The sequence below is a fragment of the Corvus hawaiiensis genome, chromosome 1 (assembly GCF_020740725.1).
Source record: "Corvus hawaiiensis isolate bCorHaw1 chromosome 1, bCorHaw1.pri.cur, whole genome shotgun sequence".
Taxonomy (NCBI): Eukaryota; Metazoa; Chordata; class Aves; order Passeriformes; family Corvidae; genus Corvus; species Corvus hawaiiensis.
The window spans coordinates 79,540,063-79,828,420 of NC_063213.1; the positions used below are offsets into that span (position 1 = coordinate 79,540,063).

Genomic DNA, 288,358 nt, shown 5'->3' on the forward strand with positions numbered 1-288,358 from the left:
GGTGAAGGCTTCCAAACAGATCAGCTCACACAGAGCTGCCTTAATTATCATTTTGTTCTTCATATTACTGTTGCCCACAAGTTTTGATGTATAGAAATATTTATCTTGAATCAGTATCTAAAGACTAATCCAGCATCTTTTAACATGGAAAAAAGCTTTAAAGTCCCTCCGTTTAACTTTCCTCACCTTCAACCCTTACCTTTGTAAGAACATGATTTATCATGTCTAATACATGTTTTTATTCCTACTCTCTTCCTGAGGTTTTTAAAAATAGTTTGGATTTTTCCATTCATGCTGTGATGAAGAAAAAATAATGTTAAAGCAATGCTGCAGTATCACGCTGGTTGTACAAACAGCAAAGCACCAAATTAGTTCACAGCATCTGTAATGTTTGATCACCCAAGGGGAGAGATACACAAAGAAAATCAGTACCATCTAAAAGCAATTTCTGAAGCAATTTCTTCTGCAGAGATTGTCATGTAAGAGACAATGAATTTGATAAACAGCAACACATTATCATCGGACCATTCAGGGTATGAGTATGAATAAAGTTTTATATTAGAGGAGGACCAGAAGAGAACACTAGAAATCTGTGGATAAAAAGAATATGAGAGATTTCTGGCATGGATCCTGGACAGGAACAAGTGTGCTATATACTGCAATGTCAGCTGTTTCTATGAAACTGTTGGTGAAAGACAAGGAAAAGTCCACCTCAAGAACACATTATGATAGTTTGGTCTTTCTAAGACAAAACTAATAGAGCAGCACTTTTCTTTTAGCATAAATTTTGTTTTCTAAACAGCAAAATCAATGCATTAAAATTTTTGAACTGTCAAAAGTATTATATTGTGTAAAACAACAAATGACATTATTAGTATTATATTCTGGTAATAAACAAATATATGCAAAGAATCTGGGCATTTGTATGGTGCATTCATTTGCTAAATGGATAAGTGAAGCACAATAAGTTAGGTTTTCAAAAGTAATAAAAAAAGGAATTCAGGGGCTAAGCTTGAATTTAGTTGATGATGATAGGACAAAGTTTCAACAGATATTAATAGGGAGTTTAGTCTAAAGTCTATAGGGAAAACAAACAAACAAGGAAACACAGAATCCCCTCTTGGAAACTTAGGTGCTTTAAAAACCATTGCTGTCTCTATTTGTGTCAATTATGTAAGCAAGTAAAGCTGCACTACTGGATATATTGAAGGCTTTTCTGAGCATATTAGGCATAAATAAAATCATTCAAAATGCACAAAGTAGGCTTCCACTTAGATAAGTCCCCCACAGGGCCCTATTTAGAAAATGTATTCAGAGCAAAATTAGTGTATAAAGACAACACAGATTGTGGTATCATGCATAAGAGCGGCCCCAGTCATTTCAAAGCACAGCAAAGGAAGAGAAGCAAACAACAGAGAACATGACTCTGTGGCCCACTGGTGACAGCATCTCTGCTTTAAATAGAAAAATTTGTTTGCTTCAGGGAGTGCTTATACATCTTGTACTTATTAGCCGTGGGGTAAAGTGCAATACATGTAAGCAAGCACTGGAACTGAACACTGTAATCTACGGCTTTTGCTGACTAAATGCTCTGAAGAAACATCACTAGATCACAAATTTTGTTTTGGGTCCATAAGTCTGATGTTCTTAATAGCACAGCTTCATCAACAAAATAAGCCCACTTTCACCAAAAATATAAGCCCACCTTTGCTTCAAGACTTGTTTTTATTTAGGCGATAGGTGCTATTGGAGAACAAGGCGGGGGTTTTCTATGGCGTGGAATGTTTGTTTTCTAATTGTCTGGGATAAATGTGATGACTGAATCGTTATATCATAAAGACAGTAGAAGACATAAGCGTCACAAAACCAATTTTACTTCTTCTTCAGTAAGCCCAAAACCTGATGATCTGAACAAACATCCTGCTTAAAGACATACATAAGGGCTAGTGTGCTAAACTATATGTCTAAACAGAGATTAGAAATACACTAAGAATTTGATTATTGCTTTTTAAAACAGAGATTAAAATCAAGTTTAGTCAGCAGACTAACAACTCAAGAAGCAAATCAGAATCCACATGGACCAAAATTCTGAGCTTAAATGGGAACAGTGCAATACTGACTCTTCTTCGCTGCCCATGTGAAAAGGGCAAAAATTTCTACTGTAGGCAGATCAAAGAGACTTCAATAATAAAGAAGAAACCTTAACTAATTATCCTATTTGAACTGAACAAATATAATAAACATAGAGAGAAGATCAGGGTATTAGAAAATAGCAGTAACTTTTTTAGGAAATATTTAGGTTAAAGAGGTCAAATGAAACCCTAGATTTAGGCATAAGATACATGTAACAAGTGGCTTGACATCTTTAAGAGGTGCTATGAAAATGGTCATAAAAGAAATAACATGACTTTCATAAAAGGAAGTCACCCTTACAGACCTACTAGAATTCTCTGAGGTGTCCAACAGCTGAAGGAACAAAGATCATTCATTTCACACAATCCAGCAGTTTTTTCTAAAATACCTTCACAACTTGCTCAGGAAAGGTTTTGAAAGGAACCAAACAGCCCTCTTATAAAAGGGATGTCACTGCACAGATAAATAATTGATTAGGAGGTAGGGAAGTAAAGGGCAGGAGTGGAGAAGGGCCACTGGGTAATTTTCACTTTGATTTGTTGTGCTTAACAATTGGAAATCAGGGTGAGGAACAGAGGGATGAGGTTTTCTACTGAAATTATTTTTTTCAGAACAGAATGGATAAGAACAAATGAGAACAACTAAAGGTGAGAGACTTAGGAAGTGAATGACTACACAATAAAACTTAAAGTCATCATATATGAAGAAATTCCATCTGGGAAAAAAAGAAGCATTTACTTCATGAAGAAAAAAGCAATTCTGAGACCACCTTGGAAATGTTATTATAAAATACAGATCTGTGAGAAATGCCAACTTACTGTTTAGCATCAATCAAAACACCTAAATCAAGTCCTATGAAGTATTTCAAAAGACAGAGGAAAAAACATAATGTAATTATGCTTTATATTAAATCCCTGGTTTACCTGCCTTCTGAATAATTTGTGTAGCTTGGTTCCATCTCAAGACTTGTGCAGAAGTTCAGAGAGGTAAGTTCAGGGCAAGAAGAATGATCAAGTTATGAAATATTTTCTCACTGGGAATGGCTAAGTGGACTGTACTTTTCCACCTGCAAAAGAGCTGAATCCTAAACAGACAAGAGATTGAAGAGAATTGGCTTTCTCTCTCTCTTCTAATAGTAGAATTTACTGTATTAAGATCCAAACTGAAGAGAAATAAAAGGAAATTACTCTGCTGGCAACATGCAGGTGAAACAGAATTTTTGAGTGTCAGCTGCTTATCTGGGTTTACAAACAATCAGGATCTGTTCCTGCATGCAGTGAGAGTTACTTTAAGAATACCTAACTCAGAAATGCAGATGTGGGTTTAACAACATGTGTGAGTGACTGTCTCAGGCATTTGCATGTATAGGACATATTTGTCAGGGAAAGGGCTGAGAGGAAGCAAGTGGAAGAGGGAAACCTAGATATATGTTTTGGAATGAGTTGTAGTTGCTTGCAAAAAGCACACATTCATAGAATCAACAACATGTCAATAGCTCCTAAAAGAATCTTCCTCATTCATCCCATGTTCATATCCCCTCAGGAAAGAATTTCCATTCTTCCTTTATCAATTTTGAAAGTTGCAAATTCACCAGATGAAACAAAAATCCAGTCAATGTCAGTGTCAGCCCACATACTATTCTAAATTTTGAACAAGCAGCAGAACTTTATATCTTGAAGTTCCACCTTCTTTAAAATTCTTGCTTTTCTCATATTCTCAAATCAGAAAAGGAATTAATTGCATTTCTGAGAAAGTCAGCTCGTTTTCTCCTCAAAGAAAAGAGGTTCGGCATAAGGGAACAGACAATATTGGTGAGAACGCTCAGACAACTCCACGAGCAAGGAAGTATCACGCAGATGTGAGTCAAACAGAGAGACTGTGAGTCATGCCTGATGTCCCTTGCTCACCCATGGAATTTGCAAACTTCAATTTCATGTCATGTTAAATGAGTGATCTGTTAGTTTCATAGAGCTCTTTTGGCAAAAGCGTGGTATCTATTTTGTTCAATAAAAGTGTGTCTGCAGAGGTGAAATTTCCACTCTTGGGGAATTTCACTATTGCCATTTGGTTCCTCGGCAGCTTCGAGAGGGAACAAAAGCAGAATTTGTGAATTGTAATATATAGGAAAGTCTTTTGCCAAGAAGTAGATCTCAAAAATGGAGCAAAATCAAATGTTTTATTGGAGCTTGTTAACTTTGTTTGCTTTTTGCAATGCAGATTTCCCTGTGGTACAACCAAAACCAAATGTTTGGGTCACTTTAGCCAAGGCAGTAGGTTCAGATACCATATGTCTGATATTGGTTCATTTGTGGAGATAGGGCTGGGCAAGGCATTCCATCACGCCTTGAAGGTGGTCCATGCAACACTGGACAACTTACTGTGCTAGCACCCAATGCTAAAACAGTCGTCAGGGAAAAACATAGAGGGAAAAGATCTGCTTATCCCTATGGTGAGAATTGTAACAGCGAGTTTAGACCCCGGAAAGAAACAGCAAGGGTTTCAGCAGGCTTGTTAGTACCCCCGCTTGCCTCAGCAATAGCACTGAAGCAATTGGATCGCGTAGGATGTTGGCTGAGTAAACAAACCAATGCCACATCCATTGCAATCAGCAATATGCTGGCTGACGTCAACAGTGTTAGGCATGCTCCCCTTCAAAATAGAGCAGTAATTGAATTCCTTTTACTGGCACATGAATATGGTTGCGAAGAATTTGAAGGATTGTGTTGTATGAATTTGTCTGACCACTCTGAATCCATGCACAAAAGTATACAAAAACTAAAAGACCTAACATCTCAAATTCAAAGAGACAGTGGATTGTGGCTAGACTGTTTGAGGGATGGAGCTTTGCACCTTGGCTGAAGGAGCTTTGCAAGGCAGGTTTATATGTGTTGATGATTGTAATGATGATACTGATAGTTAAGCATTGTATTCTTCAGTGCGTGTGACAAATGATAGACAAAACTGTTACAGAAGTTTTTGTTGTACAAGAAAATGATGTAGGAAAAGGGATCACAAGAAGTTCTCAGAATCTTTCACAGGCAATTACAGATGAAGGCTTTGAATTAAGGCCTTGGAACAGGCGAGACCTATTCGAACGATAAAAAAACTAATGCTGGATTTGACCTACGTTCCTGAAACAGACCCGACCTTTCACAGCATTAAAATTGCTATAGTGTAAAATAGCACTGCTTAGAGTAAGCAGAAGAAGTGCCTTTACGTAGAGGAGTTATGAAATACAAGGTAGTCAATAAGCGACAAAATCAAAAAGGTCTCTTTATAGTTGTACCAAGAGGGGGAATTGTGGGCAATCACAAAAGGTGAAAGGCTCTTAGGTGTGAGAAATAGAAACAGGCCTCAGGAAATAAAGCAAGGGATTTAGAATTCAGCTTTGCCTGGGAAAATTAGAAGAAGATACAGTTAAAGACAGCAAGGACACTAAAAGACAATGGTTAGAGTTTTTTAGGATTGGCCTAGATGGATATTGAAGTTGCAAAAAGTATGCTTAGCTAGATAGATAAGTTTAAGCTTAACAATGGGGTATTGTGTGTTATTATATAAGGCATAAAAAGTGACTGTGTACAATAGATGTATGTGCTTTATTAAGGATTGGTTAAGACAGGTGTCTGTAACTTTTAGAAGCACACTATTGGCCAAAAAGCTTTTAAGAATGCTTTGCAATCAGGAAATCTAGGGATGTCTCTGTGACAGGGTGAGCTCTGTACCAACTTTGTTTCAACTCTGCATGTGAGACTGATAAACTAATAAAAACTCCTGGAACGCTTGTTTGAGCCCCCCGTCCCGTTTGTCGGAGATCGCTGGCAAGTGGTGGGGTTGGCGGTTTATCTTCCTTGACTTCCTCTTACTCTACACTGATTGACTACTATTTTATATTGATCTCTGTATAAAATGTTTACTCAGAACCATTTCTACCAAATTTTCACAGAGGTGTTTCAGATATGACATAACTGCCAGCCTAAAATGTGCAGTTATTAACTGCATAGGCTTAGAATCATATTTAAGTACAATACAGCTAACCTTCTAAATTTCCATTTTCTTTTCTTTACCTTTGGATTTTTCAGCTGGGGAACTGATCACACAAGCACAAACACACGGGAGTTTTCTATTAAATGTTATTCATGTTTATATCCAGGAAATGCACCTATATTGCCTTCTGAAAGATCTGAAGAAACATTTTCATAAACACACAACCAATGTAAGATTTCATTTGTCTTTCAATTGCCTTTGAAAAACAATATTTAACATATCGTGCCCCTCTTCAAGGTATAGTTGAAGACAACCTCCAACAGCAAACACAGTTGTAATTCTTATTTTCAAATGTTTCCATAGTAGTTTTTTTCCTCCTTTATTTAAAATATTTAATTCCTTTCTGAAATTATTTCATTCTTCTATGACACAAAATATTTTAAACTTTTTGCCAGACAGTTATGGTGTTGCGATCCGGTTTAAATCTAGAAAAGCACAGAAAGCTAAGTCTCTGTGCATAAACTGGAAAGAACTTAGAAGGTTCAAAATATTCCCAGAAACAAGATTAAAACTAAATGAGATTAAATGCTGATGCCAAAATATTGATGTATTTTATTTAATAGTAGAGGCAAAGAGAAGGAAAGAGAAAAGAAAGAAAGAAAAAGAAGTATGTGTGGGGGTGGGGGAACAGGGAGAGGTGACAGGGGTTAAGTGGAAGCAGATCACCCATCCGAGGGTCCCAACGACGTCTCGTTGCTCCCCTCCATCCGGTCTGCTGGTGGTGAGGGTTCCCCGTCGCCGCTGTGGCCACGCCACTACATGCTGCCACACCACACGCCGCCACACGCCGAAGAGTGCAGACTTCCATGGATTAATAGACGCTTCGGGCCAGGTGGGAACGTCCACGTGCCTCTCTTGCAGGGGCTAGCTGGACACACTGTCCCTTGCAACACTGAGTGTGTGTTGCATCATCTCTGGTGCTCTGGTGCAGGGTCTGGGGACCCCTTGGCGGGGGGCGCCTGTGATGGGCCATGTCACCCCCTTCTGCTGTGGATAAGCTTCCTCCCCCCTGGTGAGGACCCCTCAGCTGGGCTCCTCTGCACGGTGGAGGATGGGCAGTCACGGCACCTCTGACCACAGGCTTTTCCCAGATACCCAGAGCCTCTCCTCCCTCCACGCCTTGGTGCGAGGGTCTGTGCGAGCCTGGCAGCTGATAGCCCTGGGGCTGTGGTCTCCACCTTAGAGGTGTGTAGTGGTTTGGTCTAAAATACTCATTACAGTTTATCTTCTGTGAGATAAGAATTAGGAGAAACACAAAGCAGGCACCAAACTTGAAAGAATATAAAGAAGTTTATTAACAGACCTAAAAGAAGGGAAAAAAAATTATACCACCTTCAGAACTCTCCTCCTCCCCCCACCTTCCTCCCTTCTCCCACTGACAATGTAAAAAGACAACCCTTAAGATGTTCAGTCTGTTTACCACTTCCATAATAACCTTGTTCAGTCCATTTAGAAAGAGAAGTCTCTTCTTGCTCGTGCTATGAAAACATTATCACAATGAGACAGCCGCCTACTTCCAAATATTGTTCAGTCCATTTAGGAAGAGGAGTCTCTCTGCCTGCATGTGAGTCCCTTCCCCCGACTTGCAGCTTTTCCCGCAACTGCTTTCAAGGGTCCACTCTTGAATTTTTTTGGGGTACAATTTTAAGGTTGAGCCGTTCAGAAACAAAAAACAGAGGCCCTTCTCCTTCCCTGGGAGCAAAGGGTCTTCCTCATCTTCATCGTTAGGACTATCTCTGGGAGCATCTCTAGGAACTGAGTTTTTCTCCTTTCCCATTTGGAGCAAAAGTCCTCATCTGGTCCATCTCTAGGAACTGAGGTTTTCTCCTTTCCCATTTGGAACAAAAGTCCATCTCTCCCTGTCCAAACTTCTCATGAAATTACAGCTGCGTCAGCATCTGCCTATCTCAGCGCAGGTGCTTTTGCTTACGAGTTGAACACTCCACCCCCCATATCTTCATGAAATTACAACAGGATACTCTGATATATCATAGCTTCACAACAGACTTTCAGCTTTAAGCATCTCCTCTCTCTCTTCCCTCAGGTTTTCAGCTCTTCACAGCAATAAAAGGGTTAATCTCACCTCTGCCTTGCAGCTTTGCAGCTGGAATGTTGAATTTTTCTTATTGCAGTGGAGAGGGGGGAGAGCCGAGCTGCTCCGGCTGCCCACGGCAAGGAAGTGGTGGGGGTGGGGTTCCATGACTGGAACAGGTCCATTGGCTCCAGGATGGCCGTGGCCCGATCCAGCCTGGCCCAAGCAGGGCCTGGCCGGGCCCGCTGGCCCCCGCACGGGGCCTGCAGCCACCTGTCCCAGCACCGGAAACAAGAGAGAGCTTGGGGGGGGAGTTTGTCTATTCTTAAATGTGGATCACAGAGGTGGTCACAACTTTAAGTGGCTTAAAGAATTGTCCATATTCAAACTGGCCAGCTGATAGGTTCTGTCAGTTCACAGAGGAAGCTGTAAGCACCCCTTTGCAAGGACATCACCTCCAGGACTATGCTTGCTAACCTATGACAAGGTGTTAAGCTTGTGCTTTTGTGAATGTCTCCAGCCCTGAGTTGTTACTTTATCTTATCTTCATCAGCGAGCAGTGTAAGGCCTCAGTCAGGGCCCCATTCAGGGTGTGGTAGTCTTCTCTGCAGCTTCTCTAATACAGTTTTAAAAGTCCATCAAGAAAATATTTAAGTCATAAACTATAATAGTTCAGTCTCTGACATATTGTACTTCTCAATGTTGTGAGTCTCAAACACATTTCATGTTGGGAAGTTAGAAAATTCCACTGCCATAATTGAAGGGAGGAACCTGTAATGAATCAATTATATTTCTCTGATCAATGTTTTCCTTATAAAACTACACGAAACTTTTCAGTCTTAACACAAAGATGACTTTTCCAGTTCTTAAAAAATGCCATATCTAGGAAAAAGTTGGTTACAATACTGAAAATACCCTATGTTGGGGTCCCTCCCCTGCCATGGAGCCCTGGGAGAGGGGCCCTGAGGGCACAGACACGGGGTTTCCCTGTCCCTGCTCAGCCTCGTTCCCACTGGTTGGTTTGTGTTCCCTGCGCGGGCAGAAGGACCCTTGGTCCCGTGACTGGAACAGTTCCTCGGCAGAGCTCCGGCCATGCGGCTGGAGAAATAAACGTCTCTGAAACATCTAGCAAGAATCTGTCTGTCCTATATATTTCCTTTCCACGGGACTCCTGGTGTGATATATGCATGTTGCAGGATCCCCACTGCAACATAATGGTGGGGAATTGTGAGCAGAACGATCCCCGATCCCTAAGCGACTGATTTGTGTGAGTAAACCCTGGAAACTTTGGATTCCTCTTCTTGGTTTTGCTTTGCTATTCCATATCTAAACTATGGAGGAACCGTGGGAAGACTCTTGGCTCTCAGAGCCGCATATGGACATTTATCTTAAACTTAAAATGATTCTTGAACAACGATTTGTAAATTTTAACTTGATTCAAGCTCAAAAAGAACTGAAACACTTCCTGGCATGGTTGTTTAAGAACTTTTTCTATGTTTCTTGGGATTTAATTCTTACGAAGGGCTTTTGGAAAACCGTTTGGACACAGTTAATACTGGAGTCAAAATATATGCTGATGGAAGAATATTTTCGTGAATATTATTTAATTACCGAGACTGTTGAGCAATGTCAGCTGTGTCTTGGCGAAGGGAAGCCTGGCGCAGGGACCGTGCGGCCCAGGCCACGTGCGCCGAGCGCTCTGCGAGCAGCAGCGAGGCAGTTCCCGCGTGCGGGCGGAGCCACGCGAGCCACAGTGTCGGTGGCGGAGCGAGGCGCAGCGGGAGCGGCGGGACCCGGCAGTTCTCCCCCGGCCGCGCGCAGCGCGTGGTGGAGCGAGCCCCGGGAACGCCTGACTGAGAGGGGCGGCGCGCGGGCGGCGGCTGGCGGCAGCGGCGGTGGAGCGGAGCCGCGCCCAGCCGAAACGTGCGCTGGAGCGGAGCCCGGGGGAGTCGTCGCTCGGGGGCCTGGCCGAGACGTGGGTGCAGCGCCTGGCAGCGGCAGCGAAGCTGCGACCAGAGGAGGCGACACACGGAGAACTGAGCAGCGCAGCCCGGCCCGGCCCGCACAGCCCCGAACGCGACCCCGGGAAGAGCGCGCAGGCACGAGAAGCCCCGACAATTCCAACACGGGAGCGACCGAAGGAGAGAGCAAAGACGCAGCGAGACAGAAAACAGCAGCCACTCGGAAAAAGGAAAAGATCATGGTAGCTAAGATCTTAGGGATAGTAAAATGGTATAATGTTAAGCAAAATTATGGTTTTATAACAAGGTGTGACAACCAGCAAGACATATTCGTGCATAGAACTGCTATTAAAAAGAATAACCCTGAAAAATGCATCCCAAGCTTGGGAGATGGAGAGGTAGTGGAATTCAGAATTATACTAGGGAGAAAAAGGTTACAAGCATCGTAGGTCACTGGGCCTGATGGTGTTCCTGTAAAAGGCAGTATATATGCAAAAAATCGTAGTCATGTTAGACAATATCTCCATTGTAAACCCCCCCTACAGTCTCCCTTTCCTAATCCCACCTTTCCCTTTTACCCTATGTCCTATTACCCCCAGTGTATTCCCAATCCGTTTTTTCATCCATGGTTTCCCTCACAAAACCATGCTTTTGCCAATTGTGTCCCCAAAAATCCCTTTCCAATGCCGAGTGGGGGATGAAAAGGGGGAGGGAAGAAGTTAAACCCTCTCCTGCCTCAGTTTCCCCACAAAGCATGCTCAGAGAGTTCTGTCTCCCTTCTGTCAGCCCTAAGATGTTCCAGAGAATCTGTTTGGACATTTAAAGACTCAGGAGGGTGGCTTGTTTTGTTTTGAAACTGTTCTTGTTATGTTTATCCAGTTGTTTTCATTCTCCTTTTATTAAAATAAAACGGGTGAGGTGTTGGGGTCCCTCCCCTGCCGTGTAGCCCTGGGAGAGGGGCCCTGAGGGCACAGATACGGGGTTTCCCTGCCCCTGCTCAGCCTCGTTCCCATTGGTTGGTTTGTGTTCCTTGCGCGGGCAGAAGGACCCTTGGTCCAGGGACTGGAACAGTTCCTCAGCAGAGCTCCGGCCATGCGGCTGGAGAAATAAACATCTCTGAAACATCTAGCAAGAATCTGTCTGTCCATATATATTTCCTTTCCACGGGACTCCTGGTTTGGTATATGCATGTTGCAGGATCCCCACTGCAACAACCCTAAAATCAAATACACAAAGCTCTACAAGAGCAAGCTGTGCCTTGCACTCCTACATCAGAATGTTCATGTTCGAAATAGAAGTGTGTATATGCATGCATGTGCTTGTGTGTTTTACTGATTAGCTACACACAACTTTTATCCTCCATTGAATCTAGCACAGGGAGAAGATACTAAAATAACATTTATTTTAAGCAAAGTCATCCAACAAGCCATTTTTGCACAATACATACTGGGCTACAATATTGTATGGCAAACATTTTTATAATTTAAGTGCTGCACAGCAATGTACAACCCACCAAATAGGAAAAATGTAGGTGGCCTACAATTTAGTACAATAAAGAGTTGAAAGGAATAGTGAAAAAGCCTGGAAGACAGCATTATTCAGAAATCGTTGTAGATTTTCCTTGTTAGTAATTACGAGGATCGTCTCTCAAGTTCTCATTTTATGATGGTCAATAGATCACAGAAATAATAGGTTCATGTTAATATGATATATTTACAAATAGCTGTATATACAATTATTAAGTTAACACTAGTACATTATAAATAACCATAAAAATAAGAAAAAGTATTCCAACTTGATGCTGTTGTAACTTTTTTTTTCCACAAAAACAAGTAATTATTTCTGTCTAGGGTTCCATTTTAATCAACAGTTTTCTAGATCTGCCATATTCCAGGGATCAAGAATTTCCACCTTGTGAAAGTTCCAAATAAAACTTAATGCCCTACAAGCTTATCAAGCACAGCTTCTATGCTAAGGTTCTTTCATTTGCCCAGTGACTTGTTTGTGGTGCTGCACAGTACACAGAACTCTCTAAATCCCTGTCCTTAAGGGCGAGTTAGGCAAATTCAAGAACAGCAGTTGTTTGCTTCTGTTCCACATTTAATCTCTTCTCAAGGTATGATGTTTCTATCTTGTAACTTCTGCTCACACTGAAATTTTGGTGTGCAGCAGATATGGAGTGTTAACCAACTCCATCCCAGATCACTTTGTGATGCAAAAGAAAAATGAAGTGGGTTTTCAAATACTGAGTTTCCATATTAACTGAAAACATATTGTTAATTTATTGCAGGTCCTGCCAGAGTACATGGAGGGATGGCAGAAAACAAAGGAATAGAAACAATTGAACTTAAAGTTTCACCTTTTAATAGAAAACTTATTTTTTTTTAGTCAGTTTTAAAGAACCCAGATTGGTCCTATTTTGCATCAGATTTCCATAATAATTAAACAAAAACATTACAGAAGAACAGCCTGATCACATTTCATTATAGAAAAGTCGAAGAGAGTTAAGTTAAAGTCAAAATTAGAACTGTTATAAAGACATGAAGGAAAATGTCCTTTGATCAATTTTTCCATTAGAGTTCTGGGTTATTTAAGTTGCATTATAAAGGCCAAATACCAAACCACCCCAATTAACATTGTAACATTTTTCTTAATTGCAATTTGGCATTCTATTTCTGAAATAGAAGGTGAGTTCTTCTTTCTTTTTTCCTTCTTCTCCCAGTATGGTCACTCTGAGTCTATGGCAGCAAATCTGTTATAAATTGTCTACAAGTAGCTGTGCTGTCCTGAACACAGCATAGGAGAAGAATTGTTTCTGAAAGTTCATTCTCTGATTTCCTTTTGCTCTGGGCAGGTAGTAAATTTTCTGCGACCTCTAGTGGCTCCAATTATGATGTTAGTTTAGCTATGCTTGTTTTGTGATTTTGGTCAGAGTGGCATTATGTCTCAACTCCATTTTCTCTGCCTCTCCTGTTGACCGCAGTGTGTGGATAGAAGCCACTCTTTTACACACCCTGTTCACAAGGTGTAAAGAATTCAGCCTCTTCATAGATGTCTTTAAGGGCATGTAAATTAAATGGCAGTGTAGCGGGTTTGGTTTGTAACCAGGCAGAAACACCAATTTAGTGTAGTGGTTTGGTCCAAAATAGTCATTACTGTTTACCTTCTGTGAGATAAGAATTAGGAGAAATGCAAAGCAGGCACCAAACTTGAAAGAATATAAAGAAGTTTATTAACAGACCTAAAAGAAGAGAAAAAAAAAATCATACCACACCTTCACAACACTTCTTCTCCCTCCGCCCCCTTCTCCCTTCTCCCACTGACAATGTAGAAAGACAACCCTTGAAATGTTCAGTCTTTTTACCACTTCCATAATAACCTTGTTCAGTCCATTTAGGAAGAGGAGTCTCTCTTGCCCATGCTATGAAAACATTACCACAACGAGACAGCTGCCCGGGTTGGTTCTCTGCTCGCATGTGAGTCCCTTCCCCCCCGACTTGCAGCTTTTCCCACAACTGCTTTAGAGAGTCCACTCTTGAATCACTGGGGTATAAATTTAAGGTTGAGCCTTTCAGAAATAAAAGTTCTCTTCACCTATCTCTGGGAGCATTTCATCTCTAAGAACAGAGGCCCTTCTCCTTCCCTGGGAGCAAAGGGTCCTCCTCATCTCTAGGACTATCTCTGGGAGCATCTCTAGGAACTGAGGTTTTCTCCTTTCCCATTTGGAGCAAAAGTCGTCATGGCTTCCATCTCTCCCTGTTCAAAATTCTCATGAAATTACAGCTGCGTCAGCATCTGCCTATCTCAGCGCAGGTGCTTTTGCTCACAAGTACAAGTTGAACGCTCCACCCCCCATATCTTCATGAAATTACAACGGGTACTCTGATACATCATAGCTTTACAACAGAATTTCAGCTTGAAGCATCTCCTCTTTCTCTTCCCTCAGGTTTTCAGCTCTTCACAACACTAAAAGGGTTAATCTCACCTCGGCCTTGCAACTGGAATTTTGCTTATCGCTGTTGGTCACATGATCTTTGCCGGACAGCATTGGACAGCTTCAGCTGAATCTTGGCCACACTGGAGAGGGGGAGCCGAGCCACTCCGGCTGCCCACAGCAGGGCTGTGGGGGTGGTTCCGCGGGTGGAACAGGGCCCATGAGCTCCAGGATGGCCGTGGCCAGGCCCAGCCTGGCCCGAGCAGGGCCTGCGCCGGGCCCGCTGGCCCCCGCACGGGGCTCGCAACCACCTGTCCCAGCACCGGAAACGAGACAGAGACTCTGCCTCAGGGTTTCCTATTCTTAAGTGTGGATCACAGAGGTGGTCACAACTCTAAGTGGCTTAAAGAATTGTCCATATTCAAACTGGACAGCTGGTAGGTTCTGTTAGGTCACAGAGGAAGCTGTAAGCACCCCTTTGCAAGGACATCCCTTCCAGGACTATGCTTGCTAACCCATGACAGGCAGTAGAAATGTTAAGAATTGTGTTGGAGCTAGTAGACAGTGTACATATTCACAGCACTGGCACACCAGTGTCTCTTTTTACTGTCACTGTCAAGCAATGCACTTTTCCATAGGGGTGAAGACAAAAAGTATAGCTACAATGAAGACATGAAAGCAATAAAAGTGCAGTAGGACTTTTCAGTATTGCCTGCAAGATTATAAAACATTACTTCTAGTACTAAGTCCAAATACATCATAACTCTGACAGGGTTACCCATAACAAGCAGTAGGAATATATGAGAAAAATTGGAACACTCCTTTCTGACATGTATAAAAAAGGATCCCTGCAGGAGTACTTTCAGATCCAGTAGTGCAATTCTTTACTAGTGGAAAATGTGCTTTTTTACCTTGAATTTGCAAGACATGAGCAAAATTTTAAGAGGGAATTCTGTGTTTTGAGGAAGGAAGCTTAAAAATATCAATTCACTGCAGGACTGAAGAATCAGGAGATACTGTTTAGTATTGACTGCTTGGTGGAGGAGGAATTGGTTGGATGGTCATATCCAGGGCATAGTGGTCAATGTTGCAATGTCCCAATGTACATCAGTGATATGTGGTATCTGTCAGGGGTCGGTACTGGGACCAGAACTGATGATGCCTTCATCAGTGGCATTAGAGCACAGCCTCAGCAAATTTGCAGATGACACCAAGCTGAGAGGTGCAGGTGACAAGCCTGAAGGATGGGATGCCATTCGGAGGGACCTGGACAAGCTTGAGAAGTGGGCACATGGGAATCTCTTGAGGTTTAGCAAGGTACTGCTCCTGGGTTGGGGTAACTCCTGGTATCAACAGGGGCTGGGAGATGAACAGATCAAGAGCGGCCCTGCTGAGAAGAACTTGGGGATGAAAGTGGAGGAGAGGCCGGTCATGACTTGGCAATATGCACTCACAGCCCAGAAAGCCCAGCGTCTCCTGGGCTGCATCCAAAGCAGAGTGACCTGAAGGGTGAGGGAAGGGATTCTGCCCCTCTGCTCTGCTCTGGTGAGACCCTACCTGCAGTGCTGCATCCAGCTCTGGGAGCCCCAGCGCAGGAAGGATGTGGATCTGAAAGAGAAAGTCCAGACGAGGGCTGCAAAGACAATTAGGAGTCTGGAGCACCTCTCCTACAAGGAAATGTTAAGAGAATTGGGATTGTTAAGCCTTGAGAAGGCCTCAGTGTGACCTAATTTCATCCTTTCAGTACTTAAAGGAGGCCTATAAGAAAGATGGGGACAAACATTTTAGCAGGGCCTGTTGTGACAGCACTAGAGGTAATGGTTTTAAACTAAAACATAGGTTAGATATAAGGAAGTTTTTTTACAGAGAGGGTGGTAAAACACTGAAACAGGTTGCCCGGACAAATGCCCTATCCCTGATCCCTGTGGATCAGTTTGGCTAGATGAGTTTTAAGGTTCCCTTCCTGTGCAAACTATTCTATGAATCTAAGATTTTTAGAACCATTAAAGAATATAACTCAGAATTTTAAAAGACCATTCAAATTTACTGATTTATGTTAGTGGCCTTTCCATTTTTTTCTTGCTGTGTCAAACACTTGGAGATGCCTGTGACTTCCATAATGCCACTGTTTAATTGCATTTTCACCATTTTTTTAACCAGAAGTTTCATGTTACTCAATTTTATGCACCTCACTGAACCATCCAGATATTGCAGGCTCCCCACACAGTCAGTAAAAAATGGTTAGTCTTATCTATAAAATTATATGGAGCAAAACCCTGGAACTGGTCTTCTTCTCTTAGCTGTCTGTTGTGATAAATATGTCAGATTGAGGATTCTCTATGTGTATTTATTCTTCCTGCAAGTATTTACAATCAAGCAGATTTTGTGGGACAAAATCCTTTGGTAACAATTTCTACGTTTTTTTCTAGGAGAAGGTCCCATTTCTATTTGCTTCAAAAGCAGCTCAATTTAATAAGGATTGACATCTTTTAAAGTCTCTTGTGATGCCATCATTCCAGGAGATTTTTTTTAAGTATTTAAGAAAGTTTTATCTGAGCCATTCTTCTGAAGAAATTTTTTCACATCCAGAAACAGAATTAATCCTACAAGAGACAAGGATTTTTACTCTGCCCAAGAAAATAAAAGATTGTATTTTTAAAAGATGTACAACTAAAATACTTGGATGAGTTTGTGTATTTTATTATGTATTTTATAGTATCAAGCAATAGATGGATCTTATACAAAACCACTATTGGTTACAGTTAGTTACACTACAAAAATTAATGAAACTAATGAACCCATTTCCACTGTTGAGAACTTAAGGAAATCTATGTATTCCAATAGAAATGCATATACAATTATCAAGAAACTGAATATCTTTGGATTTTTTGACTGTAAAAGTGGGTGCAATTATTAATCAGAGGTTCATCTGAATCAGATATTTGGTCCTGAGGCACAGATAGATTCTTTGAAAATGTCCTGTTCTGATACCTGCAATCTCTCTTCCAACAAATGGTTCCCTTTTTTTTCTTTTTTTTCTTTTTTTAATAAATGGTCACTGAATTTTGGAACAATCTTTGATTGGAAGAGCTCCCTGCAGCTGATGAACAAACCTCCCAAACAGCTGCCAGTGGTGTGGCAAGGCTGCCTCACTCGTTGTTCAGTGCCAGCCTGCAAGACCTCACCCTCACCCATTTCCTTCAGCACTTGCTTTCAGTGGCAGTGACAGATGCAGTGTTGCTTCTCACATGTTTAGTGGATCATCTGTATATTCTGTTAACACTTCATCTGGGTCACCAGAGGAGTGAGGATGCTAAGAGGAAGGTCCAGCAACATAACAAACACATTTTTCTTACTGTTATCTCATGTTGTAGCCTGTCAGTTGTAGAAATATTTGAACTTTTCCAGTACTCTGCTTTCTCATCAACTTCCTTTTAGCAACAATCAAAAACTGTTCAGATCTAGGCTGAACAGAAATGTCAACATCTTGCTGCAGTTTTTCCATCTCTATATGATTTTATAGGCTAATAATTGCTTTATTTCTCATGTTGTTTCCTTGAGTCTGATATAATCTGGGAGTAACTGAAAAACATACAGATTTCTTCCACTTTTATAGGTGTTGATAGCTCAATTTTATTACCTGCTGTCTGGTTCCCACATTACTGCCAACATATTTGGGGTTTTTTCTGTCTGTTTTCTTTATTCCAGACTTCATTCGTGGTGTAACAAAAAATTTCTCTCTTACTACAGAACACAGATAAAACAAGCATACATAGTTCCTAGCCTAAGAAAATCATAAGGAAGGAAACCTAAGGAATGTCGCTGTTATTCCCAGAGAGACAGCGAAAGACATAAATCCAAGTCAGATGATATGGCCGAAGCAGAGCTGAGCCACCTTTAATGCCAAAAACCCATCTTTTATAGCACGGATCGCAAAAGAGAAATTACATGATTGGCCCTTGGCTAGCCACCCACCACACTGAGTGGCTGATCGGTATAACCACCCATTTCAAAGTATTATCCTCACACGACTGAAAATAATTCCACTGTTCTCACAACAGCCTGCACATGCAGAAATGGTTTACATTCTCTCAAACTGTTGTCCATCCAGTTTGCATGAGAACGAAAGCTTTCACAGAGAAGCTGTGAGAAGCTGGATTTCTCTGTTTCTCAGCTAAAGCATGAGAAAGGAAAAACTTCACAAATGCTTCAGCAGCTAGAAAATTCCTCTGCTCCTGCCTTTTAGCATCCACAAAGGAAGAAAAAAACTTCTCTGACTTCACTGAGATTTGTAACAGCTGCCCATTGGCAAGATAGTTTGTGTTCTTACAGTCTGAAAATTCGTCCTCCATGATATGTTAGCCTTTGGGTAAGAAATCTAATGTTTTCTAGTCTATTAGAAAAAGTAGACAAATCATTTCAATAGACACAACTTTTAATGTCCATATTCATATCACCAGCTGAATTTTACTACTTGCTTGCACCTCCTTAAACTCTATGTTACTTTGGAACATATGTGAACATTTGAGCAACAAATTCGTTTGGAGGTTGCCCCTTGAGTGATTAATTGAGTATTACTGAATACTAGGGGAAAATTATGGAAAGGGAGCACAATGTATTAAAAGCATGACCCTCTTTAAACACCTGTAGAACCATTACTGAAATATTCCAAGTAATTCTAGACTTGGTAATTTAGTAAAACTCAGAAAAATCTTGTGACGTGATCAGAAGAGTTTACACTGAGCAGTGGAGATGCGGAGTAATTCATTCTACAAGGAAATTACTTACTGTCAAAAATTACCAACCTAAAACATTTCCATTGGTATTAGAAAAATATCTTCTAGACAAAAAAGAAATCAAGCTTTAATACATTGCAAATATAATCAGCACTTAATGTGCTGTAGCAATTCTTAGTCCTAGTGAAAATTGTTAAGTCTGAGAAGATGGTAGTTTGAAGTTATTCCCCAAAGCAGTTATAAAAAATTTGCCCAAACTATTCGCTCAGTACTTTTTTCCTCCATCTCGTCTATGTCATTGTTAAAAGGAAGGACAGAAAAGTTAGATTGCCATTGGAACATTGATCAATAGAGCCCATTGTGAAAAAAAACATAGATAACCAAAATTTCAGCTTTAAAAACTGTCAAATTCTTGTAAACTGGGGAAAATTATGGAGAAAGAAAACAAAACAAAAACTAAAAACTCCATAGTGTTGTTGCACTAACCTAAAGGAAATTTTTCAATTTTAACCAAAAAAAGTGTAATTCAAGGTGGCTGAGCTTTCCTGGCTTTCTCTTTTGGTCTTGGCTCTTTTAGACTGACTGTCTCACCACTTGATGCCTCTCTGGATCAGCAACAGAGTTGAGCTCTTTCTGTCTTTCCCTCATATTTTTTCCCCACCCCACCTGAAAATACTCACCTAATGAATTAGAAACTCCTTTAAGAATGAAATAGAAAGCACCAGGAAGGTAAAGAATGGAAGCAATAATTACAAGTTTATTTTATGTAAGCCAGGTACAGACACTGTAGTTTTAAAGTGCAGGTCTGGGTGCTGATAGTTACCACTGCAGGAAGAAAGTGCAGAACCTGAACCAAAGCTCTTAGAAGAGGAATTTTGTCTATAATTGTTCAATAGCTCAAGGAGGTGAGCCAACTTACCTTTTAGAATTAACTTTTAGGAGCTTACATCTACAGTAAATTAGCTGACAGCTGCCATTGGCAAACGGTTAGGAGGGAGAAATACTAAGTAGCTTACAGTGGCAAAATGCCAAGGAAAAATCATTATAGGCAATGCTGTGTAAGGGCTGCTAATGCACACAAGATTACTTTAAATAGACTGCAGTTTACAAGGGGTTTGATAATTTAAAACAAGTATACCTCTTTCATGCCAAAGCTGAGCAATTGCTTATGTTACAGTAGACTGCATGCAATGTTACCACTCTGTACTACAAATCAGAAGTTAGAGGCTTCCCATGAAAAATGGAAACATTTACTGTGCACACAGGGTTTCTCATTTATATGAAAAATAACTTATCTGTGTCAGCTTGCATGAATGGACTGCAAAAATAAAACTCAGCATTTCCTGAGTATTTAATCTAGATATCTTCAGCTGGGATTACACAGACAGCTATGTTCAATTTTTATTTTTTCAACAAGGAAAGAAATAAAAAGATAGTTTAAACAGGACAGGTTTTTTTCTTCCTTTCCCCTTAAGTTAAGTTGTATATTGGATTGGTAATTCTCATGATATTCACTAGTAAAAAACTACAGCCAAAAGAAGCACCAAAGTTGTTACCGCTCCCTGTGTGTCAAGAAGAAAAGCCAATACATTTTGTTTTCATACAATGCAGTCCCCATCACAATAGGTAAGAATAATGTTTAGTACTAAATGCCCAGGTTCAACATGACTGACTACATTATTTCTTGTCTAGTACATGAGCTTCCTCACAACTATTTTCCTCTTCAAAATATTCTGAAAGGTCTGTCACTTCAATTAAGATTCTAAAGCTACTAAGGTAAATACAAAGAAAGAAAGAAAGTGTGTCACATGTCCAAATACATTTATACATGCACTAGTAGGCATTTGTGAAAAAGAGATACTACAGATTCAACAGCAACAGAGAATACATGGATACAGCTAAGAACGAGGGCCTGATTTTTAACAAGGCTTTGCTGATACAAAAAAGTGTTATTTCCTCCTATTAGTATTTACACTTATGCTGTATTCTCTTAGGTTATTTTAATGGAAAGGCAAAAAACCCCAAAACCCTATAAAGAAACTTTCAGACTCCCTGTGCTTGAATTCTTTGCATAAGGTCCCAGTTCCCTGTACTTACTGTGAAGCCTTATGACTGCATATGGAGCAAACAATTGAGAATTGTCAGTTCCTGACTGCAGTGCAAGCAAAAATTAACAGAACAACTAAGTACAATAGTATTGCTTCACTACAACTTTTCCCTTGGGAAAACAGCTACCACAGAAGGGCAGTGGAGTCACAGACCCCACATCACCTTGTGTACACATTTTTTTTAAGCACTGCAAATACTGTGGATTCAGCTTGCTACTACCCCCTCACTAGTCTAAGCTTTACTTTTCATTTGTTAGATACTGAAGTGCCTAATTACAAAGGATACGGAATCCCTAAATCTCAGCAAAATAGGCACAGACCCATAAATCTATTCTCTTGATTCAAGGGTATGTTGCCACCTTTGTTTTTCAGGATTTGAATGTTTAACATTTTTTTTCCCCTCACCGCTATTTTCTGTTAAAGAAACCATATAATCAAAACTTTGAAATTTTGTTGGTAATTTATTCAGAATTGTGCCATGAATATTCAAATCTGGAGAAGAAAGCACTCCTAGGAGACATTTTGTTTCCCTCTAAAATTCATAAATGTTAATTTTCCTTGAAGTACTTATTTTAAGTCAAATTAAATTATTCTGAGAGTCAGGCACAACACAGAAAAAAAAAGTAGCCAAATCAGGCTTCTGTTACACAGTTACTTCTCTCTCAAAATACCTATTACATGTCTAAAGAGAAAATGCAAAAGCAATAAAAAGAAGGAAAACACTAATATGGAGAGAACAAAAGTGCGGAAATTAATAGAAAGCAGAGTTTAAAAACTTTTTTAGAGGAAAAAGATGACAGCTTTACAGAAAAAGGGGATTGCAGGCTACGATGATACACAATACACCTTGCATGTGAAACAAATACTATTTTTGTCACACATCACCTGGATCAAATTAAGATTAAGGATGACACATATGGTCATGCAATATTTCTTGTTTGGGGAAGACTGCCGGAATAAAACTCTGTGTTGTTAAGTAGATGATAAGGTTCATACCTGTTAACTCTAGTTCACATATTCTAATATTTTTATAGATACTCCAATTAACAAACCTAAGAGGCATATTCTTGTATGGAGTCTCAAGAGTACTTTGCTTTTTCAAACAATAAAATATATAAACATTATGGGAATTCTCAATATAGGTGTTATCTATGAGTTTCGAAAGCATGAACCATCATAGAAATGTATATCTAACCAATTTTTTTCAGAAAAAGGTAGAAGCAGGCAACATGAGTCTGACTGTCATTTCAGGGATTCATAATTTTCTTCCAAATTGCAAAGACATTAGGATTCCCTGGAGTTCTCTAAAGCCAAAAAAAATATGAAGAGTCATATCAGGCAGTAAAAGGTGTAAAGGCCACATGCAATAATGACTGAGTTATTAAGGCTGGAATAGTTAATAGGAGTGTGATACTGAGAGCCATTTCCGAGCAAAAATTTCTGGCTAGATGCAAAACCTTCCTTGAAGTCTTTAAGAAAGAGTAAGCTGCTCAACGTGCAATTTATTTCTATTACCTTTCCAATAGATTTGACTTTCTTTCTGGGTTTTCAGTCACTAAGTATAAAACATTTAGAGAACAAACACACACAAATAAACCAAACAACCGTGTGAGGCTTTCCCAAGACCCACTCAAAATGTAGTATTAATAAACTGTAAAGGATGACTGAAAGAGGATAAACCAAATACTAAACTGAGAGAAGATGGATTTAGGTTATATATAGAAATTCTTTACAGTGAGGGCTTTGAGGCATTGGAACAGGTTGCTCAAATGAGCTGTGGATGTCCCTGGAAGAGTTCAAAGTCAGGTTGGATGGGAGTTTGAGCAACTGTTTGGGAGGGTCTAGTGCCTTTCACGTGGAAGAAAATTTGGAACTAAATGGTCTTTGATGCCCCTTCCAACCCAAATCACTCTATGATTCTATGTTGCTCAAGACAAACAAAATAAAAAGAATGTGTCGGTCACAGTTTCCACTAAAAGACATTTCTTCAATATCCTTTTATGAACAGTTGTAATGTTTTTCTGTTCATTTTAATATTATATTTAAAGACATACAATACCTTTACAATTGTGTTTTGACTGCAGTGGAAAACAGTGACATTTTTTAAAATTATGAGTTTTCCACTGAGTTTCTGGTGGTTCAGAAAGACTGTTTGATGCTTGTAGCAAAAGTACAAAAACTATGCATGCATATTACAGGCATTTTCCTCAATATTGAGATAATTGTAATGAAATAAGAACACAACCCAGAGTGCAGAAAGAGGTGACACTAGTTTTGGACTGAAGTAAACAGCATGGTGCCATTTAGAGCAGCAATATTCCTGGGGACATGAGTCCTTTCCAGACCTAGACCTGCCACACCACTGTCAGCATTCAGCTGCAGCCACAGCAATGGCAGCTATAACAGTGTGAGGCTCAGGGAGTGAGAGGATGGGGTCTTGATCACCAGATGACACTTGGCCCTTGCTTTCTTCCCTTTAGTGAGGGCAGATCCATTGCCACCTCGATAACTTCTTTTAGTTTCTGCATCTTAATTTCCATATCACTCTTGCCCATCTGTTGTTATGATTTGCCTTGGAAACGTGTACGGTAGCACATGACTGTTTCTATAAATAGCAAGGGTAGTATACTGGGTCCCTATTTAAAACCAAGTCTTGCATGGCTACTAAACTTTCACCAATCCTATACTGATGCATGTAAATTCACACCAGGCTTCCAATATAATTGCAGATACATGCAAAGTTATTTGCAAAAATGTAATACATACCTAAACACACTGAGTCAGAAATCTACATTAAGAAACATGTTACTAACAATATCTGTTTCTTCTGTGCAAATGGAGCATTCTGAGGGTAATGGAATAAGTCTTGAATCATTTGTTGTCTGATACATCCAATATATTGAATAAATTTCAAACTGTGGTGATTTCTAAATCAGACAACAGTTGACAGATACAATTATTGTAAAAGAAAAAGACACCTATTAAAAATGATTCTGATTATTGTACTTTTTTAATTGCTATAAAAAGCACTGAAACTGTAGTATAAATGTAGTATAACAGGAATATAAATTTTTCAAAGATAAGAAATTAATATAGTACCCCTATGGACAGATTAAGAATAAAGTTTATAGCCAGTTAATTTCTTTACCTTACAGGCATTACCTTAAAAAGAAACTGCAAATAAATTCAACTGAGTGAGACTGAAAATGTTACTGAAATATACCTAAGTAATTTCATATAGAATTCCACAAGAGAAACTATTTTAAGGGGGGAAACCATTAGTTTTTGTAGTATTTAGGAAACAAAACCTAACAGATTTGGGCTTTGCACAGAGGTTTTTCCTCTACAGAAAATAAAATTTATAAACAGTCAGAAGTCAAATGAACCAAGCAAGTATAAGATTGTATCAAAGGTTCTAGTAATATATTTGTTAATGTCATTTTCATCAATAAACTGTATAAGAAAAAGAGAACCAAATATTTAAAGAAAATTCTTTGAAAACACAACACTTTTTCTTAATGCAACAATATATTTCTGAAAAACTCACATCCCTGATTTAAAAGAAATTATGTGAAACATTGCTAGTTGCTATATTTTACAGTACATTCTTTTGGATATTTATTCATTAAAACCAGAGAAAAAGCACTACAGACAGACTACTATAAGAAGCCTGTTTTTTTAATAAAAACAGTATTATACATATTTCAACAAAAATATGGTTATCTACTTGCCCAAGGATGTTTTCCTGACTTGACATCAATGGCATCAATTTATTCCACTATTATATTTCATCCAACAATACTAATTTTGATGGGTTTTTCTTCTTCATGATTTAAAATCTTGCCAAATACACCAAATGTTATCTTTATTCCCTGGGATCATACATAATGCAAGTATGTGCTATATGGATTTGTGTTTGAGAATAAAATATACCTGAAATTACATCTGGAGTAACAGTTAACAACAGTTAATAATTTTAGGGTACTCAGTGTCCTCTATTTGTTTCCTTTTAAAGATGGAGCTTGAAAGCCTGCTGTCTCAGTTTGAGATCTAGGTAGCATAGAATTTTGTATTCATTCAGAATATGTGAACTTTTTAAAAGATTAATATGCCCTTTTTACTTGTTCATGTCATAAAAAATGAACAATTAAGCATATGGCGCCTGTGATTCTAATCTTTGTTATATCATTTTGCATTTGCCATTTAGTAATAGCAGGAGAAAACAAATATGAGCAGTGAATTGTCAGGAGAGGCATGTGACAAATTTGTGCTGTTGCAATTAAAACTGATAGTTAACTCTATCCTGTCTCACTATTGAATAATATCCCACTGCAAAACCAGTGAAATGCACATGGGAGCACACTTGGAAAGAGAACGGCAGAAAGTGCATACTTTGGGATGAAAATAATCCAGACTGAACATGTCTCCCTCATTATTTAGGGCATTTCTGTGGTATTCCAGATAAGAATACATCTAAACAGAGAGATGGGGAGACAAAGCCATACTTTTCTGGGTTAGTCTTGTAGATAATTACAGACATAAAATTTTTGAAGTCTATACATTGTGATATTATCTTTAGAAGTAGACAACCCCTGCCTCTTCAACAATGGTAACTCCAATTCTGTTTCTTTAAAAGAAGAATAATAGATTATGATAACATATAATAGTTTTGATTACTATTCCATCTAGAATGCCTGTGGGAAAGAGACAATGAGTACACTGGGTGACAAGAAACAGTAGATAAAGCTAAGAATAAAACCAGCACAAATGGGGAAGGATAGCAATGTTATTAAAGTATACAATCAGTTGCAATGCCAGCTAAAGGACTGAATGATCAATCTTTAAAAATCAATTTGAAAAGGCATTTCTCCATACAATCCTTTAGAGTTCTAGGTAAAGGGAAACAAATCCCTCTTGGATTTTATCCTTAGTCTTTAGATTTTAACCGGCTACATTTCCATTTATTAAAGCTACCTCTTTTTTTAACATGTTTAGTTTTATCAAACCTTATTGCTCATCTCTGAAATCTGTGTATTTTCATAGAAGAATTGAAAAAACTCTTAGCCACGTGGAAAAACTTCAGTATATTTTAATTTTAATTAGTTCATACTCTTAAGTGTCAGTTTTAGAAGTGAACCACTTAGAGCTTCTTGGAATTTCAAGTAGAAACCACTTCAATGATGTTTTGAAAAATTCAGATAACATTCTGTCACTCTAATTTCTCTGTCTGCCAATGCTGATCATGAACAGTTTCCATCTGACAACCCAGTCTAAATTGTTTTTTCTTTTTTTCCTTTCCTTATGTGAATTTTCATCCAGATGATTGGACAGATCTGATGCATCTCTGAGCATATTTTGAAAAAGGCAAAAATGTTTTCTGCTTATCCAGAGCACTGTAACTCCTGACATTCCTTCCCATTACCCAATCTACTATATCTATCCATATGCCTTTCTGAAGAGTTTTAGGATAATCTAAAATGTAAGTCACCACCATATGCATATCAACAACACTGGATTCCAAAGGCTGAATCACCTAAAACATTCTCTCTACTGCTCACTCATTAAATAATAATTAGATACTAGAAACACAAGTGACACTGAGTCTTTAAAAATCCACAGCAAAATTCTGGCAGTGAGTAGCCCCATAGCAAGTTAAAAACAGAAAAGTAAGTTTCTGGCAAAATGTTTTACTAGAGAAGCAGCACTCCTGTTTTACAGAGGAGATGGAACCATGGAAGACAGCAAAAATTATCCAACACACATTTCTCTTTGGAGGAGTCAGACATTTCCAAAGGACTGCATTAGACTGGGAGAAATGCAAGCAGACTTTCAAAAAGTTAGCCTTATATAAAAAGATTATACTTTCCTGAGTGAAGAAAACTACACCAGTATTAAATCAGTCCAATGTTCTTTAAATCAAGATAATTATTTAATGTATACCACTGTAACTACTATAAAAGGTGCTTAATAGTGGTGTATTCATACTTAAGTTCTTCTCTAATCTATTTTAGATACTAACCAGAGATAGTGGTCAATGGGAGTAGGACAAGAGAAAAGGGGGAAAAAAAGGAGGAAACACAGCTACCATTATTACCAGCAGTAGCAGACTAACATCTGTAGATAAAACATTTCTTAAATATGAAATGTATATATCTTATTTATGTATATAGGATCTATTTGCAACTTTCTTCAAATGACACAGAAGACATTAAAATACAGGGTGGATACATAAATACAAGAGGAAATTGAGAAGAAAAAGCCTAGAAGTAGGTATGTACATGAAGGCAGAAAAATCTTTCTACTGAAATTATGTAGGAGGAATTCTTGTCCAGTTATTGGTTTCTAAATCTGTGGATGATTTTGAGCATATTCATTTCATTACAGAGTGAAAGCTTCCTCTGTTTCAACATTCAGAGTAGCTGTGACCTGGGAGGGATAGAGCAGGGTCGGCACAGCACACCGGGCACATCAGTAGTCCCTGGTTGTCCTTAGCACAGAGAATGAGCTCCAGGAGTTCCGTAATGCACGTGCAGAAAAATCAGGGTGTTGGTGCACCTGTAAAGCAGATGTCGATTAAGCGAGTTCATAGTAACAGGACCTGCGGTAGAGCTGCACGAGCAGCGTGCAGAAAAATGTGTATGCTGTAAAATGTGCAATTCAAGAACTAAAGAGTCAGAAGAAGCAACAAAGACATCCCCAACAAAACAAACCAAAATAAAAACAAACCAAAACCCCCACAAACACACAAACAAACAAAACCCCAAAAAACCCCAACACTGACTGAGGGGAGAAAATGAAGGAAAGTGATGTGCATTTTGTTTCCAGCTCTCAGGCCTGATGACCTCAACCTTCAAGGCTAAGACCAATGAGGACCAAAGACAACAGTCAACATTAAGGGCCAGCATCAGCCCTGGTGAGCTTTACTTAATACTGATCAAAACAAGATAGTTAAGGACAAATTCTTTGTGTGTCTAAAGATTGATAGTCATTAAAAAAAACCCCACTGCGTACCCTTAATGAACATCATGTGTACCGTTAATGAACATCAATCCAGTAAAGCACTGTTTTAACTTTTTTAACTGGTTTGATTTGTCAGTCTTCCAGGCACTCTGATCAAGGCAATCCCTAATTCCCTGATGTATATATATATATATAAAGTTTATATATATATATTTATATGTATATATATATATATAAAAATATATATATATATATATAAATACATACACATTCATGTATTCCGTTACAATGTACACCACATTTTGAAGTCCCGAAAGCTCTCCACACTTTTGTCACAGTCATGTTATTTGATCAAAAACTTTCCAAGGATACAGCTACATTCATGCTCATTTTGTGTCCTGCTGAGATGCTGGTTTATGATGTGCAGATGAATTTTTATTTAGAACGAGCTGAAATATGGATATATTCCAGTTGCCAGTTGCACAGTTGTTAAATATGGCTGGCCATGACTTGACATTTAAGAATTTTATATTGACATAAAATTTTAAATTAGATGAAATAGGTATATTGTAAGGTGTTACAGAAGATTTCAAGAGAATCTTAAAGAAAAACTTATGGACATATTAATTGTTTCTTTTTTCTCCTCCACTCATTTCTAAACAGTCAAGGGACAAGACATTTTACTCTGTCTTTGACCAGCCTTGTTTCTAAATAAACCTATTTAACATAGTCCAGTGACAATACACGAGTACTTTAATAGGATGTAGAATTGAGTTTTAAAATGTCATAGTTCAGAAATGTTAGGAAGAGACCACTGATGCTGGTTACTGAAGAATATTTGAATTAAAAATTAAGAAAACATTTATTAACAAAGTTTTCTATTTGTATCCTTTGCATAGAATATATGCTTCAGGAACAAATATTGTCAAAATAATCTGGAAAAAATACAACTTGTCACCAAGCGGTAACTGAATAAAAATTACGGGGAGTAGGGGAAAACTGAAGACATGAAATATTTTCAAACATATTTTGGAAAGAATAATGTGCAAATATGTAAAAAATAACATAACATTATAACATGCTAAACTAATCTGTTAGATCCCTTGAATGAAGTATTGCCTGAACAAAAAAAATCTTTGTTCAGTGAACCATGGTAGGTCTAGATAATAAAACTATCAGTGATCAAAGCTGCCCAGCAGCCTGAACTCAGAGAATAAACACTAGTTTCTGAAAATACATTTTTGTCGGTACCAGATAAACTTCTAGATTATTTACTCTTCTCCTATGTAAAGAAGGACTCAGAGTCCAGTCTTGAGCATTATTGGATCGTTTCATTCTACAAATATATCTGTATAGAGATGTGTGGTAATATAGGAGCATTTTCCAGTTTGTATGTCTTCCTCTCTAGTCAGATACAGTTATTTTGTTTCTTGGTCTATCACAGCAGCATTAAATGTAAAATTCCATGTTACTTCAATAGTAACAATTAAACATATTTAGACTTTATGCTATACATCCCTGTCTTTGCTTGGGTCTCTGCTGGGGAAAACACCAAGCTACGAAATTTCGTGTGTCTCCTTCTTTTGGGGACTGAAGTGAAAAAAAAAAAAAATACGACAATGAATTTACACTCACTTTTCTTGTTAATACAAAAGCCTTCAGTTATGAGCTCTAGAGTTAAAAATTACAGAAAAGTACTGAACATAGTACATGGCATAGGATAACTGTAAATTAGCATTCTGGTGCAGTTGCAAAGAAAACAAATAAAATCCCAATATCAGGATAATAATTTTCATCAGAGAGCAAGAAGCACTAACATAAGTGCAGGTGGTCTCAGAGAGTTTTATTTGGAATATCAGGTGCAACTGTAGGTATGCATGTTCATCAAAGACAAATATGGAGAATAGAAATCTTATCCTGTAAGTGATGACTAGAAGAATAAGACTGTTTTCACCTGGAGAAACAAGAGTGAAAGGAAAGAATTACTGCTTAGAAACATGGCAGAAATAGGTCTAAGCACAGAAGGAGTAAGTAACCTCTAACTTAGAAAGGCAGGGGTAAATGACATGCAGAAAGCTGAGTGCTCTTTGGAACTTGCTAAGTTTAAGAAGTGGGCTATATGACATGTTTCCAGAAAACTAGTATCTAAAGATCACTTCCACTTCATATACTCTAATAATCCCTATTCTGAACTGCCAGAGAGATAGAGTGGAATAACAATTTAAAAATAAGTAAAAATCATAAGTTGTCTTCTGTAGGCGGCGTACAAAGGTCTAGAAAGATTGATTAATCTAAGATTTTAGAGGAATTAAATCTATTTTGATCACAAAAGACCATATATTGAATATTTGTTTAATATTTAATGATTGAGAACCTCCCTGACCTTTACATCAAAATGTCTGCTAGGCAGTCCCAGTGGTAACTACAAAATACAGAATTCTGCAGAACAGCTTTTCAGCCACTCTTTGCAAGTCAGGGGTAAGAAAATTTGTTATATATTTTTCATTCAGTATAACAAGACCTATGTGCTGATTTCAGACATATATCCTTAAAAGAAAGAAAAAAAGAGAAATCAGGCTCTGAATAACCTCAAATATTTTTTCTCCTCTTTTTTTTTGGACATGCAGTGATGTCAAAGCACAATAAATTAACATTGATCTACAAGTGCTTTCATAAGACAAATCTAAAGAAGTGTAAAACATTCCAATTCTTTATAATTCTTCTAAATATTCTCTCTAATCTTCATCTGAATACATATTCTGAATTAATTATGCCTGGACCTCAGACCCCAAATTACTTATAAAATACATTTTTACAATAGCACCAAAGAATATAGTTTTTTCTCACCTGTTTCTGTGGTATTCTTCCTAATCCTGGATTAGATTTTCTGTACTAATTTCTTACAATTAAAATGCATATTCAACTACTTTTTTTCCTACTGTGCCCTCCTAACTAGTAAAGGTTTGAATACTTGCCATAAATGCTTTTCAGGATCTGAGTAGATTTATACCCTAAAAGCTTTATAATTTATCAGAAAAATGATACATCTTGCTTATGTGAACTTTAAGTTTTCTATTATTCATATCTAATAAATTAAAAGTGTGCTAAACCACTGTCATTCTTTAAAAATATGCAGTGTTTTTTCCTTCTAGTATTTCTGACAAATATGTATGCACTTCTCTGCTGATGTTGTATTTGATAGAATTAATTAAAGGCAAGTATGCTTACAATGTTTAGATACTCATTGCACTCTTCAGTAAAAACTTATGTCTAAAATCTACTGATTATACTTGAAACTAAAAATGTTTTCAAACAACATTGTGTGTAATTCTTTTTAATTCCATGTAAAAAAAACTGGACATAATTTGTTTGGTAGCATTTGTCTAGAAATTTTAATTAGTAAAGAGCAAATGATTCATTTGGTGTTCAAACCTGATTTCCAGCATTAATGGATAGATGAATAGCTATGCATGCATTATCAAAGAGTAAGAAAATTTTATATGGTATTAACTAAAAACAATGTGTCATTTTGATTATTTCTTTAGCGATTAGAGGTAGAAATCAAAAAGCCGACTTTTAATGGGAGGAGGTCAAATAAAAAAAGAAAAGGAAAACCAAAATCTGTTTTCCAAGAAAGAGCCAGTAAGGAGCTTGAGGAGCAAACTGAAGTGAAGGGAGAGACACATTTTCAACAGAGGGATCTACCAAATGAATCATGGGACACCAAAGGCAGATTTAAACTGTCATGTCAACCTCTTCTGATACAATCCTGAATTTGGCAGTGACTATTACAAATTTTCCTATTGCTGCAGACTTATGAAATATCTAGATATTTAAACTTTTCAAATATGCTCAACTTCAAATAGAAATTAGTATTTGATGTTTCTATATCATGCACCATATGGAAGGTAAAATCAGATCACTGATATTGTTCTTTCTGACTTCATAAATTCCAAATGCCTCGCTTGAGCAGAGAAAGCATCCTGGGCAAGAGTGTTCTCCCACCTCTCTAATTGATTCTTAACCCATGGCAGTTCTCCACTTGTATTTAAGGAACTTTCACTGTCAAGATTTTGATCTTTTGTTAATCACTCTTGTGATTAGGAGACCACAATTCAATACTATCAGCAAAGAGTATTTTCAGTATGGTTTTTGCCATTTTTTTCAGTTCTCTCCGTTGTACTCTTCATTAATCCAGACGAGCTGCATTGATCACACAGTAATGGCACTGCAGAGCCCACTTTTACCAGCAAGGGGGACTTTGCAGAACATTTTGCAAGACAGTTGTTTACAGAATAGCTCCAGCATTACACTTTGTCAGGACATTACATATCTTGGGGTGTACCATGACTAGAAATCCTGAGAAAAAATTTTGTTGCTGAGGATACCAACATGTACCAGGCAATATAGATTTCAAATGGCAGCTGACAAAGTCCATGTTTCCTTTCACTGCTTGAAGTCCAAGTTTTCCTCATGAAGTGTGGGTATTAGGCAACACAAAATATCTTTTGCATGGCTGCCTTCCATGCACACATTTGCTTACATAAAATCATTAGACTCTAACTAGCTGTGTGACTTATTAAAAGATTGCAGACAAATATACTTCATGGAATGTCTGCTTTGGGAAAATGTACGTATTAAATAATTTAAAAAACCGTTGCTATGTTATTAGCAACTCTTTGTGAGAGCATTCTTTGTACAACAGTCACAATCAATGTTCATAAGATCTTGATTCAGTTATAAAGTAAAATCCATGCTGAATGCTCATTAGTTTTAATAGATTTTGACTAAATTAGTAATTCGAAATAAAATCTTAACTTGAGAAATATTATCTTTGCAAGAAACCTAAGATCCCTCAGTGACTAATTTATTTTTGCTATGTTGCTGTAATTTTAATAAAATTATAAAAATTCTTCTGGAACAAATACCTGAAAAACATCTTTTTTTTTTCATTTTGAATGAATTTTCACAAACAAGTTTTTTTTAAAAAAAATACTGTTCCAGACTGTTATAAAAGTCTGACTGTTTTGGTATTTTTCTGAGCTCTGTCTGAATCATTTGTCTGCACCTTTTTAACTGTTTGAGAAGATTTGGATTGTTTCAAAACAAATTTCTACTTAAGGAATTGGGATCTGTTGCTGCTATACCAGACATAGTGCATCAATATTACAGTGCAACAGTCTCAATGCAGTATTTTCCTCCAACTCAGCTGTTATTCAAAAGGACATATAACTGACTAAATATGGTTCTATTCATTCCTCTCACCTTTAAATTTTTGTATTCTATGTTGATGTTAAATGTTAACTCACATTAGCTTTGTTACTGGCTCTTTTATGTTCTTTCCTGGTAGAATGAGGAGCTCTTAAATGATTTTTTTTTCCTACATGGAAGTGTTGACTAGCATCAAATCACCGTCTAATCTTCTTAGTAAACACCTTATCTTGATTTTTAAAGACTGAATTGCTAGACAAATTTTCTAAATCTTTAGCTGTTTTCATGAACTTTCCATAGAGAACTTATTTTTCAGTCATCCGTCGTAGATGGAAAAACTACATGAATCCCAAATGCAAAGAGTTGCTATTTCCTCTATTTCATGCATTGAATAATCTGGGATTGATTCTCCTGTAAAGGTACATAGTTTATGACTGATGACTTCTCCACCAAAAATGCTGCCCACATTCAATGACAGAATTCCTACTTTTCAGGAATGGAAAAGCAAATACCCACTTCATAGACCTACAAGAAGTATACAAAAATAAGCTTAAACAGTAATTTTCCCAGCAATAGCTCAAAAAAAACTTGAGTCTTGTTTTGGCTATTTAGTGTTTGGCCATAATTTGGTATTTGGTGGTTTTTATTTTTTTTGGTCTTGGGTTTTTTTTCCCATAAAATTTAATGTATGACACCCTGTTCCTCTGGGATTCCAGCCTCACTGAAGCCAGTGTAATATATTCTTGATGTATTTGTGTTAAGGGAAAACCACATCTCACAACGTTATGTAAGAGTGCCCTTTCTTCAGTACAGAAAATATCCTTCTTTCTTCCCAGGTGAGGGTTACCATTTAATCATTTCTCAAGCAGCTGCTTAATTCAAAAAAGCTCCATTAATTCATCACTAGTAATAATCATCCTGCAAGAGAGACAGTAAGACAACTGGTTCAATTGATATAATAAGCAAAAAAGTAAGTTATTTTTAATTTCTAACCAGTGCAATATAAAGCAGAAAAGCATTACAGAATGGGATATTGACACTGGGAGCAAGTCTCCTTGGAACAGAGTTGAATACAGCTGCTGCAGAAATGATCATCAAACACCCCAAGATGTTATTTTGACATTTAATTTCATGTTCCTTCTGTCCTGCATTTGACTTTACTATCCCTTCCTCAGAAGACCTGTATTTCTGAAGAAAGGTCTTTACTTGTACTTGACTTTACTGTTCCCTGAGTTTAGGTCAACAGAACTTTTGGCACATAGTTTCCAAGCAGACAGAAGTGTGTCATGAATATCACCCTATTTTCAGAATTGCCCCCACAGGACTGCCAACAGCAGTTTTAACAGCAGGCACGGTCCTCCCCAGTGGCCGCAGGGAAGCCCCTGTCCCGCCGGGGTGTCTCCCTGGCCCAGGGCCATCCCTGCCGGGTCTCTCCCGCCTCCGTCCCCGCTCCCGCTGTCCCCTCAGGCTCGCAGGGCTGTTTCCCGCACGGTTCCCCCGCTCAGCCCTGGCTGCCGGGCAGCGTTTTGCCCTCCCTTGGCCAGGCTTTTTCCGGGGCTCTCGCCCGCCCGCCCGTGGCTGAGGGGCTCAGCCGTGCCCTGCGCTGGGGCCGCTGCAGCCGCTGGCACCGCCTGGGCCCGGCCCGGGCAGCCCCGGCAGAACCTACCTGCTGACAAAACTTGCAGCTAATATACGGGAAAATGCCGATTTCCAAAGATTTTATGATCACCTAAGTACACTACTATTCTGCCTGCAACTAATAAGAAATATCAAAGTGCCTGTGATTTTGTTTGTGTTTGTTCTTTAGTTTTCCTTACTTCATCTCAAACAATTTTGACATGGTTATAAAGTGAAATTGTCAGAGCTTTTCCAAGACATGTTAAGGGCATCCAACTCAAGAATTAGGTAAAATTCAGCTTAGTATTGAGACTGTAAAGAAATAATAACAATCTATTTTGTATGTGACAATAAATATCTTCTAAGAGTTTGTCTTGGGGTGACTTTATGATGTGTATCCCATATCGCTGCCCTATGTCCAGGAATTAATTTTGTGCCTTTCTATGCCTTTAAACTGAGCCTGAGAGGGGGAAGGAAAACTTGAGCAAAACTTCTTCAAAGCAGTTTGCAGCTTGTTCAAGGTCACACAGAGATAGAGACCTTCTTTTTCAACTGTGGCAGGAGAACGAGGAAGCACCCAGCTTGCTGCTTCCCAGTCAGCTTTTGGCCAGTTGTTCAGCTTCTTTTTCTCTGGGGAGAGACTGAGAGTTGAACTTTTTTCCTTCGCTGGAATTTCAGATTTTCTCCCTTTTCTGCTGGACTGCTTCAACAGCAGAGCACATTGGGAGGACTTTCCACTGAGCGCAGAGGGCCTGGCCCTGGGCCAAGTCCCAGCTCCAAGGAGACCAAAGGGAGGACTCTAACACTCTCCAGGTTTTTTCTCCACAGTGAGAGATTTTATTATTTAGCATTATTATCCTTTTCCCGTGTGTTTGTTAAATAAATAGCTTTTATGTCTTTCACTTTCCTTCGAGGAAAATGTTTTTTTCCGGAACCTGGTGGGGGAGGGGTGGTTTGTAACCTGCCTTCTCTCAGAGGATGTATTTCTAAACTTGGCCAAACTGGCACAGATATTTTTAAAAACAAAGGTCTGTCAGTCCTGAACTAACAGCCAAGCAAACATCCTGTCCATCTTAATGTATTTACAGCCTGCCATAAAGGAGAGAAAATCACTTCTAGAATCACATCTAGATTTGTGGGTTTGTACGGTTTGTGCTTTCACCAAAATTTCTTGAAACAAGAGAGTTTGCTTCACCAACAGGATATTCAAAGGAAGTATTCAGGAAGTATACAGGAAGCATTCCCTTAGATACCAGCTGCACTCTCATCTGCTCCCTTGCCCAGGGCAAGGCTCACAGATGCATTGTCTCCTTTCATTTCACATCTTTTCTACTACCATGAAGCACACAAGAGTTTGTCCACAGGGGTCTGTCTGAGGACAGAAATGGCAAATGAAGAGAATGTTAGAACTTGACTTCAAACATTTTTGTTTAATACTTTCCTGGTTCTTATTTTTAAAACAAACCACAAGTATTCTCATGTTAAAACAGATGAGTTCTGATGTTAAATATGATGATAATACAGAAGAAAAAGATATTTTTCCACATCAGAGCATTTCAAACTTCATATTTTAATCTACTTCACTCCCACACACTAATTGTTATATATTTAATATACACTTAACACCTACCATTTTATCATTATAGACACCTACACAGCTTATCAGGGAGTTCAAAAAGTTCCCATTGCTTGCAGGAAAAAATACAGCATATCACCATTATCTAAAGAAAAACTATAGAATTAATCAAACATGCCCTGCTTGCTAAGGTAACAAATGAAACTCCATAATCTAATTGGAATTTAAAGTACTTAAGATTATAGTCCTTTCCTAATATTTATGGTCAAGTGGTTTAACATATAAATGACAAGAAGATTTCACTTTTTTTTCTTCTGATTTGAATTTTGAACATCTCTCATGAGAAGCTGTCATTATCACTGAAGAAAAAGTACCATGACTGAAAAAGAAACAAGCATTTCCTGTCATGCCATTAGAACTTGTCAGTATTCAAAGGTTTTAATGCAACTACGTCAGTTTGTGTAAATGGGCAGAGGGCACACAGAAAGCATAAATTGCATAGCAAAGTGCATTTCAGACACAGATTAGAAAAAAGAAAAAAGAGAAAAGAAAAAAAAGAGAAAAGAAAAAAAAAAAGAAAAAAGAAAAAATAAAGAAAAAAGAAAAAAGAAAAAAGAAAAAAGAAAAAAGAAAAAAAGAAAAAAAATCCAGCATCAGTTATGACCAAGGTTGGTAAAAAACATTGTCTACACACCTAAAAAATTAAAAATCTCAATTTTTCTACAGGTTTTATTTTGACTTTTATTTTATTTGAATTTCATGCTAGTCTCTTTGCCTTGTTTCTTTTACTTTCAAAAACAGCACAACATTAAGGACAATCTACCATTCATCATCACTAAGTCACTTGACCTTCATTCTTAGAGGCACCTTTCTCCCTTTCTCTTCTTAAAAAAACCCCACAAATCCAGGGTCGGTAAAAAGACAAGTTAAAGTACAAACTGTTTGTGGTGATTTGTTGAGGTGAAAAAAGAGAAGGGAGAAATAATTTTAAAGCCTCAGTTGATTAAATACATCTTAAATAAATATTCAAACCTTAACTTCAGGCTTCCCAAAGGCAAAAAATAACACTAGAATCTGCATTTCCATACCAAAATAAACTACCTGCATTAAAATGCTAGGTTGAAAGTTTTTGCCCCAAACTATAATATTGCTTAAAATATTTGAAATAAAATATCAAACATGAATCCTTCATGATATAGGTCAATATAGGTAAAAAAATATATATATATTTTATATTTCCAATTAAAATATAGGTTCAAAATTTGTTAATAATGCATTTTCTGGAAGCTCCCTCAGTTAGACTTCTCATTTTCAGAAAATATATTCTCCTGATAAGACATTTAATTGTACTTCCTCTTCTTAAATAATTCTGAAACTGAAGTCCCTATAACAGGAATTGGACAAGCAATACAATGTGCCTACTGCAGTAAGAAATATAATCTCACCTTCCGCTACAGAAACATAACATGGTTCAGTTTGGAAGGGACCTCTGGAGATCACTTAGTCCAATCCTGCTACTGAGAGCATGAACCTCTAGAGTAGGTTGACCAGCACCATGTTCACTCAGGCTGTGAATATCTCCAAGGATGGAGATTATTAATCTCCAAAATGGATGGAGATTCCAAAACCTTCCTGAACAAGCTGTGCCAGTACTTGACTAGGGTTGTTTGGCTTTTTTCTTCTTATGTTTAGATAGAATTTCCTGCAAGATGGCAATACTTCTGTTAGTCAAAGCTGTCACCTCTGTTAGTTTCTTGTTTTATTTTAACTTAAAATGTTTTTACCAAGAGTTCCTTATGCGGACATGTTCCAAGTCACACACACAAAGAATAATTTTTTCACATTGTTAAACACATACTTGATATTATCCAAAGGGCTTAAATAAAAAAAAAAAATTTACAACTCTTCTTTTGTAGCATTATATTATTATTATTGCTGCTGCTTTTGATATTTTTATTTTTAAACTCTTCTTACCTCAGCCTATGGGTTTTACCTTTTTCTGAGTCTCTTCCCCATCCCAACATGGTGAGGGTGGGGGAAGTGAGCAAGCAGCTGAGAGGTGCTTAGCTGCCAGCTAGAGTTCAACCACAACACTTGCAAAACAAATTTTTCAGACCTCTGTTTAGGATCTTATTTTTGTACTTAAATCAGTAATACTAAAGTAACTATGGAGAGTGGAGTGGTTAGAGTTATGTACTGGTCATGGTTCTTACACTTTCCCAGAATAAAATATCAGAGGCTGTTAAAAGTTTCTTTTATTTCTGGGCAAGTTCACACATTTTCTAGTTTCCAGGTGAGACAAAATATGTGTAATTACTAAGGAAACATGCCAAATAACCTGGAAGAGTAGTAAAAAACCCCAATAAAAAAGATGCTGTGTAAGAAGAAAATACGTACCAGAAAGGGACTTTTCGGTATTTGTTCTTGTTGAGCTTTTCCTTATGTGCAGAGCCAGAATAGAAGATGAAATGGTGGCAGGAGAGGTTGTGGAAGAAATTCAATAAAAAGGAAACAAACTGCCAAGGCCAGGTGGTAATCACCTAGTGATCTTAAAAATGAAATAGCTTAATGGCTAACCTCTTCCCTCTCAGAGCAGAGAACTGGAAAATAGCCAAAGAGACTCAACTCTAGGTTTCTAAGCCCGACATTCACAATGGGAAAACCACAGTAGAAGGCATAAATAAAGAGACCAGAAGTCTGGTCATCTGACTAAAACATTATATTACAGGGAAGGAACCACAAGGTTTTGTAAAAAAGGAAAATAATTTGTTACAGAATCACTGGATTCCTCTGCAAATTTCAGCAAGACTAGGAATAAGGAAGATCAAAATTAATAGAGGCAGTCTGAATTAATAAGAGACTTTAGTTGAAAGCTTTCATTGAGTATTCTTTAGGAAGTAAAGTGCCTATGGCCTGGGAAGAAAGGATCTTGCATGGATAAATAATTGGTGAAAAGACAGAAAGTGAGAGTAAACTGTGTGTTTTCACCTTGGAAGGGGTCACCAGTAGAGTTATGAATATATGTAGGATCAGCACTGTTGGATAGACTGTAAAGAACCTGAGAAAGAAGAAGAGTAAGATCATAACCGCTGATAAAGCAAAGTAGTTCAGAAGAAGGAAAATAAAAAGCATCTCTGAAGAACTGCAGATAACTTCTGCAGGATTCAGTAGAAGACTAAATGTGAAAGGAATGCTCACACCCCAAAAAAATAAGTCCTGTTACCCTGAAATAATATTACGTTCTCTGAGATAGCCCTTGATATTCATGGAAGGTATGATAAATAAAGAAATATAAATTCAGAATCCAGCAGTGGTCTAAGAAGCAAACAGGTTTTAGGGATAATTAGGAAGGTACTTTGTAAGAGGTAGAACATCATTACAGACTCTTAAGTTTCCAGTGGCTGCCACCTCTAAACTGTGAATATTCTCTTTCCAACCTTCAAAAGGATGTAGCAGAGTGGATAAAGCTTAGAGAAGAATGTAAAAGGTTAGCCAAAGGTGGAAGAGATTCTGTTGATACCTAAAGATTTCAGGTTTTATACATTTTTCATATATTTGTAGCTTTGTAGATTATTAATACAGGGTTATATAGCTCCCCATATTTTTCCTACTATTTCTCTTAGATTTTAGAGTAATAAGTTAACCTTTTAACACATTCCTGAAATATTGTTTAGTCTTATTTGCAAGAAGAGAACCTACAAGAACATTTTGTTTTCCAAACAGAATCTGAGAAGACACAAGAAATGGGGAAAAGAAGACCTGGACCAATTCCAGTGAGGCAGTACCCAGGGGAAAATTACATAAGCAAGTGCTCTTCTAATTCAACTATATTTGTCAAATATGCTAATTTAAACTTATAAAGACAGTAGAAATCCAATGTCATGTGTGCCCAAGCCCATAACTAGGGAGGCACCTGGGAGTTTCCAATAAAGAACTGCTTTTTTATCTTACCATTTAATACTGTTGCAAGAGTTTTTGTCTTTTGATATTAGGCAACACTGTACATCCAAAAATTAAATCACAAAAGCTTCTTCAGCCTAGAAAAAGACAGCTGACTGAGAGGAGATAGGACAGATATTCACATTCCAGCACCATATCTTAATTGCTTCACACATTGTTTACTCAACTGTATCCTAATGTGACAGTCAAACATTTAAATGCAACTCTTGCTAGAAGATGTGTGGATCCTTAAGAAGCACTTCCAAATAATATTTGTGGGGAAAAGCATTCTCTTGTTATCTGTGGTCACCACCAAGTATAAAATGTTAATTTTCGAACATGCAATTAGCAAACAGAGAAATGAACAGCTCAAAATAGACCTCTGCCTTAAAACAAGGTTGGTCGGCTGGTCAGTTACTAGTCTAAATTGTGTGTTACAGATGTCCAAACCCAATGACTGTCAGTTTATAAAATTAAAAAACAAAATTGAAAACCCCTAAAATTATGCGGAACCATTAAAAAAATCATGTTATATTCCATTCTATATAATAATAAAAAAATAAATAAATAATAAATGAATGAATAAATAAATAAATAAAAATAATTGAGCAGCAACGCTCATTCCAGTAATAACTATCACAAAATTCACTCTTTCCCTCAGTTCCCTCAGTTTACAAAACCTCCCTTAGAAGCAGATGTTTGCAGTTTAATAGAAAAACTAGAAACATAGGGAAAATAAAAGCTGTTTCTCACTTCATGTACACTAAACAGGAATCAATAGCAGAAGTGCAGCAATTGAAACTCTGGAAGAAAGCTATCTTAGATCTATCTAAAGAAGAAGTCCTTAATATTTCTAAGTACAACAGACAACAGCACAGCAAAAAACCAAATGGCCACTGTGGTTCTCACCAAAGGAATCAGCCTAGTAATTATACACATCAAGCAGACCAGCAGTTAATGAGATTTATAAACGTGGTATACTAAGTTGATTTCACACCCAGGTAATGGAAAACCATCTTCTAAATAAGCATAACAAAAAATAAGGAGACTTCTCTTGGAAATTTTTAAGTCCATTGGACTCAAATGAAATACAATAAAAAACCTCCCAAAATAAACATAAGGAAAACATTACTACCATCAGAGACATCACTTCCAATACTGAAAAGCAACATACAGCATCAGGGCTATAATGAGCAGAATTACCTCTGATCATTTCTAAAATTAGAGTCTCTAACTATCTTCAAGCTGCTTTATTTTTCTGAGACAAACATAATTTAAAAGCAGACAGTCAACTCTAGAAAATACGGTCAAGGAATTAAAAGACACGAGCAGAAAATAAACAAAGCGATGCAGTAAAAAAAACCCCATACGGTACAAAAAACCACTATACATTACACAGTTTATAAGGTCAGGGTCGTAAACAATATATCTCCATTTGTCTGCAACCTAACTTTAAAAAGCCAGCACCCATCCCATCTTTCTGAGCATCTACAAAGTAATCTTTACGCGTCTTGAAATAGAATCAATTTCCCACCAGTATGGCTATGGAATATTCAGAAAAAATATCTTCTACAGGAAAAGAGAAGCTGCCAAGTAGTGGAAATTGGAAATGACTTAATAAAATGCTACTGATTTATGTAATTAAATGTGAATGCATGTGGATGTAAGGCTTCTCAGAAGAACCACAAAAATTAGGATGATTAACAAATAGCATTTTATAGAGAGTTGAGTAAAACACAATATTGATTTTGGTTTTTTCCACTTTTTTCCTTAATTATTTCACATAGCCTGGGCTTTATTTTCAGTTGGTTCCAAGTAGTATTATGAAAAACGAAGGTCATGAAATTTCTTCAGTCTTTGATGCAAATTACTGCCTTAATGCTCAGCTTGTCATCTCTTAATGGCCTCACACAGTAATTTTAACTATAGCACAGAAATACCAGTGTTTGCTGTAAACCAGAGGGCTTGAAAGATAGAAGTCGTTTATTCATGGCTGTGTGAACATACATCCTGGGTAATTTAACCACAGATTTTCTGCACAAACTGAAGCTCCTCATTCTTGAGCTGGCTCCTTAGAAACTAGGGGAGGTACCTCAAGCACTGCACTGCCAGCAGTTGCATGGAGAATTTCATAATGACAGAAACGGCCTTGGCACACCCTGGCTCAGTGTAGGTTCAGATTGGCATAAATTATTTAACATTGGCATGTGCACTCCCAGAGTTCCCTGCAGTGTTCAGAGACCAAAACATGATGGCACCTTGCACTGGAAAATTTCATCTCCCTTTGGTTAGACTACACAAGTAATCTACAGTCTCAGTAACCTGGTCACTTAATATTAGTGTGTTGAAGGTCAATATTGACATAGTTTGATTAGAGTGGTGTTCTAGTTTTTATTTGTTCTGCGACCCAAAAATGTGACCTCTGTTGGGGCATTCAAAATGTGTACTGCCAAAAAATTCATTACTACAGACTATTTAGTATATCATGTCATTATACTAAAAACATAATTTTGTCATTTAGTAGTGTAGCTAACACATAGAATAAGATAAAAAATATGGGTTTATTTCCCAACAGATAGGTTTCCTATTGGCCAATAACAAATTGTATTCAGTTAGGGAACACAATAACAATTTTTTTCCTACATGGAACTCAAAACTTTTAGGTGGAAAAATAAATCATCAGTTATTAAGTGATTTTGTATCTCTTGCAGTGAAAAAAATTAACCTGCTGCTCTCCAGTTATACATCCTATCTTTTAATAACACTGCAAGTTGTGAGCACACCCTAAATAACACCAAGTGCATGAGTGGGTAGAGAAGACCATGGGAAGCAAAGGGAAATAATTAGCCAAAAAGACAATGCAAAAACATAGCAGAGATAGGAGTTAAAGGGACTTCACCATCCTTCTTACAAGTACTAGACTAGATACTTGCCTTATTTGTCCTAGCATGCCAAATAAACACTTTGGGACAGCTACCATGAAATGAAAACTCCATGCTGTAGAGTATCTAGTCCTCTCACTTCAACAACTTCAGAAAAAATACAATAATCTCCCACATGGCACTTTCTCCTTGAAAACTGACATAAATCAGAAACATCCTGAAAAATAATAAAACCGTTACTGGATTTGCAGCAAAGATGTGCATTTATTCACTTGTTAGAGTAATGTTAAGAAATTATAACTTGCATTTCTGATGGAACTTTTGTCTCTATTGTCCTCATTAAATTCTTAATTTTGTATTTGTGCCATGTCTTGACCATTCAGAAACTTAAACAGTAATTCTTCCAGAACAATAATTTTCTTTTTAGTGATATGTGTAAACAGCCACTCTTACTAAGAAAAGAAGGAACTTTTAATATAATTTCAAAACACTGATTGAAAGAGAGAGGCAGAAAACAAGGCTCCATTATGAAATGATCACTTTTGGGCTGTATTTAGTTGCCCATAACACATTTTCAAAGTCATGCAAAAGGTCTGCTGGGAAGAAGAATTTTATTTTATTTTATTTTATTTTATTTTATTTTATTTTATTTTAACAGGAAAAAAATTACACTTTGTAAGCATGAGGGAGTCAACAAGGAAATTCAACAATCACTCCCTTAAACCCATAGTCCATCCCACCAAATATCAGATTTTCTACATCTATATTATTGAAGTACTATGTTGCAGGCATCTTAATGACTTTCCACTAGTCAGCTGAACCTTAATGGTTCAAATGAACATGCTTTATTTCATGTTGGTGAAGACCACGTAGACAATAAACAGCTTAATTATTGGGTGTAAGCCAAAGCAAATAAACAGTGTCATGGAAATATCACTCCATATTTGAAGGGTTTATGAAATACTTTAAGATTAGTGTGACTATTCTTCTCACTTCTAATACACATATATACATATAATATATCTAGAACATGGAGAAGATTATATTTCAACCCTCGCATACACTTGAGTAAGAAAAACTTCAGGCTTGACCCTAGTTCATTTTATCTTCCAGGGTTTATATTACCAAATAGCACACAAATTGCTGTAGAGGACGCTCAAGTAAATGTAATGTCACATTTTTATTCCACAAGACAGAATAAAAAACCAGACACATAAAAGCACTTCCTATATATGGAATTTATATGCTAAATTAACCATTTTTCCTATTGTTCTTTCTGACCTAGACCCATCAGCTGCCACAGCATCCTTACTCTAAATAGTGCAAGTGACCAAAATCTTCTGTCAAGCCACACATTTCCATTTCTTTCTTCCATGCGCTGCATATCTAAGAACACTGACAGCTATATCTTGAAGGCCTATAAACATAAATGTTAGGAAAAAGAGAATTAGGTTGAATGATATCTGGAACTTAATATGCTAAGAATATGAGACACTTCATCATCTGCAGGTTAATACTAGGAACAGAGCTTCTGGATGATAGTCAACTTTCTTCAGTGACACAGACAGTCCTTTATAAATTAACTGCTCAGTGTAGATTCTAAACTAATTCATCTGTGCTGGCAGGTAAGATATGACTCCTTAAATGTCACTTTACTTAAAATATTATAGCAAAAGATGAATAGGGAAAAGTGAATTTATGAGATCGTTTAGCAGGAAGTATGTCTTTTTTGTAAGACCAAAAAAACCCGAAAAAACTTACTTACATCTCAAAATAGATAAAGTACTCTCTTTGTCATTTTGATGTCAGTTTTGTCAATTGAACTTGAAAGAGCTGCAGTTAAATACAATGAAGCCTACAACATCGTTCTGAAGCAGGATGTTGCTAACATGATGTTGTTAATAGAGAAAGTTTGTTTCCTTGAAGTAAACTTTAACAATAGCTGCTTCGAGGCCAACTCTCAGTTTTTCGTCTGATACTATATTCTACTCAAAAAAAGAAAGAGAGTTCATAATTGCTACTTGCAACTCATTAAGGACATATTTATTCCTTAGCCTCTTAAAGTAATATTTCAACTTCAATCACGGCAAGTACAATCAATATAACAAATTTTTCTTAGCAAGTAGCATAAGATGACTGACTGTGACCAGAAAAGTGCTTGCAATCTGAGGCAGAGGCTTAGTGTTTTGAAACACATAACTTGTTGACATAAATTGCTTTTTTAAGTAATGAACTGACAGAACTGGACAAAGAATTAAGCACATTTATTCCTTTGGGAAAAAAAGATAAAAGAAGTCATAACAGAATGGCAAAGTATGTGATGTAGCTACAAGACAGCGGTTCAAATATAAATTTTCAAATAGATTTCCAAAAGCAGAAAAAAAAAAAAGGAACATATTTTTACAGCGGGACCATGTTTTACTATTGTCTTATGTTTTCCATTACAGGGTTTTATTTAAATTTGGTGATGACTTTGCAATGTTTTGGCCCCTCTGTTTATATTGACTAAGCTAATTTGGGGCAGGCAGGGGAAGCAGGGTTGCGCATAGGTCTGAGAAGGAAAGTGGGGCAGTCATCTTCATTAATTTGTTAGAATTTGCGTTTTCAGGCACAAGGTTGAAGTGGGGAAGGTTGACGTGAGAAATAAGATTGATAAATACTGGAAGACCTCCATTAGTACAAATATGGCTTTTGTTATAGGGACTGCAGTTTAGTCTTTGAACTTGAGTTCATGTCATCTGAAATCTCCATGTTCATTAGAGATGCATACATTTGAAAACTGTTAAGACCTGTCTAAGTTGAGAAACAAAGAATTACTGAAACCTTTCTCTTGCTGAGCCTGTCCTGCTTTATCAGGTGGTAGTACCACAAGTGGTTTATGAACTAACCATGTAACTCCATACACTCCAGCCCCAGAGAGCTGGAAGAAGTGAGTGTTGTGGATCTAAAGAGTTAAAACTGAGACCCAAGGTGCAGACTCGTCTTTGCCTTATGTCCAGTAATCATTACTCGGCCTGATTTGGAGGGAACAGTTTCACATTATAAGTGTTTTGGGCATTCCCATAATGTAGGTAAATAATAATAAAACATTGTATGAGAAACAAAATGATGCCATTCCCAAAAAAAGAACCCACAGAACAGAACAGAATTTAATAGTTCCAGAAAAGACCTACAAATATCATATAATCCAAATGCCTGACACTTCAGGACTGAACACCATACCTGCTTAAGGGTATTTTCCGAATGCCTCTTCAACACTGACAGTCTTGGGGCATCAGTCACCTCTCCAGGAAGCCTGTTCCAGTGGTTGACCACCCCCTAGGTAAAGAAATGTTTCCTATTATCTAATCTGAACCTCTAATCTGAACCTCCCCCTTTTTTGAACCATTCCCGTGAGTCCTGTCACTGGGTACCAGGGAGGATAGCTCAGCACCTCCATCTCCCCTTTCTCAGGAAGTTCCAGAGAGCAAAGAAGTTCTCCCCTCAGCCTCCTTCTCCTCAAACTAAACAAGCTCAGAGTCTGCAGCTGCTCTGCATATCCATTCTTCCCAGCCCATTCACCAGCTTTTTTGCCCTCCTCTGGATGCAACGTTTTAGGCATCTTTGGTAGAGATTTTGGGAATTTTTTGCTGGGTTAAGCAAGCACTTTACTAGAAAGACATTAAATGCATTAGCATGGGCAAGACTATACTGGTTTGTACTGGATTGTACAGTGGTTTGGCTTTGCTAGCAATTTTGTTATCACATTGATATTTTCACTATTTCACTATGTTTATAGACCATCAACACCTTTTTCTGTTTCTCAGGTTGGCCCATCATAGAGTGCTCAAGGCTGGGGGTGCACAAGAAGTTGGAAGAAGACACAGCTGGGACAGCTGGTCCTTTGTTTCACCTGCCTGTGCAGCTGGGCACACATTGCAGCTTCATCATATCCTTGTTGGTACAGGGAACCCCAGCAGGTGGTTCTGGGGATTAAGCTGTTCATCTCACTCTTCTGCGTTGATCCTGAGCCCTTCATCCTTCCTGATGTTCCACAAGTTGCTCACCTGCTCCTGCATCCCCATATCCTAGTGAGCCATCTTCTCAAACAGCCCACTCCTCCTGCAAGCAAGATAATTTCTCCCTCTGCCCCCACCTGGAGGGACACCACAGGGACACATCATACCTCAGAAGCTCACCTGGGTCCACCTAGTTTTCTGAAGAGGTTCCAGATATGACCTTTCTTTCCCTTAGGGCAATTGCAGTGTTTCGGGATCATGCTTCACTACTTCCATCTATGCAGCGAGGCTTATTCCAGGGATATCACATACCATATGGCATCATGCTCAGTAATAAAAGTTAGAAAAAGGAGGAAGGGGGTATATTAGTAGTTACGGTGTTTCCCTCCTTAATTAACTGTTACGGGTGATGAAGCCCTGCTATCTTAGAATTATATGATGATGCAAAGTGGTGAATAAATTTCTTATTTTGCTTTGATGCACACACAGTTTTTGCTTTCCCTATTAAACACTATCTTTACCTTAACCCACAAGATTTCTCTTTTACCCTTCCCGTTCTCTCCCACATCTTACTGTAGGGGGAGTGAGCAAGCAGCTGTGTGGGTTTTAACTGCGAGAGGGATTGACCCACAACAGGTATTAACATTTCAAAAATGCTATTGCTACTTTCTCCAGTCCAGTCTCCTCTTCAGTTTCATTATAATACCAGATACATTTCCATACATTCTACACTTACATAAAATCAGTAATGAAAAGGAAGTTGGAAAGCTAAAAATTTATAGATCCAATCTAAGTATTTCGAGATGTTAGCTCTTACCTTAATAAATACATATTGCACATGTAACATTCAAACTCGACTCTACATTGCAAAAATAATTTAAAAGAATGATAATTAATTATTGTGCATGGAAATGAATATCAAATCTAAGGATTTTTGCAGCACTAGGAACAAATGGAGAATATTGCTCTTTCCTTTATTTTCATTAAGTGACATTAAAACCAAAACACAAGCAATCAAGTTCTGGAGGATTTAAAGCAAATATTCTATTTGATGGATTAAGCTCCATCAGATTATTTTATTTTAAGGAACATTTGAGTCACATAGCTTGCATTTTGTCAATAAGAGAGCCTCACTGCAAGTCAATAAAAACAATGTTCAATGGTGACTCAGGCAAAATAAGTAGGTTGTGACCCACTGGCATACTCCATTGCCAGTACATCACTCACTCATATGAGTCCATAGAGAATAGAACTGCATTACATAAACACAGAGAAGAGATATATGAAGAAGGGTGATTTAGAGGGCCTCTGCATTATGGATAGTCACCTAGATTTGACAAAGATAAAGAGTATGGGGTGTTGCCTAAATTTCATTCCACAGACAATTCAATGTAATGTCTTTCAAACCCTATCAACATAAAGATAAATAAATTATCTGGGAGTAAAATCTGAAGGAGGAAGAAATTAAATAGAATTTAACATCATATTTCTATAAGATATACTCTCGCAATGGTCATATGAAGATCTGAGAAGGAGAAAAGTATCAGTTTCAAAGCTTTACTCTAGAAAGTTATCAATTATAGTATTTTACCTTGGAGAAACCTACTTCTTTTTCCTTTTCAGGAAAGGAAAGATCAGGAGAAGGAGATGATCTTCATGATGTAATCACAAGCATAACTGAAAATGCAAGCAATTTAAGAGCCATCATAATCAATGAGAACTCCTCATTTGTCTTCAGAAAGTGTCAGAACACACATCACTCTTGACACAAAATCACAAAATGGCAGCAAACATGAAATTCTGAGAATGCCATGGATGCTGTGGCAGCAAAATATGCATGCACTGTTTTTTCTTCATTGCCTTTGGCCAATCTTAAATAAAATCTTTTGCCTCACCTTTACTCCCTGATGGCTAGAAAGCAGTTTAGGAATCAGATTGCTTTACTTTTTTACTGGGATATATCCTAAAGCAAAATCCAGGTACTTCAAAGAAGGAAAGCACTCAGAAATGTCATAGAACGAACTACCTGAATAAAGAGGAAAGTGAAGACAGAGCCAATAAATACTCTTGCAATGCCAGAAACTAAAGCAGTTTAGACAACATCATAATGGCATTGCCTACAATCAATGTGCAGAAAACCCTTTTTGACATCATGCAGTTACTTCATGCCATGAAAACCAAAAAATCTAGCATGCCATTTATAGATCCAGCTTGAACACATTCTAACTGTGGCTAGATTGATACGACCATATGACCTCTGGAACTAAACAGTTTTGCCAGCTTGCTGGTTGCAGTGAATGCTCAGCCTATACCTTTCCTAAAGTCTAAGCTCCAGGGCACAGGAGCTCCCCACGGACTGGCTGAGCAGTAAGAGGAAAATGTACAATTCACACCTTAAACTTTGTAACCAAAGAGTTCCTTTGTACCGTCCTTCAGATATACTGGAGGACATAAGTCATTTCAGCACTGCTATGTAAGCAACAAATTGTTAAAGGGTTAGCCCGAGCTGGTTTTGATATTCAGGAAACAATTCCACATTCAAAATAAGATGGATAGTGGGAAATTGTTTACTCAGTCTATTTTTTGGCCAAGTAGGAGATTGGTCATAAACTATCACTTAAAATCATCTGAGGTCTGTTGCAAGTTTGGCATTTCTCTTTTTTCCCAGAATTCTTGACTAATTCCACATTGCACTATCAAACAGTAGGGACTGCCAGAAGCTGAACTCAGTGTATAAAAACTTAGCAAATAAATAACCTTAAAGCCATTTGGCTATGACTGTGCAACAATAAGGATGAAGCAGAATTTAAAGGTTTCATATGCAGCCATAGAAAAAAGATGTTATTCACAAGTGAGCTGCTAGGTCATTTGTGTTAAATGTCTATGGACTTTACACTAGAAAGTCTTAGTCTAGCAGAGATTTACTCCTCTGCTCCAGCTTTCTGTTCAACTTTTGAGGGAGTATAGCCCCCAGCTTCATGTCCCTCACTGGATCTGCTTCAACAGGTCCATGTCTTTCCTTTACTGAACACCCTAGAGCTGGATGCAGCACTCCTGGTGGGGTGTCACCAGCATGGAGCAGAGGGGCAGAAGCCCCTCCCTAGCCCTGCTGGTCACGCCCAGGATATTGTTGGCTTTCTGGGCTGTGGGAGTATCTTGCTGGGTCATGTTGAGCTTTTGTCAACAAACACCTTCAACTCTTTCTCCTCAGGTTTGCTCTCAATAAGTTTGCCCTCTGTAAAGAAATAAGCTTAATAAAGGGAAAAGAACGCTATTTTTCAACTTTAATTAAAATATTAATGGACTCCTTTAAGCATTACAGTTGTCTAGAAGTGTTTTAAATGCCTTCATGACTTATCTGTTTCTCACAAACAGTAAAAATTATGGCTGTTTGTTAAAAACTATTACAGCTTTTAAATGGTTCTTATTGTACTTTATTCAATTCTAGGAGAATCTAATTGATTCTCTGGCTTATTTTCTTATAGACTCTTTTCAAAGACCTGTATTTCTATTAAAGAGAGAAGTCTATCTGTGGTAATTGAACTAGCTGCATACTAAACAGTTTTATCTCTGCCTTAATACATTTTTTCCTTCTCAAAACCAGTAAGAGATAAGCTCCCCTGAAGTTTATGTGTAGTTCAAATAACAAATAGGGTAGATAAATGGAATGAGCTGAATAAGTGGAAAGAAATCTACTATGAAATTAAGATATAAATTGTAACTATGGAAACAGCCTTTGTAATTAAGAATAATTTAGAAAGGCATGGAAGATGTTTAATCAGTATGTAAATTAACTGATTTTTTTAGAAAGGTAATAGAAGTTAATGCAATAAAATCCTTTAGTACATTCTTAGTGGCCTAAAATACAAACAAACAAACAAACACCCCCCCCCCCCCAACCCTAACTTCAAGTTCTTTGCGATTTTTCATGAGTACAGTACTGGGTTAAAACCCAGGCCTTACTTTGCAACATTTTCAATATTTGCCTTGAAACACACAATAAAAACTGAACCAAAATTCTCTTTTGATATTTATAAACCTGCATTAATACATGGATCCTCACACACTTTTCAATGATTCTAGTAAATTTCATTAACGTGGTATAACGTTTTATAAAGGAAAATAATAATACAGGAAAGTAATACTTTCCAAAAATGAGATGGGAGGGAAAAAGTAAAATGTTCCAGCTCAGCCAGCATGCGAAAGGCACAATTGAGAAAGGTATTTCATTTCTAGAGCAGTCATGCGGTCTAGGTCACTAACTGGGAAGCAAAATGATACAAAATAACACTTAATGCAGAGTGCCTATTTGAATTTATTCTGAAAGAAGCAGCCGAACTCCAAAGTGAGACATAGACATGAGATGGAGCAGGACTGGGCCTTACACAGTAATGGTAAAACAGTGATACTTCTCAATAAATTTGTTTTAAATACTTGCTTTTAACAAACTTTCTTGTCCTCTGTGTGTGTTATGCTGATTTTCCAATAATATTTCAGCATAAGACACTCCAGCCAACAACACATCCTTGTAACTTGAGGTAAGCTGGCTGAGGTGCCAGAGCCAGTGTAGCCTTATAACCTTTAAGTCCATACTACTAAATCTTTACTTAGTCCAAGAGATCCTCACTTCTTTGCACACATTATGTATAGGTTTGTAAACTACAGACTACTTTTTTTAGCCCATCCTTTAAGGCTTTACTGTACTTCAGATATGTTGAAAAGATCTATCGATAAGACAGCAGATTTCTGTGGCACTAGAAAATTGTGTGAGGAAAACCAAAATGAAAAATCTTTGTTTTGCTAATACATAAAAATCATCTGTTGAATACAAAGCAGTTGAGTTATGCCTGCTTTTCACAAATATCTCAGATGTAGTCAAAGAAGTACAGACCTCCTCTGCACACCTGTTCTATCTTCCTACAAGTATCTCGAGCATCTATTAAGTGTCATTATCAGTAAAACTGCAGCCATCCAAAAGAGTTTAAGCTCATAATATAGTGTTACAGCATTTCTGAAACTTTATGTTGACACGGTCTGATATAAAAGCACAACAAAAGCTATACCTTACAAATACATAGGGACAACTTACAGATAGAAAGCATATCTTAATAAAATCAGAGTTAAAAATGAGAGAACAGGTACCTTGTAAACATGAAGTGCATTCTACCTATTTCTTCTTATTATTACCAATTACTTTAAAATACCAACATTAACTCATTCTTTGGCAGTGAACAAAACTCACCTTTGTAGCTCATCTTTTATTCTTTCTCTCAAGGCTGAACCTCAGCTGTCACTATCAGAAAAAATCACAAAAACAAAGAGATAATGCTTAACTAGATCTCAAAGAGCTTTAATCTACTGTATTTTAATATTGCTGTATTTCACTTCCTCTTCTACAGAACTTAAAGAAAAAACTTGGCAAAGTTCAAAATATGACCAATTTAACAAAAAATTTAAGTTATTTATGTAACTTCCATGTTGCATGTTGGGGGTTTTTTTGTTTTGGTTTGGGGTTTTTTTGTTTGTTTGTTTTGGGGTTTTTTGGTTTTGATTTTTGGTTTTGTTTTGTTCGGTTTTGTTTTGTTTTTTAAGACAGGCATCTACCAGAAACTGTTTTGAGTGATTATGTGACACAGGATGCTTATTTGACAAAGAACCATTCCTGGGTATCCATAGGTCAGTTTTATCTATTATTCAGCTTCTCCAGTTGTAGAAATTACCAGAGGTATTAAAACATCTGAGGGCTATGATCAATCCTTAAAAGCCCAGCAGCAAGATGTTTAAGTTTGGTAAACAGCAGTACCTTTTGGCTCAGCCACCCCTCAAGAGCAACTGTAGACTACAATGACCACTGTCACAGTCAGAAGAAGGAAAGACTGCCCAATAAATGTCCTTAGCTCTTTATACAGATGGCCAATATAGGGATGATAAACATGTTAAAGTGCACATTGGTTTCCTACATAGAATCACCTTGAAATTTTTAGAAGAAAAGAAGCAATCCTGGAAGTCAAGGGACATATGAAGCTATAAAAAACTGCTGATATTCGATATGGTAAGGTAAAGGTACCCTGACCGCTGGAAATAGTGGTTAGTCCTAGCAAATGAAAAACATGTGAGGGAAACTGCTGATGTTTTTCCTAAATCTAGTTCAGGAAAGTGGAACTCTAGTTTTATCAAATCTAGCTTGCCATCAGCCAAGATGGTTAAAAAAATCTACACTTGTTTCAAAGTAAACACTGTGGAGTTAAATAACTTATTGTTTGCTTAGCTACATCTTAATTGTTTTAAACAACTGGACACATACTATAACAACTTTTTAAACTAAGAAGTAGCAGACAATATTTTTCAACAGCCTTGCTATTATGATCTAACTTCTTGTAAATTTAAGAGCTAGCCACAAATAGTAGGAAGGCCCAGAATTCCACAACATGAAAACAGAAATAAGACAAATTGTGATTAAAAAAAAAAAAAATATCAGAAGTCTGGTGAAACAGTAAGTCAGTTAATAAAAAACCCATGAACACTGTTTGCATGGAAACACTGATTAGACAAGAAAAAGTAGAGTTATGGAATTCTGTTTCTTCTATGAAGAGTCAAAAATGAAGGATTTTCTGCACTTCTCCCTGGAGCTTCTCCCCAAGCCAAAGATGATGTTACCCCTTCTTCTACTCTTCTAAAGTGCTTACTGTTGTCAGTGATAAACACTGAACAATTCTTTAATATGTTTGCAAATAACAACATAAATAAAAATACTCCTCTGACGTTTTTGAGATTTTTATTAACTTGCTCCAAGCCATTCTGGATGATTTGACTAACAAACCTAGCAATACAGACTCACAGCTTCAGGGCCTGAGGAGCAATTGCCCCAGCCTTTCTTTTAAAAGCTTCCATGTGGGGAAGTGGGGTTTAGAGAGTAAGATAATTTTCAAAGATAATGGATTTCCAGAGCAAATAATTAAACAGCTAAGACTGAGACTATCAAAATCTAATGAGAGTGAAAAAGACTGAATAGAAAACCTGAAAATCAAGTCTACCCTTTGATGACTGTGTAGAAAAACTGTGGGTTTTTATCCAGTCCCCTCTGCTTGCAGCACACTCCCTCTGGTTACCACAGATAATGTGTTGCTTACTACAACACCATTTCCCTAACTCCTTCTGACAGCTCCAAATTAGTCTGTTTGTCCATCTGAGATGAGCCTGCTAAGTTACTCTCAGGGAAAGGTACAAACACCTTTCCCAGAAGTTTTTTCTATTATGAAACATGTCTGACACTGACTTTTTTGTCTTCTCCACCACTTTGGATCATTTAAGAGAGATAACACTTCAAGAAGCAAACCAGAGTTAAATGATATTTCTCATACTCTCCCTCCTCATTCCTTTTCAACATGACTAGATCTAAACATCAATAAGATTTTTGCAGTCTTCAAGGAAATATCCGTGTTCAGTTCCAGATTTTAAATCTGTTACTCAGAGCTTCAGAAAAGAGTGCTTTACTGCATAAAATTCTTGATGTAACAATATATTTAAGGAAGAACAGCACTGTCAGTTTAGGTCATACTTTGCCAGATACTATTAGTTTTGTGATATTTCTTGCAAAGTTCTGTAACTGAGAGGCTGGTTAGTCTAAAACTTCCACATAAACCCATCAATGTTCACAAAGATTTTCTCAAAGAGATGTATTCCTGCTCACTCTGATTGTCTATTCTATTGGTTTTCATGAATAGGATTTCATTCTCATAGACACTTTGAGTATCCACGTTGAAAGCTGAAACCCATCCAGGATGTATTTTTACACTATTTGTCTTTTGTTCTGTTAAAGTACTTCAGCCATTTACTTAAAAAATAAAAATGTTAGCTCAAAATAAATTATTTTATAGGGATGATTCACAATTTGACAGCAACCTGCACATCAAAAAGTTATTTTTCTGCATTGTCTATCAAACACTTTGCACTGGCAACATATTCACAACATATGTAAAAGAATGTTTTTCTCTTTTATCTACAGCTTCCTTTTTCTCTCTACTCATTATGCAGTTTTTATTCCAATTTAAAACACTGAAAACAACAATATCTTCCACAAATATTTATTTTTTGTGCAAACACATTATTGTATGATCAAATCTTGTCTATTAAATAAAGTAACACTACCAGAAGTGGTTTTGTTGAGCTTCTCTTGTCAACGATCATAAGCAGGAGGAACAGCTGGTCAACTTCTACCTCCCTCTTTACACAGCTTTCATGAAAACTGGGCAGTAAAACAGGTAGCACAAACATGAGACATCTGTCTGGAGACCATGCCCTGGACTTCAGACCGGATATAGAGGCATCTGCTTTATGCCCATTTTATCTTTTATACAACATGATATAATAATAACATGCCAGATGTTTTGACATCTCTTCTGTCTTCTGAGAGCATGTGAGATCTCACATGTTCCCTTTCCATACAGAGGGACCATGACAAGCTTGAGAGGTAGACCCATATGAACCTCATGAAGTCCATAAAGACTGAGTGTGAGATCCTGCACCTGGATTGGGGGCAATCCCAAGCACAAATACAGGCTGGGCATGACCAGCAGGTTGAAGGGGGTGATTTTTCCAGCTCTGCTCCAATCTCATGAGACCCCTGGAGTAATGTGTCCAGCTCTGAGGACCCAAACATAGGTTAGGACGTGGGCCAGTTGGAGTGCGTGGTGACAAAGATGATCAAAGTGCTGAAGTACTTCTCCTATGAATACAGGTTGACAGAGCTGGGGTTATTCAGCCTGGAGAAGAGAAGGCTCTGGGGAGACATTATTGTGGTCTTCCAGTACCTAAAGGAGGACTGCAGGAAGGCTGGAAATAGACTTTTCACAAGGATATGTAGTAATAGGACAAGGGTTATTGGCTTAAAACAGAAATAGGGCAGGTTTAGATTGGATATTAGGAAGAAATTCTTCACTGTACAGTTCATGAGGCACTGGAACAGATTGCCTAGACAGGCTGTAGGTGCCCCATCCCTGGAAGTGGTCCAGGCCAGTTGAAAGTTTTGAGTGACCTGGTCTAGTGAAAGATGTTCCTGCCCAAGGCAGTGGGTTGGAGCTAGATGATCTTTAATGTCCCTTTCAACCCAGATAATTTTATGATTCTATGATTAATTTGGCTTAATTTTCTTGAAATCTTCATTGCAAGCATGCATATAAATCAGTGAAAGTCTCAATAGCTGTTCAGACTTTCTTCCAAGAGCATTCCTACTTTGAGATAAATTTACTATTTTTGTAAATTCAATTTTAGCTGTCTAATGATTTTTTTCCCTGAAGTTTTAATCTCGGAAAGCAGTATACAGAAGTTATTTATGAGTAAAAAATAGTTTCATGTCTGGTAGAATAAAATATTGTCTTTAGCAAGTAAGTAATCAGACATCTAAACATTATGTTTCACACATCTTAATATTGTGATGAGGAGGAATGCCTCAGCTTCTGCACTCTTTTTCATCATAACCCTAGAGTCTATGTCAATATCTACAAATTCTAGAAGCACACATTTTTTGCTTGAGTATATGTAAGGAAAGTATGGCCACAGAGGGATTTTCATCACTACTGTTAGTTATATCTCTGAATTGTAATTCATTCATGCATAGCACTCTCAGAAGGATAGTGGGGTTTTTTCATCAGAACCAGGGAAATGGAGAGGTGGGGAACTAGCCATGACTTATAACTGGAGTATAAACCTTATTGTTCACAACACTGCATACTAATTCTAAAACAACCAAAAAAAACCCCAAAGAACAAAAAACGCCCCTTTTCTCTAATAAGTAAACAGCTTTGCTCTTGAGTAGTGCTTGTTAAAAATCAGTAAGAGCCATTCCTGAGCTTTATGCCCCCTAATCAATGAACTTTCAGTCATTTCAGCTAAATTCATATTTTACAGATTTCTACACTGAGGTCCACTAACTTGGGAGACACAGTTTGTCTAAGAGCTGAATGTATGTTTAAATCACTATTCTACCATTCCTGGAGGTGTTAACAAAGGATTATATTCCCAAGAGCACAATGAGGAAATCTATGTGAACAATTTCATGCACTATCCAAAATTGAAAGAGGGAATGTCCATGTTAGTCTACTACCACTCTCACTCTAAAGCATCATTACAATATAAAAGGAGATTAGGATAGTCAGGATTTTTTTGATCACAAAATTGGAAAATATTTCAAAGGTAGTAGTCTTTCAATATGCTAATCAAAGAGGATGGGAGTAGAATAATATTCAAAATTATTTCTAAGCATATTTAATATAGTCTTTTTATCTATGGGGGGAACTTCTGGCTGCTTCTATAGAAGGATTGCATACATGTTCAAAAAAAGAAAACTTACAAATGTTTACTGTATTCCTTGACATTTTAAATCAAATGTGCAGCAACTGAATGCTTATGAGATGCAATTAATCAACAGTGAATGTTCTCACATTTATGGATGGGTTAAACACAGTAAGGTCTAATTAGTTTATGCTTAAGCAACATGAAATTATAAATAGCAATCACGTTTCTTAATTTGCGTCTCCTACAATTTTCATTCTACTTTCAGAAAAAAATTGAACATTATTAAGTGTTAGTTAGAAACAGGATAAACAACAGAATGTTATATAGGGAACGGAAAATTTGAATACATTTGCCAAATGTACCATGCAAACTTATTTCAGTAAAAAAATTGGTACATCTCCAGCTTTTTAATAGCTTTTCCTCTGTGTGGGAAACAAATAAGATGGGGGAGAAAAAAGATGTAGCCCTTCATGTTGAAGACAACAGAAACACAAAGTAGCTTTCAATTTTTTCTCCCTCTGTTTTCATATTTAAAGAAAAGCTTAGAAACAAATACCTTTAAACACTCCATCTCTACAGACATATAATTTCACTACCAGCTAAAGGGGCTGAAAGGTCAAGAATGTGAGAGATACCCTAAATCCATGAGAAAGAATTTGATGAAGTGCAATATCTTCCCCTGACAGAGATAACTATACTGTAGCCACTGACACATTTTCCCTTGTTTAAGATTCTTTAACAGTATATGATAAAAAAGAACCAATACAAGATATTATAACAGTAAGATGTGAAAACACTGTTCACTTCCTGTGCTTTGCTTTTTCACTTTTAATAACACCAAGATTCCCAGGATAAGGGAAAATATTCTGCTTTGCAAGTAACTGTGAAAGGTAGGAAAAGTATTTGTTCAGTGCCTTAATCTTGAGTTAAGTGGAAAAGGTTAAGGGACTTTAACTAGTTTGTCCAGTCACGGTTTATCTCAATTTTCAGTTTCCTTTAAAGAAAAATTCTACTGACACCTTTTCCACTTCGTCTGACATTTCTGTTGTTTGTGGAGGCAATTACCAATGGCAAAGCAGCATGTAATGAGATCATATTCACTGATATAAGATTCAGGTGTCTTCAAATGGAGAATGATGTTTGATTTCGCAAATATGCAGCTGGTCTCTGAGATTCTCTTGGTAGATACTGTGCTCCTCTGAAAGATGGGTAAACCACTACACATTTGACTTTCAAAAGTTCTGGTACATGCACTTTTCAGGGACTTAAAACCAGGAACAGTAGTTGAACAAAACACAGCAGAAGATGCCTTGTGAATGAAATGGTATATGAGCAAGAGAAGTAACAAAAGAAGGATCTATGTGCTTATGTTCTCTCTGGTATAGGCAGTTTCCACAGTTAAATTAGCATGAAGAAAATGGAGGACACAGCTGAAATTTGGAAAGTTCTGTTGGAAATTGATTAGATCTCAAGAAGCAGTTGGCTTAAACTCTTTTATTCCCTAAAGTTTACAGATAAGAGAGCCAGCTTCTACAGATAACGAATGCTGAATCCAGTGATGGATGATTCCAATTTGCATTTGGATAATTCTCCACTCCCTGCTATGAAATATTTACAAAAACACTGATTTCCCAAGCTAAAGACAAAAGAATTTAGTATAGCTACAGCTTGTAGAGAGGATATGGATGGCATTAGAGGGATATTTTCATATTCTAATGTTATAAAGCATTACACTATATGGAAACAGTGATAAGAAACACCTCACCGTTGAGGCTCAGCAACTACAGCAAAATTTTTTTCATTAACCCATGGAAGCAAAGCATGTGAAAGACATTAGAGACAAAGTAAGAGACTTCTGACATAGCAGAGATTGTCTTTACAATGTATTCATTAGCAGTCACCCTCCCATATCTTTTTTTCTAACTTCACTTCCCATCTTCCATAAAGTTAAGACCAAAAATAAAGGATGCATAGCATGACAATACGGCAAACTCCGTCAGTATATAGGCTGCCAAAGAAAAGAGATTCTCAGGACACTTAACAGAGGGTGCAAAGCCAACAGAAGCAGAATCAACATTCCTGAAGAACAATTATATTCATACACAAAACAAGCTGTGACTGCCCACTGTCACTACCTAGGTAAAGGGAAAAAGTGAAATAATATAATTACTCCTTGTCATCTATCAAAAAAAAAAAAAGTCTGGTATTTATTATCTAGTTTGATATCTATCTATTTGATCTTGCTCAAAATCACTAAATAATCTAAAATTCAAATATTACGTTATTAGCTGTCTGATATTTCCCTCTGTTATTTTAGTCCTTTAATGATGTTTAGTGAGCTTAAAACCCCTTGATTTTTCCCTTTCCAACTGAAAGATTAAACTTGCGTAACTTGGAAGAAAACTGCAAAAGCCCAGTGCATCATAGTCATTTCCTTACTTGAACAGTATTTAATTGGTTGATGAAAACGGAAAACAAAATTTGGGAACCTTGGAAAATTCAACCTCTTAGTATTAGAATGAAAACACGAAGGTATCATCAATGGATGCGTGCTTGTATTCCAGCCTAACAATTAGCACACGATCCATAGCTGGCAGTCCTACTGTTCCCTGGGAACCATTCTTCTACTCTCCACTCCTGAAAAACTTTCAAAACAAGAACAAAACAACACTGTCACACCTAATGGTGACCCTCTGACACCATAGTTTAGCTTCGACATATGTCATTCCTGCACACACGTTCACATCTTATTCTGTGGTGGAAAACAGCATATAAAAATTGGGATCTTCTGTCATACACTGGTTGCTCATTCTAGTCGCCTTGCCTTGATGATGTGAAAACAATCCAAAATTACCTCATTTATTACCTTTGGCCATACCAAGCCAAAACACAGAGGCCTGTGCATAAATGGAATTTTTCACATTCAGTTCCAAGAATCCTTTCCTAAACACCAAGTCAACATTTTCTGGATCATCTGTGGCAACTTCGAGGAGGGACATAGACACAGAAGTAATACTAAATACCTATAGATATCCTGGTTGTAGTGGAGGAAAGAGTTAGGGGTCTGCCTACTCACACGTACCCTCTGGATACAAGGAAAGCAGGTGGCATTACCCTGGCAAATATGCATAAATCATCAGGAAATACCTTGGAGGGAAAAGTGCTGCCCACGGATGCATAACTTAGCATCTGTTCACAAAGGATTCACCATGGAGTAGGGCAATTTGCACAGAATACTTCCACGTAGGTTATTCTCAGTGAAGGTTTTAGTTATGCTGGTCCAGAAATGCAGAAGTGCGCTCAGAGCAAGCTGCTAAATGTGCAAGAGTGTTTTGCCATGAAAGAAATATTCTTTCATGCTCCAAGAGCTGCTTCTGGAGGACATCATGGCTAAAACCAGTGCAATTCCTTGTGCTAGCTGAATGCACTCCTATAATAGGTAAACATTTACTTGAACCACTAGGTAGGTGTATACAGTAGCAGAATGTGGCAATGAGCACTTTTAGCAAAATGCAGAAAATAGAGATCAATATACCTACAAAATTACTGCAGCATGACATCTTATATTGCTAAGGACTCTTTCATGGTTCAAAGAACTGTTCTTTTTCTCTGTTGATCGCTGGTGTTCCTTAGAAAATTTGGCTTAGCTGGCTGTTCAACCATGGCCTATTAATATAAAGTGTGGCAAGCCCCTTTACTTCTCTGTCAGTCAGAATCTCCCTTGTAAAATGAGAATAGTTTTGATTTACTTCCAGAGTTTTAAAGGAGTAACTATTATCAGGAATGCTCAGATGTTTTGGTACTATATAAGGATCTATATCCACTGGGTATTCCATATGAACTTGTAATAAAGTCTGCAACTAAATAGCAAAAATTGTCTAGAGTCTCTTTTTGTAGGAAATTATTGATATATGAGGTCTTAAACTCACAACAGTAATCTTCAATATATAAGAGAGAATTTGTCACAGCTCAGTATAAGCTAACACTGCAGAAAGAAACTTAACTTTGCCCTCAATTTGTCTACACTGCGGAGAAGCGTTGAACTGGCTCAAGTGGCCATAAAGCTGTTTTAGTTACGTACTATTCTCTGATCTCATCATATTCATTATAATTAATGATTTACCAAACCTTTCTCTTTTGATAATTTTATGGTTTTAATTTTGTATTACAGGAAAGAAAAAAATTCATAATGAAGATCTCAGCCACTGCAGATGGAGTGGGAACTAGGTGATCTTCAAGGTCCGTTCCAACCTCTTAGCATTCTATGATTCTGTGACTCACAGCTTTATGTAGGAGATTGTTTTTTGCTTTGACACATTAATAAAATTGGAGTGAGGGATGAACCAGACTCATTTGTGAGTCTATTTAACAATTAATGCTTATCTTTTTTAATGGCCATTCCATGTATCATTAACAATGTCAAGCATGCTGTACATGCCACATAAATCAATTTATTTGAGAGTAAGGTCACACAATCTCAGGGAGACATGAGTTGAGGATGGTACAGGACTGTAGAAGCCAGAGACCCTCCGCATTGAAACAGCACATGCATACAGTTCTGAGACTTACTACTTAATTGCATTAATAGCTGTAGAAAGATGGGGAAATTTACATCAGCTACAAGGAATATTCATGTAGTATCCTCATCAATTAAAAAAACCCTAACAACTCCCCCCCCAAAAAGACCAATAAAAAACCCACCATGAACCAAACAAAAAATAATAAACCCAGAAGTGTACATCTAGATTCCAATCGCCTTCTTACTTTTTTCTATTTTCTACAGATGAATAAATGTTCCTCAAAATTATTACTCAGATTATTCCTTCTGTTATGAATACAAATTTTAAAAGCACAAAGGTCATCAACAATGACGAGCTCCAGTTTAAAGCTGAATAATGATGCCGTGAGGATGAAGCAATCTGTAGCAACCTTGGCCCATAGTGAGCATGAAGAATTGATATGAAGATCCCAAGGGCAAACAAGAAATAAAGTAGCAGATCCTAGACCTCAGGCATCAAGGAAGCAGCCTGAGGCTTGTTCAAGGAGCAGGCAAGTGGAATCAAACAGGAACAGCTCTGAAGAGCAAAGAAGACAAGGGAGCCTGGAATGTCTCAAGTGCAGCATTCTCCAAAAGTTCCAAAATAGCCAGTCCAGCCTCAGGAAAATATATCCAATCTGTTATTAAACCCCATCTGAACCTACTGCTTTAAATTTACAAATGTAATCACTCTTTTTTTGCTGCAAAGGCGCTACAACAGAGAGTTTAGATTGTTTCTTTCAATATGTGCCTCTTTAGCCATCTCTTCTCCAAGCTGAATAATGCTTTGGTCCTCCACTAAATTTCAGGTTACTCCAGTTTATTAAAATTTTTTGATTTTGAGGTGCCTGAAACCAGATACAGTATTCCAGAAACACTCTAAAAAGTGCTAAAAGGTGCATTAAAACTTCCTCCAACATACATCTGTGTTACTGTCAATACAGCCCAGAAGTTAAGGTATTGTGTTTTGGTTTTTTTGTTTATGTTTCAAGTGAGATATTGCCTCACACAGTATCAGTGAAATAATGCATTCCTTCTTTCAGGGAATGTTTATTATGTTTGCTAGAAATAGCAGCCCCAGAGGACTGTAACACTATCAAAGGACTATTAGAATTCAAAATTATCTGAAGCTTGAAACAGAGTATGCAAAATTAAATGGAATTGATTTGTTTTTTAGGATGAAAATGAGATTTTTGTCACATGCTAGAAGTAGAGTATTTCAATAACAGGAGCAAAAAACATAGATCTTTCAGGGATGCTGAAACATATGAATCAGGAGGGGATACTGCCTCCTAATTAAAATTAGCTCATATATTAAGTCATAAACAGGAGGCAGATACATCCTCCTGAGTTAAAGCAAAAAGCCGCTTTCAGCACTGAGCAAACAACATAAGGATAACAAGGTGGGAGTATTGCACATGGAACTGAGGGAAAAGTTAATACATTTAAACAGAACAGTCAAGTCTGCTAATACAAAGGGGGAAAATAAAAAGAATGTAGGTATTCCAGGGGTCACCAACTTCACCTAGCACTGAAAAAAAAAGTAAATATCATATGAGATATATAACAGGAATATGGATAGCAGATGTTGAAAATTCTAGTGTTCTCACTGAGACTAGAACATTGCAGAATAATTGGCTGCAAATTTTCTGGAATTTCTGCTGTTGGTGAGAAGGCCCAGCAAACATTTGTTAGAAACAAGAACTGGTGAAATGAAAAAAGAAAAAAAACCTGAAACATTATATATATAAAAAAATATATATACCAGAACAACCAGACGAGCTTTTGAACCCAAATCTCCTTTCATTCCTCTCCTTCTTTTGAAAGGAATAAAAGATATATTAGCTAATTTCCTGAACAAGAAAAGGCCGCACTGCCACTGTATCTACACCCCATCTAAAGCCTCCTTGATCCAGGCTTGATTTTCTGGTTTGACCTTTGGCCTACCTCATCAGCACAGACTTGTTGGGTGCTTGCTTGAAACAGATTTATTATGTTTTAGCCTGTTCTCCATAAATTTTCTGCCATATCTTCCTTCCACATACTACCTGGTTTAGTCTCTAAAGAAGCTCAATTACCACGTCTCACAAAATAACTACAGAAAAGCAAAGACAGTTTCTAGATCAATTTCTACTTTTTGTTTGTCTGAGAATTTAGATGTTAAGAGCCTCGGACTTTCCACTTTTAACAGCAGACGTTTACCCATCCAGTAATTTTAGGACTTACCCACACAAGAATATAGGAGCAGGTGAACAGAGTGTAAATTAGTTCACTGTTGCTCCCAAGAACCCACTGCACACGCTTTTGGTAGTTTTGCCTGCCTCCTGCCTATAAAAATACCCCTCCCAGCATGGTGTTCACAGACAACTGTTTTCCTCTGTCCATGAAACAGTGCAATCTGCTTTTGTTATTCATGCTCCAATGTTTTCTGTAATTAAGCCAGCTCTTTCCAAACTAGATTGAGTATCCCAGCATTACATTGCAGTCTGAGTTGTAAATACGGTCTTAGCAAGTTCAGTTCCCTATGGAAAGTTTGTGCGCATATTTTGCCAGTAAGAAATAGTTGAGGGCACAGGAAACTGGTGCACAGTAGCCAGAACACAGTATGTTTGCACTATCCAGTCAGGATACCCTGACTCATAAGGATGAGTCCTTAATAAAGATAATAGCATTGTCCTTGGGGTTTCTGCTGGTCACTGTGCATATCTACATCCTCTCTGCTATTTTATTCCCTAAAGAAGTTCCATTAGCCTCAGAATAAAACTAAATTTTTTGCATTTTACCCCATCCATTGACTGGATTTTTTTTCTCCTGACATGAACTGTAATATTGGACCAATTTTTTGAAGCCTATCCTTTGAATTTTATTTATAAGTCTAACTGTAAAAGGGGACAATATTACCATTCAGCCCATTAAACAATTATACTCAAGGACCCAGGTTAACTCTTACAGTACCATATTTAATATAAATAGACTTAAAATTAGTAAAAGACTAATCTTTTAATGATTCATTATTCATTCTCTTTGCCTTATCTTTTTGTGATTGTGTTTGTGATACTCATATAATTCTGAAGATTATTTATTTGGGCTCACTACCAGAGATCAAATAAAATAACTGTTATGTTGGACTGAAAGTAATTTATTAAAAAGGCTCTACAGAATTAGAAGAAGAAGAATCTCTTGGTGAAAACAAAATTTTAATCCATCTTCTAGTGAATCACTGCATAATAGTTTATATTATGTTGATAGAAATAGAAGAATGAATCCTCATCATACAGATATATATTTTTATATATCAAAGAGGTCAGTTAATTTCTGGTGAAAACATCAATTACACTAGTTTGTGCAATAGAACAGTTCTTAGTTCTCTGATGTTAACATTAAATGAAAAAGTTGTCCGGCATATGCAAAATCCATCCTTCATTATCTGAAAAAATTTCAAAGCCATTTGATTTACAAATGTGTTAACTAAATGAGTTAATATGTTACAACAATGCAAATATATTTTTGCACTTGTAAGAGCTAAAGTCATAAGACACAAAAAGATATCTTCCCTTGTCAAACATTATGCATTAAACAAATTACATTAAATGTTCCCAGAATCAAAATTATTTATATTGCATTAAGACACAAAGTTCCATAAACATGAGTTATTGAATTCAATATTGTTCTCCAGTTGATAGAGGAAAGAATTACCCTCCTTGTACAAGTCAGGAATTGTCATTCTGTAGCTACAGAAGATCAAACTCAATGAAAATAACTTTATCCTTTTGGTGTCTCCTTCTCTAAGTCTATCAATAAATTTTCAGGCTGATCTAAGACTGATTCTGAAATTTTTGCTTTCAGTATAGCCACAGTATATATTATTTTAGAAATTCTTCATCTGCTATTGGAGTTATTATCAGCTCCCAGAATATTCTGAGTTGAAAGGGACCAACAAGGGTCATCAAGTCCAACCCTTAAGTGAATGACCCATACAGGAATGAAACTACAGCCTTGGTGTTATCAGCACCATGCTCTGACCAGCTGAGCTTATCTCAGGGTCTGATGTTAGGTTCCAGACCTTTATATTCTGCTCTGAATTTGTGGGGGTTTTAATTTTGGCTTTTTTTTTTTCTTTTTGGGGGTGTTTTCTTTTTTTTTTTTTTTTTAATTTTAAAAGCTCTAAATAAAACTTTCTGAGAATAGTGTTTCATATTTTATCACTAAATCTCAAGACAGAGTCAGAAATTTAAGCAGTGTCTTCAAAGTACAAATGCAAAGTACATTTTCAAAGTGTTTTCTAAGATTTAATATATACACCTTGTAAGAGTTGTACTCATGCATGTGCATGTACATGTACTCATGTACCTGTTATATATGTTGTGGCTGGAGGCCAGGTGTCCACCAATCTGCTCTATCACTCCCTTCTCAGGGAAACAGGAGACAGAAACTAAGATGAAAAACCTTGATTGTTTTGGCTCAAGAAGTGAAGAAAATAAAGGTAAGGAAAAGGGCTAAAGAAACTGCCTTAAGGGGCAAACAAACAGATGAGACTGAAGAACCTCTGGTTATTTGTCCGTATCAGCTAATTCTTCTCTCAGCTGATGTATAATACTGTAGTAGCTCTCAAGTGTAGAAGCTGATTATTATTTTACTACAGATTTTCAGTAACCTGTACCATCATACAGTGATTGCGTAGCCTGACACTATTTGTTCACTCTAACAACTTGTTCTTTAATTCTAACCAGATGCGACAAGTGTAGCACTAAGGACAAAGCTGGAAGGATTGAGGAAAATGAGCTTCACAGTTGTCATTGCCTCAAACTCCTTGCTGGAGGCTTGAGTAGGACACCCTGGAGAGGGTTTATTCAGATATTGTGAAATAGTGTCCTTTTCTCCTCTAAAACAAAGATATTGGCAGGATATTAAATATAACAATGATTCTGATTTAATATTTCACTCCATTTTGGTTTATCCCTGGCATAATATGATAAAATCAAAAATATGGCTTTATTTAGAGTTCTCTAATTTGTGGCCAGGTGAGGATTTTGACCAGCTTGGGTGAGAAATAAAACAGGCCCTGCTCTGTGAGAGTTGTCTCTGTCCATTGCCTTAGGGAGGAAGAGGTCTCAGGCAAGCGATATTCTGGGTAGGAAGACTAAACTCACATGAGGAATAGCTCATTTGTTTTCCAGAGAAGACGAGTTGGTAGAAATTTAACAGTAGTTAACATAATGACATACCACACTGAATATCTTTATTTCTCATTAACAGGGCATGAACATTTGAGAGCAATGTAACATTACTGTAGTTACACTGTATCATCCTGTGTCTGCATGTGTTGTGAAAGTGAGTTTTTTTATCTTCTGCTAAGTAAGGATATTTTGAAAAATCTATGTCTTGCTTCCATAATATTAAAATTTTACAATGCTTAAAATGTTCCATTCCTATATCTTTTAGTTACTAAAAAATACCCCAAATAACAAGGTATCAGACCTTCTGCTTCTCTGTGTGTGAATATTTTAATGATGAGAGGTTTCTCTTTCTGCTCAGTTAACTTTGGATCATTTTCTGCAGAATTTGAGCAAGAACATTGTGCCCATACATTTCTGTTTTAAAACCAGGTAATTAAATTAATTAATTTATGTGCTTAATTAAAAGGCAGCCGTCTGCTTTAGGTTAGGGTGGAGCTCTGAAATCACTGGTGTAGTGTAAAGTTTTGTTATATTATGAAACAGGAGATACAGAGGTTTAAGAGCAGCTCATTTTCACTCTTGCAGCTTCCATGTTTTATAAACAGGAAGAAGAGGCTGTCTTTAGAAGACAAAGATGATGCCTTGTTCTAGGGGGAAGCAATGAGACAGAGACTTACAACAGTGAATGAACATTTTTTCTGTCCTCAGGACTGGATGCTCCTCTCTTCAGCATTTAATTTTTCAATGCAGTTTCCTTAGCTACTTGACACTTTTGCCTTATTGACAAAGCTCTTTGAGGAAAACTCTTGGCTGCATCTTGCTGACTTCGGTGAGGGAAGACATGCAGACAATCAGTGTGATTGATAAAGCAAGCTTCCTTTATTGGTAATACAAAGGCACTTATATAGTATGAGTATACATGCTTGTCAGTTCTTGATTGGTTTAAGCTTATGAAAGCACATTCTTGTTTCTACATAATTGGGTTAGATAAAAGACGACATTGGCAAGCTTCTACTATTTATGTTTTAACTTGAGAAATCAAAGTTCTTCCTCCCCTCTCATGGTCAGTACATCTTATCAGCACAGCACTGTACCTCCTTAAAACTCCCTTTTGGTTCTCAGGCTTGTTTCTCATGCAGGCATTTTCTCATGCAGGCATTTGCTTGTACAGCTCTTTTATTGATCTGTACCCTACAGCTCTATCAATGATCCATGTCCCTGATCCTCTAACCATTCTTCAACAGCTGCAAGGCTCAGTTTGGGATAGAGGGACAGTAAAATTCAGTGTCATAAGCATCAACTCTATTTTACTATGTCCATATGATAAATTGCCAGGATAGACACAAATACTTAAAATTTTTGGTTACTTTTATGTGTGTGTGTAGGCTCACAGTGTTTCAACAGTCACTGTCATGATTTCATCCTGAACAAGCTAGCACTCTCCCAAACCATTTTTGGTTGTGCCAAGAGCTGTCACAGATAGTGACCATTCCCAAAAGAGAGCTTGGCAGCATGGATGATTGCCATTCCATGCCAGATGACACCAGCACTGGATAACAATCCTGAGCATGGTCAGTTTAGCATTATAGACATGGAGACAGTGATTTGAGCCCTGGCCATTTAAATAGTTTAATGCAAATGGTAAAACGAGGAGAGCAATGTTATGGGAATGGCTAAAATCAAAATACTACAGCTGATGTGGATGAAACTGACTTGAGATGCTTTTGCCTTGTGTGAAAGGAATCAAGAATTTTGCCATAACATGGCTTTTTTTTCTTTCAAAAAGAAATAGAGAGCTTCCTCTTAATGTTTTCCAACTTAATGAATCAGTCTTAATACAAATGACCACTGTTGAAACAAGTCCCATTCAATATTAAAATGGGTAAAACAGCCACCAATCACCAATGCAGATAGAATAAAACACCCTGACAGTCATCTGAACTTTGCAGGAAAAGTGCATGAAAACAATATGTATATCTCCACCAATGACTATTAGGATGACCCATTTCACCATACATTGGACAATTTAAAGAGACTTTGGACCTCCTCTGGATTTACTGTCTCAAAAAGTAAAATGAATAAAAATAAAATAATCAATTTTGTAATATTTTAGTGGCCACCTTAAAATGTGAAATTCTAGGATAGTTTAAGGCCCTTTACTATATGACATTTTCATCAAGTCTAACAGTATTCTGATTGCCACAGGAAAACAATGTAATGAAAATGAGAACTGCTTAACCCACCTCCCATGAATTTTAATGATAATGGAGGTAGTCATCTCTGTACTTTTACATTCACAGCTGTTGGTATCATAACTGGAATCAGTCCTTCAGTCCTCCTTCAAATTAAATTAGTAATATGCAGTTTGAAATGAAAGTAATATTTAGCAGGTACACTTGAGTTCTAAAGAATATTGTAAGGCAGATCTCAGTAGTGTCTGTGATAATAAGGATGTAATATGGATGAATTTCAACTTTTATTCTAATCAAACTCTTTCAGCTACTGCTTCATTATCATGCAAAACCTTTCCAGGTGATATGTCCCAGATTTGATCTCAGTCCAAAAGTATTTAAAAGGGCAATCAAAATCAGTGCAAATGTTGCTGTGAATTTTGAGCGCATGGAAGAAATGGAAAAAATGGGGTGACTTCAACAGATATTTTTGCAAATACTACCAAATTGTTACCTTTTCTTGTAAGCTTCCTGAAGAACAGTTAGATACATGGATACAATTTTAACCCCATACATTCACAAGGAAACACTGATGTAACCTGAAATGGAGTGATAATTTTAACTGCATTTTCATTCTATACAATGTTATAGGCTAATGGCTTTTCAGAAAGTAGGTAAAATCCTAAAGAAAAATACCCTCTTCTTTGTAATAAAAACTAAATCTATTCAGCAATGATTTGATTTTTACATATTTTACTACAATACTTATGTTACTGATGATAAGCTCAGGAAACTAGGAAATTCAGTAGAAAAATAAAAAATTTGAAAAACAAATCAGCATAACATTTTATGACAAAATTGAAAATTAGGACCACAGATTGCTTTCTAAAAGTAAATTAATAGCTATACAAATCTGGTCTCTTCTCATGATCAAAAATCTCATAAACATGGCTTCAAACCATTACAGACTTCAGGAAATAATTTGATAAGAAGGTGCTAGCCCTTCACACACTACTGACAATATAGCCACAAAAATTCTACAAGGGAAGTATGATCATGAAGGCTTCTTAGCCATTACTTGTAACATGCCCTGTTTTGGAACTGTTCTTAGTTTGCAGCCATACTTAAAAGAAACATTCCTTTATGTTTCTCAAAAATTTGCTTTTCCCTATTGTCTTTAGGCAAGCTGCATTAAAAGCCCTACAAAAAAATGTACTTCTATAATTTTAAAAAATTTCAGAAAATATTGATGGGATGAACTGTAGAGGCATGATAAATTACATATATTTTATCCTTCTGGCTTGCTAAAAATTTTCATTATGTCTACAGCGTATTGAAACACTGACTTGTTTCAGTATTAAATCTCTCAAAATTTTCAAATTTCCATGAGAAAACCTCCACCTTAGAAAACCTTCTCTGTTAAACATGACACTAATTTTTCTCTTCAGAAAATATTTCTTGACTCCTGAGCAGGGACAGAATTTTCTACAGAGCCATGCGATCACATATTATTCCACCAAGAAAATAGATAGAAACACATCATCCTATATTCCCACGGTGTAAAATGCATTTGTACTTGAATATTAAAAATATATTCTGTTTAATACATCTTTTCCCAGTACAGCTATGTAAAATCCTATTCATTAAAATGGCCAGGTGTTTTAATTTTCAGATGTTCCTACTGTATATACTAATTTCCACTTTGCTACATTTTCTCATACATAATGTATTAAACTGCTTCTTGTTGAGGGCAGGTTCTTTCACATACTGTGCAGAACTGGAGAGAGGCAGAATCCCATCTCTTGTCTGCTTGAATTTTAAGTACCTTTGAAGCAATTACAAAATACTTCAGAAGGGAAAGAAATTTTTTAGAGGACAGTCATATCTACTGAAACTTTTTCTGAATGACCATGACGATTCTTGGAAAGGTCAGCCTTTCTGGAAACTGTGCTTTCATCATAATTTCTCATTTATTTAATGTATCATCTTGGATACAAGATGAATGGATGTAAAAATCAGCATGCTGCTGAGGAACATGGCAAGAAATAAAGCATTACTGGGAACAGATATATAAAGCTAGGAGAGAGATGCAATATAAAGGAAAATTACAACAGGAATAATAACGAATAAAAACAACCTCACTGTGACTCCATCACAGGCCAGTGGCACAGGCCAGCAGCTGGTATGAATTGCCATGGCATCCATTCTTGTAGTCAGAATCATTCTTGCTGACCTTTCACTAACAGTGCCATAAAGCTACCCAAGGATATTGTATAATGAGGTCAATAAACACAATACCAAATGCCAAAATACTGTGTCAGAAGAGACACTGGATAATGGAATGCATTGAATAAAATTAAATTTCCAGTCTCACAGAAATTCCTCATAATATTGCATTGTGCATAATCTGTGAAAACTGAAATGAGCTACTTGCAAGTATTTTAAATTTCACTTTAGATTTCATGATAGTTTTCATGCTCCAAGACATTATGTTTTCTTTGAAAATAATATATTTAAAGCAGTTTGCCCTGGGCAGATTGTGAATATAATACAATATTATCATCTGATAACAAAGAAATTACTCTTTTCACTTTAATTCTTTTTTTCTCTTTTAAATTATCTGATTATCTTCTGCATTACAAAACTGAAGTGACACTCAACATTAAATCCCCTGACATCATTAGGATACTCAGTTCTATAAGAAAGAAAATATAAACAGGAACACAGTGATTGGTGAGATTCTATAAAGCAATGAATTTTCCAATTCTGCCACAACCCAAAATTTCATGGAAATTCTGTCTTTTGGTGTCTCTATTTTTTAAGTAGCAGTACATATGAATATACAGTATTCATCACTGTATTCAGTCTTTTAGGCCAGGGCATAATGTTTTACATAATGGGCCCACAACCATGACTTCTGGGTGCAAAGGATAAAAAACTTAAAAATATAAACTTAGCAGTTACTGTTTTGGAAGGTATAACAATAACCAGCATAAGGAAGAAAAATTATGATAAAGGCAGCTTTACCTTTCTGGTTCTTTCTCATTAGAAAAAATATAAAAGAAAAAAAAAGAGGAACCTGTGCTAAAACCTGAAGGAAAATAATGCACTCTATGCTTTTTTCTCTTGTTATGTGTTACTATTTACAGACTAGTGACATACAAATTGGTTTTAAGTTAAACTTTAGTTTTAAATATTATTATGGGGTTCATTTTTGAAATTTAAACTTGTTAAATGGTCTTAAGGGACTCAGGTATGCAAAAAATTTTTCCAAAATAGTAAATCATGGCAAAATAACAAAAGTGCTTGAATGGGAAAAGTAATCCGTAAAAAGAAAGGAACCAGTCTTAGGAACAAGTAGTTTTTTCTTTCAGTGAAGGAAGTCACTATTGGCCTTCCCAGAGGTATATCCTGTGACTTGTGGTGTATTATATCAGATAACTTCTAGATAACCTGAAAACAATGACTGACTAGCAATGTCAAAAGAAGTATTGATGAATGAATGAAGCAGGGTATCAAGAATGAGAACCAGGCATGAAAAATTGCAGGAAGACCCTAAAAGATATATTATTCAGAAACACAGAGGCAACTGAAATTCAAAAGAGTTGCACAGTGCTGCACATAATTTAAAAAAAAAAAATCTTAGCTTCCTTAGTTTCCTAGAATCATTGAATGGCTTGGGTTGGAAGGGACCTTAAATAACATCAGGTTCCATGGGCAGGGACACCTTCACTGGACCAGGTTGTTCAAAGCCCCATCCAACATGACCATGAAGACTTCCAGGGATAGGACATCCACAAGTCCTCCAGGCAACCTGTTCCACTGCCTCACCACCCTTGCAGTAGAGAATTTCTTCTATATATCTAATTTAAACCTACCCTCTTTCAATTTTAAACATTCCTTCTTGTGATGTCACTACATGTCCTTCTAAAATGTCCCTTTCCAGCTTCCTTGTAGGCCCCTTTAGGTATTAGAAGGCTGAAAAGAGGTCTCCGCAGGGCCTTCTCTTCTCCATGCTGAACAGACCCAGCTCTTTCAAGCTGTCTTCATAGGAGAAGTGCTCTAGCCCTCTGATCATCTTTTCATCCCTGTGCTGCCCTCACTCCAACAGGTCCAAGTCCTTACATTTGGGGTCCCTGAGATGAACACAGCACTGCATATGGGGTCTCCCGAGAATGGAGTAGAAGGGTAGAATAACCTCCCTAACATTTGGTCATGGTTCTTCTGATGCAGCCCAGAATACACTCAGTTTTCTGGGCTGCAAGTGGACTTTTCTGGGTCACATCAAGCTTCTTGTCAACACCACCCCAAGTCCTTCTCCTCAGGGCTGTTGTCAGTCCATTCTCTGCACAGCCTGTATTGGTGCTTGGGTCTGTCCCAACCCAGTTGCAGGACCTCACACTTGAGGTACACATGGGCCCACCTCTCAAGCCCGTCAAGATCCACATACTATTAGCAAACTGCTACCAGTTAGGATACTTAGGGAGTTTAATAGCTTAGGTTCCCTTAAAATACCTGTTTCATGCTCTATAGCTATTCAAAAAGCAAATTAGATGTCAGGCTTTTGTAGTGAATTGACCTTGACTGGCTGCTAGGTGCCAGCCCAGCCATTCTCTCACTCTCCCTCCTTAACAGGATGGAGGAGGATGGAAGAAATCATCTGGAAAAGCTTTTGTTTTGAAATAAAGAGGGGAAGCTCTCTTACTAATTACTGTCATGAGGAAAATAAACTCAACAACTTTTCAGGGAAAAAAGTGTGAATATGTTGTTTTCTGTTGTTCCCCATTCATTCAGTTTTCACCTCAGTATCAGCAAAGAAATGGGACTAAAGTCGCTTTACTTGGGTAGTGCAGAGGTGCTGAAAACAATTTGCTGCTCCTGTAATTCCTCTGAGAAGTGATTGAGAGCTAAGCAGCAATGAAAGAATAAGTACGGTTGCAAACACTGCAAGCAATCACATACACAGTCAAATTGCATCTTTAGAGGTTACAACATCAAGATCTACCCTCTGCAGAAGCAAAGACCTCAGCTTAAAATAGGTTATTTGATGAGTAACTTCTGGTTGTGCAACTGGGACTACAATGCATAAAAGAGAATGCAAAGCCAGCAGCAAGGACTGTGGGAGAAAATAATATCTCCTCACACTAATATATATACTTCATGCTGTTCTTCTGCTGAGGTTTGATTTACTCTATATGAGAAATCAGCAGCAGTCTGACCTTCTTCCTGAGCACAGCCACATTCTAATTTCATAACTTTTTCTTTTAATCTTAGTATCATAAGGTAGAGGGGAAGTCAGATTCATTTTGATGACCCAGCCACTTGTTTTGTGTGACAGATGTCATATTATTTAAACCTATCAGCTTCTGCTTTTTTGCTTAGTGTGAGTATAGATCAGTATCTTACACCATGTTAATCGAGCTTGACTTACTATTTGTAGTATTTGCTGGAAAAATTATTTCAAACATGACTTACATTTCTCTTTTTACCTATACACATCAGTGAACTATACAGTTCAGTGTCTGATACCCAGTTAATAAAGATTAATGGATTCATTTACCAGATAGTTAGAATGTTATTAAAATGCAAATGGTTAGTTTCTGTTAATAGTTCAATATCACATACAATTAATAAGGGGACATGTACACTTTCTCGTGGTTTTGGTACAGTTCATCTGAAAAGCTTGAGGAACCAAGGCAAAATCTGGGCTTTTATCCCCAAATAGTTAGATTAATAATAGCACTTAAAAGGTATCAGTTGTGAGATGGAAATGAATTGGAAAATTGTGAGGTTTAGAACCATTAGATGGAGGAATAAATACAAGATGGAAAGAATAATTATTAGATAGAATTGTTAAGAGAAAGATATTTTTGCAAATGGAAGAAAAGAAAAAATTAACAACTTCCAATTAATAACAACTAGGTATCAAAATTTTGATTCTTAATTTGCAAAACTTAATTTAAAATGTTAATCTTTTGACTGAACCTTTTGCAGAGTGTGGCAAATACTTTGGAAGACTAAGTCCCAGATAAGTCAGCTAAGTTGCTGCAGACATGAACTCTTGAGCCAAAGACAGGAGGGCTTATTGTACCTAACAGCTACTGAGCTGTACCCTGAATGTATCGTATTCCCCCTCCCCACTTCTCGTTTCTTTTTACCTGAAATACTTCAGGATTCCGTTCCCTTCCCTTCCCTTCCCTTCCCTTCCCTTCCCTTCCCTTCCCTTCCCTTCCCTTCCCTGGTATTGCCTAGTTCTACTCTTGTGGGGAATTGAGAATAATCACTTGTTCACCTAAAATTATATCTGGTAGCGGTAGTAATGCTTCCATCACTTCAAGGACATTTACCAGTATCTCTGAAGTATTTAATATAAAAGAGCCATACAGATTTTTTTTTTTTTTTTAATATATAACATACATAACAACTTTAAATGTGAATATTCCAGTTTACAATCTTTTTAACTTTTTTTTTTTTCATTTAAAACACTATCTTAGAAGGCAAAAGACAGAATCACAGATTCATAGGATAACTTTAGTTAGAAGAGGCCTCTGAAGGTCATTTTGTGCAACCTCTCACTAAAAGCAGCAAAGCAAAATGAAGGCCATTTTTTGCGGTCTTAGGAAGTTAGTTTGATAATTTAAAAAAGATGGAAAGTAGATTGTGAGCAGAATGCTTTTGGAATTAAATCATATTTAATTTGTGGACTTGAACAATGAATAAATTATTGTATCTCCTTATCTTTACAAAAAGGAAAAAAATGTGACATACAGCATTTATACAATTACTAATACTATTTTATTGGGCAAAAAAATTCTCCTGAAGGCATAAGGAGAACCCTTCCACTAAAACTCTGATGGCAGAATACAAAGTAGTGCGCAAATTTGCTGAATACAATGTATAATATTACAAACATATATACCCTTGCTAACAGAAAATGAAGGACATTTGCCCTTTCCTATGAATATATGCTCACTCTATGCAAAAGCGATCTACACTGCACTAGTTCTTTTTCTTGCAAGATTGCAGCTGATGAGGAATTCTGATACTTTTTAATTTGAGATGCCTTTGAATTGAATTCTATATCTGCAGATTAGAGTTTATCTAAAGACAACAAATATTCAAACCTCATTACTTCCACTGAAAAATAATAATTTGTTTTGTCACTTTCATCTTTAAAACCTATATTTAGCATTATCTTTAATTACAAAAAATTTTTAGACATTTAGCTACTTGTTTAGTATACTCTTCTAAATACAGTAATGTAAATTCACAATCTATTTGCAGTCTTAGTAAATAGACATTTTTAAGAAATCCTATTTTATTTTTCAGTTATTTTGTTCAGACAATAATCCCTCTATCTTGGCTTTTAGTGGTTTGGTTTTCTTTACTGTTGTTATTATTACATTTTATTTCAGGGAGCAGTATGTGGATTAAAAATGTTTTTCTCTTTTGTGTGCATTTCAGTTCTTGAAGCTGCAGACAACCGAATAAAGCAGCTTCTTTCACCTGTTTAATTACCCATGTCTTCTTTTTCTCTTCACAGCAGTCTTATCAACAAAAGCCGATTATAAACCCAAGTTTGACTGTCAGGCAAATATTAAGAATTATGAAACAGTGCTGCAGGATGAATGTCTTTTTGTGACTTCCTGATTTTCTTTCTGGCGGTTTAAGTACCTTTCTCCCCCTTCAAATGGTGATATTTATAAAGGTTAAATTCTCATGTGAATCTAAACACACTGTAAGAGAAGTTCAAAATTATTCTACTGTTTCAACTGAAGTAATTTCAACATTAATATGACTCAGATTTAAAATGCAAATGTATTTAGTATCATCTGTGGATTAATTCAAACAGAAAGTGACAGTTTCATTATAGCTTTCACTAAGAATTTACGTCTGAAAATGTTTGAAAGCAAAGCTGTGTAAATCCAGATTTAAGAGAGACCTGCACCCCAAAATATAATGGCAACAAATAGTACATTGACAGTATGTTCCTTTCTGCTTTATAGCTGTAAAATTAAAGATGCGAAATAGAAATATGCCAACACAATACACCACTTGCATTAAATTACTCCTAAATGATGACTATATCTACATACTCCTATTTCTTATGAATACATCCTGTCTACTAATTTTAGTTGGGTTTAATGGCTTTGTGCTTCTCCTACCCACAAAAATTACTTAAACCCCCTATAACAAAGTTCAAAATTATCCTTAAACTTCAACCCATTCACTGCACAAGAAGGTACATTCTCTAAGGTGGCTGATACTACCAGCAAATCTATCTGGATGGTGTTAAAGAGCTGTGACTAATAACTAGATCACTCCTACTTAGCCACAAGCCCAGTCCTTCATATCCCCTCCATTTAAATCATTATATCAGCATCAGAAAGAGTCTGGTATATACTATTATTGATTAGAGTTAATATTATTTTCTTGTCACAGTAGATCTACTGCTTTGTCAATTTTCTAACACTTGTTTTGACATTTCTTTGATCTGCCTCCTCCTTCGCATGACATCAAAAAGAAAGAGAGACAAAGTGTCTCAAAAATCAAAGAAAGAGGTGAACACAGAACACTGGAAGGGAAGAAGAATATTTTCTCTCAAGACCTCACCATTAGGCTTTGTAATGAGTATGCATGTTAGAGTATGCATGATACAGCAAATTCAGTAAATCAGAGGAGTGCTTTAGAAATAAAAGCTAAGGAGCTCATGTAATCAAGGTTCATAATTTCTTACATTGATCTGAGCCACTGAAAGAAATAACCAAATGCATGTATATTACCGCAGGCCTGGTTCCTACGGTATATCACCGTGTCCCGCAGCTATAGAGAGGAGGAGGAGGAGAAGATCCAGCAGGCAGGAATTGTGCAGCAAGATTGATTTATTTAATTATTTTACAAACTCTTTTATAGACTTTTTTCTTCATAGTCTAATTGGACAAAGGACCAGCCACCCCTTGGGGGTGATTGGCCAAAATCCTAAAACATCCATTATCAAAATATTTTCTACTATACCATAAACAAGACTTTCCAAGGTTGCAGGTGGCTTGGTTGTTTACATTCCCTGCTACCTCTTCTGTGAGAGAGAAAAGTCTCTCACGGACTTAGAAAAATAACAAGAAGATCCTCACTAACAGCATTTTTGTACCTACACATGTAGAATGAACTTCTAAAGTAATTCATTTTATCTGTCCTACCTTCATCTTTCCCTTTAATAAAACAAAATGTTTTAATGAACCCAATATAGAAAAGTAAATATCTCCAGAACACAAGTTGCAGAAATACTTCGGGTAATGGCAATGGCGTCAAACGTATCCATAACATCCTTAGCCTGGCACTGCAGCACTCTGATGGTTGTCACAGCTTGGGTCTGGCTGACATTGCAGTACCATATAAAGCATATAAGCTCTTGCTAACCCTATAGCCCAGGGAAGACAATTCACTACAAGAGACGAGCTCCTGCAGAATACACAACCCACCACTTTCTGGGGCAGTTGCAAAGCTGTGGAGAGCCTTGGAGCGGCTACAGCCTGGTCAGTGTCCAGTGCCTAGACAACATGCATGACCCAGTCAGGAGCTGGGTATTCCCTATCCAACTCCATAGCTAACTGCATCAGTCAGCAGAGGGAGGCTCCAGGGTATCAAAGACACAAACAGGACAGATCACAGGGGGAGGGCAAGAGAGTTCTCCCCATACCCAGCATCCAGGTCCCAACTGCATACTGCTTGTGGGCAGGCCCATCTTGCCTTCTTCTGCCTCATGCCATCTCCCTGAAAGAACACAGAAGTCATTGACTCCTAAAACTGCTTATATAACACTCATTGAACTGTTCTGGTATCTGAGTCCATTCAGTCTACTCACTGCTCATAAATGGTGGCAAACCTTTTATCATAGAGGGTGTAATCCAGCTAAATCAGGTTTCTTCCCTGATAGGTTATCCACCAACAACATAAAAAACTAGTTTTTAATAAGTAGGAAAAAACACAGAGGGAAATATTGCATCTTAGAAAAGTGGGAAGAAGGAAGCAAGCAAGCAAGCTGGCTTTCCTTTAGTCTTGTATCCATTAATAAATATCACTAAGACACAAAATTATATTTTTAATGTGGCCCCATTTAATCATTGTGTCAGATGAATCAGGTACAAACAGAAACCTGAGAAAAGAAAAGAATCACCTTCTTCTACAGACATAGTGACCATTCTAATTCTTTCATATTATAAAAAAAAAAGGGTTGACTATCAGCTGTAAGCTAGATGCTAAACAGCTAATAATAATGATCATCTGGAAGCAGAAGAGTTGGATTCATATTTTTAAAAGTGCTAACACAGAAAGACAAATGAGAAAAAAATAATAAATTATGTAAAAAGAAAATATTACTCTTAATATTTCTCTCCTCCTAATTTAATAATTTATTACCAAGCACAGAAAAGAAATAAATATACAGGCATCTCCCTCAGAGATGAAGATTCTAGTGAAAGGAATCTTTATTATATGTACATCTTTAAAACGAAGTTCAATAGAGTCTCATAGTGATAGCAAACTCCAATTAAATAAACAAGCTGCAGTAGTCAGACTGGTATCAGCTAGAACTACTTCTACAATTTTGCTTCAGTCCTGTATACTTGTTTCAAATGTGCTTGAAAAATAAAGTTTTATTCGCAAAGTTATCCAGAGTTGTGCTCTTGGAGTATATGTCAACAGGAAAAATAATGGATCATACCTTTCCCTAGACAAGGAGAATTCTTACTGATGTTCTGGTTTTGGCACTCTATGTTAACTTAGAAAATGAGATGTTGTCTAAAACACATACAAGATTTATTGTCATCTTCTGTGTCTTTCAGAAAACATAGCAATTTGAATGGAAGTCATAAAATTTAGGTCAAACATATCTTCCTCATTTTTCCTCCTTTCCTCAGCTTCTTTCTCTACATGAATTAAATGATTGCTTGTGTTTTTTTGTTTCTTTCCAAGGGGCATCATATTCACAGTAATGTAGGAATTTATTATCTTATATCTTTTTTTATTGTACTATAAATATCAGATAAAGACAACATAAAATTGTAACAGATATCAAATTAAAAAGGGAAAAGAGGTTTAGAACAGCACACAGGTTAAGGAAAGACAGGTTAAACCTAGGCAAAAAAAAAAAAAAGACACTTTTAGGATTTAGAATGTTATAGTTAAATTACTATTTTATTTTAAAAAATAAAATGTAGTACTTCAAAGTCCAGATTTCATTTAAATGTGTTAGGTTTTTTTTCTTTTTTACTATTTTTTCCAACTGATTTTAATTTAATTTTCTCTGTGTTATCCTTTGGCGAGAATGATAGGAACAAGACAATTTTACAGCTCAAACTTAATCCTTCCTTCCCAATGCTAGAGCAGTCACATTTTAATAGTTTTTACAGCAAAGGCCTCCAGGGATGGATTTTATTCAGATAGGCCCATTTCTCATCTCTTTTCTCATGGCTGAGGAACACAAGATACAGCATGGAAGGTACCAATGCAAAACAGGTGAGCAGGTGTGAGTAGAAAAAAGGATGTACACAATAAAATACTTACGTGAATTCTGAAATTTTACGTCTCCTTCTGTCTGTATGAGGTGAATACCTACTGCTTGACATAAAACTATTTTTGGTGCTTGGATTTTGATCAAATATCAAGACTTAACTGTTAACATGAAGTCAGGTTTCACAAGAGGCAAGAAGATGGAGTAGTCCCTATGAGCAGATTTACTTGTGATTGCATACTCTATCATCTGCATTTACAAATTCCAACACCCATTGTAAAACAGTTTAGGAAAACTTGCTTATGTCTCTTTATGTCAAGATTGGAACTTGTGAACGTTTCTGCCTATGTCCAACAACAATTCTTCTGTTTGGCTCTGGTCCCAATCTCAGTTATTCCAGTGTGTGAGTCAAATGTGGAAAATGGAGTTTTTATCAATCTTGAGTTTTTATTAATGGCCAACAAAAGATAAACAGAATTTTTAAAAAACAAAAAAAAAAACAAAAAACAAACAAAAAAAACCAACAAAAAACCCCCATAAAAATTAGCTATGTGTTTAGCTTCAGTTCTCTGGAGCATCTCCTTATGTTTATTTTCCCTTAAATGTATCGCTGACCCCAATATGTTTCTGGGCAAAGCCACCATCTCCTGTGAAAAAAACTTTGAAATAGACACTAAAATTTTTAGCAGCGAAAGCTAAAGATGGGACTGACAAACTGGGAGTAACAGTAAAAGTGGGGTTAAGCCTTTACCTGTGTTTTGTGGCAAGCTCTGTTTTTGAAGGGAACTATGTCACATATGTACACAGAAGGTTACTTAAACAGAAGTATGAACTATAAGTGATCATAGTGGTACTTCAGAATTGTTTTACCTTTTTTTCCTGTCTGTGTTCACCACACTGCTAGGACATTACATGAAACAGCCATATGGAGGTAAAAATGTTTATTTGAAAAATTTATTTTAGAATCTACTAATATAGAACTGTACAAAACCAATTTTACTTATAAAACTGTGTTTGCCTTGCTTTGTTTCAAATATCAATCCTACTTCTATCAGAAAGTGGATCTTAAGTGTTTTTCACAAGAATGATTAAGGAAAAATATATTTGTGATTAGTTTCTCTTAATGCATTTAAATTACAGACTCATTTTGCCTAAAAACTTACCAATCCTATTAATTTTAAAAGTGTTTTAAGCAGTTTTCAATTTTGCTCAAAATCTGATTTGCCTACTTTATGCCTTCATATCTGAAGACCACATTAGATGTGAGAGTTAGCATATCTTCTTTAAAAAATCCCAAATTCAAACAGAAAAGAATTCAACATTTTTCTTTGTTTACACTGTTCAGAGGTACTCAAATTGTATATTAATTAACTACCTAATAAAATCAATCTTCTTTCCCACTTAACACCCTGAGTATTTCCCAATTACAATATTGTTTCCTCTTGTTTCTCTCTATGAGCTGAGCAGACAAATTTGTATCTGCATGACAATTCCTCACCATCCATCAATTATATGGTGCACTATACACAAAGTTGGTGATTATGACTTAATTGCATTTTAGCTTTGTTTTTTGACAGCCAAATCTCACTTTGTCAATTTACCTCCTGTAGAAGTATCTTTCAGCAAAACTTTTCAAGAGCACTTTCTTGATCCATAGTGCATCTTCAGTAGCTAAAATGAAGTGACAAACATTTCAAGCAGGCATGGGAACTCGATAGCCTTTTCAATGGGGAGCTACCTTTCTTTTTTGTTGTTCAGGTGCCTTTTAATTCCTGTTTGACTGGATGTATATCAAGAGCTGTAGATTTGATTATATGGGATGTACAACTAGATTTTTGCTTCCTTATGAAAGTTTTGTTTTCTTGATGTTGAATTATTTTTCAGCAGCCTGTGTTCTCAGCCTATATTATAGATCAAGCAGTCAGGGTACCATAGCGCATGAAAATAAATATATTTGTAATTATGCAGCTACTTCATGAAGCCAGCAGTCTGATGTTCAACTTGGAATTAAATCAGCTTAAGGGTAATGGGTTGCCTTTGAATTAATTCAGAGTAAATCACTTAATACTTTCCCAGCCCACAAGCTCATTCTGAAGAAGACATTAACAAGTAAGGAGAAACACCTTTATCACATTAGACTGCTGATTCTCTAGCCTAAGAATTCCTTAAAATCATTCAGTCTGTTAAACAGACATCCCAACATACAAAGACAGAATAAAGCCTTCTTGTAGCAAAAAAACATAACCAACTTGTTTTAGCCATACAGTCTTCCATACAGCAACTAACTAAAACAAGGTCTTGAGGCTATCATAAAGAACTTTGTCTACTAAATTTAACCTGTTACTTATTTATGAAAAATTATTCCATATTATCTTTAAAAATCCATGGTGGCATGTTGCAGTGGGGATACTGCAACACGCATATATCAAACCAGGAATCCCCTGGAAAAAGAAATATATATGCACGGATTCTTCATAGACGTTTCAGAGAGATGTTTATTTCTCCAGCCGCATGGCCGGGGCTCTGCTCAGGAATCCTGCAGTCACGGGACCCGAGGGTCCTTGACCTTATCAGGGAACCCAAACCAACCAATGGAGAATGAAGCTGAGCAGGGGCAGGGAAACCCCGTGCCTCCCCCCCCGGGCCCATCTCCCAGGCCTACATGGCAGGGGGGAGGGACCCCAACAGTGGCAGATCTCACTAAAAGACTTTCAGGATGACAATGTATTAATGAAGCTCAGTCATTGCTGTCAATTCATTAGGAGAAAAATTGATCCACAGTAGGTCCTGTCAGACATTACTGGAAATTAGCCTCAGTATTTACCTCTATGCAATTCAGGATAACATTTTAACTTGAAATTCAACTATTTAATCAGAATCCACTGAGTTTAAGAGCTCCTACTCTATCTAAAGTACTTCTAGCACTAACACCAGCTGGGAATTGCCTCCAAGAATAAATGGATGTAGTTCCCAGCTGCTAGTATGCTAGATATAAATCATTTGAAGTTTATGTTGATAAAAGTGGCCAAGTTATATACAATGCACATCTTCATGCCCTAATTATCATTTAGTGCCAATTTGCAAAACCAGTGTTTCAAATATCTCTGAGTTCAGGAATGACTAGATGATTTTCATATAATTTATGCAAAAATCACTTTTCAAATTACCACAACATAGAAAGGACCTCAGAAAATAATTTTTAGAAGAAGAAATGTGGATAAATTATCTTTTTTGAATACACCAGAAACTCAAAAGTAAATAGATTTAAAGACAAATTCATGCAGTTTAAAATTAACTGATTTGAAGGCTGAAGAGAAATACAAAAACTTTTTAGGAGCCAGTTACTCAAATTAAATAAGAGGCTGAAAAAATGAAACAGAGGGATGTTAAGTAATGTTTCTTCTTACACTGTTCTTCTTAAAATGTTTGTGATTTAACAATAGTAGAAAGAGAATTCTTATATGGTAACATAACATCAAGTAAAACTTTCTCACTTAAGAGATATTGAAGCTTCTTTTCAATATGAACGTGTTTTGGTTGTTTTGTTTTGTTTTCAAATGAAATGTTATTTTTCTCCTATCCTTGGAAGGATTTTTCTTCTGAGCTGTTAATCTGAAAAGGTATTTCATTCAAAGAAGAATTATGCAATCAGGTAGATCATAAAACTGTCCTTCTCCCAATCTTCTCTCCTATCCTTTTCAAACTTTTCAAGCTTTCTTTTTGTTGATCATCGTTATGGTTTGAGGGACACAGATCTCTGTTCCTATAAGACATGATGTATTAATTTTTATTAGGTATCCAATAGAACAAAATGTACAATTTTTTTTTACATATGTAGGTGAGACTTCATATGAATATTTGCTTGTGATCTAGAGAAATATTTGCAAAACTCTATTCAGGGAGCTGTGCATGCCAGTTAGATGTCACGATTTGAAATGAAAAAGGTAAAGTTTACTTAAAAAAAAAATAAATTAAAAAAAAAAGCATAAGAAGAAGTGTTGATATGGTCAGCTCTTGACCTCGTTCCTCCTCCGAACGGGGTTTACTTGCCCACGGGTTGTGCTCTGGGGCAGTGCCAGGGCTGCCCGGGCCGGGCCCAGGCGGTGCCAGCGGCTGCAGCGGCCCCAGCGCAGGGCACGGCTGAGCCCCTCAGCCACGGGCGGGCGGGCGAGAGCCCCGGAAAAAGCCTGGCCAAGGGAGGGCAAAACGCTGCCCGGCAGCCAGGGCTGAGCGGGGGAACCGTGCGGGAAACAGCCCTGCGAGCCTGAGGGGACAGCGGGAGCGGGGACGGAGGCGGGAGAGACCCGGCAGGGATGGCCCTGGGCCAGGGAGACACCCCGGCGGGACAGGGGCTTCCCTGCGGCCACTGGGGAGGACTCACGCCACAGGACAAAGCGTGAGGAGGAAGGATCGGCAGAGATGAGCTGTGTGAGTGACCCAGCCCCTCGTTCTCTGTCCCATGTGCCCTTCTTGGGGGAGAAGGTAAGGGACGCAGGATCCTGTGAAGAGTGAAGCTGAGTCTGGGAATGGGATGAAGAAATATGGTTTTATATGTTAGATGTGTAATAGCTGTCTTTGTGTTTCCCACTCCCTGTAAATATTTATTTATTACCGGTAATAAATTCGTTTTCTCTATCAGTTGAGTCCATTTGTTGCAGTAAGGAATCTTTCTGTCTTTACCCTGACCCAGGAGCTTTCTCTATCCACTTTAAAGTATTTCATCCCCTCCTCCTGCTGAGGGTGGAGGAGGGTGTGAGCGACCAGATAGGACCTCAGTTTTCAGCCAAGCTTAATGCACCGTGCCTTCCTTCTTTGAATTAACTGTAATTCTTTTCAGATAGCACAGATTTGTCATGAATATTACTACTAAAAATGAATTATACAGTAACGAAGCTGGTGCAGTGTGAGTTCTGTTGAGAACATGAGTCAACTACCAACATAAAATGAAAGATGAGGATCATAAAGAGTTAATTATTTTTTTAGCTTTGCAGATCACATAGCTTTCTTCCCCACTTATGTCTTATTAATAGATGTCCAGCTAAAGTGCAAGGTGATTTGTACACTGGAGTATAAAATCTCCATTATGAACTTTGATTTAGTTAGGACTAAGAGCACTTGAGTTTAAAATAGATGTTTTGCAACAGTTCACAGAAATATATTTTATTGTCTACTATGTGAACAAAAAAGGCTTTTAAAGCCGTAGTGAATCATGTCCAAAAGAAATAAGGGAATAGTTTTTGCGTGATCACAGCTTTTGAAACAAAAGACTCAAATGTCAGAATAAATTAAAGATACATGGTTGAGGAAGAACAAAGAGAGGGGCTGGAGCTTAAAGTTTCTGCAAGGTCAGGGAAAGCGGAATCTGACATCTGCTTAGGAAAAAAATGGTTCCAAATGGATGCACTACTATCCTCAAACCACTGACAAACCACTATCTGAGAATGGACAAGTCTTTCCGGAGTGATCAAGAGAGTAAAGCAGTTTCTATTAGTTCTGTAATCCCAGACCCTTACTGTTTAAAATGTAGAACAACTTTAGCATGCATGAGAAAAAAAAAAATTGGTGATTAATTCAGTTTTCCTCAGTATATGAAACCATCTTGCAGCTCAACATTATTTAAATAAATAGAACAGCATTTGGCGCTGTGGAAATGCAGTTCAATCTTACTGGAACTTACACTGACAACAGCCACGTACAATGTGATATCAATCTTATTTTCTCCTTTGTCTCATTATATTAGAACAGGCAAAAAGAGTTATGAGTTCAAACGATATGAAATAATGTGATATTCTATCAGTTGATATCACAAAACTATCCTTTTCTTAAACAGGGAGAGATAGAAGTAAATAAAGAATAGCAGCCAGAAGCAATTATGTAAAACTCTGAGCAGTATTCCCTAGAGAGAAAGATATGTACATTTTCCTGTCTAGTTCCATTACATGTATTCATTTCAAAACTAGACAGTTTCCAATACAAACAGAGCAAATTCAATTTCTGTTCAAACAACATTCCCTTCTAACACTTCATGTGCCAAGTGAGAAATGCAACACAAAGCCTTGAACAAATTAAACATCTCTTTTAAGAACAATGTAAATGCTATTAATTTACTTTCAGTAATAGGAGATTTTCTGATTCGCTGCATGACTACATTTGGGTGTTGGAGAGAATAAGCTGTTTGTTTCAACCTTAAATCTTGTTTGTGTACAAAAAGATTTTGTCAAACTCATGAATGTCAAATAATACATTATAAATACAGTCTTTGTTAAGTGCTTTTACAAAGATTTATGCAGGCTTCAATAAAAAGGGAAAAGATAGGAGTAGATGAGTCCATCATATGTGCCTTTGCTGAAATGGACTGATATGGCCCTTTTATTCAAGTTATGGGATCAACTGGACAAACGACCCACAGACAAACAAAAATCTGCAAGCTACACATATACAAATACTCATACACTTCTCACCTAACTGCTATACATGAATGGTAGTTGCATCCCTGCTTGATTGAAGATGAGCTATGTAATATACTTGCAGACCACTGAAGAGAAGGCATTGAATGAATGAAGGAAGACTTAAATAAAGCATTAGAATTTTCTTTGTATGCATGTATTTGGAACTTTATGAGTTGATAAAGAGGAAAACCCTTGGAGGAATTATCAGATGAGAAGGTGAACTTGCAAGGAACTGGGGAGAGAGGTAGTATGACAAGATGACAGTAGAGATAAAGGTGCCATGTCATTCACTTAGAGATTGATACTGAGCTTGTCTGTTATAAATTAGGATTTTCCACTGCAACCCAAGGAAGGGCAAGACCAGGAGTGTTACATAACTAAAATGGCTAAATATGAGTCATGGGTACAATATGGAACTGAAAATCTGAACTGAGCCTGATCCTGAAGTATGTCGCAAGTATACAGACATGTACAGAGGTATTAATGTGAAAAAATACAAGGTATTGCTATGACTCTAAAATGGACACTGAACAATTTTGATAAACTGAATTCAAGAAGACGAATTTAAACAGGGAAGGAGGAAGAGACAACAGCTCTCAGCATGATGAGAATAGAGGATTCTGTCCATGGAATGAAATGAAGAAAATTCAATTTATTCATCTTGGCACAATAAAGTTAAGAGGGAATATTCCTCTGCCTAAACATAGCAGAATATAGCTACTGGAAAGGACAGAAACTATTCAAATCCAAGAACCTACTGGCATGGGAAAAACAGTTGCAGAACAGTCTGCCTGTATGAGTGGCAGAGGTAGAAGAGTGGTCTAGTTCTAATATGGATATGGTTTTCTTTAATATGAAAAGACAGAACTCCGTGATCTGATTCTAGTTTCAAATGCTTCCAAAATTCCTATAATTCACGTTAGGAATAAACTAATTAGGATTGTGCTGATGTCTGTATCCTTTAGAAAGATGCAAAGAAACTAACAGGAGTATACAACCTGATGGTTTGCAAAGAAAGGGAGAATATTTCTTTTGCTATCTCTATCCTCTAATAGGCAAGAGAATAAACAGGGACACCCTGTGGAAGTGAGATATTAATCCTTGAGGCAATAAGGCTGCAGGGACACATCAGTCAAAGAAACGAAAGGACATAACAGCATCTGCAGAGAGTCAGGTCAAGACTGTGATTAACAGCCTAAGTCTGTGGAGTATAAGAATACTTGCACGTGTAAAATGATACTTACATGTTTATATTGCATTTATATATACACTGTTTTAACTTTCAGGCATTTGTTCCCCCATCATTTCTAAGCACTGAGTAACTTTGAATGAATTTTTTTGCTCATATTCAGGATCCTTTTAAACTCCATGAAGATTATCAATATTGATAGCATCCTACATCTTTTATTTCCAAGACTGACTTAAAATTTGTGGTAAAGACTACTTCTTTTCCCTTGTTCTGAATTTGCTACTTTATAAATTCCTTTAATTCTCCCTAATTATTCTATTAAAACAGGGAAAAAGCAATAAAACCCTGTATACTTTTATCTCTGTTTCTCATTATATCTACAGATACTTCCAACATTCCTCTCATTTGTTTCTTTCCAGGCTGAAGTGTTCTTTTCTTAACTCTCTCTTGCATAGAAGTCTCTTGCCCTGATCATTAATCAATGTGATCCCAGGAAAAAAGGTCACACATAGCTCCTACACTGAAGGTCAGAGATACAGTACATGAGATATTTTGAATATAACTCTAAAGCAAAACTGAAGAATCATATTTTGAAGCTCGATGTCAATGGAAATTTCTGAGGACTTTGTAATTTGCAGGCTTCCATAAAATCTCTTAAATACAAAGCAAAGATTTGGGGTCATAATGCAGAATGAACATTTCAGAAACTGAGTACTTTGTAAGGAATTTTCTCTTCCATGCTGTTGTGTGTTTTCCATACTGGAAAGGAAGGCTACCAAGACTCTTAGTATAAAGACAGAAACATTCTTTTCTGACTCTGAGCATTTGGCCAAATTAGATGCCAATACATAATAATGGCACAACAAGAACACATCTCTACCAATGTTTTGTTACATCAAGACAAACTCTTCTTAACCCTGATAGCACCTGTTGCAGCAAATAAAACAACAGGGCAAAGCCCTGGATGCCATCAAAACCAATAGTGAAATGCAATGTGACACTAATAACCACAAACACATAATCCATTAAATTGTCCCATGATCTTTCTTTCAAGAAATGCCAGAAGAGAGTTAGTTAGAAAATGCAGTACTTTCACAACTAGCCCAGAGAACATATATAAGTGCTGAAATATTTAATAGATAGCTTCAGATTTGTTCTGTTTGTAACAGTATTTGGCAAGTATAAGCAATAAAACAATGGATTAGCTCCTCGTCTTTATTATTCATCTGATACTGGTTAAGCAGGAAACTCATATATATATCTGGTGAAGTTGCATCCAAATTCCTATCTGAGATAATGTGCTATTTTAGCAGATCTTTTAGGCAAATAGATACTGCATAAGTCTATTAATCTCCATCAAAAACAGCTGATCTGAGTGACTGAAAGTTAGAAGTGAAGTGTTGTGTGATAACCTATAGAGTGATGAGCTTAGTGGGATTTGAAATATCTCAGTATGCTGTTTTATATGAAGGTGCATTATTTCAGCAATGAATAAACTGCATCCCATGATAAAATATCAAAAGAGCCCTCCATGATCTGAATAGAGGAAAGCTCACTCTATTAACATACATATATTTAGGCAATTTTTTGGCGCTTCTCAAGAGCACCCTTAAAGTTACAGGCTTGAATTTCTCCATCTCACCAAACATATCTCCAAACTGAAGTAATTTGTTCACCAACAATATTGATATTCTGGGGTTTTTTACAAGAAAGATCTTGCCCTCCAGGTTTAAGCAAAAGCAGTTGATTTAAACACCTCTCTATGAGTGTGAGCAGAGAGACAGATAGAGAGAGACTACAGCATGTTCCCATGCCTCAGATGAGCTTTCTCCTGTTCTAGTCAGCTTATGTCTGGATTAGAAGGATAGCTTCTTAAGAAAGCACATCTCTTTGGTTGCAGCATGACACAAATGTATTTCTGAGCTCCTAAAACAAAGTGATTTAAATAGAAAGTTAGCAGAAGGGACTTCACCAAGGCAGCACCCGCGTCTTCCCTGATTAGTTTGCCCAGAGGTACGTATTTTTTAAAGAGGATAAAACTAAAAGGAATTTTACACCTACTTACAGCTGCTAAAGTAGCCCAATAGGTGGGAGGCTGCCAGTTCCCTGTTCCCAGGTCCCCACAGACATGCATTCACAGACACACACCCTCACAGCCACAACCACCCACATCATATGTGCATACATATGCACAGGGATCAGCACAGACAGGAAACACAGCATTCACACAACCACAAACAGCACAAATGGCCTCATCTTTTTCTGCTCTCAGGCTGGTCAAAATGGAGCCTCTTAGTGGAAAATAGGCACATGTATAGGATATGGGTCCCTCCAGTAGCTGGTCTATCCAATAACTGCATCCTCTGATGTCATTTGGGTGTGCAAACTCCAGAGCCTGCACTCCAATCCAGCTACTGGTACTCAGACCTCCTCTCTGACAAGGTTATTAGGACATTATGCTTACTTTGTGGGTGTGTGGATGGACCTTTTATAACAACCTAACAATACTTTGCTTTTTGACATATTTTTTCCATCTGCCCTTGGCATCCTGCTACTGGCCCTGGGGTGATAAAGCATCACACATTGCAGAGCTGTGTGGTTGACTCTTAACTAAATAAACTGATGATGTGTGTCTTCCCAGCTCTAGGAACTTCATGGTTTTAGACTGATCCTAGGTTCAGTCCTGTAATGAATACATCTAGACAGTCTAGTGGAAGGCAGAAAGTAAATTCAACAGCTACTATTTCTTCACACTGTCTCTGTAAGGCTTAATATACCTCTCATTATTTCTTTTTGTTAGTTTTTCTTGGACAAACTCCTTTGATTTAATACTAGTCAGCCAGCAGTATAATATTACACCATTTAAAACAGCACATAAAGCATCTCCAAGGCCATTATTGCCCTCTTTACCCAATAAGCATTGCCTTCTTGAAGTTAAATTGTGAAACAAAAAAAAAAAAGACTATTAAACTAGAAAATTCAAAAACCACTGCACTTTATTCATACCCAAGTCAAGTGAGTTGTCCCTTTGCCAACAATGGGGTTTTAAGCTACTAATTAAGCTAACTTTCCTTTGAGGAATCATCTTTATACCAGCTGCCAGGATAACCATAGTTCGTGTAAAAGTTGTAAGAAAGGTTCTATATCTCTCTCCTTCTTTACATTTATTAAGAGGCATCAGCCCTTGAAGTCCATTTGTATTTTTCTGCTTCTGCTCCTGTTTCTTGAAGATTTCCTCAGAGAAAATCAGCCAATAGAGGACTAAACATTTATTTGGAAAATAGAGACAGGATAGAATTGCAGTCTTCACAAAAAAGTCTTAAAGCCCCAATCCAAGATTGAACTGATGTATAAGAAGGAGGACATGCCTTGAGGGAAGGAGTAGCAGCAGCACCACAGGATTTCTCTTCCTCATGTTAAGTTAGTCCACAAGAGTAGTCATATACTCCAAACACCAGATACAGCCTCACAGCAGCCTCATTCTAACCTGCAGACAGTATTACCACTGCTGAATAGAATGCATCTTTACAGGATCTACACCACTTTTTTTTCCCATTATTTAATGCACAAAGTATGGAGCTGACCCAACAAGCTTCATGAACATCTTTGGGAAAAGATAATAAATTATCCCTTACTTGACACTTTGTGTGAGTGATTACAGAATCATAGAAGGATTTGGTGGTGGAGGGGACTGGTAGGGATCATCTAATTCAAACCTCTGGTCAAATAAGGGCGAAGTTTTAATTTACTGTCTTGAAGGATATTTGAAAACGTAATTTTCCTTCTGGAGGGATAATTTGATTTTCTACCTTATTTCTTAAATAATGTCACTTATGACTAGTAATGAAATCTATGATTTGCAATTAAATACTTTAATGAGGAATACTGTATAATCTCTTAACAGAAAAAGGGAATTGTATTCAGCAGGGGAAGGGGAATTTTATTCTATGGTAAGAACCTGGACTTTAGTAAAGCAAACTTTCAGATCTTTAAAGAGTTATTCAACAGCACTCTCTGGAAAAATGCTCTCAGTGACAAGGGCACAAAAGAGATCTAGCAAATCTTTAAGGACTCCTTCCACAGAATACAACAGCTAGGGATGCCCAGACACAAGGTATGGGGCAAGGAAGGCAAGAGACTGGCATGGGTGAGTGAGGTCTCCCACCTTGCTACAGCCTTCTGTCAGGTAGTTGTAAAGAGTGATAATGTCACCCCTGAGCCTGCTGTTCTGCAAGTTGAACAACTCCAGCTCCCTCAGACACTCCTCATAGGATTTGCCCTTCAGATATTTCCCCAGTTTTGGTGCCCTTCCCTGGACTTGCTCCAGCACCTCAATATCTTTCTTGTAGTGAGAGGCCCAGAACTGGACACAGGACTCAAGATGTGACCTCACCAGTGCTGAGTAGAGACTGCCCTGGTCCTGCTGGCCACACTATTGCTGATACAGTTCAGGATGCCCTTGGCCTTCTTGGCCACCTGGGCACACGCTGGTTCATGTTCAACTGACTGTTCACCAACAACTCCAGGTCCTTTTTACCTGGGTGCCTTTCCAACCACTCTGCCCCCTGGACCTGTAGCACTTCATGGGATTGTTGTGACACAAGGGTAGAACCCTGAATTTTGCCTTGTGGTACCTCATACAGCTGGCCTCAGCATATTGATCCAGCCTGTCCAGATCCCTCTGCAGAGCCTTCCTACTCTCTGGCAGATCAACACCCCCACCCAAATTCATGTTGTCTACAAATGAACTGAGGGTGCACTCAATCTCCCCATCCAGATCATCAGTAGAGAGATTTAACACGACTGGCCCCAATATTGAGCCCTGGGAGCCCCACTAGTGATCAGTTGCTAACTGGATGTAACTCCATTCACCACCACTCTGGGTCTGGCCACCCAGACAGTTTTTAATTCAGTGAACAGTGCACCTGTCCAAGCCATGGGCTGACAGCTCTTCCGGAGAATGCTGTGAGAGACAATGTCAAGGACTTTGCTGAAGTCCAGGTAGACAATCCCCACAGCTTCTCTCTCATCCATTAGGCAGGTCACCTGGTCATAAAAGGAGATGAGGCTGGTCAAGCAGGACATGACTTTCATGAACCCATGCTGGCTGGGCCTGATCCCTTCATTGTCCTGCACTTGCTGTGTGACATCACTCAGGATGATCTGTTACTTTACTTTGCCAGGTTCCAAGGCCAAGCTGACAGATTGATAGGCTCCCTAGATCCTCATTCAGCTTGTCTTGTGGATGGGTGTCACATTAGCCAACCTCCAGTCATCTGGGACCTCCCTGGTTAGCCAGGATTAGCAATAAATGACAATAAAACTACTCTGTAAAGTAAATTAAAGACAAGCCTTTCTCAGTTCACAAAATCTCCATTTCTCAAAAGTTTTCTGTTCAGGGGACTTATTGATCAGAAATGAAAATCCAGAATGTTTATCCATCAGAAACATTTAAAATTTTTCATTTAGCCCTTGGAATTGATTTGTATAAATTAAGTTTTATAGATACATTAAGTTAATTATTTAAAAAATAAGCATACACTAGTGCTGCAGTGACAACTTGACAGAAATATCCCTGAACAAGTTCTAAGTCATGTTGACATACTCCTCTGTGAACAGACAGATCTGTCCACAGGCTGTCTGAGTTGACTACTTAGAAGCCAGCTCCAAACACAAAATCAATATAGGGCTATAAACTGAAGCCCACCCCTTGTGCCTCAGTAACAGACACAGTGACAGAGTGCCCTGTCTCTGTTAAAAAAGCTAAATGACTGTGAGGCACACATAGAGGTGTTGTACAGAAGTTGCATACTTTTATGAAGAGTCACACATTACTTGAGAAGATTTCCCAGATGCGAAGAGTGAGAAGAGTTAATACAAATTATCTCATCATGACCCAGAAATATCTGTTTCTGCTGATTCCTCCTTAAAATGAAAGATTTTTTTCTAAAAATTACTAAAAAAGAATGTATTTTGCAAGCAAGTTCAGGTCATAAAAAAACCCTGTGTATTGGGAAAGTACAATCAATTTCATAAGTTTAGCATGAAAATGTCTCCCTGAGGTGATAATAAGATTAAATTAGGATACTTGGTTGAAGATGCCTAAATTTCTACAAAAAACCAGAATGATTTGAACTCCACATATTTTGGAATAAGCAGAGCAATTTTATAAAAATCTTAAGATAAAAGAATCACTTTTTCAATGCTATGAAAGTATTAAAATCCTCAAGTAGAACTGATTATTTAGATAATTGACATCCAGGCCAAAGTTAACAAAAAAATTAGAATATTTTATTTTTTCTCGTTGTGATTTTTTGGCTCTTTGGCAGCACACTGCCCCACCATCCAGACCACTAACAAAGATGTTGAACAGGAATGGACCCTGTATTGAGTGCTGTGGTATCCTGTAAGTTATTGACCTCCAACCAGACTTTGTACACTGATCACCACCACCTGAATCCAGCTGTTAACCAGTTTTCAATCCACCTCAGTTTTTGTCTGTTCATGCCACCCATACTTCATCATTCTTCCTTATTAGAGAAGTGTCCACAGCCTTACTGAAGTCCTGGTAAAAAATACTCACTTCTCTCCTCTTATCTACCAGACCAGTGTTTTCATCATAGAAACCTACCAATTTGATTGAGCATGGCTCCTCCTCGATGAATCTCTGCTGACTACTCCTGGTGAATTTACTGGCCTTCATGTGCCTAGAAATGTTTTTTAGGATTAGCTTCCTCATCACTTCCACAGGAATTAAGGTAATTTTATCTACTTAGTTAATTTAGATATTTCTAAAAGTATACCTATTTTATGTAGAAATGGGGGGGGGGGGGGGGGGGGGAGGGGTGGGTGTATGTAATTTTTGGGAATATTTTGTTATTATTTAAATATCATTATCATATATTTTCTGCACAAAGAGCCATGTCATTCATAAAAACATGCTGTCATATTTTATACATTATACACATGACTGGAACCTCACTCCCCCCACAGAATTTTCTTTATGTATAACTACTGCAAAAACAACCCAACCACTAGAGCATCACTTATGGTACAAAGTAGAAAAAGAAGTGGTTGCATATCAGATTTGGCTGAAACAGAGTGTATGTGAAAGTGAATGTAAATCAGATCCTTATCTTTCTTGATGTATCTTGGAGAGAGAGTGTGAAACGTCTGAAATTGCAGGGATTTGTCTGACAGGATTCATTATCTGCACCTCTAATGTGCCAGACAGAAAATGCATACAGGAAGCTCTCCACTGTCCAGCCAGTCCCTAAGACACTATATACAGCATCCATTGTGTCCTTTGTTGGCAACTTGAATTAATCTTATCTGCTGCTTCCTCACATCTCTGCTATGGCCAGTGTTAAAAACAGCACCTGCGGTAAATGTCTCCAGTTGTCATCTCTACACAAAATCATCATGGCAAGGGCAGAGGGGAAAGCTGCAGGCTGCATGGATTTTTTGGCCCCTCCGAAACACTTAAACTCTTGTTATTGTGTCAGTTCATGAATAGGTCACACCTGTGTATCCCTGGACTGTTACCACAGGCACTGCTGCAAGTAATAATATGACAAGTAGATAATCAGACCTTGAACATTGTCCGTGGGCTTACTCTAGCAGGAGTGTAGAGGTAGTCCTTGCTCTGTCTTTGGCCTGGCCCTCAGGGATTAGTAACTCAAAGGAATCAGTTTTAAGAACTGCAGCTTATGAGGATGGAAAGTCATTGCAGGTTTACATTTTTATAAATTTACCTTTATAGCTTAACTCTTTGAAAGAGCGTGAAAGTCTGGGCTAAGTACAGTTGGAATCCAGGCCTTAAGGCCAGAAAAGAAAAAAAGAATTCAGCAAAGTAATCATGAATCATTCTGTACTTTAGTTTCTTTTGAACAAGGCTCTGATCAGGAAAGATGAGAAAGATTAAAAAGAATTGCATGGGATTAACATTCTCTCAGGATATAGCAGTAATCAGTTACAAATCAATTCCTTGGAATAAATCATAATTCACTAACATCTCAAGGTAATAAACTGGGAAGGTTGTCACTATACCTTTAAGACATATTAAATATACCTTTCAGGACATTTTCCAGTACTGAATCTGAATCTATGCATAAGGACTTTCACTCATAGGGATTAAAAAATGCAAGATTACTTAATCGTACTGTATAGTAAAAATGAGTGAAGTCTTGTATTTCTTCTAACCTCAGACAGAGCTGTTGGGCACAAAAGTTTCTGGCTGCAATACAGGAAAGTTCTTACCTCCATGAGGGAGAGAAATCATGTTTCAAATTCACTGATGCACAGACATGTTCTGATTAAACTTAGCTCCCATAATAGTTACTTGGACCAAGACCAAGCATGACCTTTTGAATCCATGTTCATGCAGACATGGTAAAGGTTTCTTATGAAACAGCTGCTTTTCTAAACAGGACAAATTTTATCTGAACACATAAATTATATTTATATTTGTCTGCTCATTTGGTCTAGTCATGACTTTGTTGCATTACAGCATTGTTTTTGAAAAAAAAATATTGTGTGGCTTTGCATCTGGAAATTGTATAATAAAGCAGAAATTAATAGAATACGCATTTCCGGATCTCTCTGAGCCCATTAGAAGCATGCCTGTTGCCATAGTCCTGCTTAGCTACTACAGTCTGTGTTGTTCTCTTGCATCAATTACTCTGTGAAGCCCGTATTCTCATAGGTCTGTAAAACTGTTGTATTCAAAGTATGTCTATCTCCCTTTTTTGATATTTTCAGCTCATGAAGATAGGATCATAGAACAGAATCATAGAATCATAGAATAATAGAATCATAGAATCATAGAATGGCTTGGGTTGGAAGGGAATCGTTACCAAAGTGCCCTTCTTCAAGACAATAAAGATTTCTTACCACAAAGCAAAACCACCTAGTAGTGGTTAGGTTAACAATACAATATATTTGCTTTTTATCAGGCAGACTAATGTTGTCTCTTTGGACTTACATGTCAATGTTTATTCAGGGTTCATCCATTTTCCCCTACATAGTAAGAGAAGTGTAGTCTGTCTGGCCTTTAAAAAAAGGATTTTCTGATTCATAAGAATAAAACTTGATCAATGGTCTTTAGTGCCCACCTGCCTGTGAGTCTTTAGCTACATTCTTCAGCAAAAGGAAGAGAAAGTGTCGGGGACCCTTTCCCCCTGCCGTAGGGCCCCGGGGGGGGAGACACGAGGTTTCCCTAGCCCCTGGTCAGCCTCATTCCCCATTGGTTGTTCTGTGTTCCCCTGCACGGGCAAGGACCCTCGGGTCCCGTGATTGAGCAGTTCCTCGACAGAGCCCCGGCCATGCAGCTGGAGAAATAAACATCTCTGAAACATCTAGCAAGAATCTGTCCATAGATATTTCTTTTCCACGGGACTCCTTGTTTGATATGCGTGTTACAGTATCTGCACTGTAACAAATGGTGGGTAATGCAAGCAGAGCGATCCCCGATCCCTAAGCGACTGATGTGTGAGTAAACCCTAGAAACTCTGGATTCCTCTTCTTGTTTTTGTTTTGCTATTCCATATCTAAACTGTGGAGGAACCGTGGACTCTTGGCTCTCAGAGCCGCATATGGACATTTATCTTAAACTTGAAAAGATTCTTGAACAACAATTTGTAAATTTTAGCTGAATTCAAGCTCAAAAGGAACTGAAACACTTCCTGGCATGGTTGTTTAAGAACTTTTTCTATGTTTCTTGGGATCTGATTCTTACCGAATACTTTTGGAACACCGTTTGGACACAGTTAATTTTTTGAGTCAAAATATATGCTGATGGAAGAATATTTTCATGAATATTATTTAATTACACAGACTGTTGAGCAATGTCAGCTGTGTCCTGGCGAAGGGAAGCCTGGCTCAGGGACCCTGCGACCCAGGCCACGTGAACCAAGCCCTCTGCGAGCAGCAGCAAGGCAGTTCCCGCGCGCGGGCGGAGCGAGGTGCGGCAGGAGCGGCGCAAACCGGCGGTGCCCGCCTGGCCCTGTGCAGTCAGTGTTGGAGCGAGCCCCGTGAACGCCCGACCGAGAGGGGCGGCACGCGGGCGGTGGCTGGCGGCAGTGCCAGCGGAGCGGAGCCACGCCCAGCCGAAACGCGCGCTGGAGCAGGGTGCAGGGGGGGTCATCGCTTGGGGGCCCGGCCGAGACGTGGGTGCAGGGCCGCGCAGAGCCCAGACACGCGCCGGAGCAGCGTCACTCGGAGGGCACGGAGCAGCCGCAACGCAAGGCCGCGGCCGAGACATTGGAGTTGGCGAAGCAGCAACCATGCAGGACAAGCAGCCATGACAAACACGCAAGCATGTGATAGGAGAAGTTGTAGCAACAAAAATCACAGGAAGTGTGAAATGGTACAATGTAAAAAACAACTATTGATCTATAACACGAGATGATACAGGGGAAGATTTATTCATCCATAGAACTGCCATTAAAAGGAATAACCCTAAAAATTACCTGCAAAGTGTAGGAGATGGGGAAGTTGTACAATTTGATATAGTGCAAGGAAAGAAGGGTTTACAAGCAGCAAATGTTACTGGGCCTGGGGGTATTCCAGTCAAAGGCAGCTGTTATGCACAAAATTATAAACAATATCCATCCCAGCAACTTCCCTACCCACAGCCTACTTTCCCCTTTTACCCTATACCCAATATGAACCCTTTCCTAAGTTTACCCCATCCCCATTTTATTCCTAATCCGTTTTTCACCCCATGGCTTCCCTATACAATTCCCTTTCCCTACAACTCCTCTCTGATGCTGAGGGGGGGATGAAAAGGGGAGAGAAGAAATTAAACCCTCTCCTGCCTCAGTTTCCCCACAAAGCATGCCCGGAGAGTTCTGTCTCCCTTCTGTCAGCCTTAAGATGTTCCAGAGAATCTGCTTGGACATTTAAAGACTCAGGAGGGTGGCTTGTTTTGTTTTGAAACTGTTGTTATGTTTATCCAGTTGTTTTCAATGTTAAGTTCTAAATCTCTTTTTGTTAAAAATAAATGGGTGAAATGTCGGGGTCCCTTTCCCCCTGCTGTGGGTCCTGGGAGAGGGGCCCTGGGGGGGAGGCACGGGGTTTCCCTGCCCCTGGTCAGTCTCGTTCCTGATTGGTTGTTTTGTGTTTCCCTGCGCGGGCAAGGACCCTCGGGTCCCGTGATTGCCACAGTTCCTCGGCAGAGCCCCGGCCATGTGGCTGGAGAAATAAACATCTCTGAAACATCTAGCAAGAATCGGTCCATAGATATTTCTTTTCCACGGGACTCCTTGTTTGATACGCATGTTGCAGTATCCGCACTGTAACAAGAAAGCAGATGCAAAGAAAGTCCATTGTTCCGGAGAAATCAGTATTTTTATAGTTCGGCAACTCTGGCATATGCAAACTTCTCTGTATGTGTATTACAACTTGCTAATCTGTTGCTAGTAGTCTGTTTGAAACAGACAGATCCTTTACTCAAACTATCTGTGGATTTCCAACTCTTGAATTATTTTTTGAAGTCCATGCTAGCAGGCTAATCATCCAGGAAAAAATAAGTTATAGAAGAAAATGGCCAGCGTATATTGCCTTTGTGACAGCTTCCTGACAACTTTTCTAATTGAAATGCAAAATCTTGTATCAATTCATAAATGCCTAGCAACAGAGTTTCTGAAATTAAAAATTCTATCTATTTCTCTCTTTCCTTACATCTCTCTTGCATTTTGTGGGAGAAAAGTATAAACATGACATATAACCTGATATTTATCCCATAAAAACAAAGTGTTTCAAAAATTTCCAGTGATAGGGTAAATCCATTCAAAATATGTGTTTTCATATAATTTCATACTGGTGTCAAATATTCTCAACACAGTCATGCAATTACTGTTTTCTGTCATGTAGTGGCAAAAACCCCAAACATTTTTACGTCAATCTAGTGGAATTTGTCTTTGTTTTGAAATAATTGTAAGGCAATATAAGCTAAGTGTTTTATTTCACTTCTGACTAAAGGATAAATGAAATATTTTAGATTTATTTCACTATGTCAGGAAAGAATAAGTACATACTTTACTAGCTGCATCAGTAATTTATTTATTTACATGTCTGTCTAATTGCTAAGAATATTTGGACATCATTACTCTCTCACTGATTCCTTTGTGTTGTACATTATAACAAAGTTGCTAATAATTGATGCACTGAGTGCACACAAGTAGCTACAATCAGATGATTGTGTACTGCCATTCATTGTTCAGTGAAACATTTTAGACTAAAAACCACACAAAATTCCCAAGAATTATTATCAAGCCACAACTCAATACACATTATAGTGGTCCCAAATCCCTTAATTCCAATATATATGGTGTAACTATTTTAAAAGCTCGCAGAAAGGAAGATTCAGTAGAAAAAACACTAGACTGAAAATAGTGAGACATGACCTCTTAACTCCTTTCACCTCTTGTTTAAGTCTGGCAAGTCACTTGATATATTTAACATACCTTTGTTTGTGAAGATCCTTTATTTTGAAGGCTTATGGTAACCTTCCATAAAGAAACTAAGTGAGGTGCTTACATAATCAGATGGTTTAAACTGTCTGATTCTGAGGCACAATTGGACAAGAGTTTTAGGGGGAAAAAAGGGTCAGTGTAGTTATTTGCAGCACACTAAAGTCCCTGTTAAAGTCACTGATGGCAACACAGGTCAGAGTGATTAAACAAAAGAAGATTTGCAGCCTGACTGGTATTCAGTTGTCTTTCCTTGCCTAATTCCTCTTTTTTTCACTGGGCATACTGCATTTCTCCTTCTGGGAGATCAATGCATGCTCACACAGATCATTAGCCCAGATGAAAAATAGTTTGACAAGCAACGAAATACTTCCAGTGATATGACAATAGCCTATTTGTGCATGCTGAGCCTGAAAATATACAGGCAGGACAGAAGTGTGGAAGGAAAATGATTCAGCTGGTGATGCTCACAGCTTGCAGAAAGTTGTCAACTTGATCCATATAGCATGTCTGAACTCTGTGAGTAAGCATCATGCAAGCAATGATAATCCTTCACTTAACAGTTGGATGACTCACAGAGGAGGATTTTTCAATAGATCCTTCCCTGACAGTTACGAATTTGCTTGCTGTACTTCTCTGGCACAAAGGTTTTAAGTCAACTCTGCAGGTCTTAAAGGGCACATTAAATGAACAAGAGCAGACAACTCTGCATCTATTGGCAGTGCCAGTATTACAGTGTGGAATGAGTAGTTGTCATAGCATAGCTTTGAGACCAACATATTTCCAAACTGGAATGTGTATGGAGGACATCTATAATGGTAGATATTGACTTGCAGGAGCAGATCTCAAACTACTAAAAGCATAGTTAGACAATATAGTTAGACATGTCTACAGCAAATAGAATTCTTCAGTTCTCTTGGACTTGTAAGGTGATTTCAGAAAAAAAGTCTTAATTTTTCCAGCAAAGAAAGTTATTCAGAGCTGCTTTATAGAAATTTTCTACTCTGATTAAAGAGAAGATTTTTCTACAATATATTGCACATGCACCTTGTTTGAGATATCTGGGGATATTACTTATGCTCTATTATGTATAACAGAGTTTATCATATGTAGATTCACATTAAAGCATCAGACTTTGCTAGTATCTACAAAATGTTTCAAATGAGAAATACTTTTTGAACTTGATTTTATCTATGTGGTCAATGAAGGAGCATGAATTTATCCATGAATACAGAGAAAAATCTGAGGGCAGACCCATTGATCACCTATATGGACCTGCAAAATATTTTGTTTCTAAGACAAATGTTTTGTGAAAAGGCTGCAGTGGGAAACTAGTAAGACAAACCAGTTACACAAATAGCATCAGCCAGAATCTGCTTTATAGTGAAATGTGGCTCGCTATTGTTCTACATGGCCCTTGATAACAAATATAGGATACGGTGACTCCTAACAGACACCTTATCTAAGGAAGTTGCGTAAGTTGCCTCAGAAACCAGTGAAGAAAACTGGGCTCTGCCAGGAGACAAATTTTCCTTTAATAACACAAAATGAAACCCCTTCTCCCAGGGGGTCTTGCTACTGCTACAGCAGCTTCAGGATATTAAAGGTACATAGAAATTAGATGTAGCAAATCAGAACTCCCCTGCATGACTATTGAACCCATTGCACTCTGCCTTCCAAAAACTCAGTTTGACTTAATCTCTCAAGCTGAACAGAAACATGCTTAATATTAGCAGTATTATGACCAAATATATGATGTTGGGACGCCTGCTGAACTGGGTACTGTTGTTGAGAAATAGACCTAAAATGGTTGCTTTACTGCTTCTATCATCCCTGATTAATTTTTTTTTTTAATTGTTTTTTCCTCACCGAGCATTCATGAAACAAACAGTAAGAGTAAAAACCAAGTAATGGCCATTTCAGGAATTCATGATGTTTTTCATTCTGCTTTGACTGTCTATGGTTAGAAGGACTCTCCTTAGTCACTAAAGAATGCAAGAGGCCAGTTTCAAAATAAAATGTTGAGTAACTCTACTAGTAATTCCTTTCTTTTAGACATCTTTTCTTTTCACGTACCTTGCCTTCATTTCAGTCCATGTGATAATTTTTACAGTTCTTGTACTATTTTCCACCTTTTAATTTTTAAAATTATTATTTAACATGTAGCACTAAATCCAATGTTTTACTTAGGCCCTCATACTGTCCTACATTGAGTCTGTGAGGGGAGGCCTCTTCTTGGGGCTGGGATTGCACCCAAGGAGGTTTCCTGGGATGAAGTTCCCTCACCCCACCCCTCCAACTACCCTGGGTATTTTACTGCTGAACATCCATGAGTGATCCTTTGACCCTTACGGCAAAATGAACCCATCTCCTGGGTACTTCTGGGTGAGAGTCTAATGTGTGTTTGCTTGTGCTGTAGGTCATCATTCTGGTCCATGCAGTAACAATATCCCCAATGGGTACACCAAATATATCACCTGGTAAATGTCTTTGGAATGTCATCATCATTACCCCTGTTGCTGGTTAGTTTTGGTTTTGTTTGCAAATTAAAGTTTTTCTGAGTTTTTGGTCTGCGTGTTGTTTCCATGTACCTCCCTGACAGCTTGCTGTGGGATCACAGCCTCCTTCAGGCACATCCACCTGCTTTGGCATGGAGTCCTTCCTGGGCTGCAGGTGGGTCCTTGTTCCCCTATGGTCCTCTACGGGTGGCAGGAACCCAGCTGCCTCACCACAGTCTGCTCCATGGGCTTCAGGGGAACCTCAGCTCCAGCACAAGGAGCACCTTCTCTCCTCCTTCCTCACTGACCTGGGTGTGTGCAGGGATGTTTCTTTCACATATTCTCATTCTGCTCTCCAGCTGCAACTGGCGAGTTTGTTGGGGTTTTTTTACTACTTTTTAAATGCATTATCCCGGAGGTGCTATCATTGTTGTTGAGCTTGGCCTCTGCCAGTGTTGGGCCCAGCTTGGAGCCAGCTGGCACTGGTTCTGAAGAACATGGGGGAAGATCTTGGCAGCTTCTCACAGAAGCCAACCCTCTATCTCCCCAGCTGCCATGAGGGAATTTTCATGTCAATCCAATAGAAACTTAAACTTATATTTCAGGGGGCACAAAAATATACTCTTTTGTTTTAAATGTGATTGTTCTTTTAAAACTGATCACTGACTACTATTTTCAGTTTCTTAAGCTTTACTGAATCCTCCTTAAACATTTTGCTAACTATAGCATGATAAAATCATTCAGTCTTGGAAAGGAAACAAATACTGAGGTTCATGATAGGAATAATATATTGATCATCCAAATGACAGTAAGAGCTGTAATTTTTCCTCCATTTTATTAGTCAGCCTGGCTCATTGCTACTTCATGAGAAAATGTATTGCAGATAATACTTCAGCATACAATCTGATACAAGGCTCCAGACAGCTATTTCTGTATAGAAATTAACTCAGATTAATGTGGCAATAATTGTTGGAGCTCAGTTACATGTTTTTGCTAATTAAGGATTGAGGGAAATGCCATAGAAGAGACAGTAACATTTGTTAACAAGAATGCACTAATCATTTGGTTGTTCCCATTGACCTCTGAAAAGGTTAAAATGCCAGAGATTTTGGTGAATTAGTAAATATGTCAAAAGGGTTACTCTTTATCTTGTTTAAAAGAAAGAAACCATATTTCATCTCACTATTAAATATGAGGGAAAAAGTAATTGATTATCCCATATATTTCCTAAAATTAATCATAATTTTTATGCATTGTAATCTGAGTTCTTATATTTTGCTATCTAGGTTAATAAAATAAAAAAAACCATGAATTCATTTTCTTGTGTCACTCCATCTTATACGGGTCTCCTTTTAATAATTTTTGAGCCCCACTGAACCAATATAAATGAATTTAACAGAGAAGGAACAGTCTTGGGACTACATTCAATACTGTGTCAGGTATATAATTTTTATATCAATTAAAGCTGTTGCACATAGTGAGTTAGTGATCTCTATCAAAAAGAAATGCACATACAATATAAATATACTTAATAAATTCAAATTTCTTCTTTCAAAATTAAGGTCATAATAAGGTCATAATTTTCCTAAAATTCATTTAAGTAGCATATCCTTTAATTCCCTGTCTTATCTTGTCCATATGATGAAGTTACCATCTTTCCTTCTTAAAGCTCAATTAAATCTCGTTAGATTTAGCTAACTCAAGACTCCAAGTCACTAAGGATTCTGAACACTATCTTATAAACAGAGTAAACCTTTAAATAATGGTTATTTGACTCTGAGAGTAGCTCAGTTGTTTAGAGCATGGTACTAATAGTGCCAAGGTTGCTGGTTTGATCCCAGTACAGACTATTCACTTAAGACTTGGACTTGATGATCCTTGTGGGTCCCTTCCAACTCAGAATATTCTATGATTCTGATTAGCATGACCTTGTTCTGTATACTATGATTATTCCATTAGGCCAGTCTTAGGAATGGATATTTCAGTAAAATTTCTAGAACCATGTTCTGGTTGTGTAATATTATCACTGGTCTTGTGATCAAACATTTTCTTTTACTGAAGAGTTTTGCATTTTTTATTGGTCTATTAAAACCAATAGATTTGGGTCCACAACAAGGAGTAATGATGAAACAATCATAAAGTCTGTGAGCCGTTCTGTCTATGAAATAAATTTGTTCACGTTTGCATACCTCTCTAATAATGACCATAGCATTCAGAAGCAATATATTGGAAAAAGGAAACACATTGCATCCTACTTCCTAAGTACTCATACTACTATAAAAATGTTAGAAATTTGACTTTGAAGAATGTGAGACAGGAAGGAATGACGTATTTGTATAGTTATTCTGAAGTGGAAGGATGGTAAAATTAAGATAGTAAAGCAGAGAATCAGAAGGTGCCATTTCTTTGCACTGATTACCAGCCATACAAGTAATGTGACTATTTGGATCTACTTTTCCACTATATAAAACAGGGATTTCAGTTTAATTCAAAAGACTATTTAAAATATCAGCTCTCTGTGAACTTTAAAGCATTTTCTTGATGAGTGTTACAAAAGTTTACAGAAAACGTTATTTAAAAATTGAGATAGTTCAGGCATCTGGCATTTCAGAACATGTTTGCATTCAGAAACAAATGTTAGGGTATCTCTGATCAAAAAATACATTTTAGAGCAAAAGGAAAAATAAGCCAGTGTGTGCAAAAGAAGACCTGATTTTCCAAGGTAAAAATCACAGCAAAATAGCTGAAAAAGTAAATTCTGCAAGAAAAAATGAAGTGCATTTTTTGTTATGAAGATTATTCCACTGTTAGTACAGAAAATTTCAGTCACTCTACTGAAATGAGTCTCATTTTACTTCAGAGTTTTGATTTGCTTTAAAGTAGGACACTTCACACTTTGGTAAAATAATACCAGCCAAAATACATCTTCTACATGTCTGTCTATTCATTTTGTCAAAGCCAGCAGAAAAACGGTATTCTTATTCTGTATAATAGAAAACAATTTTTAAAAGATGACTGAGCTTTCTTGCTATATATGTCTTGCTCCTAACAAACCACTAATTCAGTCCCAGGCTTCACAGAAGTCCAGTCTGATGTTGTTCTATTGTAATTCCTCTTAGACACGCTGAGAAAACTTCTACAGAACTCATGTAACTAAATGAGTTTGTAGTTGAAGATCATCTTCAATGATTTTTCATAGTGCAATAATGTTACTGCTGCTTAAATATGGCTTTGTTTCTGTGAAAATTATATATTGACCAAATATAATTTTCTGACTATATTCTCAACACTTCAAAAGTTTTCCATTAGTAATGTTCTTAATCTCCTTTTAACAGAAAGATATCAACTGTGCAGATGAAATGACCACATACTGTTTAGAGAAGAAATGACACAACTTTTCTGCTGTCTGCATTGGCCCAAGCAATAATCTCTGTCTTGTAAATAATAGAGGTAATGAAAAAAAATCTGGATTTCTTAAACCCAGATTTAAATTTTAAATGCTTACTTTAAATTAAAATTTTATTTCTAATGAACGCCTTCTATCTAAATTTCAGGCATTCAGAGTCAGAAAATAAGCTGTTCTGAATATTCCCCCTTATGGATCTATCTCTAGATATCGTTTGCTAGGTGCTAAAATCTTGTGCAGTAAATTTAAAAACACCCTGCAGCAGCAGACCAAAAATAAATTTTAAGCATTCTTAATAGCCCTTATCTATGAAGTCCACACCTAAGAGGAGAAAGAGCCCATAGTTTTTACTAAAAATAATTTCTTTGTATTCAGAGTATAGAGTTCAGGTTGTCATTATATCATTAACTGCTGGAAGGCAAGATAGACAAGGAAAAGGTCATTCATTAACACAATATTATCTCATCTGATTCTGTTCAAGTATTGATCACATCAATGGTAAGCAAGTTAAACTCGCAGCCGTTGCTCCTCCAGGCCTATAAACATTGCACTTTAATATACTTGGCACTTTACAAAAGGAAATATTTGCATTCCTAATCATTGTGAGAAATACAGTATTTTGTCATGAAGTTATAATTTCTTGTTTATAGTTGCTAATTATGTAAATATTATGTAATCTGATGTATAACTGCAAATTAAATAATTGCTTCAGAGCTGATTGCCACAATAGATCCACTGAAGCAAAGATCTTGAAATTACAAATTAAATTATTAGATATCATTGAAGTATCTTTAAAAACCTTATTTGTTTATGGAAATTGATAAGAAGTTATGTTCAAGCAGCAGGACAGAAAATGAAGCAAAATCAAAGGCAGGCATGAACACCAAGAAGCAAAAATGTTTCTTTTACTATAAGGTTTATAGTTTGTATTCTGCTGCTACCAAACCACTACTATGCTCTAGTGAGATGCAATTACAATTTAATAACTGGCAATATGTTCCATTGCTTGTATCTACTTTTGCCTGGGTCCACATGATATTTGGGAACAAAACGACGGCAAAACCTAGAAGGTAATAATGCACAGGTTAAAAGCATAACACTGTGTGATAACTTGCCTTTTTAAATTCTTAGTTTGGTAAAGGACTATTTAAAAAAAGATCAGAATTTCTCAGACTCGTCATGATGCTTAATAGTGTCTTTTCATATTTTTGCTAATATTGTGATCTCTTACTTATGTCAAGATCTTTGCTAATAACAGGATCTACTTGAAAAAAGTCAATCTAGTGGATAATTTCAGGGAAAAACTTGTTAGGATAGTTATTTTCTTATCAGATAACTTATTAAGTACAATACCAGAAAGTATGCTGTACATAATTTTTAATTTTGTTTAAATAGGAATGCTAAATTTGTGGATACCAAGAGGCAAATTACTAGCCAAAACCATGTGTCTTCCACTCTAACTTTAGAGTAATCCTCATATATTCTTTCAGTCTGTCACTAGATTGTCACATATTCTTCAGTACATGTCATAGACATCAAAAAGGAAAGAACTTTGTACACTGAGATATCCATAGACATATATTTAAACAAAAATTGTGCATTTGATTGAGGTATATAGACATCTCATTTCTACAGGATTGTTTTCATTTTGTAGCTCAAGCTGCTATTTCCCAGCTTTTGTCTAATCTAAACAAATTTTTTCCTCGCGGCATTTAGTTTTCTTGATACAGTTTGAAGGGAACTAATATTTCCAATTCTACTTTTCATGCCTAAGCAGCCCTTGCTGTTTTTATTGATGCATAATAGAATAGTTCACAAGCTGAAAGTCTCATCTGTTCAAGAGGACAGAAAATAAGTTTTTCACTGCCCATTTTTCTACAGTTGTCATTTGTATTTCATTTTCTTCCATCTTCTGCAAATTTGTTCCTTTGGTCAATTTTCCATCGTGATTTACCTTTCTGCTTTTGTTTTGTTCTTTCCCTTTGTAAATTCCTATTGATGCTTTTCTTTTGCTATGGTATTACTTAACTTGACATAAAAGCATGATCATGTGGATTTGGTGCTCCCAGTCCTTCAAATCCTGAGCTGTTGTCCTGAATCTTTTGTTATATAAGTGAAACATGGTTTTGGCTTTTTTTTCAACTCAGCAAGATTTTCGTTTCTCTGTGTGTCACTCTGTAAGAAAAAGAGCATCTGCATGAACTAAAATTTTCATCCTGCAGTGTGTGATGAGTGGGTCCCTCTTTGCTTCCCTATATCTTTTTAGGATACAATTTAACAGTCATTGACAGTGGTTTTCTAGATGTCTGATCACTTTTTATTATTGTCCTAATAATTTTGTCCACCAGACAACGATATCTTGAGGAGGCTGTTCAGGAATTTGACTGAGATTTAGTTGGTGAATTTGCCATAGATAAGTAATATTTCCTCAGCACCTGTTCTGCTGATTCTTTGGTATTTGCCCCTGTGGCCTGAGCAGAGTTTTTATCCTCCCTGAAATGCATCTAGTGTGCACCCATCTCAGAATGTCACAGTCTAGTCTCATAAATAGCCAGGATCTTGAATTCATGCGTATCTCCTTCTCTCATGATCTGACAGGTCTTTGTTCAAAATGTCAACTTCATATCATTAACTGTACTTTAGAAGATTCACAGCTATTGACCTTAACTTATTGATTCTTAACATTACTTTGAGGGGAAAAGAGGAATATTCAATCACTTACAAATTACAGTGACAGATGAAAATTTGAAAGAAGCAGCTACTAGCTGATCATATATTTAATATCCTTATTCACACTTATCTGTTCAATTTAACTGTGATATAAACAAGCCAAGGTCAAAACAGGTCAAGAAGTAAATATATACTACAATAAGAGAAATTCAAGACGTTACTGACATGTTACTGTCAATAATTACGCTTACATTTTGTCTTTCAGCTCACATCTTGCATTGTAATTAACAATTTATTCTAAATTCTCCCTTTTCCTTTTTAAGAATTGTGCATTGCTAATGCACATATTTCCTGAGTTATATTTATTCTTGGAGGTTATGTATCTGGTTTTTTCTAAAAAAAAATAGATCATCATGATGATAACAGTTTCTAGATATTAAAGTGGTTCGGTTGCTTCTTTGTTTTGAATATTAAATTTAATTCCCTGAATGAAATTTTGCTTGTTACTGTTTATGGAAAACAAGTGCTAAAGTTTGAAAATATTCACAACGAATTCTGTTTCATGCCTAATGATCTAGGTGAGGTTATTATAGGTAAATTTTAATTACTAATATTATTAGGAAAACTCAAGGTCATAATCAATTTTTAAATTAATTTAGACTTTTATTATGTGGTAGATTTTTATCTAAATTTTCTCAAGCAATTAGATCTGTTATGTATTTTAGAAAATTTGTCTGAAGAAAGATTCAGAAGAAAATGAAAGTCTAGAAAATTTAGTTATATTCACTCTACTTCTTCCCCAGGTGATAGTAGGGACTTGAAACCAATGCTTAAATAAACAGTATCTCCAATGTGGAGATCAGTATAAGATCTTCTATCTGATATTAATCAGGCTAGTTAAAATTTATGCTGTTTATAGCCTTTGTTTATGCATAGTTTATAGTCTTCCTGCTCGAATTTATCACGTGCTACAGAGAAAAAACCAAAATTCTCTTGAGAAATTGTGACAGCAGAAATATATTTCTGTCATATCACTCTTTTAGCAACTCATTTGCTTTAAAGGAATGTTCCTAAAGTGCATAGAAATATCAAGAGAAAGTATACACTCTTTCCCCAGATGAAAATGAGTCTCAATAAATATAACAGACAGCCCCATGCTTGCTAATTGTAAAACTGCCAGCCTGAGAATGAGTGCATGCTGCAGGATGTGCTGTAATGACACTCTGAAGAATTGTTCAATGAGATGGTGGGAAATACTTTAGATACAATTTGTTTGCATTTGTCAGATTCACATTATTATAATAAATTAATTTCCTAGTTCAACAGACCTCTCTGTTATTTCCCAGGGACAGGTTTTAAGTCACGTTAAAACTGTACCTGTTATCAGTGCCTTCTATAAATTCTTTTTCAGCAATTGACATATTAGGCCAGCTTTTATTTCTTCCGTATATGAATATAAATGTTCATCTCATCATACCAAATAATTCAAAATGAACAGCACGTATAAATGAAGCACATTTTAAATCAAATTTATCAAACATTACTGAAGAGTTTAATCTAGGAATCTCATTTGTTTTGCAAGCTCCACAAACAGGGATTATAATTATTTTTAAAATATTTGAAATTGCAGTAGCATTTTCAGAAGAAATATTGCAGGCAGAAGAAGCACAGAAGACTTTTTTTTTTATTCTAAGATGAAGTTTTTTTTAAAAATTATTTTTCTGCGTAAAGTGTTCACTGTACATAATATTATAAATGAACCAGTTTGAAAACAGACAAACCCAAGGATGAGTAATGTTTTTATCCTGAAATTACAAGCTCTGTGCCTGGATTAGTTACAGTACATGTAGCCTACAAATAGAGTAACTCAGAGCTTATTAACACTCTGATATTCATTTGCCTTTTAATTCCTGTCACAGAATCTTAACAAGATAATTATGTTCTTCTCCACTACTTCTTCAAAGCTGAATTATATCTTTAAGGAGAAGAAATTCTGGTCTTCGTTCTACCCCAGAAAGCACTATACTGTCACAATATTGGAATAAAATATATGAGTTGTCTGATTAAGAAACAATTGATTTGGTGCCATGGAGCGGCAGAATTCACAGAATACAGAACTATTGCATTTCCTTCCCCCTCCCCTGTGAGCAATCGAAAGACTGAAAAAGAAGGTATAATGTAGACATCACAATAGTTGTATTTTCTTTGGTCTTGAAGTGAGGACAAATCATGTTCTTTTACAGGAATACAATGACTAGGAAAATATAAGATTCCTCCCTATTCATCAGTGACTTCATAAGCATCCGTAGGGCATAGGAGCTGCAATTGCCAGAACAGATACTACACAGCAAAGTCCTAAACTGAGTAGAGTCATACCCTCAGTTCAAGTGTAACATAGCCACTTGAGAGGTGCTTAAAGGAAGATAATTGATTGTTCTATATCAAGGTTTCATCTTTTGTGTATCACTGCACTGCTGTTGTCCATTTTTTACACTGCTCACGGTGAACAACAAGAGAATCTGAGCCTCCCACTTACTGCTGTATCTACCTCACTTTGGCTGTGTGTGAGCATAAAGAAAGAAAGGGAGTATCTCTGCACAGTAACAAATTTACATAGGCTCAGTATTCTACTTGCAAGTTCCTGAGAGATTAATCATTTTTTAAGCATAACTGGGTTAAACAGAAAAGTAGTCTTCATTTTCTTTTGTTCTTCACATTTATTTCATCTTGGTTTATATGCCTTGACACTCAATTTCTCCTTTCCTTCCCCCTACCTATGTCCCCATCCATTTTACTTTACAGTCCTTCAAATTTTTTTTTACACAACAGAGTGCAACTTGAGTTTACTATTGGCTCTTGGTGCACATTTCACTTGATACTGGATCTTGGTTACACATTGACTAAACTATATGCTTTTGCAATCAATGCAAAGTTGCATGACAGATTACAGTCTTAAACTGAATAATGTCTATAATTATTTTAATTAAAAGTTGTAGGTACAAAAATGCTGTTAGTGAGGATCTTCTTGTTATTTTTCTAAGTCCGTGAGAGACTTTTCTCTCTCACAGAAGAGGTAGCAGGGAATGTAAACAACCAAGCCACCTGCAACCTTGGAAAGTCTTGTTTATGGTATAGTAGAAAATATTTTGATAATGGATGTTTTAGGATTTTGGCCAATCACCCCCAAGGGGTGGCTGGTCCCTTGTCCAATTAGACTATGAAGAAAAAAGTCTATAAAAGAGTTTGTAAAATAATTAAATAAATCAATCTTGCTGTACAATTCCTGCCTGCTGGATCTTCTTCTCCTCCTCCTCCCTATAGCTGCGGGACACGGTGATATACCGTAGGAACCAGGCCTGCGGTAATAAAAAGTCTACTAAATAAGACAGATTAGAGAAAGAACACAGTGAATAACACCAAGGTGCAATTAATCTCAATTAATCTCAAATGTTTTGTTAAAGAGAACAACTGAGACAGTTGCTGCTCCTCTTTACAGCTGCAATGTACCTGTGGCACTGCTTAGTCATAGGCTGCCTATTAGATGCCTCCTCACTTAAACAGCCTGAAGTTGTGAAGTTTTAGGAGCAATAGGAAGTCTTTGAGAAGGCAGGAGAAACCTTCCCCTTAGGGAGAACAGGTAGCAGAATGGGATCAAGGAAGCACAAAACAAGTTTTAACAAGGGCTGGATTTGAAAGCCTTCAGCTCTGCTAAAGTGCAGCAAGATGCATCAGCCTTGTGAAGTCTTTGTAGTGAAATGAAAAGAATTCTGCCCATTTTTCAACATCATCGACCTCTGCTTCTTTATCCATATAGTACTCCTTTATGTATAAGGCTTTATAACCATGTGTCATGGTTTCACACTGGTCCAATGCCAGGCACCCACAAAAGTCACTCACTCACCCTCCCCTGCCACAGCTGGGCAAAGGAGAGAAAAATTTGATGAAGGCTTCATGAGTTGAGATATGGACTGGGAGAAAACACTTGAAGGGCAAAATAGGCTCAACTTAGAAGTACGAAGTGAATTTATTACTAACAGAATCAGAGGAGAATAATGAAAAGTAAAATAAGCTCTTAAAAACACCATTTTTACCCCAACCTCTCTTTTCTTCCCACTGACAGCACAGGAAGACAGGGCGTGGGTATTCTGGTCAGTTCGTCACCTAAGGTTTTCTTCTGCTGCACAGGGAAAGGAGTCCTTCCTCTGTGAGACCGTGGGGTCCCTTCCCACGGGACACAGTTGTCTGTGATCTTCTACAGCATGGTTCCAATCTCATGAGCAGCAGTCCTCCAAAAACTGCCACACCGTGGGTCTCTCTTTCCATGGGGTACAGTCCTCCAAGGACAGGCTGCTCCAGCCTGGAAGCAAGGGCCCTCTCTCTCCACCAGGTCTCCCACTGGACACAGCCTCCTCCAGGCATCCACCCGCTCCAGCATGGGCACCTCCCCCGTGGGCTGCAGGTGGATCTCTGCATCCCCCGTGGATCCCCATGAGCTGCAGGGGCACAGCTGCTTCACAATGGCCTTCACCATGCCCTGCAGAGGAATCTCGGCTCTGGCACCTGGAGCACCTCCTCCCCCTCCTTCTTCACTGACCTTGGTGTCATCATGTTGTTTCCCTCACATGTTCTCACCTCCTCCTCTTCTCTCACTAGAAAGTGCCCCACTTTGGTTTGATTTTCTTCTTAAATGTATTATCACAGAGGCATTACCACCATCTCTAACTGGCCCAGCCTTGGCCAGCAATATGTCCATCTCCAGAGCCATCAGCCATTGGCTCTGCTGGACATGATGGAAGCTTCCAGCACCTTCTCACATAAGCCACCTCTGTGTCCCCGCCAGTACCAAAAAACAGGCCATGCAAAACCAACACACCAAGTCTGATTAAATAGTAGATGTCATGTAGCTTATGAGCAACTCTAAGTTTTTGTTTATCTACAAAACATATTGCATCTATATATGTTTATCTACAGAACATATTAGCTACATCTCAATTGCAACAGAAAAGTGCCACTGAACTTTCATAAGATGACATGTTGATGCCCCTTAATACCACAGCAAAACCAAAATATTTTTGAATCAGTGAAACTTCTCCCTTTCTATCCCTGAACTCCATCTAGATCTAACCAGGCCAGAGTAAAACATAAACTAGACAACCAAGTATTTCTCACACACAAAAAAAGAAAGAAAGTTACTGGTGTCAATGGTACAAGACAGGATGAAAATGATCATGCAAAAATAACTCCACTCACACCTAAGTGAGGAATCATGGAACCTCTTTGGGACTTGCTATTCATGTGCAGAATCTGGGAACTGTCTGCCCCTTGATCCTAATGAGATATTATACTCTGGCAGCCTAAGGTTTTCTCATCCTTTCCTCAAGTTCATTCTGGTCCAATATATGGTTACACAAATTTATCTTATTTTTTTTAATTAGTTACTTATAATTGTATGTTTGAGTTAGTGTAACTGGATAAATAAGAGTGGCCAGTTTCTCCAGACATTCTGAGGCTGTCAGATCCAGGTGACATCATCTGTATATGTTGTCTCAAATTCAATAGAGGCAAGATGATAGGACCATAGAGTGCAAATAAGTCGTGTGCAGCTCCTGAAGCCAATATTGATACACAGCACTGAGCTGAGAGACCCTGTGTGTCATGATGATACAACATCTCTTTAGTTCCAAACCTGGTCCTAATTCAAGGGTCTTGCATCAAATTGAGCTGTGTGACATAATCAAGGTGTTTTAGGGTAAGGTTTTCGGAGAAAACATTGGAGAATATTTCTCTTCTCAATATTTAGGAATGCAATTCTTAACACAAGGTTTTTACTTGGTATCTCTTAATTCGCCTGCAGTTCTTTAATATAGTAGCAGGTAGCATTACCCACTACTGATACTGATACTGATTATCCTAAGAAATATTAATTTGCTGAGTTTTAGAACTTTTATGGAAATTAAATTTAACTAACTACTGAAAATGGTTGTGAAAAAGAAGAATTACACAGAGAGAAAACAAAAAAACAAAACAGAGGAACATTTTCTTTTATTTTCATGTAAAACCAGTTACTAAGGCATGGTTTTCTAAGATCTTTCTTGGCTAGCTGCTATATAATATGCAGACTGCCACAACTTAAGTCTGAGTTGTGAAAGTGGTGAAAGCAGTGGTTTTTATGGCAAATATATGCACAAATATGTGCATTATTGCATGGTTCTACAAAGAATGAGGTTAGAAAGATATTTACAGTTTTTCCAGTCCCTTTTTCCCAAAACTTGAAATTTTTCATTGGCTCATTGGTTGATTGGTTTGTTTTATTTGAGTTTTTTGGTTTGGGTTTTTTTTTTACAAAATCTGTTTTGGCTGAAGTCAAATGTAGTGTGTGCAACAATAATGCAAATTCCGGAGGAAACCATAAGGTTACTTAAATATCTTCAATGTCTAAAATATGAAAATAAGCATATAAAAAAGGGAATATATCTGCAGCATGAGCAGTTTTGTTTTCCTCTGAATTTTTAACCATGCATGCAACAACCAACAAATGAAGCTGTTGCCTACAGCTTAGAAAACTAAAAAAAAAAATGTTTTATCTGGAATAGTCATTTTATGTCTGCCTATAAAAAAAGACTATTCATGTTCACTGACACTTAATTACAGCATATCTGACTACATGAACTGATATTTATGACACACAGAATGGAAATTATTTTAGCACATTTGTTATTTGCATTGTTGGCAAAATTGCATGCACATTACTAGTTCCTCTCAAGCCATTTAAATATTTTTTCAACACTGAATTTTCCAGGGCCTAATAAAATGATTCGTTTACGAGCATTCCCAAATTAATAAATAACAGCAGTAATTTATTATTAATAGAAAACAAACCACAAACTATTCCTTAATTTTTAATAGAACAGAAAATCCATTTACATACTACAATTGCTCTGCTAATTGAAAAGCTATAAATTAAAAGTCTGTGTAAATATCTTCTTTCTCAGTTAGTCAACAGAAAATATTCCCTCTTTCCCCACAGGCATGGATGTATTTCTTTTAGATGTCACAGTTTGAAAACATATAGGTTTTGTTTATAAGTTTCTCTTATGATAATGAACAATGTTTGACTTTTAGACATTCTTACTTTTGTTTCATACAGTATTTTTGGTAGATGTCTAAATTTACTGTTCTAGAAAATTACCATAGGTTTTAATTTGTTATTTAGTTCAGTATCAGTATTTTTTCTCATAAAGGGGTAGAAGTTTCTTACCAAAGGTCTTCTCCCTGACATATTTCAAAGAAAGAAGCGACACACAGAAACAGATTTCTGAATCCCAGGAATTTCAGTTTACCATCATTTTCTGTTTCTAATTTTCTTTAGAAACATAGACTTGGGAACACAAGCATTACTCATTTTTGGATTTTTTTGTGGTCATAATCACAGTTTTTAATGCAATTTTCAGGATAATGAAATTTGTTGTGAATCACTGGACACAAAATTAATGCCTGAAAAAAGATGGATTAAATTTATTCAATATATGTTACAAATAAGAGAGCAAACATTAATTGGAAGTCTTTTCTTTTAATCCATTTTAAAAAGGGAAAGATGATTTATGCCAGAACACAACCTAACCATTAATGTTATTGTTTTTCAGTAATTTAAGAAAATATATGCAGTATTTTAGAGATAATTCAATCAGAAATTTCATGGCATTTCAACAATATCCTTACAAATTCATAAAGCAGGTCATCACTCCAAAGTATCTAGCAAAAAAACCTACTTAGATGACTTACTTTTCAGTCACTCCAGAACCTTACACACATAAAATTGCAGCTGCTACATTTCACAGCTAAGAATTATATGCTTTTTATATACAGGGGATGTTTTTCCCTGCAATTTTATCTTTTCATAGGACTTAGACTACACAGACATAAATATGGGGTTTGTGGTTGACACAGGGAATAAAAAAACCCATGGTTTCAGCAGGAATTTTCAGTACAGAGATGAAAATATGATAACATGTTGTAAGTTTGGGCAGTTCATGCATAGCAGGTTTGATATTTGTGTATCAATTCAATGAATTCTTGTACCCAATACAAACGTGAAGAGGGTATGTGCATGAGTTTCTCTTATTTTTCATAAGGCCCATACTACTATGGGTGTTATTGGCATTTTACATAACCTTTGAAACATCAGTTTAAGTTTATACAATTGAAACTATGGTAAATTGCTTCAGTCAACAGCAAAAAAACAATGAATCTCAGACTAGGGGTTCTAGAAAGGGGACCTGACACAGTCTGAGGCTGAGATATGCTGAACAGTCTTTTCTAACCACAGCAGTCATGTATGAGGAGCTGTGACTCTGGTTACTCATTCTTTTTAGGAGCTTGCTGTGGTGTCTTGGATGCCTGGCCTCCAGATATGAGCTTGGAAGCATCAGGAGGAAAAGGGGATAAGCCATCTTCTTTCATCACACACATTACCTGCCCTCAAGAAAATAAAGGCTGATTGATGTAGTCTAGGATTTTTTTTTTTAGCATTTAATTTCTTTTTCCTTCTCACCAGCACAGGAGAGGAATTTAACTGGGGATGCAAAAAGAAAAACACATCTTGGGTTTTTATATGGTTGAGGCAGGCAGCAGTCAGGAAATTCAGGAAGTTTTTTGACAATGCTTTTCTTAAGCACTGTCCATTCCACTGTCTTGCCCATTCTACACAGGAAGTAATATTTCCATTGTTTTTTGTTAAACATAAGGCTTAATGCACTAAATGATGTAACCAGTAAGAGAGAGGGGATGTGGAATGTGCCTGAGATGGTTTTCCAAGGGAACAGTCTTATGGTTTCCTGAGTTGCCTCAGTTTTCAGCATTAATATTTTACCAGTGAGAGAAACACTTGTGCTCTAGTTATACCTTTGAAATATGTGGTGGGATATAAATCTGGCATCTTTGCTCTAAATGACATAAGCAATACTTTTATAATAGCTAATACTGGTCCCTGAGAGTTAGAAGCATGGGTTCTAGTGCTGGATTTCTCACAGATGTGCCACTGATCTTGGACAGAGCAATCACAGTGCATAAGTTTTTTTGTCTTTAAGCTATGAACAATAATAGTCTTCATTCCTCACTTTCCCTAATTTTTAATAAACATGTGAAATCTGATGTAGGGCAGGATTTAACATGTTTGAAGTACATTTGAGACAATATACAATTTGAGATCCAGGTAAATGGAAGGAATTTCAAACCAGGTAAAGAGAATTTGTCTGTGACTGCCCTGTAGTCCTTTTTTTTAAGGCAAAATCTGTATTAAATAATTGGATTACATTAGGTAGGATGCAGCTGAATGGTGAAAAACCATGAATGTCTCATCAACTGTCAATTATGGATAAACAGCTTTCATGTGCTGACAACACACGAAGGGCTTGCACACATGCAGTCATTTGTGCTGCCTATTTATAGTTTGACTTTGACCATAGAAATCTTACTTGCTTAACCATAAAAATCTAAGGTCTATCACAACAATGTGTTTTATAGCCTGGATATTTATCAGAAATTTAAGATACAAACTACTAGTATGAAATACAAATACTCCACCAATGACAAATTATTTCAATTATTTTATCGCAGAAAATGTGGTTAGTGGTGGAGCAAAGAATTGTGATGGAATACTTTACAAAATATTTAGAGGAAGATAAACATGATGAAAGAAGATAGTATTTTGAAAGAAGACCTCACAGATACAAAATAGGACAAATAAAGTGGTCAGGTTTTGCAGCAGAATATAATCAAATATTGATATCACTTAAATGTCAACACCCATGCTGTTCTACATAGAAGTGATTTGGAAAATAAGAGAGAACTGAAGTAACAAAATTTGCTGATATTACAAAGATTACTTGACAGTCAAAGAAAAAACAGTTGTGAAGAATTAGTGGTTTCTACCAGCACCATTCAGGAAGGTATTAAATACATCGGTGGCAACAAACAATGTGAAATAGAGAAGAGGAAAAAAAAATAATTTCTTTCTCCTTGAAGAATACTGTGAAGTATAGCTCTCTAAACTTAAAAAATATCAGACTTCTTCTGAGACATTTTGACACTGGCCTATTCAAACCTGTTTTCAGAATCTTTAGAAAACACAGTTAAAGAGCACAGTAATTTTTTGAGAGAATTTCCGTGATCCTTAAGTCAGAAAGCCTTTGCATACCTTACAGAATTTTGGTGTTAACTGTGAAATAAGTGGATTAGCCCTAATGAGGACAGGTGGAAAGTGGAAGGATCTGCTAAGACACTGAAAGAGAGCACAGCACCACAAGGGGTACAATGGAAGACACTTGGCAATAAAACTGACAGTGAAATTTAGTGCCAAGAAACACAGTCATTTAGCTGACTACAGAGAATTATACAGCAAAAACTGAAAGCCTGGAGAAATACCTCAGGTCCAATCAGCTGTAAATTTTGTGATTTGAGCTCCTACCCTCAGCTTCCATCCATGTATCTTTCCTTTTTACCTAATAAGCAGGATGAAACATCAGACATTCTGGCACGCTACAAATCAATTTCTATTACTCTACCGATCAAGATAATTTATCTTTGTCATAGTTCAAGCCATTCAATCTCAGTGACAGAGTTTAGTTCTAATTTTTAGTTTGCTCTACAGGAAGTGGTTTTGTTTTGAAATGATGTCCAAAACTCCCGTGTTTAATCAAATACACATTAAAATTCAAACAGATAGAAAAGAATAATGGGACTCACTACCAATAAAATAGCCATTTCCCTATATTCACTCTATTGTTAATCATGGCATTAATATTTGCTTTGTATAAATGGTTTCTGTAACACTGACTCAATTTATGTCAATCTGCATTTTTACACATCCTTGAACAGCTTGCTTTTTTTTTTCTGAACTCTAGAAGTGCTGTCAGTCTTATTTACTTTCCATTGAAAGCACATATGTCTATAGTAAAATTCAGAAATGATAGAACAGAAGCTTATTTAAAATGCTTCCATGGGCATAAACAAATAATACATATTTGAAATTTTAAATATCTGTAATTTCAAATACATCCCTATTTCTTTCCTAAGAAACAGAAACTGAGGACTTGCTTCTAAGCGTGCAGGTACACACAGCCTGTTGAAAGCAATATTGACCTCTTAATTAATATTTTTTGCCATAAGAAATAGAAAAGCTTAACATTTAGTCCTTCCATTTCAAAATCCCACTGTTCACAGCTTAGTGGAAAAGAGCAAAAGCCTTACAGATGTCTCCAGTCATCCCTCAAAGGGTGTCCAACAGCAAAGAGCGGTGGTAGATCTGAAGTCTGGTGGTAAATTTACCTTTTTGAGAGATCAAGGAGGGATGAAAATCCTGCCCTCTACTCAAGGCCAGCATTAATTCTGATGTTTTGGCACGTACCCCAAAGTAATATGCATGGAACTGTAGATGCTTCCTCTAGTAGAAAAATCAAAACAGGGGAAGTACTGAAAACATAAAAATATTCCTACCTACAGGCAGTTCAGGGCAACTGTTCTTTCATTTCTGAGATAGGAAAATCTGAAATTGAACTTCCAAATCTGAAAAAAATTAAATTGCCTTCCAAATCTGAAAATTCCCAAAGATTCCTGGCTTCAGTCCATCTTCACTACAGAACAGAGCAGCATTCAGCACAGTACAAGCTAAGGTCACCCTCTTATGAGTTCTATTTATTAAGTAAAGATTACCCCAAACCTATAGATGTGTGCTCTGATTTACACAGTCAGAGAATGAGCATCTAATACAGGAAGTTATCATTCAAATTTTTGGGGCAAATCTTTTTGAATACAAAACAGAGATACATGGTCCTAAATTAGCCCTACTGAAAAATTAAAACTGATATCCATATCATTATAAATGACTGTTTTTATCTTCCAAAATGCCCTTCTTGTCTACTCCAGGTAGACTCTACAGATTACTCCTCTATATCTGTAAAGCACTGTTAAGGTGAATATATTTTCAGTACATTTATTACAGGAAACTGTCTTTTGTCTGCATGTAGTTAATACCCACTCTCAGCAATGACAAATTGAAAATCAAAGATGCTTTTGTAAATTATCAGATACATTGATTTGTACTCTCATATATTTATAATAGACTTCAAGCACACTTTTAGCAGCAAAATAAATTGCCTTACAGCTCCTTCCCTACCCTACCCTTTCAAGCTGCAGTCATTCATTCAAAAGGCTGTTGTGTTATTGCTGAAGGAGAGACAGCAGGAAACTTCACTTTCTTTCTCGTAAGTGCATAAACCACTACCAGCTAAAAAGTAATGATCAGTTAATAAATAACTGGCAGCAATAATTCAAACCAAAATATAACAAACTCTTATCCTAATTTAAATTCATAAACAGTTTACATGATATTGATTTTTTTCTGATGTTCTACAGGCTTTCTTCCATAGAACAAGAATTGACTTGAGATATGGCTTTCAGCGGAAAAATAGGAGGGCATGAACTACCTTTTCAGGTAAGAATAAAGTGTCTCTTCTCTTTTGGTTTACTTAATAAATACTGAGCAGGATCTCTAGCCAGTTTATTAAAGTCTCCAGCTGAATACTCTCCTCTGACAGAGTTTGAAGTCACAGTGCTGACTCCCAGAAAAATGTACTACCTGCCAGGGTATCATTAAACTTTCATATTGATATCTTCAATCAGGAAGCATTACTTGGAACAAGACCTTGAACTCAGGGATTTCGTGTATCTGTTGAGAGTGTTACCTATTCAGAAAATAGGAGATTATAATGTCATCCTAAGGAAACCTGTTTCTAGAAAGGTTTGGCAGGACACACTCATTCAATCTGACTTAATTCACCCATGGTTCTGACATACTGCTTTCCCTTCAGACTCTTCATCGCTACTTGGTGGGTTTGTTTTTGCTAACCTGAAACTGACTCTCCTTCCTCTGCACCATGTTCTCATCTCAGAAAACATTTGGAACAAGACTCTTATCAGCTTTTGGTTTCATCATGGACTGATCTTAATATATGAATGTCTTATTGGTGGTTTTGTTTTGGTTTGGTTTGATTTGGGTTTTTTTTTGTTTTGTTGGGTTTTGTTTGTTTTTGTTTTGTTGGGGTTTTTTGGGGTTTTTGTTGGTTTTTTTTTCTTCAGTGAGAACAATCACTGGAACAACTTCTCCAGGAACTTGATAGACTCCCTGTCACTGGAAGTGTTCAAGACATGATTGGATTGCTGGATTATCTCATCCAGGCTTTCTCATGAAATGTTGGACTGGATGATCTTTAGTCTTACTGTCCAGCCTGTTGTATGGTTCTGTGTTTCTATGATTCCAAGTTCAATGGTTCCTGGACTGGAGGATGGGATCTGACCCAGGCTCTACCAGATTTTATGTGACTGCTCTGTTAGGCCTAAAACCATACTTCTTTATACTTAATTGTTCCAAGACAGCTCTTACCAGAGCTCCCATTACCAGAATATGCTACATCATGGTAGCCATTATGCTGAGTATGCGCATTAGATAGATTAGGAACATGCAGATCTCCTCATATTTTGGATTATTGCTTTAAACACTTAACTAATTAATATATGGGTAATGGTATTTCTTTAATAACATTTTAAGTCTTTTCTTAAAAAATCCCTGAATTGAAAAAAATTTGACTTGCACTGGGAAGTATGAATACATAGTCCTAATGATTAGACGCAAAATTTTTTTGAAGACTTTGCACTTTATATGGAGTATAATATAAATTACGGAGTAGATTACTAGCTGCTGTCTTTGGAACCTAGCTCTGAAGGAATTTTTTTCCCCAATATACATTCCATCTACAGGAACAGTAGTATGCTATTTCATTTTATGTCTTTTTCAAGCACTTATATGAAGCAAAAGTACTCAAGAATTCATCACAGTACTGTGCATTTATTAAAAAAAAAATTAGAAAGAACATGCTTCAATAAAAATCTCCATATATGGGCTTCTACTGTCATAAATCTATCCAGACAAAACACTGAAGTAACACATGGTCTAAGAAAATCACTGAAAAATAATTTTGACTCGTAAAAATTTGGAATTTTTTTACCTGAGGTCTTACGTTAGAAACCATTTTATATTTAAAGGACTGCAAAGGCAACAAAAAAAATTAAAAAAAGAATATTTCATTATAGTTCAGCTGCTTGTCTTAATTTTGAAAAAAGTAGGCAAGGCCTACTGACCCTGTGTCCAGGGTCAGTCAACAAAAAATCATTGGAATTATTCTGGACTTGTATACCTGTAAGATATAAAATAAAATTCACACCAAAATAACTAATTACTGCAGACTGCAGCAAACTGTCAAAAATAAATCTACAGAAATAATTTATCAATCCCTTCAATACAGAAAATCATCTGGTTTCATTAAATACTTCACCAAGAAGACAATGTGAATTTTGAAGCCAATTCAAGCTTTTAAAAATTATTTTTCAGTTTTCTAAAAAATTTTAAGACTGCTTTTTTTAAGTAAGATTTTTTTTGTACTAATGATCTGTTCCATGTAATGCATGTTAGTCTCACACTTCTGAGACCGAAAAATAGTTGAAATAATATTACATTGTCCTGGGTTGCAGTGTATTGTATTACCATCCTCATGAGCTGTTGAAACCAGGTGGGGCAGTGTTTCCTTTCCTCCTCCCTCAGGACTATATTCTGCTAATGAGCCACTCAATCCCTGGCCTCATGACGCATCATCCCATTGTGAGATGCTCCACCCAGAGGGAGGAACCAAGCATTCCATCCTGGATATAATCTGAGATTCCGAACACCACAGACACCCTTTCCACCGGATTCCCCAGAGGACAGGAGCTACATAGCCACCACTGGACCTTCTGAGGTAGAGCAGGCCCTTTCTGCAGGATCACTGCTTCAACAGAACCATACCCACCACTTCAGGAGGTGGTATCCATTTTATTGGACTGCTACCGCCACCCTGACTAACAGGGTGTCACATTGTATCCTGACTTTGTGTTTCCTGCCTTTTTTTTTTATTTCCCTATTAAATAGTTATTCCGACTTGGTGCTTCCCACTAGTTTGTTTTCAAACTAGTGCATACATTCACCTAATGAGGACAATCTTTCCTACAATATAGTCCAGCAGCTTTTCTTCAGCAGACTCATATCAAGTATTGTAGGCTGTTTGAAGGAGCCAATGACAGAAGTATTCTCCACAACCATTCCGTCTTTCCCTAGCCTTGTTTGATCATTACTTCTCAGCCTCATCGGATATGTGATACCATTCCACCACCATTTTATCTGCTCATCTGCTGATTGCTTTCCTGACACTTTGCCCTCTGGTAACACTAGCTCTGATTGTTATCCAATCTTTTGCTAAAATAGAAAAAGAGTTTCAGTGTTGTATCTCAGATGTGTATATTGAATGTCAATTACACACCAACTGTTCAAGTATCTATCCACCAGCAGTTCCAAAAATTGGCTATTACAGATGAACAGGTATGAAATGGAAAATACATAATGATTATTTGAGCATAATCTGTTTATCAAGCATGTGAACTGTAGACCAAATAAATCTACATTTTTGATAGACCTTTTTATATGGATTCTCTATCAAGTGGTTTTACAAGCAAGATGCAAACAAAGAAAGAAATTTGAAGGTTACATATATTCTCAATGAGGAAAAAAAATCTCTTAACCACAATGGAGTTCTAGTGATGATTTAAATCAGTTATCCACCTAGCCTAATGACCAAACTACAGAATGAGAACACTCAGAAGCTCACAGAGCTGAAGGATTCCTCTGAAAGTGTGAATAAAATCTGGCCACATAAACCAGAAGTTCCTCAGTGTGGAACAGATTCGGCTCACTGTCTGTGGCAGGGTAGATATGAACATTGTGCAGGCAGTTCTGGCTACATTTTTGATACTCAGTTTACCACGTAGGAACTGTGTGCTGCTGAGTTGAAATCACTGTCAGAATATGCAGCTGGATGATATTCCCTTATCTATTGATACATGTGGAGCAATAAGCTCTCTTGGACTGGATTTGTTGTTGAAATGCTCAATAAATACTTGAAAAGAAAGATCCATGCTACCTGTCCAGCACTGCTTAACCCAGTTATGAAGATAAACAGAACAGTCACAACAAGGATTTTAATTTCAATGAAGAAAAAAACAGAAAACCAAAACTAGAACCAAAACAACAAATTGCCTTTCTCCTTCCAAACATAAAATGATGACATCATCCTCTGACAAGCTGCCTATAGATTTATTTTTTCTTTACATTTTCAGACAGAAATTTACATTTTAGTGCAATGTCATGAAGACACAGAAAAGTTTACTGAGAGCGTCTTTCTGAAATAATAAGGTCAAAAATGACAGATGGAGCTTAATAAGTCATCATATTTCAGGAAAATGCATATTGTGCATGCTATTAAGACAATTAAGGTCTTGCAGAAATTAATGCAAAAAATTAATTCTTCCAGAATGTTTGATCTTTGGTGTGATAATCTACTACCTGTCCAAATATAAAACTAATATTTTTTGCATTCTTTCCTTCTCAGAACAACAGAAAGACAGAACGCTTATTTCCAAATTAAACCCAAAATCACTCTTGTCTTTATGTTAAAAATTTTTATATTAATAAACTAAACACTGTACAAAGCACTGCCTTTGATGCTCTGGGTAACCAGGGGCCTTTTATTTTTATTATTTCAAAGTATATTGTTTCAGAACAATGTCTGAGTAAGGTAACTCTATGTGATAATTAGACCAAGTTAACAGGTTTCCCACAAGATTTGTATGGAAAATATTGCTTTTACTAAGCCTATTTTTACTGAGAAAATATTTAGTAGGATTTCTGTACTTTAACTTATCCAAAATTAACATTTTATTTCAGGTCATAGTGTTCATTAGGAACACTAATTAGTACTTACTTCCTTTTGCAGCTCCATTCAGGTCCTGATGACTCAGTCTTCCCAGTGGGATTCCTATGATGTGCCTCAGAAATTTTGTTCAAACAGGGATTTCTAGCAGATAAAGAGAATCGGGATATATGACACCTTGAATGGTATTTCTTAAAGCAAACAAGCAGTACAAGACAGTTAAAGTTAACCTGAATGCAATATCTTCTTCATAACCCCCTCTTCCCCTCTAAAATGGGGAAAGAATTAGGAATAAAAATAAAATAAAATATTCTGAAATCTGAAATTAGAAATATTTTAATGTAATCTATTTTATAAACAGTTTTTTTTTTCTTAGAGATAATACAGAAAAAATCAGTGTTTATCTTCTGCCAGTTCTAAATTTTTATGAAAATTTACTTTTAGAAAGAGAAATACCAGGGACTATTATAAATGAAAATAAACTTTAAAATTTGTATTCTCAAATACACTCAGGCTAAAGAACTGAAACATAAAACTACTCTGTAAAGACCACTGGAAAGATGACTCGAGATAAGAGATGAAACCTTTTCCATCAAGGCTAAGTAATACCTTTTTATCCTGTATTAAATTTGTTTTACATAACCCGTGGAAGGATGATATATTGGGTTTGCATGGTCAGGTTTTGATAGCAGGCTGTACTCCTGCCGCTCATGGATGACCATAGGGATGCAGAGATCCACCTCAGCCCCTGGAAGAAACCCACGCTAGAGCAGATGGATGCCTGAGAGGAGGCTGTGAACCTGTGAGATGTCCATGCTGGAGCAGGCTCCTGGCAGGGACCTGCAGACCCAGGGAAAGAGGAGCCCAGGCTGGACCAGGTTTCCTGGTAGGACTTTTGACCCTGTGGGGTCTCATGCTGGATCAGGCTGTCCTTGAAGGACTGCAGCCAGTGGAGGAGTGACTCACATTGCAGCAGTTCATGAAGAATTGTTGCCTGTGGTATGGACTCACACTGGAGAAGCTCATGGAGAACTATCTCCTGTGGGAGAGACCCCACACTGAAGCAGGGGAAAGACTCTTCTCCCTGAGCAGCAGCAGGAACAATGACCATAACCCCCACCCATCCCCTGGGCCACTTCAGGGGAGGAGGTAGGGTTGGGAAGTAGGCAGGGGGAAGGGGAAGTTTTGAATATTTATTTCACTTCTCATTATCCTGCTCTGCTTTTGACATAAAATGTGTGAATTTCTTCAGCTTAAAGTATTCCTGTGGAACAATGTATCTACTTTGACCATTAGTTAAACTATCTCTAGTCTTTTAAAAGAATGGAGGTGAAATGGGTCTCATTTTATTTTTAAGGTATCTTCATGAACATCCAATATATTGTCTTTTATCTGACACTTTCAAAGTTTATTAAAACAAGAGGAGAACACTACCAGTATTGCCCCAGGTGGTAACTAAGCACAACACAGCCAATCACTCACCTTTCCCCAATGGGATGGGAGAGAAAATCAGAAAAGTGAGAAAACTGATGGGTTGAGATACAGATTGTTTAGTAGGCAAAGCAAAAGAAAGAAAGAAAGAATTAATTCACCACTTCCCATGTTCAGTCATCCCCAGGAAAGCAGGGCTCCATCACACATAACCACAACTTGGGAAGACAAATGCCATCACTCAAAATGTCCCTCTCTTTCTTCTTCCTAGCTCAGATTTTTGTGCTGAGCATGACATCATATGGTATTGAATCTCCCTTTGGTCAGTTGGGGTCAGCTGTCCCAACTGTGTCCCCTCCCAACACATGGCAGACCCTCAGCCTTCTCACTGTCAGGGCAGGATGAGGAGTAGAAAAGACCTTGACTGCATAACCCCTGCTCAGCAATAATGTGTTATCAACAGCACAAATAAAAACATGGCTTCACACAGTGAAGGAAATTGCCACCAGCTAAACACAGCACAACCAGAAACATGGATATCAGCAAAAAAAGGATTATTCCATCTTGAGTCTGTACAGAGTCTACAGTCATGAACACAAGCTCATGCTGAGGATACCAGAGATATTTACTAGTCATCAACCGGCTGTAGTGTAAATACTTCCTTTATCTTTTATCATTTGCTGTCATTTCAATTGTTTGACTCAGCCATGTTTTGAATTTGACTTTCACAAATGTAGCAGAGTGAAACATTTAAAAGCTTCATAAACAGAGTTTTTGTTAAACTGAGAAACAGATGGAAGCCAGCAAGCAATAAGTGTCAATACGTCAACAAATTATAGGTTATCTCTTGAGACAATCCCACTGGACTCAAATTCATTACCTTTACTTACACTGAATAATTATACAGATTTAATTTCACAAGAGGCTACGTGCAAAGTAGGGTATTAAGTGCCACTAATGAATGTAGAATCAGGCCCACTGACAGAAACAGGAGTGCAATCACTACTCTGTGTAAGATTTGCTGAAATAAGCCAAATACTACTGTTTTAAACATACAGTCTCAGGTCATACATTTGAACTTTACTTGCAGCCATTTTCTAAATCTTACTTGCATCCTGACTACTCAGCTCATTTAGTTTGTGAATTATTCATGTTGCTTAAATCCACTTAAAACTGTGAAATGTTTGTGACATGATGAAGTAACAGGGAACATATGTGAGCCTAATGTTTATAATAGATTTTCCACATCTGTCTTTTATTAACAAATCACAAGTATCGTTATACATACAAAGTCTACAAGATTAGATGACTCAATTAAGAGATCCTTGGCTTTGATTCATCAACAACAATCAACAATAATATCATCAGTTTGCAACATTTTGTAATACAAGGTTTATTGAGGTAATTATAAAATATATTGGTGTTTTTTACAAATGGTAAATTCTCAGGATAGCTGTGCCCAAACTAATATGGTTATAATGATCCAGGCTCTACCAAGAATACAGAAACATCACCCAGGCATGAAGAGGTGGAATAATGAAAGGCAAAGCTTAATTGTAGTTGAATTTGCCAGTGGAAGTGAAGGACAGGGAGGGGCTCTGTTGTCGCTTTGCCAGTCAAAGATAGACTGAAATAGTATGTTCCTACACCTAGAGAACTTTATTTGACAACAGACACAGAAATAGAAAAGGTTTTTGCTAGCTTCTTTGTCTCTGTCTTTGCTGATAAATCTGCCCTCAGGCCTCCCAGATCTTGGCCTCAAGGCAGTGTGGCATAGGGGAAATATAACCCACAGCAGAAAAATTAAATAAGCCACTTAGGCAAACTGGAGTTCTACAAGCCCATGAAATCTACTAGGTGGTTAGAAGGTACCCAGGATGGTTAGAAGTGCTGGATGATATCATTGTGAGGACTTGCTCAAAAGCAGAGTTCCCTTAGGGCTGGGAAAGATGAATTATGTCTATATTCAAGAAAATCAAGAAGGATCTGGGCAACTGTTGGTAATTGTCCTGACCTTATTACTTGGGAAATAATACATCAACTTTTCTTTGAAACAATACACAAGGATAAGCAGGACAAGAAGATGATAGAGAACAGTCATTGTGAACCCTTGCCCAAAAGAGAAGTCAAGGTCCCACATATGGGACCATCTCTATCCTACCCCAAACACCCACACTTTTTTCCCTCTTGTTATGAGTATTGTTTTCTCTTAATAAATATCCTTTTCTTTCTGTCCTCTAAAAATGAGGATGTGCTAAATTTATAAGCTGATGATGCTATGTTTAAAGTCTACATAGTCCAGTTTATACCAGTGTAACGAAAAGACTTTGGGTTTTTATGGTGATAGATTTTTCTTTACAGTTCAAAAGGGAAAATATAATTTGATTTTCAGGGTTTGAAATGATTTATGTAGCATTTTCTGGCTCCTGTAATCAAAATTGAAGAACTTATATTATACTCTATGCACAGTGATCTCAGATTCCATTTATAAGCCTAATATAACATATAATAGAATATTGAACAATCAATCAAGAAATTGAGAAACTGATGACTAAATTATACAAAATGTGAAAGATTTATGACTCAGCTGCTGAGGTTGAAATTTCAGGGTACTGTAAATATCAGAGAATTCACCCTACATTGATGCAAGTTCATAAATTCAGTTTACAAACATGGAGTCATGCAGAAAGGAGAAATATAAATACCAAGAGTAAAACATTTCTGCCCTCAGAAACATGATTTTCCTATTCCATATTTTAACCAAGAATGCATTCCAAGACAGAAATGCTGAACTGAACAGCACACAACTGAAAAATATATTTGAATAGAAAATATTTTCCAGTGGCACTAAGAAATTTAAAAATACCCCTAATGTTACATACTCTGAACATCAGCTTTGCCTTCTCATCCATTATGGACAAAGCAGATGCCAAATCATACCTTACACCCATTTCTCACAGACTGTACTTCAAAGAAATTCTGACTAGCAGACCTAACTAGTCTTTAATTAATTTATAAGCATTGCTAGTAGCTGTTGCTTTCCGTGGACAAAAATATTAAAAATAGTTATTTATGTAGCAGAATAATGAGGAATACTGCACTATTTCAGTGTATAATAATATGACTTCAAGGTCACTGATTCTTCATTTTTTATACCTTTCCTTTGGAAGTTTAACCTGTGAGGCAAGTGCTGTTTCTTCCTGTATTTTGGCACAGAGAGGCTCGGCATTGAAGCAGAACTTCTACATGGTTCTCTAAGACAATGAATGATTAAGGGTTACTGACACTTTCAAGTATAACTGAATCACAGAAAACTTGTGTGAAATCTTTACCCGAAGTTCTGTCATGGGGCTGAGTGGGCTTTAGGGACGGGCATTGACATTCAGTGGGTCATCATATTGACTCATCATCAAATGTAGCTCATTTTCTGCCATGCCATTCTTCATAGAGAACTATGAGAATGGATATTATCCTTTTTCTATCCCCATATGATTATGGGAAATCACTTTGTAATGGAAAAATGTTAATTATGTAGGTCTCAGACTCTTTTGTTTAATTCTTTCTTTAGTGTGTCAACCAAAAATTCTCAAATTCCAGATCATCAGAAAAATATTGAATGAGCATAAGAAAGTTGTCCCTTTAAATGATAGATTGCCTTCTATGTTAGATCTGCCTTAAGGTAATTTTCTTCAGTGACATTGTGCTTCATCTGTTTTGACAATAACAACTTTCAACAGTGGAAGTGGAGACTGAGGCTTTGAGCAGCAGAGAGCCATATGGTGCCATCGTTTTTTTTAAGCAGAACTCTGCACTGAGCTACATAAGCTGCTCTGTGTAAAACATTGACACACTTTGTATACAGTATGAGCTGAATATATTTTCCAGTATGTTATCAATGGTTCTCAGTACAAATCAATAAGGACACATTGAGAATTATGAAATAATTCTCAATATAATATTTTCTATCCGTGTTTACTTTATGGCATTTGGCCCTATATTACCTTATTTTTTACTAAAAAACATTAGAAATCTGTCTCGGTTTAAGTTCGTTTTCTTGAACTTAAGTTTTTGTCGAACTTAAGTTTTTATCGAACTTAAGTTCATTTAAGAACATATTAGCTGGTATATTCTTAAATGGAAAGGAAATGTTACATGTTATACCGCTGTAAAGTAACACAGAATCAGAATAAAGGAATAAATCCTTGTTCTTTTATTGTAGGTCTTTACTTGACAGTTCTCCAATAACGCAGAGTTCCTAGCTGACCTGTTATGCCATGCACTCATATTATAAAAGACAAATAAGGAACTGCAACCCCAAGGTTAAATGAAAGCAATTTCTAGTAAAATATCATATTTATTTAATAAAGTGATGGTTATAACCTTATCCTGAATAATATTAATATTTTATGATGTCTAACAGAACACGAAAACTTCTGCAGTATTAGTGAGAATTTCTTTATACATTTAATGTACAAAAATGTTTTTCAATTTAAATTACTCATATATGATGCTTGAATAGACTAAGCTGTGTCACCAGTAATAAATGTGCGGCATGATTGTAATGACAAATTTTAATATTGTTACAAAAATTAATTGGGTAATGCAACTTGTTTACAGCAGTCACTGCTGGCAAATGTTTACTTGTTCAGAAACCACACAAATACTAGCATACTACTTTAGAGGATTTATTTAGAAAATATTTAGTCAATTTTGATGGCATTACTCTGAAAGTAAAAGACAGTGCAGATGTTTCCTCTTTTATTTACCTTCTTTGATTCTCTCAAACTGTATTTTCACATACTAACATAATAAATTAGTTTCAAGATATAGACAGAATAAAAAATATGAAACTTGTTGAATCAAGAATACCTGTCAGCTTTTGATAGGGGCACCCAGGTGCTCTTGTGATTACAAATCAAGATTCAAAAGATATTTCAGATTGACTGCTTTTTCAGAGGTATCATACACTTTTTGTGTTACATTCCTAGAAAATTGGCCTTCCTACATTTATGACAAAACCTGATATTGAATGTCATAGAAAAATAAAAATATGCTTTCTGTAGTAATTTGACATATATGAAAACATAATGCAAAGTCATACTACAATTTCAATTCTATTCTGTGAAAAGAAACAAAATCCAAGCCAATTAATTATTTCACCAGGATATCCAATTATGGTGGAAAATTTCTCCGTTACTAATTAGAGGAAAATATTTATTTTTTCCCTTGAAATTTATTGATACAATACATTATTTTGGTTTTTCAACATAATTCTTACACATGCAAAGTTACATAGTACAGTGGCATTTCTCACTAGCTCACACAGTGAAACAGCCATGCTCATCAGGTATGGTATATAACAAGCCTTTTTTCTTCCTCTGTGCAGCTTGATAAAAGCAACATTATAATAAGCTACATAAACATATAATTATGTTCTATTATCTGCAATTGTGTCGTAGGAACCTTATTACATGTCTTTGTTAACATGATAAAATATCAGTGTTAAACTACAGTTAGAGAGCAAAAAGTACTGCTTTAAGCATAGCCTGAGTTCTGCGTTCAACATCATCTTTTTTTTTTTTTACCAGAAAAGAGAATCAAATGTTTTTAGAGGTGCTTTTATTTTAGGTTTTAACTTAATCAAATACTTGTGTTTAAATAAAGTAAACATAACCATATGGCCTCTTCAATAGATACTGAGACCAGTAAAGGTCTTTCACTGACTACAGGTCAAAGATAGTGATGGCACTCCCGAGATATCAAACTAAAACTACCAGACACAAGAAGGGGAAAAAACAAATCAATGTTTTCAGAAATCCTATAATGTAAAAACTCCCTAGTTAAATTAACTTTTAACACACCTTGAATATTTACCTCTGGAAGGAAAATAGAGGATTAAAGATGAAGTATACTGCAAAAAATATATGTGGAATATGACAGGCAACAGCACCAACCTTGAAAATAATGTCACAGTTGGAAGATTTAACAACCTGACTCTAAAGCAGTGAATAACTCTGAGATTTATACTTTTCAAATTATTAACTGCTTAAATACAAAAACTGACATTTCATTCTGTGATAGAGTTCCTAAGCATAATTACTATTATAAAAGCTGTTGCACAAAAATTCCATGTCATCTCCTTGAAAAAAAAGAATGCCTTAAAATCAAAGTCCTTCTAAATAAACAAGAACCCTGTATATAGAAGATGGTGAAGGGCCTTGAGGGGAAGCCATATGAGGTCACTTGGTCTGTTCAGCCTGGGGAAGAGGAGGCTGAGGGGAGACCTCACTGCAGTTACAACTTCCTTGTGAGGGGAAGAGAAGGGTCAGACATTGATCTCTTCTCTCTGGTGCCCAGTGACAGGACCCGAGGGAATGGCCTGAAGTTGTGTCAGGGGAGGTTTAGGCTGGATATTGGAAAAAGGTTCTTCACCCAGAGGGTGGTTGGGAATTGGAACAGGTTCCCCAGGGAAGTCATTACAGCACCAACCTGCCAGAATTCAAGTGTTTGGGCAATGCTCTTGGGCACATGATGTGACTTTTAGGGATGATCCTATGAAGGGCCAAGAGTTGGACTTGATGATCCTTGTGAGTTTCTTCCAACTCAGCATATTCTGTGATTTTGTGATTCTGTGATATTTGAAGGATGCGCCGTGAAGTAAATTTTGTTAATAAGCCTTGGTAAGTCTCACTATTTATTTATCTAAACTGTGCTAGAAAAATCTCAGACATACCATTTCAGAAAAAAAGACTAGTTGTCAAGGGTCCAAAGAAAGACCAACTTTTCTAGTCATATTAAATGTCCGTGTCCAAAAAACATTTAAGAGCACATACATCTCTCCCTACTGATACACGGGTCTGCCAAGGGTGCAACCAGTGAAGCACGCAGAACAAAAGATTCAAATAAATCTCAGAGAAAGAATTGAAAGTAAAAAACATGCTTTAGGATGAATGTATTTTAACCATAGCCAGACCCTAAGGAAATCTGTTTTAGATTTTAAACATTCACATCCTCATATTTCTTTGTACTTTTTTCCAAAGAGCACTCTGCTGCAATATAAGGGATTCTCAAGTGAGAGTCATATTCTGTTCCCTGAACATGTGCACTGTACTTTTATTTATCTCTCTTCAAACATAATTTTGAACTATCCCACATGGTTTCTAATACATATCTACATAAACAATGGTTAGAGCTGTGAAAATAGCAAAGCTCAAAATAGATTTTACCTTTTCCAGCTATATGAAGTTTCATGACCCATTTGAAACTAGCTTACAAAACTCCTTTTATGGCTGAGAAAAGTATTTCTCAAAGACATTTGATGCCCAGGATAAGTAGAAAAATTCTCTACCTGAAGCTGACATTTCTTCTCCCCTAAGTGAAGATTTAGGCATTTCAATAACTAGTAACTCAATTTTAGAATATTTGTCAAAATTTTAGGTGAGATGAATGGTAGGCTTTGAAGGTGATGTTAGAGGGTTGATTTTTTTTAATAACTAAAAAGAAATGGATCCTGAATTCATCTTCTCTCTGCTTCACAAGAGAGTCTATCTGTGGAATACTCAATTCACACGTATTTTTGGTTTTTAAATACATTGCAGTTATACCCAACAGTCTGCATGTGACTCCAAAACTGGAAAAAGAGACTCATCTTCCACACCTTTGCATTGCAGAATAGTGTCAGTTAAGGTGTTAGCTCACTTGAAGAGAATGATCCTGGGAAAATTTTGTGGATCTAAAATTAGGAAATTATATTCTAGCATAATATGTTCCTATTAAAAATTAAATATTAATTATCTTCAGTTGTTTGGTTCCCAAAAAATTGAGTTCAGATCTAAGTACAATGCTAGAAGAAGCTGCTATAACATATGACAACTATTGGCAGTGGCATGGTGTTAGATTGTTTTACAAAATTTTTTAGTCTGTCATTTTATTTCAGCGTGAACACAAGGCATTGATCAACCAGATTTGACTCACTAATTTCATATTCTTAGCGATCCATAGCAAGCTTCAACAGGTATCATATCTCATAGCATCAAATTGCACCAATATTGCAGTATGCTTGCTGAACCTCAAGTTTAGATTTTTCTTGTCTTTCTCTTTCTTGAACAGAATAACATCTTCAGGTAACACGTATTGTACTGCAATGTACGTTATATTTTGCTTAACATTTTAACTTAAATACAGGTGTCACAAAAAGGCCATGGTAATTATTTACATCTTCATTAGTGATGACATACATTTAAACATTTTTCTCATGAAGAATGTTTTTCATTAACTATAATTTTTGCATAAGAAGACTAACATCTGTTCTTTTCTCCTGCAATTTACATAGTTGCATGGCAACTGAGACATGACTGTCCCTCACTGACTATGCTTGGTAAACTATTCAAAAATGATCTCATGCCAAAAATTGACTGAAACATTAACCTTCTGTCACATACAATAGATATTGTTGAGAAAGAATGCTGTCTTCTTCCTGTTGTATTTTCCTCTTAGCTTCACTGCTATGCAACTACACACACTGTTACAACACATAACAGTGACCTCCAGAAAAATCTTCCTTTTAAGGCACCCCTTCTTCTAGGAGCAGCCAGACCACTAGTCTAAATCTTTGACTAACGAAAGAATGTTAATTCTGTTTTTTCAGAAATAATGCATTAACAGGTCCTTACTTATACTGCCATAGAAAATATTTTCCTATACAGCGGAAAACAGAGTGCCACAACTAATTAACAGCTCATGGTCAGTGCATCAGCTAAATGGCACATAGTCAAACTAGGCTTCTGTTTTTGAAACAGAAGCTGATCCCTATATTCTATTAGGTTTTGGAGCCCAGCCGAGTCAGGAGTTGTAACATGGCTTACTCCATTTTGCAGATTGTGAAAATTTACTTGCTCACAGTACTTTTATGCTGTAATGACCTATGTAGGCAATTTCAGGGTGAAGAATGGATGAATAATTAATCAAAACATTGGAAAAATGGGACAGGAAGTTTTTTCAGTAAAGGGAGATAAGAGTAGCATCTCAGATCACCAAGGGAATCTGTGCAATTCAACATATTGTCAAAAGGGGTGCATAATAAAGTGACAAATTTTGTTATTGATGCTAAGCTACTAAAGGTAAATCAGGATCAAGAGAAGAATTTCAAACTTTTTTTCTAATAATTACAGATTAAATTCATTTTAAATAAATGTCAAATGCTGTCCATTGGATTGTGGTCTTTTGACTGACAGCTCAGATGAAAATTTAGAACTATAATAGATAGATATAAAATATTGGCTCAGTATTCAGAAGCTATCAAAAAAATAATAATTTTAAAGCCAGAAACTCTTGAGAAAGAAAAAGGAAACAAGGGGATTTATGACACACTATGAATCCATGGTTCAGTAGCATCCTGAATATAGTGTGCAGTTATGGGTACTGATCCCCTACCTCTGAAAAAGGATTCAAAGGAATTTTTGAAGATGTACAGAGAAAGGATTACAAGAGTGACTTGAAATGGCTTCTGTGCACTGAACAGTGGAAATGGAAGAACAGATGACCAAAGGAGATATGAAAGAGTTCTTCATGGTCTTGAGGGGCAGTGAAAAAAGTAGAAATCCATTTTTCACTGTCATTTCCAGAAAAAGAATTAGGTGATATCAGATAAAACTAATGGATGGCAGTTACAAACAAAAGTCTTCACATGATGGATAAGTAATCTGGAAAATAGCCAAAGGGGACTGAAGGCAATAAATTCTTGTAAGGATTGCAAAAGTAATTTGATTTTTTCCTCCAAGGATTTGTTCACTGAGGGCTACTGAATACAAGTATACATACTCTGCTATGTATCATATATGTTTACTCTGTTCCTATATGCTTGCCTTGACACGTGTGTTTGGAACACTTACTGTGGTGAACTGAACAGAATCAACTTGGGGAAAATTATTTTCATTTATTGCCAATTAGAAACCATGTTGGGTGGTGAGAAGCAAAGACAAAGCTCTCCCCTTCTTCCCAGGCTTGACTTTACCCCTTTAATCCTGTCTCCTCTACCTTCCTTCCCAGAGCAAATAAGGCTGATGAGGAATGTGGGGCTGTGGTCTGTCTGTAAGAGCTCCTCTCTGCTGTTCCTTCCTCCTCAAAGTTTTCTCTGCCCCAGCATGGGACCTCCTCACAGGCTACAATTCTTCCTGAACCTCTCCAGGCTGGGCTACAGACCTTCAGTAAAAGACTGGTCCAACTTGAGTCCCCATGGGCTGCAGTTCTTTCAATTTTCAAAATATTTCATGTGTATCTTTCAAGTGTTAAACTGGAAAGGACTATGCTTTCTTCTCCAACAGGTCACATTCTCTGTTTTGTAAGGCCAAATGCTTAGTCAGCCAACCTAGATAGTAAGGCTACCCAAAATTATTCATAAAGTACTTCTACCAGTACTAAAGAACACAAGCCAGAAAAATTCTGAATGCTTTGCTTATGAAACCAGAAACCATGAGGTTTTTTTTTCCACCCCTCAGGTTTGATTCCTATCTGGTTACAGTTTTTACTTTCTTTCATGTTAGGGAAAATTTTTATCTTGTTTCTCTACATAGAGATAGCTGGAAACTCAATTGAAAAGATGGAAAATCATATAAGACTCAATGATAATACTGAAATAACATTAGTATATATTTGTCAATTTGAGGATGGAGGGCCTTAAATCTCTTCTTTTAGATTGTGGCTTTTGCAGAACTGCAGGGATAAAATCAGAAATACTTTCTAATCTTTGGTTAGGAGAAGTAAAGAAATGCCTGTATATACAGACAACTCACCAATATTAATTAGGTAGTGTTTAAAAAAATTTTGACTTAATTCCCAGTACAAATGCAAAGCTGGAAGGCCCACAGAGATTTTGAGTTGCTTGCAGTAGCATTTCCCAGTTACATTCTCACTATTAGTATGGGAATAGAATGCAGGGGGTAGGAAACAAAAACGTGCTTACTGAAAAGTGTATCTTGCCATAGGTGTGATGGTCTCAATAGGATGGTCCCAAGCACTAAATAATTCCATTTCAAAGCTATTAAGTGAGAGTTATCTTTTCTTCTCCATTGATCTTTGCATCTGCACACAATCACATTCAAAAGGAGTGCCCTGGGCTTCCTCTTCACCTTCTCAGTTCCTATCTACCATACACAAAATGTTTGGAGAAGAGGGAAGGAAGAAACGCAGCTGACACAGTATAATGTTTCCTCCTTTGTAACCCCACCAGAGGCTTCCATAGCCATGGACTATACCAGTGTTGAGCACAACACCCATAGTTGATCCTGTAGTTTTAGTAAGATCAGCTTAGATATGAGGTGCATTTTTCCATGCTGAAGAACTCTCTACCATCTTTTGAGTACACATGGATTAATCTCATCAATTGCTCATCCAGGATTTGATTGAACACCCACACACTTTTCCATCAGCTGGAGGAGGAATCCTTTGACTGGGTTTTGACCGAAATCTGAGGCAAATCTCTTTGTTCACTTATCTGAAGTTGATTAATTTCATTATTGATTGCTGCAGTTTGTTTACCACAGCTACAATGTCACAGGTTAATTCTACTTGCTGTGGTCTTGACACTGTATCTCCTAAATTATTGACTTCTGTGCATGCTACTCTTTCATTTTGTTTCTTTACCATAATAAATCTTCAATTTCATTTAAAAATAAACAACACAGAAATGTTTAAGTGATTTAAATGTCAGTCCAAGGGAAAAAGATTACGACTGCAGCAAATCTTTCCCACAAAGTAATGTTACTTTCTAGTATGCTTAGTACCCCATTTGCTTCAAAAGTTATAGTCTGCTTTATGAAAAAACAATTTCCTTGATACTTACATGACTATTGTAATAGAAAAGCCTAGTTAAGTTCTTCAAGGCTCTCCCAAAGACCTCCAACCTGATCAATACTCTGCTATGTCTGAATATTTCTTGAGATTCATGAAGATCCCATGGCTGGAATCTTTCTGCTCGCTATGGGTCCTGTCATAAAGCTTGTTCTACTCAAGACCCATGTTATGGGGGTAGGCAAACAAACAACTTGGAGCTGATGTCACTAAGTTGAGACAATCCTGCACGAAACAAAGCCAGATTCTCCGCTAAAAATTCCTATTTGTATTTCTATTAAAATGGCAATGAGTGAGTATTTAGTCAGGCAGTGCTTGATGTAAAGATCTGTTGGGCCACAAAATTAACTATTCCTTATTTTTAAATTGTTCTTGAAGCAAAAAATGTTGACAACAAAGGGAAGTTAAGCTTCTTATTGAGCTTGTAGATAATAGAACGATGCATATATGTCCTGAATACCATTGCTTTTAAATGCCATTCTGATTTTTTTACATTCAGAAAAGACATAAGTCTCTACGCATAACTTAAGAAGAAAATTATGTAAAGACTTCCCTGGATTTACATTGTCATATCAGTTCAAGAGTCACTACAATGAGCAGTTAAACATCATCTTTGACAGATCCACAGTGTATATGTACAAATGTCTACTTTCAGAAAGAATCATCATAGTGTAGAATTTTATTACACTCAGTAACAAGCTGCAAAAGTTGCAAAAATTTATGTCTAAATGTTTTAGCTAACACATTGATTTCACAAGCTGTCAGGAAAGGTCTCTGCTGGAGGTATATTTAAAGTCACACTGAAAAGCAATTTAAGACAGATGATGACTTTTAAAAGTTTAAGAAATTAAATGGGACTCTAATTTTTTAAATTAAATGTTTACATACTAGTAAAAGATTTCACATGCAATTGAATCAAATACATAGATTTCATGTTTAGATTTGTCCTCTTGGCCTAAAAGGGTCAAGGGCCAGACAAATTAAAAGATCACAGAACATATACAATGTAATCATTTAAGAGTAATGAACCAGGCATGTGCTTCTCATGGCAGCAGGCTTCTCCAGCAGCAGGCCCAAGGGCCCAGAGCTCGGCTGGATCACAGATGGTCCGGAGCACAGGCAGTAAAACCAAGGATCCTCAGCAATGTCTTGGCAGTCCTGGCCAGAGAGGAGCAAATATATGTTGAATAAAGAGTTTCTGGCACAGCCTCTTCATGCTGAGAATGGCAGTTTTCTGTTATGCAACAGCTTTTTCCCCAGTTTTCCTAATGGAAAAGCTGGACATGTGAACAGTCATTTTCAAAGAGCATGGAATTTTTTGAAGGTGTTCTGGAAGAAACAAGGGGCAATGGTTCATCCTATGGAGTAATGGAACCAGTTTTTTAAGGATCTGTATAATTATTGAAAAATCTGATTACACTTACAGAGGGACTGAGAAGAAATGAGTTAATGCCAGCTGTAAAGAGAATGACCAGTACAGGAGGAAAAAAAGGAAAACCTATATCACTGAGCAAGTTGTATGAGATAAATAATTAAAGACACTGATTTTATTTGAGAAGTGTTCTGAAAGAAATTTAGTCATATCTATCGTGTTCTGGTTTAGAGACAAAAGACAAAGTTTTTGAAGATATATAGCAATTGAAAAAGCACTATTCAGGGCATTGGCAGACCAGATAAAGTAGGATGAAAGTTATCTTCAAGCTGCTATTTTACGTGCCTCATTAAAAATTAATACACATTGTCTCAGATGAATAATTTCCATAAATGTTTACTGTATTTGTGTACTCAAATGGACAGTACCTTCACTCATTTTCTAAGAATACATATTTTGTACTTTCCAGAGGCAGGTTTTCTCTCTAGAAATGTCATCCATTTGGCTACACCAAAGTTATAAACTTAAATTCTACCATGTTAATCCAGCATTGGAGTGACTTTATTAGATATATCAACATATAAGTATATAGCAGTTAAAAAAAAATAAAATAAATGTTGTTCTAATATTTTGCGTCCTTTTATTTTGTCCAAAAATTTTAGTTAAGAAAAGATCATGTCACCTGCCTTCCAGACCTCTCCATTACTTCAGTTTAAGGAGAGGCTTCCAATTGTTTTCCTTTTTTTAGAGCTCAAAACTTGCTATGAACTCTTATCTTCTCAAATGCCTTGAAATCCATTTAACAGTGGATCTGACCCTCTTGGCAGATTTCAGAAAGCAATTTTAGGTATTGGAATGAGAAAGTGAATAGTGTGGAGTGGGGAACACTGTACCCGTAACACCCGAGGTCTTCTGCAAGGACATAAACCTCTGTATATTATTCTTTCCTAGGCAAAATTTTAGAGGAATAGAATAAAATAAATGCATCCTAAAGTTTTTTAATGGCTTTTTTAATAATTTGAGACATGGTAGGGTAGCTTCTGAAAGAAAGAGGCTTAGTATCCACAACACCCAGCATTTAATATCTCATTTAAATGCCTGGTGTTTCCAGGGTGGTTTTCCAGGGCTATTGAGGTACTACTGACCCTTTCTGGCCCTGTCTGTCCTGAGCCTGGGGCATCACTCCACCCCATCCATGATCCAGACCCCGTCTCATCTCAGCCCTTGGAATATAGACACTGTCAGTGATACCTCTCAGGGCACAGAGGTGGCTCCCTGGGCTCTCCTGGGTGGACAATGGCAGGGCCTGGCAGCCAGGACCTATCCCATGCCCAGCCAGGAGTGGACCCAGCCCTGGCAGAAGAAAGCATAAGGCTCTGTACTGCCCTGAGAACTCAGGGATCAGGACCTTTCTGTCTTTAATATTTTGGCATGTGTTAGTGTTAATTTAACTGGACTAATGGAAATTCTGTCTTTATTTTCATTGGACTTTTATTATACTAATTTGCTCACAGTAAATTGCTGGCTCCCCATGCTAGTAGGGTTCCAGTTTTGTCCACAACAGGGTTCTGAATTTATCAAATGCAATTGACTTTCCTTGGCGCTCTAATTTTTAAATTTAATGTAAATACAATACTGTATTTGAACATAAGTGAATGCAAAGGCTGAGATCCAGTTAGCCTAGCAGATTACCTAAATGGCATCCAACTTCAGTAACCTTGCATGGTAGTCATCTTAAAGTACCTGTCTAAATGCATATATAGTGAAAAATTTCTGGGTTTGTTAGGGATTAAAACAAAATAAATTTTTGAAGCCATCTATCTGGATTTTAAAGGTTTTCTAAATGCAATAAAATTAGCATTCACTAGAACTATATTTCCTGAAAAATACTTGAGACATCAGTCAGGTAAGGTACTGAAAAACTGATTTTTTTCCACGATCCATAATTCATAATTCAGTGCAAGAATTTTACTGCAATTTCTGTCTGTTCAAGCTAACATATAAAAACTTAAATATTTCAGGAGTAAACAATTAAAATTTTCAGCACCTTCCACCTGCACTTGATAATTTATTTTGATAAGAAAGAAGCCTGCAACATTTGGTCAGCCCTAGAGTGACATCTACAGCTCAGAGAAATGTGCAGGAGAAGCAAAACTTACATCTGCTCATCCAGCTTTAAATAGGAAACAGGAGTGTACTAATGATGACTGATCTATGAATTTAAGGTATCAAAAAGGAATATATTTTACCACAAAGCATCCTGATGGCCAGGCAGCAACAGAAATAGCTCAGCCCACCTGTCAATTCAACTCTTTTACCAGTAGGTTCCCACATCTACTGCTTCCTAACAATTCTAGGATGTTTTAATATTGGAATAGGAAGATAATATCCATCAAGTGTAGCTGTGAAATGGTCGGATCTGGAGAATGAAGTGATCAGATGAAGTAATGTTTTTGGACAGAAAAAATTGTAGGAAGAACAGCTTGAGCAGGAATGCAAAAGATTCAGTGCAATTATTAGACAAATTATTAAGACAACAGAACTTTACATGATCCCTGTAGATAAAATTCCATCACATGGTGATTGTGCAGTCTAGAATACATGCTTCAATGATAATAAGCAGAACCAAGAATTTTAATGGCAGAAAACAAAGTTCAAATTTTTTGTTCTAAATGTATTAGACTATTTAAAAGCTGTTTTATCGGACAGATGTGTTTTCAACTCATCAAAATAAGCAAACACCAAGAAATTTAAAAAAAAAGTAGTAGACATTTCTGAAAGAGGGAAACATTAATTATTGACTTTAATACAGAAAGTAAACAAAATAATTCCACTCTATTAATCAGGCCAATGTTATCATTGGCTAATTTATCTGATGGTGTTTCTGTAACACATATATGACATTTAACCCTGAAGATTCATCAATAGAATAAAATTTAGTCATATGAAATGGATTAGTATGCTGAAAGTCAGAAGAGCTGTAAAGCTCAGTAGAATGGTCATTAGAAGATAAGAAGTGCTGGTTGTAAGACAATTCATTATCTCTTTAGGCACAATAATCAATGATAATTAATTGGGAAATCGGAGTCTATTATAGATCAACTAACTTTGAAATATGATTCTCAAATTATATTTTTTGCTAATGTCAGGTTGTAAACAGTCAGTGCAGTACATTACTTACAGAAGACTGATAATTTCTTTGCATGTTGTTAAAACAGCTGCAGAAAAAATGACCAGGGCTTACCAAAAGACCTCTGTAAGAAAAAAATCCATAAATTTTCCCTTTGGAAGGTCCTTTGGCTTGCTTTTAATGTTTTCAATTGTATTAGTCTTTCCGTATCTAGAAATGTAAAATTCTGACTTTTGTGTACCAATGATATTGTCTATGTGCAAGGATTTGCAGAAGGATTTGGGAAGGAAGCATTAATTTTAAAGGTGCCAGAAAAGATAGGAGGAAGAACAGAGGAAGTACCACAATAAATAAAACATTTGCAATAGACTTACAGTCCTTGTCAGAGAAGAACAGATGGTTTAAAAAGATTTAAATATTGTGGACATGGCAGGTTTATTTTTACAGAACACAAGCCAGAGATAAAGCCAGTGTGAGTGAAGGTGAGATGAAAAAAACTAATTCAGGATAACTACTTTGTGTCATTTTAACAACTTGGCCTTAAATGTGTATGTGTCTTATAACTCAGAATAGATATAGAGCTCACTCACTTAGATGTGCTCTAGTTCAAATTAGCTAGCCTGCTACATCTATCATCTTTAAAACCAACCAAAAAAAATTCTGTAAGGAAGAAAATATTTCTATTTTTTCAATGACAATGGAGGCAACAGGTACAAATTGAAATGCAGAAAATTCTATTTAAACATAAGAAAAATCATTTTAACTGTGAGGGTGATGAGACACTTTCCCAGTGAGATTGTGGAGTCTCTGACCTTGGAGATACTCAGAACCCGACCAGACACAGTCCTGCACAACTTGCTCTAGTTGATCCTGTTTTCAGCAGAGGACCCTTCCAGCCTATGACTCTGTGACATAAAGCATTTTTACAGAATGAGGTAACTTTTTTTAGATGAACATTTCCAAAAATTGTTATCTGTATTTATTTACTTCTCACGTTTAGGAAAGATACATGAAAAACAGTCCATCCAATAACCAAGCCAACTATATGTGTCTTCCAGCAACTGCATTTTTAAAGGATGCTAATTTAGATGTTTTCCTGGATACATAGATGTATGAAATTACTTTTCAAACAATTATTTTTAATCCAGTTGGTGTTCATGCTCCCAGAAGAGTGGTGAGAACATGTAACTGATTTATTTTAATAGGATCTGTTTGGCACAGATAAAAAAAAGATGTTTTTGATGTATTACTCAGTACTATTCCTGCAAGATACAAAGACTCTGGGGTAAATGAGAGATACTCCAGAGAAGCCGAAATCCACTTTACATAGCTAAATGTTTAGAAATGGTATCTTCCTATAAAAAGCACATACAGTCATGCATCTGATAACCCAAGATGTTTCCTATGTCTCTGTAGAGGAAACTGAATTAAATAGATACTACTGAACTTAACATTAAATCATATGGGATTAGGGCAGGTCTACATTTCAGTGGAGAAAATTAGCTACCCTTAAAAAGCTACAGAGAAAACACGCAGGAAAGCGTGTAATGAAAGGTGTATGGAGAAAATGAATGCTTTTATTTTCTTTGGATTACTCTTCTTGGTTTTGTGGTGGGTTTTTTGATCTATTTTTAGCTTAACCTTGTTTTAAAAAAAATTGCAATTATGATTTGTCTTGAAAGCTATGAAAACACAAACTCATGACAAACAAGAATATCTTTCAGACAGGATGAAAACTATGTAGCTAATTATTTATTTGATTTATAGACAACATATTTTAGAGATTTTTTTTTTCTAATTGTAGTGAGGCAACCATATGAAATCTCAGATTATACTGTGTTATGAGCAAGTAATGTCAGTTTTGCAGCAATTATAGCTATTCTATTTGTTAATTTTTAATGTGACAATTCATTCTCACAAATATCACTTGCCTTTGACAACTAATGTTAAGACAGTAATTGTGTATTTCATTAAAAATAATAATTTATATTCCAGTAACACTGATAAGCATATATTGCCTGCCTTGTATTATATATAAAGTACTTTTCAAGCCTTAGAAAAAAATAGGGTTGGTTGGTTGGTTTGTTTGTTTCTGGTAATATATATTACCTTACTCTTTTTAAGTCATAGTGAAAGACTGAGGCACATAGCAGGCTGTCCATACATGATTTTTTAATTACTCCTATCAAACACTAAGCAGCAATACTGTCTTTGGGCAAAAAAAAGATACACAGTCATACTGAAGATTACAGTTCTCTTCATAAATAAGACAGAAAGCAAACTGGTGATCAAGAAGCTCTCCCACATTACTTTGGCTCAGTATAAGGAAAACAAGAAGAAATGGGTAAAGAGCAACCAAAAGTTGAATAGTTCATGTTCCTACAAGAATCTGGATCGAGTATTAGAACTTTACACCAACTTTGGTTGTCTTGTGTACTGTAAAGTAAATGTTAAAAAATCTGTTCCAATACCTTTTCTGGTCAGCTTGATAACTTTCTACTATGAAGTGAATCATTCAATGGGATGAAAGCAGTAGAAATTCATTATATATATTTTAACAAAACTTTTGACTCAGTCTCCAGTTGCTATTGGAAGGTCCTTACAGCTTATGCCCACCGTTTTCAAGGCACCTTGATTTCAGACGGGTGTCCCACACTGGTTCCCTTACTCACCACTCACCATACTGTTCATCAGACTCAAGCCATCAGTGTGGGCAAAGAGAATTCTAACACTTGCCAGACTATTGCACCATAGAAAAAGCCCAGTTTAATACTCACCACACAACCAAGAATATTAGCAAGCTACAGCAAATTCCCAAAAGGCCCAGGTAAGCAGACAGACAGAACATAGATTACATGAGGAAAGGCTGCACATCTGACTTGAGTCACTCTGGAGAAGAAATGTCGATGAGGCTGCATCCTGCTCTGTTCAGCTGTCTTTCAACGTCCTCAAGAGGACATAGGCAGGCTCTTCTCACAGATTCACACTAAAGTCACAAGAAGCCAGAAAAGATGCTCAGGTGACATCTGCAACCAATGGAACACAAAGGAACACCTGTGCCTCCTGGTGATGTCATAACAAAAGACAGGAAAAAGCCCAAGGGCCACAAAGGTCTCTTTTTCCTCAGCTGTTGCTGCAAAGATCTGATCTTGGACTGCCCAGGTGCCTGCATGTGGTAGCAGAGTGGGAGTGAGCAAAGAAGCCTGAACTTCCTCTCTTGAAAGGAAATTAAACTCAGAGATCACTAGATGCTGTTGTAACAGGGCAATATCCATGTTCTTAAGATTAAAAAATGGGCATCTCTTCTAATGAGCTATTAACTAGAAGTAAGTCCTGCAAGTATTAATTTTCAAAGACATGACATGGTAAAACATGTCAACTGTATACATATAATTTGTAAGATTTTAGTGAATGTCATCTAGTAAAGCAGTAGTTTCATTTGCTGCCCTGGAAAGGATAAATCTAAGCATTTTTCTAGGTATGGTCAAGACAGTTTTCCCCCATTTTTATAAAATCACATGAGATTTTGATCTCATCTGTACTGAGAAGCGAGATCTCTCAAGCAAAGTACAGATGATATACTGTAGACAGAAGTTTCAATTTAAATGAAAGTTACATTTCAATACCACATTAAATGCCACAAAGTAGTAAACAATTTAAGTCAGCCACCTTAGATAGCCATAGCAGTTCATTCCAAACAAATGTCAGTATTTATGAGGGCAATCAGCTGAGTATTTGCCCTGCTTCTTATTTGCATCAAACAGTATTGTTGCCAGAAAAAGAAACAGCATCCAGTTACCTCATGTGTGTCAAACAGAGAGACTGTAGCACAGTTTTGTTGATCTGTTAGTCTCCTTTAACAGGACACATACTCAGCAGCACTGATTTATACAAAGCATTTGTGTTGTGCTTTTGAATATTATTCTGCATCTGTTATGCCAGCCATACAAAAAGTCAAATAAGTCTTTGTTAGATTCAAAACAACTTCTATTGAAAGACATATGCTTTGTCTGCACAAAGGCTTACACTGTTAGCAACAAACAGAAGCAGAAGTGAATGTTATTTCTATCTTTATGCAAAATCTGTGCCTTCAGCCAGTCATTGTACACAAAGGCCACAAGATGGTAGTCTTGTCTTGAAAACTTATATGCTGACTTGTTTTTCTATATAAGGAGTTGGTTGTCTCCTTTGTGACATCAGGGATTTTCAGTTCCTACCCTATTTCTCTGAAATAACTTCTCATGTACAAGTAAAATTAAAGCAAATAGGGTTTAAATCTCAGCCCAGTTTTCAGCATGAAAGCACAATATATTTCTAGGAAAATTAAGGAAGTTCATATATGAGTAGTTTCTTTGGGAAATTCAGAAAATTAGTGGAGCTAACAAATAACACTTGTATTTTAGTGGGGTAAATTTCTTTATTTACAGGAAATTCGTTATTGTAATTTGGGCCTAGGACTGATTGTTTCTTGCGGTAAAAATAACAATGACGGATTATCTGTAATAATCAATTACTTCAGCTTCCATAGTACTAAAATGTACTGAGCATCAGCAGTTTTCAAAATCTAAGAGAAATTTACAAAGGTTTGAAAAAGCCAAGCATTTAGTTAGAGGATTCTAAGAACAGTTTTCCAGATCTGTGACTTATTCTAGCAGTTCCTTGTTCTTCTTCATATGCTCCGACCACTAGGTGATTTAGTTTTATACAAGGAAAGGTGTCATTTAAAATACATTGTTTGAAACAAGTATACAAAGTCAATTCTTCCATCTGTATCCTAAACTAGCCCCCTGAAGTTATATGTGTTTTGAGGGGGAAAACAGACAAGTAAACATCCATGTGAGTTAGATTTCTGTTCTGGCTGCTAATTCCTCAAAGCTGATGTAGGTTTTTGAGCTGTAAGAAAAGTTTAGTTTCTTTGCCAAAAGTGGTAGTATACTCCATGGTGGACAGTTATTGCAAGCATACGGAGAAAGAATGAATGGAGTTTTCTCTCAGAAATCCTGCGATACACCAGTTCATTGAGATGCAGGCAGATGAAACATCAGGTGCACAGCTTTTCTTGACAAATCTTGTTTTGCAATTAATAAGGACTTCAGCAACCATTCTGTACATACTGTGCTCTCATCTCCTTATATCATATTCTACTTTTGGTCCTACCATTGATGGCCTTGTTTCAAAAAGAACGCATTTCAATTTCCTTACGTCAAAATTTTTCATATATTCAGGTTTTTATAATAAGCATCACAATGACTATTGCCAGATTTTTTTTTTTTTTTAAAGCAGCAAACTCAGGCATTTATAAAAGTTTTTAAACACTTTCAATTAATGCTGAAAAAAGCCTGGTTTAGGATTCAGATGAAAAAGAAGAGAACTTTTGGATTGCTGGTGGTCTACATTTATCTATGAGATCAGAAGTGTTAGCTACACTGTCACAACGAGATGATATGTCTGGAAAAGATTTACAACTTAGTGGTATCCAAGAGTTAGCACTCTACCACTTCTGGCAAAGAAAAGACTCTTTTCTCTGTGCTGCTAACTAGGAATGAACCAAAGGCTCAGAAAGCTAGCACAGCTTTGGGGAATTAGGAGATTTAAGTACATAGCTATGGGATACAGAAATGGAAGTTATTCTTGTATCAGTGTCCTGGGTTGCAGTGTATTCTATTACCATCCCCATCAGCTGTTGAAACCAGGTGGGGCAGTGTTTCCTTGCCTCCTCCCCCCAGACTATCTTTCTGTTAATGGCCCATCATTGTCCTGCCACCTGACTCAGAGATAACTCCCTCCGGACTATCTTCTGTTAATGAGCCTAATCAACACTTTGCCTCATGACTCATTACCCCATTGTGAGATGCTCCACCCAGAGGAAGGAACCAAGCATCCCATCGTGGATATAATCTGGGACTCTGACCACCAGAGACACCGGCTTCCCACTGGATTTCCAGAGGACAGGAGCTACACAGCCACCATTGGACTTTCTGAGGAAGAGCAGACCCCTTTACTACAGGATCACTGCTTCAGAGGACTGCAGCCACCATTCTACCAGACCACTACCACCACCCTGCATAACAGGGTGTCAGGTTGTACCTTGACTCTGTCAGTTTGACAGTGTTTTCTTTTACTTTTTTTTTCCTTTTCTTTAATTTCCATTAAATTGTTATTCTGACTTGGTGCCTCCTACTGGTTTGTTTTCAAACTAGTACAATCAGTTTGGTAAATATAAAACAAGTGTTTTGGGCTTCCTGTTAGGTTTGAGGTTTGGTTCCCCATCCACCCACCACAGTAGTTTTGCAGAAAAAGTATTTTTCAGCAAATAACATATTCCAGAAACATATTACCATAAATTCACTCAGCAACCCTCTGGAGTTAAGTTACCATAAATTTTTTGGGATCTACAAACAAAAGCAAGTAATTATGAAATAACTTTACACAAAATATAAGGCTATGGATAATTCTTCAGGAAAAGATATTTCACATGTGAATAATTATTGTATTCTCCCTGGGAAATTAGACTTCGTGTGTCTTTTCCAAGAAAAAATAGCAAATGTCATAAATAGCAAAAATAGTCTGCTGGACAGCAAGCAAAATTGTTCCACGCTGCCTGCAGGACCAGCTTTTGGGCTGGACACTTACATTTCCACCAGAATTTGAAAAGCATTTGAAGCCAACCTGCATCTAGTAGTTTTAGCTTCCTAAAAAAATCCAATTTATTTATACACCTCAAGGTTGCAGGTATTCCTAGGCATCTCCACCAAGAGAAATATTTAAAAGTTTCTATGAAAATCTTCGAAAGCCAAAAATTAATTCTGTAGAGAGGTTATAGCGTTTGAGATTTTAAAAATTATTTATGAAGAGGACTTTTTTTACTAAACTACTTCACAAGGTTTTCTTGTTTTACACCACAGCATGAATATGATGTACAAACAAGTTCACACACACAAATACACAGACATGCAAACGCACACATTGTCTCTCCACTTACTTGGATTAGAAATCCTCTAGTTATTCACAGATCATAATTTTAATTAAGAAAAAATAGTTTGAAGATGATAGGACCTTGAACCATGTGCATTACAGATTGCCATCCCAATTTAGAAAAAAAAGCAATCTAATTACCCTAGTTGAATGACCTTTTTTTGCACCATGTTGTCCCTTTAGGTTACCCACCATTGACAGAAAAATAATTTTGATGAGAAAAGATTTTTTTTCTTTTTAATCTTCTGTTTAAGCAAAGTTTTCTTTTAAAAAGCCTTAATACTTAATACATTGCTTAAAAAAGCTAAAAATCATTCTAGAATTCAGTCATATGCACCTTCAATCAGTTCAGCATTGATTCCTCAGAACCAATGTGAAGCTAATGGTTGTTACTCATTGATTCAAAATGTGAAGCTGACCCTGTAGTTCTGTTCCCTAAAATAGCCACATTCTTGTTGCTGACTAGTTCATCCTTTCCTCGTCTGCTGCTATGTCTTTCTTTTTACATATTATATGGCTTTTGCCTTAATGGACAGACTTTTCAGAGTGCTGTTTGATTGCATCTGACTAATGGAAAAGTGGACCTAATCTTTCTCCAGAAGTTCTGGATTAAATAGCTATACAAATATTAGAAATCAGAAGAGGCACATCAATATGTTACAAAAGAGAGATGTTCTGTCTGTTTCATAGGTTTGTGAGAAGACAGCTAAACTAGCCCACTTTATGTTATGACTCCAAATATTTTGATACACTGAAGTTATTCATCATTCATTTATGTAAGCAAAATTAAAAAACATATATTCCAAAGCCTGTTCTCCCTCAGCTTTAAGTAGAACAGAATGACCACCTCGGTTATTGCCAGCTCAGAGAGCCAAGAGTTTGGTCTTAGCTGAGATTCCCACTCTTCAAGTATCCTTTGATAGCATCAAGAAAATCTTTCCTACTAAAACAAACCTCTTCTGAGTCTCTGGGCCCTTGCAGTTTAAGCCACTAGAGGACACTGCTAATAGTGACTATTTTTTTATATGTAAACGTTTAAATGCTTTCCATTTGCTGACCAGCTTTTGACTTTTTCAATGATCACAAAATGATGCTTTTAGACTGTCTTACAAATAAGGAGGGGGGTCACCTTGGACATCAGGTAAAGACTTTGACACCTTTTCCTACAGAAATCTCCATTTCTTACTGTTGGCTGGGTAAAAAACTGGCTGGATGACTGAGCCCAGAGAGTGGCAGTGAATGGAGTTACATCCAGTTGGTGGCCAGTCACAAGTGGTATTCCCCAGGGCTCAGTGCTGGCCCTATTAAGTATCTCTAACAGTGATTTGGACAAGTGGATAAAGCGCACCTTCAGTCAGTTTGCAGATGACACCAAGCAGGTCCGGAGTGCTAACATGCCGGAGTGTAGGAAGCCTCTGCAGAGGGATCTGGACAGGCTGGATTGGTGGCCAAGGTGAATGGTATCAGGTTCAACAAGGTGAAGTGCTGGGTTCTGCACTTGGGTCACAACAAACCCAGGTAGCACTACAGGCTTGGGAAATGGTGTCTGGAAAGTGACGCAGTGGAAAAGGATCTGGGGTTTAGAGCACAAGTCTTATGAGGAGCAGATAAGGGGAGTTGGGGTTGTTTAGCCTGACGAAAAGAAGGTTGAGGGGACACTTCACTCTGTACAACTACCTGAAAGGAGGCTGTAGCCAGGTGGGTGTTGATCCTTCCTTACAGATATCAAGCAATAAGACAGAGGAAACTGACCCAAGTTGCACCAGAGAAAGTTTTTATTGGATATTAGGAAAAATGTCTTCACTGAAAGGGCTGTCAAGCACTGGAAGAGGCTTCCCAGGGAAGTGGTAGAGTCACCATTCCTGGAAGCATTTAAAAGTCACGTAGATGTGACACTTATGGACATTGTTCAGTAGTAGCCTTGGCAATGCTGGATTAATGGTTGGATTCTCAAAGATCTATTCAATATAAATGTTTGTGTGAATCTATGACTTTCTGACTTATTTTCTTGCATCTTTTCCAAACCAGGTGCTTTGCTGTCTTTGTTTTCTTTAAAATAGACTAGACTCCTCATTATGCATTTGATCCTGTTTAGTAAAAAAAAATCAATTGTATGCATTGTCTCTAAATACCACTCTTCAGTAGAAGAATTGTTGTGGTTAGGGACCATGGCTCATGTGTGAAGAAATTATACAAAAAAATCTTCACTAGTACATACACCTTTCCATTTATGAAATTTTTAAAACATGCTGTAAACTCTGCTTTTTTACTGAGATGCTTCAGAAATTCAGTGGAATTTTGGCAACTAAAAATTTATCTCAGTCATCAAGATACTTCCCTGTAGGGAATTGAATAACATTCACCCATATTTCCATATCAGAGTAGAATGATTTCCAAAATATATTTTTTTATTATAGCACAAATGTCTTCTCTAGTGCAAGACTGAATAATGACTAGATATCACTAGATAACTTCTGATCAAATGATCAACATTCAACTAACGGAATTACCCACAATTGCTTGTGGAATAACCAACATGTAGAAATTCCCTCAAAATTACAATGCAAATCATGTGAAGTTACATCCTTTTTAGCAAACACTACTGTGATTTTTTTTGTCCCTTCCAGGGAGTACTCTTCAAGTGCAGCATCACTTATATCACAGTGAGTTCTGAAAACATCTGGAAAAAACCCTCATTATCTCAGATGTACAATTATGTCAACACAGCCCACGAAATACTTTTACTTACATTCACCATGGAAAAACTTTTCTTCAGAATATAAAGGCTTCTAAAATTAATGTGTAATATCTAACTGCTCTTAAACTAAAAATACAATGATGAATATGGATAAAAGAAAGAGTCAAATACCTTCACAAACAAGAATCTAGGTTCCATCAGAGAAAAAAAACTAATTTCCATTCTTACATTTCAAGAGGAAATTATCATAGGACAGAGAAATTGGTGGTTTTGAGGAGTACTGGTTAGGCAGGTTAGCTATTTTGTCTAGCTATTTTTTGTAGCTATTTTGTCTAGTGAACTGTAGTACTGTAGCAACTCAAGAAAAAGTATTTCTTACACTCTCTGCACCTGTATATAGAATTAGACTGTCAGCTATTTGCCTTTTGCAAGTTTTATATTTAGTACTATCGTTTAAAATTACAGAAGAAATTATTTGCTCTTGATTTATACATTTTACATCCCTTGGAAATTTTAGTACAGATTTTTTATAGCTCTTTTTTACAGCTTGAAAGCTAGTGCTAAGAAGTAATAAAAATATTTACTCAGTTTTACAGAGGTATAATCAATAAGCCCATTATCCAAAGATGATTTCTTTCTCTATCCAACATCTTTGGGAAATTCAAAAAAACATCAAACTTACATATTTTCTTTTTTTCCCCCTGAAAAAAGAACACCCTCTTTTTTTTTAATCTGTTATACAGACGTGGATGCTTGATTTCTCTTTGCCCATACAAACCAAGTTCACCACAAGAGACTAGTAGGTAGCACCTAAAGTCTGTGCAACTGGGGATCAAATCAACAGATGTGCAGGAAATAAGGGCTATTAATAAAAACCATACTTATTCAAGCTTTTATTCATGTTTCACTCTTTAAAAAATTTCTTCCCTCCTGTCACCCTCAGTCAGCTTTTTAGTAAAGAGGTAACTGGGCACCACTTTTGTGACAGTGCAGGCCTTACCTGGAAACAGGTCACAGGGCAAGCCAAACCCTATTCTTCAAGAAGTTTCACCAAGGCATTCTTGGGTGTCCAATTACCTTTCTCATAGCAACAGGCAGTATTGTGTCCCTTCAAAACCATGTTCCTGTAATATAATTGAGTCTTATATTTGAGCTTGTAACTGATGAACTCATAAAACATTTGCTGACTGAAGGTTTTTTTTATGGTTTGGGGTTTTATTTCTTCAAACATGGTAGAACAGCTAATTCACACATTTGGCTGTGTTTGGCTCTCTCCTATCTATGAGAACAAATTCTCAAAATGTGGCTACAAGTCAACAATATTTGAGAAACCAACAAAAAAGTTTATAGAAGTAAGCCTGATTTTTTTTTTTCCTTTGGATTTAGTTGGCTTTACACAGTCTGTTGCCCAGAATTTTAGTGATGATGCCACTGTTTTTCTTAGCTATTAGTAAGTCACCCCATTTTCTAGCTGTATGACTAAATCCTAAATAGAATAGTTCTATTCTTAGTAACTTTAATGACTTCATAGAATATTGTGTATTTTAAATTTAGTCACTTTTTCCCTACTAATTTAAATCACCCTTCTTAACTTTCATTTCTTCTCTTGACAGATTTTGTTTAATTTCTGAAAAAGTGAAATGCATGCTCAGAAAAGAGTACACTTACACCAGTATTTTTTGTCATTCTTTGATTGTACTTTCCTAGGAGGATTTCTGTTATGGCCTCACAACTGCAGTATTTCTTACAAGAGAAAAAAAATTACCAGAATTGTGACGAGCTCAACATGGCAAAGGGAACCTATCTGTTGGACTTCATAAATTCTTTTCTTAATATTTTCTGATCTTCTTAGAGTTGAATATTTTGAAAGATGTGATCTCATATTACTTCCTGGTGAGAAAATGCCATACTCAGGCTATGAATTGCAAAGAAAAATTTTAAAACTGTAAGACGTCTACACAGAGATATAACTCAGGGAGTTTGCTTTGGTTCTATTTCCTAAATAAGGACAGACTAATCTATTGTTAAATCTGCCTTAATTTATCTTTGTAAACACAAAGGTCGCTCAGATTACTGCCAAGCCTTCAGATCTTATTTGGAGGCAGCACTTGCAGAGTTCCTGAAATTGTGGTTTCCCATAGCTGGGTATTCCCTTGACATATGAAGATCAACACAAGGTTTTTACTCATCCAATTCATCAGGACTTTTGGCTGCAATCAACACCAACTTTACTAGTTTACCTGTTAAAAGCAGTAATAACCTAAGTATAAGCACATTACCACCTCTCTTTTCTAGGATCCTGGACACTGCTGAGGTATTCTGAGACATATTATAAACACTGAGAGACTGAATTTCTCAACTTCTTTGGTTCTTGAGTTTAACATCCTGTTAAAATGGAATGTTTTAAAACTAATCTCCTCCATATTTGAAATAAAAAATATCCCATTATAATAATTGTAAGTATTACAATTCCCATAAATAAAAAGTGATAGTATTCAATGCTTATCAAACCTGATTTCTTTTAATGACAAGGTAACCCACCTAGCTGATCAACCACAATAAGTATTTTAAAGATTTCATTCAGATTATGAGCCAGGATGGAATGAATGCCTGACCTGACAGGAGAATCTCCTGTGAACATGCTAGACAATAAAGGAACATGGAAGGAAATCTAGAGGAGTAATCAAGCCCATAATGACAGCACCTCCTCAAGTGGAGTATGGTATAGTATAATGCACCGTGTTTTCAAAAACCAAACCAAACCAAATACCTAAATGGAAATGAACAAACCACAGGTGAGTATGGTCTTGTTCGGTAAAGCAAAAGCAAAGCACTGCATCAAGGTGACTTGACCAGCTTCCAGGGCAGTGAAGTTGGGGTCACCCTTATTCAGTCACTTAGATACACCCTGACTGATTTCCACAAAGAATGTAAGCTTTTCTGAAGAAAGACTTTGTGTTTCTCCAGATTCTCCATTGCTTCTCCAGAAGCAATGTGTATATTTTAGCACATATTTCCTGCATTCCAGTAGCCTACTGAGGAATTGCAACGTACACTGCTTTGAACATTTGGTTGGAATGTCTATATGAAATTCCATTGTGTGAAACAGAGAGTGCAGGTTGTGTCTCCAGTTCTTTTGCTCAAAATAGGTGGAGATCTTTCTTAAAAGAAGGTTTTTGTATTTGAGAGGACAATTCATTTAACAAAAGACTATTGGCTAAAAGCGTGAAAATTTGCAGTTGAGGTTTGGTTTTAGTATTGAAACAAAAGTAAGGAAACTATGAACAGAGTTATATACATATATAGAGAAAGAGAGTTCTGTTTATTTCTCAGAAATAATAATTCAACACAAATACATCAGATATCATAAGCAATACTTTAAAAACCTGAGTAGGGAATCCATAAATAAAATCAGGAAAAGGTGCCACGGTCTGAAAAGAAGAGAGATGTACCTACTGTCAAGTGCTGAGGGAGAACTGGTAGACACCTCCTTTCAAAAGCTAAACAGTCTTTTGTGTGAAAGAGTGTTCATATTTCTATTTCTCATTGCCAGAAAGAAGGGATGGGATGTCAACAATGGGGACTGTTTGTAATATTTTAGAACAACTTATGCCAGTAAGAAATTTATATAAAATGTTAACAGGCATGCAAAGGAAAAGGATTATGGAGTTGAACTAAATTCAAAAAACATGGTATGGTATTCACATGAAAAAAATATTGCAAATGTGTCTCTCAAAGTGTATAAGCTAGCTAAAAAATATTTTTTAAATTTTAAAAATATAAACAAACCAGTTATGGTGTTATTCTTACACTGACAGTTTACATATTTCTTCATTAAATTGTAACAGTATCCCTGAAAGAAGCATAATTAAGCATCCTGCTTTTGTTCTGGTTTGGTTTTTTCCCAAGGATCTAGTACAACTGTAAAGCTTGCAGAACTTAATGGCGTGAAATACAAATCACATGGGAAGCTCACAGAGTGTTTCCTATGTACATGCAATCTGAGTTCCAGGAGCAATGTAAGCCATGTATCTCAGAGGTATATTTTAACATGAGCTTATCTCATTCAAAATTTGGAGCCTGTCTAAGTCATCTCAGATGTCTTGCTTTCCTCTGTATGTCTCACAGGAACAAGATTATGCAATATCATTTTCCTATTACATAATATTTAAAATTATATCTGTTGCATGCATAGCTTTTACTTTCCATATTAATCTGTCTTTATCTAAAACCATGAGTTTTCTCACTCTTACTTCTCCAGTTCTCTCCTCCATCCCACTCGGAAGAATGAGCAAGCAGCTCCATGGGGCTTAGTTTCCAGCTGGTGTTAAACCAAGACAATCTTAAAAATTACCTCTATAACTCTGTTTTGGTCACTTCATTCATATTATTTAACCTTTTAACACACTTATTGAGGCCATCTGTATCAAAAGGAGACTTTTGAGGATTGAAAATGAACCTGTTTTTTTACCAAAGACCACAATATTCAGATTTTTCTGAAATTCCAGTTCCTTCAAAGTTGGCATTCCACGAGTATAGAATCATCACATCTATGTTTCCTGGAACTTTTCTTTTTTCTTTTTATTTTCTTATTTTACTCCCTGAAGTCACTAATCTCTGGTATTAACATGGGGCAAATGTGAAATTATTGAATCTTAAGAGATCTGTGAATTAGAACAAGTTTTTTGTCCCATCTCATTATATAAACACAGCAAATGAATGTTTTTAGGGCACAGGTTAGTTGAAGGCAGAACATTAATTCTGTATTAAAGCATCTCATCAGCTTTTGTGAGGTTCAAAAAAATACAGAACTTTCTGCACAAGGCAATAAAACAAAATATATTCTGGTAAGGAGAAATGTTACAGTATAATAGCTGTCATTTCTACTGTGGGAAAACTGAGTGACCGATTAATAATTTATTGTATGGCAAACCGGAATTTAAAATTTGTTTACCTAATCATCCTCTGGGGTCTTAAAACTACATATTTGAATTCATCTGTTTGCTTCTACTTTTTTCAGTGAGACATTTTGGGAACCAGTGACAACAGTCCCTTTCTCAATCCCTTTCTCTGTTTTGCTGACTGCCAACACCTCATATTCTCAATTGTGTTAGGCTCTTGTGACCCTCCTCAAGACAACTTTGTAAGCAAACAAATTACACAGAGCTCTGTGCTTTTATCAGGTATGCAATGTGACAGTTTTGATGACAAAGCCCCAAAAGGGAAAACAGCCTGCAGGTCTTTGTGCTACTGTAAAATGACAGAAACAATATAATTAGGTTAGAGTCTAAAACATTACCCACAGCATTGTGTAAGAAAACTTCACAAGCCTTAGCACTATCATATTTGATGATAGTTCTATATAGATAAGTTATAACATTAAGTTCTAACACTGCCTGTAGATTATAACCTTCGCATTTGAGGACAAAAAATGTAGTTTCAAAACTCGAATATAATAAGTGTTAACTTGGTCAAAAGACTAGTTAAAGATGTAATTTCACATGTTTGAACATACAGACCTCCCTCTATATTTTTTTCCCCATCTAGATAAAAATAATAGAATTTACTTTTACTTATGTCTAATTTAAGAAGAGCATTAAGAGTTTTGATTAATATAACACAACAGTGAACTGTTCAAATAAAGTTAATAACTCAAGAATGCTTTAACTGCTATATGTTCACAGTGCATTTGCTGAGTCACAGCCTAAATAGAAAATAGATTTGAGGAATTCAATCTCAGCTTTAACAGAAAACATGCTATTCCAAATCAAGTTTCCCAGGGCCATAGTAATTCCCTAAATATTCAGGTTCACAAGAATTTTGAGGACTCCTTGGTGTTTGAAGAAAGACATGACCTTTTACATCAAACAAAAGATTAAAACCCAAAGCCTTCAGATCTCAGGACTGGTAATCAGTGCAATGTGAGTGAGAACACTCTGGCTGGAGGAACGATCAATCAGTCATCAGTGTGGGAGCAGGATTCTTCCAGCTGGGGCTGCCCATTATCTCAGGTAGCAGCAGTGAACATGCAACTGCACAGCCAAGTGCTGTGGCCAACAAGCAACAAACCACTGCTGGAAAGTATGTTGTGTTCTGTGTGCGCGACCACTAAGATTACACATGAGAAAGAGCACTTATATACCATTGCTTAAGCTACATGTGCCCACTGCAGTGTAAACCTAAGTCAGCTTAGACTTCTGCTTTGGACATTTTTCAGAAATGGTAACTGTATAATACTACTGAAAAAGACAGCAGTTTAAAAAATGTGAGATTTCTTTCCAGTTAAAAGAAATTTCAGTGCAAGAAATGTGAGAATATTGAATATAACATTTGTAATCTGATGTTTTTCAATTTGTCCAGCCAAACAGGAAATCAGATGTGGCTAGATTCACTCCCTTATCTGCATCCTGGGGAATGGGTAGTCTCAGATGTTGTGTATTTCCAGTGGTGTTATGTGACCCAAGTGGAAATATGCAAAGAGCACCTGAAGAATGTTGAATTTCAAAAATTACTAAACTTCATTACTGGAGAAATTTAGAATATACATAGACTTGAGAATCCAAAGCAATCATATTATTAAATAATACACACATCAAATTTAGACATAGGAAATTATGTATCAAATAGTAATTCACTTTTAACAAGGTGTACCATATCAACTGTGCTCTGGTTAGGAGACTGAATTTGCCTGAGACCATTCTCCAGTGGTGAGGCCAGCTGCCACTGAACAGCCTGGATACATAATATTAAACTTTCTTATCTTTTGAAACAGGCTCACGTACTAACTTCCAGTTGGGAATGATTCCTGGAAATGATGACTCTAGCTTGCAGACTGCACCCACGAATAACCTGAAGGACAGGCCAGAGGCACACAAGTTATTGTTATAACAGTTTGGTGATACAGGATGCTCCTGGTCACTATTTAATTTGCAGCTATAGAAACAGCCTACAGATCCTCTGTATTCAGCATCTTAAGTGTAAATAGCACCAAAAAGTATGATAATACAAGACTAATTCAAATAAAACTTTTAAAAATTCAGTGAGTTACTTTTGGTTATTTTGTGTAAGTATGCATAGAGCTTGGTATAACTCAGGGTGAATGAAAAGAGCAACACCAGCTCACCAATAAAACCCACCACAATGGACATTAAGAGTACTATTTCAAAGTGAAAAGAATTAGGTATCAAGTTTCTATGGGAACCTTTAAAAATTCTAGTAAAGGCGTCTTAAGGAAATGTTCTAGAGGTGTCTCAAGGAAATGTTCTACATTTCAAATATACATCTCAATTAATGCTATTTTAGCTGGATTGTCTGTATATGAACTTTTGCTTGAATTTCCAGATCACATTCACCACACTATTAATTAAAATATTCTGTCCTAAACAGAGACTGTTCTCAAACTTTCAGACTTTAACACAGAAAACAATTGCAGACAAGTACGACATAGTCCTCTTAGAAGAGTCTTATGGTTGGCATTTAGCCAAGCAAAAAAAAAAAAAAAAAAAAAAAAAAAAAAAAAACCAAAAAAAAAAAAAAAAACGCAATGGAAACCAACCAACCAAAACAAGGAAACAACTGGAAAAAACCCAAACCACTAAACTTCCATGGAGAATGGAATTTTAAAAATATCTTCTGCTTAATTTTGACATAAAAACTTCAAAAGGAGGTGCTGTTCCAAAGGCAAAAAACAAAAAGAAAGAAAATCTGCCAAATGTTTCAGGTATCTGTACTTGCATATATCTGTATTTGTGGGAAGAAAATATTTTGAACAATAATTCTTGCTCAGCAGTTACCTTGCTAACATTATTTAACACTGATATTCTTAGAAGCTATCACATTGCTTTAATTTTCCTAAACTTACAGTTCCACAGCTGTTTAGTCCAAGACCAGGATGCTTCCCATCTCCTGTCTTCTTTATGCCAGTGCTAGGACTTATGCAGCCAGATGGTTCAAAATTAGTTAAGTTGTCCTAATTTTCCTTCATCTGAGTGAGATCCTGTATATACCTTATCGTCTTTCTAAATATCCATTGCAGCTAACCTGAGTGGGCTGGAATACACAGCCAGAAATAAGGAGAAAGAAGGAAGATTAGACCACAGTTGAAATAGGGGCAACCTTCTTATGGCAGTATCTTACTCAGTTGCTTCATGGTGTTTGCCTTAGTTCAAGTAAATTTCAAGTTTATCAGCATGGTTTTTATGCTATTAAATCCTTCTTCAGAGAAAATTGTTCAGCTCCTCATCAAAAATTTTCTCCCTAAGAAGGAGTAACTATAAAATCATAGCATCAGCTGTTGATTTACTCTTAGAATAGCCTTACATATAATGTAATTTGAACTTATTTAAATCAATGCAATAACTTATTTGCAAAAAAATGTAGTTATATGACTACCTGCAATAGCAAATCTTTGTGATCAAACTGAGAGTTTTCATCATGCCCAGATTTTAAATTAATATTCATTACAGTCTTCTCAGAGGTGTTTCCTCTGGACTGAAAATGTTCTGGAAACAAGAGTTACACAAAACTTATGGGGAGACAATGTCAAGTGAAGTTCAGGTAGACAATATTCCCTGGTTTTCCCTTGTCTACCAAGCCAGTCTTTTCATCACAGAAATCGATCAGGTAATTCAATATTACAGTGCAACTAGAATTTCAGAGAGACACCTGAGCATCTCCATGAGGAATAAATATGTTAATATACGTGTCAGGATTCCTCAACATAATGAACAATATAGAAAAAAAAGGTATATTAAAATCCTCCTTTTTGCATAGAACTTTGGTTTACTGGAATGTTTCCTTTCATTTGTTACTATACTTACAAGTCTGCAAGTTCAATTGGGTTCCTCCAAGTTTCCTTTTATAATACAAGTCAAATATTTCAGACCTGTGGGAATGCACACAAGGGAGAATGTCTTTATTTTCTGTTTTATTAAAACACCAGTTAAGTCTCATTAAAACCTTAGTGTCTCACTGGAAAGCTCTGATGTTCCCACACTGTTCAGCTAGGATTGAAACGTGAGCCTGAAAGACAGATACGAAACAGATATCTGAGAGTCTTGTGATGAACAAAAACTGGTTCAAGCATAATAAAATCATAAACTTTTGAAAAATTAACTCCTATGAGCTCCCCCCTCTCCCCAGCTTTATTTAAAGGAATATTTTTACTGATAAGTTTCAGACTTATGCTTGCAGAATTTTTTCCAGTGATTTCAGCTCTTCAAGTGGCCCAGATCTTGGCTCTGAAGAGACATCCTGGGTTCCTTTCAGGGTTAATAAAGAGATTACCCAGCTCCCAGGATAATGGGCATTCAATAGTAGAGGCAATGGATATGTTGAGAATTGGGAAGGTAACAGAACGATGTAAAATAAAAAATAAATAGATTCTTGAACAATACTGGGAACTGCTGTAAAGAGACTTGGGGGACTTATAAGAACAACAAAATAGAAAGAAAAAGATAGAGGGGAAGAAGACCTCAAGAAGTTGTTGGGGAAATTTGGCTTAGGTCCAAATGAATGTTAAGCACCAAGCAGAAGCAAGTGAATATAACAGACTAGGAGATGATTGCTGGGGGAAAGGCTAACAGAGAAAAAGGGGCATCATTAAGTGGAAACAGGATTTTCTGCATACAGGGAGTAGAAAGACCAGCCTAAGAGGAAAAGAGGAAAACAGTCTTTGTAAAATGAGAACAATGGAATAGTGATGAAGAAAGTAACATGGGAAGGAGATAGGTAGGCAGAAAGCCCCAGGTATATAAAAAGTGAGAGTTCAAATAGCCAGAGATCTGCTGGGATGAACCATGCTTCTCATAGAGATATGATGGAACTCCCTTTATTCCATTGTCAGTCCCATAGTTATACTGTAATTCCCCAAGCACGCATAAGCAAGCTCCATACTATTGGGTTACAGCTACTGTTCACGTGGCCTTTAATAGCAGGCGATTGGTTACAGATTAATATGCACGCAACTAACTAACATAAGTTTCTCTCTCTCTGTGGTCAGCATCCCCCTCCACAACATCCTGTTGCTTGCCACATCAGCATTGCTCCTCTCTTTTTTCCCTCGTCAAAGACAGTTCACTAATATAGCTTGGATTGTGCACGTACACATGTCCCTGTTCACTCAGCCATTTCTCTACAAGTTCAGCTTGTAGTGAATGCTATCAGCAAGTTTCATAGCATCTGGTAAAGCAGATAACATCCATTCATGGATGCTATTTTCTTGCATACAAGGTGCTGTAAGCTAGAGCTGGCAGTCGCCCCATGGTCCAGGCTGCTTGCTTCAAAATGCCTCATTAACACATACAAAACTGTAGTAAAAACATTGCTGATTTCATTTTGTGTGCACAATTCACTCTAATGACATTTTTGCACACATCTTCCAGAAGACTACCACTTCCTTTTGTTCCCAAGAGGGGCATGTCTCATTAAGTGGGCATCTTTTACATAGCTTATTCTCTTTCTCAGTTTCATTCCAAAGTCTTATTTATCATGCTCTCTTTGATTCCACTTTGAAGAAAGACCTATTGAATTGTTGATTTCCCTGGGGCTTTTCACTGCCCCATCATTATAGCATTTGAAGACTTTGCCAATTGACATATATCTTTACAACACCTTTTAAGCAAGGAAGCACTCTATTCTCAAATTGAAGATAGAGCTCTAAGGATTCCTAACAATTCTGTGTACCCATTTTGATTCAGATTACTGTTTACAGGTCATACATTCCAAACCCAGTTTGAATAGATTCTTATGTTGCATCTTTGAGCATTCAGCCATCGGCAATTAAGTATTTAGAATCTCAGATTGGTCACCCTAAAATGAACCCTCCAAAAATGTTTAGGCAGGTTTCCTAGAATTGCAGATACTGACGTAGACACTGGAGGGATGTAAGTTTTTTCGATTTTGTGACTTTCTGTTTTGTGGGCTATGAAATTGTCTGTTGCTTTCATAAATACTTCCTTGGCTGCACAGCAACACAGGCTGAAATGAATTGATTGGCTCATAACCTTCACCATGGATTTTTGTTCATAAATCTATTCAATACATTATTTCTAATTCCTAGATTTTTTCAAAGGAAGCCAAGGCGAGTAAGGATTGCCATTTAAGAAATTTTAGAATAAGATTAATATTAGGAATCCAGATATTTCAAAACCTAGATAGATAACCACACAAAACAAATGCATATGTTCCAACCTAGTTAATTCTGTGATTCTGTGATTCTGTTCCATACAGAGTTAGTCAACTGAAACTTCTTAGCCTTTCTCTTCTATGAGAGTGTAGTGGTTTGGTCCAAGATATTCATTACCGTTTATCTTCTGTGAGATAAGAATTAGGAGAAACGCAAAGCAGGCACCAGACTTGAAAGAGTATAAAGAAGTTTATAAACAGACCTAAAAGAAGGAAAAAAAATCATACCACACCTTCAGAACTCTTCTCCTCCTCCCACCTTCCTCCCTTCTCCCACTGACAATGTAAAAAGACAACCCTTAAGATGTTCAGTCTGTTTACCACTTCCATAATAACCTTGTTCAGTCCATTTAGAAAGAGAAGTCTCTCTTGCCCATGCTATGAAAACATTATCACAATGAGACAGCCACCTACTTCCAAATAACTTTGTTCAGTCCATTTAGGAAGAGGAGTCTCTCTGCTCGCATGTGAATCCCTTCCCCCAACTTGCAGCTTTTCCCACAACTGCTTTCAAGGGTCCACTCTTGAAGTTTTTTGGGGTACAATTTTAAGGTTGAGCCGTTCAGAAACAAAAATTCTCTTCACCTATCTCTGGGAGCATTTCATCTCTAAGAACAGAGGCCCTTCTCCTTCCCTGGGAGCAAAGGGTCTTCCTCATCTTCATCTTTAGGACTATCTCTGGGAGCATCTCTAGGAACTGAGGTTTTCTCCTTTTCCATTTGGAGCAAAAGTCCTCATCGCTTCCATCTCTCCCTGTCCAAACTTCTCATGAAATTACAGCTGCTTCAGCATCTGCCTATCTCAGCACAGGTACACAAGTACAAGTTGAACGCTCCACCCCCCATATCTTCATGAAATTACAACGGATACTCTGATATATCATAGCTTCACAACAGAATTTCATCTTTAAGCATCTCCTCTTTCTCTTCCCTCAGGTTTTCAGCTCTTCACAGCACTAAAAGGGTTAATCTCACCTCGGCCTTGCAGCTGGAATGTGGCTTATCGCTGTTGGTCACCTGACCTCTGCAGGACATCAGTGCCGCTTTTGCTGAAAACTTGGCCACAGTGTGGGGGGGGGGGGGATGGGGGAGGATCCGGGCCGCTCTGGCTGTGGGGGGGTTCCGCGGGTGGAACAGGGCCCATCGGCCCCAGCATGGCCATGGCCCGGCCCAGCCTGGCCCGAGCAGGGCTAGGGCCGGGCCCACTGGCCCCCGCACAGGGTCCGCAGCCACCTGTCCCAGCACCGGAAACGAGACAGAGAGAGTCTGCCTCTGGGTTTCTATTCTTAAGTGTGGATCACAGAGGCAGTCACAACTTTAAGTGGCTTAAAGAATTGTCCATATTCAAACTGGCCAGCTGGTAGGTTCTGTTAGGTCATAGAGGAAGCTGTAAGCACCCTTTTGTAAGAACTTCACTTCCGGGACTATGCTTGCTAACCTATGACAGAGAGAAAAGGAAGAAATGAACAACAAAAGAAGAGGGGCAATGTATTGTTAGATAAAGAAATAATTTCTCTCCCCCAAGTAGTAATTGCATAACAGTAGGAAGATGAAGATCAATACATACATCTTCCCGTCATAATTGGACAGGCCTTTAAGGCATATTTACTCAATGCAAGTGTGGAGTTAGATGTATAACTACACAAAACTATCATGCTAAAAAAAGTCTATACAAAGCAACTGTGGCTCCAACTAAAAAAATATGCTGTCACTAGTAGGGATTTTTTCCTACTTATGTAATTTTTCCTTTGCATAGGAATTATGCATATTTTCTATATTTAATATGGCCACTTAATAAGGAAAATGCTGATGTTAAGATTTTTTTGAAAATATATGCTGAACTATCCCTTGGAAAATCCACTGCTTCAGTTAAACCCTGATACTCTCATCTTCAACAAATCAGACTTTCATAACAGCATAATTTTAACTTCTTTTTCAACATTGAACAGATTACAGGAAGTTTGGATTTTCTCATTTAAACTGCTCATGGCAACAAGCAAATACATGTAGCCTACAGACTAATCACTTAATATAAGTCTACAGAAACATGAGTCTTCCTTGCTTGCTTTAACCTGCTCTAGATGGCATTGACAATTTGTAACTATGAGAGTCTATATTTTCGTCTATAGCTTAAGTCTCTAAGTATCTTCCAAGTCTGATAGTGCTAGGAAAGACTAAACTATTAACAGATTCTGCCAGTTTCACTGAATCCTTTCAGAATTTTCTGCCTCACTTTTTGGCAAATCTTATTTCCATCCATGAGAATGCGCTTTAATGCAGTTGCCCGCTCCCAACCCCTGCTACGATTTTTCAGCAAGATTATTTAACTGCAAAGAGAAATATATTTGTACTAGTATTGTGCCTGTAAACTGGCTGTAAAAGCAGGAACTACAAAAATTACAAGCTTTCACAGCATAAGACATGCTACTTGATGGGGCAAAATTAATACAAAGATATACAGAGCAAAGTAAATAAACATCTACATCTCAAAAAGTCAAGGGAGCTGGATAACCTGCTTTGCTTTAATACTTTCTTGTCTTACATTTTCATTTTCATGCTGGAAGTTTTTTTAAGAGAGTAACTTGCCTACAGACAAAAGAAGTCAAAGAGTATAGCAAATAATTTGGCTAAATCCTGCAAGAGTGTTTCTTCCTATGGAAACATTCTACCCCATCAGACAACAAAAATCAAATACAAAGCCAGTCATCTGTTATAGTTCATCTCTCTTGCATCCTCCTTTCACCCTTCACTATTATCTTAGAACAGTTTGGCTTAGAAGGGACCTTAAAGGTCATATAATTTCAACCTCCATTCTGCATACAGAGACATCTTTAATGCGATCAGGTAGTTCAAAGCTGCATCCAACCTGGCCTTGAACCTTTCCAGGGATGAGACACCCACAAATTCTCTGGACAACCTGTTCCAGTGTCTTACTGATCTCACAGCTAAAAATATCTTCCTAATATCCAGTCTAAACCTACCCTCTTTCAGTTTAAAGCCATTACTCCCCCATCCTATCATTACAGATCTTAAATAAAATTTTTCCCCATCTTTCTTATAAGTTTCCTGTAAGAATATATATAAGCTGCTATAAGGTCTCCCTGGAGCCTTCTCTTGTCCAGGCTGAACAACACCAACTCTCAAATTTTCCTCACAGGAGAGGAGTTCCATTCCATTGATCATTTTCACAGCACTCTTGTGGACCAGCCCTAACAGGTCCTTATATTTCCTGTGTTGAGGCCCACAGAGTGGGATGCAGTAATCCCGGTGTGGTTTCAGTGGAGAAGAGTAGATGAATAGTTTCTTCCCTTGACCTTCTGGCCACGTTTCTTTTTAATGCATCCTTGTACCCCAGGATAGAATTGGGTTTCTGGGCTGCAAGTGCAAATTGCTGGCTGATGTCTTAAGTTTCATCTACCAAAAACCCCAAGTTCTTCTCTTCAGGGCTACTCTCATTCAGTTCTTCACTCAGTCTGCATAGATACAAGGAATTACTGGACCCAGAAGCAGGACTTTGTATACTGCCTTCTTGAATTTTATGAGGTTCACATGAGTCCATTCTCAGAATTGTCATGGTCCCTCTGGATGGCTAGGTCCTTCTAGCATATCAACTGTACCACTCAGGATGATGTCATCTGCTGAGGATACACATAATCCCACTATGTCAACGATGAAGATAGTAAACAGTACTGGTCCCAGTACAGACCTCTGAGGGTGTCATTCCTGTTGTGCATTAAGCCATTGACTAAGATTCTTTGGATATGACCAGACACCCAATTTTTTATCCATCAAAGAGGGTCCATCAAACCCATATCTATCCAATATAGTGACAAAGATGCTTTGTGAAACACTGTTAACCTCATAGACATCAAGACTGATGACATCAGTTGCTCTTCCATTATCCACCAACTCAGTCCCTCCATCATACATATTTAGGAAGAAAGAATATAACAGTTCAGTTGGAAATCCTAGAATTGTAACTGACCACTGGCTTCCCTTCTCACAAATCTCATGACCTTTTGCTCCAAAACAGGTAAAAAATTATCCAGGCTAGTAAAACATGAAGCCAATCATCAGAAATTCACCACCTAAATCTACACCGGACCATAAAGAATGACATGAGGACAACAAACTAGCCTTAATATGAAGATTAAAATAAAACATTAACCAAAAGAGCACAAGGTAAGTTCATTTCCAAGATAAATTCGAAACAGTCCTACTTGAATTTAGATAAAGTACAATTAATTTCACTGTTTTTAAAATTAAGAAGCCCTACAGACTTTGGTTTCCTTGTTAGTTCAGTAACACATCAGTAGAAATCTATTAGACTGAACACTTTTCACAACAACATTATGTTTTTTCCTTTATTTCCAGCAACTATTAAGCAAATCATATTTGAATACTGCCATGGGATCAGTAGAGAATTGATTAAAAGAGGTTGGGTAGGACAGCCTTCCGCTCAAAACAATATAATAACCAACATCACAAACTAAATATGACTTTGTCAGTCTTCAAAACTTTCAAGGATGTTGTGTCAACAGCCTGTTTGTATTCTGCACTGTCATCCCAGCATTTTTACCAACGTCCAGTCTGAGCAGTGTCAAGTCATTTTTTTTGCCTGCTGTTCCCTAGTCTATTGTCTGGCACTACCACTGAGAGTCTAGCACCATCATCTTTGTACATCCCCTTTCAGATTGCAGCCTGCTACCAGGTGGCTCCTCAATCTCCTCTTTGTCAATCTCAGCAAGCCCAGTCCCCCACTGCCAGCCTCTCCAGTTAGCTTGTGTGTTTCATGCCCTTACCCATCTTAAAGTTGCATACGGGAAACTCACATTACCACTATTGACTTTCAATTAACCAACTGTTGAAAATATACACAACATCATGAAGTAATTCTATTTATACTTTGAGATGCATTATATTAGCGTGATATGAGCACACCAGCACTAACGTATATGCTTCAAGAAACTAATGAATGTTTCAGAACACAGAAATCAGAATAGTTTGTTAAAAGATGAAAGAGAATGGGAATTATTTTACTTTCAAGTCTTTACCCTTTAGCTGGGATATTCCCTTAACTTGGGATATACAGCAACATTGTTATTTATCCATTCACCTAAACATTCCTTGATTATAAGACTAATAGCTTCCAATGACAGAAGTGCCCTAATTAATACACTAAACTCCATATCCCTTTGTTTAAAGAAAGTATAATATTCAAGTTTTCAATTCATACACTGTGTTACTTCCACAGGTGACTGTATCCCTTAACAGGATTCTTCAGACTCATGATCTCAGCATATCATGGAATTATTGAGAAACATACATTTAATACTCTATTTTCATGTGTAACATGTAAATATGATTTCAAGAAATTTCTTGTTCGAACTATAGAGTTATCAGGTGTCTGCAATTTTATGTTGAATAAAAAGACATTTTATTGCCTCTTTTTGTAATCTATCTGATAAATTTAAATAATAGGTATGTCCATTACGGGAAGAAGGGTTCCATCTTTCTTTATAGACAGTATCAAAGAATCAAAACTACTATTTTCTTTTTTCCAAGTATGTCCCAAAGTATTTGAACACACAGATTTTTTTCTGGTTTTAGTTCAGTAGAATAGCTTTATTGCCTCTAAGAGTTCATTTCCAAGTTCCTGGGTAGCAAGCTACATCTATGTGATTATCCAATTACAGCCTATGAAGAATATAGTTCTGGAACCTAATTCCAATTATTTGACTTATCAAGTGTGAATTCTACTTAGTTTAAAGCTTCCATTTAAGATGACTGTGTTGAAAGAACTGTTTGGGGTTTTTTTCCAATATGTCAAACACACCTAGTTTTTATTCTGTCCTCTGATTGAAATTAATGAGATACTTGCTTGTATATCGAAAGAACAATATATTAATAGTCACTCATTTTTTAAATAAATATTTTCAAATTATCCCTTCCATCCTGATATTGGTTTACAATTAGCATGTTTAACTTCAAAGGTCTCCAAATAAAACTGTGTGAATGGATAATAAAAAATTAATATATTTTCCTACAAACGTTGCTACCAAGAGCTCTTTCACAGTGAGTTTAAAAACCTCCTTTAACTACTCTGCTGATTGTACAAAATTTTGCTGTATACATAGTGATTTTGTAGGCTAGTGTAAAATGGGGTCATGTTGTTTAGCCCAAAGCAAGACTCAAATTAAAGTAAGTTTTTTTGCATTTTCTTCCAAAGCCAGACAAATAAAGGTCTAAGTAAAGACAAAATTTTGGAAATAGTTGTGCATATATTCATGTGTCCTCTCTGTAAGGTCAGACATTAGTTATCTTTGTGGAATTAAACGCTAAAACCACAGCAGTCATAAAAAGTTTGTGAACTGGGTTTTTAACACTATATAATTGGTCATATTGATCACATTGTCTGCAGTGTTATTTTTACAGAAAAGAATGAGATCAATATTAGGATCCAAAATAGCAGTCGGTCTTACCACTGCTGTTATGACACTTGTTAGAAGAAACATAGCATTAACTATTATAAGATCTTGTAAAAAACATACAGTTTTATGTTTCTTGATTTTTTTGGGTGGTTATGTGATTTTTGTTTTTTGTTTGGTTTTTTGGTTTGGTTTGGTTTGGTTTTGGTTGGGGTTTTTTTGCTGGTTGGTTGGTTGGTTGGTTGGTTTGTTGGGTTGGGTTTTTTCCTCCCAGAAAAGCAAGCTTTCCTCAAAATCCAAGAAAGAATGACTACTTAGTGACCTACAGAAAATAGCTTTCCCAGAACATCTAATCTCTATGTTGAGCAGGCTTTAGGCTGTGGTATAACTTGTACAGCTCAGTGCTTGCTTTTCTAGATGAGGAGAGCAGATTGAAACCCTAAAAATGTCTCAGGTGAGAAACACACCAAAAAAAGGGTCTCCAAGCCTATGGTACTCGCACAAAACTGTTTACATTAAAACCATTGCAAACTTCCCAGGCTTTAGACTGATGTAAGCGGTTTAGGTTATATCCTTCAGTCCTCTTCTCACCAGTCTTGTAAAATGAGTAGTCGGATCAGCTTTTTCTGCTATTCAAAGTTGCTCACCAAAATAATTATGCAACAGATGGAGTTATAGTTTTCTTCAAATAAAAGGAACAGACACTCAATTCAGCACTAAAAGAGGTGTCAGAGGACACTAAGCAATGAGAATGAAGCGTTTATTTAAAATAACTGCAACTGCTCATGAGTTTTTATTGAAGTATTGTAAATATAATCCCATGCTTGGTTTTTTAATTTTTAAAAATCCATTAAATGAGTAAAAAGTTATGTGAACTAGTAACAGAACAAAATCTATGAGATGTTCTTATGTAGCTTTGAAAATGGAGGAAAACAGTACTGAGAGGAAGAATTTTTGAAAAGCCAAAATATTTTCAAGACTAATAAATAAACACCAAAACCCAAAATATTGATTTTGTTGCAGAAAGAATTAACTACAGGATTTTATTCAGATTTTAGTTTTCCCATGTCAAAAATATGTCATGACCCCACTGGGGAGTAGAGCAAGAGTGTGAGGAGTCCTCTCCCTGGGGAGAAAGAAATAGCAGAGACAACGTGTGATGAACTGACCACAATCCCGATTTCATGTCCCCTAAACCTCTGCCAAGAAGAGGTAGAGAAATCAATCCCTGTGAAAGAGCAGTGGGGGCAAGGTGTTTGAAGACTTACTTATTATTTCTCATTACCCTACTCAGATCTGACTGTCAATAAATTAAACTAATTTCCCCGAGTCAACTCTGGCTTCCCCATGACTGTAATTGGTGAGTGATCTCTACCTGCCCTAATCTTGACCCATGAACATTTTGTTATCCTTTCTTTCCCTTGCCCAGCTGCTTTGGCAGGCCTGTAATGTCCAGCCAGGGTCAATTCACCACTGTGTTTTAAATAAACATTAAAGATGCCACTTCTTTTTCTTCTAGGCCTTTATTCACTCCCCTCACCTCCCCGCCATAATTAGTCCCATCTACAAAAGATTACATGAACTTATTTTCCTGAAGATAATCTTTAGTTTATGAATTAGCATAGTCTATGAATTTATACAGTGCATCTAGAGAAACTGCAGATACACTGACCAAGGCATAGATACAGACAAGGAAAAGAAATTCAATCCTGTTTAATCGACACAATTTTTTCAGGGAATGAAAAAAGTAGTTTGGAAGCAGCAAAGTCTTCCCCCTACAGATAAATCAGAAAAAAACACATAATTTTTCAAATTTGAAGTTAGAAAAGTGTCTGTTTTGAGGTGAGCATGGTTATCTGCTGTATGCTGGAGATATCACCACTGGAACAGATATCATTGTCACTATCTGACACCCAAAAAGAGGTAAGACACTGCTTAAGTGGGCTTTTTGGCATCTTCACATGCATTTAAGAAGGCTATGAGAAGAAGTGCTTTAGGACAACCAGAAGCTTCCATTTGGACAAAGATGAATTAAGCAGTTTAGAGAAAATGTCAGAGAGGGTTAAATAATATCCTAAAGAAAGAGATATATAAAGAGAGGTATTTTAATGAACAAGTGAATATAGAAAACCTAAGCTGAGAAAAAAAGGTACTAGAATGACTTTGCCATTTATCTTTCAATTAACATATAATGTGTTTTGTCATGAAACAGTCATTACTTAGAGCAGCTATGCCTTTGCTAGTGCAGGAAAATGTGTACCCTTCAGCATGTGGTTATTCCCCAAAAGGAAAAGAAAATTCTTTTAATTTTTCCAGATGAGTTTGATAGTGACTTAATGATTTTAATTGACCTCCGGTGTTTCTTTTCATGTGCCAGCTCTGCACCTCATTTGACCTCAGGCTTGCAGAAACTAATTAAATATGAGCACAGAGACAACTTTAAAACTCCAGAGCCAATACAGATAACAAAAGAAGATTTCCTCTACTTTTTTCTCCCAGTTTTTGAAGAAAGGAGTTCTATATTCTTAGTAAAAACCACAGACTGTCCTAGTTAATAAGATCATCTGGGATCAATTACTGCCAGGCATAATGATTCTTTATTCCAGATATGAGAATGAGATAGCTGTATATCTCTGTAGAAAATGAACACTGACATTCACCTTAAAGATTTATGCTTGCATCATTTTCATACACACATATTTGGAGGGTCTACTGTCCACTATGTTTCTTCTCAAGGGGACAACGAGTGAGGCAAATGAGCTTGTATGAAGAGTAGCACCCTCTAAAAAAAAGCTTTTTTTTCTCTAAGTAGTAGACAACTGATTTCAATGAATTATGCCTGCATGTACATGTTCTCTATGAAATACAAATTTCTGCCCAAAGAAGTATGCATTTTCAAAAGCCAGTCTAAACGTGAGTTGCTGGAGGAGATGGTTCTGTCTTCTTCCCTAAGTGTTTTCCATCCTCCTCCAGCTCTTCCACTCACGCAGCTATGCAGCCATCCAGATCAAAGATACGATATGCTGGAAACAAACAAACAGAAATATACCAAACCAATCAGATTTAGCTCAAGTAGGATTTTGACTGCCACACAAGCATCAGTCCCACAATATGCAGGAAAGTTAAGATTTTCAGTAGCAGGAGGCTTAAGGTAATTTTAGTCAATCAAGAAATTAAGTACCAAGAGGAAAATGAGATGATTTTCATTACCTGCGCAGTGCAGGGTTTACAAACAGGCATACTGCAGTGTTATCCTACTGTACCGTGTATGGCAGTTTTTCAGGATATTGGCCTTTCATGGAAGTACTTTTTTCACGTGTTGAAAATTGGTGATCAGCAAAAGGACAGGCTGAAGAAGGTCATTGTGTTACAAAACAAAATTTACACAGTTCCATCAACTTCCATAGGAAGTCTCATCCACTGAGATCTGTTGGGGTCCCTCCCCTCTGCCATGTAGCCCTGGGAGAGGGGCCCTGGGGGGAGGCACGGGGTCTCCCTGCCCCTGGTCAGTCTCATTTCCCATTGGTTGGTTTGTGTTCCCCGGTGTGGCCAAGGACCCTCGGGTCCCGTGACTGCAGGGTTCCTGAGCTGAGCCCCGGCCATGCGGCTGGAGAAATAAACATCTCTGAAACATCTGCCACGAATCTGTCCATATATACTTCGCTTTCCACGGGACTCCTGGTTTGAAATATACTTGTAGCAGTAATCCCCGCTGCAACAAACTGGTGGAGGAATGAGGGCAAGACACCGATCCCTGAGGAAGATTCGTGAGTAACATAATCACTCTAGACCTCTCTCTTCTCATCTTGGTTTGGATATTCTCTCTGGACTATGGAAGAATTGTGGGAAATGGGGCTCTCTGAGCCACAGAAAAAAATGTATCTAGAAGTTAAAGGAATCCTTGAACAACAAAACAAAAAAGTAGTGCAACTGGAAGATCTAGAACATTTCTTCATCTGGCTTTTCAAAAGGTTCTCCTATATTTCTCGAGACTTACTTTTTGATATCGAACCTCCTGTATCTTGTGAGGGGTGTTTCTGGGATGAGATATGGGATAAAGTATGGGATCAAAGAGAAGCTTTCCGTGCATACCTTATAATCAGGGAAGCTCTTGAGGAGCATTTGTATGGTCCCATTACCCCTAAAGCAGAGGATCATACTTATCCCGTGGCCGAGGCCGCGCGGCCGCCATCCCGGGAGCGCATGACTGCAGCCGTGCCGGTGGAGGTGCCTGCGCTGGATGCGCCCGGCCCCCTCGGGAGTGCGTTCCTTATCGCAGACCCCATCCCTGTCTCGGGGTCCCCGGCCACACGGCCGCGAGTGAGGGAGCGATGCCGCAGGTGCCACGGGTGCCGTGGGCCACGAGCAGCCAGGAACCGGGCATCGGCGTGGCAGGCCGCTCTGAGCACACGGCTCGGAGAGCCCTGCAGAGGGAGAAGCGGCGGTTTCCACAGCGACACGAGAAGCCGCGCAGCGCAGCGCCGAGCCGGAACGGGGCCGCTCTCAAAGCAGCGTGGAGTTTGCGCAGCGGAACCGCTCACAGGGCACGGGGCCGGCAGCGATGGCAACGCGGGGCCGCACAGAGCCCAGACACGCGCCGGAGCAGCGCCGCTCGGAGGGCGTGGAGCAGCCGCAACGCGGGGGCCCGGCCGAGACGTCGGAGTCGACGAGGCGGCGGCCACGCGGGACCAGCAGCCACGACAAACACGCAAGCACGGGATAGGAGCAGTTGTAGCCACGAAAGTCACAGGAACTGTGAAATGGTACAATGTAAAAAACAACTATGGATTTATAACACGAGATGATACAGGGGAAGATTTATTCATCCATAGAACTGCCATTAAAAGGAATAACCCTAAAAATTACCTGCAAAGTGTAGGAGATGGGGAAGTTGTACAATTTGATATAGTACAAGGAAAGAAGGGTTTACAAGCAGCGAATGTTACTGGGCCTGGGGGTATTCCAGTCAAAGGAAGCCGTTATGCAGCAAATTATAAACAATATCCATCCCAGCAATTTCCCTACTCACAGCCCACTTTCCCCTTTTACCCTATACCCAATATAAACCCCTTCCTAAGTTTACCCTATCCCCAGTTTATTCCTAATCCGTTTTTCACCCCATGGCTTCCCTATACAATTCCATTTCCCTACAATTCCTCTCCGATGCCGAGGGGAGGATGAAAAGAGGGAGGGAAGAAATTAAACCCTCTCCTGCCTCAATTTCCCCACAAAGCATGCCCGGAGAGTTCTGTCTCCCTTCTGTCAGCCCTAAGATGTTCCAGAGAATCTGTTTGGACATTTAAAGACTCAGGAGGGTGGCTTGTTTTGTCTTGAAACTGTTCTTGTTATGTTTATCCAGTTATTTTCATTCTCCTTTTATTAAAATAAAATGGGTGAGATGTTGGGGTCCCTCCCCCCTGCCATGTGGTCCTGGGAGATGGGCCCTGGGGGGAGGCACGGGGTCTCCCTGCCCCTGGTCAGTCTCATTCCCCATTGGTTGGTTTGTGTTCCCTGATAACGCCAAGGACCCTGGGGACCTGTGACTGCAGGGTTCCTGAGCTGAGCCCCGGCCATGCGGCTGGAGAAATAAACATCTCTGAAACATCTACCACGAATCTGTCCATATATACTTCGCTTTCCACGGGACTCCTGGTTTGAAATATACTTGTAGCAGTAATCCCCGCTGCAACAGAGATCTTTCTTACATTTTTCCACACACTGCTATTTCTGAACCAAATAACTTCATCCTAAGGTACTGCATCATAAATGACTGCCTGGTGTGATGTGAGGAGTGCCAAGTGCTGATATCAACTCCTTCGAGACCATGTGTGTTCTATGCCAAAATATTGAGCCAAAAAATTAAAAATATTGCAACAAAGAAGCCCCCTGCAAAAAACAAAAACAAAAACAAAAACAAAAACAAAACCACAACCAACCGACCAACCAACCAAAAAAAATCCTCACAGAGACACAGACAGCCTGTATAGCAGCCACTTTCATTGCCTCATCTTCAACTTTCAGCTACTAGAAGCACAATTAATTTGCATGTCTCCAGTCTAATGCTGTAGGCTTTGCACCTTTCAAAATATACCTGAAAGCATCGCTTGCTGTAATCCTCCCTATCAGAGACTGGATATTGCCCAACTAGCTATAAATATTTCTGGATGTTGTACAATTGAGTGTCCATACATGATGTCTACATGTCAGCGTCTAAGGCACTGGAAAGGCCTGAGAGTTGGCCCTGAGTAATTTGTTTGTGACTGAGCAGCACAGGGTGCCTTCACAGTACTGTCTCACTTATAATAGAGATATGTGGGGCAATGTTACTTTTTGGAATACATCCAGTTCCCTTCAGTGAATGAACTAAAAATAAGCTAACCTACTCCAAAACTACTTACTACAAATGCAGCAATTCTGGAGCATCAGCATAGAAATGTTGATTCCAAACAGGCTTTTATTATACAAATATTCCATTGCCCGTAAGTAGTTCTCTGCTTGGAAGGCTGCAATAGCTTCCTTGGAGCCAGCAGATGGAGAAATGCTTCCGTTTAAAAAATATCTGTGGGGAAAGGCAAATTCAGCAGCTATGGAGGGAAAGCAGCTGTACTTTCCAAATCTATTCCCTCCTGATCATGAAATCTATCCCAGTCCGTTTCCTAGGTAACCCTATGAAACTGAGAATACTAGTTGAGACTGGAGGCAGTCAAAAACCAGATATAATTTTAAGTTAACCTTACATAAAATAAGTTAAGAAATGTCATCTTTGATAGGATTCAGAAATTTAGTTTGTTTTTTTTTTCTCCATGCACACAATGGGTTGTAGATGACACTGTCATTTTCCCACAATAGTTTGGAATGGTCTTATAAGATACTAGAGTATTGCACCTGTTTTTTGGGGTTTTTTAAAAGATTCATACACTGGCCTCCTCTGTTTTTTATAGTTGAAACATAGTATTTTTATTGATCAATTATACTGAATACAAGCATGAATACTGATACTAGGGAATATGAACATCATACTGTCAATTTCATGCACTTTACTGAGGAATTCTCCTCAGATAACAGTCAGCAGATGACACATATTAACATAGGAATAGAACAATAGATAAATAAATAATAGAATAGAGTATTCTTCTTATCTCTTTTTCTAGGGGAAAAAAAGCAGACTGTAGTAAAAAAATTGCATTTAAAATGTACATGGAGTTCATGTAAAGCAAAACCAGTCACATTCTCCTTTCTCAAAATGAAATTTCTTACCCTCTATAGTCACACCATCCACTCAGTTTCTGTCTGTATTGAAAGCATGGAGACACAGACTGTAAAATGGTCTGGATGAAGAGAGCCTGTAAATCAAGGAAAGAACAGAACAGCATACTATGATTATTTTCAAATTCATATGCATCCACTCTACCTTTTTGTCATTTCAAAGCATACGTGCATGCATCTGAGATATAGAAAGGAAAAGATATCCTTCAGATAATGAGATCAGTGTATTTCATCACAGCACTGCTCGCAAAAACTCAACTGGGTCAACACAGTGGACCAACAGGTTGATAAATTTGGTCATTATATTTTAGATGCCAACTTTTCAGAGAATGTTAAGGATACCAGCATTAATTATAACTATAATTTCAGCAGTCATTTTGCCTACTTTCTCTTGTTTCTTTTCAACCTCAAAACATATTGGTGATAGGCACAGGTACCAGTATTTAGCTATAGCTGCACCTTCCGCTATGCAGCTGGAGACCTGCAGTAAAACTTAAGGGAGAAACCTGATGTCACTCAGCTTGGTCTTTATGTACTGATAAGTTTAATCAAGTCCACAAACTAAGCATCTGATGTAACCACTCAGTGATATAATTTCTAAAGGCAGTTCTGACAAGATTTGTAGTTTTAGAAAAGTGTTTATGCACAATTAAGAGATGTTGCATGATCAGTGCTCAGTCACGTTATATCTTTCAATACCCCCAATAACCAAAATACTTATAAACATTCTCAACATAATAGCCTTTGTAAAAGTAGGGAACTAGATTTCTAGAGTGTGGAGGAGAGCTTTACAACTAGTGCTGCCTTTCAGCGTCACATAAACTGATTTCCATTTCACACCCAATTTAAAATCAGAATGCTCATTAATATGGGTATTTTCTGCATTTTAGTTGTGAGGAATAAAATGCACCTAACATGCAGCCTTTCCCTACTAAGCTCCAGATCAGCTTGCATTAACCAGAGGTCAAACTCTGTCCATGATTTTTCACAATCTTTAGAGCTTCACAGACCTGTAACCCCCCGCTGTGTGCTGTGTGTCAGTGTCTGCAGCAAATGGTGCTGAATTAAGACTGCATTTGGTACATCTGCAATCCTCAATAACCTAGGAGACCAACCATTTCCCAGTTTAGAAGTCCAGCTGAAACTGAAGCACTTTGTCTGGGCAGGTGCAGTCCCAAATAAGCATACTTAGCCTGTGCCTTGGACAGATTTGCCAAGCTGACTGTAATCTAGAAACCCAAGCTAGCCTGCACCTACACCTGAATACATGTGCCCTGTCATGGTCAGAGGCTACACAGCTTACATTTGCTGTCAGTCAGGTCTGGAGGTTTACTCGGATGTGCCCTCTCGGGCATGCCTCAGAAGGATGAATTAAAGGCATTTATTGCAAAACTGATAGCTCCCTTCTAGGTAAAATTTTCTCAACAATGTTGAGGTTCAATTGGGTGAGACATTTTAGATATTATTTCTAAATATAGAAAAAGCAGACCTCAGCTGCTCTCTAGTTACCATAGCAACTGCAAGGTATTATGGCACTTACATGTGCATACATATAGCATTTTCCATGTATAAAATTAATATCTCAATCAACTTTTATATAGGCTGGGAATATTTTTTTTTTCCATTTTGCCTGTTTTACAGGTGAGCCTTCAGTGGAAATAAAGGAGAAAAGACCTGTTGGAATATTATTAGAATCATAGATTCATTTAGGTTGGAAAAGACCTTTAACATCAAATCCAACCATTAACCCAGCACTGCCAGGTCCACCAGTAACCGTGTCCCCAGGTGCCACATCTATACATCTCTTAAGTATCTCCAGGGATGGCGACACAACCACTTCCTTGAGCAGCTTGTTCCGATGCTTATGATGAATAAATCTTTCCTAATATCTGGCCTAAGCTTCCTCTGGTGCAACTTGAGATCATTTCCTCCTATCGCTTGCTACTTGGGAGAAAACAACACCCCTCACATGGCTAGGTAGATGTAGAGAGCAATAAATTTCCCTCTGAGCCTCCTTTTCTCCAGGCTAAACAGCCCCAGTTCTCTCAGCTGCTCCTCATCAAACTTGCGCTCCAGACCCTTCACCAGCTCTGCTGCCCTTCTCTGGGCAAACTTCAGCATCTCCAGCATCTTTGTAGTGAAGGGCCCAAAACTGAACACAGGATTGAAAGTGTGGCCTCACCAGTGCTGAGTACAGGGGGACAACCCCTTCCCTAGTTTTAAGGTGGTAAGAGTAGATGAAACAATCTGGGATTCATGACCAGCTTGTGCAATACAGGCAAAATGTATAACTGCTGCACTGTTGAATTAGTAACTGGAAAGGAATAAGTAGCATGTAGAGTCCAAGAAGAGACTGACATGAACAAACCAACAGGACATAAATCAACAGTGAAGTTAAGCAGTATACCAAGCCACACAAAACAAACTTGCTCCATAAGCCTAATTCTCAGTAACTTGGTTTTTCAGACACAACTTACCTATGCAATTTTTTTGCCCGGCATTAAGTTTTTAGTAACATCTCGCTTGAACTGCCATGACAGTGTGAGAAAAAGAGCAGAAGCATGTTTAATTTATATGAAAGCAATCTCAAGTCATATTTAAGCCAAACTACAAAACTAATTATTGAGACTATTTTTGACATTCATACTGTGTCATGGTGTGCAAAATAGTGTAGTTTTAATTTATCGTAGAATCATGGAATGGTTTGGTTTAGAAGGGACCTTAAAATACATCTAGTTCCAAACCACCAGCCATAGGCAGGGATACCTTCCACTAGACCATGTGGTTCAGAACTCCATTCAACCTGGCCTTGAACACTTCTGTGATTGGATATCCACAACTTCTCCAGGCAATCTCTTCGAGTGCCTCAAATCATAATAGTGAAGAATTTCTTCCTTATAGATAATCTAGTCTCTTTCATGTTTAAAACCATTACCTCTTGTCCTATCACTACATGTTTTGATTTTCTTGATTTTAAAGTTATTAAAATAATCGTTAGGAGAAAAAAAAAGGGGGGTCTTTTGAACTGTTTTTCCAATTTGCTTTCATAAAGCTTCTACTGCGATTAGCCCAGTTCTATGTCAAATCAAGCATTTATCAGCTCTAAATTTCAATAATGCAACTTAAGGCAACTTAACATAGAATTATATATCAGTTTTGTATCATTACATTTGTTCTCTTCTGGACATCCACTTCAAAAGACAGCAAATCACAAAATCTCTCCCTGACTGAACTGACATAAAGGCTTAGATGTTTATTTCAACACCTTAAGCTACATTAAGGAACAACATTGTGCTTGAGTACATGGTGTGTCTTAAGAAGAAAGGTATCACATGCAGCTCAAAATGACTGCTGAGAAGACTCCCACACTCTGAGGTAAGGATTCCCATACTAGCAGCAAGAGGAGCAACTCCAGCCAGCTCTGGACTAGGCACTATAGCAGGAGGGTTTCTATTGCTTGTAAAATATGCACTGACTTCTTTGAAGTTACCTTGGTGCTAATGGTTCACACACTGTAACTTTGGTGCTACTTCTTAGAGGTTGTTAAGGGCTTGCTACAGGATACATCAGCATTATGGTGGAGAAAGGTGCAGGCTCCCTTTGCCCATACTTAACTAAATGTGAATCAGCTCTGAGCTGAACCAAAAGCTGAACAGGCAGAATATATTAACTTGGGCTCTCTGCTATCCTAACACAGTTACTCTACAATGAGCTTTTAATACAGGCAGAGTGAACCCACATCTGCCTGCACCAGATATACTGATTGTGGGAAAGAATAAGCACCTTAGGTGAATCAGGGGCTAAGCAATCTTTAGTAATTTGGGCTTTAACCTCTAAATAAAAGGCTTGTATAAGTGTAATATTAGGATAAGTAAATGTGTCATGGGCGTACATTCAAAGTTTGTGTGTAAAACTAGAGCAGTACTTAACTACTCCTATCCCCTTGAAGAACAAGTTCCACTTTACTTCTAGCACTGGAACAGGCTCCCCAGGGCAGTGGTCACAGCACCAAGCCTGACAGAGCTCAAGAAGTGTTTGGACAATTCTCCCAGGAGCATGGCATGACTCCTGGGGTGTCCTGTGCAGGGCCAGAGTTGGATTTGATGATCCTGATGGGTCCCTTCCAACTCAGAAAATATCACAAAATCATAAATATGCTATTTCCATGCCAATTTAAATAACCAAGATGAGAGAAATCCAATGCTCTGAATGTAGTGTTGTAGGCAGAACCTACACCTACATATTATTAATAATGTAATATTATCTGTGCTGACAACGCAACACTGTTTTCTTAGTCAACATTTGCATTCTTCCAAAAAACACTATTCACCTATCTACTATCTATGGAGAAAGTCCTGGCATAAAAAAGCCATTTATAAAGATATGAAATGCAGAATACTCATCACTAATATTAGATCCTTAAATGTAAGCAATGCAATAATGAAAACATCTGGTGATTTGTGGTAATTTCATAGTATAGGTTACTCTACTTATATTATTTAGAAGTTTCAAATGTGATTTTAAAATCAGATTAAGATACTAAGATTGGCAATACCACACCCAAGTTTACAAATACCAGTATGGATGCATTATCTTAGCACTTCCTAATTTTAACAAAATGAAAATTACAATTTTAGTGTTGATAACAGAAATACCTAAATAGATGTAACATTCTCAAGTGCAAGTTCTTGTGTCAAAGAAGGATGCACAAAAAAACTATTTTCCTAAAATCCTTTTGATGTCTTAAACAGTACTTATTATAATATACTGATTACTTGAATTTAATGGATAGCTTCCTTAAAATTCTTCCCTAGTTAGTATTTGATAAAAGCTCCATTTTCACTTCCTCAAGAGGAGAAATTAAAGATCTACATAATTTCCTCTCATGCAGGACTGTGTGCTTTAAATCCAAATAGAAAGAAATTGAAACTACAGTTTAAAAGTAAAAGTTTTAAAAAGCGAATAGATCTCTACCCTCTTTAAAGTCTCCTTATTCTGTAAGGGAACTTCAATGATACAATACTTAAGATATTTTTAACACCTACTTCAGCACAGATTTCTGTCTTTACTGATTTAAAATATGATTTCTTATACTCAGAACTGAGTTCTTAAAAGTTCACAAGACAGCTTTTGATATCTAATGAATCCCAAAGAGCTCCTTTCTTAAGATTTCTTTGTATCAAAAATAGCATGCAGCCCTGCAATAGAGGTGTTTTCTGACCAAAGGGGTGTGATTGATTTGTAGGAAGATAACTGAGCCAAGACAGTTCTATGTTTGCTGAGGGGCAAAATCACTTCTTTGCAGCTTTAGCTAGAAATGCATCTCTCCACTAGCTTCTGTGTTTTGGCCCAAACTCCTCCAGTTTTAGTGGGCATGATGAGATGTTTTCTGTGCACCTTGTCTTGCTGGATAGATTTTGTTTATAAAAATAAGAAGCAAACTCTTGAAGAGACAGGCTGAAGTAGAAGGAAAATTCTCATTTTTGAGCTGTTTGCCAAAGTAGTTTTGCAAATGCTTATTGGTGAGATTAAGCTGCTAAAGTACATCATTCTTACAATATGTGTTTTCAATATACCTTTATGTAAGTTTTGTTTAAGAATATAGGTGGATTCAGTATCAGCCCTAAGAAATCCTTTCACCTTAACAGTGTTTTTAGTGCTGGCCAGACACTCAGGTTGGTGACATAAATATTTTGTACTCATATATTATATATTTATCAGCTAATATAAAAATACATTACATAATATTTGCTATTTATGTTTGAATGTGGTACAAAACATACTAAAAAAGTCAGGTCTTTACTGCAGTCATTCTGTCTTCTGGATTTTATGGAAAACTGTACATTACTTACGGCATTGTTGCACTCTAGCTATGATGATCCACAGGACTAATACACATGCATGTATGCATATAACTCTAAAATGAGAAATTTCATAAGCAAATGCAGTTTCTGGTATGTAGTCTTAATGTCTACTAAAACCAGCCAGACATACATTAGGACAGAAGAAACACACTAATAGTAATAGACATAGCTAACCTTGATATATATAAAAAAAAAATATCAAATCAATTGCTCAGAACACTGAAGTTAGCAGGTACATTTCACAATGGAAAATAACTTGTCTCCTTGAGGACTTTCAAAACAACAGAATGATATTTAAAACATGGTGAGATGCCAAAAATTTATCCTCTTTCTTGACAAGATATGCATACATATCTCAAAGAACAGAACTAGTGCTGTGACTGACTTCACTCTTTGTTGGAAAACAAGTAGAACTTTGCATAGAGTTTTCAAGTGAAATTTTGAATGTCAAGCTGAGCTTGACTAAACTAGTGCATGTGTTGAAACAGCTTCATCTTACCTACTGTGTTAAAATGTTGTTCTTGGTGCATAGCAAGAAGCTGCCAAATAGAGCACTAAATTGGAAGTTTGTTGAAATATGGAAAAAGACAGGTACCCAGCACCACAGCCATCACAATTTTAGGGATATTAATAAACTAAACTAAAATCTGTCATGATCATTCACTTCTCTTTTGAAAGAGTTACATCAAACAAAATTAATAAGATCAAAATGAACAAACATTCATTTTGGCTTGAACTAAATGGCTCAGAAGTCAATCACTTTTTAATGAGGGAGGAAACGACAGGCAGAAAGAGAGTGATGAACTTCAGCTAACCTGTTCTAGTTCTGTCAAAATAGCTAAGATGTGTAATGATAATTAATTTCTCTTCAAATGTATCTGTGTTCATAATCAGATTTTTTCTATAATTGCACACAATCTTGTTTGTGTATTTTTAAAAATCATTCTTTTTGTCTGGTTTTCAAACTAATTGCACTAAATTCAGCTATACATTAAATGACAGATTTTAATGTAATGATGTTTAGATTTAAAACCATGAAAATGATAAAACAATTAATCTTTGGTGTATTCCAATATTTCTTAAATCAGAAGAGCTGTTAATCAGCTGTGACAGCTCTCATAATTTCAGGATGACATCTCAAAAGAATACAATCATGCAAACAAAATACAAACTGGAGTTTTGTAAACCTATACTTTTTTTAGGGAAATTAATAGTAGAGTGGAATAAGAAATCTTGCTTAATAGCTAAGAGCCTTTTCAGGAGAAAAGACTGAATGCTAGCTTCTACCTCTGAAATATACACAAAAGATCATTTCAGTTAAGTTGTTGGACAAACAGGCTGTGGTATGCCATGGGGCCTGAACTCAGAAAGTGGCTTTTAGGAATTTTTAAGAAGCCAAGGTGCTCATTAATCTGGAAATAAACTTGCTCTACAACAGCTGAAGATGGCCAGACATTTCTTCTTCAGGAGACTGTACAGTGTAACCACCGTTACACTGAGAAATCTGATGAGTGGAAACTAAGCACGTGACCTGATGACCTCAGGAAAGGGTCTTTTAGCAGGTGAGCAAAATTAATGTCCTTCTGGTTTAGATCAAGTTCAAATTCAGGTCTTGTGCTGAGCCTAGAACAGAAAAATTGACCTCCTACTGGGCTGCCTTCAGAGCTAGGGATGCTCAGAGAGAGAGGTGAAGTCGTGCCACACTGAGAGGAGGAACTGTGTCATTGTGGTCTTCTGCAGCGTAAAAAAATGTGAGGGGTTAGGACACAGAGCCAGTGGAGAAGAATGTGCAGGCAAGAGTTTTATTCTTCTAAAGCTGCAAAAGACTCACTGAAGTGCTGAAGAACCAATGCAGTGCACTGACTGTTTTTTTCTAAGAAATAATTCAGATAAGAAAATTTGTTTCTTCAGCTGAACTGAACTCTCCAAATGAAAATTTCATTTAGCAAGAAAGAATAAACAGCTTATGCTTTTCAATGTTAAGAAAATCCTTTGAAGTGGAGAAACATTTTAAAATGTAAGAAGAAACTGCCACTCTATGAGAGATACTTTAGGAAGATGCAGTATACAAGTGGTCACAAACCCCAAAATCTGGTCTATCAAGTCTGAAAAACTGCTTCAAAGTGTATCAAAAAGGTAAAAAGCATATTGATGAAATTAAAGTTCCTGCTTATAAGGATATACTGATTGCTTTTCAAGCTAACCTCCTAAATTCATTGTTTCATGTAGATTATATATTTCCTAGAGATGTAAATTGTGGCATAAATTTATTATTATGCTCTATAGAGGAGATATTATATTTCAGATCTCCATCACAAAATCTCCAGGCCTTACCAGGGAAATGGCCAGGGTCAGGACAAGGGACAAGCTTTCTGAAACAAAATAAAAGTATTCCCAGCAAACAAAAGTTGTGGCAGGTGGAGTGCTGTGTCTCAGTAGCAGCCTTGAACATGACACTGAGGCAAAACCTTTGGCATATTCCCACAGGAGCCCTGAATGATACAGAAGAACAAAGCTATGCTTTCTGAAATGAAAAATGCCAACAATTCACTCTCAGAGAAAAAGTTCAATCTGATCTCAAGCCACTCTAAAGTATCATGATGAAGCACACTCTTGACTGGAGCTAGATATTACTATGAGGAAAGTTGCAACAGAGCCTAAAGGTAAAGTACTGTCCCAAAAATATTTTCTAAAATTCTTTTTACAATATTTCAAAAGTATAACTTCAAACAGAGCAACAAACATTCTCCAAAAATTCCTGGCATGTAGCTGTGCTTTTGTTGTGAAAAGAACTGCCTATGCCTATGCCAGTTCTAACTGGCTGGGAATTTTCTACCCAAGGTGATCCACTGGTTCATGCACAACCTGCTCTGACACTTCCACAGAGCAGCAGAGTCTGGCCCTCTGGGCTATGAGTGTGGTGCAAACATGCAGCATCAACAGCAAAGATCACACGTGGCCAAGTGTGAAGGGATGTTTTGTACAACTGTGTCTGAGATAAAGCTCACTTTCAGTCAGTCTTATATTTCCCTGTGTAAAGTGCTTAGGGTGCAAAACGGCTGCTGCATAGCTTAAAAAGTGGGAAAACCAATTAAAACATGGAAAGACCTAGTGAAGGCCATGCTTAGAAGCATATCATTTTAATTTCTCTTCTGTAGTATTTCACTATATGTAACAGGTAATAATGATATTTATCGCTACAAAAAGTTTAACACAACTTTACTGCTGGATTCTTGTCTTCTGGTACTGTTTTAAGATCAATTTTATCCATTAGCCAACCTTAGTCTACCAGTTCATTCTAAAACAAGTTAAAAACTGTGAGAAAGGTGCTAATGCCAGTGTGACTACAATGAAGGGGAATGACAGCTACCTTCAAGGCGCTGCTTGATCTTGAGACTTCAGTCCTCTGAACCTCCTATGCAGAAAGTGCCCATACTTAACTTGGTGGAAGCTTAACAGCTTTTAAACTGTTTAGCAAATGACAACACCTCTGCATCAGAAGATCTAGGTGTGAAAAAAAATACTTCTTTTTCTTCCTTGAAGAGAGAGGATGAGTCTTCAAAAATTCCTTCTTGGCTGTATATTAGAAAAGTTATGAGAAACTAAAACATAAGTCTCATATTTATCCTTTTTCTTTCCTTTATCTTTCCCCAACAACTTGGCCCCTAGTAAAATTGAGTATTACTTAAAAACTCTAAACTTCCTCAGCATGACTTTTAGTTGTGTGAGAATGTTTATCTTGGAATGGAAATCAAGTAAAAATGTTTAAATAACATAAATAATAGCTATTAGAAAATTTTGCATACTATTACAGGCAAAGTAAAGCCTTTCTAAATGTTTCAAAATATCAAGCCCACAGACTAAGAGACATTCTAAATAAAATCAATAATACAGAAAAAAATTCTAAATAAAAATCAAAGTTCAAGTCAAATTGAACATCTAAACATTGTCACTGACAGACTGAAATCATGAACTTATGTTATCTGATTTCATTTTTTTAAAGTCTCCTGCATATCTTCTGAAAGCCACTAAATAAATATTCATGAGTTAAAAACCGAAAGTATGCTCATCATCTTCACATACTTTCTGTTAGGTTTTGCCTGATGAGTTCTCTGACAACTTGTTGTTTGTCACCATAGAACGCCTGAAGCCTCCATGCTACCCTGGCTTTCAATTTTTCACTTTTCTTATCTTAGCCTTCATGTACACACATCCCTTGCAGTTTTAAGAAATCAGCTCCACAGTACTCTAAAACTCCTTTAAAAAGTGTGGCTTAGTACATGGTCTTTGAAAGGAATATATTTGCTTACAGATTTTTGAAAACTGAGCCTGCACCTCCTAGTATACATATGCCCTCTCTTTCATTCTAGAGATGGCTACTGCAAACTAACCCCAGATTACATGTGATTAAAAAAAATATTGTTAAATTTAGCCTTCAGTAGAGTCTGGAACAACTGTTTTACATAAAATAGATGTCTCAGGATCTATATTTAAGTTAGTTTAAGAGTTTAAGTTACAGTAACCAGTAGGCATTACAGCAGTTTACAAAAATGGATTCAAGATCTCACCTAGGCATATTTAATATGCAGGATAAAGGTTGGAATGATAGCCCTGGGAAAATCTACTTGTTTTTCCACAGAATAGGATGATGGCAAAAACTGCATGCAGTACTCATGTGGGCATGAGAGGGAACACTGTCATTTTGTAATCATACTTTCACTTGACCTCTAATCCAAACCTCACCATTATGCTAAACCCAGGCTGAAAGGCTGGCTGCTGTGATGCAGACAGGGTAGGGAGGCATGAATTCCAGAAGGAAAATCTATTTGATGAGATTAGCAATTGAGGGTTTAATCTGAGTTTTAGCCCTGAAGTCAGAGGAAATCCATAGACAACAATGTGAAAGATATAATCTCTCCTAAGAATATCTCCTTAGAATATAGGAATGTTTTCACTGAAGAAAAATAAGGAAAGCTTCCAGGACTTAGCACGAAAACATTTAGCTTGCAGTTTAAAGAAAGTGATTATTTAATGTCATTAGACTTCTGCTTCCACTGAAGAGACTGAAGAAGATTCTAACTTTATGCTCATAAATTATAAAATCACTTTTAAGAAAACTATTTTTATTAGCATAGTTTCAGTCAAGTATTGATTCAACAACCTCATGTCCACTGCATAATTGCTATTGTGTCTATTCTGCCTCATTAAAACTGTTTTGGTTTATTTTGTGTTCAATACAGATATCTGAAGAGGCACATTATTACTACTTTAAAAATGCTCATTGTGTTTAATTTTAAATTCCCTTTTGAAATTGTTTACTTGAATGAAAATAAGTTATATAGGTCATAACTTGTGAAAGTTATGAGGAAGGAAAATTGGAGGAATGTTAGATTCATATTTGATGTGGCATATAACTTTGTAAGGTTTAAGTAAGCTGTAATGAAAATTGTTTCAAGTGATCTTGGCATAATTTTAAAATCGGCATACATCCAAGAATCTTATGCCAGAACACTAAATTTTACTATTAAAAAAGGAAAGCTTAAATCCTTTCAAGGCTGTGACATCCACTTCAAAAACAAAAAAGCTGTCTGATTTGTAAAATCATGCTGGGATTTACAAAAGCTTTGAAATTTTATTTAGTTAATTTTCTTGGTACTGTTTTAACCATCATAGATAAAAATGGCATCTGGGTTTCTGAAATGGAAGAATTCTGTTCCATCTATGAATTCTTGTGTTCTTGTTAATTACCAAATTTCTATCAAATTCAGTTCAGACCAAAAGGTAATTATTGTCATTAAAATATCTGTCACACATTTTTTCCTATGGGTAATAAGTGTATCAAAGGGATCAAGAATGTATCCTTACAAAATAATGGATTTTTTTGGTGATATTTCCCTCAATCTGTTCCGCATTAAGAGTAAATAGATAATCATATTAAATAGTCCTATGTACTTGGAAATAATGTGGAAAAAACACCCAGACTGCATCACACACTAGATATTCAGGTTCAGAGGGAAATGAAATATAAATCTAAATCAGTGCTGGGGATGATTTTTTCTTGTCACGTCTACTAAATGTCAGCAGAAAAAGAGAGGATCTGCTCCTAAAATCCCTTAGTGTCTCATAGAAGTCCTTATACTGATCTTACTGGATGGAAGTCCACTGAAGCTGGGCTCCAACTACTTGAAAAAAGATGACAAACTCTTATAAAAAAGGTAACTCTTGCTCTCTGTGATCATGTTAGCTGACACAGAGTTAAAGTCCAATAATATTGCAGGTTTTATGTGTAGGAACTTGGAGTCTATTTCATTGCTACATCTTGAACTGAAATTATCAAAAAGCTTGGATCTAGTAGAAAATAAAGGTTAGTATATCAGATGCAAGGAGCTGGTGCTGGCCTTTCTTCCAAGAATGATAAATTTACTTGAAGCTGGAAAAAATAATTTTTATTTCTATTGCATAGTATTTGAATTCAGTACAACTTTTTAAAACAATCAAACTTGATTCCCAAAAGTCTTGTGATATACTCTGAAAGAGATGTTTACAGCTTTGCTTTCTAATTCAATATTTATAAAGAAATAACTATATTACTTTACTTCTGTATCAGAGTGAAACACCATTGGTATTAAACACTGTGTACATAGCTACTATGGAATCTTCATTTGATAAAGAGAATCCCAGATCCTGAAAAAGTAATGCTAGAAAAAGCTATATTTAGAAAACATCTGCATATTGAATGTCACAGTAACGATAGAAACTTTAACTCAGACAAATTTCTATCAATATTTCATTAGATAATGCTGGCAAGGGATTAAGGCTAAAATCTTCAAATGTGTGCAGGAGAATTAGTTGCTTAAATTCTGCTATAATCAGCTGCATATTAAACTCATAATTTTCCTGCTGTTCTTCACATGGATGATCTGCAGCTTCATTAAAGGATCCAGAATTGACTCATCCCACAGAGCCCAATCCATGAGAGTGAGCTAAGCTATCCATATTTGTTTTCCATAGCATAGCATTAAATGAAGTCCCTATTTAAACAGGAGTTGATCTAGAACATGATAAAATTAACATGAATATAGCAAAGGATATATCTTCTGTTTCACCTCCAGCTGGGGTGTCAATTCCAAAATCAGATTGTATGTATTTTTATTCCAGTGTTTCCAGCAAATGTTAGATTAATCTTAATGTTTTTGTAAACAATGTGATCTCAACAAAACAAACAAAAAACCAACCAACCAACCAACCAAATAAAAAACCAAGCAAAAATACCCTCAACCAAACTAAAACACTGAGAACGCTCTTAGTACCATAGTAGTTAAATTTTTGTGAATTATCCTGGAAGATAAATTCAAATCAACTTGATAACTGGTTTCCTAATGTCCAGTGGAGCATGACGTTGTTAATGAGGGCTTCTGTCTCAGGTGCTTGTGTGCAAGGACAGGCCTTCTCTCACAACTACTCGTTCGCCCTTTGGGCTTTTGTGAGCATCTCTGAATACTTCCAGCCAAAGCATTCTTTTTACTGTTGGAAGGTGGCGGGGGGGAATGTTGGAAGGGGGAAGGGAAGGCGGGAAGAGGGTGTTTGTTCAGAGTAAATTTTAGAACACTAAGACCTCAAGATTTATGAAGGGATATGCCAGGGAGGCACCAAGCAGCATTTCCCCATGGCCCCAGCCAGGTGAAACAGTGTTAGGCTTTAAGCACCTAACACCAGTATGGACTGTGAACTGCCACAGTACTGCCCCAACCCCTGCTGTGTCTCACAAGCACTTTTTTCATCGAAAAAAGTTGCTTATATACACCCATTCAAGTAAAAACACCTGTGTACATGTACAGTTGTATACATCTCTTAGCCAAAATATGCATTCAGACCAGCCATGTGCTGACTGTAAGGTGAGCACTCTGGATATGAAAGAGATGAAGCTTCCTGAAATGTTTCTCAGTAATGTGGCAAAGAGGATGATAATTAGATTACATGGACCAGACCTGTGTTGGATGTAGGGCTGATTAGGTCTAAGTGGCAAAGTGTTAGCAGTGGGGGGCTGCAGTTGTGACCCCTGTGGTGAGTGATTGGACACAGGCAGTTCCAGCAGCCCTGTTGCAGGGGGATTCATTAACTATAAGATTTATGCTAAAAGAATTCAAGAAAACTGTAGGTCTTTAGGACACCTATCTCCATACCTCTCTCTTGCAGCTCTGCATGATGACAAACCTTGCAATTGCAAAACAGAGGTGCAGGTACTGTGTCCCTTACAATCCAATCTTGTTTTGAGAGGTTCTCATCTCCATGAGACTAGTTTTCATGTTGGACACATTAAATTTGGTTAACCCCGGCTGATTCCAAAACAGTCTGCTTTTGACATTGCAAATGCAAGTGCATGTAGCCAGATAACCAATAAAAATGTCTCCAAATGGAATGTAGAAGTCAAGAGCTGTGCTCATCCCCACACTAATCTTTACTGCCTAGCAGACAGGAGGCCTAGTAATAGATTTTTAAATAAGAAAATGTCAAAAATAAGAAATTAAAATTTAAAAGGATAATAAAACTAGATGGACAGTGTTTATTTTAATGAATTAAGATTACTCTCTTCTGACTTAAGTTCAATTATTTAAATGAACAGAAGTCTTGTAATTAAGGAGTATAAAGGAAAATCTTTTAGAGGCAAAGCAAAATAAGACTTTCCAAGAGAAAGGAAGACAAATACTAAAACTTCTCAAGGTGTTAATTTAGAAGAAGTCCGTATGATCCTTAAAAGTACACGCACATTAAAAAAAAAATAACTGTTTTTGAATTTACAGCTATCTAATGGCATACTCCCCATGTAGTATATATGAGACACTAATAGCTCAAGGAAAAATGCATTTGTAAAATACTTTTGCTAGAACTTGTCTTGTAAAATAAGCTCGCTTCAAGAAGGAAGAGCTTACACTTTTTTTCTTCACCGTCCTAGTAGACACCTTCTATTAAAATTCAAGGTCAAAAAAAAAAAAGAGATTCAGCAAAGGCAAAGAACTCAAATTGTTAATTATATGTGATTAAATGTACTACTAAGAGTAGTTGCACTGAAGTCACCAAAGTTCTTTAACTGTACTGAGCTAAGAGTATGCAACCTGAATAAAGGAGTAAGGAGGAAAAATGCTTGTCTTCATTCCCCCTGTAATATGAAAAATTTATACTTGCTCTACTCTTCCATTTTCCAATGTTCTCTTACACGCAAGAGATTAAGATAAAAATACAATAGGTCAATGTAACTTATCTATAAATAAGGTGTTTAATACCAGTTTCATTTCTTAGAGCCACAACATAGAATAAATACCAATATGTCTTAGCACATTTTAACAAAAATTCCACACTAAAAGAAAACCATAGAATATTTTAAAATTAATTACACTGGTCTATGTTGCAGAAGCATGAAAAACTGGATGAATAAGTCTTTGTGGTGTACCTGTCTAGATCTTTTTATAACTAGTCCACTCTAAAGGCATAAACAGGAGAAAAGGTTTTCAATCTGAAAAGTCAAGTTTTGCTGGAACATAAATTAGGATTGCTACTTTCTTAAGTGGAAAACTTGCTAACTAGGAAAAGTAAAAGACAGAGAAAATGGACATTGAGCCACAACAACCAATGCCTGCTTATCTAATCCCTGCTTTCTCATGATTTTTTGTATTGTAAAATTGTGATTGTGAATCAATGTAGTGTTATCTGCTGCTTCACTCCAGTCCATGTAAGGTGCCTGTTTGAACAGAGTGCTGCTGATATGCAGGATAGGGTAGGGTGAAAGTTGCATTCTGTCACATTCAAAATTCCTAATTATACTTACTTAGCAAAGTTAGACACAAAACCCCAAAAGCTACTAAACTTGGCAAATCATGACTGAAATCAAATAAGGACTGACGTTACATGACAAATGAATCTCACAAATAAAAAAGGAGCATGCAGCCCTGGGCAAAATAGTCAGACAGCTGATGTCCAATGAACCTTCAGCATGACTGTCTGGTTTCAATGTCAACACAAATTTCTTTCTAGAGTATTTTATCAGACATACCAAAATTGTTTGAAGCAATTTAAACAGAGATGGAATGTGTGACTGCTTACCCACTTGATGGTGACTAATGGGTAATATGGGGAAAAGTTCCCTGTTCTCATTTGAATGTCTAATGATGGGTGTTTGGGGTTAGATTTCATTATCCTGCTCAGCCCCATACATGCAATACTCCATTATTTAAAAAAAAGTTTGTGTGATTAAGCTCTGCACTCATTGTAACAAAAAAATCTTCTGTTTCCAGTTACAGAGACTGCACAACATATTGAAAAGCTAATTTCACCATCTGATTCCTTCAGTGTTTGTTCACTAACTAATATTCTCTGTCATTCACTGCTTTTATGTCATCAAACCAGATTAGACCATAGGGAAGAATGAAGAACCCCATATATACTATGGTTGCATTTATTTTCCAAGACTGAGTGCAGGAGCAACAGTTCTTCGAATTTTGTATTTTTCTTGATATCAAGTTATTCATTTTTAATGTAGAAATTCAGTCTTCACAGGATTTATACTGAGTTGGATGAATGCAGTCTATCAATTCAAGAGTTTGTGATTCTGGCAGTGTTTTTCTTCAAGTCAGGCCAAGTACCATAGAAGAGTTTTCACTAAAAGTATAGTGTATTCAATCAGTTCAAAGCAACATTTATGAAATAAAAAATTGAAGTATAATGACCCTTCCAATCTACAGCACTGGTGACATGACATGAAATTCTGGTCAACAGATACTTGCTTGAACTTCTTTTTGAAATTCCTAAAACAGTAATACTCATGTTCAAACTAGACTGTCCAGTCAATATCTACATGACTTTTTCAAGCAAGACCTTCTGATTACATAATTTTTTCCTGCAAGTCCTTTGCTAAAATTCTCACAGTTATTTACTTGCACTTTTACTGTTTTCCAACCATTTCACTACTAAATAGGTACATTGATTAAATAATTTTTGTAGTGGACTATTTTATCAATCTATGTAATTCTTGAACAAATAATAGTCAATATAAGCAATCAAAATTCCTCTATTACTGAGATACTGAACTGCAGATTCTGTAACTTGCATCACAGGGTCACACGTGTAGGGCATCAGCTGAACCTGTTGCTTCCACCACTACCACCTCTTTATATGCACCCTAGGCACAGTCCCCAAATTATTTCCTTCTTGCATACACATGATTTCTAGTAAACCATATGTAGGCTAATTTTCCTTGCCCTTACAGCTGTGCATTTCCGTGGCTTTCCTGCAATTATACTTTCACATAATTTTATTTTATTTTGAATAATTCTTTACTGTTTTACTGTTACCAGTCTTTCATAGTGGGTGGAGGTGTTTTGGGTTTGGTTTGGATTTTTTCTCTGCATTAAATCCTTAGATTTCTTGGTATTAGAAATAAAACATCAAGGCTGGAACATATATGACATTTTTAAGCTTCGTAAACAAAACTCATGTGGAATCACAAGAAATAGAAGATCTTTTTTTTTTCAGGAATGGAGCTTTGTAAAGCAGAGTTGACTGAAAAGGAGGGGTCTAGGTATAAGTTGGCATAGACACTATTTGGTGTAAAATAGACTTGTAAGAAGGAATTCAAATCACCCACCAGTCTAAAACTTGACATTTTGAGTGTATCCCAAATGCGCCACTATTGGATAGTCAATAGAACATGCTCTCATTCTTGGTTTTCCTATTCTTCTTTAATAGTAAAGCAAATAAAGCCAGGCAGACTGACTTCACAGCTTAATATTTATTCTAACTCACAGCATGCTTACTTAGCAACTAAAAATCTGTGATTCACATTCTTGGTCCAAATAATTTCTTTAATGAAATATAGCAGTGTCATCAGGTGTGAGTGAAACCAGCAGAGCCCAGAATGTTCTGTAACATACACTTAACTGCATTGACCACTGATACTTCAGTGGCAAGGACTGATGTTATTCCCAGCCTTGTGGTCTCTACTCCAACCTTCCACTTGGTCAGCCATAAGACAAGACTAGGTTTCTCAGTGACTTAGTCAGTCATAAAACCTACAAGTACAAAGGCTGCACAGTCTGCATGGGCAGCCTCTTCCACTCTGTGTGACTCTTCTCACAGTGAGGCCATATATGCAGCGCAAACTTGTCCAGCCCACCGATGTTTCCTGTAAATCTATCCATCACTCCACTTGTCAACCTACAAGTACAGAGAGACAAAGAATTTTCTTTCAGACTGAATGCAATCTGTCTGCCATCAGTCTGAAGTCAGTCTTCTCTCCAGGACGACTTCTCTTGGATTTTCATTTCAGCACGCAAGATTACTTTAATTACTAGAACTCTGAACTTTCTGTTTGAGAACTAACTCCATAACTGTCAGTCATTCACACAACTTTAATGAAAAGGTGATTAGAGATTAAGAGCACAGTACAAGATACTGGTTTTCTTTGGCTGCATCTAAATGGCATGACTCTATATCTGGATGCCTAAGTCAGCCAAACTATACTGTAGTAATTTTTAATGAGAGCTGTGCATTTGTGAAGCTCCTCAGCCCTGTTAGTAAGTCAACCACAAAACTAAATCCCATATGAAGAAAAACATCAGAAATCATACTAAACATTTACATTTCTAAAAAAAAAAAATCTCTTATTTTTTCACCAGGCAAGACTAAAGATAGAATCAATAATGAATTGCAGAGTCATTGAGGCTGGAGAAGCCTCAGGAGTTCTCTAACCCAACTGAAGCTCTGAGGTCAGACCAGGTTGCTCAGAGCTTTAGGAAGTCTGGTCTTGAAAACCTCCAGCACAGACATTCTGCATCATCTCTGGAAAGCCTATTCCAGCACTTGTCTGGCTTCTTGGCATGCCCACTCCTCCCAGCCCTTAAACTGGATCTTCTGTCTCTTTCAGTTTATATCTATTACCCCATGTCATCCTGTCACTCACATATCTAAAGAGCCTGACTGCATCTTCTCATAATGCCCCATAAGGACTGGAAGGCTTCTACTATGTTGCCTTTGCAGCCCACCTCTCCTTTTACTCTCTAGGCTAAATAATCCTAAATAAAGGCTCCCTGGTGGGTCATGTGCTTCAAAGTGTAAGTCACAATTAACTTCAGCAGTAGGACATAGATCTGAATAAATAATATGCAAAAAGTCAGGTCCTCTTGCTCTAGTCTACTTTAAGTTCAGTACCTTATTTTCCACATGATGCCTCAGTTTTATTCTGTAACTGTCTAAATGTTCCTGCATGCCACCATTAATCATCTACTTTCCTGTAATATCAATGGATAAATTTTCAGAGCATTTCCTAATTTGATATGTTTCCAATACAAGAACAACCTTGCTCATTGAAAGAATTGCAAATATATTTTACATAGCTTCCAGCTTTAGTTCTGGATTTAGTGAACTTCAGTTTTCAGATGCTTATCCTGAAAAGACAGAGGTGTAGTCTAAGATGGAGTTCTCATAATTTATGTTAACCTGTTCTAGTAATTAAAGGTTTTCAAACTAGTTTTCTAATAAGTCCAAAAAAGGCATTGGGCCTGCCCCTTCTGCATTTGGAGATAGAATTGCTGGGGGAGGAATAGAAGGAAGAGACAGGGAACCTAGAGTCTTAAAATGTGGATTTTTTTTTTTTTTTTTTGTTTAGACTGGAAAGCCAGTTTAAGAACAAATTTCCATCCAAAGATAACATTCTCTGAAAAAGTAGAAAATTGAGAGTTTAAAATATGGTTGCATAGACAGCACAAAGCATCTAGTTTGTTATATGTAATCTAAAGCAATTATTGATAGATGCACTGCCTAATTGCCTTGAAAAATAAGAATTTTCTCTTGAATCCTGCTTATCTCTCCAAATGATTGTGTAGTAGTAAATGACTGAAAGTTGACATGTGCTGCAAGAAAGTTAATCTTTGCAAGGAGAGAAGTTAAATAATAAAAGAGGTTGAAGCATCTTAATCCATGAAGATTTTAAATTTAAAAAAAATTAACTGGATAAGACTAGGAGCAACCTAATGTGACTTTGAAATTAACCCTGTTTGGAGTATGATGGTGGGTTGATCTTGGCTGGCTACCAGACCCTTACTCTCTCTTTTTTATCCCCTCTCCTCAACAGGACAGGGTAGAAAAGACGAAAGAGATTATTGAGGGTCAAGATAAAGACAGGGAAATCACTCATCAATTATCATCATAGGCAAAACAGACTTGACCTAAGGAAAATTAGTTGGATTAGTTGCCAATTAAAGTAAAGTAGGTTGGTGAACAAAGACTCTAAAACACCTTTCCACACCTCAACCTTCTTCCCAGGCCCAGCTTCTCTTCTTCATCCCTAACTCTCTCATGACCCCACTCCCTACCCAAAGCAACCCAGGATGGGGAATGGGTGACTATAATCAGTCCATAACAGCTCCTCTCTGCTACTCCTTCCTCCTCACACGTCTTCCCTCTCCAGCCTGGGGCCTTCCCAGGGGCTGAAGAGAACCACCTGCTCCAGCATCTCCTCCCCCTCTCTCACTGTCTCAAGAGAGATGAGCTGGACCTGATGGTATCCAGAGGTGCCTTCCAGTCTAATATAATCTGCCATTCGGTAATTAATCCAACTGTTTAAAGCAGCCACTAAAATATATAAGAGCAGACATATCTAATTATTAAAAGCTCATTTAGTTTGATTTTCTGAAAAATTTAACATCTGTACAGTCAGTTCCGCTTTTTCTCGGCTTGTGAATTGTGCATCTATTTAAAATACTTGTTTTCTTGGAGGGATTGCTGCTTTAAATTGAACTTTAGTTTAAGATAAAGAATAAAAGTCTCTCATGCTTTAAAAACAAATAAATGTTGCGAAGTAAAATATTTGTGTTTTATTTCTGACTAGGAATCTTCATGGAAGATAAACTGTAAGGCTTAAAGCATCTGCACCAAAGGTCCCTAAAGCATTTTAGGAACTCTTTTAATTGCATGAGCCAGCTAGCTAGTAACATTACTGACATCCACTGTCTGAAACATGAAATTCATTATGAGCACACTGTAGCTGTCCCAGACATCATGGCAGGTAATAAAGAGAAATATTTCTCTATTTAAAAATAAAATGTTATATAGACACAGTCTTTCCATAATAGCTCTTTACATTGAACAGAAAGAAGGCTAGCTGAGCTGCTTTGTGTTGACTGTTGTAAAAGATCACAATATCTCTAAAATCCAACTCAAAAATTCTTAAAATTTTTAACTAAATCTTAAATTTCAAAACAAACACAAATAGAAAAGACAGAAACAAATTTCCAGAAACAAACTCTGCACCAAAATTTTCATATGGCTAGGAGTTATGTTTTGTCCTGTTGTAATCTTAACTCTGCATGTCTGATTCTGAACTTCACTCTATAACCACATGTATTTCTGTATGCCTCTACAATCTGACACTAGAATTCAGCCTGAATAGGCCCTTCACTAGCAACTGTGACTTCCAAAATGGTTGTAGAAGCTAAAGGTTGCAATCTAGCATAGAGAAGATGTTGTCATGAAGAGAAATATGCTACCTTCTTATTGTGTTAAAGTTGTATGACATTGTTTCTGTATTCTGGATGGGAACACTAGCACAGTGAGCTTTTCGCCCACATCACTGGGTGAGTTCAGCCTTACCTGCTTACAAGCCACAAGTCAAAATTTTCTGAAGTGAAAAAAGACCTATAAACTCAGTAGAAGTAATTTTTGTTGGTTTTTTTTAGTTAAACAGTGGTATATGTAGGGCAACTTTGAAAAGATCAATCTTCGCTAGAAGTCCTAGGAAAGCTGTAGTATAAAGGCTCTTGAAGCAGTGTTGCAGTTTATCCCCACAAGCAGTTCAAATCTGAGGGGCAGAAAACAGGTTCCACATGCTCAGGCTCACTGGCCACAACCTGTTGTTACCACTATAGAGACAGATATACCACAGAAATCCTGAGACCCGTGTTATCGGGTGCTGCAGGTGTCCTAACTAGGAAACATTCCTTATTTGCACTGGTTGGTAAAAGTATTTTTATGACAACAAAGCTGTGTTTTCTGAAGGAAAAGAAGTGGAAGAGAGATACCTGTGGTAGATGCCATATAAGTTATAAGCATTGTATTAATGCAATATTCTTTAACCCACAGCTTGATGCAAAGAGCACCTTACATCTTTGGGACAGCTTGAGTTGCTTCTTTCTCAAGGACATAAGGAACTGCTCTGAAGCTCAGGAAAGCAGCAAGTTCTGCTTCAGGTGTGTGTTCAAGAATTAACAGAATTGAGCTGCTGCAATAAAGTTCCCTGAAGCTGATATTTGAAAATGTGAATTCTCTAGCATTTGCCTCTTCCTTCTCTATTTAATATTAAATTTCCAAAGAACTGCTAAACTAACAGGCCGTGAGTGAACAAAATGCACTTGTACAATAGAAGACGCAAACAAGATCTTCCAAAATAATTTTTTCTCACCAGGATTCTCAGTCTTTCCCTTTCCTCCACAGACAAACATGGAGTGCTTTGAATGCACTTAGTACTCTGCTATTGCAAGACAATTCACCATTTTTACCAAGATGTTAAACAATATTGACTATCTACAATTTCCCACAAAATATTCCCAGATCAATTGCCATTTTAATTTCTAATAACATGCAATTAATTTTTCAGTTGACTAAAGGTTCTGAAGAATTTTTATTCTCTTCACACGAAATGTCCATTTTTAATTTGCTTATCAAACCCATAGATTTTCCACTGAGTTAGTTTGTGCAATGTGGTTGCTAGGCAACCAAAATAATTTTTCCTATTTTAGTTCAGCAAAGGAAGATATAAGTTTACCATCCTGAACCTTGCTGAAGCTTTTGTAGTTTAATTAAGTCTCTAATGTTTATAATCCCTTGTCACTCATATCTCTCCACAGTCATTTTTTTTCATTGGAGTTTCATGGAAGTGGGAACAGATGTAGCAGTTCTCAGAGTATGTCGTTTAAGCACAAGCCAGTAACAAATTACTTGGATTCATAACTTAGGAGGGAGCAGTGTAAACATATAGAACTCTTAAATAGTTTTCTATTTGATGAAACAATACATCATAAATCAGTAAAGTCGGCTTCAAAAGTCAAACATGGAACACTTATTGGTTTTGGTGTTCTCAGTGTTCAGGCACTTCTAGATTGATAGAATACTTAAGAAAAACCATAATGGCTAATGTTTTCCGTGAATATTATTTTACCTTCCCCCCACAGCTTATTATTTCATATTAAAATTGGACACATTCCATATTTAGAAGTTTTTGATTGAGTAATCTCAAAAAATTTTACTCACGAGATCGTGTTGTCTCTATCAGAAGTGAAATGTTTACATCCAGACATGTTCCCAATGCAGTAATCATGAATATAGTTTTAAAAACACAAGATTTAACATATTCAGTGAGTCATAAATTATATATAGCTTTTTCAAACTGGAAGAGGAAGATGAGTCGGACAAGCATATGACTGTATTCCATTTAAGATTAGGGCAGTTAAGAAGCAAGATAAGAACTAGCACGTCATAATGGTTGTTCCCAAAATTATGAGAAGAAATCACTCTAGGAAAGGACAGTACCAGCAAAAAAATCTTACTTTGGTGAACAATAGCACTGTTTCAAAGGGTTCTTCAGCTCCTGTATTATTTTTCAGCAGAATGATAGATTTGCATGCCAATTCAGTGTTTTCTAGACACACAAGTTCTGCAGTAACTGCTATAGCAGACTGAGCTTCAAGAGTCCCCAGAAAACAAGTTTTGCTTAAAATAACAGATTCCCTAACTGATGAACATACGTAATTCATTAAATGTTGGGTACAAAAAAAGGTGGAGTTTTTATTATCACCACAGCAATTTTCAATTTCAACAACTAAAGCTGGAAACAGCTCAACTTTCAGAACAGCTGACAAAAAAAATTTCCAATTAGATTCCAAATAAAGTCTTCCTTCCCATTCTGCACATCTTTTTAAATCCAAGACTATCATATTAAAAATCCCAAAACCCTGATAGCTACAGTGATAACTAGAGCTCAGTAGGATTTAAACAAGGTTTCACAGGGATTAGGTAAGGGAAGAACCGAATCATAAGTATGCCACTTCTAAAGAAAGATTTTTAGCATGAAACAGAATATACAGCTCTACTATAAAAAGATGTGTCACTAGTTATTTCAACATCTTTGAAGAACTAATTTGGTGTGTGACAAAGACAGGGTTAAGTGAAAGCAGTACCTGCCAAAGGACCTAATATACCAGCTTTGGTGGCTATGATGTCCAAAAAGTGCATGTCAGAGGCAAGAAGAATCTAGGGTCATTACAGACAAAGATAACGGACAGTGGCAGGCAGTAGTTTAGGATGCCAAAGGATCCATTACCACAGAGATCTTGTGCTCTCTGTGAAGAATAAAATAATTAGGGCTCTCTACTGGGAGACAGAACAGCACTACTTTTTCCATACATGACATATGAATCCAGTCACACTGAAATAAGACCTCCAAGATTGCTCTTGGAGCTCATTGTCCAAAAGTAAGCCAGAATGGACTATTGTGAAAAAGGATACTGTTGGAACACAGAACTTGACTGTCCTGTCTGCTATGCCAAAATGAGTAGAGGAACATCTGGCGTCTTTACACTAGCAAGGCATTTTGTACCGTCTTAGAAAAAAAAAACAAAATCCACCAAAACAACCACCAAAAAAAAACAAACACAGGCAGCTTTGTCTGCATTGCTGCAAGCTGCAAGAACATTAGACCTGAGCTCGCTGCTTTCTGCAGCAATGATGTGAGCATTACTTTGATACTCAGATGGGTATTTTTAGTAACTTCAAGACACACATCATAGTGAAAACCATCTTAAATGTTTAGGTACTTTTTTTTCTGACCTACCTATAGCATGGCAAACTGCAAGTAACTATAACAACACTGCAACCATAGAAGCTACCTCTGATTTTTCATTTTCATTACACAGCCATGCACAGCATTACCCTGTTGTGTTGGTGTAGCATGTGTACTCCATTTCTGCTCATTCAGTTGAGTCAACCTTTTCAAAACACTGAGGTGCATCTTCCTCCTTTAAGCCAGCACAAATACAGTGAAAGCTAAAGCACGATGCAAAGAGAAGAAAGGGGTTTTTTTGAGGTCACATTCAGGCCTTCATGTTAATTCAGGCAATTACCCTGATTTCCAGCTATGAATAAGCACGTGTGTGTATTTTAGTATGGTCAGACTCATGGCATAAATAGAGACAATTACTTAACATTTCTACATCTGAAAATTGTCAATAATTATGCAATGGGCCAGATCCTATTCTAAATGACTGAAAACTGAAAGTCTGAATTACAAAAGGGAAAGAAAACTAGACTTCCATTTAGGTTTGCTTCCAATATCCTGGAGCTATTATATGGTGCCAGGTGAAAAACTAGCAGAATTTCCAAACAGTCTGCGCTGCTGTGAAGCCTTCAGATAACAACATTGTCCCTACACCACTTTAGGTAAAAATGGTGAAGGGAGGGATACTCACAGTGCTGGCAAAGGTACTTAGAAAGAAAAAGGAGTGGAGCAGCAGAAGAAGAAACCTCTTCAGAGTAGTAGCATCCTAGGAGAGTCCTTGACCAGAAGGGCAAAGCCAGGACAGATGTACCCAGCTGCCTGCTAAAGTCATCAGTGTCATTCCTTGTTCCTTTGATGTCTGCAGGCAACCAAAATGTCACATGTAGTTTGGCAAAAGGAGAGCTTCTAAGGCTCCATTTCCACTCAGTTCACCTGTGCTAGAATGACCGTAATATAGCAACAAACAATGTGAACACAAGACTTAGTACAAGCAGAAGCTTAAAAAAATGCAGCAGGAAAAGAGGGCCCCCGACATTACAAGGAGTTCATAATACAGACATATAGAAAAAGACTGCCTTTAATTTTCTTTTTCTTGGAAACATTTCCACAGTCATGTCAGATATTTATTTTACAGTAATATCTCACTAGAAGAATAACAGGAAAATAATTGCATTTAAGAAAACTGAAAGTGTCCAGTTACTGATCTGCCATTTTTGGAAAGACAGCTATCTGAAACACCTTCTTTTTTTCCCTACTATTTGCAGAAAGAAGAGAAAACAAATGTGAACAAAGACTTCATCTTACAGTGTGCTATACAAAAATACATAAACAGTTTTTGGCAGTTCTTGGAACACATTGGGCCATTTAGAACTGCAGGAAAACATTAAACAATAAAGGGAAAGGACAAAACTCCAGAGGCACATAATTGCCTATTTTAAGGCAGGGTATAAGTAATGATTAAAAAGTGTCATTAAAATGTGGGCAAATTATTTGCCATAAATAATATCACCAACAAATTAACTTTCATCTCTAATAAGTTGACCAACCAAATTAGCCACATTTTTTAATGAAATCATCTGCAGCAACCACAACAGCAGCTTTATTTCATAATTTTTTTTTGTAAGCAGGATCTTTCTATTAATTCAGTCTCTTGGGTTTCTGGGGAAAAAAACCACAATAACCCAACAACAACAAAAAACAATCACACCAACAAAACCAACCAAACACACACAGATAAAAAATTTTAAAAGTGTGTAATCAGCCATATAGAAATCTCTATCTGTAAATTTGAACCTTGACAAAAATCACATAATTCTTAAGTCTAGATTGCCCCTTGAAGATATTGACGCAAGTAGAGTCAGAAATATACCAAGCTTAGTTGTATTAAGCAGAATGGAAAATTTAAGAATTAAATGTCATGATAAAGAAAAGAAACCAAACAACTTGTATTCCTGAAATAACTAGCACAGGACAGATTTTGGCAGCAAGGGCATTGCGTGTATTTTAAAATTTATCTGAAGCTGTTTTAAAAATAACTGGTCTGTCAACTTGAGTCAATCATTTTATTTTTTAAATCCTCTAATACTCTGTAGCATTTCTCTCCAAGGAATGTTTCCGGTGTGCTGTCATGTCATATTAGGGAGTTGATATAGACATTGTATATATTGGTGAAATCATTAAATTCAATCTTTATCCCAACAGATAGTGCAGCAAATCTGAGGTTTGAGTCAAACTCCTATGTAAATTTTAAAATACTTCAATGATTTTTTATGTGATATTTTGTTGGTTTCAACACAAAATCTTCATGATGATGGCTTTTCAGAGAGCAAAATTACTTTTTTTTTGTCAATGTGAAAGTCACCACTGTTGTAACATACTTAAACACCTTACTGAATATCTCCAAATATTATCTTTACTGATATTTTTACTGTTCATTTTATCTCTTTTTCAAAGCCATACTAGAAGTATGGCTTTCTCAGAGGGTCCCATATCTACTCCTTAGCTTGCCTAGCATAAATTTGAGATTTTGATTAAATCACCAGATATCTACTTTTATTTCTTTGCATCGTGCTTCATTCCTCTGGAATTTGGGAGTCCAGGATTATTTCCTGTTCACACTTTCTTCTCTCATCTTCCACAGTATTTTGGAAAGGAGAAACATAACCTTTTCTGTCACAGACTTAGTTATCTCCTTTTGACTAGTTCAGATCTAAGTTAGGATTTTCTTCTGAAGAAAACTGCCTTTCTAGTTCTTTCCACTACCCAACCTACTAATTTTGTGCTATTCATTTTTCCATGTCCAAAATGGGCGCTAAAGAATATAATTAGTATCGGCTAGCTATTCTGCTGCAGTGAAAATTAATTCTTCTAACCATTTTCTGTGTGGTCATCTCCGTGTCTGCAGTCATTTTATTCCTGTTCATCTGGAAATATATGACCCAATCATGACAGGCTGTGATTCACATCACATATGTAAGGAATTTCTTCAGCAAGAACATTAAAAACATTTCATCTATTACAGATACTTCCCTAAAGTAGAGCATTGCATTTCAATACAGTGTATATTATGATACTAATATTCCTCTACACTCTTTGTTTCTTATTCCACAAAATACAAGTATTTCAGATCAGGAAAAAAAATCAAATCATTATATCCTTAAAAATTTGTTATTCATAATTCACAACTTATCTAAATATTTTATTGATGACATGGATTAAATTGTCTCCTCTATTAAACATGGATTTAAACAACTGTGTAAGAACTGATTAATGGCTGTTTTGATGCCTTTTAAATACATCCCCTATCTCTCCAGTAAATGCACATAAGAATGGTTAAAATGTGAATGACATATGATTTTAATGTTCTCAATATATATTGAGGCATCTACGCTTCCTAAACACGCTACTATAAAACTTCTTCAAAAACTATAAACATTATCAACTAAATCTGATCTCTCTTAGATTATGATTTTTCCAAATAAGAACAGGATGCACATAGGTTTAGAATAAACATCATAGCTCTGGGAGATGCATTCAAAAACCCCACAGAGTAGCTTTAAAATAAGAGAAACAAATTAGCAATAGTAACATTTGAGTTCATTTGAGCCATTTTCAGATTATAAAGAAATTCTACTCTACATGTTTCCCCTATCCTGTAATGACAAATTCTAAAATTTTCTTGCTCTTTTAGCAAAGCCATATGCTACAAAAAGGTGAAAGACCAACATTAGAAAAATATTAATTAATTAAAAGAAAAAGAGATTCATTTTTTGTTAATATAGCATATGACATGTGCATGTATCAAAAACCAGGAGGTTATTGCCACAGACATGGAACAAGCAGTGTGCAATGTAAATATATGCAGTGTCCAGTAGGAAGTTGTAGCAAGAGCCAGAACATTGCTTTTAGTTGAGAGTCCAGAATTTCTGGAACAGTACCATCATTCTTGCAATAACCTACGGTGCATAGTGTAAAAGCTAAATCAGATTTTCCAGCTTTTTCACTCCTTTTTAAAGATCTTAGGTCTGAAGGAACAATTTTATCTTCTGCTGAGAGACACTAAGCACGCTTAACACCTATTGACACATCATTCTCGCTCAGGGAGGAGGGAAGGTGGTGTCCTTTGTCTTTACTCTTCATTGCAACCACTTTGTGTTTAGAAAAGAATGGGAGGGTAAGGAATGATGAAGGTAGAACAAGAGATGTATAATTACAGCCTGCAAAATATCTCCACTATTTTCCTCTGTGACTGAATTAAGACTAGGAATTCAGGAGGTAGAAAGACATTCTAAATCTTCTGAAACAAAAATTACACAAACTAATGCTCAATATTAGTTAATGAACACTATCTAAACAGCTTTACACATACACACACAGAGGACCTAAGAAGGGATACTGATTTACGAGAAAGAGAGAAGATTTCTCTTTTTAAACAAATTATTGAGGATCAATATGTAGTTGTTCTTAATTTCTGTCAGTAATGTTTCATAGTAAATACTATGAAGTGTAACCCCTCCTGCGAGGGTAGCAGTTCCACATGTAAAATGTTTATCAGAAATGTATGCCTGAGGGCTAGTAGCAATAGACTGGACTGTGAACTATATAAGCATTCTCTAATAAGCTAAGTGATCTCAAATTAAACAATTCAGCTTGTTACCACTCTCAGTTTCAATGCTCTATGTGAAATCTTTACAGTTTATTCATGCATTAAAAGGAAGAAATTAAGCCCTGCTAGGTTCAAGAAATAAAACTTTTCAGGTGTGAAGTTTTGAGCAATAGGAAAGATTAATTGCCTTGCTTAGCCTAAGTTACATTTGGTGTCAAATTTTCAACTTTTAAAAATTATTTTCAAATACGAAGACACAGTTGTATTCAGAATTACTCTACTCACTTTATATATATATATATCTATATATGTATCAGATATACCTGCTTCTGAAATGCTAATTTGTGTACTTGTACGTATGTGTGCATTTATTTTCATCTCTAAGAAAATCAAATGAGGCATAAGTCACCAATTCTTCACAGACATTCAAAGATATATATATTATTATCTGTGAAAAAAATGCATGATTTATAACTCCTTTCCTGCTAACTTATTATACAATATTAACAAAGTATGCATGTAGACAAAACAAAGCAGAATAAGCCAGCCCTTACAGCAGAAGAGTGCTGCTGCTATCTACAATTTCATACTTCAGCAGTTAACTTACCTCAGTTGAGCCACCAGACCAACACAGGGGTGGCTAAGAAAAGCTTTGTTTGAAGTTGCTAATAGTGAGATACTAGATGACAACTCTTCTATTTCCTGCTATCCAGCAATCCAAACTAATTTCTGTGCCACTTTGCATTCAGCCCTCTGTATTTTCATATAGCAAGACAAAACAGCTCTGTCAATGCACACATCAACCCCATCAGTAAAATAAGTGCTCTACCTTGTCTTCTGTGATTACTTATTTAAAAATGTGACTGGTTAAAACTATTCAGATTCAACTGTGCCTGCTTCAACAAACCATTGTATCACATTTCCTTTCCAAAAGGTTTTGCTTCCTATTAAGCATCGGGAGCATAGATGCTGTGTGCCCTTTCAAACAGGTCAGAGCTACCTCTGGCTTTTCACTGAAAGGTTATCAGAATGCAGAATATGCCAAGAAAGTTCAATTCCACAGGCAAAAGAAAACCCCCTAAGTTGCAGAATTTACATAACTACATAAAAATTTACATACCAATATTTGCACTTGTAATTGATTTATATAACTATGTAGCTCCACAAAGATAGAAATCCCATATTCACATTCAAAGTGTTTCCTACACATATAAAAAGTCTCTCCAGCACTTTACCAGCTATCAAAGGACTAAGTGCAAAACAACTTCTAAACCAGAAAACCCTTGGATAGCTTGTGGTAGAGCTTCAAAAGGAGATTTCCTCTATTTTCAGGAGGTAACAAAGAAAAGGAAATACTTAGACCCTAAAAACCTTAAATTGTCATTTGATTCAGTAATTGAAATTGGATTAAATTTTCCTTAAAAATTATTGTCATACAAAGACGTTCTTACTGTTGTAGTGAACATACAAAAAATATTTTAAGAAAATGGCAAACATGTCTTATTCTGCAACCCTCAGTTCTTTCCTGATGTGTTGTCATGGGTTAGCAAGCATAGTCCTGGAAGTGATGTTCTTGCAAAAGGGTGCTTACAGCTTCCTCTGTGACCTAACAGAACCTATCAGATGGCCAGTTTGAATATGGACAATTCTTTAAGCCACTTTAAATTGTGATTGCCTCTGTGATCCACACTTAAGAATACACAAACCCCGGGCAGAGGCTCTCTCTCGTTTCCGGTGCTGGGACAGGTGGCTGAGGGCCCCGTGCGGGGGCCAGTGGGCTCAGCCCAGGCCCTGCTCGGGCCAGGCCTGGCCGGGCCATGGCCATCCTGGAGCCGATGGGCCCTGTTCCACCCGCAGAACCCTTCCACAGTCCTGCTCTGTGCAGCCAGAGCGGCCCGGCTCCCCCTCTCCAGTGTGGCCAAGATTCAGCTGAAGCTGCCCAATGCTGTCCGGCAAAGATCATGTGACCAACAGCGATAAGTGAAATTCCAGCTGCAAGGCCTAGGTGAGATTAACCTTTTTAGTGCTGTGAAGAGCTGAAAACCTGAGGGAGAAGGAAGAGGAGATACTTAAAGCTTAAAGCTTAAAGCTGTTGAAATTCTGTTGTAAATCTATGATGTATCAGAGTACCCGCTGTAATTTCATGAAGGCATGGGGGGTGGAGCATTCAACTTGTACTTGTGAGCAAAAGCACCTGTGCTGAGATAGGCAGATGCTGAAGCAGCTGTAATTTCATGAGAATTTTGAACAGGGAGAGATGGAAGCGATGAGGACTTTTGCTCCAAATGGAAAAGGAGAAAACCTCAGTTCCTAGAGATGCTCCCAGAGATAGTCCTAGAGATGAAGATGAGGAGGACCCTTTGCTCCCACGGAAGGAGGAGGGCCTCTATTCTTAGAAATGAAATGCTCCCAGAGATGGGTGAAGAGAAATTTTATTTCTGAACGGCTCAACCTTAAAATTGCACCCCAGTAGCTCAAGAGTGGACCCTCAAAAGCAGTTGTGGGAAAAGCTGCAAGTCAGGGAAGGGATTCACATGCGAGCAGAGAACCAACCTGGGCAGCTGTCTCGCTGTGATAATGTTTTCATAGCATGGACAAGAGAGACTGCTCTTCCTAAATGGACTGAACAAGGTTATTATGGAAGTGGGTAAACAGACTGAACATCTCAAGGGTTGTCTTTCTACATTGTCAGTGGGAGAAGGGAGGAAGGTGGGAGGAGGAGAAGAGTTCTGAGGGTGTGGTATGATTTTTTTTTTTCCTTCTTTTAGGTCTGTTAATAAACTTCTTTATATTCTTTCACATTTGGTGCCTGCTTTGCATTTCTCCTAATTCTTATCTCACAGAAGGTAAACAGTAATGAATATTTTGGACCAAACCACTACATGTGTCTGAACTTTTTAGCTGAGTTCCTTGGTCATTTCATAAGATCTGTAAAATTAAACACCCAGACTGAGGAACACATAAAACTGCTAACTCTTCTGGGTTCTCCCATTTGTCTGAGCAAGAATTTTAATTCTGAAATGTAAACAAAGTCCACCTCAAAGCAAGTTTTCATAAACAGAAAAAGAAGGATTTGATTATATTAAAATCAGAATCTAGATCGGAGTAGCCCATATTTTCAAAGCTAGGTAAGTTTTCAAAACCATGTCATCAGACAGAAAGGTGTTGAAAAATATGGTTTTGATAAAAATAAATTTTCAGAAATTAAATTTCAAATACTGAAGATAATTGCTTGATTTAGACTGAAAGAATTCCTTAATTTTTGGCAAACCGTTATTGAACACTTAAGATTTACAAAGCACTTTTGCCTTTCAAAGTCATCTTGGCAATTTGAATTGCCTAAATACATAAAAAAGGTGTCGTTGCCTTCCAAACCTGAATACAAACCACAAAAAAGTAACAGATATTCTTGATTAAAAGAAAAGAAAAGTAAAGAAAAGAAAAGAAAAGAAAAGAAAACAAAACAAAACAAAACAAAACAAAACAAAAAACTCAGTTTATTTGCTACTTCTGCCAGACACTATTACCTTTCTACTGCTAACAATAGTAGCTATCTACTAGTAATATCTACATACAGACTGGGGAATGACCGTGGAAAGCAGTGCCACAGAAAAGGACCTGGGGATCCTGGTTGATGGCAAGTTGAACATGAGTCAGCAGTGCCCTGGCAGCCAGGAGGGCCAACCCTGTCCTGGGGTGCATCAGGCACAGCATCACCAGCCGGGTAAGGGAGGGGATTGTCCCACTCTGCTCTGCACTGGGGCGGCCTCACCTCGAGTGCTGGGGGCAGTTTTGGGTGCTGCAATGTAAGTAAGACTTAAAACTATAAAAAATATATAAAGCTATTAGAGAGCATCCAAAGCAGGGCTACAAAGATGGTGAAGGGCCTTGAGGGGAAGTTGTATGAGGAACAGCTGAGGGCACTTGCTCTGTTCAGCCTGGAGAAGACTGAGGGGTGACCCCATTCCAGTCACAACTTCCCCATGAGGGGAAGAGGAGGGGCAGGCACTGATCTCTTCTCTGTGGTGACCATTGGCAGGACCCGAGGGAATGGCCTGAAGTTGTGTCAGGGGAGGTTTAGGTTGGATATTAGAAAAAGGTTCTTCACCCAGAGGGTGGCTGGGCACTGGAACAGGCTCCCCAGGGAAGTGGTCACAGCACCAAGCCAGACTGAGTTCAAGAAGCATTTAAACAATTCTTTCAGACGCAGGGTGGGATTCCTGGGGCTGTGCTGTGAAGGGCCAGGAGCTGGACTTTGGCAATCCAGTAGGTCCCTTCCAACTCAGAATATTCTTTAATTCTATTATTTTTTCAACTCTTAAATACATCAAAAAGAAGTAGTAAAGTTGTACATGCAGTTTGGGAGGAGACAAGGGAGGGGAACTAGATACTGATAGTTCCTATTCTAAACGATATTGAAGGCAGGTTTCAAACTACAGAGTATTGTAGATGCTCACATTGAAATACATCAAGAGTTTTAATCAGTGTTTGAACCACATAACTTCATGTGATAATACATGTTATTTGTACTGATAACAAAAGGCTGCCTCTCTCTCTCTTTTCTGCCTCCATGCTATGTGTAAGGACTGCAGAAGTAGTATTTTATCACCTGTATATTTAAATCATCAAAACTATGTTTTGAATAATGAAAAAATCATGAGACATCTGGACTGTTTTGAAATAGTCTTACAGAAGGTGATCTAAGCAAATGGCTCTGCAATTCACAATCAAAGTAGGCCTGCTGGGCTTGGCAGACTTCTCCCTCCTTACCCTTTCCATGTCGTGAGTGATACATTGGTTTTGCTGAAGAACGCAACCCTGATCCTTCCTGTTGATCAATTGTTCAGTTTATTGACCCTTAAACTGAAATAACAACAGAGACTTGTCTAGTACACCCTTCACCAAAAAAAAATTATATCCTGAAATCATTCCAAGAAACAATATTAAATATGCAAATAAAATGAAAGAATGTAATAGCTTTGAAAATGTTTATGGGAAAGTATTCCAGGTAGTTTCTATTGATGATAGATAACCAAAATTCTTTTAACACAACAATTTAGAAACTCTAACAGGAATGTACGCATGGGATTCCTGTTCTGAATAATACAGTAATACTATTCTGAGAGGTAAAACATAACCACAGTTTTGAAGATTTGGAACACACTCAATGAAAATAAGGGTAAACAAACTTATGCTGCTTTAAAATGCTTTTTTTATTTTCTTTTTCTGCCTTGAACCCCAGCTGCTATACATTCAATTGTAGGCAGGAACCACCGAGTCAAGATCAGACTTTCAATGCACTTTCAAATATCTCATTGGAATATACTGCTCTCTGTCCTGCTGTTTGAAGTGACTTCATGTTAACTGATGTGTGACTCACCAGGAGTTTTTGTGTGTGATCTGGCTTTGACTTAAAAATTACAACCTCACACGTTTTCTCTCCGTGGATGATGCCAAAGTTAGTTTCATCTATTTAAGAAAGATCTTTTGGTTATTAATAGAAGTAGTATTGCATATTTTGGTCTTATGAGTGTTACAAAAATTAAAAGTGTAGTCAATTATCTTACTTCTGTGGTCTGAATGTCCCCCTGGAAAACTGGTGTAAAACTTCATGTAAACATCAAGACTGAATTTGTTTAAAGCATTTTACTCTTACACTTTCCTCATTATGACAATAGATAGTACAGACATAAAGGGGGGACTAGGGTACAAATAAGATCAGTGAGAGACAAATTTTCCCCACATATATTCCAAAAGAAATACAATTTCAGGAGGAAAAAGGAATGAAAAGGAAGACAGGGAAACGGAAACCTTAGTAATATATACAGTTGACGTCACTGACAAACAGAAAATACAAAATAAACCTGAAGGAATATGTTTTATAAAGAAGTTCCTGAAGCCCTCTCTTCTCCAGGCAGAAGAGGTGTGCAACTGAGGAAACAATCTTGAATGCTTGGGATGTGTGTCACTGTGCGTTGCAGGAACTGTACTGCAGCCAACAGCACTGTCAGTGCCACGGCTGGTCTAACCCACTGAGGATTTTTAATAGACATAAAGGAAAATAGGAGGCATGAGGGAAATTAATTATGGGTTTGTCTTATTAATAACATTCCTCAAGGTTTGACAAAGTGCAGGGAGTTTGCTTTTCATTACTTGGCATTAATAATGAGTACACATTCACCAATTTTTTCCAGAAGTGTAGTACATCTGTGATTACTTCTCCAAGGACTTCCTTTCACAGCTAGGCAAAGGAGGTTCTCTTTTTACTTATTTTCCCCTCTAGTGAGAACTGAGCATGCCAACCATATACAAGTAAAAAATTCAAATAAAGACCAGTGCAGGTCAGTTGAAAAAATATTAAATCTGAAACATCTTGTATCCCAAAAGTAAACTTTAATTTGCTTTCCATAATGACTTCTGAAATTCTGTTTCATTTGCTGTGACATTTTTAACTCCAGAAGTTTAGACAGTTTTTGAAAAATATTTCAATCAGTTGTGATTTTGGTTCCAATTTAGTATAAAAAAGATTCATTTTGATGCTTAACATATTCATAGAATGGTTAATCATTCATTAATTTAGCTCTGTGGTAAGTCAGTGATTATCTAGGAATGTAAATACTATCCATTGCTTAATACACAAACAGAATTGCATAGTAGGTATTCAAAGTGGCATACAAACCTGAAGTTGAACTAAAAACTGGTCAAAATTGTTAAGTTCAAGGAAAATAGGAGCAGAAAAACAGGGAAGACACAGACCCATTACTAAACAAGGCAGAGAAACTAGTTATTAGTAATGTGACAAGGCAGAGGTTTCTGACATTTTCTTTTCCATTGTTTTTAGTGGCATAGCTGGAATCCACAAGATCAAGTAGATAAGACAGCACATGTCAACCCACCAGTAGTGGAAAAAGGACTGGTCTGCAGCTTCTTGCAAGGTCTTAGCCCACATAAATATATGGGCCCAGAGGGAATGCACCCCAGTGGGTTAGGAGAAGTGGCTGACCCTGTTGCAGACCCACTGACTATAATACTTGAACAGTGTTGAAGCCCTGGGCATGTCCCTGATGACTGGAAGATTGTGACTGTCAAGTTCTGCAGCTGGGTCAGAAAAACCAAAGAGCCCAGTGCAGGCTGGGGTGTGTATGCCTGGGGAGAAGCCTTGCTGTAAGGCATCTGGGGGTGTTGGTAGACAAAATTTGAACATAAATCAGCACAGTTCTGCTGCAGCAACAAAGGCAAATTGGATCCTGGGCTGCATCCTCAGGGGCATTGCTAGCACTGGTAGACATGTAGTCATCCCAACCAGCTTTTCAGGCTGCACCTGAAGTATCATGTCCAGTTCTGGTCCCCACATTTAAAGAATTATGTGGTCCAAAGGAGGGCCACCGAGATGGGGCTAGAGAACCATCCCTGTGAGGAAAGACTGAAGGAGTTAGTTCTTATCTCCTTGACGAAGAAAAGGTTTGGGGGTGCTTTTCATGGTATTTGAGTATTTAAAGGGCAACTACAAAGAGCATAGAGACCCTCTCATTGCAAGGAGCTACATGGAGGAGACAAGGGATTACAGGTACAAGTTGCACCAGGAGAGCTTTCATCTCAACATAAGAAAGAAATTTTTGCGGTTAGAATAATCATCCACAGAAACAACCTTGCCAGGGGCATGGTAGAGACCCCATAGCTGGAGGTTTTCAAATACAATTAGACAGAGTGAAAGATAATCTCATTTTCTATGAAATCTGGAATTATTTTCAATAAGAAAATTACAAGATCCCGCTGTTACTGCGTGCTTCTTGCATTAACAAGTGCCTGAATTACTGCAGATCATTAAGAGGATTTATAGGATTTACCTTATTAAAAGGTGAATGTGCAGGAGTTTTTACGCATTTTCTCAGATGTTTTGTAATTTGGTTTGATGTTATACTTACTATAAATATTTATAAGACTAGTAGAACAATAGAAGCTTGAAAACAGAACTGTAAATTTTATATCCATCTATTTCTATAGTAAAATACACGTAGCACTCTACATTCCACTGATTTTTATAAGTAAATAGTAACTCTAGCACATTTAGTCAATATTAACTCCATTTTAGTCTGTTGCCCCATCATCACAATAGGACACAAAAAAATGTACCTGCTGCCACAATGTTTCAACTGATTTAAAATAAGTCAGTAACACACAGAATATTGTGCAGTGGAGTCATCATCACAGAAGGACACTTTGCAAAAAAGTCCTTCGCATTTCAAATCCATTTTGCTATTCTTAGTCTTTGATCCCATTTGCCACACTGGTGAGGCTGTCACAGCTCCTCAGCTCCAGCCACACCATCCATACATGAAGAGTGCACATTTTAGTTCTATACTGAAAACAGTGTATTACAATTGTTTTGATACTGGTACAGTAGTGGACCTCACCACGTCATGCCTGGTGGTTTAATCCTCTACCAGACACTGATCGACTTTTGTTGCCCTTCTAGGTCTCTCGCCAACTGCAAATCAGAGCAACTCTGTGCCCCTCTCATGTACCAAAGAGACCTATCATTTCTTCCCCTTTCCATAAAATTTCAGACCCGTAAGTGTTTTAGGGTTATTTCATGTCAATCCCAGTCCTAATGTGAGGATTCAGTGCCAAGCTGTCACTATGAAATCTTCAGTGCATATCTGTTTCAATCTTTCCCACCAGATCAGGAGGTCAGAGAGAATACAACACATATTTTAAAAGACTGCTTTTTCACCACCAGAAAAAGAAGGCTCAGAAGGCTGTCTACAGATAGGCTTGTTGTAGTAGCAGCATTAACAAGGAAGACATTTTAAATATAAATTCCATATTGGCACAAAAATAAAATGGCATTTAAAATATACAGGCTGGTAAGCAAAGAAATTTTCTAAACATCTGGAAAGTAAAAAATGTGATCATACCTATGGTTACAAAAAAAAGAGAAGAGAAAAAAATGGAATGATAAGATGAACAGCTTGATATAATCATGTATATTTATCTTCTCTGCTTGCCATACAGGTGCGTGCCTAAAATTTTAACAGGCTGGAATTAATCCGTCACTTTTTTAAAATTTAATACTTAAGAGATACTAAGACTGGTATTTCCACATTTCATCTAAAAATGAAGTCCAAATGACAGTCACAACTTAAATAACAAACACTGTAAGAGTAAGTGCTAGGGTAGAATGAATAGCAGGTAGCCATGGAGTAGGCAATTCTTCATCTCTATATAAGATGTGAAAGATGTATAAAAGCAAACATAGATCTAAATTATTTATCCTAACCACTTTTTAGAAACAGCAAATAACTTTGGAAAACATACTGAGTATGACAAGAATAATATGATTTTTTATTCTCAACAGACAGATTTTTGTGTTTCAAAGGACAGAATTCTGAAAGAAATTCTACAAGAAAGAAGTGAGGTAGAGGCTTTTGCTGGAGAAAACAAGTCACTGGAAAGTCGAGGTACTGTTTCTGACAGGGTTGCCTACCCAGTGGATGTGGAAGAAAAGAAAAGAAATACATAAAGCCTTCAAAAGAGCCTGGCTTTACTCATGTAATACAAAAAGCTATTCCAAGACCTTTTGTATATTTTAACTTTCTGGTACGGCAGAAATACCTTATCTACTTTATGCTTCTATTCCCAGCAAATCCCATTCTGAAATCACAAGGACAACAGCAGAACATCTTCCAGGAATATAATTTCTGTACAGATAAGAGAGTGAACAATTTTTGACGAAGGTTTTGAAGAAACATCATAGACAAGATGATTCCATGCAAGTGCCCGGTAGCAGGCATGAGTACTTTGATCCTTGTGCATATCCAGTTTGTCATCCTGCTATGGGCCTCCAGTCTCTAATAATCAGTGGCAGATTGTTACTGGGCCCCATAATGAAATAAAAGCTCTGCCCAAAGAGATAAGGAAAGGATCTACCATTCAAGGCTGTTGACATGAAGTGCCATCCATGGAGTCAAGTGGCTTCTTGGGTTGTTTTGGCTTGGGTTTTTTGTTTGATTGAGGAGTTTTTTTGTTATTGGGGGTTTTTGGGGTTTGGTGGTTTGTTTGGCTTTTATTGCTGTTCGGTTCGTTTGGGTTTTATTGCTGTTTGGTTCGTTCATTGGCTGGTTTCGGTTTTTTGTTGGGTTGCTTTGGTTGCTTTGTTTTTTAAACAACCAGCATAAACATCCCATCACCAATACTGGAAAAACAAATCTTTTTATCATTCTGACGAGATGTGTGCTAACACTTTTCCTACTGATGCCTTAGGTTTTAACTGTCATATTTTTCAAATCCTGTACTGCTTAGTGTGTAACTCAGAAGTTTCTTGTAGCCTGTTAACTTCTGCTGTCTCGTGCTAGGTAAACATAACAAAGCCCCTCTAAGCCTGCTCTTCAAGGACACCCAGACCGTCCTAGGCCCAAAAGTATAAACCAAAAGCCTCTGAGAGGGGGGCTAGCTGAAGGGAAATTACATCATTAAACTGAAGCTTTAACTGGAGAATTAACCCTGATATGCAAATGAACCAAACCTATAAAAGTGTGGAGAACTCGTGACCTGTCATTCATCTTGGGGTCCATCTTGGCAACAGTCTCTAGCTCCCCAGGGTGTACCTTTGAAGGCCTTTCAAATAAATACCTACCTTTATTCTCTTACTCCTGTCTTGTCTCTGGTTTTAGGTGGCCTCTCAAGGCATCACTACTTAGTCCTACCTGTATACCAACTAAAGATGTAGGTTTTCTCATTTTAAGACTAGATTTACTCCACTGAAGTTTGGAAACAATTTAATTGATTTGACTGAGTTTAAAATCACTCTGATTTCAATGCTAGAGTAGTATGCCACTATTATTATGTTGAACTAGTTTTGTAAAATCAGGGGAACCCTGACAAACTGAAGAGATGGGCCTGTACAAACCTCATGAAGTTCAGCAAGGGCAAATGCAAGATCCAGCACCTGGACTGGGGCAATCCCAAAAGCACAAGGACAGGCTGGGTCGGGAAGAGATTGAGACTAGCTCTGGGGAGAAAGATTTGGAGGTGTTCACGGGTGAGAAACTCAACATGACTTGGCTCACAGCCCAGAAAGCAAACCATGCCCTGGGCTGTATCAAAAGAGGAGTGACCAGCAGGTTGAGGGAGGTGATTCTCTCTACTCTGCTCTCATGAGCCTCCACGTAGAATACTGCATCCAGCTCTGGGGTATCCAACACAAGAAAGACATTTACTTGATAGAGCTAGTCCAGGACAGGGGCACTAAGCTGACCAGAGGGCTGGAGCACTTCTCCTATGAAGACAGACTGAGAGAGTAGGGACTATTCAGCCTGGAGAAGAGAAGGCTCCATGAAGATCTTAGAGCCCCTTCCAGTACCTGAAGGGGACCTACAAGAAAGAAGAAGAGGGACTTTTAAAAAGGACATGTAGTAATAGGACAAGGGGAACGGCCTTAAGCTGAAGGAGGGTAGGTTTAGATTCGACATTATGAAAATCTTTTACTGTGGAGGTGGTGAGGCACTGGAAGAGGTTGCCCAGAGCAGTTGTGGACTCCCCATGCCTTGGAGTGTTCAAGATCATGTTGGATGGGCCTCTCAGTAACCTGGTCTGATGAAAGATGTCCCTGCGTATAGTAGGAGTCAGAACTAGATGATCTTTAAGGCCACCTCCAACCCAAACCCTTCCACGATTCTATGAAAATCACAGAGGATTTTAGAGGAAGTTCAACAGGATATATAATTTAGGGACTGTACCACACTAACACCCTTGTTTCTGCTTCCATCTCTATTGTATTACCTTAGAGACCTCATTTCTCCTTGTAAGGTAAAATGGACAATTCTTAAATTGTAGTTTACTTTTTACATGATTGATACTGTAGAAAAGATCGCAGCAGGAATTTCTGAGAGCCACTAGACTAGAAAGCATGCTTTGCCTCCAGTCCTCTGTGCCTAATTTGTTTCAAGCTCGCTGCTTTTTGTTTAGATAGTAACTTAAGGACGCATCTGCCTCCTGAGAGGTGGAGTCATAGAGATTTAGAAAGAAAGATTCTGATTGTGTGGGGCTTCAAAGATTGAATGCTGTGTTTTGATTACACAAAAATTGAGTAGCACTAACAATCCACCTGTTTTTCTTCAAAGTCTAATTCATTCAAAATAAAATAATTCCATCCTGAATTGCAAAATGAAATTTTTGCATATAGTTTATATTCCTATATCAGTAATTCTTCCCAAAATAGGTGAAGAAGATTATTTTAGGATTATACTTGCTCCTTGATTTAGGTTAGAAGAGAAATGAGAACACATCAGTAAGAGAGAAATAAAGAAAAATGAGAAACCTGGAATGAGAATGTTCTTCTTTTCCATGGCCTCATCTCCCAAATGCGACAAGTTCATTTCAAATTTGTTGAGAGTTTTAAGTGCCCAGACCAACTGTATTTGTAATCATTCAACAGTCAATAATTCTGTGAAACTGTGGTGTGAGTGGCTAAAGTCAATTGAAGTGCACTGAACAGCCACACGAATAAAAAATTAATCAAGCGACAACTACAGGTTTCACATACTGGCCACTGCTTACTATTTTGAAAACCACTTGGTTTACACTATACAGTATTTTGAACTCATAAGGGCAATATTGGAAACAACAGGATATTGAGTGCCTCTGGAGAACCTGACTAAAGCTAGAAAGACTTTTATTTAGAAAATTAATCCGTATTTCCTAGCTGGTAAGTCAGTCCTATTTCTAGGTTTCCAAAGTTGCTGTTGAAGACAATTGTGCTGGTTTGGCCAAATTTAGAAATACATCCTCTGAGAGAAGGCAGGTCACCACCCCTCCCCTACCAGGTTTGGGAAAAAATAAAATTTCCTCAAAGGAAAGTGAAAGAGATAAAAACTATTTATTTAACAAACACATGGGAAAAGGATAATAATGCTAAATGATAAAATCTCTTGCTGTGGAGAAAAAACCTGGGAAAGTGTCAGAGTCCTCCCTTTGGTCTCCTCGGAGCTGGGGCTTGGCCCAGGGCCAGGCCCTCTGCGCTTGGTGGAAAGTCCTCCCGATGTGTTCTGATATTGAAGCAGTCCAGTAGAAAAGGGAGAAAATCTGAAATTCCAGGGAGGGAAAAATATTAAACTCTCAGTCTCTCTCTGGAGAAAAAGAAGCTGAACAACTGGCCAAAAACTGACCCTGGAGCAGCAAGTCGGGTGCTTCCTTGCTCCCCTGCCGCAGCTGGGAAAAAAAAAGTTGCTATCTCTGTGTGACCTTGAACAAGCTGCAAACTGCTTTGAAAAAGTTTTGCTCCATTTTTCCTTCTCCCTCTCAGGCTCAGTTTAGAGGCATAGAAAGGCACAAGAATTAATTTGTGGGTATAGGGCAGCGATATGGGATACACATCATAAAGTCACCCCAAGACAACAATTAATGTAGTACAAGGCATTTTTCTGAAGTGACTGATTTCAGCAACATGAAAGAAAACTCTACAGCAACTGCAATTCTAGGGTGAGGGTAGGGATGGAAGACTAGGATGCATCTTTACCATTCTGCAAGGTCTGCTTGTGATCCAAGGAATTGCAGCCATACATTAAACCCCCCTAAATGCAAGTCCATGCAGGATATCTACAGGTTTTCGTACATCAATAAAAGAAGGACATTAAACTATTAGAGTGTGTCCAGGGGAAGACTGATAAGGTGGAGAAAGGTCTCAAGGGTAAGACTTATGAGAAATGTCTTATGTTTTAGAAAATTCATTAATTTCTTATTCTAAAATTGCTTTACCAGTAAGTAAGCTTCCTATATCCTTAGTTTACAAATACAAATTCCCTTTTACTCCAGAAGGTACCAGCCTGCAATGAAATTTTAATCATCTTGAAGACTATCTATAGGAAAAATGGAAGGGAAAACAAAGGTAAAGTAAGAGAAGAAAGATGTCAACATTTATGCAGACATTTATGTTATAATTGGCTGCAAGAACTGATGCCTTGAGGTGGCTACCTGAAAAGTGGCATCAGTACACTGTCTACCAGTACAGTCAAGATATTTACAAGACGGACTCTTTTCACATAATTTCCAGACTATTTGAATGAAGAAGAAATTATTAGTTATAAAGCCCAAAGATACACTTCAGCATTCAGAAACATATTCATACTTCCTTTACCAAAGATACTGAATATAGGTAAGACATATAGGGAAAATTAAAATTATACTAAATGAAGTGATATTATCAGTAAAAATAGGGACAAAATCTCATGCATTCAACCCTTCAGGTCTCAAAAGACAACCTCAACTCATATATAGATTTGGAATAATTTCTCATGTTTAACTATTATATCATTTCATTCACATGCTATTTTTCTGATGGTATCAATTGGTCATTCTGCAAGCCGTGCCACATCCTGAGATCATAAAAATTAAGTCAAGCATTACATAATGTCTTACTGGAATTTGTCACTTAACCCTTTCTCTGCATTTATGACTCTATTATTAATTGTCAGGATTTTTAATTCCCCTTAATTTATTTATTATATTATCTGTTTATGAGTTTAACTTGTTCACCTAATTAATAATCTTCTACTTTAAAAGCTTTATACATTGCTTCTCTTCAGTACTATTTTATGAATCAATTTTAAATATCATTGATCAATTATAATATTTTTCCCAGAGGACTTGATTACTGCAACACTGTCAGCAACAAACGTCTTTCCTTCCAGGCATTAACTTACTTTAATTATATTATTATCTTTGAAACACCTTTTTTGTCCCAAATTTAGACCTTTCAGATTCTTGCATTATTCATTAACACTATTCCTATTGAAAAAAACATCACACCCACAAGATTTGCTTCTACCAATCTCACTTGAAGTATTCCTCCACAAGATAGTCCTCAGCCCACCCCAGCTAATAAAGATTTTTTCTTCTGTACTACATTTCTGAACAAACATTACTTTTCCTTCCTGAATGACCTATTTCTGAGACATGAACTGGTAGTTTCTCAATCTATTTATTTTTTAAATTACATGCTTTTAAACCATGAAAATCTGTGCAGTATGTCTGCAGTTTTGGAACCATCAATACAAGAAGGATGTCAAACCATTACAATGTGTCCTGGGGAGGACAGACAAGGTGGAGAAAGGTCTCAAGGGCAAGACATATGACGAGCCTGAGGCCTCTTGACTTGCTCTTGTTTCTTCAAAACCTTTTTAATTCTCAGTTTTCTAAATGTGAGATAGCTATTAAACAATTTATTTCAGTGTGTCCTTGAAAAATGTCTTAGTTTGAACAAAACACTGATCTGGGGTAGAAATCAAAATCCAGAGATAGCAAGTCAGCAGATGTCCATGTAGTAAGAATAACAGAATTTTAAGTAAGCAAATAGCAAGTCTTCACCAACCAGCTCAGGCACAACAAGGCATTTTAAGGAAAAGGCACACTATTTTCAACCTTCAAACCATTGCATTATGTTTCTGTCTTTGACTTTTAAAGTGAAAAAAATACAAAAATAATTATTTGGCTTTGGAATGAGTTTCAGTGTTTGGGGTTTTTTTTCTTTTTTTTTTAAATGCTAAACAGATTCTTGTTTATCCTTTTCTTTAGCCAATAAAAAATTCATATCTTCACAATGGTTTATGAATTAACTTACTGTTTACCATAAAAATTATCACTAGGACAATTATAAAGTCATTAATAATAAAATTATGCCTTTATTGTCAGCATGACTGTTTCTCAAAACTTTTAAAGGTTTTCCATGAAATATCCTGTACTTATCATTAGTTTCATCACATTTGAATGTCAAATTCCCCCCTCCGACCCTCTAAATCTTAAAATTAGAAAGTGGAAAAATCAAAGAACTACAATTGAATCCACACTGTGAAACAGAAATAAATGTGTTTTCAGTCCAATAGCCTGAAAAATTTGTTTGAAGCAGTGCATTGAACTCAGCTTTTCTATTCATGGTAATATTGCAGCTGAGATAGTTTCTCTTTATACAAATTTTCTAGTCAGAACAGTTATCTTTGGTGGCATCCATAACCAATAACAAAAATGTTACTCAAAATCTCAGGCTCCCATATTGTAAAATATACCACTTTGAATCATAGCCTGTCCTTCATATTTGACTACAGGAATGACACTATGAAAAAGTGAAAAGGGAAAACAGTACCCATGAAGGATTTAATCTCAATATATAAGCAGAAAATACTTTCACTAATAGAGCAACAAAAGCAAGAAGAGATGAAAAAATTATTTTCCAGACATAGCACTTGAAAATTCTTCACAACAAAAGCCCTCAATATTGTTTTAAAATCTTCAGTCCTTCCCCTCCCCAAACAGCTGTTGGCCTCATGAAATTTTAAAATACTTTCCAAAACACTGGGGAGGACTGGGGGAGTTTTGTTTGGTTTTAATACCCCTATTGGGTAAACTTCTGTTGGTAGTCTTGCTAACAAAACTATTTAAAGAGTATTACGCATTTTCTTTCAAAAAGCTATTACAGCATGAAGGTTGTATACAGCACAGATATTTTATCTCACCGAAGGCCTACATCAGCAGACATCAACACTATCTGCTTTCAACAGAGCCACAGTAAAAGCCAACTATGACACAACAGATTGTATCTAGAGCAGGAAGAGATTGCATTAACTTTTTCCCTTTTCAAAAAAACACCTCCTATCCACATCTACAAGTTAAGAGAAAACACATTATGCAGTCTACTGAGAAGTAAAGCAGTTCTCCATTAATCCCCTGTAAATTGAATAAACTAACATTTATCTTGTCATTGCTACTGAGAACAAAAAAGAACAAGATATGTTAAACAACGTTTACATACAGTCCGAATTCAAGTGGAAAGCAAAAGCACATCAGAAGACCTGCTTGACACTTATAGTATTTGTCAAGACCACCAAAGCCATTTTGAGAAACCTTTTCCTCAGAGAGATTCTACTTCACCTAAATTCCAATCTGAGAGATTAAGTTTCACAGGAGGACTTCAATGCATTCCTAAAAATAGTATAAAGACCAGGAAATTGAAACTTTCACCACCCCTCTTACTTTATCATTGCTGGTACCAAAAATCATTTACTTTCAGGAAAAAAAATACTTGTAGACTTGACTTGTTTGCAGTCAAGAAATACTGAATGTTTTAGGGAAAACCTGCATGTTGTGAATGCAAAACTGGGATGTTCTTAGAGGTACTAGAACTTAGGGTCACCATTTAAAGTTTATGCCTTTTTATATTATAGTGCAGCATAAGACAAACATTTATATTATTCCAGTATTGTCTACTGAATATAGTTTTCTTCAGAAACCCATCTCCATAGGAGATTTATCTAAATCATAATCCTCTAGAAGTTTAGGAAAAAAATAGGTCCTTTAATTGCTTTAATTGCTTCTGAAATTTTTGGCATAAAAGTCAACAATACTCTGTTTCTACTTGAAACTTTGTCATGCAAGACAAAATACTGAAGTAATTTCAAACACATACTGTTGGCACCATTATTCTGCAATTAGGGGTACTTTTGGAGGTTATAGTTATTAATGTATTTTTAGTTATATTGTATAGATGACAAATATATTATTAGAAGTAGGTAGCACTAGAATTAAAAGTGCCAAAGAAATATCCAGAATTCTAAGCAATTATTGACTCAGGAATACGATAATCATTAAGTGATCCACCACTGTCTGAAGAAAGGGTGAAAATATGACAGAAAGTGTTTTCTAAAAATAAACACACATGAAGATCGCTTAGCACACCTGGCAGATCTCTATTCATTTTACTGAAGTGGAACAGCAAGATACTGGAAATAAATATGTTGTCAACCATTCTCTGTGTCCCATCTCTACACAGGGAAATGAAATCACAGCGTGAATTTTGACTTTAGTGTTGTACTGGCTTGCCATGACACAGCTACACATGCCTCTGCTGCAGAGAGTAGACATGTTGCAGATAAACCTCCCTAGTCAAATAACATGACCTTGAACTTTCGACTAGATTGAAAGTTTTGGTGTTAGCATTGCCAAGGACTATTGAATCCATTGTTACTTTCAATTTAAACAGCTGCATATTCTCATTCTGACAACATCAAAGGTTAAACAACAAGTCAACTATGTCCCAAAGCTTGCAAAGAAAGATTGATTGTTCTGAAACTTAGTACATTATTCTTTGCAGGATAGAATTCTTTTCTCCCTACATTTTATACCACATAAGTGCTTTTACCCATCAATATGAGTAGCTTCCCTTCCCTCCATTTCCCATGGAGCAGTACTGCAATGTAAATGAATTAAATAAAAGTTCAGTTTAAGTATAAAGTGAAGGTGAAAAAGTAGGTAAGATACCATCAAGTACAGGAGAATAGTTATAGTAACCAAGTGGTCTACATATATTAAGCATTTAAAGAATGCTTTTCAACAAATGATAGTAGATCTTTCCCCTGGATGATGAGGAAGAGGAGCTTATCTTCATAATGCTCAGAAAGGAACTTGCATTCCAAATAAATCTAAAATTTAACACAGCAGGCAATCTGCCTTCAGTTATGTGATTTCCTTTGAAACCTCTATAGCAAGTTCTGAGCAGCTCCAGTGTGCTACAACTCAAGGAAAGGAAAACTACTCATCAAGACTGATGCCTCCCAGACCACTAAATTTCTTGGTCTCATTGTACAACTTACATAAAAAACCCCTCAGATTCTTCTTTTAGAGAAGATTGCCATTTAATAAATTATTTGTTAAGAACTTCACAACAGCAGCTACCTGATAACCACAAACCTCTCTGTTGATTACCAAGAGCTGGGGGTAAATATTTTAGGATTTATTCTACTGAAAGGAAAAAAACCAAACTGAAAACACAGTAATTGTGGACAGTACAATTTCTGGATAATTTCTGGCAGGACAATTTCTATCTTTTTACTACATTCTGAATTTCATTGAATGACTTAAAAGGTTGGATTAGATGATCTCAGAGGTCTTTTCCAACACTAATTGATTTTGCATGATTCTGTAAAACATGATTGTCCAGAATTTAATGTCAGTGTGAGCTGAGATTTCTGCATCTTAAAAACATTTCTGCTTCCAAGGTTTCAGAAACTGCAATTTTCTGAATATCTATATGGCAGGCGTTTCTGAAGAAATAAAGCAATCTTGCTGTTCTCTTTGCCCATTCTCTTCATCTGGCAATCAGTGCACACTAGAAATTGGGCTGGAAGTTCTATAGGGAGTTTGTCCACCTCCTTTGGTGAGGTTTGTTATAGCACAACTGAAAGAGGCTTAATCTAGGTCAAAGCTTTGAGAATTTATCTGAAGCTAATTTAAATGTCCTAGGAATACACCATGGATGGGAAATTTCATCAAAATCAAGTCCCATCATCCTTTCTTCTAGATAAAAACACAAAATAATCCCAACAACTCCCCCCAAACAAAAAATAAATGAGCAAAGCCAAAAAACAAACAAACAAAAACACCAATAAAATACCACAAACAAAGAAAAAACAAAATCAAACCAACCAACCAAAAAAACCAAAAATTAAAAAAGTCTTAAACAAACATTTGGAAACCAACAGATAGAACCTCACTAAAAACAGTATCCAAATGTGTATGTAACTTGTTACGGTGGTTTAGGAATGGTATTCCCCAGTTTAGTGTTCCCACTGAAACACTCCAAACCATGCACTGTTCACGCACTCACTTCTCCTTCCCCAATTCCTTTTTCCCTGTGGCGGGCAGGAGAGGAAATTGGAGGCACGAAAGGCAAAGATCAGAGGTTGAGATGAGTACAAACTACTGGAAACAGCAATGAGATAGGAAAACAAACTAGCAGCAACAATATTAATAACAGAGTGTACAAGGGGGGGATGATTCACTCAATAGTACTCATCACAGGGAAACCCCTGACCACACCCGACCCTGCTGCCCTGCTCTGTGACCAGGAAGGACTCCTTTCCCCATTCCTGAAAAATGACATGAAGTGTTACAGAAAAATCTCAGTGTCCTAGCCATGCCTGTCCCAAATACTGCAAAAATTAACTCTGTACTGTTCGGAACCAGGACACTTACATTATACTTCTTAGTCCTATATGGACAAAACCAATCCATGGTGTTCAATTATTTCAAAATGAATAGATTTTTAGATTAGTTCTTTTGTTGTTTTGTAGTAAATTGGTTCAAAGTTTCTCAAAGTATGACGGGCACTGAAGACAATGCCACTGTCTCATTTTCTGCTGTGCTAGCATAACCATGGGAAGTACTGTCAAAATAGTAAGTCTTCAGTGGATATATTAGTTTAGACAGTCTCCCATACAGTTTTTATTTCAACAACAAATGAACCAGCAAGTTCATCACTGTGTGAATTTGGAGCACTTTTCAGAGAAATGAGTACATTTTTCATGTTCTCCTATATTAAAACAACACTGGTTACAAGACACATCAATCTTGCTGAGTCATAAAAATCCATATTTTATTAATTACTGCAATTTGTGGTTTAATAGACACAAATGCTTATTCCCCTCAATATGGAGATGCACCAAATAACTTAGGTTTCATTTTTACTGCAGAGGTATTTAGAAACCTCAGTAAAAGTTGGTTTTCATATTATAATTAATTCTGACCTTTTAAGCAAATTGTAGCACCATATTTTGGAGATTGGAGCTGAAACACACAAACCAGTCAGAATTTTGGCTAATTTTCCAGCATTTCAAGAATGGAACAATAATTTCAGATTAAATAGCAAAGTGTTTTCATAGTCAAATGAGACTAGAATAGAAAAGAACAATTATATTGAAGTTGTTAGTCTTGAAGGAATATAATTTTATAAGAGAGTGTTAAGTCAGTTGAGTAGTTTCAAAGTCTCCTTCAACTTTGTTAATCTGCTGGCAAGTAATGAGCTCTTTGGGTATCACTATGAATCCACTTAATAAAGCTTTAAATGAATCTTCCTTTATAATTAACATTTGCTTTTTGAAATGGAAATTATCTTCTATGAAGATTAATTATTATATCTGAGGCTCAATTTTTCATATTAAGGCAAATTTTCAAAACAAGCATGTTCTACCCAAAACTGAGAAGAAAAGAGTATAATACTATATCCATTCATAATGAAGAAGAAATACACCTGTATTTTACCTTGATGCTACTGCTAAAATAGCCCCTTATTCCATTTAAACTTTATACCTTAGAGCATAGTAGCACAACCACTCATGGTCATTTTCTGTTTAGCGGGATGGGATAGATTTTTTTCCTTAAATTGTTATTATTTTTGAGAGTGAAAACTTTTCTGCAAAAAAGCTGCTTGAAAAACCTTTAGTTAAACTCAGGTTTATTATCAGAAAAGTTAATTACTAGATGAATTGTTAAATACAACCAATACGAAAGTGAAATTCACAATTTTATCTGTTTGGGGCTTTTGGGGGATTATTTCTTCTGGTTTGTTTTTTTTGGTTTGGGGATTTCTTTGTTTGTTTGTTTGTTTTCCTTTGTTTTTTGAGGTGGGGGTTGGTTAGATAGTCGGTTGGGGTTATTCTGAGGAACGTTATAGAAAAGGAAAATGCACTTGATTATCTTTTTTTACTGTATTGTTTCTTTCTCATTCTTTCCTGTCTTCCTTTCCTGAAATCAGGGAAGTCCATTTTTCCAAGATATGGTTATTTTTCATCATAAACAACAAGTTAAAGCATATTCCAGGAAGAGCTACATTATCCATTATGGATAATTCATATAGTATGCAGTTAGAACTCAGATGTTACTCCCCCAAATGACTCTGAGACACTGACCATATAAACTTGAGCATGAACTTTGGAAATGACAAGATTAAAAGTCATCTTTCTCAGTTTACCAGTATCCAGTCGCCGCAAATGTCAGAAAATACCACAGTTTATACAAACAGTATAAAAAGGCCCTCTCCCACCCAGCACTAAAGCTTTCATTAATATCAGAATTAATAGGAAAAAAAACCAAAAACAAATACCCCACATCACATAGAGATTAAATATTTCTTAACACCTAAAGAAATCACATATTGACAATTTTAACTCAAGAATAAGATTCTAAGCTACATTTATATCCAATTAATTTATTAAGTGTTCTGCAATATTTATCTGGGAAATGAGTAAGGTTTTCAGCTGTAACTATATGTTAAAAGACCAGAAAAATAACTCATTACTTCAGTGCCATAATTTTGCATTTTGTTCTAAGAAGTTTTTAAAGCATCCTTGACTGCTTCTCAAAGATTACTAGAAACTAACTTGTGGCTGATCTTGCTGTGGGATACATCAATAACTTTCTTTCCTTGTTTCATGGCTTAAGTAAATAAAATAACCATATTAAAAAGAAAAAACATTTTAGAGATCTGTTAGTTTTCTGTATAATTCATGTGTCTAGGTGTTCTTTTACCTAAGCTACTAAAAATTTCAGCTACATATCTATCTTGATAGATAAGGGAGAAAAAGTATAAACATTTTCCTTTCAAATGTCAAATGGTTTAAATATTTGTAATATATGTTTTATACTCAAACAATGGATTACTGGACTATAAAGAAATATTTCAAAGCTGTCCCTTGCCACTAGGTTCCTTTAATTCCCCAGATATATATGACACACTGTAAACTGATTTTTTAATGCTTGGCACTCTAACAAAAGTCCCACGTACCTTCAGAAATTGTAATATACCGTTTTCAGAAAGTATTATAATGATCACAAATAACTCTTCCTGCCCCTCCCTCCTCCCGTAACATTTTTCCAGTTTTCCGAGGATTATTTTTCTACTGAGGACTTGTTGCCCTATAAAGACAATAAAGCACTGGCTTGAGCTGACCATGCCACACTGTTTTTTGCTATGAGATGAGCTCTTTCAATCTCCCAATTTCTGTTCACAGCCATCACTGCACTTACAACAGCTCAGATGGCCACACCAGAGGGAAGAAGGTTTCATGACTCTGATGGAATATTGGCAGCAGCACCTCTACTCTCTCTGATACTTTGATTTCTTTAGTAGCTGCATCACATTTCTATTTTGGGTTCATCTATAACACTCATGTCTGTCTTCTTTAAGGTGTAAATTCCAAACAGTAGAAATTCCAGAATTAGTTTTTGCATTCATGTCTGTGTCTTTTTTACCAATAAGCGCCACCGAACTTCTGTTACAGTCCCGGAGGTCACCTGAGACACATTATACACTGACAAATCTCATAACATGAAAAGTAAGTAACAAAGTGAATACCAGGAAGGATCATTTAAAATCTGCCAGTAACTTCATACCAACAAACTTCTTCCTTCAAAAACAGTTTTGGTGACCTTTTCCTTATTTCTTTTCCATTTTTATGGCATCTCATGAAGTATTACTCACATCAGTTTTTAGAGTACTTGCTTTGTTTCCTACACCCCTACCATTTATGTTGGTGTGACCTACACTCGATAAACTTATATTAAAGTTGGATCTTATTTTCCATTTACCTTCAAAACATTCCTAAATTTAAGTCACTGAATCCTCTGTAACAATAATAGCATCCCAGTATTACAATAAAGCCTATCAGTGTTAGGTTTCATTGCAAATCTAAAATTAAATAAATCACCAGATAATTCTAGACATTTCAGAAAACCACAATGTGGATCCTATTTCTACAGCTTTAGAAAAGCATCTGACATTTCACATGTTTAATAACAATACTGAGTTTATTTTACCTGGAAACATTGCTGTTTCAGGCTCATAAATAGACAGTCTCTTGAGATCTCCTCCACTTCTCTTTTGAAAACATTCTGAATTCCAGTGTCACTTTCTCAAAATTTAACAAGCTAAAAACTTTTTTAGTACGATAGGGTATTAAGAAAAAACTGTCATGTGTGAAGTCTATCACTCATTTATTATTGACAACCAAAATGAACAAAAACTACTTATAAAGCAGATGGTTATTTATGCAGCTAAATAGTTTTGCAGAGTTAGTTACTGCTTACTTGCAAAGAGTTCTGGTTTTCTTATTATTTTTGCTTTATGGCAACCATTTTCTTGTTGTTTTCATATAGACCTCAAGTAACACCACGAGATCTGGCTTGCTGCAGTGCTTATGAGATAAGGAAACTAAAAATTGGTATGGTCTGGTTTTGTTCCCTGCTGACGACCAGCTCCTGCAGTTGTGCATGAAATGGATACAGCTGATGAAGCTATTTCTAAACCACTCTTTTGCACGAGGCAAAAATATCCCCCACTATTCAACTGTGGAATTTCTCAGAGTTTGGAAAGGTTGAACAAATTCTCTGTTGTGCATACCACAGTTTAGGAAAAAGAATAAGTAACGAAAATACAGAGGCAAGTTAAGAGTATGTGAGTTATTAAATATTTCTACACATGCAAAAAAAAAATGGAGAGAGGGAAGAACTCAAGATTTAGGGCTCTAGAGCTTTATTTGAAAAGTTAGAGAATATATGCCATTCAGAAAGAAGTCACTTGCAGGTAAGCTTCTGAGGTAATTATGAAAACATTCATCAGATATATCCTTTTTAGAGTCACTTCTTTTTGGTTGTTGCTCAGTCCAGAAGTGAAAGTGCCAGGCAAGGCAGAGAAGTAATACTTTTAAGGTATCATCTGCTGCTCACAACTTGTTTAGTGGCAGATATTTCCTTAGCATTCCTTCTTCATAATATTTCTAATTCCTCTTAATGAGCTCCAGATGGCTCTCTACCAGTATCATCGAGGTACCAGGACAGTGCATGCTGCCTCAGTAGGAAGTTAATTCTAATTAATTGTTAGAGGATTTTCATCCATGAAGTTGCAACACCTCTTTAATTCAAATCATTCTCCTAAATCATTCTGGGATAGCTTTTGGGTTTTTTTAATAACTGTCCATAAAAGAGCAATCTGGTGATAGGATACTGTTTTGCTGTTTTGTCATTTCCTGGAAGATCCTTTGTAAAAGATGAAAGGAAAAAGCATTTAATTGCAAACTTACTTTTCCACAAACCAATCAGCCTTAGCATGTTTAAGACCCTGTCTTACACTCCAGAAACCTGTCCAGAAAAATCAGCAAACTAGATTAAAATAAATTCAATTTTGTTCTTGTGAGAAACTGAGCTGTATCTCCCCAAGAAAAATAGTGTTCAGCCCTTTGTTCTGTTGCTGAGGAAGCTTGTCATATTTTTTTTTTAAGTATTTTATTGAGGAACTGACAATAAGAAAACAGCCTTATTATCACTTATCTTCTGACTGTAAAAATGTTTAAGGCAGCCTTAAGAAAGACTCTTAGCATTCCAAATTCATCAACCTTAGCAAAAGAGAGTTAGACCCTTTAACAGTCTGTTAATCCTGCAATTTTCAGACCACTCATAGGCCTATGCTGTCATAAACCTTTGTGAAATCTACTGAAGAACCTACTTCACATCAGTTCTAAAACCCACAGAGTTAAATATCTACGCTATTTAAAAAAAAAAGCCAAGGAGATACCTTTGGACCTTAAAAGGACAGCTCTGAAGTTTTGTGAGTCCTGTCAAGCACTGTTAGGAAATTTTTGCAGGTCAGAATTCACATACTTAGAAATTCAAGTATGTTGTTCTTCCCCATTCATGTAACTATGGTAATTAAAGTGTGACTAAAGAATAGGAGAGTCATTTTCCCCACTCCTCACCCCTCACCTCAAGAAGTGAACACAAAGTCAAGGACTAGTTGTTATTGAAAAAATGCTGTGCTAACCATAATAAATCCCTTAATGTTCTATTTTTCCACTGACTTTACCAACATTTTTTTTCCAGAAGATAATTTTTTTAAAAAGTCAGTATTTGTTCACTTGTTTGTAGGCACCCATTTATAATGGCTATTCTAGACCTGAGGGAGTGTCTGTTGTTAAGTTTCCATAAGATCTAAATGCAGCATAAAAAGATGTAAGTGATGTTTCCTGACACACCAATATATGTTGTCTTTTCAATTACATGCAGCTTGAGAGCCTTGAAGCTCAGCCATCAGGCACTCAGAAAACCATAGTTCATATAAAGTTCATGCTTTCTAACTCCTCAAAAGCCTCAAACTACCAAAGTAAAATAAAACCAACTCAGATATGGCCATACTTTACTAAATAACCACATGATATTTTCAACATGCTCCTATCTTCTTGTTTCCATTTATTACCCCTTGCTTGCTGTGGCTTTTTGCATTTTGAAGTGCAAGTTCTTTAGGGGAGAAAAAACATTCCTTAGCTTGCCAGCTCCAGTTCCCAGCTTCCCTAGTAAGCATCCAAAGAGAATTAAAAATAAAATTAAAAATAATTAAAATCACTATTTTTATGACCTGCAATTAAGCTTCTATGATTTTTTTTAAATTAGGCACGTGGAATATTTTAAGCTCTTTTTACAAAAGGAAAGTTGTTAGTTTACAAATGTGACTTATTGAAGGATAATATTCCAGTGAAAGCAGATAGTCTACAGTTTTCTTTCTATGTCAAGAAAGCATTTTCATCACATCTAATCTTTGCCACAAGCTGCACGTGTAAAATATCATGTTACCCTTCTATTCCAAGAATTTTACCTCCTGCAGCACATTAGCTAACTGAGATGGATGCATGTTTTTTTCTTGGAAAAAATGTTGTAATCATTGACATAAGCAAGGTTGTTCATAGTAGAAGTGAGTACTGCATCCCTACCACGTTTTATTTAAGAAGTTTAATATTTTGAAAGCAACTGAAATTAGAGCAGGACAAACAGCAAAATAGGATTTTCATGTTTCAAAATTTTTAATTACAAATAAACCTAAATATTTACCATGTGGCATGTTCTAGCTCTCAGGAAGATTACTTGGCAAAGGCCCAAGAAGCCAAAAGCAGTCTGGTAGACTGTCTACAAAGAAGAAAGATGGTCAGATTGCCAGGACACCTTCCTGGACTGTGGCTTCTGGGGTCTTCTGGGACAGCTGTGCCAAACAATGAAACACAAGTTTGTCAGCTTGTTCCCATTCCACAGTCCCCTCAAATAATATCAACCTCAACAAAGGACAGACAATTCCCATGAAGGATCTTTTTCATATATAAAACATTTTCTTTATGCTTTTTGTGAATTGGTAGATTTGCATATGTGAAATTCTCTACATTCCTGCATAGTGAGTGAATGATGAAGTTCATGTCATTCTTTCTGCTAAATAGATGACTTCTACTTTCAAAAATCAGTCAAACCCATGTACGGCTCACAAATTCGAATTTTAAGCAAATGATACATAGTGCTTCATGGTAGCTTTAAGTCTTCACAGGTATTAACAACACAATTTGAAACGAAAGTGGACACAGGAGTGTAGTCTAAATCACAGGGCAGTAACATTTCTTTCTGAAGGCTGGTCAATGGAAAACAGTGGTGAATAGAAATCAATTTTTAATTTCTGCCAGATTTCACACACTCACCAAGAAAGAACTATTTTGTTAAACATATCATCAGGACTGTATTTATCTCAATAAATTTAATTAATTTACTTAATCAACCATGATATCTCCATGATCTCCCTGTAAGAAATTCCTCTTTTACCAATAATTCCAGACTTCCATTTTCTACTCCAGATAGCATTTAGTCACATCATTACAGCATGCCCATCTAAACCAATCATTTACTAAGTTAAAAAAAGGTACAGATATTTTGAAGTAAGTAATGCTGCTCTGCTCAAAAGAGGAATTATAAATTCTGACAACAAACTGATTTTGCCTCACCTTCATGTATTGTATTTTTCATCTCTGGTCAATATTTTCCTCATCTCTAGACAGAAAAAATTGTTATTCTATAAAATATAGACTTTTTAAGTCAGTTACCAATTCACAGCAAAGCCTTGTTCAAAACCTCAGGCAAGAACTTGCATAATAGTTCATGGGTTTTTGCTAACAAAATTTCTTGCAGCTAGCACAAGATAAATCTGCCAGGGAAAAGGATTTTGCAAGTGGTGACACACATCACAAATCTATGTGTTCAGTACTCCATCTTTCAACAGTCTTGGAGCAGAATTACATATAAATCAGATGTCCTGTCAAACCTCAATTAGTGCAGTCGAAATATTAATCGCAAACCGTTTCTGTCTCAAAGCAAGTTCTCCCAAATCATATATTCTTTCAGAGGAGGTTACATTTCTAAGGAATCATATGTAGGGTGTGTAAGGGTGAATGAAGGGTGAATGTAATAGACTGCTTGATTAACCACACTGGATGCTTTTCTGTCTAGTCAGGTTTGGAGAGTCGAGGGGTCACTGTCTGGGCTGCTCAGATATGTCATATCTCAATGTCTGACTTCTACTGACCTAACTTATAGTTTAAAATTGAAAGTGTTTATTACTAAATGTCTTGATTTTTTTAAAGAGTGTAAACATTCTAATTTCATTTGACTGTGTAGCTTGCTTCCAGATTCATTAAATCATAAATATAATTTCTTTTATTTAGGTTTTATTTTCAAAAAACCAGATGGATACATCTCAACTGGTATTTCACAGAGTGCCAAGGTGTGTGTGTGTGTGGGGAGAACATATGCTAAAACCAAAGCAGATTCTTTGCTGGGAAAATGTTTACAATTTACTTCTTGAGAGCACCTAAAACCAGGAGGTTGAAGTCATCAACACACAACTTCAAAGCTGTGTATTACCATTGCTGTAACACACCCCACTTATGTTGCTTAAAGGTTGGAAAGAAAACAAACAAGCAAACTGGTTCTATCTAGCTCTTACAAGCTTTTACCATCACATGTTTTTTCATGCCATAACGAAATCTCCTTTTTTTTTGGTTGCTACCCACAAGTAACCTCCTATGCAAATGAAGGGTTGGAAGCATATTAATGTCAGAGACTGAAAGAAATTAAACAGGTATGGCAAGGAGAAACAGTGTTCGAACATGATAAAATAATTGTTTCCTTGCATGAAGATTAATGAACAATAATGTACATCAGAGCCAGGACGTACACAGAGTAAAGAAAATTCATTTCTGGATTATGAAAAAAAAAATGCATTATTTTCCTAAAAGTTCACATAGTTGGTTAATAATTGCCTGGATAGCCAATCTCATGCTAAAATTACCTCTAGCTAAATTCTTTCAAACATAATTGCCTTGACAGTCATTTTCATAATTACTTATTTCAAAATTGAAATGAACATTTCAATTTGTTGACTGACCAACAGTCATTATCAAAAATTACATCATTGTTTAAAATGTTGAGTGAACCAGAAGCTGTGAATTAGCAAAAGGCGTTTACTCTCCTAAAAATTATAAATTTCAGTACTAGGCAAACACCAAATTAATCATGTGAAAAACAATGTTAAAAAGATGATTGATACAGTTTCAAGTTTACTAAGAAAAGTTTCTAAATTAGATGTATCAAAAGGACTGGTCACAAATCTAAAATTACAAAATTTATCTTTAATACCCTTATTCAAAACAAGAAATTAAGACTGAAGAAAAAACATATTCTGTCAAAAATTAGAGACAGAAAAATGCTTATTGAGGTTTTGTTTTACCAAGTTATGAAACTGAGCATGTTAGGAAGAATTTAAGTCATCACATTCATCACAGATCTTAGAGATTTGAACTGTAAGTTGTTTAGGGCACCATTAAAGTCTACACAGTCAGAGCATCTGCTCCCTGACCTACTACTGCTACTATAACTGCAAAATGCAAAAGGGTCCTCCAACATGCAAAAATGAAATTCAGGCATTTTTAGTCAGCAAGCAAGATGTACAAAGGCTAAAATCTGGCAAAATGACCAGACTTTTCAGGGAAAAAAATTGTATGGATTTTTTCTTTTTTTTTTCTTTTTTTTTTTTTTTTTTGGTTGGTTGGTTTTCTTCTAAGAATTCTCCAGAAAGACGTCTATAGCAGTTGTCCTCTTCAATATTATATCTTATGCAAGTTTGTGAAGTGCTAGTATCTCACTACAAGAAAGCATGTGTAGTGATCTCTTTTTGACAGTGGAGAAAGATCAGCATTCACTGCTCTGTTTTTGAAAGAAGCAGCCTTTCTCTCTTTCATTGGGAACATGCCTGTACTCAGGTTAATAGTGTTAGGAATGCCACTGGTAGTAAGTCGTTCCAGTTGAGCAACTTATTCATCCCACATCAGAATACTCAAATTGTAGCTTGAAACAGCTGCTCACCTCTTCTGGAGGGTTGTTGCTACCATGGAAGTGTCTCTTCTGGTTCTCTGGCTGATAGGTATTTACAAGATTGATCTGAAGAAACATGTAATAAATCAGGAGTCCATGTACCTGCAAATGGATAAGCACCTCTTCAGCAAATAAAAGTTTTGATTCAGGCCTTCCCACATATTTTTCTTCCTGAAACAATGTTCTCTCTTGCAACAGTTACAACACTGACCAGTGCAATTCTCTCACAAAAGGAAACAAGGAGAGAACATGTTCAGTCAGCTTTTTGATTGGTAGGAAATGGTAACTTAGGTAGTAGAAATCTAGTCCAGATGTATAATCCTGTGGATAGTCACTGGGTTTATTTCTATAAACCTATAAATGTCTGTTTTGGCACAGAAAAGAAGGAGGGATAAGCTTGTGTTAAGTATTGACTTTAACTGTTACAGTTTCCTGCTGCATGAAACTGAAATTCCAAACTATAACTGATCTAACTTAAGTATTTATTCAAGAAAAATTCACTTTTTTCCTAGGCATACTAAATATATTGCATATCTCTACACCTGATTTTTTTTTTAATCTTTATTTGATAATTCATTTGCTTTTTTTCATCACATCCATGCAACTCACGTGCATTTACACATTGTGCAAACATTCTGTGAAGTTTCTCATATTATAATGGATTAGTGTGCAGAGAAACTTGGAGTACAGATGTTCATTAACTTCTTTAGACAACAAAAGATATAGTGCTACAAATTAGTAATGTTGCATATATTCTATATCCTGACCTACTGAAAATGAGAAGCAGTTAGGAAATTGTTTTTATTTATATGTTTACTTCCCTGTCTTCACAGTCGTAACCTACCAGAATGAGGTCAGAATTTGAACTTACTGTGCTCTTTGCCATTTGGTTTATATATGTGATTTGAATTCCAGATGGTTCATTAAGAACAAACCAGCAGGTCAAGACTTGTATCACGTTATAAAATAAACACCGCTGAAATGAGAACTTACCAATTACTGCAGAATGGAGCAATAAGTATTATTTGGATTAAGAACAGCATCTGAATCATCTACCAAATTACAACTGAGTCAAGATGAGAAAAGGCCCTCTCAAAAAAAAATGAGTTTCCTTCAGACTGATTATTCAGTACAAAAACACCCATGTACAATTGCAGATCTTTTCTAAACTACCCAATCATCAATACATAACACAGGTAAAGAAAATATGAAGTTGCATATAAATAAGTCAAAAAACTGTGCCTGCTTGCACAGTTCTCTTCATAATTGCTGGACACACAAGAGCACACATCTAAACTCACCACGGGACACTGCCTCCCTTTCCATCAGTAAGTAAAATTAGTGAAGTAAGAATCATAGAATGGCTTGGATTGGAAAGGACCTTAAAGGTCACCTATTTCCAATCCCCTTTCCATGGACAGGGACACCTTTCACTAGACCAGGTTGCTCAAAGCTCTCTCCAACCTGGCCTTGAATACCCCCAGGGACAGAACATCCACAGCTTCCCTGGGCAACCTGTTCCAGTGCCTCACCATCCCCACGATAAAGAACTTTTTCCTTCTAATATAAACCTACTGTCTTTCAGTTTGAAACTATTTTCTTTTGTCTTTTCAGTACATGCCCTTGTGCAAATTCTCTCTCCATCTTTTTTGTAGTCTCCTTTCAGGTACCAGAAGACCACAATCAAGTCACCCCCAAACCTTGTCTTTTGCAGGCTGAACAATCCCAATTCTCTCAGTTTTTCCTTGCAGGAGGGATTTTCCATCCCTCTAATCATCTTGGTGACCTTCTCTAGACTTGCTTCAACAGGTCCCTCTCGTTCCTGTACTGGGGACCCCAGAGCCGGATGCGATGTTCCAGGTGGGGTCTCACCAGAGCAGAGCAGAGGGGCAGAATCCCCTCCCTCACCCTGCTGCCCACACTGCTTTGGATGCAGCCCAGGACACCATTGGCTTTCTGGGCTGTGAGTGCACAGTGCTGGGTCATGTCCAGCCTCTCACCCACCAGCACCCCCAAGTCCTTCTGGGCAGGGCTGCTCTGAAGTGTTCATCCACAGCCTGTGTTGGTAGTGGGGGTTGCCCTGACCCGGGTAGAGCACCTTGCAGTTGGTCTTGTTAAACCTCATGAGATTCCCAGGGGCCCACTTCTTGGGCTTGTCCACCTCCTTCTGGATGCGTCAGGTGCATCAACTGCATCACTCAGCTTGGTGTCATCTGCTAACTTGCTGAGGCTGCACTTGGTCCCTTTACCATTAATGAAGACGTTAAATAACATTGATTCCAATAAAGAAGGCTGTGGGACACCACTTGTCACCGATGTCCATTGAGACTTTGAGCCATTGACCACTATCCTCTGGATGTAACCATCCAACCAATTCCATATCCACCAAACAGTCCACCAGTTTAGAGAAAAGGTTATTCTGGGGGTTTGTGTCAAAGACTTTGCAGAAAAATTACTTTGATAGTGCTTCCCATGTCTGCTGATGTAGTCATCCTGTCACAAATGGCCACTGGGTTGGTGAGGCAGGACCTGTCCTTGGTGAAGTTCTGCCAGCTGTCCCAAATCAGCTCCCTGTTCTCCATGTGCCTTACCATGGTTTCTGGGAGGATCTGTTCCGTGATATTCCCCAGCACAGAGGTGAGGCTGACAGGCTGGGGGTTCACAGGGTCCTCCTTTCTGCTCTTTTTAAGGATGAGTTTACAATGTTTACCTTTTTCAAGTCACCTGGCACTTCACCTGTCTGCCATCATTTTTCAAATATCATGGACAGTGGCTTGGCAACTACATGAGCCAGTTCCCTTAGGGCTCTAGGATGCATCTTGAGTCACATAGACTGATCCTTACTTAGAGTGGGAGGGACTTTGCTCCTGCTGCTCCCATCCTGCTGTTCATCTACACAAGAGATGTGAGAAGAGAGGTTGCCATTGAAGACTGAGGCAAAGAAGTTGAGTACCTCAGCCTTCTCCTCATCCATTGCTATCAGTTTGCCAGCATTGTTTATTGGGGGGATACTCCTTCTTTGACTTTCCTTTTCTGGTTGATGTACCTGTACCTTCATGTTATTCTTTCCATTCCTTGTCAGGTTCAGTTCTAGCTTCACCTTGGCCTTCCTCACTCCATTGCTACACATCCAGACTTCGTCTCTATACTCTTCCTAGGTAACCTGTCCTAATTTCCACTGTCTGTGCATTTGTTTTTTTGTTCAGTTTGACCAGCAGTTTTCTACTCAACCATACCAGGTCTTGCCTTCCTTGCCCAGTTTCTTGTTCCTGGGAATTGATAGGTCTTGCACTCCATGGAAGACTTCCTTAAAGATCTGCCACCTCTGTTCTGCTCTCTTGTTCCTGAGGACAGTCTCCCAGGGGATCCTATTGACTATCTCCTTGAAGAGCTGGAAGTTTGCTTTCCTAAATTTCAGGGACCTAATGTTACTCCATATGTGATTCATATCCTTTAGGACTGCAAATTCCACCAATGCATGATCATTGCCACTGAGGATGCCTCCAGTCTTGAAATCTCTGATTAGCTTGAGAAATATTTCCTTAAATTAAACAAGTGCAGGAATGAAAGTTGCTGTGATGGCATAAGTACCAACATCCAAATCTAAAATATAACAGAGGTATTCTAAAATCCATGCCTTTGTCAAATGTACTTTCTCCCCAGCCCTCTCATAGTGATTTGTTGAAATAAGGTTAACAGACAACTTGTGCGCAGCTCTGATCTCTATAAAATATTCAGCTGATACAATACACAGCTAGTGTTGAACCTCTTTATTGTAAGGTGGATAATTTTTTTTTGTTGTTGTAATCATCTCTGGAAGCAGATAATTGTCACTGTTGTACCGGGGATGGTGAAAAAAGCGGCATACTTGAGTCCAGAGGAAGGGAATGGAATTGTTTATTAATTTCCAAACTCGTTTATATAACCTGGTTTCCTGAATGGCATAAGGTTATTGGTCCTTTGACCATCCACCTCTTAGAATGATTGGTTAAACCCTACAACACCCACTTCAAAATATTTCTCCAGTCAGTAATAAAACAAACTGTACAGCTGCAAGATAAAAGTATTTGTTTACAAAAACCTCTCACTGTTCTCAGCTAGCGTGCATGTGAAAGCAAAACTTTCACATGGATGCTGACAGAAAGCTGAAAAATTTCACTGTGGATGAGAAAATTTCTCTGCTTTCAGCATCCACAGATAATGAGGTGAACTATGTGGCTCATGTTATTATTGCCAAGATATTTAAGTCCCAGACAAGGTACTTTCATGTCTTGGGGTAACTTTAAGACGTGTATCCCATATTGCTGCCCTATGCCCAAGAATTAATTTTGTGCCTTTCTATGCCTTTAAACTGAGCCTGAGAGGGGGGAAGAAAACTTGAGCAAAACTTTTTCAAAGCAGTTTGCAGCTTGTTCAAGGTCACACAGAGATAGAGATTTTTTTCTCAACTGTAGCAGGAGAACGAGGAAGCACCCAGCTTGCTGCTTTCCAATCAGCTTTTTGGCCAGTTTTTCAGCTTCTTTTTCTCCAGAGAGAGACAGAGAGTTGAACTTTGCTTTTCCTTCCCTGGAATTTCAGATTTTCTCCCTTTTCTACTGGACTGCTTCAATATCAGAACACATCGGGAGGACTTTCCACCGAGCACAGAGGGCCTGGCCCTGGGCCAAGCCCCAGCTCCGAGGAGACCAAAGGGAAGACTCTTTTTCTCCACAGTGAGAAGTTTTATTACTTAGCATTATTATCCTTTTCCCATGTGTTTGCTAAATAAATAGTTTTTATCTCTTTCACTTTCCTTTGAGGAAAATTTATTTTTTCCCGAACCTGGTGGGGGAGGGGTGGTTTGTAACCTGCCTTCTCTCAGAGGATGTATTTCTAAATTTGGCCAAACCGGCACATTGCATTTCTCAACACCCCCAGCCCCTAGGATAGTGAAAAGAATTAATTTGTTTTGCCAGGATGATTTTGTTCAGAATATTTCTACAGCATCAAACATCAAGTTAGACATTTTAAACTAGTCCTCTTCCCATTTTTGAAATCAGACCACTCTGTGGTGGGAGCTAATTTATGATGGGAATGTAGAAGGTTCCTCCATTGCAGAAGTACCACTAGTGCTGCATAAATGGCAAGAAGCAGCTGAGACCTTGATTTTTCTGCTGTACCCAATACCAAGTTCAGAGACATTCTCCTAATGGGTCACCACAGCTCCATGCTGCCCTTTTTGCAAGGGGTTTGTAAAATGGAGCAGTCTCACAGACTGAGACATTTCTCTTGAGAAACTTCATTTCATGGAATGGGTGCATGAAGAGCCTACCAGGGGTGGCAACTCGTCAGTCTGGTTGCATGGTCTCATGCCCATCTCACAAATGTAGGAGTTTCCTCACTAGCTTGCATTTACTGGGGTGAGGCTATAGCATGAACTAAGCTTAAGCACAGAGATAACTCCCCCAAAGTAGCTATGATAAAAGGTCATCCTCAAACTTATTCTAACTTAGGCTGACACTAACCATCCGTGTCTCATTAGTGTCAGGCAAGTGTCAAACTGTCACAAGCATTCCTCAGCAAACTCTTACTGCCCCTGCTGAGTAGCTGTAAATTCAGGCTCATACAGCAGCAACAACTACTGTGTAAGTATTTGTATTAGTGAAAACACTGCATACAAGTCACTGGAAATTATTATTGCAGAAAGCCTTGCTACAGATAATTTTTTTTGTCCCCTAGCACAGCTGCCAATGGTGCCGTATTGCCTTTTCTTTCCTTCTTGTTGCATATAATTTTAAAACATACAAAACTGCAGATGACCTAACAGAACCTGTTATGTTTGCCTGCAGACATTGCTTTGCTTAGAAAGCAAATCTACTGAAGAACTATAGAGGTCCAAGTCCCTGTGGAACATCTTTTGTTCTTTTTCTGAGCCAAAACCATGTTGAATTACCTCAGAAATTAGTAACTATGCATTGCATAATACAAATCTTTCTAGACAAGACTTGGCTCTTTTTTGCAGGTGCTGGAAACATGAATAAGACAAAGGAAAAAGGTAACAGTGCAAAAGAGCTCATGGGCAAATTGCTTTTAGTTCTGCCTTTAGAGGTCTGGTGACAGGGTTTTGGTTATGAATATAAAACAAACTTTTCACAAGTGGTCAGCAAAGGCCATGCTTGTAATTCCCTGCCACTGATACTCCAAGTTTCAGTTCACTGAAACTATAAATACTGACCCCTATATATGAGGTTAACGGGAGACAGACTTTAAAATCAAGGAGAGGGACAAAAAGCCAAATACTTTAGAAATGGATATATTCATGGTATGGAAGCATCATGAAGACATATAGGAAGAGGCAAACCAACAGCTTGCAGCATGTCAATGTGTATCTAAAATTTCCTGACTTTTTCTGTGCAGTAGGCATAAGCAGCTTGTTTTCCGCTAAAAGAAAAATAAATTTGCTTAACCTCTGCCTGGTAAGTGCATTTGGATGGTTACTATGCAAGGAAAAAAGTTAGTAAAAAATCACACTCAAGCTAAATCTAGTATAATTAGTTCACTGCCTATGCCATATAACAGTGATTAGCACAGAAAAGTACATGTAAAATTTAGTTGCACATATCTCCACGTTAAAATACTGTGACTGAAATAAGGTCTGAGCTATACAGCAAACAACAACAAAATGTGCCTGCTGATTTGCTGAACACGCTTTACAGTGCCCTGAGCAAAATATAGTAATTATAGCAACAGACATGGACAGAAATCTCACAAGGGTTTGGCAAATGAGGATTCCATAAACAACTTAAATCTAGTATTCTTTTAAGCTTAACTTGGACTTTAACCTCTGTTTCAAAGTCCTTTTACATCAGCCTTGGTGGTAGCCAAACTAGAGGAGGAAAGCTTCACAATATTTTTGTACCAAGTACCAGAGACCAGTGAGGACAGGACTACTGGAAGAGACAGGGTGACCCAGGAGCCAAAGGCACTTTCAGGTAGGGCTCTCACCAGTACCACACATACCATCCCAGGTCACTGTAATGAGGTCTATCTTCACCCCTAGACATGATAAAGTAACATTTCAGCCAGTCCCAGGGGCTGTGCAACAGAGTCCAGACAGGAATAGCAGTAGACATGGACAAAGACAGGACCAGAGAAAACCCACTTGCCATGTACATCCAAGGTTCACTAAGGAGTCAGAGCTGTAGACAAGGCTGTAGCACAGATCAAAGTGCATGTAAGAGACAAGGCTACCCTTAAACCAGGTTCAAGGCCCAGAGAGGAGGCAAAACTGGCACACAACCTAGATTTGGAGTCTGTCTAAGAAGCCCAGTCAGTGAGGCATTCCAAAGAAAGCTCATATAAGGTCCAGGTACCTTGGTGTGAGTTCAAAGGGATCCATGGACAGGGCAGGGGGCACATAAGGCTGTCAGGGCAACTAAGGCATCACACCTGACAGGGATTATGAACAGAGTCAGAATCTTCTAAACCAGCTCTTTTTTGCCACCAAAGAGTTAACGGATTTATAAATTGGTAGTGTTTTCATCCTGGTTCAATGTGCAGCTCTAGTTATGGCCAGAGCAGCTCTTACATGTGCATATGAAAACTGCACTAGTATGAGAATGATAATATGGCCAAATTGGGGTGGATTTTTATCAAAGTGCCAAGAGGCACATCCTTTATCCCAGGCACCTGCTGGGTCCTTTGCCTGCCTTTTTAGCATGCCGACTGGTGAAAGCACAGCAAGTGCTGTGGCTGCTCTATAGCTTTATGCAAGCTGGCTGGCAGCTAACAGAATTAAAAGTCTGTTCAGTTCCTCTGCTACCCCTTAGCTGAAATAGAAGCTTAATTTTTCTCCCTTACATAGTTGGTGGTTTTTACAAATTCTGTGATAATTTGATGTCCTTGAAACCTTTGAAACTGGCACTTGGAGAAAAAACAAGTGGGGACTAATATGACAGCGTTATTGAACAAGTCTTGTTTCCTTACAAACTAAGTGAAAACACATCAGCCATGAAGCAGGCAGCAAACATAAAAAATTTCAGCCTAAAACTTCAGACTGTCAATGCCTTAAGGAATTAGAATTTATTAAGGAAAATACGACACAATATCTCTTCTTTCCTATCTTATCAGCTTCAGTATTTCCTTAAAATCATTGAAATTAAACAAATACATAAGAAGCATGGATAAAATATTAGATCAGTATGCTACAATTAGATTAATATAGTACAATTAGATGAATTGCATTATATACTGTAACCCAGTAATGCTGTATCAAAAAATATCAACCGTTATTAATGTAAAAGTATGCAATGAAAAGCAGCCTTTACACTCAGATTCTGTTTTACATTAAGTGGATATGAGATGTGGTGGCAAATAAAACTAAGAGGGTAAGAGATGTAGTGGCTAATAAAATTATTAGCAATTCCAAATGAATAAGACAGAAAATATTAGTGTTTTGTGTCCTAGATTTTGCTTCCATTTTGAAGTTGATTTTTAATGACTGCTGTACTTTTTAGATTTATTTTCAGATTTTCATTTCCAATCACTTTCTTTATCCACCTACAGGAAAGAAATGGTGCAAAGATCTGTTTAACTTAGGCTGATGAGGAAGTAAATGCACAAGTTTCATATAGTATTAGAATATTATTACATAATTGTCATCAAAATTTATGCCTGTAAAGATCTTACAGTATTTTCTGCATGTTGAATATTGTATTGTTTGTTCACAAATAGCTAATACTATGTTATATATGAAAAATAGCAAACCTTGTTAAAGTAGTGTTGGAGGCGTGATTTACACTACAACAAGCTGTAGAAATATATTTCTTGTTTCTCTGCATCCTCAGCTATCCAACTGATTTCACTCTATTAATTATTTTACATATACCACTCTTCCTATTTTAACCTTTGAAAAAACCTCCCGGGAATTTACTGTGAAAAGATCATGTTGTCAGAAACTTCAGTGAGGAACTCTCACAGAATTCACTAAAATACACTAAAATATTCTCACAAAATAACTGCCAAAAGAGCATGGCTTTCCAAATGGTTGACGACACAATTTATTAAACCAAAGAAAAATTTGGGGTTTTTATTGAGCGCCAATGTAACCAGTCAGTTAAGGGCATATTATGCAATTAACTGAATGGTCAATGTAGCCCGCACAAGACGCTGTAGGAGCAGCTATTGCATGTCTTTTTTACCCAAGTGGCCCTCTGAAGCCCTCTGCAGTCATTGATAAGAAAAAGGCATCCACCTTGCCTCAAAAAGATTCTGTGAGTGCGGATCACTGTTGCACAGCACTGGACCCATGCACGCAAGCATGCACTTGAAAACAGAACTTGTCTGTCTTTTAATGGGAATATCAAACAATTAAAACCCATGCTATATAATAGCATGGAAGTTATTTTAGGAAGCAATTCTACTATTTTCACAGAAAACAAAACTTTTAAATTGTTTGTAGAACTCTGCTGACCATGATTGCCATATTTAATCTCTATTTTAGAGACATTTATTTTTTGCATTTACACTGAGAATATCTATCTGAACAAGACATTAATTTCTCACAGAGCTGAGAACCAGAGCAACCAGGTTTCTCTTCACTGCTGTTATTTTAAGAAAGCCTAATGTTAGACTTGAGGTTTCATTCGTTATTCCTCTGTATTATGTTGCTAAAATTTTCCTCCTCTAAAAATAGTTTCTGCCATTTAGTAGAACACATTATAATTTTTACCTCTGCTTCATCTCTATTTCCCCAATAACTAAACTCACACTTCAGTTATAACTTATGCAAATACTTGAATGGTTTAGGTGGCTCACCTTTCAAGTCCCCTTGGTGTAAATTTTTTGAACTATGCCCTCTGATGTGATCAGGTGAGCTAGGAAAAGACATGTTCACCTCCTGTATTATATTAACATAATCTCAAGTTTTTGAAAACTCTAGCCCTATGTAGTCACACAAGTAGTTCACATATTCAGAGATTTTCTGCTTAAAACTGATTTAAGCTGAGCCACTGAGAGATAAACATTCAGAGCATTAACTGAACAGATCCAGGCTGCAACAGGGAGGAATCATAAGGGACTGTTTGTCTCAGATGACATTTAATTATAATGAGCAGAATCCAGGTTATTAGCAGAATATATCTGCATGTGTGTTTTTGAATGAAATCTATTGAAGGGGGAAAAAAGATAAAACTAACATTCAAAATGTTATATAATATCACAGAAAAAAATCTTGAATTGATGCTTTAATTTCTCCTCTTATAGCTAATTATTCATGTAAAATATCAGGACAGCAAATTAGCATATAATTCATAAAACCAGTCCCTCTTCCCTCACTGTTACAAGTTTTGGAGCTTTTAAAGGAATTGATCTGGATTGTGAACAAGAGAGTCAGAAATTCTAGAGTGAAGCACAGACTCCAAAACATTTAGATCTTGTGCTTCTTCATGTTCATCCATTATGTGTAATACGAAGTGACACTGTGAGCCAGAAAAAAAAATTTCTTTCACCTTCTGCCCCACCATGATTATATCCCCAGGAGCCCTGCTGAGTCACTGTGCTTCCAGATCTACGTAGGCAGAGCCCCAGACAGTGCCCCAGGGCAGGCAGTATCCTCTCCTTTGATTCCAGTCTTTTTTTCTTCCCTCTCCTTTGCATTTGTGTTTCTTTATATATTCCCTTCCTATAGCTCAGGCCCAATACATTGAAATTATAATTTTTAAATCTTTTGAGAGGCCTTCCTCAATCTTTATCAGAAATATATTAGATGGCTCACACCTGCCAAGTGCCAGCCAGAATCATGCTTTCTGTTTCAACAGCAGCTGTAAAACTAGAAGGCACGTTCCTAGTCTGATAATTCACACCACATGTATCATAACAGTCAATGGCTCTTGAAGGAAAATGCAAAAAAGTAATCAAGTTCCTGGGTTCAAATAAGGAATAAGAAATTTTCATCATGGTATGACAAAACAAATATAAGCTGATTCTTGAAGGGAGGGACCCACCAATTCTGAAGTAAATGCAGACTGTATAATATGAATTTCACTCAATAATTGTCAAAGATTAGTAGCACTAATGAAAGGTAATTGTACTGAACTATATTACTAAATACAGTTGTTGATTTCTTTTTAATAACTGATGTCTGAAAACACACTCGCAGTTTAGAGCTATGATTTTGTCACATTGCCTAGCAACCTGTGCAAATATAGAACTGCAGATGCAAAACTACTGACCTTTCTTTCATGCCTGCTTTCCAGTGCTTATTTTCTCTATCCTACACAGCAAAAAAATAAAACCAGAAATTTCAAACACTGAACTCTTCAGTATATGCTAAACACTTCAGATAACAAAATCATGAAAATACCTCCGCTTAACAGAAGAGCAAACTCTTTTATTTAAATAAACTTAAAATATTGCATACTGGATAGAGTCTCACTGATCTGTCAGTGCAGAGAAAATGGTTACTCACCACACAATATCTGTGGCTCTTAGGAAGAGTCATCTGTGCAGATTTCTTTCCTAGTGCACAAGTACAGCGTGGGGGGGATTTTTTTTTTTTTTTTTAGACCAACAATACCCACTGAATCTATTCTTGCATTTAAGTATACCTGCATTCAGCCTAAAGGGAGGCTTGAACTACTCATTTCTTTTCTTAGTAAAGATGAAGTTGGATTATTCAGCAAATGGGAAGAAGAGCACATTCAAAACATAACAGCATGTTGAAGAAAACCAGGGTAATAGCCTACACAGCTTCTTCCCATAGTGCCAAAATACAACTTCCTTGATTACTTGAGAGTTTGTAATGGGGAATGTACAGAGTTGAGAGAGAGAGAACCTTTTACCACTCTAGCTGAGACTGAAAGGCTGAACAATAGCACCTGTCATAAGAGACTAAACAAGCAACAACATGCATGCAGAAGGAGCTTGGCTGCAGTCAATCTAGGAGGTAGAAATACCTCCTTAAAATAAAACATAAGAACCTGGATTCCCTTCTTGTCACAGATGGAAGTAGATAGCCAGAGAAAAATCGACCCCAAAAAAAGGAAAAATGAGGGCATTTGTAAGTAATAAAAAATGTAAATGTACAAACAAAGTTTATGTCAACACTTTCTCTCTGAAATTGTTCCAGTACACTTTGCTTAGAATGTTCCTCCAAAAAGCCATCTACAAAGCAGTCTAACTCCATACTGAAACTACCTGGTAGTCTGGGTTAGGAGCAAATACTATTCAAATTCTCAAAAACCTTATAATAATTTGTTTCAAGTACTAGACAGTCTTTTAACCCACAACAGATTTAACAATCTGATAAACTGTTAAATTGTTTAACAATCTGTTAAGCAGGAGATTGTACACTTGACTGGTATTTGGTGCAAACTTAGACTCATGTTTCTCACGACTCCTTCAGTTGTGCTTGCCAGTGATCCTTATATTTGTGATATTGGTTTCATGCCAATTTTCAGTGTGTAGAGTTTTAGAAGCAAAGGTTTTTCAGATGCAGATAGAGATTAAACCCATCATTCCACTACCCTACTGATTAGGTAAACTATTCTTTTGTTTCATTTTTCTCTTAGAACACATTAGAATATACTCCAGAAGTGCAGTGCAAATTAAGTGAAGCTAAGAAAATGTTTCATACTTATCTCACAAAGAACACAATTAAATTCATAAATGTCAAAGGTCATTATAGGTCTCTGCTGTCCTTGTTGTCATAAACTAGGAAAGCTCTTCAAACAGACTTGAGAGAAAAACTGACATTTTTATCGTACTTCACACTATTTGTCTAAAAATGTCTTAGAAGTCCAAAACTGCTGGATCCTCTTTTTTGCCTCATGATAAGATGACAAGTATTTTCAAGGCACACATTTTTATAAAGAACAGTAAAAGAGGTAAACTGCCTTAAGGACAGTCAGAATTTAGGTAAGCAAAATGTTGTAGATTTCCTCTATGAAGTATAGCTGTTCTGTTACCTTTTCCTACCCAGTTCACTTTGTTCTTGAAAGAGTTAGGCAAAAATCTTCCAAGGCCTCAGAGTTATCAAGAGTGAAATAATTAAGCACCTTGAGTGTGTCTTCATGAAATCTCAATAGGACAAAAGAACAAGCTAAAAAAGTAATTATTTATGTTGAATTATTTTATTATCTTATGCTTGTAAAATCATAAAAATCCAGCCTATAAAATACAAAATGTATTTCTTACAAAAAAGAATGTATCAGTATTTAAATGAATAGCTGCGCTATCTAGAAACGAGTAAGATTTTCTTCAGGAAGCATGAAGACAGAAAACTCAGGAAAAAGCCAAAACTTATTGTATTATAAAAGTACGATTCATCAATGTACAGAAATAGTAAAAAAAATTAGTTTGCTCTCTATTTTGCTAAATTTAAAGATCCATCCTTTAAAGTTCCATGTTATAAAGGATTTTTGGTTGTTTTCTTACACAATGCATAATTTAAACCAAGTAGAGGTATTTACATAACTTGAGGCATTCTGTGAGTCACTGATTCCTTAAGACAAATTGTGACCTATGAAATATTGCCTATCTCAGGTTATTACTTCCTCTTAGTTTCATATTTTAGAAGTAATTTCAAGCCATACTAAACACTGTCATCATCACTACAACATGAAACAGTGGAGTTTAGTCCTCTCTATTTATCTTCTTTTCAGTTAACTGGAAATTTTCAACACCTCAGAAAGTCAAGGCATTTGTATCTAAAGACACTACTAAAAGAAGTAATAAAAGAATGAAAATGAGTAGGTGGAGAGAGAAAAAGAATTCTAATTTTGCCGATGCTTATTTCTTTTAAATTAATCACTTTAAAACATTTTGACAACCATGTATGAGTAATTCTATTCTTTTGCAGAAAAAACTTTATGAAAATTCTTAATTTTTCTTAATTTTTCTTTTGTGCATATAATTCCAAGCTTGTTAGCTACGTGCAGTTAATTATAAATAGCTAAATACAGTAAATAATTTAATTCTTAAATTAAAGGTGTTTGAGTTTCTGAAGACTGGATTTGACAACAACTTTTTTAAAGCATAAATACATTCAGAGTTTTTGAGCAAGCTAGCTTCAGCCTTCACATTCTCATTCACACACAAAGAGTACAATATAGTGGCATATGATACAACCATTACCATGCAACTTCAAAGAATGTATGTCAATATTTTTTGCACAGAAATGCAACTGCCACAATATTTTTTTTTTAAAAATGGCATTCCTGCTGCTTGAATGACTCTAAAATTCCTAAAATCAGCTACAAGAAAATTATTCAAGCAGATACATAGAAAGTAAAGCAAAGTTGTCTGATATAGATCAACAATCTCATCACATTTTTAAAATACATTTTTCCTATGCTGTTTCATAAACAAACTTTAAAATCATACTGGATAACTTTCACAATTTACCTGTCTTTTAAACATGTTTACTGAAAATAAACAACTGAAGGTTGCACAAAGTTTTGTACATAATCAAGTTTTGCAGGTCCTTATGTGATTTTTCTGGAGAGAGATCAGCAGTTTGGAAAATTTCCTGTTTCTGGACTATATGTTGCCTTTTTTTCCCAACATAAAATCTTCAGGTATTTCTCCTTGAAAAATACATATCCAGCTAAATCCAAATAGAAAGGATATAGAGGATGACAAACTTACTTTGCTGAAATTTAAAGAGAAAGGTGTACAGTCTAATACTGCACCGAAGGAGAAAAACATATCTACTGACTTGTAATTCTAAATCATGCCTTATGGGTCTTCCAAAGAACAGAACACCCTTGATGCATCACAATGTGTTAATGAACAAATGGCTGATATTACTTCCTAGGGAAACAAACACTTCCTTTGTAATCTCTGCATTGGTGATGAACATTTGGCAGATTCAAAAGGCTGGGAAAGAGGTGACATCATGGGTAATGGTAGCATGTCTTTTAAATGTTGTTTCTTCCTTGCCTCTGCTGACATTATGGGACTTCAAAACAGTGGAGAAATGAATATTAATTATCTCTAAGAAAGTTTCACATATTTCCTTTTTCCTATTAACTTTTCATGAAAGCTGCCAGGAAGATTTTAAAACGTCAAGTTGTTCCATTCAGGAAAAATCCTTTATTAATAGAAGATGCTTATTAGCTGGTCACAAAATACTCTGGAAAAAGAGATGAAAACCTCTTATGTTTTATCTGCCACTAGAGCTCTTGGTGATAAATTATATTGTGGAAGTCTTTACCAATATATGCCAAAACACCTTATTGCACTCTTTTTTTTAGTCACAGATATAACAGAGCACCACATCTGTTACATGTTTCTTAAGAATCCTTGGGCTTGGATAAACAGAATAGTAACAACACTGCCAGTCATCTGTTTTGCAGCAATCATATGCTTGCTTTTCATGGTTAGTGACGCAGAGTAACATCTAAGGAACGAAAAGTTGGTTTATATTTGTTTTCTTTAATCAAGAACAAAATTCAATATCCTCTACGTCAAGACAACTAGCTTTAGCCTCTCCAACTGATTGTTGCTTCTCCGAGATGCTGCATATTCCAGTTACATCACTGCATGCACAGCAAGCAATTGTATAAAGAAAACCATAAAACATTGGACTAATCTTAAATGAATTGAATAGCAACCCCAGTTTTAATGTGATCTGCAATTTAAGTTCCTTTTACTTTGGAAAAATATATAAGCACTACAAACTTTTAAAGAAATTCTGTTCTTCCTGGAGAGCCACTTAATACAGGTCATTAAAATTTTTTGGGAACACTTGTCAGGAAGTGATAAAAAATTTTAAAGATCTGCTAGTTTAAAAGTACTGAAGCACTGGTTTTACAAAAGTTAGATTTCTTTAAGAATTTCGCCTTTATGAAATGCTAAGGGATTCCATTACAGATTATCAAATCCAAGCATTTAGCACAGTTTGGATCTTACCACACTAGCTTGCCTACGTAACCAAACATATTTCTTATTTCTTGTTTAAATTATACTTAAAGGCTTATTCTTTGCTCTAAAAATACTTTTTAAAAACTAAAATATCTAAAATAATATTTTATTATCACTTATATCTCACGGTAAGGTAATAAACTACAATAGTCAAAATCTGGAAAGCTGCAGTGTTTTTCTATTTTTTTGTGAAATTCTTCACTGTAACCATACAATAGACAAATAGTTACATGATATCTCATCTAGAATTTTTCAGCAGAATAAGGGTATTTAAAAAGGAATCACATTTTCATAATAGCTTGCCTGAAAATTTTATCTCTTCTGTCAGTATTTTTGCTCTGGGTATACCCATCTGGCTTTTGGAAAAAAATCAGTTAGTTCTACTATTAAAATGAAAATAGTACTGCACACATACTGCCTCATTTCCTCTCCTGGGAAACGTATACATTGAAGATATTAGCCACATTTTTAATGCATTACTGTAAAGTCTCAAGTATTTTACCAATAAAGACTATGGAATTTATGAGACACCACACACCAATTAGTAATGCTTTACTCTAGCTGTTGAAGCATGTCAGAGTCCAAACTCAATATGTAAATCTCAATTATTAAAAATTGTTTCAGATCCGCATGTCCAGACATGCCCGTATCAAATCTATAATGGCATATTATATACAAACTTTGCTCAGTCATTCCAAGTTTCCTGGGCACACTATAGCTTTGGTGTTCATGAAGAACATATTTCTTACCATACTCCCAATGAACAATGCCCGAGGTCCTGCTGCAGACCCAACTGAGATGTTTTGTGCAGCATCTGGTTAGAACTGCTTTCTGGTAAGCCAAATTAACTAACCAAACAGAACACTGATCTGTTTCTAATCTTCCCACAATTGTGCAGTGATGCATGCTCACTTTCCCCATTATCTGAGGTAGAAGTCAGAAAATCTTCATAACTCACACACCTGAAACATTAAAAAAAGTCATCTACTCCCTTTACAATAATATTTTACTTTATTACTCCTACTTCATCTTCACCCACAATTACCCACAAGTCCTAAAGCCAACACTAAATAACAGCATTTTATTATGCTTCACAGCATAAGGAGGAGAGATTTGTTTATTGTATTCACTTTCATTTTAGGGATGCTTACAAAGAACTTTTTGAAAATTTATTATTTCCTAAGTATGGGAAACTTTACTTGAAGATACCTGAACTCTAAATTTACAAATGTCAAGATTTATAGTCAAAATCTAAAACATGGGCTAAATAAAAGAGAAATACACAGCTACACCAATACGCTGAATAGTGAAATACACTACCTGGTTTTTTCTAAATCTATTTAAGAGACATCGAGGTGTTCTCTTTAACTTTTAATTGGTACTTCCATGGAAACCTTGAGACTACCTCTTTGAGGCAGGAAACATTAGGCATGAGTCCAGAAATAAATGTTTTGCAATGTGAAGGACAGAAGAAATGTAGAAAAAGTCATAATTTTTTTGGTTAAAAAACTAAAACGTTTAATTAATACAGGAGAAAACTGAAATCAAAACAAAGACATATTCAGATCTGGGAATATTTTCCCCCTTTCCATGCCAAGTTCAAATCCTGCCTATGCTACCCTGGAAGGAGCATACAACAATACGTAAGGTGTTAGTGATATGAATAAGACACAAGGCGTGATTATATACCAAATCTAGCTGAAGAGCAAGGCAGAATTTGAGTCATTTGTCAAGTATTTCTACAGTTGATAGTGCAAAGAATTTGATCTAAAATAAAAGAAACTGCAATGCACTTTATGTATTTTGGATTTTCTGTGCTTACATATTTCAGTCTAAAGGAAAACAAATATGATCTAACTACACTATCAGGTTTCATATAACAAGCAATCCCTTTTTAGATATTTAGATTTGAAGGGTTCATCTTAATGTTTGACTCCAGACACCTTAGGTCAGAAGACACACTTGTAGTGTACATTCCAATAACCTGTAAACCACCTAAAGACATGAAAAGGAAGTCAAAAGCTTGCAAGAACAACAAAAAATATGGAAGTATAAGAGCAGGAAAATAAAAAATAATATCAATAGACAAGGAATTTGATTATTTAGGGAATGGTATAGAAAAAATTTTGAAAGAAGAAAGGAATTCAAACAGACACAAAACATTTAACTGAAATTCTTCCCCCCCAAGTAATGCAAAAAAACCATTCACTTCAAACTGCAAAGATGAACTCAGTAAGAAATATCTCAGGACTTCTATACTTCTTAAAATAAACTCAAATGAGATCTTAAAAATTACTGATGGAGCACTGCAAAACAATAGCTGCATTAGCATAGCATGAAAAGAAACAGGTAGGAGCCGTCTCATGTAAATTCCTGCCAGGTGCTTTTGGCTTGTTCCACCTAAGAAGCCTATTTCTGTCAAATGCAAAATATGTCTTTTAGAATAAGGAAAGTGGTAGGGAAAAAAAGGGCTTGTATGCAGAATCTGTCATGGCTTTATGCCTTTTTTTCCCTCCTTTTTGAGCAATTGGTCTCTTCAACAGAAACTTAGATTTGTTTCTGATGGATGTATCTTTCCATAATTTTCCTAGACTTCATTAAAGACTAAATATTGAGATATTTGAGAGTTTTGAGATAAAAAAATTTAAATAAACAATGTTTTTAAAAAGTTATATAGTAATAATTTCCAATCAGCTGCACATATTCTTAATTTACTTGCTACTTCTCCTCATCTCTTTTCAAACACAAAAGCAGTTTCTGATATCGTGTTTTGTATTCTTATACTGATTCTTATGATCTTTTCATTAGCCCATCTTCATTTCTCAAGGTACAAAGCCTGTAAAAAGGAAAAAATCAAAAATGTCCAGATAGCCCAGTGCTCTTTTTTCAGCACACTGAAAAAGTCGAAAAGGTAACAGAAGGATACAATTCTTCTAATTTCATAACAATTTGAAGTTACTAATAATTGTAGTTTGTGAGTTTAGACCAGCCTAATCCTTTCATCAGAAGAAAACTGATCTATGGTTCTTTAAGTGACTGTAATTTAATTCCCGGTATTATACTAGTATTAAGCAATGTATTTTTCAAACATAATTTATCTGGTTTTGAGATCACAGTAATTAAATTTCTTTTTCACTTCCTTGTGACTTATCATATTGCAGTATATACTTTCTATCCAGTTGCTGTAAATGTATTGTCACAAATACTAAATACAATATTTTTCCAAAGGTAACCTTAGCTGTGACAATTGTTTTCAACATATTCATTGTAAAGTTTCAAATTGTAGTCTTGAAGGATATTTCATATGTTCACCTTCAGGATGAAAGCCTGGGGTTTTTTTCTGGGGGGGGAGGGGTATAAGGGGAGGCTTTTGGTTTATATTTTTTTCTAACTTTATGACTTCCATATAGTCATAATGGTTCCACAAACCATTACATCTTTTACAAGTTTGATGTTTGTTTTCAAATCTACCCAGACATGTGGTGCAAAGCTTAAGCATACACAAAACTATTGAATTACAAGCCATGTCCATTATACTTACACTTTCGAAACACATATATACTATGCTTTTGCTTTCTGTACACAAACTTTCTGTGGGCTTTCAGTGACAAATGTCTCACACAGGGCTTCCATTTCAGAATTCAATTCAAAATCTTCAAGACTTCAATAAAGAGTTTATGGCTAAGAACAAATGTTATGTAAAGCCAGACATCTGTATATTTGTTACAAATAAGCACTAATCAAGTATATTAAAAATCATTTAAATATATGTTGTTTAATAAATGAATCTGCTGTTAGAATACTTACAAACTGGATAATGCATGATTGTTCATATTACCACCTTCCACTTCAGCTGTGCATTAGCTTTTTTTAACTTACAGGTTCTCTAGGTATTACATGACAGCAGTGTGACTTTCTAATACAAGATTATGGCTTGCACTGCATTGTGATCAGAAATCCAAATTAAGAAATATGAAACCTAGTTTCTTAATCAAGCTCCATAAATCCTGGTAAGCTATATCAAACCTACCTTACTTGTTTTGTTTCTTTTCCTGTTGGAGAACCTCCAAAGAACAGGAACTGAGTTGTAATAACTCCTATTACAGTGGAGACTTTTGATTTCTCCTGAATTCTCACGGTACCAATGAAAGTTTCAGAAAATGAACAAATTTGGGACAGTATATTGATTGGCAGCATTTCTACAGACATGAATTTGCACTTAAAAAGTATTCAGTTGTCTGTGTAGATTCCTTGAAACCTCACTTAGCCATGACAAGCTCCATATTCTACAAACCATGATTCCTCTTTCCTCTATCTGTACCTTCCATCAGCACACAAAATTCTTTCATACCCTGACGCCACCAGATCTGTTCTCCCCATGATGATGTATAAGGAAAACACAGAAACAAAGGCCAAATTTCTTTCTATGTATGAGTTTTCATAAAAGCAGATGACCTGAAAGGCATACTTTGCTTATATACCATGAAGATTGTGGAAAATGAACAGAAAAGGAGAGAGCCAGAAAGAGAACTGGAACCATCTATTGATTTCTATAGATTTATTTCTCATCTATTTATTTCTATAGATATCACTCGTGATTAAAATCAGTGCAAACACTTTCTAAAATACAGGAAGGATTCCACTAGTTTCATTCTTGTTCCCTCAGCTGTTTCAGTTCATCAAGAGCTGTAAGACATCCCAGAATAAACAAAAAATGCTTGCTCTGGAATTAGGAATTTAGGTCTCTTTCCTACACTTCCCACAGTGAAACAAATCAAACTGTGGCAAGATATGTAGTTTTGCAGGAGTTTCAGGAGGCTATTTTAGCTCCCTGAAGCTGAAAACTGTAAGCTCCTTGAGAGGGTGACCTGAAGGACAGTGAGCCAGTTACAGCAGGAAAAATATGCATTCAAAAGACCTGGGACACAGGCATTGTGGAACGGGGTTACAACCTTCACACCAAAATACACACTGAATTACTTTGCTTGTAGTTTAACTGGATGCAACTCTGTTAGCTGCACATCAATGACAAAATGACTCAGCTGAAGGAAGGGTAAGAATTTAACACCTTTCTCCACCTCAGAAGGATTACATACTCAGTGCCCAGGGATCTAACACCTTCTTTCTGACTCAGAAAATAAAAAGCCTTTTGTTGTCTTTCTCATGCACTATCTGTAAATATTAAAGGCAAAGCTGACACATAGTCATAACTAAATCAAACTTCAGAGTGCACAGCCCTTCAAGAAATGTGTAAAGAAGCTCACTATTTTACAGTATTTTAATTAAGCTATTATCTTACACTAAATTTTAAAAGTGAAGTTCAGAGAATAACATACAGACTTAAAATTCTATGAAAATGAGTTATAATAACCATTTAGGACCTTTAAAGTTTTCAACTGTACAGTGGAATTTTATCTGGAAATCTAGAAGTCTTTTTGCCATGGCCTGCATTGGCCCTGATGTTCACAGAACAGAAAGAATATTAGAAGAAATGAGAGCAAACTGTGTTCTCTATTATGTTGGCACTACCCAAGCTAAAAAGACTAAGCAGAATATTATTATAACATGAAAAAAAGAAATCTCATTAAGCATTTCTTTTTACATTAGAATCATAGTTACAGCTTTGTGTGAAACACAGATATTAATGTTTCACGAAAGCTGAAAAGGAGATTGATTGCAGCCTAGATATTTTGTTTTAACACAGCAAGCTTTTTGTCAACATTTGCCAGTTATAATACATTGAGATTTGTATTACATAATAGCATATTCTGCTTTGTTCCAATTGTTGAAACAGAATGAAATAGCTAAGTCAATATTATTTCACATTCAGCAGTGTTTTAGAATGGAATTAATAAGCTTATATCCTAATTCATCAAAAATGGGAAATGGAGGAAGAGTAGAGGAAGGGAGCAGAGACAAGGAAAACAGAACCGTTCTGTGGTTTGAGCCTGAAGGCTTACATGCCTCATCACTCAAGGGAGTTGTCTTGAGTGAGCAGCCAAAAAATTGCTTCCCTCTACATTATGCAGTTCTGACGCAGGGATCTGAAGACGCCACGCCTGAGTAGCACAGATATCAGCCTTTTCTGCCATCTGCGCCACAGTGGGAATACCAGATGAAATCAGACCAGTTTGCTAAGTGAGCATAGTGAAAGGCAGCTCCCTACAGCTGATTAGCTGTGGAAGGATCTTTGAAGTTGTGTATTAGCCATTTAGCAGAAAGGCAAATACACTGCACTTCTAAAGCCAGAAAAATTTAGAAATACAGTGAAATTATGCCACAAAGAGGTAAACTTCTTCCCTCTCATCATTTGATGAAAATTAATTTAAAAAAAGACTGATTACAGGCGACTTAGAAATAATCTTGGGAGTCATTTGTTGTTAATAAAAAATAATATATAATTCACAATAACACTCCTTTTCTTTGATGGAAAATAACTGATCCCTACCAGATTTAGAGACTCGAGTGCTCCTAAGCCTCAGGCCACATGCTGATTCAAGCTTTAGCTGATTAAAATCAGTAGAGTTAATCTAGTTTTAATCCTCAGGATAGCACAGTAAATGTCTTGAAACACAGGTGAGGCAGCTAGAAGATTAATATCACACATAATTCTGGAGATTCTTCCAAACACAGTGGAACTGGTTGGCATCAACCAGTGTAGTTTGCAACCACTTTCTACCAAATATGAATAACAGTCAGCATATGCAATTTAGTAGCTGAGATCCTGGTGTCTCTAGCCTCTAGCACATTATGCAAGACCAATATGGATAGTGAAAGCGAATATTTAGGGTCATATATGTCTCAAAAGTCATGGAGTCATAGATTTATGAGACGTAATAGGGAATGCTTTTAATGGGACATAGAAGGGCAGTTAAGATTTTCAATCTCTAGTATGAAATGTCTGAGTTCTAATCTAAAGCTGAAAGCCTGAACACTAAAAATATCACTTCCAGCAGCAACTTCTGAGAGGGAGAGAAAAGGTGAAATGAACTCTTCATAGCGGCCCAAAACTGACACTTTTATCGAATAAATTCCTGAAGCAAGACTTCATCAGGACTATAAGAAATACCCAAAATCTGCACCTTACCACTTGCAAAGATGAAAGTTATATTCACAGAAATTAACATGACTGAATATTGTTCTGAACTTCTTTTGTATACATTCATATTTCTTACAGAAGTTACTTGCGATTCATATTAGCTTTTCTAGCAGATGCTGGAAATTCCTTAGCTATAAACTATGAGAGAGCACAAGAAGAGACAAAACCCTTTAGCTTCTTGAAAAATGGGTAAAATTTCATTATGAGACTCAACCGATTCATCACAAAAGCATGTTGTTGATATCTTCCAATTTCTCCCTCATGTTTAAAACTACCCAATGAAACTTTCATTAAAGATCAATATTTTTTATTTAATAATCCCAAGATTCAGCATCTAGGCCTAGTGAAAAAAAATTCTGCTGTTTCCACAAAGGTCAGGTCAAGTTTTTCTAAAGCTTTGAACAATAAAGCTTTTAGCCAACCCTAAGGTTGATTTGAACTATGGGAAAGCAAATGACAGAAACTTCCCAGAAAACAAAATAATCCTCATGAATTCTAAACCTGACTTCGAGAAGAACTCTGATTAAATAGAAACTGAAATAAAATCTAGAATTCATTCTTCCTCCCAGGGGATACACTTGCCCCTGATGTAGCTGGAACAGCTTGCATAACTCCACAGTTTCCATTGAATTATGTGACAGACTCTTAGAATCACAGATCATTTAGTCTACCTTCCCCAACCATGGATGGGTAGATCAGTTTCCACTAGATCAAGTTGCTCAAAGCCTTGTCCATCCTGGCCTTGAACACTTCCAGGGAAGGAGAACTGAAATGTCTCTGGTCAGCCTGTTCCAGTGTCTCACCACTTTCATAATAAAGAATCTCTTACCTACATCTAATCCAAATCTACCCTCTTTCAGTGTAAAAGGGTAGTTGCTCCTTGTCCCAACATTACTGGTCCTGGTAAAAATCCTTTCCATCTTTTCACAAGTCCATTGCAAATACTAAAAGGTCATATAACAAGGTCTTCCCAGAGCCTTTGTTTCTCCAGACTGAATAATCACAACTCTCAAACTTTCCTCATAGAGGTGTTCCAGCCTTCAAACAAAACAAAAAAAATTTTTGTGTCCCTCCTCTGGACCCAGTTCAATGGGTCCATATCTTTACTGTGCTGGAGGGCCCATAACTTAATACTCCAGATGAGGTTTCACAAGGGCAAAGTAGAGGGGCAGAATCACCTTCCTTGACCTTCTGGCCACTCCTCTTTTCATACAGCTGAGGATGCGATTGGCTTTCTGGGCTGTGAGCACACATTGTTGGGTCATATTTGGGGTTTCATCCACCAGCACCCCTGAGTCCTCTGCAAAGCTGCTCCAAATCCAGTCTGTAATGATACTGGTAGTGCAGGTGATTGCCTCAACTCAAGTGCAGGACTTTGCACTTGGTTTTTTTGAACTTCATGAGGCTCACATGGAGCCACTCTTCAAGCCTGTCGAGATCCTTTTGGATGGCATCCCATCCCACAGATGTATTAACTGTACCACTCAGCTGTTTGCAAACCTGGGGAGGGTGCACTCAGTCCCACTATGTCACTAATATGAAGAGTACTGTTCCCAGTACAGACATCTGAGGGACACCACTTTTTCTTGTATATGGGAATTTAGAAGAATATACTGAACATATTACTTTTTACCTATATCGGAGTCTGTGCTTCTACTGACAGTGCTTATATACCCAGGAACACATATCCTACCTCACAACAATTCTGCACTCATCTAGTTTCAAGTATAACCCAGGTGTTTCAGCTCAGAAAAATAGAATGGGTTAAAGTTTTACCTATGCTGTAAATGCTTGTAGTCATAACATTGTCTTTTATTATTGTTCTCAAACAGGAAAAATCCACAGACACTCTTGCCTTCCTTGTAACTTTTGCAAGACTTCAAATGGAGCTTGTAATATTTGCTGAGACATTCCAAGAGCTCCCTGAAGTTCAAGCTTTCACATTTAATAACTCCAAAAGTTATAAAACCATTTGTAGTAAAGTTGTCGTCTTCTTCTGCTTTAATCAATTAACATCTCTTCTGTCATAAGCATTTATGAGGAGAATAATGGGGATCTGGTCATTTTCTACTTTGACCAGCTCACTTCCTACACAAAAGAATGTCATGGACCACTACTAAAATGGTTCACAAATTAGTCTGGGACACATGAATTTTTCAAAAACCTGGATAGCAAATATACTATCTCCAAGTTTTTCCCTCTGGTATATTTTGATACCTAGCCTAAACAATTGATCAAGAACAGAGCAAAATCCATCCTCCTCCCAAGAAGTATACAGAAATTTGAAAATCCGCTTGATAATGTTAATCTATTTTCTCTGCAATTGGCTTCTATCTAAAACCAAATTTATTTCAAAACCTGAAGCAGAAACAGAACTTTTCTCATTTCTGTGAGGACAGCTCATCCAGTGATTCTAATTACGCCTACAAATACTTTTATCTTCACAACATGATGCCAGCAGCAGCTGCTTTTAACTCAAGGGAAAAAATGCTGACACAAAAACATCTATTTTCCCAGTTAAGGGTGGGGAACAAAAATTGGATACTTAACACATTATGCCTATCAGTGTTACGGTTTCATTAATATATGGAAAATATAAACTAGTGTTCCTTTTGGTTCTGAATTTTAAAGTCAACACTTTTGTTGGTTCATGGTAAGCTACTTGCTTGTAGATGTTGAAAACTAGATGTCACAATATGCAGCTTTTCTACAGCTCTAGTGGGAAACCAGGAGGATGATGATAGGAAATTCTTCTTTGGCAGACAAGGTAATAAGATTTACAGAGAAACTAACAGTAAAAGCCATTGCAGAAAAGTAACAAAAAGCAAAAATGACAGAGCAGACAGTCAGAAAATGAGATTGTCTATAAGGATCAGGCTTCAGACTATGACTTAGAAATCTCAGAAATCTGTATATGAATCAGAACAAGGTATTAGACTTCTAAAATCAAAACTTATATTGCTTCATTTGGGCCTCACTCATCTAAAGAACTTCCAGTTCACCTTTTTTACACTACAAAGGAGAAAAATTATAGCTAATTAGCAGAGATACACAAGTTGTAACATCAAAACAGCTGTGTATTGCTGCAGCAGATCAGAAGATGTGCTTCTGTCTTCAAATGCTTATCTGGTTCTCCTTTCCAAATCAATTCATTTAACAAATATATTTTCTCTTTCACTACAAACCTTGCCAAGGTATTTTGAGTCATTTTATACAGTTTGTGAAAAAGACCTACTTCCGCCATCCAAATGAGCCAGTAATTTTAGGTGTAATGATCTCTAAAGTTTGGACTGAAATCCTCAGAACAAGGAATAGTTGCTATTTTACAGATTGTTGATTTGGGTGTCTTAGGGTTTGGCTTCTTTCTTGGTTTTGCTTTCCCTTTTAGTCACACAAGTAAATCTGTATGAGACCAGTTTCCCTGATCATTGGAAGTTCATTTGAAGCCCTCCCCAAGACATCTTCCTAGAAGAGGTTTCAAGAGTACACAGTCTTAGTTTGTGTATCTTCTGATCTTTAAAAATCTGAACCAGGCTTCTGTAGGTATAAAGCAACAAGCAAACATCATTGAACTGAGACATAGGTTTTCTGTATTTCTAGAACAGATGTAAAAATGAGCATTTCTTCTTCTGCAGATGTCCTGCCTATCAAACACAGCAGATCAAGCCAGCTCCCCCCAATAACTTATTTTGAATAACAAATCCATGTTAAGTTCTTTTGTACTTCTCGTTTGGCTTTTGACAATTAAGTTGTAGGGAAATGACTTGTAAAGCTTTTGTTGTACAACCATGAGTAGTATAAAAGTCACTTTTAAGCAAAACACACTTGATTCTAAGAGTCAAAGCTTTAAAAAACACCAAGAAAATATTAAAAGTTCAGTTGAGGTTATGGGAATATGCAGTCCTGTGGGATGCATGGTAGGCTTCCATATAGACTACAACTTGCTTTGCAAAGCAGCTTTTCGTTTCCTCGAAATTGGCCTCAGGCAGTGGGATCCATTCCTCTTCAAAACTGCTGTTGCAATGCAATTTCAGCTCCCATTTTCCCTCAGAGACTGTATGGGATAACCCACAATAATTTTCCAGCAACAAGCGTGCATAAAGTATTGTGCATGCATGTGTACACAGATATACACACTGGCTCTGCTAAATAAACACAACAAAAAGATAACAATTATTTACGTCACTTACACTAGAATTTAGTCCATGCTGTAAGTTATAGAAGCAGTATCAAGTATGTGAAAAATTTGCAGTAATTTTTGCCATGAATTAAAAGGGGTTTGACATGTTTGTTCACTATTCTCAGAGGAGGGACTAAAAATAAAAGAGGGAGAGATGTGGCACTAGGAGGTCCTGCCACTGATAGTAATACTTCCATTTTTTTCCTCTTTTGTACATACAGAAAGCATAGAAAGCCAAGTAATTTGAGAGGCCAAGGTAAAAGTTTGCTTCAATTCTCTATTGCAAAGCCTTTGAGTCTTAAACATATGCACAAACGCAATATATAATGGCTATCTAGCAAGGTCATATAACTCTGTAGCCAGAATAAAAATTAGCCTTGAAGAGTAGTTTGAGGCCCGTAAACAAAGGAAAATAAATGTTTTATTATGAAATGCCCATACATGACATAAATGACAGCTAGCTACAGTGACACTAGGAATCTGATGATGATAGGCTGGGACTGTCATTAATCAGTGTAATAAGATATATTAGGACATGTTTACATTAGCATTTTAGAGGTCTTTTTTATTTTTTTAAATAAATTTCAAAATCTCCTTTTAGTGTACTTTAGTTCATGTTGAAGAGTAGTCTGGAAGTGCTTGAACTATGCTGTCCCATCCCAAGAAGTAGCAATCATTAAAACCTAAAGTCCTGGCTTTGTTAAAAAAATGTACTTTACTGTGAACACTTTTAAATGAGCCTTTGCAGAAATTGACAAGTGCCTCATAATGTTCCTGTTCACAGAGTTTTGGTAGTGTATTAAGCCAGTTGTCACTGTACCTTCAACTACACCTAGAAAGTGCTATGACCCACAGTACAAAGAGAAGCTGCTATTACTTTTCAGGGCTGAAAAAATCATATGTGGATATCTCTGTGTCTCCCAAAAATGTCTCTTCCTGATTTGATGTTCACGGTGCAGTCACTTCAGAGATAATTACAGTGTACTGAAATTGCCTAATTTGTACTATTGCAGTACAGACAAAAACCAGAAACTTGTACAAAGAAGCTTCAAAATGGCAGCACAAAGACTAATATAGACATACTTTCTCTACCATTAAGCAAGAAATGCAAGGTAAAAGGTTGTAATAGTAAAAAATGAAAAAACAAGTTGTCTCACTATTCCTTTGTGGTTTTGTGTCCTCTATGAGGATTAAGGATTAGATTTGTGCCTGCATGAAGACTAAGGATTTGAAACCACATAGTACATAATCCAATCTAAAACATGTCCAGAAGTCTAGCAACCTCTTTCTTATCTTGTCCAGATCTTGAAGGTATTTGTTATCACTGACACTGTACCTATCAAATCTGGTTAATGAAAGCATTCCTTTAAGTTACTACATGATTTTTGAAAAGGCTTTTTATTAGCACTTGAATCAAGAATCTCAAACCCAGAGATGGATTCTTATACATCAGGAAATAGCAAGATGCATATTTTCCTTTCAAGCCATTCAACCAGGATAAACTATAAAATCACTGACATGATTTCAGAATGTTCCAATATAAAGGGTCTTTTTTTAAGCATGCCTTTGAATTAAAGCAGACTACAACAGCTCTATAGCAGTCCTGAGATTTGGGAAGCAGCATTTTAACAGCATGTTGCCCATATTCTCATGCTGTGAACATGCTCATAGCAGTTCCATGAAAGTCCCAGGACTGCTGGTGTAGCATCTGTTCACTACCAACAAAGACTTGGATATTACACAAGAGTCTGTTTTCTATTCATCGGCTGCCTTTTTACAAACACTGTACTTCTTCTGCAACAGGAAATATCTGTTTTCTTACGTTCACACACAAGCACACTCACAAGTACATATATCTTTATTATATTAGTGGATATTTATCGGACTAAAGCTGCTCCCAGGATAAATAGGGACTCTCAGGCTTAGATGTTATCCGTATCCAAAAACGTATACGTTTCCAAAAAGGTTAACAAGAAGTCATAACCTTGGAACAAAATGCCTTTCATTCAGCATAACTGAGCTCCTAGTGCCCCTCTTCTCAAAGTGGTAATTACATGTCAATTCACAATTCACAATGCTTAGACTCACCTGGACATTTAACATCTCAGACCTTGCCCAGTGGTGAAGGGTGGGTATCTCCTGGTTCCACATACAGATTCAGATTTTAGCTTTTGCTCTTATCAGAGATGTAGATCCCCGGTTTCAGTGGGGCATTCACACAAAGAATTTTAGTAAAAATCATGCTTCTGCTTCAGCTGAGTGCATCATTTGCTCCAAATAATTTAGTTTTAATTTTGTCTGGATGTGCTTCCTTTACCAATTATGCTCACTTAATGGGCTGGTTCAGGCAGTTGCACAGTCTACTGACTACATTTGTTAAGATCCGATTAGTGAGAGACACCTCTGCCCAAATTAAGGTGCAAATGAGATCATATGCCTGAAGTCAATAAAACTGAGTTTATGTAAGAATGAATGTGAGGTAAAGAGATAAAGGGAAATAGAAGAGGGGGGAGGGGTGTGTGAGAGAGAGTGACAGAGAGAATTAGAGATCAAGTAGAAGATAGTCACCATACTTGGATCCAGCAGCATCCTATTGGTACTTCTTCACCCTGAACTTCTCGGTGGTGGCATCCTGAGGTCATTCAAAACTTTTCACTATTTATACATCTAGGCAAACAAAGAAGTGAGTGTTCATTGGCCACACAGTTCTCTTATTCTATTGGTTAAATTATTCCCTCACTTCTAGGGCTAATAGTCCCATGCTCAGTCTTTCTCTTCTTTTGAGTCAGTGGGTTTCTTCCATTTGCTGGTTGTCATCTTCCCCTGCTGGAATTTCATTTTATCCAGTCCAAGCTGATTTCAGCACAGTTGCTGAATTGGCTTTTTTGTCCATTTTCAGTGATACATTGCTCCCCCCCAGTTTTGTTAACCTCCCCCTAAGTCTGAAATAACACCCAGACAAAAGTACCACCTTTATCTTATCTCAAAGTCTTGATATGTACTGATAAAGTCCAACTTCCAGGTACCCAAGCAGGGATGTTTGGTGGGCTTTGGTGTTCATTGGTGGTCACAGATGCCGTCTGTCCCATAACTCAGGGTGATCTTATGTTTGACCAGTGCTATGTGTAGAAGCAGTTGCTTTACACAGTTCGCCACTGTGGGAATTTGTGCCCAGATGTGTTAACCAGGATGAGCTAACCAGATTTCACCTCTGCCAGGCCTGAAGTTCATGCCAACCTGTCACTCCTTTCTGTCCTTATCTCATGGCAAAGTGCTTCTGTGGCTTTAACAGTGTTTGAGACAGGCAACTTAAACTCCTTACAGCATTGCAAACCCTCTAGATGTCTTCCTAGGTCTCTTCTGAGAAAGAAAAACCTGGACCAAGCTGATCAAACTTATGACTTGAGTACAGCTGGCATGGCAGTGTATGCCAGGACCACCTCCAGACAGAGGGTATGCATGCAGACAGGACAAGAATGGCTTTGTCTTCCTAGGACAGTCTCACAACACTTTTTTAATAGATCTCAAATTATTTTTTAATGACATGAAGGGAAAGTGGGTGTCTAGTCATCTTCCCCCCCCCTGCCCCCGAGCTACACAGATGTAGAAGAAAAAGGCTTCAGAGGTAAAAAAAAAAAATCTCCACACACCCATATAAACATGATGCTCAGAAGCACATGCATGCACATACTCTGTACTTCCAGAGCCAAATGTTTCTCTCCAGCATTGCAAATACCAGAATGGTGAAGTAGCATAGGTAGAGTGAATTGATTAATTTTCTTTCTCATTCATGTAAATTCTGGTTGCTGCAGACTTCAGTGGAAGATAGAGAGGAAGCTAAGCTAGGCACATTTGTCACAGGCAACCTGCCTGAGTGTTCTCAGACTAGGAGACAATCAGGTTAAAGGATCCTGTACATTCATACTGAGGCTATTGAGAGTAATTGTTCATGGATTTCAAGGAATCAGATTACCCATAATCCGATAGTAACATTTGACATGCTACACATTATTAAGAAGTCACTGTAAAATTGTTATGCAAATTATAGATTCACAAGGAAGAGTGAAAAGAACAGGATAACCAAAGAATTGCTTGGTGGTGTGAAGTAGCTGAGCTACTGTTGCCAATTACATACCACTCTAGTTTTGAATGGGATTACATTTCTGAATAGAAACTCCAGCAATTCCACTGGACATCATTAAACCAGTGGTAGGTTTCATGTACAATCCTTTGTAAAAATTCCAAAATCCCATTGCACTTTCATGCTTCCCTTTTTTACATGAAAGACATTTACCAGCCATTTTGTGTAATTCTGTAGTGAATAGTTACATAGAAGACAAGAAAAATAAAGCACTCTAGGATGTATACTGAGAACAGGCATAGTTTCAAAAGAATAGCGTTAGATAATTTCTAGACAGCTGATTAGTTCAATTTCATCACTTAATTTTCACATGCTTCCTTCTATCTTGCTCATCCTCTGATATTGTTCAAATAATAGGATTTTCTTACATTAAACTGCTATCATATTTTACCCTGCACTTCCCCTCAATTCTATACTCTCAAGTGTTTTGTGTAAAGATTATAACATTTCATGGTGTGAAATGTATGCAGGCTGACATCTATCCTTTTGAAAAGCAAACCTGAAAAACACCAGGTAACCTGTTTGCTGATATTTCTGTTGCAGTCTGGTTTGGCTCAATCACGTGAAAAGAAGCAGCCTAAAAACTTAATTTAATTGTGAAACTAAATGCATTTCTTGGTGCTTAATTGCAGGCATCATCCTTTTCTATTGCTGGAGCCCAAAGGAAGTGACTGCCACCGTGCCCAGCGCTCTTTGGCCCTGCAGTGATGCAGGGCTTGTTGCCACAGCAGTAGCCAGCCCTGCACATGGCATGTCCCTGCCCAGCAGCAGCATCCTCTGGGGATGCTGTCCATGCCCATGCCCCATGCAGCCATGCACCTCAACTGCTGCTGTTGCTATGTGGACTGCAAAAAGAAAAAAAGGCAAAAAACCAGACAAACCAAAACCCAGGCCTCATTAAAATGTTAAAACCCAGAGTCTCTAAGGTTGCCATTTTATTTTCTGCAAGGCACGTGCTGTCTGTCATGATGACCTTGACATTCAATTTTATCATTTCCCCTTGGGTAAGAGAATTTGCAAGGGCATATTCTCTAAGTCCAACATCTTCCTTTGCAAATGTGATTTGTCTTCAAAAGCAGCAGCAAATCAAATTCTGTGTCTCATCACAGCTGCTTGGGTGCATTTACAAGATTATTGATTTGGAAATCTAACATCTGCAAATGCAAAACTAGGCAATTAAGCTTAGGAAAGGCTTTACACATCAGCTGATCTCCCCTGCTGTGTGCAGACCAATGGTACATACCCACATGACTGTGAACTAGTCTGGAAAATGAGAAATGCCTGTGATCAGTAAGAATGTCACTATCTAATGTTAAAAAAACACAGTCTTTCTGACCTGACCAGGCTTCTACAGGTATCAGTGGTAATTTTAAAATTTATTTCTGTGGTACAAAGGTGAACACCATCTCTTCTGGTTTTTTAGTCCATCACTCCTTGAAAACACCTAGAAAGAGATAATAGTTTATATTAGACCAAAGAGTGCAGTCAGAAAAAGGGAAAGATCAAGCTTTAGCGCACACAAGCCCTTTCTCAAGCCTAACATGAGTCAAACATACACTGGAAAGAATTACTCTGGCTTCAATTCAACTAAGGGGGGGGAAATACTTCCAAAACACAAAACTAAACTTTCAGGAACTTACTTTGCTTTCAGGGTAATATTACAGGATAAGTGAAATTCTGACCTAAATTATGGGTGTTTTTGATAGCACACTAGAATTTCCTTCCTATCTTAAATGCTTCAAATTCATCACCAGTTTTGCCTATTATTCGCAGCTCAACGTGCTGGAAATAGCAGCTATTTTCAGAATAAGCATGCACATAGGCACTTTCCCTTTTTTACCTCCTAATTTCTTAAAGTTGTTCTCAATGTCTCCTGGCTTATTAATCTAATTTGATGATATCCAGAGCAATTACTTTAATGTTTGCTCTGTATTGGGCCTAAAAAAGGGTTTGAGAGCTTCATCCATCTGTTCTTTTCAAATTATATCATGTTGCCCAACTTATAACCTTGACTAGTGCAGACACATAAAGCTGCTATTATTTTTGATACGTTCTTTACAGTAAAAAAACATGTTCAGTATGCAGCAGAGAATCTGTTGTTCAATCAGAAAGGGAGGGTATGATCCCACTATTTACATCCTGCTAACATTTAATAAAAGCAGTAAAAGAGGAATCATTCAGAGATAAACAAATATAAATTATTTTTATTGCTGTGCGTTATTTCAGACCCTTTCTCTTTGATTGTCAATACAACATTAGAGAATATTTTTTGAACTCAAACACTATTTTCTATTCAGTGATGATCATAAACACATTACAAATCAGCATAATGTGCAAAATAATGTCATTTATACATAAATAAAATTGAGTGCATTTTGATAAATCATTCTTAATAAGATATTTAATAGGACAATTTTTAGAGAGTATTTCTTCTTACTAGTGGGTTTTTCCAAGGCAGAATTAAAGAATCACAGAATATTCTGAGTTGGAAGGGACCCACTAGGATCATCAAAGTCCAACTCCTGTCCCTGCACAGGACACCCCAGGAGTCACAGCATGTGCCTGAGAGCACTGTCCAAATTCTTCTTGAACTCTGCCAGGCTTGGTGCTGTTACCACTTCCCTGGGGAGCCTGTTCCAGGGCCAAATCACCCTCTGAGTGAACCTTTTCCTAACCCAACCTAAACCACCTGTGACACAACTTCAGGCTGTTCCCTCAGGTCCTGTCACTGGTTACCACAGAGAAAAGATCAGTGCCTGCCCCTCATGAGGAAGCTGCAGACTGTGATGAGGTCTCCCCTCAGTCTCCTTTTCTCCAGGCTGAACAGACCAAGTGACCTCAGCTGCTCCTCATACAGCTTCCCCTCTAGACTCTTCTCCATCCTCAAGGCTCTCCTTCCGATGCTCTCTGTTAGCTTTATATTTTTTTGTAAAAGATATATTTGGGCAGCACCCAAAACTGCACACAATATTCAAGGTGAGGCCGCCCCAGTGCAGAGCAGAGCGGGGCAATCCCTTCCCTTGTCTGGTTGCCAATGCTGGGCCTGATGTACCCCAGGACAGGGTTGGTCCTCCTGGCCATGTTCATGTTCAACTTGCCATTGACCAGGACCCCCAGGTCCCTTTCCATGGCACTGCTTTCCAGCCTCTCACTCCCCAGTTTGTCTGTACATCCAGGGTTGGCCAGTGCCAGGTGCAGAATTCAGAATTTGCCCTTTTTGAGCTTCATGTGGTTGGTATCAACAAGAAAGGTGTGATATTATCCATTCTGTATTATGTAGAAATTGAGTTACTTATTTCCAGGTTGCATGGTGCAACACCTGGTGCTCACCAAAATTCATCTGTCACTCTTCTCCTCAGTGGTCAGGGGACAGAACATGTAGCCAAAGGCTCATGGTTTGAGATAAGAACAGGAAGCGATCACTCACCAATTACCATCAAAACAGACTCAACTTGGGGAACTTAGTTTAATTTAGTACCAATCAAATCATGAGGAAAAAAACTATTTTAAAACACCTTCATTCCATCCCTTGCTTCTCCCTAGGCTCAACTTCACTCCTGATTTTCCCACCTCCACCCCCAGAGGCACAGGGGAACAGGGAAATGGAGGTTTTGAATTTTGAGACTTCTTGAAAGATTTTTGGTCTCCAATCTCTATTTTTTTTAACCACATACATGTCTATGCATATAAAAAGATGATTGTAGTAAAACATCTTACCACTCAAGGAGAGATTCTGTGTTCCCAGGCCTGAAATCAACTACATACCAAACTACAGCATTGTGAAAGGGTTCCTTGAGGAAAAAATATAAAGCCAAGGACTGAGAAAATCCCCAGAAACTGGATTGTATAGCACTTTATGTCCAAGGCATCAGATACACCCTGCAGCACTGTACTACGCTAAATCAACTTACATCTAAAGCATCTCTAGGAAACCGTAAGAAGAGGAGCTCTGAGGAGCTCAGGTAGAACAGCAAGTTGTTATATGCTCAAAATAACTCCTGATACAGAATTGTAGAACTTTCAAATATTGCAGTCTTCCAGCAAGAATCAAAATATGTTTCTTCTTACAGCCCTTGATGCATGTCATTATCTAGGGTATTAGCTGTTTTCCGTGACAGAAGGTGCACCTAGCAAGGTTTTTTTTGTTTTGTTGGTTTTTAAATGTATTCTCTTGAATAAATGCCCAATCAAAAGCCAAACTTTAAAAAATTATATAAATTTGTTTCAGCAATGGTGGATTGACTGATAGCAATGGATTTAAAGTACAGAAACGGAAGCAGAAGTCTACCAGTGTGTGTGACTGTTCTGAGGAGCAGGAGTCTCAGTGTGGCCACTGTACATGGCAGGAGCTCTGCAATGACACTGGATCACCCTTTGTTCAGGCTGAAGTGCTACACAGTTCTTGGACACTGAAAGTAAACTCTGTGCAAAGTACATCTCAGTCCTCTGTAGTGTCCTCCATGTCTTAAAGAAGACTAAAACCATAGGTACTTTTCCATTTTTTACTCTGGTTTCTAATAACTAGATAATGGATAAAAGTGAAAAAATTACCAGAAATAATAGTTGCCATTTTTTTCTTACACAGATCTCAAATCTAATGTTCTTAAAAAATAAAATTTGAAGAAATAACTTGATTTATTTCAATATTAACTTTTCACTTGTACCTGAATTAAAACTTCTTTCTAGGACAAGCATATAATCACAGTTTTAACACTAAAAAAAAGGGTATACTTCTGAAATGCTGAAAACAAATAGAATTTTCTTATTTATTTAAAAGTATGACAGAACATATATCTTGTAAAATGATCCATAAGAGACAACTGAATGTAAAAAATTGGCAGTACGTTTGATATGTCTGCTCATAATTCAACTTTCTTTGAATCTTCCTATATCACTCTTCATCCATTTTCTTACTTGGTGTAACATATAGGCAAAATATTCAGGAACAAGAAAGCAAAATTCTTAGGAAAATGGAACTTCAATATCTTACCAACAGTTAAGCTAAAACTGTATCCACAGTTAAATTAAAACTGTTCATCTTCCCTGGCATAAGGCTGATAACTGGAATTCAAGTCTTAAAACCAAATTTTGCCATCAATGCAGTGGATGAAGTCAAGATAGAACCATAGCAGGACATTTTTCCATAATTTCCAACTCAGTGACCTCCTGTTTTTAGAAGTTTTTTAAAATGTGGTATGAATTTGTTGATATCTCAGTTTGCAATCTATCTGTTAGCATATGACAGGCCACATCCTCATATCAGGATAAAACCACAAGCTGAAAGGTTTTCATAGCAACCTAAGGCTCAATGCCTTCAAATCAAGAATCTCAAATGAAAGATTTTTTATGTAGTCAGGAACTAAAGCTTTTTTCCAAGTTTTCTTTGGAGAGGCAGCACTGTGGAGGGAAAAAGGAGTTGTTATAGAATGCCCATTAGCACATCATACAACGTGTGTTTTGCTAGGCTTACTTTTAATGAAGTTCACTACTTTTATAGGCTCAAATATTATTTTTATTTCCCTGCTAAACATTAACACATTTGTTCAGGGGTTGGTGTCCACGTGTTTTCCTTCCATAATTAACTCATATCAAGTAGAAGTCTGTCCTGCTTTAACCTTGCGTAGCTTAAAGATTTGATTACTGAAAACCATCAAGATTTTCCCACTTGGAGAACAGCAAGAGCAACAGAGAATACGTTCTCATTGACTGGATCATGTTAATTCACCAGCATCCTGAGAGCAGAAAATACCCAGAGATGTCAGTTAATTTCCAACACCAGTTCCCCACACTACCAAAATTTACCTGGTTATACCAAGATTTGACAGCTTTCCTCGAATTATAAGAACTTTTTATATTTTACAGTGGCATAGTTCTGATGTTAGTATTTTCAGATGTTAATCTTTCCAGCCTGGCCTTTTTACCTGAAGTATTTGTGTCTTGTTTCAAGCAGTAGAACTGAATATTTTTGCAAGTGCAAAAAGCAAAAGAGAAAGGTGGTGATGGTGACACAGGGACATAGAATACCCGATGTAAGGACACCAAGCAGCATTACTTGAATGCCTCTCACTGAAGGTCCTCAAGAATATATTACACAGACATTTAGTCAGGAATGATGTAGGTATATTTGATACTTGAGGCAGTCAAATTGGATAAGTTGTTTAATCAGGTCACTTTCAGCCCTATGATTAGACCCAACATGCTCCAAAGAGATGCAAAAAAACATACTCTGTAATTATGGAAACATGTGGAATGTACTTGAAACCTGTAGAATGCAGTTTTGTAATGTTTTGTAAAAAGACATCTGTTGCCCAAAACTTCTTTTTATAAAAACATATTTTCAAGGAAAAAACCAGCTGAACTTTTAAAAATTATGGAGTAACCACATGGGAGCCTATTAATACTTACTGAATCTGTTAATACTAAAGGCAGTGGTTTGATTTCCAGGGATCTTGTCAATGAGAACAGACAACCATTTTGTTAGCATTTTTTGTATGTTTCAGTATATGAATATTCCACATGTGTCTTGTGTGGCTGAGTATAGTCTGTGTATGACCTGAACTCACTAATCCTGCCTAATTACTAATTCACCTGGAGTAACCTGCCTTCCTAAGGACTGCTGATGTTTGGTTTATGTGTACTGTTCCACAAACAGCACTGAGAAGAGAAACATAAAACTGGGATACGACTATTCAAGTTAATGGAAATTACAGAATAAAATCATGCAGAGGTCACTTTTAAAAAAGAGTAAAGTTTACCTCAAACTTCAAATTGATGTTCAATTTGTTTAGCATAGAAATTTGGCTTCGTTTTATTCGGATTGCTACAGTAATATTATGTAGTCATTGCTCGAATTTTTCTTCTGAATATGGCACCTCAGGGTTGTGTCTGGGGGATTTTTTCCCCCTTAATCAATCTGTGACCCTGAGAAGAAAAAAGAAGTAATAAAACTTCATGCATGTGCTAGTGCATTTTCTGGTCCTCTGCTTCTTCCACATGATGCAGAAAAAAAGGAGGAAGCAGGACTGCTGCTGGCAGGGCCCAGGCCAGGGCCCCCCACCTGTGATATTTTCCAACTTTTTTTTTCTTTTTCTTTTAATGACATTATTGTCTCAGACAGCAGAGGTGGTCATATGTATACATCAATAGTCTAGGCCAGAATTGCTGAAAGAATTACCACTGTTTAAAAAAAAAAAGGAATTGTTCTCTAAAATGAAGTGTATTCATGCATCATATACAGCAAGTTCTCCCATTTGTTTGGTTTTTCATACTCGATAAATCAGCCTGATATTACGAAATATTACTTTCTAAGCAGTATTTATCTTCCCGAGTATTTTCCATAATTCCAAACAAAAACACTTTGGCCAAAAAAAGTGCTTTAAAAATCACTTCATCATATTCTTTCATAACACTTCAAGAAGATTTAGCACTGCTTTTAAGCTTTTTGAAGCTGTAAATGGCTAAGCATTTAACCTGAAAAATCTAATACAGTTTTCAACAGGAAACCAAGAATACAATTTTAGCTTGACAAAGCAAGAATCTATGGACATATACATGTCACAAGTGCTTTAAAATTACAGTAACTGCTTAGAAAGTGAGCTGTATAGGAAAAAAATACAGTTCTTATGCTGTGTTACTCACATACATGTAAAAACAACATCTTTAACACTATGCTTTAAGAAGAAAAAAATACAAATATTTTAGGAACTAGGGTTTTGTAAAGAACTGAAAATATATCCTGAAAAAGGAAGAAAAATTATTATATTCATTGTAGCAAGCAGGAAAAACCAAAGGGGAACAAGAAAGACAAATTCTGCAATTTTATTCACCAGTATCACATATGACTTTCATAGTGTGTTTTATTGCATTGGATTATATAATTTTGGTTAATAGTCAAAATATAGGACCTGTGCCCTATTTGTTGAGAAGCTGTGGCAATACAGTTCAGTCTCTAAGCACTCCCCAAGAAAACATTATTTGCTGAAATGCCCAGTGGTCATTTTAAAGCAAAGATGAATTACTGGAGGTGCACAAATACAACACCCCCCACCATACAAAGGCTGTTTATCTTAATATGCACCTGGCAAATTAAGTTTTTCCCTACAGAAATAAAAGCAAGCTCCTTGACTCACTTAAACAATGAGATATAATGAGTAGTGGGGGAGTACAGCTTGGAGGACGAGGGTGCCAGGCAGTTCTGCTTACAACAGTACCTCACATGACTCATGACAGCCAAGTGGAATGTCTTCCTGAATTATCTCCAGAGGAAAGTAGTGGCACATAGATCACAGAATGAAAAAATTAAAATAAAATCTGGTCCGCAAAACTTTCACTGGGAAGAATCCCCTGCAAGGACTCCTGCTGGCTGTCCCAGCTCAGCCTTGAGTTTACGGTAACAGGAAGCACAGACAATACTTCTATTCCCACTGGTGCATTTTTTTTACCTCATCAAAGAGTTCTATTTCTTTCATTACAAAGAATGTTCATTAATATTATGTGGCAAGAAAAACCCTTGAAGTTTTGCAACACATTAAGTGCCATAAGCCAAAAATACTTTATTATGCAGTTCACTGCCTTAATTTTTAAAATAATGCATGCTTCCAAGTATTCAGACTTTCCAAGTTCAAGAACACTGAGACTTGGCACATCCCAAAGCCCTTATATTTAGAGTAGAGCATTTATGAGAAATTTAATTAACACAGTTACACTATTTTATTCATCTATGGGTTTCTAGATATAAAGTGAATGATTTTGAAACAGAAGGGTTTTTGGCCCAGATACAAAAAACAAACACATTCTGCCAATATTTTATTACACCTTGGTCCTTTAACCACTAAGCACTAGATAAACCAGGACATTATTATTATTATAAATAATAGATTTAAATGCACTTTGTCTACATTAGCTATAAAAATTGACTTCTTTAAAGAACACTTGAAAAAAATTGGATTCAGTCTTTCAATTGTTTTTTTTGACAGGCCTAGTCATGGAAGAAGGGTAAAAGACATCCAAAATAGCATTCCTTTGTTCTTAAAACAATTTTCTGCCTTTAGTTTCCTCTCTTCAACCATTTTCTCCTCATCACTCTAGATCAGGACTCTGTCCATGTTTGGGTTTTGGCAGGGGGCAGTTTCTGGGGCGTGTGGAGTGTAGACAGAAGCAAGCAAGAAAGAAGACATTGTTATTAATGCAAAAATTTCATCTCTTTATCTGAAATTGTTTCTAAAAAAAGTATACATAGAAATGTTCCAAAGTGAAAGCATTTTGCTAAAAAAATTGTGTATTTTTTCTGTGGGTCTCAATGCACATTCATTTACACACAATCTTTACATGGCAGGTAGTAAGCACTAAGATTGAAAGGGATGTAGGAGTATTTTGGCAGAGAACTACAGAGAAAGTTGTACAGTGATTAGGTAACAATTTTACTCAAGTGAACAGCAAGGGCAAGAGGATTTCCATTGGCTAGGCACTTCTTTTATGAAATTTCTGACTTCTGAGCCACTTTGTAAACTATTAGGCATTGCCTGCCCACACAGCAATTCCAGCTTGGTGTCATTTGCACAGCTGAAATCCTTGCTAAGGGCAGTTCAGCTATGTACAGAGGAAAATGTAGTCTGTTATTTCTCAGTGTTTTAGACAGTAAAGAGGAAAGTATGAAATATAGATTTGGTGAGTTCAGTTATTAATTTAATGCATAGAGCAACAGGGAGATAATAAAGCCTAGAGTTATAAAGTAATTGCCTGATTTTTAACTAGTGTGCTTCCTGTGTGTTCCCCTCCTTAGCCCAGAGTTAGAATGACAGCTTACATTCCCAAAAGGAGAAGTAAGGAGAAATGTCAGGAAATAATTCGAGGGAGCTTCCAAAGAAGTATTGTCTTACAGTAGGAACAACTGATTTCCTAACTTCTGCTGAGTTAAAAAAAAGCATTTTTATAAATTTTTTAGAAATAAGTATATTTAGTTATTTCCACCATGTACTTTCATAACCCATTTAGAAATACTGCATTCAATTTTCTCTGGTTTTTGGCTCCTACATTAATGGGGCCTAATTCCTACCAAAAAAAAAAAATGCTTTCAGTCAAAGTATTAAATTCAAAGCAAGTAAACAAACAAAACAAGAATCAGAGAATTTTAATCCTGCAGCACTGAATCACTATAAAACCACGAAACAAGCCTGGACTCATAGGCCTGTGCTAAGAAAGGGAGACAGTCTGCAGTACACTTAAGGATAGGTCCAGAATCTTAAATGGACCCAACCACTTTTCTCTCTGAATATGATTTAACTAGTTCTCATGTCTTTTCACTGGCCTGAAGAAGATTTTCCACGTGATCGTTTTCAATAAAGTTCAATCTAATTAAATTGAAAATAAAGTCAGGGAGACACCATGCCCCAAAATAGCAGAATTTATTTAATTGGGGCTGGTAAACCTTCTATTTTCTTTCACATACAAAATCTGGGCAAGCCTTAAAGTCAGTGTCCCTTCACCTCTGCACATTACTCCTATTTAATGATTTGTTTTGTGTATACCAGAACCAGTGAAAGAACTGGAGTGTGAAACTCTTTTGCTTTGCAGATCATTAGAACTATCAACATTTCAGCCACATTTTTTCCAATGAAAATTGCAGAGATAATTTGTCTCTGGGGATGATTTCCTTCCATTATTTTGGTTTATAAGTAAAAAAGAGAGGGTTTCTAGCTTTGTGTCTTTAAAGAAAAAGGTGCAAGCATGGAATTGAAAAGAACAAATCAGTATGAAATAAATGAGAAGTTAGCTAGTCCTTTCATACAAGCTACTTTCATCCAAGGGCATAACAAGATTTTTGAGATCCTCTAACTAATTTTGACCTGTAAGTTTCTCCCTAAGCACTAACACCCACATTGACTTCTACCATTGTTTGGCTTCTTCTCAGGGTAAGGTATAAAGTGGAATTTCTTCAGAAAAAAATGTTCCATTTCTGGATAATGGAGCAGAGGGTACCCTCAGCATTCCTCCCAGACACTGCAAGGAGCGGCTGACGCTCTGGAGGGTTTTGCTGCCATCCAGAGGGATCTGAACAGGCTGGAGAAATGTGCTGACATTTCTGAACATCATGAAGTTCAACAAACGAAGTGCAGTCCTACACCAGAAGGAAAAATCCTAGGCACCAATATATGCTGGGCGATACAAACCTGGAGAGATGTTTTGAAGAAAACTGCCTAGGGGTCCTCCTGAACACCAAGTTAAACGTGATCCAGCAATGTGCCCTGGCCACAAAGAAGGCTAGTGGTATCATGAGTTGCATTAAGCATATATCCTGTAGGTCCAGGAAATTGATCCTTCCCATCTGCTCAGCATTGTAAGGCCACACCTGGAGTGCTGTGTCCAGTTGTGGATTCCCCAGAACAAAAGAGACATGGACTTACAGGAGAGAGTCCAGACAAGGTCTGCAAAGGAGATGAAGGGATTGGAGTGTCGTACGTGAGGAAAAGCTAAGAGAGATAGAGCTGTTCAGCCCGGAGTAAAGAAGGCTCAGGGGAATCCCCTCGATGTATGTAAATGCCTGGAGGGAAAGTGAAAAGAGGAGGGAGCCAGGCTCTCCTCAGTGGTGCCCAATGACAGGACTGGAGACAGTGGGCAGAAACTGAAACGCAGCAGGTTCCCTCTGAACATCAGGAAGCAATTTTTTACTCTGAGGCGGAATGAGCACAGTCATGATTTTCTCAGGAAAGTTCTGGAGTCTTCCTTCATGGAAATATTCAGAAGCTGGCTGGACAGGGTCCTGGCAAGGTCTAGGTGGCCCTGCTTGAATATGGTGGTTAGACTAGATGCCCTCCAGAGGTCCCTTGCAACCTCACCCATTCTGTGATTGTGATCTACCACAGGTGCATTTAAAGGACATTTTACTTCATTCCGTTCATCTTAAATTATATTTACTTGATTCACAACTCATTATCAAAGCAAAGAATAATGCCCACATAGGACAGATCAGCTACGGGTTAGCTATTCAAGGACCTAATTCCATATCTCCTACGTATTATTTGGTCAGAGAGGGTAAAATACAACCTAACTGAAATCCTGGCATTTCAAACCACTGAAATCAGCTCCCCTATACACCAATTACATATAAGCAAGATAGTAAGACTTACACTGCTGGCATTCTCTGCATCAGTTTCCCAGGAACATAGTCAAAATTGTTCTTGCATCAGCAGACTTTGGATACCTGACTAAGGCTCAGCTATTCCTACCACGTAAAGGCAAAGGAGGGAGTAAAATTTACCCAGCTGTTTCTAGGGGATGGTATGGCAGGGTGGAAGTAGAAATTGCTAGCTACTGGTCCATCGTCATTAGCACCATTTTTGTATATGTCAGAAAAACTAAGAGGACAAATTTGATCAGTATCGGTACGAACCAATTATTGCATTTTTGCTGAAATAGAGCACATCATGCAGATACTGTGTTGATTTAGGAAGGAGAGTTAATACTTCATCCAGAATAAATTTACTGACATAAACAGTTATTACCTCAGTCACTCAAGTTGCTACTGCAATTTTTAACCAGCAAGAGGAATTTATACATACTAGAGTGGTGATTTGGTGTGTGGCTTTAGCATTTACCTTGCAGGCGCTGCCATAAGCAACTGCTGACTTAGCCTACAGATAGAGCTCAAGTTAAACATGACTTTTAGAGGCATTTTGCAAGACCATGTTCTTGCTCAGAGTTCTCTGGGTACTGTCACAACAAGAGCAAAGCTGAGCATGTTGCCAGCCTTTGTCCCATCTTCCTTTGCCCTCTTCTGTGTTTTAAAACTGAAGCACTGAAATCCAATTCCAGACACTGAAATCATGTAAACAGTGCTTGTTCTAGCCTGCTAATTCTGCAATCCACATATAACATGGAAGCCACAAACCATATAGATGTACTTCTTTTCAGCTTTGTCCCTGAAGACCTCAAAATGTTTATCCTAATGTTTATACTGTGGGTTTCTCACAAAGATGTAAACAGGTATATACGTGACAAACATTTAAGATGATTACTTTTAATTTTCTTTTCCTAAAGTCTCAAACCATGAGATGTAGTGTCCTTCATAGTAAGAGACTCCATTTATAGTTATAGGTCTATTATAAAGAGTTGGAAAGAAATGTTGTATCTTCTAGGTTAGTCTGATCTGGACACGTTTTTGTCAGAAATAGCAGTAGACTTACAGACAGAGTTCTTTTTGTCTTTATGTCAGTCTTTTTGTACCTCACAAGTTCTTTCCTATAAAGTTTGTTAGTCTACTTGCCACAGAAATATTCATTACAGTTTTAATCTTAAACACTGACTTTCTCTTCCTTTACAATCCAAGAACAGGCACACATGCTTAATGTGCTCCTTTTGATATGGAGTACATATAGCCTGTCTGCTTTCAAAAAGTTTGTCACTCAGGGTATGTTAAACATCTGACTGTGTTTAAGTAGGTGGTGGCAAAATTCTGCATCTTTTTACAGTTCCCTGTTCTTAAAACCTTAGAATTTTCACAAACAATATCAGTTCTTACCAGCGAGTCAGAACCTCTATCGCGGACCCAAACATTAATCTCTAATTCAGATTTTTATCTAACTTGACAAGGCACTGGCCTTCTCTTGAAAGAAGGATACATCCAAAGAGCCTAGTGAAGTTTCTCCCTCCTCCTAGGAATTTTGCTCAACATTATACACTAAATTCCCTCTTCAGGAGAGAATATTTTTTAAGTTTTCAGGAAACAATAGCAACAGAAACTTGGGAAACAATGAAACTTGGAAAAGAAACCACATTGAGATTTAGCTTCCTCTTGTCAGCTGTTTTAGCCAATCAGGCAAGTAAATTACTGAACTGAAGAAAAGTATCTGTGACTTGAGCCAGGTGTTTGAATGATGGAAGTCTGCCTTTTGATGAGTACAAGTCAAAGAGAAATTAGGACTTTCTTTTTATGCAAAATGGTGCTTTTTTTTAGTGGTTGTGGCATTAGAATAGAATCATAAAATCAGAGAATCATTTAGATTGGAAAAAACTTTCGAGATCATCAGTTTTAACCATTAAGCTAACACTACCAAGTCTGCCACTAACCCATGTCCCCAAGTGCCACATCTACTTTTTATCTTTTTAATACCTCCAGGAATGACAACTCTACCACCACCATGGGCAGCCTGTTCCAATGTTGGGCAACCATTTTGGTAAAGAATTTTTTTTCCTGATATCCAATCTAAACTTTCCCTTGCACAACTTGAGGTCATTTTCTCATGTCCTTTCACTTATTATGTGGGAGAAGAAACCAACTCCCATCCTCACTGCAACCTCCTTTCAGGTAGTTGGAGAGAGCAAGAAGGACCCCTCTGAGCCTCCTTTACTCCAGGCTGAACAACCCCAGCTCCTTCAGCCACTCCTCATAAAACTTGTTCTCCAAACCCTTCAACAGCTTCACTGTCCTCTGCACACTCTCCAGCACCTCAATGTCTTTCTTGCACTGAGGGGCCCAGAACTGGACACAGGATTCGAGGTGTGCCCTCACCAGTGCCGAGTACAGAGGGACAATCCCTGCCCTGGTCCTGCTGGCCACACCATTGCTGGTACAGGCCAGGAGGCCCTTGGCCTTCTTGGCCACCTGGGCAACTCTGGCTCATGTTCAGCTGCTGTTGACCAACACCCCCAGGTCCTTTTCCACTGGGCAGCTTTCCAGCCACTCTTCTCCAAACCTGTAGCTTTTCATGGGGTTGTTATGACAGGACCCTGCACTTGGCCTTATTGAACATCATACTTGGCCCATTGATCCAGCCTGTCCAGATTTAGACCCCTTCCCACCCTCCAGCAGATCTCATTCAGCTTGGAGCTGTCTGCAAAATGACTGAGGGTGCTCTTGATCCCCTCATCCAGACCATCAGTAAAGATATTAAAAAGGACTGGTTAGAAGTTTCTATTAATATTATATTATTATTCTTTTATGTACTTCAATGTAACTTTTTTCCCTAGACAAAATTTAACAAACAGCACTTTTGATTAAAATATTGTTTGCTATTTTTAATACTTCAAATATCATGGCAATTTTTAGAGTGGGAATTTTTTTATTAAGATTTGTTTGTAAAAAGGCATCTGTTTTAAAAGGCTGTGGAAATGGGGTTTTGTTGGAGAATGTTAGAAAAGAACATTTTTAACTACTTTGAGATTAGATATCTGCCTAGCCTTGGGCCATCTTTGTGTAATAACCACTTCATGGCTATACAAAATGAGCAGAGAACATAGGGAAGCCATGTTCCTAAGCACAAGGAATACAAAGCCCCTCAAAGAGATCTGACCCCTCCTGGTCCAACAGGCACACACAGTAGGAGAGAAGAGACTGCACACATTCCCCTCATGTATCTCCACATTGAAGGCTGAATTATGCAATCAGATAGGAGACAGTGAAGTACTCCACCAATATTAAATCAAAAGCACTGCATGGGGATGGGAGGGAAATTGGTGGAGAAGGAAATAGCCAAAACCAAATGGAAAGTGACAGTGATTTAGGAAGGAAACTTCTGAGTGCTCCAGAACTGTTTTGCACAATGTAAGTTTGCCATTTGACAAGCTCAATGCCTTGGCATGTAAAGTCAACAAGAAAAAATGAGAAGGAATTTCTATTATTAGTGCTTAATCTACTCCTCAAGAGTGCATCAAAGAGAGTATTTCATGGCTGTAACAAGATAAAAGCAGGCCTTTTGGACCTCTGATTATGACCAGTAGCTGGAAATGTATGCTGCTGTTCAGGTAAGTTGCAATAAAACCAGTAACTCTTAGTATTTGAATCCTCACCTGAATGTTTCAGAAGTCAGCGACAACTCGGGTTTAGAGTAGCTGTAAGCATTGTTACAAACCATAAGTTAATCTTAGAAAGATAGCAGACAATCTGTGTACATTTACTGTTAATTTGTTTCTATAGACAGTAAAAAGAGTCTTATGGCAACTGGGTAATACGTACTGCATGTGTCACAATTAACTTAATTAAAGTCTTAATTAACTTCTTATTAAAGTTTATTCTTGAGCAATATCAATTTTTTTGTGGACCTTTTGTAGGGCATCTATTATAAAGAGCACTTACAAGATTTAAAACACCTTCTGGCTAAAAACTGATATAAAAGTCTAGTAAGTGACAGGTTCTGCAGCCAAAACTGATCATTTAACCAGCTTAGGTATACAATACTTTGATCTTCCAACTCTTCCATTAGAAAATAAACCCCTCTTTTTAGTGTAACACAGGACTAGTCACTGTAGGTCAGATATTGTTTGTGGAAGACAAGTTGCACAGAAGCCAACAATACTGCTCAGACCACCTGATCCTCCTTCAAGTAAACATAAAAATGGAGCAACAAATCTAGTGCACTCCCTGAAGCTTACTACCACTGCACAGTCCTGCTCTGTGCCTCTGGGCCAGAGGAAGAGGGAGAAACCAGGGAGAAACCACCTCTGTGACTCCATATTAGGGGCAGAAGCACTTCTAAGAAGCAAACAGGAAGGCAGACAGTTTAACTGACGTGCCTGAGCAGACAAAGATTAGTTAAGCAAAGCACCAGCAGTAGAAAAGTGCTAAAACAACACCCAGTACAGCAGAAGGCTGAGGTTTAGGCACAGGTGTCTAGTCTTCAACTTTGTACACCTTCCTCACTTGTTCTTACAGAAATATATTTTAGGCCTCTTCTCTAGTTCATTTTTTTTAAGGTTATAGTCAACAACAGCCAGGTCAGATAACTACTAATTACAAAGCAGAAAACAAAACACCTTGCCCAGAATTTTAAACAAGAGTAACCAAGGGTTGGGAATGAACAATGAGAGAAAAACAGGGAACACATTAATGTAACTGATCAATGAACACATTAAATTAGTAAAAATTACACTGAACATTTACAAATTTTAGTACACATATCCCAAGAGAAATAAATGGAACAGCTGTTTAATTGAAAATAAAATTAATGAGAAATAATTCCCTTATCCTCAAAAGCATAAGACCCTATTGTTAGTTTTGTTAGCATGTTATTATGAATCATTATTTTGAGAAAAAGCAGAGATGAAAAGGATTTTTTTCTTTGTTATAAACCACTTGTACTTTATCACATCAGTGCAACACATTAGGTGTGCCACTATTTATCTTGTTCTACAATAAGCAAGCTCCATATATTTCCAGGCTTCAGTGACTTTTTCTGGCATCCTGTATCAAGAAGATATTTCAGAAAAATCATTCTGGCTTTCCTCCATTCCTAAACTGCTCCTCATAACTCATTTTATTCACTCACAGTTAAGCTGGGTTTCATGGGTGCTTGGAATATTTTGAGGGCAGATCCTGCTAAGGGCAGACTAACCACACAGTAAGAATAGAGGAACACAAATCATATTAAATCAGATAAAGCTGGCTAAAAATTACTGCTACTCAGGTAGCCAGAGTAGCAGTCAGCTTTTACTGCTTTTTGCCATCCTTTCGCAAATTAAGACATTTTAATGCAAACTCTCACTCAAGTATTCTCCCTCTTAACAGCAGAAGGTTAAATTCACACATACAAACAGGCAGTGTTAGTTTGACCCTAGGGAGGCAAAATCTCAAAACTTTTCTCACTCCATTATAGTCAGTTTTATGCTGACATCCAAAGGCAATGGTTTCCAAACTGTTTCCAGCTCCTTTCCAAACTACACCCTGCCATGTAGCTCTCAGGTCTCCTCTCCCCCCAGCCACTCATAGGATTGTGTTCCAATTCTCCCTGCAGAAGTAATAACAAGCATTTTTTCACTTCTTTTTCATTGCTTTCCTTTCTTAGCAGATAGAGGCTTGCTACCATTTTGGGGGATACTTTGGGATTTTCTACATCATGCAGCAAACCCTACAATGCAGGAACCTTGTGCTTATACCCAATTGTCTTGGGGTGACTTTATCATCCTGTATCCACTATCGCCTGCTCTATGCCCAGACATGAATCCTGTACCTGTCTGTGCCTTTAAACTGGGTGCGAGGCAAAGGGAGAAGAAAAAGCCGAGCAGTTTTGTGTTCAAGGACACACACACTCACTTGTGTTCCTGCTGCTACAGAGTTGAGGAAAACACCTTCCTGCTTTTTTCCCAGTTTTTGGCTCTGTTGCTCAGGAGAGAGATGAAGAGTTAAACTTCTTTGCTTTTTAGCTAGCCTGCTAGCTGAGGCAAGAAAGTTTTTTTTTTTTTCCCTAGGACTTTGGCTTCTTCTTCTTCTCTTCTGGGCTGTTCAGCAACACCAGAACATCACCAGAAGGCCCTACACTGCAGCCTGGAGGGGCCCACACCTAACCCCACCTCCAGAGAGGAGGGAGCCACACCCACAGAAAGGACTGAAATCTTCCCAGGTCTTCTCAACAGCAAGAGGTTTTATTATTTAATATTATTCATTCTTTTGTGTGTGTGCCTGCAAGCACCCTGCTTGTTAAATAAATAGGTTTTTCTCACTTTCGTCTGAGGAATTTCTTTCCAAACTTGGTGGAGGAGGGGCTGCTGAAATCTGCCTTCTGTCAGAGGGACGTTCATTTCGGACGTTTTCCTCCAAATTTGTCTCAAACCAAGACCCAAGTGAACTAACACTGAGACTAGGTGCAGTATTTCAACACTGCTGGCATAGTGATGCCACAAGGTACTTAATCTTGCTGAAAAGACAGGGTTTGTGTCAACCTATGTATTTGCAAATAAGCTGTCCACGTGTTATGTTGCTTTGGCAACACAATAATTAACTAAAACATATAGATGTTCTAGCTTTCTGTAACCTACTACAGCTATGGATAGGGCTGAGGAGATATGTCCTGTATGTTGATGGTCTAAGGAAAATGTCATGACATCTAAATGCATAGCTTCTGGAGAAATTCATTCTGTATTTTCAAAAATGAACCAGTTGATGAAGAGTAGAAACTTAGCTGGAAAGTCAGAGCAAATAATTTTATCCTTACAGTCTTTCATGAGACATCATGAGGAGTGCAGCATATTTGTCTCTGAAGAAAGAGGCTAAACATGAGATTGTTCCCTTTACAGTGGTCAGTTCCT

The 288,358-nt window shown here is 37.1% G+C and overlaps 2 long non-coding RNA genes across 3 annotated transcripts; both read right to left on the reverse strand.

Annotated features, from left to right (window-relative positions):
* Positions 1-24,683: 24,683 nt before the first annotated feature.
* LOC125335299 lies at positions 24,684-48,804 on the reverse strand. 2 transcript variants are annotated; one of them, XR_007207407.1, is made up of 5 exons: positions 48,723-48,804; positions 47,949-47,990; positions 47,312-47,457; positions 46,356-46,451; positions 24,684-27,503 (listed from the first exon to the last, which is right to left on the reverse strand). It is a non-coding gene; the product is annotated as an uncharacterized LOC125335299 (long non-coding RNA). The 2 variants fall into 2 exon arrangements; XR_007207408.1 differs by lacking the exon at positions 24,684-27,503 and adding an exon at positions 45,045-45,118.
* Positions 48,805-49,074: 270 nt separating this feature from the next.
* Positions 49,075-201,902, reverse strand: LOC125329454. The gene is made up of 5 exons (XR_007205157.1): positions 201,843-201,902; positions 178,675-178,760; positions 126,405-126,497; positions 52,374-52,424; positions 49,075-49,157 (listed from the first exon to the last, which is right to left on the reverse strand). It is a non-coding gene; the product is annotated as an uncharacterized LOC125329454 (long non-coding RNA).
* Between the last annotated feature and the right edge of the window lie 86,456 nt (positions 201,903-288,358).